This window comes from Neoarius graeffei, chromosome 24 (genome assembly GCF_027579695.1).
Source record: "Neoarius graeffei isolate fNeoGra1 chromosome 24, fNeoGra1.pri, whole genome shotgun sequence".
Taxonomy (NCBI): domain Eukaryota; kingdom Metazoa; phylum Chordata; class Actinopteri; order Siluriformes; family Ariidae; genus Neoarius; species Neoarius graeffei.
This window is the reverse complement of record NC_083592.1, coordinates 15,776,652-16,065,009: the sequence shown is the minus strand read 5'-3', so window position 1 is coordinate 16,065,009 and position 288,358 is coordinate 15,776,652. Positions and strand designations below refer to the sequence as shown.

Sequence of the window (288,358 nt, the reverse complement as noted above, 5' to 3'; positions counted from 1 at the left end):
CAGAAAACTGGCAAAGACCAGACAAAACAAGTTCTTCAAATCACAACAGGGAATCAATAAATATCATCAGAGCAGACTTGACCTCATTCTTGGCATTACAGTAAGGCAGGCCTACTGGGTTTGAATTAAATGATAGCTAACATTAAGCTAGCTGATACATCTCCTATCATTGACTAGCCAGCTAACTGCACTAACATTTCCATTGGGACAAAAAAAAAAAAAACCTGTCCTGTGGGGAAATTTTGACTTACTTTCCGCTTCTTTGTAAGGAATGTCCTTATGCCCATTGTGTCTGAGGAGGGAGCAAATACTGCAAACAATTCATCATCAACCAAGAATACCCCATTAGGCTAAGCTTATTTCATTGTTTAGTTGAACATTAATTTAACGTGGCCTAGGGTTAATTTTGAGGGCATATAACAAAAGAATAAGGTTTTAGCAAAAGCTAGACATTGTGAGGTGGCAATGGGGCTGACGTCACCTCCTCCACTTTCGAGCAGCTGCACCAAAATGTCTCTGCTTGCACTGAGATTCACTTCACTTGCATGTGGTGAGTTCTTGTACGTAACGCCCGGAAAACCCGGAGTGGATTTTCAGTGGTATGTGTATTCTCTTATCGATCAAGTGGAATGGATTCTTTCACAAAGCAATAGAAACGGTGCTGGGTAAACTAATATTTTATGTTAAATGGGGGGTCCAAACAAAAAATTATGAACCCTTCACATTCGCCCATGACCCCCCCACGTTTAACATAAAATATTAGTTCACCCCATGTTCAACTAAACAATGAAATAAGCTTAGCCTAATGGGGTATTCTTGGTTGATGATGAATTGTTTGCAATATTTGCTCCCTCCTCAGACACAATGGACATAAAGAAATTCTTTACAACGAAGCAGAAAGTAAGTCAAAATTTCCCCACAGGACAGGTTTTTTTTTTGTCCCAATGGAAATGCTAGTGCAGTTAGCTGGCTAGTCAATGTTAGGAGATGTATCAGCTAGCTTAATGTTAGCTATGATTTAATTCAAACGCAGTAGGCCTACCTTATTGTAATGCCAAGAATGAGGTCAAGTCTGCTCTGATGATATTTATTGATTCCCTGTTGTGATTTGAAGAACTTGTTTTGTCTGGTCTTTGCCAGTTTTCTGGAAAGTAACATGGGAAATCAGTGTATGGGGAAGGAATAGTAGAAAGGAAAGCAATGGAGAGAGATGGATGTTATTCCAGGTGGATTGTGAAGGAAAGGGGGATAAAAGTTATGAAGTGGTAGAAATTGTGGTGGTACCAATGTAAGAAGGAGTTATATCTATAAATCTATTTGTTATACTAATCTGTAAATGTTACTGTAGTACCACCATTGCGTGTAGGTTGACAAAACTGCACTTGTTCATTGTGTGAAGTTCTTCTTCTTCTTCTTTTGGGTTTACTGGCGGGTTACGCTTAGTTTGCGCATACCTCCACCTACTGGTTCCTGGGAGACTCTGCTACCCTCTACTACTTAAATGCGGGCATATAGCCCTGTTGTTGTTAAATATCTCAGAATTGCCCTTATATTGGCCTCCCTTCCCAGTACTGCGGCCTGATTAAAGTCAGCTCTACCCTCTCTAAGAAGCTCATCTTTCCAATGTTTCCTTTCCTGCTCATATGCTAGGCATTCAAACAAAACATGTTGGACTGTTTCCTCCTCCAAGGTACAGCCTTCACACTGCCCTGATGCCACTCTTTCAAATCTGAACTGAGTGCTGTTCAGTAATGAGTGGCCTATCCGTAATCTAGTTATCACCACCTCATCTCTCCTGCTACTACTCACCTTAACTCCTTTCCCCACCTCCCTTTGGATATTGTACAAGTGCCTTCCCTTACTCTCCCTGTCCCATATCATCTGCCACTGCTTCATCACTGCCCTCTTAATTAGCACTTTCATTTCCCCCCGGCCCAAGTGGACTGTTATGTCGGGTTCTGGTCTCTCTAGCGCTTCTTTGGCCATGTTGTCAGCCCTTTCATTGCCCCACACTCCAACATGTGCTGGAATCCACATGAATATTACAGTGATTTCATATCTTTCCAAACGGTATAAACCCATATACACTTCATACAATAAGTTCATCCTACATGACTTAGATGACTGTATGCTGTTTATCACCGCAGCAGAATCTGAACATATAACTACCTTTCCTGGCCTGGCCTCTTCCACCCACTCTAGCGCTTTAATTATTGCTGTCATTTCCGTGGCATAGACTGACAGCTCATCTGTCAGTCTCCACATCAGGCTAATTCCCCTTCTCCTGATGACCATGGAGGCCCCTGCTCGCCCTGTTACTGGGTCCTTAGAGCCATCTGTGTAGATTTCAGTGCAAGGATGGTGTGTGTCTTTAATGTACTGATTGACATATCCTGCCAAGGACTCTACTTCCATCTCTGTCCCCTCGTGCACATACTGCAGTATTGCCATGTCAACTGTTGGTTGAGGAAAGAACCATGGCGGGACTGGAGATATTGGAACAGTTGGGGCAATTATTTCTCTTTGGAGCCCTGCCTCTTGTGCCCAGGATCCTATGCTCCACCCAAATCCCCAGCCCCATTTTGCAACATACTCCCAGCACTGCTCCAGGACTGTCTGTGCAATGTGTTCCCTCTCATGGCCCCCCAGATTTGCCCAATAAGCTAGGGCTAGCTTCTTCCTTCTTAATGCCAATGGTGTTTCCCCCAGTTCCACCTGTAGGCTGACCACAGGGGAGGTCCTCAGTGCTCCACTGCAAAGCCCAAGTGCCTGAGATTGGACTCTGTCTAGTATTTTCAGCTGTGTGGTCGCTGCTGATCCATAAACCATGCACCCATAATCAATTGTTGAACGTACCAATGCATAATACATAGTCATCAGAGAGGCTCTATTGGCCCCCCAGTCCAGTCCACTTAAACATCTGATGACATTTATTACCCTTTTGCATTTTGTCTCAACTTTCTTTATATGGATTCTCCATGTCAGCTTTTTGTCAAACCATAGCCCCAAATATCTCACAACCTCCACTCTTTCCAGTGGCTTGCCATACAAATACAGCTTCACATTGCTGCCCACCTTCTTATTGGTGAAAAATTCACAGCACGTTTTTGATATGGAGAACTTAAACCCCCATTCCCCTGCCCATTTCTCCACCTCCATTATAGCCTGTTGGATTTTGTTAACTACCAGGTTAACATTTCTTCCCCTTCTCCACAGTGCTCCATCGTCTGCGTAGAGTGAGACCACTATATCTGAACCTACATTTTTAAAAATGTCATTTATCATGATGTTGAACAATACTGGGCTAATGACGCTGCCTTGTGGAGTTCCATTTTCTACCTCTACAACCGATGATAGATCTGATCCTACCCTGACCTGTATTGTGCGTCCAAACAAAAAGCTCAGTATCCAGTTGTACATGCACCCCCCCACCCCAAGCCTATTTAACTGCATCATGAGTCCTTCTTTCCATAGCATATCGTACGCTTTTTGTATGTCAAAGAATACTGCCACTATCACCTCTTTCATAGCCAGTGCTTTCTTAATATCGGTTTCTAGTCTTACCATTGCATCTATGGTTGACCGTCCTTTCCTGAATCCGCACTGATAGCTGGAAAACAAACCCTTACTCTCCATATAGTATGACAGCCTATTTACCAGTATCCTCTCCATAAGTTTACACAGGTTCGAAGTAAGTGCAATCGGCCTGTAGTTAGTTGCCTGAGATGGGTCCTTCCCTGGCTTGGCTATGGGCACTATCAGTGCATGTTTCCATGTTACTGGGACCCTACCCTCTACCCATACTTTGTTGTACAGCTCTAGTATCTTCCTTAGCACTGTATCAGACACATGTTTCAGCATTACATAGCACACACCATCCTGCCCTGGCGATGTCTGAGCTGTGCTAGCCAAGGCGCTTTTAAGCTCGAACAATGTTATCTTGGCATCTAAAGGGCTCTCGAACTCAGTTCGTTTCTTACAAACATCTCCCCACTGCCTTATTAGTGTCTGCCAGTGTGTTGCCCACTCAGCGCCTAAATTGGTGGAGCTATGTGCCTTCACAAAAGCATTTTTTAGCATTTCTGCTTTTTCTTTAGTGGAGCTGGCCACCCTGTCCCCTTCTACTAACACTGCCATTTTCTTTGTTTTACTTGCCCCCATCATTCTCTTGATCATGCCCCACACTTCTTGTACTTCTACCTCCTGCCCTATTTGGGAACAGTACTCTTTCCAGCATTTTCTTTTTGCATCCTTGATTACCTTCCTTGCTACTGCTCTTGTTCTTTGGTACTCTAAAACTTTCTCTGGAGTAAGTGTCCTTCGTAACACCTTGAATGCTCTGTTTCTCATCTGTATGGCTTCGGTGCATTCTTGTGTCCACCATGGCACTGCTTTCTTCCTTTGTTTCCCTGTCGACCTTGGTACAGCAGCTGATGTGGCTGCTAGTAACATATTCGCTAAAGCCCTTGCCACTTCGTCCACCTGCTCTCCTACTGTGATATTCTCTACCTGTGCCTCACACATTTGGTTGAATTTTTCCCAGTTTGCCTTTTCCCAGCACCACCTCCCTGGGTACCAGTTATCTTCCTTACCAACATCCACTCCTATTCTACACACTATTGGGAAGTGGTCGCTACCAACTGTAGACTCACTTAACAGCTCCCATTCACACACTCCAGCTATTGAACTTGATACACATGTGAGGTCTAAGGCTGTAAGGGCTCCAGTGCTGCTATTTATCCTTGTGCCCGTTCCATCATTCAGACATACTAGTGCCTGGTTATCCAAAAAATCTTCTACCGCCTCACCATTCTTATTAGTGGTTTCACTCCCCCACAGCGTGTTGTGCGCATTAAAATCCCCACACCACACCACCTTTTCCCTACCTGTTTCAACTATTCCTTCTAGGAGCTCCCTAGATAGTTCTTTACATGGGTTATAGAAGTTCATTACCACAATATTCACCCCCCCTGTCCACCCCACCTCTACAGCCACACATTCACTCTCGCCCCTCACTTGCAGTTCCCTATATACCAGTCTTTCTCCTATAAATGTGCAGCAACCACCTCCGTGCCCGTCTACTCTGTCTTTACGTATTGCCATATACCCTGGAATTTTAAACTGCAATTGCGGTGCCAGCCACGTTTCTTGTATACATAGGAGGTCAGGGAGTACAGGGAGTTCATAGACAAATTTTTTAAACTCTTGGCCGTTAGCCACCAAACTCCTTGCGTTCCACTGTAATATTGTCAATGGTTTTGATATCATTCACCTGTCTGTGCAAGCTTCTTCTTGCCCCCCTGCAGAGCTCCTGTAACCTGTTCTATTGTCACATCAGTCATATCTAGGTATGTCTTTGCTGCAGCTACAATTGCTTCAATGCGTTCAGTACGGGTCTTTACTAGGGCTCCGACGTTAATCACATATGCAAGAAATGCAAGGAAATGTGTTTTATCCACCAACATTGTGTTTGGTCCCACCTAGCCTCTGCTCAGGGGTCCCTCTCCCCCTGATGTCCTATGCTGAGTTTCTGTCATTCCCACGGCTGTTCCAGGGCTCTGTACTTTCTTGACTTGTCGAACTGCCTCTGCGTATGATACCCCTTTAGCCACCTTAAATTTCTGTACCTCCTGCTCCTGCTGTTGAATTACGCATCCTTTATATGCTGCACTATGTGCCCCTCCACAGTTGCAGCACTTGGGTGCCACTCCCTCGCCACATTTCCCGTAATCGTGATCCCCTCCACACCGGCAGCATCTCCTCCTCCATTTACACACTGCAGCCACATGTCCTAGTCGCTGGCATTTAAAGCACCTTAACGGGTTGGGAACATACTGCCTAACAGGGTAACTAACAAATCCTATCATAACCCTCTGGGGTAGACATGAATCACTAAAGCTCAACAGTATTGTTGTTGATGGTACCTTCTTCCCCTCAACAGTAGTGTTAAATCGAGTTGCCTTCTCTAGTGTGCCACCTTCCATGTATGATTTCATTACCTCCTCCGTAATGGATAGCGGGACTCCAGTAATGACCCCTCTTACTTCTGTTCGTGATCCTGGTTTTGTGTGAAGTTCTCTTTTATGTGTCATTTTGTGTTATGAAGACTGCACGATGCCATGTCATTTCTGTTATGAGTATCACTAAATCGGAAAAAAGTAAAATGCATCCACTAAAGTCACTGTTGGTTAACAAAACTGCACCTGTTCATTGTATGAAGTTATTTTTTGTGTGTCACTGTTGCTTGACAGTGTGATTTTGGGTTATGAAGTTTGCATGATGCCTGTTCATTGTGTGAAATTATGAATATTCTTATTTTTAAACATACAGTTGAGTGTCACTATTGCTTGGCAGAGTGGCATGTTGTGTTCCATCTAAAACTAAATAAAAAAGGAAACACAGAATAAAAAGTAAAATGCACCCATAAAGTCATTGTTGGTGATAAATTGTGTCACATTCATCTCATTATCTTAGGCATGGCAGTGGGTTTAAAAACAGGCTGATGAATATATGGACTAGTTGAATGAGGACTTATTGTTGAGTCATTGAATTAAGTGACTTTTGTAGGTAAAATTAGGTGTTTAACAACCTGTTAAACATGCACCAGAATGCAGGAAATGGCATCTAATTAATTAAAAATTTTGACACGTCCCCTTCATATTCAGTGGTGGCGACGCCAATGATCTGTACTTTGTGTTAAGTAATGAAGTTGGGTACTTTCATGGGCGTAGCGGACGCGGGGTACACGGGGGACATGTCCCCCGCACTTCCTGTCTTTGTGCCCTCTGTCCCCTGCACTTTTTACAGCCATTACAACCACTCAATTCATGTTTACCATGTGGAAACGCATTTTTCCGAGCCGCCTCTAAACACATCATGAGCAGGCGGAGCTGAGGCGGCAAACAAACCCCGTTGTCGTGTGTGATCAGAGACGTTTTAGAAAATATTGTATGAGTATCTTTGGTGTGATTCAGATCTGGGCAGCGCTTCTGTATGTTCAGCAAACCAGCCAAGAGGCTAAAGACTTTCGACAGTTTTTTCCAAACAAACCATGCAAGTTGAGTAATGCTGTTGAATGTAGATAATGTTTAGCTAAAAGATGACAAATAGATGTCAATTTAGTTAGTTAAGCTAGCTAGCTAACTTAGAGGCGGTAGTTACATTTACTTGAGTAACTTTTTGGATAAATTGTACTCTTAAGAGTTGTTTTGTTGCAAAATACATTTTACTTCTACTTGAGTAATATTATTCTAAAATAAACTCTTACTTGAGTAACGTTACTATTTTTTCATCAGCGATTTTCTATGCTGTGGTTTGCTGGGGCTGTGGAAGTTCAGAGAGGGACAGGAAGAAACTTAATAAACTGGTCAGAAGGGCTGGCTCATTGAGGTGGTAGGTGAGAGAAGGATGTTAGCCAAGCTGACCTCAATCATGGATAACCCCTCTCACCCCCTACATGAGGCTGTGGGGGCTTTAAGCAGCTCGTTTAGTAGTAGACTGCTACACCCACGGTGTAAGAAGGAGAGGTACCGCAGGTCATTCATACCTACTGCTGTCAGACTGTATAAACACCCACAACTTGTAATGTAGCACCAATAACCTGTTTGTCGTTATATTTGCACTACTTCACCACTACTACCTCTGCCATCTCTCATCGATGCAATTATTATGTGCAATTAATATAGGCCCTAAACTATTTTTATGCATACTTATATATATATAAATATTATTTATGTATATATGTGTGTGTATATATACAGAGTCTATCTGTAATGTGCAATTTTTCCGAGCCTCTCAATAAGGCAATTTTTCTATACTTTTTCACGGTAGATAATGCAAATAGCCCTCTGTATTTAATCCTTCGTTTGTCTAATTTTTATTTAAGTTTTATTTATCTGTTTGACATTTTCTTGCTACTGTAACATGTGAATTTCCCCGATGTGGGATGAATAAAGTGAATCTAATCTAATCTAATCTAATCTATTTTGGCTACTCTAAGATTACTCACTTCTGGGTAGAAAATAAGAATATAAATGTATTTGTGTTCCTTTGACTGTTATTTTTGTAAAGATTTAATTTATTTTTGTGGTAGTTAAAGTTTAAAGTACATGAATTTGCTGATTATTATTACTGTATTCCTAATTCTATTTCAAAATGTTGCTTTCCACATATTTTTTAATCTTTATTGCCACAATAGAAAGAGCAGGGTGAGAGAGGAGACAGTGGACCAGAGGCCAACAGGGATGATTATGCAGGGTCACAGGTGAGAAGAGAATATAACTAGCTATGTCACTACTACTATTCTTAATTAAATTTTACTTTATAGATTTTGATAGTATATCATTTTAAAGAACTAAAGTCGGTTCCCTGGTGCTGTGCTGTTTGTGGTGATGTGGTTCTTTAGCTGCTAAGGAGAGGTGCAATTGAATGCGAGAGGATGATCAATCACTCAATAGACCTCTGAACAATTTGTCCCCTCACTTCTAAAATGATGGCTACGCCCCTGGGTACTTTGTTCAGGGTTGTTTTACAATCAGGGTACAAAGTTTGTGTCACAGGGGTCCAAAATTCAAATTGATTCAAACTGGTTCTTGTACCAGTTTTTAAGTGAAGGACAAGTTAAAGAACAGATTTCAGGTAATTTTTTGACATATGTGTATGGTAGTTTTGTGTAATCTGCTATAAGATGGGAGAAACAAATGAAGTGATTCTCGGAGAGGACATTTTTTTGACAATTCAGAATCCACTACTTCCATAGTGCTTTTAAATATAAGGCTGTAAGCTTTGTGTTAGTTGTCTCTAATATTTATGTTCCAATATCTTGACCACATTTTAGGATGAAAATAATCATTTTAGATATCTCATCTCATTATCTCTCATCTCATTATCTCTAGCCGCTTTATCCTGTTCTACAGGGTCGCAGGCAAGCTGGAGCCTATCCCAGCTGACTACGAGTGAAAGGCGAGGTACACCCTGGACAAGTCGCCAGGTCATCACAGGGCTGACACATAGACACAGACAACCATTTACACTCACATCTACGGTCAATTTAGAGCCACCAGTTAGCCTAACCTGCATGTTTTTGGGGGAAACTGGAGCACCCGGAGGAAACCCACGTGGACAACATGCAAACTCAGCACAGAAAGGCCCTCGTCGGCCACGGGGCTTGAACCCAGACCTTCTTGTTGTGAGGCGACAGTGCTAACCACTACACCACTGTGCCGCCCCATTTTAGATATGTTATTTTATATTGAAAAATTAGCTGTCTAGGAGAGGACATTTTTTTTTTTTGACACAATTACATACTAATTTGATCAAAATAGTCTGAAAACTTACTGGCATTCAACATTAAAACTTAACTATGTTTCCAATGATATGGAGCCAAATATTTGTTTTATGGTATAAAGAATTATTTAAGTGCATCCCTTTTGGAGCTACCTGTGGTCAAAAAAGCACTTTTTCTAAATGACACGAGTAATTTTTCCTAAATATGACATATATTGCCATACGTTCACCAAAAATAACATTATCACCAAATTTTTTTTGCATGGTAAATAGAGCTATCACAGGGCTACAATAAACAACCAAGTTTATTTAGTCAAGCCTTTTGATATTGAAGATAATAAGTGTTAAATGTGATTTTTAGCTTGCGTACCCTGATTGTAAAACAACCCTTCACCTCTGCTCTTTACAAAAGTGGTGAGCTGAAAAGCATTGCATGAACTTGAACATGGCAGGCTTCACTCGTGTCAGCTAAAAACTGACTTCAGTGGGCACAGGCTCATGGGAGCTGAAGCTGAAAAGGGGAAGAACATTATTTTCGTGCAGTTTGATGTGAATGTTGAATAAATGCTTTCTTGTGATCAGCTCTGTGTGTGTTCATCATAATTCAGACCCTCCAGGATTTCAATGCAAATTCAACCAATCCCCACGAATTCTGGGCGGTGTTGCAATTATATCCAATCACCGCAACTTTCCCGCAAATTTGACCAATCGTTGGTGACGTCGACAAACTACCTTCCGCCTTACTTCCGTGTATACATTCAAGAGAAGCAGCATGTGCGAGTCAGTGTTTATGTAGGCTTAAATTCTGTTACTGAAAGTGTGTTATGTTTACAGTGAAGGACTGTGTGCACTTTACATTATTTTTTTTACTTAATACAAGAAATTAATGGATGCCAACATTTTTGCCAAAATGGTAGTAGAGTGGGGTAATACGCCCCCGTGGGGTAATACGCCCCCGGCCTGTTTTACCCAAAATAACCACCAGATGGTGCAAAGTTACATTTCTATTGTTGCTATGGACTGGCTTAACAACGGGGATATACAAATATCCACTGTGGATCGCATATCAGCAACGCAGCGGAGAGAAATCAAATTTCATGGTAAGTGATATAATTTTCAGATATCAGTAAAACTGTATTTAGATAGCTGCTATTTCGTCAGATATCACAGCTGTGTATGTGGTATGAGTAGACAAGTCAGTACGTTAAAAAAATACATTAGGTATAAAAAGTTGAATCACATTTTGAAAGTAAGACCCTTTTTTGTAAAAGTGTAGTCTGTGGGGTAAAACATCCCCTTAATGGTGGGGTAAATGGCCCCCAGGGGGCATCATTTCCTTTTATCATAATTACTGTATTTATAATATGTTAATATAATGAATTCATTGATTCAATTAGCATTATTTATTGATGCACTTGTTCTTTGTTAATTCATGTTCAATCCACACAATTATATTGAAATTAAAATGCGAAATATAATAAAATAATGCATCTATTCATTAATTCAGGGATATTTTCTTGTTTCTTTCACATTATAAGCTTAAGTAAACACTTTTGCTATCCAAACAGCTTTTTTTGAGTGAGGGGGCCTATTGCCCCACCTCAGGGGGCCTTTTACCCCACTGGAGGGGTAAAAGGCCCCCTTGGCACAATGTTTGTTTTTGTTAAAAAAAAAATAAGTATTAACTTTAGGCAAACTTTAGGTGGCATTATTGTTCATGTCACTGTTGTCAAAAACTATGATTAAAACTAAACACATGGTTCATTTCAACTTGGAGAAAAACTGAATTTTCCTTAAGGGGGGCTTTCCCCCCACTCTATTTTATTTTCCATTGTTTAGGCAGCTTCAGCATCATACTGTGAGATTCTGTTCAAATTGGTTTTTTTTCTTCTATGAAGCCTGAGCCATTTATTTTATTAGTTTATAATTATTGTTTAATTTGGTCTTCAGGAGAGACTGCCTGCACACAGTACTAGTATTAATAGGTTTTTTTCTTACATGAAAGCTGAGGCATTTATATTATATTTTAAGGTAACTTCATGTTGTGCTGTGAGGTTCTATGCACTCTAACTTTTGAACCAACAGGTGCATTTGGATAAGTAAAGCCTATTTTTCTGCATTTTTGTAGTCCTGGTAATCTTTTATATCGGTGAAGTTGTTCATAGGACCATTTCTCAGTGTCTTTGTTTTTTTTTAATCAATAGTTTTTCAGTAATAACTTAATATTTAACACATCACTCAATTTTAATCACAAAAAGAGAAGAGAAAATCGCAACTTTCACTTCCTCCCGCAATGTAATCGCAACAAAAACCTAAAAAACACCGCAACTTTCATCGCAATTTTTTGTAAAAAGGCCCGCGGAATCCTGGGGGGACTGATAATCAAACTAAGGCTTGCAATCGATAAGAAAAGATGCCTTTGCTATGGAGGAAATGCAAATGAGCTGCGTTTGATGCCACATCCTCTGGAATGCGCGCGGTGTCTGGAGCTGGACCACGTGACCAGGCGGTTAGCGTGACGTGAGCGTTGATCACATCTCAGACGGAAAGACGAGGCTCGGGCTGCAGTATGGAAAGCCGTCGGTATCAAAACTGGTAGCCGTCACGCGCTTTGCGCCATACTGTCGGGACCCGCAGGAGAAGCGGAGCGCGCGCGCTGTTCATGCGGTTCTTCCGCGTGCTGCTGAAGGTCTGATCCGACACCGTGACGTAAACCGGTAAGAAAACAGGCTTGATTACATCACAGACCTTTTCAACTGGAAGCTTTATAAACAAGCTCCCGAATGCTTGCATTATTTTATTATTGCACGATTCCACCTGCACTACATCTCTTGACACCATGGCTTGTGATTGTCACTGCACGTGCTCGGTTCATATACAGTAATGTAGCCTATATGACAGCTTATAACAGTGAAGCTTTTATATTATTGATGCACATATACAGATCACAGCCTGTCACACTTCATTCACAGTGCTGCTGCTATCACTGATCACCAGGAAGCACCGAATTCCCTTGAGAACTCTAACTTAGTATCACGGTTCTTTTTGGATCACTTGCATTTTTATATATAGCTGGTGACATTAAAAGGGCGTGACACAGCAAGAGTGTTCATCTGTTTGGGTTGTCCTCTAGGAAGACTGTTTGTCAGAAATACTTTTTTATTTTTTCCCTCCCAATTCTCCCCTATATATCTAGGAATGATGTTTGTATGCAACATTATAACTAAAACTATGGAAGTATTTCCATATCACAGTATTCCATCACATCACCTCCTGTAAGCACACAGTCGTCTCCTGACCTTAGACATTCACGTCAGTGTCTGTAAACCAGAAATACAAGACCAAGAAAATGATGAAGGGATTCACTTCCTTGAATTTGTTGCGCTTTGCTGGATTCAAGGGAAATGCAGTTCATGTGTTCAGGCAACACAAGAATTTGACAGATTGCGCCTTTGAGTCCTGCTCTAAAAATAAGGGATGTGGAAAACTGCTGAAGGTCATTTTGCTGGTGTGTTTGTAGCATGAAGCCTGTATTCACTCCCAGAGCATGTATAACCAAATGCGCACCTCTGATTTGACCATGGTGATCTCATTAAGCATGTCTAATTTCCCAGCCTTGCAATCTCTTCAGCATCTCTGAGATTCAACCAAATAAGCAACACGCAGCTCAGGGCATAATCAGCAGGAGCAATTTTCATTCGCCGTGCAGCTTAGTGTGGACCAGTCGATGAGATTTAATCCACATCTTTTTAGTTGCTGTGTGGCTTGTCATATAAATTGTCTTGTCGTAGAAATCCAATATGAAATTGGCACAGCAATTCTTAAATCTTATTCTTATTAAATCTAATTCTTAAATCTTGAAGTGCCATTCCACCATTGGATATATTCTTTGGCATAAAATACAATATATTTTATGACAACATGACTAGACAGAGAAATCTTTTAGCTTCAAAATGATATATCAAACATAATTTTTTGACAACGACAAGTATATTAATTTTGCGACCAAAGTCACCTACCCTTTTAATTTCCGCGCGGTAGTGAAATGTGATGTCATCGGCAGGTTCCCCTTCTTGTGTACCACGTGTCGGTCTATTTTTAGACCAGGAAACCCCCAAATTGAGAGAGTCATTTCTCCTTGTATATGGGGGCCAAAAAAATTGCGAAAAATTTTGAGTTAATCTTTCAGTTAGCTAGATTTGTTGGTATTAGCTAGATTTATTGGTATTATTTTTATCGCGTTCTATCCGCCATTGCTGATAATATGTGCCACGTCACACGTCACGTGGTACGCAAGAAGGGGAACCTGCCGATGACATCACGCGCGAAAATTAAAAGGGTAGGTGACTTTGGTCGCAAAATTAATATACTTGTCGTTGTCAAAAAATTATGTTTGATATATCATTTTGAAGCTAAAAGATTTCTCTATCTAGTGATACCATTTATATATGTTGTCAAAATATATTGTATTTTATGCCAAAGAATACATCCAATGGTGGAATGGCACTTTAAGCACTCTCCGAAAAGATGCTGATAGTGAGACGGACGCTTATCTAACTTATCGAAATCGAAGAATGTCATACTGTGACATGCTCATTACAGTCAGAATGCAGTTGAAGAGACCTGAGTGCATGAACAATGTTTTTGTTTTTTGTTGGGTTTTTTGCATTTTTCCCTCCTTGCTTGCTCATTTGCGTCCTTTAGTCTAATATTGCTATTTAGAAAGAGGTGTGAAATATGTGCCTGACAGCACAAAACAGCTTAATGTCTCAGACAGCTAGTTCAAGGACCTGACGGAGAAACACTGACATCAGCTAAATACTGAACCTTGGGGGGAAAAAAAAAAGCTGATTGATTTTGCATCACTTTGTATTTGTAAAAGGGGTGAAGCTATAGACAGTGAATTGTTGTGTTTTGCATTCAGGTAATACTGACAGCATGTGACATTTTGAAGCAGAATGAGCATGTGTGTACGGGGTGGGGGGTTGTTGCTTGCAAAGCTTTAATGATGTGTGACTTTGTCAAAACAATCAAGAACAGTTATCAGATTCCTGACAACACCAATGACATCCATAGCCCCGAGTCTGAGAGCTCATAATAAGCACTGATGTCTGGGTAAATAGGATCCCTTAACGAAGAGACAGGAGGCAAAGTTGGAGGTGGCAGAGTTGAGGATGTTAAGGTTTGCGATGGGAGTGACAAGGTTGGACAGGATAAGGAACGAGCACATCAGAGGGACAGCACATGTGGAGAGCTTGGGAATTAAGCTAAGAGAGATGAGACTGAGATGGTATGGGCACATCCTGAGAAGAGATGCAGAGCATGTTGGAAGGAGAATGTTGAGGATGGAGCTGCCAGGCAAACGAAAACGAGGAAGGCCAAAGAGGAGATACATGGATGTAGTGAGAGAGGACATGAAAGTGGCAGGTGTGGTAGAGAAGGATGCGGAAGACAGGGAGCAATGGAGACGAAAGATCCGCTGTGGCGACCCCTAATCGGAAGCAGCCAAAAGAAGAAGAAGAAGTCTGGGTAAATAGGATGGTATTTCAGTCCAGAGAGATGAGACGAGACATCATGACGTGAAACGTGACGTAGTCTACCTGCTGCGTATTTTACAAAAGGATTTATAAAGTAACTCATAGTGCAGGCTCTCAGTATGATGATTGCTCATTTTGATCCCTACAGTGGTGCTTGAAAGGTTGTGAACCCTTTAGAATTTTCTATATTTCTGCATATGACCTAAAACATCATCAGATTTTCACAGAAGTCCTAAAAGTAGATAAAGAGAACCAAGTTAAACAAATGAGACAAAAATATTATACTTGGTCATTTATTTATTGAGGAAAATGATCCAATATTACATATCTGTGAGTGGCAAAAGTATGTGAACCTCTAGGATTAGCAGTTAATTTGAAGGTGAAATTAGAGTCAGGTGTTTTCAATCAGTGGGATGACAATCAGGTGTGAGTGGGCACCCTGTTTTATTTAAAGAACAGGGATCTGTCAAAGTCTGATCTTCACAACACATGTTTGTGGAAGTGTATCATGGCACAAACAAAGGAGATTTCTGAGGACCTCAGAAAAAGCGTTGTTGATGCTCATCAGGCTGGAAAAGGTTACAAAACCATCTCTAAGGAGTTTGGACTCCACCAATCCACAGTCAGACAGATTGTGTACAAATGGAGGAAACTCAAGACCATTGTTACCCTCCCCAGGAGTGGTCGACCAACAAAGATCACTCCAAGAGCAAGGCGTGTAATAGTCAGCGAGGTCACAAGGGACCCCAGGGTAACTTCTAAGCAACTGGAGGCCTCTCTCACATTGGCTAATGTTAATGTTCATGAGTCCACCATCAGGAGAACATTGAACAACAATGGTGTGCATGGCAAGGAGAAAGCCACTGCTCTCTCAAAAAAGAACCTTGCTGCTCATCTGCAGTTTGCTAAAGATCACGTGGACAAGCCAGAAGACTACTGGAAAAATGTTTCGTAGATGGATGAGACCAAAATAGAACTTTTTGGTTTAAATGAGAAGCGTTATGTTTGGAGAAAGGAAAACACTGCATTCCAGCATAAGAACCTCATCCCATCTGTGAAATATGGTGGTGGTAGTATCATGGTTTGGGCCTGTTTTGCTGCATCTGGGCCAGGATGGCTTGCCATCATCGATGGAACAATGAATTATACCAGTGAATTCTAAAGGAAAATGTCAGGACATCTGTCCATGAACTGAATCTCAAGAGAAGGTGGGTCATGCAGCAAGACAACGACCCTAAGCACACAAGTCATTCTACCAAAGAATGGTTAAAGAAGAATAAAGTTAATGTTTTGGAATGGCCAAGTCAAAGTCCTGACCTTAATCCAATCGAAATGTTGTGGAAGGACCTGAAGCGAGCAGTTCATGTGAGGAAACCCACCAACATCCCAGAGTTGAAGCTGTTCTGTACGGAGGAATGGGCTAAAATTCCTCCAAGCCGGTGTGCAGGACTGATCAACAGTTACCGCAAACGTTTAGTTGCAGTTATTGCTGCACAAGAGGGGTCACACCAGATACTGAAAGCAAAGGTTCACATACTTTTGCCACTCACAGATATGTAATATTGGATCATTTTCCTCAATAAATAAATGACCAAGTACAATATTTTTGTCTCATTTGTTTAACTGGGTTCTCTTTATCTACTTTTAGGACTTGTGTGAAAATCTGATGTTTTAGGTCATATTTATGCAGAAATATAGAAAATTCTAAAGGGTTCACAAACTTTCAAGCACCAATGTATGATGAGATGTTTGGTGGATTGGGTGTGGTGGTGGAATTTATTGTTTGGTATTGAAACTTCCCAGTGTTCTGAGTACAGGATGCAGCTCTCCTGGTTGCAGGAGTTCATCAGGGAGTTCATCAACATATCAACATTTTGCAGTGCACCACAAATTCGCTGAAATTCCGTAATGAGATGGTAACTGTAATTTGACTAATAAGAATGATAGAAGAACAAGAACAACAACAACTTTCTTCATTACACATCCATTTGTGAAATTCCTCTTCCATCTGAAGCAGTGAACACACCCATGAGCAGTGAGCACACACACATACCCAGAGCAATGGGCAGCTATGTTCCAGCATCTGAGGAGCAGTTGGGGGTTAGGCGCCTCGCTCAAAGGCGCCTCGCTCAAAGGCACCTCAGCCTAAGGCCGCCCCATGTTAACCTAACCTAACCTAATAAGCATGAGGACATCAATATCATAAGGAGTTGTTATTGGTGAGATCTTTGGGAACTTTGCTGTGTTGCTGTTCTGTTTGATAATTGTTCGAGTCCACTGGAGATACAGTATGCGCACATATGCTCTTCCAGAAATCATCAATAATTGGTAGCTGTAAAGTAGGCTTCTTCCCATGTTCCTGCTTGGCTAGAAGATGCATTCAGTGTCAGACCCCTGGAATGTTAAGGGCTCAAAGACTTTCCTTTCCATTCCATTCCATTCCATTCCATTCCATTCCATTCCAGGCATTTAGCAGATGCTCTTATCCAGCGCAACATACAACAAGTGCAAAAGTCAGGTACAAGAAGTGCTGAAGTTCTAGACAAGAAAGTTCTAGTGACAAATGAACAAGTGACAGAATAACACTTAATGTAATATTATGTGGGGCAGCACGGTGGTGTAGTGCTTAGCACTGTTGCCTCACAGCAAGAAGGTCTTGGGTTCGAGCCCAGTGGCCGACGAGAGCCTTTTTGTGTGGAGTTTGTATGTTCTTCCCATGTCTGCGTGGGTTTCCTCTGGGTGCTCCAGTTCCCCCTATAGTCCAAAGACATGCAGGTTAGGCCAATTGGTGGCTCTAAATTGGCCGTAGGTGTGAATGTGAGTGTGAATGGTTGTTTGTGTCTACCTGGCGACTTGTCTAGGGTGTACCCCACCTCTTGCCATAGTCAGCTGGGATAGGCTCCAGCTTGTCTGCGACCCTGCACAGGATAAGTGGCTACAGATAATGGATGGATAGGTAATATTCTGTTGAAGTCACAGCAAACAGCCAAGGAAAACAAGTCAACCATACAAATGAGCTGACAAAGTAGAGAATAATAAAATCCCAACGGTTAACCCCAGGCTAGACAGAACACAGCCTGGGTTGATCAAGACCGCTAAGACAGCTACGTGATTACACAGTGAGCAGGGAAGCAGGGGAGAGGTGCAGCCTGAAGAGGTGAGTCTTCAGTCTGCGCTTGAAGGTGGTCAGGGAATCGGCAGTTCTGACCTCGATGGGAAGGCCATTCCACCAATGGGGAACCAGGACCGACAGCAGTCTTGAGCTGGCTGGGCAGGAACGGAGAAGTTTTAGATCCTCTTGGAACTAAAATGACAGAAGGCTGAGGGCATATTGGAAAAGTGTCAGTCCATGCCTGTGGATGAAGAGTGAAGGGAATTTTTGGCACACTTAGCTCCTGACCAGTACAGAAATAATTTACATCGTCTGCATGTGCTGTCGCTAAGAAACCATAAAAACCCTGGTTAATTCTTTCCACTTCACCTTTAGTTTTATGATAATGATAAGTCAATGATACATAGATGATAAGTAGAGGTTAAACTCTGATCCTAGGCTTAAAAATGGGTTGGTTTTATTGTGAATCCAGTTCATCATATGATAAGAGGTCATTGGTATGCTTGACTGATAAGGTTTGCTCCATTCAATTCAGTTCTATCTGCATGCCATCTTTAATACAAGACATACATACATGTAAGGAATGGACGTAGATTTAGATCTCTAAAGAGCAGGCCAGATGAGGAAGAAACCTTGAGAGAAACCAGATTCAGGCAATACTTTGAGTTGAAAGGATGTTCATGATGAGTGTTTTGTGAATAAGGGTCCTGGGATGAGCGCAGCAGCAGTTCAGCAGCATTACATTACATTATATTACATTAAGGTGACTAGATTTCTGAGAAGAAAACCAGGGACATTTTCGGTTCAGTGGTGAAAATATCATGAAAATACCTAATGTTTTCATCTTTGTAAAAGGGGAGCATTTCTGGTTTTCATGTATTTTGATCATGCATTGCATAAAAAGTGGGATTTTCCTCACTGAGTGCACTGTAGGCCGATTCTGCAACTGCTTTAGGTGAACATTAATTAAGGACAATGTGAAAATCTCTGGTATGGGTACATAGTTTAGATTTATAGATTATTAAATTGTCGGCTAGTTGAAACATGTTTTAAATCCATGAAAGTATATATATTAAATTAATTACCATATATGCCACTAGTAATGGACAATGTATTTAAAAATATACAAAACACACTTTAAATAAACAGTTTACTTCAATCCAAGCAATTTCAAGGTATGGTAACATATCATCCATCCATTATCCGTAACTGCTTATCCTGTGCAGGATCCCGGGCAAACTGGAGCCTATCCCAGCTGACTATGGGCGAGAGGCAGGGTACACCCTGGACAAGTCACCAGATCATCGCAGGGCTGACACATGGAGACAAATAACCATTCACACTCACATTCACACCTACGGTCAATTTAGAGCCTTCAGGTAGCCTAACCTGCATGTCTTTGGACTGTTGGGGAAACCGGAGCACCTAAAGGAAACCCACACAGACACGGGGAGAACATGCAGACTCCACACAGAAAGGCCCCCATCGGCCGCTGGGCTCGAACACAGAACCTTCTTGCTGTGAGGTGACAGTACTATCCTGTACAGGGTTGCAGGCAAGCTGGAGCCGATCCCAGCTGACTATGGGCAAGAGGTGGGGTACACCCTGAACAAATTGCCAGGTCATCGCAGGGCTGACACATAGACAACCATTCACGCTCACACCTACGGTCAATTTAGAGCCACCAATTAGCCTAACCTGCATGCCTTTGAACTGTGGAGGAAACCAGAGCACCCAGAGGAAGCCCACACGGACACAGGGAGAACATGCAAACTCCACACAGAAAGGTCCTTGTCAGCCGCTGGGCTTGAACCCAGAACATTCTTGCTGTGAGGTGACAGTGCTAACCACTACACCACCGTGCTTCCAGTAACTTATTATTATTGTTGTTGTTGTTGTTGTTGAGGATACAAATGATTCCCGATCTCCCATAGCCTAAATTGTATCCATAGCCGAACTGATGACCTAGCTTAAATGAGTAGCCTTAATCAAAATGCGTAGTCCGCTACACATCACAACAAATTATACAAATTAATGACACTTTGGTAACATTACCATAAGCCTACAGCTTTACATCGCCAGCTACTCTGCGGAATAACACACCAATTTGTGTGTAAATTAGCTTATGCTGTTGAACTGTTACGGTTTTACCTCAGCTGGATTTCTGTTACAGCAACGCTACATCTAGCAACAACTTCAGCTGACTGACTGGTGCTGCACTGAGCTTTCTCCTGCTAGCAGGGGCGTGTTTAGCCTATTTTTGGGGGTGCTCAAGCACCCCCAAAAACGAGCTCAGCACCCCCTAGCTCAGCACCCTCAAAAACACTGCTTTTGGACGTAATTTTCAGAAATAAGTGCCCTTGCGCACTGCGCAATGAATGTGTGCGCGGGCGTGTGTGTGTTCTTGAATTCACCTGTTACGTGATAGTTCTATGACCAGTAAAATACCTCTCCTCCTTGCGTCCCCATTGGGTTGCCTGTCTGCGCGAGTGCTTGCTACGACATGGTGGTTTTTTTAACTGGATTCCACGCCGATGAGGAACTCGAAGTAGCACCTGAGTATTACTGGCATAGCGAGATGTGAAGGTACGGACTGGAGTTAAGTAATTAACAATTACCACTGTTCAAAATGAATAGCTCCAACATTACAAATGCAGTAGTAGGTCTTGTTTAGTTAAAAATATAACTTAAATATTGTAAATGTGTAGATATCATAGTTTATTGGGTCAGCTTCTGTTAAAACATTGCATAAGTCTAGTCTTGTCTAGTCTAGTCTTCTTGTCTAGTTAAGTCTAGACTAAATGCGGAATAAACGTGGAAACACTGTCGTTCAAGCCAGGTGCCTCTGTCAGCTCTGGGGGCTAAGCACCCCCAAAGATCAGATGCTAGAATCGCCCCTGCCTGCTAGCATTGACCGCAGTAGGCTACGGTTTTTTAGGTAAACTGCTACATCTCAGTACAGTGTGACAAGCAATGTTATGTCATATACAACATCGCAAAATGTAGCTTACACATTTAAAGGCTAAATAACAGATAACAAACAATGTCACTTAGGCCTACAAGAAAAGACTATGCTTCACCTGTCCAGGAGTGGAGGAAGCAGTCTGTTAAAGCTGAATGAATGACTTTAGTTTAGGCAAAGATTCTAGGGCTCTGCTAAAAAGTTGTTTCTCAGCTCCACCAATCAAAATACTGGAAAGGCTATCGCCAGAGGTGTTCTAGAACATCTCTGATATCGGCCTGAGACTGTCTTAAAGTGATCCACAAAATAATATGCAAGGTGTCTGCTGAAATATGGTAGATGTTTTGGTCTGTTTTTTGTTCTGTTTTTTTCTTCTGGGTTTGTTGGTCATAGTTAAAAACAGGGACATTCCTGGGGACAGGCCACCAAAAACAGGGACTGTCCCCAGAAAATGGGGGAATCTGGTCCCCCTACATTACAGGCATTGAATAGACACTCTTCTCCAGAGCAGCCTGGGGGGTTAGGTGCCTTGCTCAAGGGCAGTTCAGTCATTCCTGCTGATCCAGGGAATCAAACCAGCAACCTCTTGGCTTCAAAGCTGCTTTCCTAACCATTAGGCCATGGTGTTCCCTAAGATCAGCACTTCTCAGGTACAAATTTATACTATTCTGGTGAAATTATCCAAAGCAGCAAGCCTGAGTCCTGGTTTACCTCATCGTTGGCTTTTCAAAAATACAGATTAAAATATATTTCCAGCTATTATCAACTGTTCTTTTTTTTTTTTACCCAATCACTGCTGTCACAACATCCACACGTCAGACAAGCTTGGTCAACGTATGTACTCTCTGGAGTATTTGTGTGTGTGTGCATTCTGATTTAAGGTAGCCAGTTTTAGAAAATGCTGTTTGTTCAGCTGCATTAAACACATCCTACTGCAAGAATTCATCTGACCCTTCGAAAAAAGACAAAAAGGACTAAGGAAGGGGTGATGGAGGAGTGTGTAATAGCCTATTTATTAACAGCTGTTTACTTCCAACAACTTAAAAATAAAGTGAGCCAAAAAGAGGAAAGATGCCAGACAAGACAAAAAGCTTTTCACTGCGATACCCATGATGCAGTTCACATAGAACCTTGTTATAAACTTTCAGCTTATAACAACAACATAATAAATGCTGACATTGAACCTCATTTCTCAAGCGGATCGTCTGTCTCCATCTCTTCCTTCTCAAGCTGTATCCGGATGGATTTATTCATAAATTGTTTGTGTAAACATTTACAGAAGAAAGATGATATTCGTGAAAATCTTTAAATTCTGAAAAACCTTCACATCCTACTACATCCTGAGTGAGTGTAAATTTGCACACAAGAAGACTAACTAATGTAAACCTTAACTTGACTGACTTCATATTATTTGCATGGATTACTGCATTTATACGGAATATACTGTCAAGTTTAAATGGCTTTTTTTTTTTTTTATTACGTTTGCAGCATTTACCAGACAACATTCTCCTGTGTGATTTATAGAAGAGCTTTAGAGTTTCAAAAACATGTCCTCATGCTAAATTACGAGGTCAGGGATTCAGAGTACCATCAAAATATTTTGTGAAAACAAGTGGCTTTATATTATGGCATTAATTAAAGAAAGAAAGCGAACCAACACAAATTAATAAATTAAGACAATTAAAGTAATCATTCATTTGTGACAAAAGAAATGGGGATGTATAAACAGAGTATAGTATGCTGGTTTGTCTGCGCAGAGCCGTAAGCCATAGACAAACCCTTCAGCTGATGGACACTTTAGAGCTCACTTATTATTCATCTCATCTCATTATCTCTAGCCGCTTTATCCTTCTACAGGGTCACAGGCAAGCTGGAGCCTATCCCAGCTGACTACGGGCGAAAGGCGGGGTACACCCTGGACAAGTCGCCAGGTCATCACAGGGCTGACACATAGACACAGACAACCATTCACACTCACATTCACACCTACGGTCAATTTAGAGTCACCAGTTAACCTAACCTGCATGTCTTTGGACTGTGGGGGAAACCGGAGCACCCGGAGGAAACCCACGCGGACACGGGGAGAACATGCAAACTCCACACAGAAAGGCCCTCGCCGGCCCCGGGGCTCGAACCCAGGACCTTCTTGCTGTGAGGCGACAGCGCTAACCACTACACCACCGTGCCGCCTCACTTATTATTATTATTATTATTATTATTATTATTATACGCCAATCAGCCGTAACATGAGTTGAATTGAATAACATTGATTATCTCATTACAATGGCACCTGTCAAGGGGTGGGATATACTAGTGCATCTCAAAAAATTAGAATATTATGAAAAAGTTCAATATTTTCCATCAGTTATTTAAGAAAGTGAAAATGTTATATATTATAGACTCATTACACATAAACTAAAATGTTTCAAGCATTTTTCTATTTTAATTTTAATCAGTATGGCATATAGTACAAAAACATAAAAAAACCATCTCAAAATATTAGAATATTTCATTTCGAGTTTGAGTAAAACAGTATGAACACAGTGTATCTCTCAGTCTAGTTCAGTACACACAACCACAATCATGGGGAAGACTGCTGACTTGACTGTTGTCCAGAAGATGATCACTGATGCCCTCCACAAGGAGGGTAAGCCACAAAAGGTCATCGCTGAAAAGGGTGGCTGGAAAAGGTGCACAAGCAACAGGGATGGCCACAGTCTTGAGAGGATTGTCAAGAAAAGTTGATTCAAGAACTTGGGAGAGCTTCACAAGGAGTGGACTGAGGCTGGTGTCAGTGTATCAAGACCCATCACGAACAGACATCTTCAAGAAAGGGGATACAACTTTCGCATTCCTAATATCAAGCTACTCCTGAGCCAGAGACAATGTCAGAAGTGTCTTATCTGGGCTAAGGAGAGAAAGAAATGGACTGTTGCTCAGTGGTCCAAAGTCCTCTTTTCAGATGAAAGTACATTTTGCATTTAATTTGGAAATCACGGTTTTAGAGTCTGGAGGAAGAGTGGAGAGGCACAGAATCCAAGGTGTTTGAAGCCCAGTGTGAAGTTTCCACAGTCTGTGATGATTTGGGGTGCCATGTCATCTGCTGGTGTTGGTCCACTGTATTTTATCAAGTCCAAAGTCAACACAGCCATCTACCAGGAGATTTTAGAGCACTTCATGCTTCCATCTGCTGACAAGCTTTTTGGAGATGCTGATTTCCTTTTCCTGCAGGACTTAGCACCTACCCACAGTGCCAAAACTACTACCAAATGGTTTGCTGACCATGATATTACTATGTTTGATTGGCCAGCCAACTTGCCTGACCTGAACCCCATAGAGAAGTTTTTGTGAAGATTTTTCTATCCTGTTTTTTGTTCCTGATCATGTCTACCTGCTCCTGTGTTTTTGACCTCCTGGCCTGTTTTTGACTATCGATTTTCGCCTAAAGCCTACTGTACCTTTTGCCCTTCTGCCGTCTACTTCATTAAAGAAGTTTTCGTTTTACACTGCCTGTTTTCTGAGTCTGCTCTTGGGTCCTCACTTCACCTCAGCTCACCACTTCTGACCGTATATCTGTAGTTTGGTTTTTCTGCTGATATTTCTTGCATTAATGATTGATTTCATTGCCCATGCACAGCGAGACCCCGTTGCTATTCGGATTTTTACCTCTTCAGCAATGTTGTTGTCAGATGTTACAGTTGACCCCAAGTATTTGAAGCTGATTACCTTTTCTAATACAAGGTTACTGATATACACACATACACACACAAGAACATCCAAATATTCTGTAATACATTTCTCTTTTAATTTTAACCACTGACTTGTGTGCTTTTAAAAACAATACTGTGAAACCTTGATAATTTTTGACTAGCTTATCTCACTGTGAAAATTTCACACTCTGTAGTTTCCAGGTTCGAGCTGGTTTGAGGGTTTGAAGTCATTTGTGTTTTTGACTGGTCTGTTTGCTGCTAGGTTGGAGAACATGATATCTTGCTGTGTGATGTGGTTCTGGTGTCTCTGTTTTGGGGCGGTGTTTGTACATGTGTATGTATCAGTATATAGGAGGTGTTATAAATTGTTCCATAGTTCTGCTCAAGGTAGCCACTTCTGTCTCATATGTTCCCTTGAACAGCCAACAGTGGTAGATTAATATTTGGATTGACATCTTCAGTGTGGAATTACAGTGTGAAGGTAAAGGTTATAGAGTGTTCATTAGCACAGTCAAGCATAAAGACAAGGTCAGTCCGGTGTTGGCCTGAACACAATATTATTAAAGGTAAGCAGAATCTAGGTTAAAGTGTGGCCTGGTTTACAAACAAACAGTAATCAGAGATGGCTCAGACTGCTATGGTAAGACTTGGCGCCTGCGGCTGAGCATAAATACAACCATATTTGCAGATGCTGGTTGTTGTAGTGCTGATAGTATGATGTGGGTGAAGAAATGGCTGGAGGTATGACTTGAGAAATTGTGAACAGTGGCATTTTGTTCTAACCTTTTATTTGTGTTATTGAATGAGGAAAATGTAAATCTCTATAATCTCTCCATTAGCCCGTTCATTTTTCATGTAATGTTCCATTAGATCACAGAGTTCTGTTTCATTCATTCTTAGTCAATGAAGAGAAGAGAAACGTTACACTTATACTTAATTGTAAATCTCCTTCAACTACATCTTTAAAAAAAACATTTAAATTTCCCTACATCCCCTCATACAGGATGTGTGAAATGGCATTTATAAGATTTTTTTTCTGTCTTTAGCCTGGTGTTATCCTAAGCAGAAATAGTGATTTCCTATATAGTACATATAATAAAACATTTTCACGATAGGTTGATTTTTTTTTTCAGCTCGTCACCTTTATTCTCACTTCTCTGTAATGTCAGTTAGCCATAGGTTCCTGATTCTCGATTTGATCTAAATGGTTCCTCTTTTATGGAAAAAAACAACACACTGTAATGTATTGGAAAACACTGTGCAATATACACTCACTGGTCACTTTATTAGGAACACCCATCCATCCACCTGCTGTTTTATGCAGTTATATAATCAGCCGATCCCTTGACAGCAGCACAATGCATAAAGTCATGCAGATACAAATCAAGAGCTTCAGTTAATGTTCACAATGTTCAAACATCAGAATGGGAAAAATTGTAATCTCAAAGTGTGACTTTCACTGTGGCATGGGTGTTGGTGCCAAATGGACTGGTTTGAGAATTTCAGAAACTGCTGATCTCCTGGGGTTTTCACACACAACAGTCTCGAGAGTTTACACACAGAATGGTGCGATAAACAAAAAATAGTGAGTGAGTGAGTGAGTGACGATGGTTCTGTGGGTGGAAACAAACACCTTGTTGATAAGAGAGGTCAGAGGAAAATGGCCAGATTGGTTTGAGCTGCCAGGAAGGATATAGTAACTCATGACAACTATTTACAACCGTGGTGAGCAGAAAAGCATCTCAGCATGCAACAGCAGAAGAACACATTGGGTTCCACTCCTGCAGCCAAGAACAGGAATCTTAGAATCAAGAACAAGTTCCTATGAAAGTGGACGGTGAGTGTATTAGGGATATAATGATATATTTCTAATACTAGGGATAATATCAGGGATAGTATATTAATATTACTTTTAATAATAACTTTTTAAATAACTTTTTAAATAATAACTTTTAATAATATATTATACAACCACAATTCAGAAAAAGTTGGGATGCTGTGTAAACTGTAAATAAAAACAGAATGTGAAAATTTGCAAATCATGGAAACCCTATATTTCATTGAAAATAGTACAAAGACAACATATCAAATGTTGAAACAGAGAAATTTTATTGTTTTTTGAAAAATATATGCTCATTTTGAATTTGATGTCAGCAACATGTTTCAAAAAAGTTGGGACAGGGGCATGTTTACCACTGTGTTGCATCACTTCTACTTTTAACAACACTGTAAATGTTTGGGAACTGATGAGACCAGTTGCTGAAGTTTTGAAAGAGAAATGTTGTCCCATTCTTGCCTGATGCACAATTTCAGTTGCTCAACAGTTCGGGGTCTCCTTTGTTGTATTTTGTACTTCATAATGCACCAAATGTTTTAAATGGGAAACAGGTCTGGACAGCAGGCAGGCCAGTTTAACACCTGGACTCTTTTACTACGGAGCCATGCAGTTTTAATATGTGCAAAAAGTGGTTTGTCTTGCTGAAAGAAGGAAGGCCTTCTCTGAAAAAGATTTTGTCTGGATGGCAACATATTGCTCTGAAACGTGGATATATCATTCAGCATTAATGATGCCTTCCCAGATGTACAAGCTACCCATGTCATGTGCGCTAATGCACCCTCATATATGGTTTCAACTTGCATTTGTGGATGCAGTAATGAACTGTTTTCATAGACGGTGGTTTTCTGTAGTGTTCCTGAGCCCATACAGTCATTTCCACTACAGATACGTGTCTGCTTTTAAAGCAGTGTCGCCTGAGGGCCTGAAGGGAGCTTGATCATATGACCACATGACACAAATATTTGCGTTTGTAGAAAATACAACCTGCTAGAAATATAGTCCTCTTTGGTCATTTCATTGCTGTCCGGATACAAGAGTTTAATCACTGAGATGTGTAAAAAAATTATTAATTGCACAGAAAAAGCAGGTGCAAAAGTCTTCCTAATAAAGTGGCCAGTGAGTGTATATGCACACGTAATATGTCGTCAATCCCTTTTCCCAATCCCTGTATTTATGATTAGCAGAATGCGGTTTAAAACAGATGAGACAGACAAGAGGCTCGACTCAGTAATAATGGACCCTAACAAACAGCACACATAAGGCCTGCAGTTGTTTTTTCTCGAGGACACCTTCAGCCACAGGGGATATGATTTCATTACATTACATTACAGGCATTTAGCAGATGCTGTTATCCAAACCAATGTACAAGGAGCACACACACATATACCAAATGCCTGGGGACTGGTGGGGGGGTCAGGTGCCTTGCTCAAGGGCACTTCAGCCATGTACTGTATTTTCCTGTCAGGCCAGAGACTGAAATCAGTAACCCTTTGGGCCCAAGGCTGCTTCTCTAACCTTTAGGCCATAGCTCCATGGTTCGATTATATGTAGCAAATTATACAATAGTTCATTTCAGTCCAGTAATTTGATTGGACAAACAGTGTTCCAAGAGTATTGATGTTTAGTATCTACTCTATATATTACTTTGTTACAGACAAGAATGGAGCAGCATAGCCAGAGGAATCCTGATGTCCAATCCTCTTCTGAAGAACCGAAAGTATCTACAGAGGCTCTTCTTCCAGGGTCAGAGAGCTGTTCATCTTCACCCAGTACACCACCTGTAGCTCCGGCTAGGCCAAAGAGGCCCCAGAGAACCCCCCGGGTAGAAGAATCCACTGACACATCAAACCCTGAGGTTCCAGACTGCCCTGAATTGAACCAGGAGAAAGCCGACACTTCTGCTTTCCACAAGGCCAGCCAACCATCAGGTCCAGCCCAGCAACTTCATGATGACAAACCCTGTAGACCATCCACTTTGGCTGGACATAGTGGTGCAGCAAGGAGCCACATCTCAATGAGAGCAGCCTCGCTTCCTCAGGCACCATCCTACAAACCGCCACTCACAGATTCTGCCGTTCACCCTCAGAGAGCGCTTTCTGTAGCTGGAACAGCTGATACAAATCCTCAATCTGACGAAGATTTCAGGTAACCGCAAGCCACATTCTACTGTAATCAACATATTAATGGTGTCATGTTCTCCCCATATCCACATGGCTTTCCTCCAGCAAACATGGCAGCATGTGGATTGGCAAAGGTACGGCGTAAACTGTGAATGAATGTGTATGTACATGGTGCTTTGTCATGGATTGGCATCCCATCTAGGGTGTATTCCCACCTCACACCCAGTGGATTTGTATCAGATGTATTCCAGACCAGGATAAAGTGGTTAATGAAAATGCGTGAGTGTGATTAGTGCTAGCCTAGACGTTTCTGAGGCAAACTGTTCTGAAAGTACGGAAGAAACTGTTAGCCATCTACACTAACCTTGGGTCTATATCTAGAAGACTGATGTGGGTATTGTATAGTAAACAGTGTACACAGGGTCTTATATAACACACACTCCATAGAAATGGGTTTTTAAAATGTGTGTGGGGGGTTTGTGAGATGCGTGTTTATCATTTTTGGAATGAGTCTCCAGTGTCAGAGCTTTGTATGTCTTTGTATCAGAGGTAAAGATGTTACTTTAAGTCTATAGGATGGGGTTTTGTGGTTATGACTATGAGGTGTCATTCTTTTTAATAAAACATTGTAATCATTGTTGTGGTATAAGAGGAATAAAACACTACAGGACGTGATGTTATGAGAAAATAATCAACTTTTACATAACAGTAACTTCTCATCACCCCACCCCAATCCACTGTTGATTATTTTCATTGTTGAATATATACAGTACATACAGTACTGTGCAAAAGTCTTAGACACCCGATTTTTTTCATCCAAACTTTGTTATAGATTTCTATTTTATGACTTCTACATTAGCAAGTCAGTACAAAAAACACTTTAGAGTTCCAAACGTTCGTTTTCCAGCACAAAATAAAATGTTACTGAAAAAAAAAGTTTGTATCTGGGCAGCATATTACATAAGAGAGCACTTTTCAGATTTAAAAAGAAAACATAATGAAGGCTACTGGGTTTTGGTGCCAAATCAAGAAGCAAGTGTGACAGTCAAAGTGTCCAGAAGAACTGTGGCTGGTTCTGCAAGATGCTCAATAAAACCTACAGCTCATTTCCTTATAAAACTGCACTCATTGGACCTGAGACTACTTTTTTTTTTTAAGCAAAGGGTCATCTCACACCAAATATTGACTTTATTTCGTTTATTATGGCTTACTGCTTTTTATATATTTTTTTAAAATGTTGAAATACAACCCCGATTCCAAAAAAATTGGGACAAAGTACAAATTGTAAATAAAAACGGAATGCAATAATTTACAAATCTCAAAAACTGATATTGTATTCACAATAGAACATAGACAACATATCAAATGTCAGAAGTGAGACATTTTGAAATTTCATGCCAAATATTGGCTCATTTGAAATTTCATGACAGCAACACATCTCAAAAAAGTTGGGACAGGGGCAATAAGAGGCTGGAAAAGTTAAAGGTACAAAAAAGGAACAGCTGGAGGACCAAATTGCAACTCATTAAGTCAATTGGCAATAGGTCATTAACATGACTGGGTATAAAAAGAGCATCTTGGAGTGGCAGCGGCTCTCAGAAGTAAAGATGGGAAGAGGATCACCGATCCCCCTAATTCTGCGCCGACAAATAGTGGAGCAATATCAGAAAGGAGTTCGACAGTGTAAAATTGCAAAGAGTTTGAACATATCATCATCTACAGTGCATAATATCATCAAAAGATTCAGAGAATCTGGAAGAATCTCTGTGCGTAAGGGTCAAGGCCGGAAAACCATACTGGGTGCCCATGATCTTCGGGCCCTTAGATGGCACTGCATCACATACAGGCATGCTTCTGTATTGGAAATCACAAAATGGGCTCAGGAATATTTCCAGAGAACATTATCTGTGAACACAATTCACCATGCCATTCGCAGTTGCCAGCTAAAACTCTACAGTTCAAAGAAGAAGCCGTATCTAAACATGATCCAGAAGCGCAGACATCTTCTCTGGGCCAAGGCTCATTTAAAATGGACTGTGGCAAAGTGGAAAACTGTTCTGTGGTCAGATGAATCAAAATTTGAAGTTCTTTATGGAAATCAGGGATGCCGTGTCACTTGGACTAAAGAGGAGAAGGACGACCCAAGTTGTTATCAGCGCTCAGTTCAGAAGCCTGCATCTCTGATGGTATGGGGTTGCATTAGTGTGTGTGGCATGAGCAGCTTACACATCTGGAAAGACACCATCAATGCTGAAAGGTATATCCAGGTTCTAGAGCAACATATGCTCCCATCCAGACGACGTCTCTTTCAGGGAAGACCTTGCATTTTCCAACATGACAATGCCAAACCACATACTGCATCAATTACAGCATCATGGCTGCATAGAAGAAGGGTCCAGGTACTGAACTGGCCAGGCTGCAGTCCAGATCTTTCACCCATAGAAAACATTTGGCACATCATAAAACAGAAGATACGACAAAAAAGACCTAAGACAGTTGAGCAACTAGAATCCTACATTAGACAAGAATGGGTTAACATTCCTATCCCTAAACTTGAGCAACTTGTCTCCTCAGTCCCCAGACGTTTACAGACTGTTGTAAAGAGAAAAGGGGATGTCTCACGGTGGTAAACATGGCCTTGTCCAAGCTTTTTTGAGATGTGTTGTCTCATCTCATCTCATCTCATTATCTCTAGCCGCTTTATCCTTCTACAGGGTCGCAGGCAAGCTGGAGCCTATCCCAGCTGACTACGGGCGAAAGGCGGGGTACACCCTGGACAAGTCGCCAGGTCATCACAGGGCTGACACATAGACACAGACAACCATTCACACTCACATTCACACCTACGGTCAATTTAGAGTCACCAGTTAACCTAACCTGCATGTCTTTGGACTGTGGGGGAAACCGGAGCACCCGGAGGAAACCCACGCGGACACGGGGAGAACATGCAAACTCCACACAGAAAGGCCCTCGCCAGCCCCGGGGCTCGAACCCAGGACCTTCTTGCTGTGAGGCGACAGCGCTAACCACTACACCACCGTGCCGCCCGAGATGTGTTGTTGTCATGAAATTTAAAATCACCTAATTTTTCTCTTTAAATGATACATTTTCTCAGTTTAAGCATTTGATATGTCATCTATGTTCTATTCTGAATAAATTATGGAATTTTGAAACTTCCACATCATTGCATTCCGTTTTTATTTACAATTTGTACTTTGTCCCAACTTTTTTGGAATCGGGGTTGTATTTAATTGAATTATTTTTAAGCCTACATCATTTCTTTACATGTGCCTAAGACTTTTGCACAGTACTATAAATTGCCTTAATTAATCTCTACCAGTTACGTTCTCTTTTATTCATGGCACATTTTACTTTGACCTCCATTAATAGACTTGATATCAGATACAATGTGGAAATGTGACAAATACGCACAACAACCTGTTAACATTCGTTTGTTTTTTTGTCATTCTTTGCTCTCATTGTGTTTTTGCACTATTTCTACAGCACTGCTGTATTTTCATATTCATGTGCTCACACATACTGTATAGAATATAATATGTGTTTATCATTAAACCTTTATTTTTCAACATCCGTTAAGTCACAGCATTCCACTATTAGTTGAAGAATCAGCCTGCTGTAACCCAAGATGTGTCTCAGAGGAGCCCTGCAGATAATAGGAGATATTTATGGATCTTTCCATTATTCTGTGCCTCTCCTCCATGTTCATACAACTCACCCCCCCTTCTTTCCTGCTCTCCACATGAGTGTTTTGAGAATGAGAAGACTCCTCTAGCTGCTGATTAATGATTATGGTTAATGGACTGAGAATATGGAGAGGGAAATAATGGAACCAAATTATAGACTATCAAAAGGGAAACTTGATCACCTCTAGAGCATTAACTGAAGGCATCAATAAATGAAATTTTAAAATGGAAGAAACGTATAAAGCTCACGCACTCAAACACCACTAATTATCTGTGATATAGATGTCCTATATTTATTATTTCCTGTTCATTATGAATGGCTCGCTGTTTTTTTACTCTGATCTCTCACTTTGCCAACAGAGTGCACATAAGCACATGGAACGTGGGCTCAGCCGTGCCCCCAGATGACATCACTTCCTTGTTGGGGCTGAACGTAGGCGATGGAAATACAGACATGTATATTGTAGGGTAAGAGCTACTCTGCCGGCTGTTTTGAACTTGCTAATCTTGAGCATCATCCTGGTGAAGGTGAATAAGCAAATAATGCAAAGGTACAATGCAAATAAAGAGGATGAGCTACTTTGTTAGTCATACAGTGTTTATGACTGGTTCATTATATCCTTGTCTTGTATATGTTGTGTCTCATAACTTGCTGCATAGCTAATATATTTTATATTAAGATATAAAAGGGATATAGTATATTAGATAATCATACATGTCAACCTTTGGTTGAACAAATCTGTATAACCAACCTCCAAAATCCTTATTTCCCTTATAAAATACTTATAAGATGCAAAATAAAATTTGAATGATAATTAATGATACATTGGTGCTTAAAAGTTTGTGAACCCTTTAGAATTTTCTATATTTCTGCATAAATATGACCTAAAACATCCTCAGATTTTCACACAAGTCCTAAAAGTAGATAAAGTTCAAGTTCAAATCAACTTTATTGTCAATAATGCCATATGTGCAGGACATACAGAGAATTGAAATTGCGTTTCCCTCTTATCCGCAGTGCAAACAGTAATAAACATGAAATATAAAATATAGGTACAAGATGTAAATTATAAAAAGGAAAAAAGGGGGTAGGGAAAAAAACGGGGGGGGGGGGGGGGGGGGAGTTTACACACACAAGCTAAAGCTATCTAAGAAAAGACAAGACAGTGGCAATCCAGAAAGTGCAAATGTGGCAGTGTGAACAGAATTAACGGTATAAATTTAAATGTGACGAATGACAATATAAACAGAATGAACAATGTAAACGGGAACAGCAGTCTGACATTATAGTAATTATCAGTATAAATATAAATAAATAAATGGCAGTATGAGCAGAATTTTCAGTGTAAGTATAAATATGGCAGATATGACAGTATAAACAGTGTAGCAGTGAAGTCTATCAAAGATTACAGATGTATAAAGTGTAAACAGTGTTGTGAACAGTTTTTATATAGTGCAATTAACTATTAAAAAAAAAAAGGCAGTATGAGCAGAATTTTCAGTGTAAGTATAAATATGGCAGTTAGGGGCTGGTGCTCTAGCTCTTTTCAGTCTGCGGAGGAAGTAGAGGCGCTGCTGAGCTTTCCTGGCCAGCGATGCGGTGTTGCTGCTCCAGGAGAGATCCTCGGTGAGGTACACACCCAGGAACTTGGTGCTGCTCACTCTCTCCACAGCGGCACCATTGATGGTCAGTGGAGGATGCTGGGTGGAGGCTCTCCGGAAGTCGACAACCATCCCCTTCGTCTTCTCCACATTAAGAGAGAGATTGTTGTCTCTGCACTGCATGGCCAGTTGGCTCACCTCGTCCCTGTAGTATGACTCATCATTGTTGTTAATGAGTCCCACCACAGTCGTGTCATCCGCAAACTTGATGAAGAGGTTGCTGTTGTGTGTTGGTGTGTAATCATGGGTCAGCAGGGTGAAGAGAAGGGGGCTGAGCACACATCCTTGGGGGGCCCCTGTGTTCAGAATGATGGTGCTGGATGTGTTGCTGCCGACCCGGATTGCCTGTGGTCTTCCGGTCAGGAAGTCCAGCAACCAGTTGCAGAGGGAGGACCCAGTTAAACAAATGAGACAAAAATATTATACTTGGTCATTTATTTATTGAGGAAAATGATCCAATATTACATATCTGTGAGTGGCAAAAGTATGTGAACCTTTGCTTTCAGTATCTGGTGTGACTCCCTTGTGCAGCAATAACTGCAACTAAACATTTCCGGTAACTGTTGATCAGTCCTGCACACCGGCTTGGAGGAATTTTAGCCCATTCCTCTGTGCAGAACAGCTTCAACTCTGGGATGTTGGTGGGTTTCCTCACATGAACTGCTCGCTTCAGGTCCTTTCACAACATTTTGATTGGATTAAGGTCAGGACTTTGACTTGGCCATTCCAAAACATTAACTTTATTCTTCTTTAACCATTCTTTGGTAGAACGACTTGTGTACTTAGGGTTGTTGTCTTGCTGCATGACCCACCTTCTCTTGAGATTCAGTTCATGGACAGATGTCCTGACATTTTCCTTTAGAATTCGCTGGTATAATTCAGAATTCATTGTTCCATCAATGATGGCAAGCCATCCTGGCCCAGATGCAGGAAAACAGGCCCAAACCATGATACTACCACCACCATGTTTCACAGATGGGATAAGGTTCTTATGCTGGAATGCAGTGTTTTTCCTTTCTCCAAACATAACGCTTCTCATTTAAACCAAAAATTCTATTTTGGTCTCATCCATCCACAAAACATTTTTCCAATAGCCTTCTGGCTTGTCCATGTGAACTTTAGCAAACTGCAGACAAGCAGCAATGTTCTTTTTGGAGAGCAGTGGCTTTCTCCTTGCAACCCTGCCATGCACACCATTGTTGTTCTCCTGATGGTGGACTCATGAACATTAAGATTAGCCAATGTGAGGGAGGCCTTCAGTTGCTTAGAAGTTACCCTGGGGACCTTTGTGACCTCGCTGACTATTACATGCCTTGCTCTTGGAGTGATCTTTGTTGATCGACCACTCCTGGGGAGGGTAACAATGGTCTTGAATTTCCTCCATTTGTACACAGTCTGTCTGACTGTGGGTTGGTGGAGTCCAAACTCTTTAGAGATGGTTTTGTAACCTTTTCCAGCCTGATGAGCATCAACAACGCTTTTTCTGAGGTCCTCAGAAATCTCCTTTGTTTGTGCCATGATACACTTCCACAAATGTGTTGTGAAGATCAGACTTTGATAGATCCCTGTTCTTTAAATAAAACAGTGTGCCCACTCACACCTGACTGCCATCCCATTCATTGAAAACACCTGACTCGAATTTCACCTTCAAATTAACTGCTAGATGTTCACATACTTTTGCCACTCACAGATATGTAATATTGGATCGTTTTCCTCAATAAACAAATGACCAAGTATAATATTTTTGTCTCATTTGTTTAACTGGGTTCTCTTTATCTACTTTTAGGACTTGTGTGAAAATCTGATGATGTTTTAGGTCATATTTATGCAGAAATATAGAAAATTCTAAAGGGTTCACAAACTTTCAAGCAACACTGTATATCCCAGTTACTTTTTATTCAATATTAATAACAATAAACCTTCAGAATAAATACAAAACTCCAATGTTTGACAAAAACACAAAGTGTCACTCTAATGTTCTGAATTGTACTCCATGGCAGCTTTTTTAGCCGATTATGTTCATTTATGCTCAGTTAACTTACCTCAAGACTTCATCAAGAGTTTTGAATATTTCTGCACTTGTACCAACATTGCAGACTGGCATGTCCAGTCTCCTAGACCAGCCTTTCTCAACCGGGATGCCGCGGCACCCTGGGGTGCCGTCTGGCTTCATTGGGGTGCCGTCAAAAAATTATATATTCTAACATTGAAATAAATAAAATGAGTTAAAATTCCAAAAAATGATAGTTACACTAATGCAGCTCATCGCCGCCTCATGCATCATCAAAATTTGTCTCACGGCCCCCTTTCCCATGTCACAACCTCACTGCCGAGGTCAGCGTATGGTCAGCGTGATTGCGTATATTTTATATGGGGATGCCTTGAGAATTTGCATACTTCTGAAGGGTGCCGTGACTGAAAAAAAGGTTGAGAAACGCTGTCCTAGACTTTGAACCTTTATCTGTGTCAAAAATCCTGACAAGCACGGCCAATCTCTTATCACACTTTTTGTCATTAGATTCGTCAGTCATTACTGAATAAGGTGACGTCTTGCAATGTTCTACAACAGGCCTTGTTGCATCAGGTGCCAAGCATTTCTTAATGATTTGAGTCGTTTTGGTCCTCTTTGAATTAAATTTCTTTGCAATGTCACTGTCAGGAAACAAAGACGGCACTACATCTGTGAAGTGGTCTGCAACAAGCATTGGCAAATTGTGCTGGGCTATAAAATTTGCCAAAATCACCTCAGCCTTTGTCACAGTTGATGGTGTCTTCTTCTTCTTGGTGTCTTCTTTGTGAAGAATGTCATTGGTTTCTGATTTTGTTTGTTCAGCAAGTTTCCGCTGATGTAGTTTGGTCTTGAAATGTTCACGCACATCGTAGATGCCTGATGCATCTATGATGAATTAAGATACCTTAACATCTCTGACACAAAGTGTGCAGTGGGCATATTCGTCTCCCTGCAAATGCAGTAATTGCACCATTGAACTGTTCCATCCAACTTGAACTAAAATGCCCACTACCTTGTGTTTTCTGTCTTTTCTTTGGTTGACTAAGTCTGCCACTTAGATCGAAGTTGTTCAGTCTGAAATCTTTCTTGACAAGCAGTATCCTCAATCTCTGATGAACTTAACTCTAACGATGATTATTAAAACGCTATCTGACCTCGTTTCGATTCAAAATTAAGTAAGAAATGTACCTTGCTTCTCTGCAATATCGAACTGTGTTTGACAACAATTCGCTCTCAAATGTACATCTCCAGACATGCGCACATCATTATACATTCATACTTTTGTAAAAGCGACTGTGCCAATGTTTGGTTGCGCGGCAAATGTAACAATTTAAGCTTAGACAGGAATCCAGTCTATGAAATCTTAGCATGAAGCTTGCTGCGCGACCCGACACTAGAACCAGTTAAGACTGACAATAATCCTATCGCTTATGTCAGCGAAGCAGGAAGTTGTATAATCGATGTTTATCAGAGTCCAGCATTCACACATGTGGTATGAGACAGGATTGCTCACAATGTATTTTCTGAATAAATAATCATTTAACATTTGACTTTTGGTGAGAAATTCCCATATAGATAAACATATATGGCTGTATAGGTTCATTTTTGTTGAAAATCTGTATAGCCTAGGTCACAACTGGCCGTACGTGCTCCTACGTGCAAAAAACGCAAGAAACGCACGGAGGGCGCACGTGTGATGTGCTGATTTTCGAGCCGTAGACTGGCCGCAGAGGTTCTTTGTCATGTCAAACAAACTCTATGGGCGCTTATGTTTTTTTCAGGTTGCAAGACAAACTTACGGCCAACGTGCATCTTTCTCCACGAACAAAAAAAATGCAGCGATTTGGGAAACGCCAAAAAATCGCACGGCCAAAAGATCGTACGTCCGGTTGTGACCTAGGCTTATGAATTACGGCAAAACTATTTAACTTGACATGTATGGACATGTATGTCAACTGTGCTCAGAATGTGTAGTTAAGTGTGAGATGTACAGTATATGTTTAGTCTGGGTTATATCATTACTGTTATAGTCATCAAAAGAGTTAGGTTTTTTTTATCTGTTTTACTGACTCACTCTGTTCCTTATACCAGATTACAAGAAGTGAACTCCATGATCAATAAACGCCTGAAGGATGTCCTTTTCACTGACCAGTGGAGCGAAGTCTGCATGGACACACTCAGCCGCTTTGGATACGTATTGGTCAGCAACACACGCACACACACACACACACAGTCTACATTGCATAACTATTTACTCTTACTGCTGTTTTCACATAATTAAAATTCAAGTTATATATTACCAGATGTCTTTTTGACCATAAAGTAAGGCAACGTGGGTTTGAAATATTGCTGAGGAGGAAGTTTGAGGGAATATATGTTTAGAACATTGGATTTTGGATTAGTCCTGCATTTAAAACAGGAGCGATATCCTTTGTCATGTTTTGTGAATGCTGTTTGAAAAATTTCAGTATTAGATCAATGACTCTGTGTGTGTGTGTGTGTGTGCGCGAGCACATATTCTTTGAGGGTATGGTAAAATGGGAATGGACTTTGATCTATTCCCCCAGACAGTCTAAAAGAAATTCAGTTTATGGCTCAGCAGGGAGAATTACGCAACCTGATAGATACACAGTTACTAATTTTTTTCCCCTTTCATTTGCATTTACATGAAGCATTTCTTTGTCTCAGTGTACGTGCGTGTACATGCAAGTCTGTGTCTGCAGTTTTTGTGAACCATCAAACCTTTAGACAAAATATAAATTTGAGCGGGTTTGATACTGTATGACTCTTCTTCTAAAACATGGTCTATTTCTGGCATGTTTATGAATAGCCTAGTGATAAGCAACATTTGCGTTAACCAACTTTCAGTTGCATACAGTATTTAATTGTGTAACTTATGTAAATCAGCCTGGAATGCAAGTGAAATTAAATTAATGGACACATCTGGCTAATACAGATGTTCTTATGTTTTGGACAACAATAGTATCTAAAAGTAATAAGATATGACATTGTAACTCAGTGTTAGTTGTTTCTTATCTCTAGTTCCTGTTTAGATCACTGTTGAGTTTGCACATCTGATAGGTCAGGTGTGATTCAGGTTTCTGTAATAGTACAGGAGTTCTGATTAAAGGCAAATTATAGGTTTATACTGTAATAACGCATTCTTATGCTGCAAAAAAGTCATCTTATCAGGTGAAAAAATCTTGACGGTCAAAGTTATCTAGAATTTCTTGTTACAAGGTTTTCTTGGGGCGGCACGGTGGTGTAGTGGTTAGCGCTGTCGCCTTACAGCAAGAAGGTCCGGGTTTGAGCCCCGTGGCCGGCGAGGGCCTTTCTGTGCAGAGTTTGCATGTTGTCCGTGTGGGTTTCCTCCGGGTACTCCGGTTTCCCCCACAGTCCAAAGACATGCAGGTTAGGTTAACTGGTGACTCTAAATTGAGTGTGAATGGTTGTCTATGTGTCAGCCCTGTGATGACCTGGCAACTTGTTCAGGGTGTACCCCGCCTTTTGCCCGTAGTCAGCTGGGATAGGCTCCAGCTTGCCTGCAACCTTGTAGAACAGGATAAAGTGGCTAGAGATAATGAGATGAGATGAATGAAGATTTTCTTGTACAAGCCAGGACTGGGAAAGTTGGGAGTATTTTTCTGAAAGTAGGGCGTATAACTTGGGTGTTTGAAAATTTCATCTTTTTTGGTACAATCTGGTGACTTCTGGAGCTGCAATTGAGCCTGTAGCAAATTCCTGATGTGGGTGGAGTACAGAAGCACAGCAGGCGGGAACTGAAGTTCTTACAAACTTTTATTTTTGAAGTGTAGGTCGAGCTTTTCAGCTGATTCACTCCCACACACACACATGCATTCTGGTCGGGAGCCTCTTTTCTCTGCTCTCCCCCTCCTTTTATGCTCCGTCCCTGTAACAAACACACACATACAATAACTGACAGCAGGTGGAATGACTTAGCCACTTATCTTCCCCGACCACGCCCTCCATTCGCAGACTGCTGCTTGGCCACGCCCCCGCTGCCACAGAGCCTTAAAAAGAAATGAAAGAAAGCATTAATTTTAAGTGTGAATTATATTTTATTAGGCATTTAACACAAAATTTTTCTTTGCAGGAGGCTGAGGGTCTTCATCATCAGTCTGCCTTGGTTTCTTGGCAGAACTTTGCTTTCTCAGTGTTTTTTTTTTTTTTCTAATAAAACATTTCTTAGTAATGCAGGGTTGGACTTAAAGCAGTCCCCACTGGGAAAATGTTCTACAAAATCATAAAGGACTCCATTTTTGAAAGACCACGAAGTCCACAGAGTCGAAAATTTGAAAGTTTTAGTCAAACCCTGTACCTTCTGCATGAACAAAATCTTGCTGTATTTGAATATTAATCAAAAGCAACACAGTACATCTTTCACAGACAGAATACATATATGTAATTTACCAGCTAGGAGGTCCCTATCATAAAATACCGTGACCGAGGTCTTGAAAGTACTGACCAAGGCCCTCTGGGCTGAGGTCAGTATTCAAGGCCGAGGTCACGGTATTTCACTATTGCCGCTTTTCCACTACAAACGCGGCTGAGTTGGGCTGAGCCGTGCTGTGCTGAGTCGGGCTGAGTCGAGCTGAGCGGGGCTATTGAAGTTGCATTTCGACTACAACCGCGCTGAACCGTGCTGGCTGGAAGTGGGTGGACACATTGGGTGGAGTTAGCGAAAGTGGGTGGACGTCACATGATGTCGTTAAGCGGCGCAAACAGTGACATCAGTGATCTTTTAAGCGGTAGTCTCACGACCCGGATAGTAAACAATAAACATGGAGTCGTTAGTGTTCCTGGTCTTGGTGCTGTGGCTTGTTGTCACCGACAACGCCAACAGATACTGGCAAGAGCGTATAGATGAGGCGAGGCGCATAAGGCTTCAGAAATTCTCGTAATTCGTAATTCTTCTTCTTCCGGGTTTGCGGTGCTTACAGATCCCAGCGTGCTCGCGGGGCATGTGTGGGCATGTGAGGACACTCCTCCTCACCAATCAGTGCACAGGGGAGTGTCTGCTCACGCCCCCAGCCTCACTCAGCTCAGTTTGGCTCGCTTCAGCCCCACTCCAAAACGGTGCGAGTTTTAGGGGCTAAGCAGGGCTGAAACGAGCCGAGTCATGCTGTTCTGAGGTAGTCGAAACGCGAGCCGTGTCGGGCTGAAGTGAGCTGAAGCGAGCTGAAAAAGGGTAGTGGAAAAGGGCCATATATGGACCAACCTTAAGCTGGTAAATAATATATATATATATATATATATATATATATATATATATATATATATATATATATATATATTTTTTTTTTTTTTTCTTTACCAAATTCTAACAGAAAACGAGAGCGCCCGAAAGGGAAAACCGAGCTGAGCTGAGCCGCCATTTTGAATCCTCATTCACGGCTGTAATGCAAATGGCTTCCTCCTCGGTATACAAGTGCACTTCCATGGCAGGAAAAAAACTACATTTTGCCGCCTATGTAGTCCCCTATTTATACAAAATTGAGTCATTCAGGATTCAGCCATGTTTTTGCTCGGTGTCAGCAACAGTTACAGGTTTTCGGCTTTCTCCTGAAATGTTTTCTTTTTTTTCTTCTTCCTCAGGGTAGTAAAACTCACTTTCGCTGTGAAGACTGTCATTATCGCTATCCATGCTGTAAAATTAATGCTATTTTCCTGAGAAATGCTGGCAAAAATTTATAAGATTTTTGATAACCTTATAAATAAATCTTACAAAAAAAAGATAAATGTTGACAAAAAATGCTACTATGTTTGTTGTTGTTGTGAATGAGCGAGTCGCCAGAGGTCCATAACTGGGGTCTGTATCGTAGGATACGGACCCGCTTGCCAGCCAATCAGAGCGCAGGATTTGATGGAAACCGGACCGTGAAAAAAATAATTACTATTACTTTGAAATTTAATTATAAGATCCTTTCTGATCAAAGGATTAGTGTTTTTCACTACCCAATATTTAATCTAGATTATAACGTAACAAATATACATGCACGGGCGATTGCTCTAAGACGGGGGTCGGCAACCCGCGGCTCCAGAGCCGCATGCGGCTCTTTAGCACCCCCCCCCAGTGGCTCCTTGGAGCTTTTTCAAAAATGTGTGAAAATAGAAAAAGAATTATTGATTTTTTTTTTTAATATGGTTTCTTAGGGGGAAAACCTGACGCAAACATTCTTATGCTGTAAAAATGTATGTAGTATATTTAAAATACCGAATTTCAGAATTGGGCCAAATAGCAGAATTGCGTCATAGCCCTGCGACACACAGTGCAGCACGGTGACAGGCGAGTGGCTGTTGTAAACAAACGGTTGTGTGTGATGGGCAATGGATCCAAAAGGCAAAAAGAGAAAGATTGCTGATGAGAACAGAGGATTTAAGGAAGAATGGACAGAAACGTTTGCTTTCATTGCCAATGCTGAAGGATTGCCTGCATGTTTGATTTGCAATGAGAAGTTGTCAAATAACAAGAAGAGCAATTTGGAGCGACTTTTCCAGCTAAAACATGCTAAATTCCTTGCACTGACTTAGGCTACTTGGCATTTGCAGTAAACGAAAGAGAAGAGGATAATGCACAGAAATCGAACTTTAACTGTCTTATTTTAATTTTATTAATTTTGCTGTTCTACTGTGTTGTATTTTTTAAGCACGCTGCCTTTTAATTGCAGGCTGTTTTATTACTCGTTTGCGATTGTAGCCTATGTATTTGTGTCTGACGCCACGTAAGGGGGAGAATTAAAAAGGATTGTTTTATTTACTCATTTGCACTGACTTAGGCTACTTAACTTGGCATTTGCGGAAAGCTAAAGAAAATAGGATAATGCACAGAAATTTAAATTAAACTGGCTTATTTTCATTTTATATAGTCTACTTACCTTTTCAAAAGGCTGCTGTTTTATTTTTATAATTGCAGGCTGCGTGTTATTGCACTCTGTTGCCCAGATAAGGGGGAAAGAGAGGAGTTGTATTGAGGTTTGAAGAGGACTGCATTTCATTTCCATACTAAGGTCTGAAATTACAGGAGGCCTATTATGCACATCCCATTGTGTTTTTTTTTTCTCGAATCCTCAAAATAAAATAAAAAAATGACACCAAAAATCTGTATTTCTATTTCTTGTATTTCTATAATTTAATCAATGCAACAAAACATAAAACATTAATATTGTAATGGAAGTTAAACTTGAAGCACCAAATATTGTAGGCTACAGCAGCGTAGTCACGTGGTGCGTCATTCTCTCCAGGATGCGCTGCAGGGAAAATAAACATTTAATCATGAATGCTCATTTTGTATTTGTAGCCTACTTAGTCATTTTAATAGTAGGCTTATATAGCTAATATACTGACAGCCTATGTTGCCTTCATATTAGGCTTAAGGCTTTTAATTTTTTGCGGCTCCAGACAGGTATGGTTTTTGTTTTCTTGGGCCAATATGGCTCTTTGAACATTTTGGGTTGCCGACCCCTGCTCTAAGACAACAAGGGAGGCTCAGCCTCCTCTAAAAATGACAAACATCGTGTAGGATGAATTGTGCTAGGCTTATCTTATAGCCGGCCTTATAACATTGCTATTTCAGATCCAGAATCATAGAAATATGTGCTCAACCCAACTACAGTGCGAAATCATTCCGTTATAACTTTCCTCAGTTCGCCTAATGTGTGCGTGAGTTTTTCCCCCTCATGACAGCGCAATGCAGCCCAGCCTCAGTGGACTTCAATGGCATTTGGGAGCTATGCGCTTTTCAGTATCAAAATGCAAGACGATTATTGGACAAATACTGCGAAAACGCCCGCCCACGGAGTCCCACAGACTCCCAGCCTCAGTGGACTTCAATGGCATTTGGGAGCAATGCGCTTTTCAATCTCAAAATGCAAGACAGTTATTGGACAAATACTGCGAAAACGCCCGCCCCATGGACTCCCAGCCTCACAGTGGGAGGGAAATGGCAAAGCTTTCCGTGAGGAGACTGGTGATTGGTGAAAGCGGACGGATATTTTCTTTGATTGACAGCTCGTTTCAAATATAGACAGGCAGCGGTGAATCTCAGTTCAGTCCCATGCGGATTTGCAAGTGGTGTGGTGTATTGTAAGAGATCGGCTTACATTTCGATTTCATTCATTACATACGGTTTCTACCAGCGTTTTTAGTTTGTATATATTTTCATTGTAAATAAAGTGTAAATATAGTGTTGTCAAGTTTGCTATCTTAGTTCCAGAAATTTCATTTATTTGAGTGACTGAACTTGAACTTGAGGGGGCTAGTCAGCTAGCAAGAAAGCTGCGCACGGATGCCAAGCATTGCTGATTTAATTTTGGCGAAGCCATTTGCCAGTCTTCCTTTCGAGGAAAAATTTAAAATTAAAGAGCAGGGTAGACCAACGCCTCAAATTGACTTGGTGAAAAAGGTAGGGAATAATACTTGTTCCTTTCAGCTCTCCTGGTACGAGAAAGTGAATTGGCTAACAGCAAGTGACCCACATCAACAACAGTAAATAGGCTACTTTAGTAATATGTCATGGATGGACCAAAAATATAGAATCTATTTAAAATGTTTATGCTGAGTATATTATATTGGAATATATATTTTTCTGGATATGAATTAAACACAGCTACAATTTGGAAAACAGTTTTAAACAAAAACACAGCCGAGAACATTTCACACTACAGACTTGGATTAAAAGTGAAGGGTTATCAGAATTGTCAATAAAACATTTCTCAGTCAAAATAAGTAAAATATAGGGAAAGTGTCATTGAATGAAATGTGTGGCACCCAGCTCTATGTTTGGCTCCCCAAGGTCAGTGCTTGTGCCTATTCCAGAACACTCTGCTGTTACTGCTGAGGTTCCTGACAAAGAGCTGCTTTCAATAATGATCAATTTTTAAACAACATGCCACAATTTTAAAATATAAAATGTTAAAATATACCCCCCAACACCACCATCATGTATATTGGACAGTAGGCTAATGGGCCAAAAGAACATGTTATTTCACAGTTTGTGACCCTGCCAACAATCAGCCAGATCAGAGGCAAGAGTATGGGCAAAATTGATGTGTTTTTTCTTTTTTCTTTTAAAATCTGGAAATATCGTAACCGACCAGCCTCCCCTGTTTGAAAAACTACCAGCCACCACTGTATACATGTCACAAAAACCTACGGTATATATAACATATATATTGCAGTAGATAGGTACTTAGTGGTCACATTAAAAAAAAAAGTTTTATCTCCAAATAGCCTGAACTTTGTCTGACAGATTTTATCCTGTTTACGGTGGGCGTTCCCACGGTGAAAGAGAAACCAATCGAAACCGAACGAGTGAAAGTGATTATCATGCCATTACCATGGGAACAGTCTTTTATGAATGTGTAAGTGCATGCTCAGCGCTCCGACTCCGGTGTGACTGAGTCAGGTGACAAGTTTTATGTTTCATCTAATTTAGGTAATTTAAAAACTATAATATTATTTGGCAGTGGGCACAGAGGAAAGTGTAAAGTATAACGTTTCTGTCAGCATGTTTATCATGCTTGTATGATGAAAAGCTCGCAGAGATATTTATCTAAATACATGACCTACTCATTCTAAACCTGCCGAGCTTTGCCGGCGAAGCTCTCAAAACTCGTAGTATTTTGCTTCCATTCAAGCCTCGTTTTGAAGTCTGATCAATAAGAACGCTACATTTTTGGCAGTAAATTTGATTTTCTCTATTTAATTTCCATATATGGAAAGCGCGCATGCCGGGCACGCCCCAGGAAACTTCTGATCGTCGACAAAAATGCCCACAGAAATGCACAAAATTACTTCAGAAAACTATAAAATTTCACAAAATTTGGGTTAACATGGGTTAGGAAAAAATTTATAGGCCATGTTTGGGGATTTATGGCTGGGTTTTTTGAGAATTGCCCGTGGAAAACATGGCTGCACGGCGCGCTAGCTAAGCCTATGGTTCCAATCAACCAAAAAAAAAAAGACTGAAACAGTCTTGTTCTATTTTTACTAATTTGAAGCATTAATTTCTCATAAGAAGCAAAATGATCTGCCAGTAGTTCATTTAGTAACATACACTCACTGGCCACTTTAATAGGAACTTGTTTTTGATTCTAAGGTTCCTGTTCTTGGCTCCAGGACTGGAACCCAATGTGGTCTTCTGCTGTTGCATGCTGAGATGCTTTTCTGCTCACCACAGTTGTAAAGAGTTGCTATGAGTTACTATATCCTTCCTGGCAGCTGAAACCTTCCTGGCAGCTCAGGGGCCATTTTCCCCTGACCTCTCTTATCAACGAGGTGTTTGTTTCCATCCACAGAACTGTCACTCACTCACTCAGTGTTTTTGTTTTTTGCACCATTCTGTGTAAACTCTAGAGACTGTTGTGTGTGCAGACCCCAGGAGATCAGCAGTTTCTGAAATACTCAAACCAGTCCATCTGCCTGTTGGTTCTGGAGTTCCCCAAGGCTTGATTTTTGGACCAGCCTTGTTCCTGCTGTTTGTAAATGATCTCCCAGATGCAGTTGAGTCAAGCGATGTTGCCATGTTCGCCAATGACAGGAAGATCTACAAGAAGATCAAGTCTCTGGAAGATGGTGCGTTGTTACAATCTGATATAAACAGTCTACACGTTTGGTCGTCAGCATCCGGTCTCAATGTAAAACACAAAGAATCACAAGAAAGCTTAGACCTGTTGTATCTACCTACAGTATCCGTTAATGCTGAACGTGATTTAGGTGTCTGGGTCTCTAACAACTTAACTTGGAACAAGCAGGTGCTGGAACAAACAGCTTGTGCTAATAGACTTCTAGGTTTCATCAGAAGAAACACTCGTTACATTCAAAGTGTCTCTGTGAGGCGAACGTTGTATCTCACTCTTGTTCGTGCTCATTTTGGATACGCAGCACAAATATGGGCACCACAGTCTATTGAACTGATATCAAGAGTAGAAAGGACACAACGACGTGCCACCAAATATATCCTTAAGCTGCCATTCTTATCCACACTCTCTTACAGTTCAAGACTGAAAACTCTACTACCAGTGACTTACTGGCACGAATACCTAAACATGTTTTTTTTCTTTAAAATGACTCATAGCCTGGTAAATGTGAAGTCCAGCCTATTACCTGTTCCTCGCTGTACACGACCAACAAGATCATCAAGCAGCAATGTTGTCAAGTACACAGTACGTCAGTGCAAGACTTCTACGTACCAGAAATCATACCTAATGAGGACAACTAGAATATGGAACGCTCTAGCTGATGAACTAAACCTGAACATGGACAAACTGAACTCATTTAAATGCGTCATGCTACGCTACTACTTTACGTCACTGGACAACTACAATTGTAATGATCCACATACTTTTAAGACAGTTTGTTTGAAATGTAACTCTTGAAGAAGCCTTGCTCTCACTACTTCTTGTTGTTAGCTATTTAATGTAAAGTTTAACATGTTTTATATATTCTATTTATATTTATCTTTATTCATCAATATCTATGCATTTAGTTGCGACAAGACTTTTATTTGGGCCCACAGTAATTGGCTTAACACTGTTGCGGTTTCCCTGTCATATATCCCTGTCATATATATCTCATCTCATTATCTCTAGCCGCTTTATCCTGTTCTACAGGGTCGCAGGCAAGCTGGAGCCTATCCCAGCTGACTACGGGTGAAAGGCAGGGTACACCCTGGACAAGTCGCCAGGTCATCACAGGGCTGACACATAGACACAGACAACCATTCACACCTATGGTCAATTTAGAGTCACCAGTTAACCTAGCCTGCATGTCTTTGGACTGTGGGGGAAACCGGAGCACCCAGAGGAAACCCACGCGGACACGGGGAGAACATGCAAACTCCACACAGAAAGGCCCTCGTCGGCCACGGGGCTCGAACCCGGACCTTCTTGCTGTGAGGCGACAGTGCTAACGAACTACACCGCTGTGTCGCCCCCCGATTCCAAAAACAAAATGCAATGATGTGGAAGTTTCAAAATTCCATATTTTATTCAGAATAGAACATAGATGACATACAGTATCAAATGTTTAAACTGAGAAAATGTATCATTTAAAGAGAAAAATTAGGTGATTTTAAATTTCATGACAACAACACATCTCAAAAAAGCTTGGACAAGGCCATGTTTACCACTGTGAGACATCCCCTTTTCTCTTTACAACAGTCTGTAAACGTCTGGGGACTGAGGAGACAAGTTGCTCAAGTTTAGGGATAGGAATGTTAACCCATTCTTGTCTAATGTAGGATTCTAGTTGCTCAACTGTCTTAGGTCTTTTTTGTCGTATCTTCCGTTTTATGATGCGCCAAATGTTTTCTGTGGGTGAAAGATCTGGACTGCAGGCTGGCCAGTTCAGTACCCGGACCCTTCTTCTACGCAGCCATGATGCTGTAATTGATGCAGTATGTGGTTTGGCATTGTCATGTTGGAAAATGCAAGGTCTTCCCTGAAAGAGACGTCATCTGGATGGAGCATATGTTGCTCTAGAACCTGGATATACCTTTCAGCATTGATGGTGTCTTTCCAGATGTGTAAGCTGCCCATGCCACACGCACTAATGCAACCCCATACCATCAGAGATGCAGACTTCTGAACTGAGCGCTGATAACAACTTGGGTCGTCCTTCTCCTCTTTAGTCCGAATGACACGGCGTCCCTGATTTCCATAAAGAACTTCAAATTTTGATTCGTCTGACCACAGAACAGTTTTCCACTTTGCCACAGTCCATTTTAAATGAGCCTTGGCCCAGAGAAGACGTCTGCGCTTCTGGATCATGTTTAGATACGGCTTCTTCTTTGAACTATAGAGTTTTAGCTGGCAACGGCGGATGGCACGGTGAATTGTGTTCACAGATAATGCTCTCTGGAAATATTCCTGAGCCCATTTTGTGATTTCCAATACAGAAGCATGCCTGTATGTGATGCAGTGCCGTCTAAGGGCCTGAAGATCACGGGCACCCAGTATGGTTTTCCGGCCTTGACCCTTACGCACAGAGATTCTTCCAGATTCTCTGAATCTTTTGATGATATTATGCACTGTAGATGATGATATGTTCAAACTCTTTGCAATTTTACACTGTCGAACTCCTTTCTGATATTGCTCCACTATTTGTCGGCGCAGAATTAGGGGGATTGGTGATCCTCTTCCTATCTTTACTTCTGAGAGCTGCTGCCACTCCAAGATGCTCTTTTTATACCCAGTTATGTTAATGACCTATTGCCAATTGACCTAATGAGTTGCAATTTGGTCCTCCAGCTGTTCCTTTTTTGTACCTTTAACTTTTCCAGCCTCTTATTGCTCCTGTCCCAACTTTGAGATGTGTTGCTGTCATGAAATTTCAAATGAGCCAATATTTGGCATGAAATTTCAAAATGTCTCACTTTCGACATTTGATATGTTGTCTATGTTCTATTGTGAATACAATATCAGTTTTTGAGATTTGCAAATTATTGCATTCTGTTTTTATTTACAATTTGTACTTTGTCCCAACTTTTTTGGAATTGGGGTTGTATATATAAGAGAGATTTTTTTCAGTTATATACAGTATTTCCTGTTTGATATATTGTAAAATGTAGAAACTACACTACCGTTCAAAAGTTTGGGGTCACCCAGACAATTTTGTGTTTTCCATGAAAAGTCACACTTTTATTTACCACCATAAGTTGTAAAATGAATAGAAAATATAGTCAAGACATTTTTCTGGCCATTTTGAGCATTTAATTGACCCCACAAATGTGATGCTCCAGAAACTCAATCTGCTCAAAGGAAGGTCAGTTTTATAGCTTCTCTAAAGAACTAAACTGTTTTCAGCTGTGCTAACATGATTGTACAAGGGTTTCCTAATCATCCATTAGCCTTCTGAGGCAATGAGCAAACACATTGTACCATTAGAACACTGGAGTGATAGTTGCTGGAAATGGGCCTCTATACACCTATGGAGATATTACACCAAAAACCAGACATTTGCAACTAGAATAGTCATTTACCACATTAGCAATGTATAGAGTGGATTTCTGATTAGTTTAAAGTGATCTTCATTGAAAAGAACAGTGCTTTTCTTTCAAAAATAAGGAAATTTCAAAGTGACCCCAAACTTTTGAATGGTAGTGTGTATATGACAAAACTAATAAATCTAAACTTCAACTATTCCTGCTAGTCTAGGGAATCAAACCAGCAACCTTTTGGTCCCAAAACCACTTCTCTAACCTTTAAGCCATGGCTTCCCGGGATAGAGCAAAATATATTAGTTTACATTCATTTAATTCATTCCTTATTTGAACTCATCTTGCACACTTAGTATGTCCAACTTACCACAGTTTATATGCATGAATACACATTTTCACATACTAATATAGCCAATATTTTTTTGACCCCATTTTCTCTCCTATCACATGACAGCTACCAGTCAATGAGGATGAAGTAGATAACAAAGTTTCCCTGTTGATTGTCATAATGAAGATATGATGACAAAATTCCTGATTAGACCTTTAATCATTTTGGACTAGCGTAAGGTATTACACTCCAAGCATCTCATCTCATTTTCTCTCGCCGCTTTATCCTGTTCTACAGGGTTGCAGGCAAGCTGGAGCCTATCCCAGCTGACTATGGGCAAAAGGCAGGGTACACCCTGGACAAGTCACTAGGTCATCACAGGGCTGACACATAGAAACAGACAACCATTCACGCTCACTTTAGAGTCACCAGTTAACCTAACCTGCATGTCTTTGGGGGAAACCAGAGCACCTGGAGGAAACCCACATGGACACAGGTAGAACATGCAAACTCCACACAGAAAGGCCTTCGCCAGCCACAGGGCTTGAACCTGGACATTCTTGCTGTGAGGCCACAGCGCTAACCACTACACCACTGTGCTACCCCCACACCAAGCATTTTATTTATATTTTGTATTTTGAGTGGGACATGATTCTCCACCTGTCTGTTTCTGATTCTGTTCATTTGAGACAGAAGTACATTTAAAGGTTTATGGAATGAACGATTTCTCTGAATGGAGGATATGATGAGGATGTGGATGTGAGTAAATGAATCGAAACAGCAGGGGAATGTGTAGACTGTATACAGTATGTGCTGTCATCGAGAGATGCGGGTTCTTCCTAACTGTTATTACACCAGTCTATATACAACTGCCTTCGTAGAATTGACTTCAGTACAACGAATCACCATCTAAACCAGTGTTCCAGTCAAGCAAACTCTTCCTTTTTTAAGGAAGTCATGATATATAGCAAACCTGATTTTTTTTCTGTCAGTGAAATGAAAAATGGCTTCATGTTTAAGCAAAGTACATTGTCCTCCTTTTTTTCCTGGTCACAGGTGACGTCACAGAGAATGCAGGGTGTATTGCTGCTGGTGTTTGCAAAGTACTACCACCTACCTTTTATCAGAGGCATACAGACTGAAAACACACGCACTGGACTGGGGGGAATCTGGGTAAGTCATAGTGATACACATACAATAAATTATATTATTATCCATACAGGACACTTTTTCGATGGAACAAAAACATGTGTTGTATTCCCTTCTAGTGGGTTTCATTCATTTGGTTTGATAGCATGCAATATTGTTAGCATATCACTTATCCTACATGTATTACGTCACTCTACCCAATAGAGAATGAGTGTTGAATATGGTTTACGATATTGCATGGTTGTCAAGACAACATGACGTCACGTTGGAGACGTTAAACTTCTGCCCAAGCGAGCGACTGTGACAATTTGTAAACAAACATGGCTGCCAAGTTTGCTTCGTTACATACGGAAGATTTTGAGAGAATTTTGAAAGAGAAAGACGCATTGAACACCCGAAAGGAATGTGTATGTATAATAATTAGCTACAACATGTATGTATTAGCTACAACAAAGGACGCAGATCATCTATACCATGAGCGGTCTCCAGGATGAGGAATCCAAGTGCAGTCCATAGGGCAAAGTAAATTTCCATTTATCATGGCAATATTGGCAATAATAATTAAATAATATTGGCTGGCTTTTTTTCATGGTATATCAGATATATTCCATTCAGCTAACATGAGATTGAACTCGTCTTCGACTCGTTCAGTATCATGCTGGCTGAATGGAATATATCTGTTATACCACAAAAGCCAGCCAATATTATTTAATTATTATTATAAATAATAATATTTATAATATTGCCATGATAAATGGAAATTTACTTTGCCCTATGGACTGCACTTGGATTCCTCATCCTGGAGACCGCTCATGGCGTAGATGATCTGCGTCCTTTGTTGTAGCTAATAACTATATGGTTATACATAATGGTTTATATTGTTCTGAACTTATATAGACTCTGTAGATAACATTTGGTGGCGCAGGCTAGCACTGCTATTTCGTAGTGAGAAGGTTATGGGTTCAAACCTCATGGCTGACTGGAGTCTTTCTGTGTGGAGGATACATGCCCTTGTTGTATGTGCATGAGTTTTCTCTGCGTTCAATAGTTTCTCCTACAGTCCAAATACATGCTGATTCAATCAACTGAGATTTAGCTCCAGCTTCCTCTGTGTCCCTAATGGATGGATGTAAAAGCGTGATGCCATTTTAGATTTAGGCCCAAAGTTTTCCTGTTTAACCCTTGCCACAGCTTTATTTACTCTCTCCACTGTAAACTTTTTGTTCCTCATTCCAGGGAAATAAGGGTGGGGTAAGTGCTCGGATGAGCGTGTTTGGGCACGCGATATGCTTCCTGAACTGCCACCTGCCGGCACACATGGAGAACTCGGAGAAGCGCATGGAGGATTTTGAAAGCATTCTGCAGCAGCAGCAGTTTGAAGGTCAAGCCGCCATGGGAGTCCTGGATCATGAGTGAGACACGCTGTTATACTTCATTTGGATTTGTCTTTAAGGTTATTTCAGCTTTTTTAAGAAGTGAATTTTTTGAAGATGGAAATTTAGACTTTTTAAATTCCCTTATTCTCAGTGTTGTTTTCTGGTTTGGGGATCTGAACTTCCGTATTGAAGACTTGGAGATGCATGTGGTTAAGGCAGCTATCGAAACTAACAAACTTTCCATGCTTTGGGAAAAAGACCAGGTAAGAGACGTTGAAGTAAAAATGAAACTTGCTTGATTTTTTTATCTTTTCTTAACAATATTTTTAACTTGTGGCCCACAGCATGATGGTGCTGACCCAAGTGTTTTAAAGTGAAATTACAGTTCATTCATTCATCTTCAGTAAGCACTTTATCCTGGTCAGGGTCTTTTTTTACCCAAGGAACACTGGGTGTGAGCACTGGTTATCAGAAAACAGACTTACAGAAGACTTCAAAGACCTGAGCTCATGTATTAGTGTAAGAACTGAAAAAAAACAACAATCAGCTTGGCACAAAATGTACAATGGTGCTTGAAAGTTTGTGAACCCTTTAGAATTTTCTATATTTCTGCATAAATATGACCTAAAACATCATCAGATTTTCACAGAAGTCCTAAAAGTAGATAAAGAGAACCTGGTATCTGAGTATCTGGTGTGAGCCGCTTGTGCAGCAATAACTGCAAATAAACATTTCCGGTAACTGTTGATCAGTCCTGCGCACCGGCTTGGAGGAATTTTAGCCCATTCCTCCATACAGAACAGCTTCAACTCTGGGATGTTGGTGGGTTTCCTCACATGAACTGCTCGCTTCAGGTCCTTCCACAACATTTCGATTGGATTAAAGTCAGGACTTTGACTTGGCCATTCCAAAACATTAACTTTATTCTTCTTTAACCATTCTTTGGTAGAACGACTTGTGTGCTTAGGGTTGCAGGCCTTTCAATTACATGAAACCTGTGACGGATAACGTCGTAGGGGCCCAAATTAAGGTCAAGCGCCCAAAATACGCTACCAAAAGTAAAAAAATGCGATGTTGATTAAATAAACTTGGCTGCATAAAACTCAATGTCTTGACTTTCTTCTTTAAAAACACAGAAATTAGCAAGAATTAGCGTGTATTTCTCGTAATTGATGTGAAATCCGCACCATTCCCATGTTGTTCCGGGTTTGTCGAACTCTCCATAAGCCTCGCACAGAGCACAAATTCTCCATCAATGGCGATCGGCACGCCATGATTTCGTGGAGGAGTGAGACTCGTGTACCAATGACCAGAGCGGGATTTCCCCATTAGGTAAATCAGGTAAAAGACTGAATAAAAGAGAGCTATTCAGGACACAACTGTGTGTATTTAAGTTACAGCTTGCATCTTAAATAGACACAGTTGTGTAAGTGTGGATGGAATGAGTGACTTGGAGCTTGGTGCTCTTGTTGATGATTAACAGTGGCAGCGGCAGAGGGGGAACGGGGGGGCGACCCCCCCAAAATTATGTTGGGGGGGGCTGCCCCCCAAGTTACGATGGGAGTCCTTTGACTATTTATAAGGAAGAAAAGAAGAGAGTAGTGTAAATAAACAGCCTGCTGCGCGCCTTTGTTTGCCCTTATTAAATCCCGCTGCGTTCATGAGGTGTACAAACAGTTTTGGGCGCCCAAAAACTTGATGCTACTCTAGATCTACATGAATTTGCTTGCTGCCCTGACCACTCACTGAAAATCAGTATGAAGAGGAATTTCAAACAAATATCCATTGCAAACTTTTTGGGCTTGACAAAGGCACCCGAGTTGCTTGATGATAACGAGGTAAGTTTTCAGTATAAATTTTTTTTAACATCCCAGGTCAAATTTCGCAAACCAAGAAATGAATGACTCGCACTGAAGACTAAAGGAAAGACAGTTATTCATGCTCTTGGTTTATACCACGTAGCTGAGCAGGTATATAAATCTATTAGCTCTTTAATTCAAGAAGGTCATTGAGGACAAATTCCCGCGTTTTGTTTTTGTGTGTGTGTCGGGGGGAGCAGATTCATAAAAAAACTAAAGGAATGTAGTTTTTCCAATTTACCGATACAGCCCCATATGTCATTCATACATGCTTCAATACACCAATATCACACAGTTTTGATTTGAAAAATATGCAACAAACAGAAAAAAAGATTCATTCGCACCCAATCTGGGGTCACGACCGGTCATGTCCAGTCAGTTGGATTTCCCGGGAGCTGACAGCGGTCCTTGAAGGATTGAGAATATTACTTTCACGGGTTTATTCCTTAGTCAAAACAGGATTGCCGAAAGATATGATCGTTTTTTAGGTATTATTATGTGTTTATTCAAGTTTTCCAAGGCTATTTGATCTAATCATTGAAATATACAGTATGACTAGCACTGTGTGAAGTTTCGTTATGATACGTGTTGATGGCAACCCATGGGAAGAGGGTGTTATCCTCTCAACGATACTAAGTAGACATAATTGCGTTATCGTATCACTGGTTCTGTTTCATATAGAAAAAAATACATGGACGAAATGTACTCTAATAGAGACATTAAACTTAGCTTTACTCCACCAAAATTTGCCTCTCAAAATGCAGGAAAAAGCATTTTAGAGGGTTAAAAATTCCAAAATTTCCTAGGGGGACATGCCCCCGGACCCCCCCTAGATTTGGTGCACCTTCGGTGCACAACACGTCGCCCCCCCCCCCCCCATCCAAAACTTCCTGCCACCGCCTGCTGATAGTCTTACACACTGACCTTTCATCTAAACTAATATATTTTACCTGACTACATACTGTGAATTGCACTGCCAATTCTTGTGATGTGACTGAAAAACCTTTTGTGTCACAGGTCTGCTACAGGCTTGTCTCTTTGATGGCAACAGTGCATAACTTGCTTTTTCATTCACAGGCTCCTTTCCTCCAGGCTCTCCTCAGGCCTCAACACATCTTTTAAAAACTAACTGTATTCTAATTATTTTTGTCATGTACATGTGCATCAAGAGGGATTAATGGTGTAGACATTTTGCAATAAAGGTAAAAATAACTGTAGAAACTGCCCGGATGTGGGTGGAGCACAGAAGTACAGCAGGCTGTTATTTGCTTCAAGTTCACTTTATTTGGCTTTTCAGCGCAACTCTTTTTGTTTGGGGACAGACACTCATACACACAGACACCATCGTGTTCTGGTCCCCGATCTCCCCTCCTCTATTCCTCTCACTCCTTTTATAGGGCGCCGTCACTGTAAGAGACACACAAACACACGTTAATTGACAATAGGTGTAACGATACGACCACTCACCTTCCCTGACTCCGCCCTCCATTCACAGACTGACACTCGGCCACACCCCTGCTGCCACAATAACATTCATAGATTTCTTTATTTATTAATAACTTGGTAGCTAAAAAAGCAGCAGCAGGTTTAAACACCGAGTACTGGGAAAACAGCACTTTGCACGTGCAGAGAAGCCCAAATTACCCTGTATCACGACGGAAAAAGCCCAAATTCAGAAATACAGGGTGTAGCCCAAATTATATCATTGAAAGGCCTGGGTTGTTGTTTTGCTGCATGACCCACCTTCTCCTGAGATTCACTTCATGGGGAGATGTCGTGACATTTTCCTTTAGAATTTGCTGGTATAATTCAGAATTCATTGTTCCATCAATGATGGCAAGCCGTCCTGGCCCAGATGCAGCAAAACAGGCCCAAACCATTCAAAGATTCAAAGATTTTTTTTATTGTCAATTCACTATATATCCAGGACATATAGGAGAATCGAAATGCCGTTTCTCTCTCACCTTACTTGTAAAAAAGCAAATAAAGATTACACACCAAAAAAACAAAACAAAAAAAAAGAAAGAAACCATGATACTACCACCACCATGTTTCACAGATGGGATAAGGTTCTTATGCTGGAATGCAGTGTTTTCCTTTCTCCAAACATAACGCTTCTCATTTAAACCAAAAAGTTCTATTTTGGTCTCATCCATCCACAAAACATTTTTCCAATAGCCTTCTGGCTTGTCCACGTGATCTTTAGCAAACTGCAGATGAGCAGCAAGGTTCTTTTTGGAGAGCAGTGGCTTTCTCCTTGCAACCCTGCTGTGCACACCATTGTTGTTCAGTGTTCTCCTGATGGTGGACTCATGAACATTAACATTAGCCAATGTGAGAGAGGCCTTCCGTTGCTTAGAAGTTACCCTGGGGTCCTTTGTGACCTTGTGGACGATTACACGCCTTGCTCTTGGAGTGATCTTTGTTGATCGACCACTTCTGGGGAGGGTAACAATGGTCTTGAATTTCCTCCATTTGTACACAATCTGTCTGACTGTGGATTGGTGGAGTCCAAACTCTTTAGAGATGGTTTTGAAACCTTTTACAGCCTGATGAGCATCAACAATGCTTTTTCTGAGGTCCTCAGAAATCTCCTTTGTTCGTGCCATGATACACTTCCATAAACATGTGTTGTGAAGATCAGACTTTGATAGATCACCGTTCTTTAAATAAAACAGGGTGCCTACTCACACCTGATTGTCATCCCACTGATTGAAAACACCTGACTCTAATTTCACCTTCAAATTAACTGCTAATCCTAGAGGTTCACATACTTTTGCCACTTACAGATATGTAATATTGGATCATTTTCCTCAATAAATAAATGACCAAGTATAATATTTTTGTCTCATTTGTTTAACTGGATTTTCTTTATCTACTTTTGGAACTTGTGTGAAAATCTGATGATGTTTTAGGTCGTATTTATGCAGAAATATAGAAAATTCTAAAGGGTTCACAAACTTTAAAGCACCACTGTAGCCGAAATGTACTAGTCGCCTGAACCAAGCAGATCTTTCTGACGAAAAAACAAACACCATAAAACACCAAAATTGTCATGTTACAGAGGAAATGCAAAGCACAAAGCCATCCATCATTCTTCCATGTCAGATAGTGTAAATGATAGCGTTACCTCTGACTGCTCTGAAATGCTCAAAAAAAAAACCTTCACCATTTCAACACACCAGTACACTTTTTTTTTTAAATGCAGAGTGTATAAAGGGACCCAAGTCCCTGTGTGAGTTGTTACTATAGAAACTGCTGGGGCAAAATGATGCTTTGTAAATGTGGCTAATATTATAATCTTTAGCAGCTCACAGCTTGAAAAGCAGTGCATTAAGACACAAAGTATACTGTCATCACGGAACACATAAAAGAAAAATCATTTGTTGATTTAGGTAAATGTTTTATACTAATTTATGCCCATTAGTCCGACTATAAATGCTTAATTGCACTGTCGAGGCATGTGCACATGGACACGTTTCCATTTTTTCCGTGTTTTATATATATATATATATTTTTTTTTTTTCTATTTCTTATAGTTGAACATGGCCAAAGATACTGAGACTGTACTGGAAGGCTTTCAGGAAGGACCTCTGAAATTCCCTCCTACCTACAAGTTTGATGTGGGAACTAACACGTATGACACCAGGTACAGATGAACAAATCTGGCCTGAGTTTCCCAAAAGCGTCGTAGCACGATGCTTAAAGATCATCATTAAATGGTAGAGCGAGCATCACAATGAACACTCTCTCTCCTAGTTAAGATGCTCTTAGCGTTAAGAGGCTTTTGGGAAACCCACCCCTGAGCAGTTTAACTGAGTTATCTAAATTAGGACAAATTATGAGAGATAATAATTTAAAAGAATTAAAACCTACAGACTTAACTTTTCAGTGAAATGTCTGTTGAACTGATTAACCTCAGTGTTATACAATACTTCAATCTGCATTGAAATCTACTTCAATCTTAATTTTTTTTTTACTTAGTTTTACTGTACTTGAAATAAGACTATAACGTCTCGGCCTTTTAGATTTAATAATGTCAAAGTGTGATGCATTTATGCATTGCATTTATCTCAGTGTCTTCTTGTTTACTGTGTCTGTGGCTCTCAGGAGCAGTACAGGACTTTATGCACGAAATCACTATAGTAACAGACGCATCTTTCTACATCATGTGTGGAACTACAACCTGGTTGCTTTATCCAGAAAGATGGAAGAACATCCTAAAAATGTATACTCCCCAAAATGAGTTGATGCCCAAATTGCTCCTGGATACTGTAGACTTGCTGTAATCATGAACACTGTCCTGTGCTCGCCCCAGGACTCTTATTCACAATGTGTTCATACTGAATATCCTATCAATACAATACACTCACTGGCCACTTTTTTAGGAACACCCATACATACACCTGCTGTTTCATGCAGTTATATAATCAGCCGATCCCTTGACGGCAGCACAATGCATAAAGTCATGCAGATACAAATCAAGAGCTTCAGTTAATGTTCACAATGTTCAAACATCAGAATGGGAAAAATTGTGATCTCAAAGTATGACTTTCACTGTGGCATGGGTGTTGGTGCCAAATGGACTGGTTTGAGAATTTCAGAAACTGCCGATCTCCTGGGGGTTTGCACACACAACAGTCTCTAGAGTTCACACAGAATGGTGCGAAAAACAAAAACCGTTGAGTGAGTGATAGTTCTGTGGGTGGAAACAAACGCCTTGTTGATAAGAGAGGTCAAAGGAAAATGGTGAAATTGGTTCGAGCTGCCAGGAAGGATATAGTAACTCATAGCAACCCTTTACAACTGTGGTGAGCAGAAAAGCATCTCAGCATGCAACATCAGAAGACCACATTGGGTTCCACTCCTGTAGCCAAGAACCGGAATCTTAGAATCAAGAACAAGTTCCTGTTAAAGTAACCAGTCAGTGTAAATACTGTTTGACTGTATAGTAGCGAGTTGTAGAAGAGTAATGATTTATACTGCACTATCCAGTGTCACCCAGAAGAGGATGATGGCTTTCATTTTGAGTCTGGTTCCCCTTAAGGTTCCTGATGAAACCTACATTTGTTATACTACATATCTGCAACTTCTGGTATCCAACCAGTATTCTTGACGTTATATTATTTAGTTTTGCAGTTCTACAGGAGGCATTTTTAGAAAAGTGGCTCTCTTTTCATCTGCACGTCCCTTGTTTGATGGAGAGGCTGCAAATATTTAAGAGCCTTCCAGCTAAGGAAACATGAACATTAGAAATTTGTTTTGGTTGGCTCTGAAGAAGCACTTCAGGCAAATATGCAGAATAGCAAATTAATCACTTTTATTTTTCTGCATTTGCTTTGATATCTTAGCCATTTCTCCTGAAATCATCTTCTCCTAAGTCCATCATTTCATATTTTTTTCCTAGTGGGAAAAAGCGTAAGCCAGCATGGACTGATCGCATTCTGTGGCGTATGAGGCCAATGGCTCCAGCTAGCAATGTGCCCAAGCGTAGCTCAGTGTCAGGCCTCACCAGCGGCACTCGAGTTGCACAGCACTTCTACCGCAGTCACATGGAGTACACTGTCAGCGACCACAAGCCCGTCTCCTCCATCTTCACCTTGCAGGTAAAGCTGAGGTCGATAAGGAAAGCTGGGGTTCATTCTCTCACAAATGTCGTTCACTGTAATATCCACTGATCTCCACAGTTCCCATATAAGGTGGATATCCCTTTGGTAACGCTCATGGTAGAGGATGAATGGAGGGAAGTGACTGATGCTGTGGCCAAATTTAAAATGACGCCCAATTACTCCAGAAGTTCATGGGATTGGATTGGACTTTACAAGGTACTTTGTCTTAAGGGGAAATTATTTCACCACATTTATATATATGTATACTTTACAAATAAAAATCAGACTTTTTCTGTTTTTATATCTTTTTGAAGCTGTGTTTAACATACTTAATGGGGAAATGTGCTATATAAATAGAGCATGGATCCATAATTACATTACATTACAGGCATTTAGCAGACATCTCTTGTCCAGAGCAACATACAGCATACCTAGAGCAGCCCGGGGTTAGGTGCCTTGCTTAAGAGCACTTCAGCCATTCCTGCTAGTCCAAGGAATCAAACCAGTGACCTGTTGGTCCTAAAACTGCTTCTTTAGGCCAGGTTTCCCCCATGACCTAAAGATCGACATCTAGATAAAGATCACATAATGTGATACAAGAACGTCTGAGAACGTTTTCTTAGCTTTCAGCAATATAGTTTCCATTTGGATATCAGTGACAACACCTGGGAAGGCAAAATTAATAACATAAGCCAACCAGTAATCATTGAATTATGATAAACTGGAGATGTGGCAAATTGGCCAAATGCCTTTGTAATGTGTATATTTCTCATACAGTGAATGAAAAGTAAAATATTAGCACAGCATTTTATTATAAACTTTGCTTTTTATGCAATCCATTTTTTTCCAGGTTGGATTTAAACATCATAAAGACTATGTGAGTTACACTTGGGCTAAACAGGAGGAGTCAGATTACCTGAGACAGGAGCACCATGTAAGGCATGAAACAATAAACACATACCAACATGATCTAGATGTAGATCTTTGTTTCAGTGAAGAATGAAAATACAGCAATGGTGTTGCAACTTCCCACCTGTGCAGGTTACCTTTGCAGAAGAGGAGTTGCCAAAGGAGTCTGGTGACTACATTTTGGGTTACTATAGCAACAACATGAACTCTATCGTGGGTGTTACTGAGCCATTCCAGGTAATTATTCTTACTGAAAAATGAAAAAAAACTTTTCAAAAGATCTCATGTAATAATGAGTTATATAAATGTATAAAGAATATGTTTATGTATAGTAAATGGGAATTATTTCTTTAAAAGCATTATGTCAGTTAAATGTTGTTTATGCAGAATAGTTGCCTCACTTCTTCTTCTTCTGGCTGCTCCTGATTAGGGGTCACCACAGCGGATCTTTCATCTCCATTGCTCCCTGTCTTCCACATCCTTCTCTACCACACCTGCCACTTTCATGTCCTCTCTCACCACATCCATGTACAGTGGGGCAAAAAAGTATTTAGTCAGCCACCAATTGTGCAAGTTCTCCCACTTAAAAAGATGAGAGAGGCCTGTAATTTTCATCATAGGTACACTTCAACTATGAGAGACAGAATGGGGGGAAAGAATCCAGGAAATCACATTGTAGGATTTTTAATGAATTAATTGGTAAAGTCCTCTGTAAAATAAGTATTTGGTCACCTACAAACAAGCAAGATTTCTGGCTCTCACAGACCTGTAACTTCTTCTTTAAGAGGCTCCTCTGTCCTCCATGCGTTACCTGTATTAATGGCACCTGTTTGAACTCATTATCAGTATAAAAGACACCTGTCCACAACCTCAAACAGTCACACTCCAAACTCCACTATGGCCAAGACCAAAGAGCTGTCAAAGGACACCAGAAACAAAATTGTAGACCTGCACCAGGCTGGGAAGACTGAATCTGCAATAGGTACGCAGCTTGGTGTGAAGAAATCAACTGTGGGAGCAATTATTAGAAAATGGAAGACATAAAAGACCACTGATAATCTCCCTCGATCTGGGGCTCCATGCAAGATCTCACCCCATGGGGTCAAAATGATCACAAGAACGGTGAGCAAAAATCCCAGAACCACATGGGGGGACCTAGTGAATGACCTGCAGAGAGCTGGGACCAAAGTAACAAAGGCTACCATCAGTAACACACAACGCCGCCAGGGACTCAAATCCTGCAGTGCCAGACGTGTCCCCCTGCTTAAGCCAGTACATGTCCAGGCCCGTCTGAAGTTTGCTAGAGAGTATTTGGATGATCCAGAAGAGGATTGGGAGAATGTCATATGGTCAGATGAAACCAAAATATAACTTTTTGGTAAAAACTCAACTTGTCGTGTTTGGAGGAGAAAGAATGCTGAGTTGCATCCAAAGAACACCATACCTACTGTGAAGCATGGGGGTGGAAACATCATGCTTTGGGGCTGTTTTTCTGCAAAGAGACCAGGACGACTGATCCATGTAAAGGAAAGAATGAATGGGGCCATGTATCGTGAGATTTTGAGTGAAAACCTCCTTCCATCAGCAAGGGCATTGAAGATGAAACGTGGCTGGGTCTTTCAGCATGACAATGATCCCAAACACACCGCCCGGGCAATGAAGGAGTGGCTTCGTAAGAAGCATTTCAAGGTCCTGGAGTGGCCTAGCCAGTCTCCAGATCTCAACCCCATAGAAAATCTTTGGAGGGAGTTGAAAGTCCATGTTGCCCAGTGACAGCCCCAAAACATCACTGCTCTAGAGGAGATCTGCATGGAGGAATGGGCCAAAATACCAGCAACAGTGTGTGAAAACCTTGTGAAGACTTACAGAAAACGTTTGACCTCTGTCATTGCCAACAAAGGGTATATAACAAAGTATTGAGATGAACTTTTGTTATTGACCAAATACTTATTTTCCACCATAATTTGCAAATAAATTCTTTAAAAATCAGACAATGTGATTTTCTGGATTTTTTTTTCTCATTTTGTCTCTCATAGTTGAAGTGTACCTATGATGAAAATTACAGGCCTCTCTCATCTTTTTAAGTGGGAGAACTTGCACAATTGGTGACTGACTAAATACTTTTTTGCCCCACTATATCTCCTCTTTGGCCTTCCTCGTTTTCGTGTGCCTGGCAGCTCCATCCTCAACATTCTCCTTCCAACATGCTCTGCATCTCTTCTCAGGATGTGCCCATACCATCTCAGTCTCATCTCTCTTAGCTTAATTCCCAAGCTCTCTACATGTGCTGTCTCTCTGATGTGCTTGTTCCTTGTCCTGTCCAACCTTGTCACTCCCATCACAAACCTTAGCATCCTCAATTCCGCCACCTCCAACTTTGCCTCCTGTCTCTTCATTAAGGGTACTGTCTCCAATCCATACATCACAGCTGGTCTCACTACTGTCTTATACATCTTACCTTTCACTTTTGCTGGGACTTTCCTATCACAAATGACTCCTGAAATCCTTCTCCAACTGCTCCACCCTGCCTGCACTCACTCTCTCACCTCACTATCGCAGCCCCCATTTTCCTGCACAGTTGACCCCAGGTACTTGAATTCACTAACTTTCTTTACGTCTGCTCCTTGCATCTTCACTACACTCTCATCCCCATTCTCACTGATGCACGTGTATTCTGTTTTGCTCCTGCTCACCTTCATTCCTCTTCGTTCCAATGCATCTCTCCAAACCCAACTCAACCTCCTTTCTGCTTTCACCACATATCACAATATCATCCGCAAACATTATGTTCCATGGTGACTCTTGCCTCACTTCGTCCGTCAAGCTATCCATCACTATGGCAAACAAAAAAGGACTCAAAGCAGATCCTTGATGAAGTCCCACCTTCACCTTGAACCATTGAGTTGTTCCAACTGCACACCTCACTGCTGTTTCACTGTTCTCATATATGTCTTGCACCACTCTAATATACTTCTCATTCACTCCACTCTTTCTCATACAATACCATAACTCCTCTCTCAGCACTCTATCGTATGCCTTCTCCAGGTCTACAAACACACAATATAGCTTTCTCTGGCCTTCTCTGTACTTCTCCATTAACATTCTTAAAGCAAAAATTGCATCCAATGTGCTCTTCCTTGGCATAAACCCGTACTACTGTTCACAGATTGCTACCTCTCTTCTCAATCTCGCCTCCAATACCCTTTCCCGTAGCTTCATGGTGTGGCTCATCAATTATAACATGCGGAATGAAAAGAGAATAGTTGCCTCACTATCATGGTGAAAACTGATGTATCTGTGGCAGCCTGATGAGGAGCTCTTGCCTGCTGGTGCGTGTAGGGTGTAGGCCCGCTGACGTCACAGTGTCTCAACCAGAATAAATGTTAAAGCGTTTTAAATCTGGTTACTGTCTAAAATTAAAAAGGAGACAATTGTGTTTAAAGATTTAATTTAAGTTTAAATTATAATTTCAGTTTAAAAACTCCAGTGCAGGAGTATTTTGGGTGTTTTGACACCCAGTATCTCATTACAGATCAAATTTATTCGGCTTATGTCTGTTGCACTACAGTGTTTTGCAAAAGTATTCATCCCCCTTGGTGTTTGTCCTGTTTTGTTGCATTACAAGCTGGAATTAAAATATATTTTGGAGGGTTAGCACAATTTGATTTACACAGCATGACTACCGCTTTAAAGGTGCATAGTGTTGTTCTGTTGTGACACAAATAATAATTAAGATGAAAAAAACAGAAATCTGGAGTGTGCACAACTATTCACCCCCTTTCGTATGAAACCCCTAAATAAGAGCTGGTCCAACCAATTCACTTCATAAGTCACATAATTAGTTGATTAAGATCCACCTATGTTCAAGCAAAGTATCACATGATCGGTCACATGATGTCTACATAAATCAACCTGTTCTGGAAGGACCCTGACTCTGCAACACTACTAAGCAAGCAACATGAAAACCAAGGAGCACTCCAAACAGGTCAGCAACAAAGTTGTGGAGAAGTATAGATCAGGGTTGGATTATAAAAAAATATCCCAAACTTTGAATGTCCCAGGAAGCACCATTAAATCCATTATAGCAAAATGGAAAGAATATGTCACCACTACAAGTGGAGTCAGAGCAGACTCCACCTGCTACAGAGGCTGAGGTCTTTTGGGGTGCAGGACACCCTTCTGAGGACCTTCTATGACTCTGTTGTCGCATCTGTTGTCATGTATGGTGTGGTGTTTTTTTTTTTTTTTTTTTTATTTAACTTTGCCTTAGAATAATTAAATTATGTAAAAGCATAATATCAACAACAACAATAACAAAAAAAAAAAAAAAAAAAAAACTAAGGCAGGGAATCCGCAACAGCTGAGCCATTTACTGCAGACCCTTCTATAAAGTGAAAATATAACAAAAACGTCTTAATTAATTCTAAAATATTTAAAAACAACAAGTCAAAGGCTTATGAAGACTTCGTGCAGAATTGCACTTCACACATATTGTTCTCCATGAGCGTAGGTCATCTGGATCATAAGTAGACTGTAAGGATAGTGTGTAGTACTGTAAGAGGAGCGACTTGTAGGAAGACAGTGATACTTTGAGTTGACGAGTTTCTTGCGGAAGTGAATTCCAAATTCTTGTCGTTCTTATCAAAAATGACTTCTGGTATGTGGAGGTTCTGCAAAATGGTTGTTTAAACAGGATTTCAGCTGAACCTTGGTTTCTTGTCCTTTTTCTTGGACTGATTACCGATGGTGTGACTTTGGGATCAATCTTAGCTATCCCAGTGACAAGCTTATAAAATAGTACCATGTCAAGATACTCGTGCCAGTAACATAAAGGAAGTAGTTCTGTTCTTAATAATCTTTCCTTGTAGTTAATATCACAGATGTATGGCAAACCAAGGATGTATTTTGTAGCCCGTCTTTGAACCAGTTCAGTTCGTCTGATGAGTTCTACAGACTGAGGAGCCCATACCTGCGTCGCATACCCTAAATGCGGGCGTATGATGGTGAGGTAAATGGTACGTCTTGAACATTGAGAATTTAAACATTTTGTAGACCGTCTAACATAGCCCAACAGCTGATTAGCTTTTGCACACTGTGTGAGTACTTGCTTTTTCCATGAGAGGTCAGAAGTAATCCACACTCCAAGGTCGCGTTCTTCTTTGGTTCGTTTGAGATGGATATTATTCATTAAATAGGGATGAAAAACATTATTCTTTTTTCTACTGATAGTTTGAACTTTACACTTGCTTTCATTAAATTTTAGTCCAGATGACAGAGACCACTGGCCCAAATCTTCAAGGTCTTTCTGCAGAGAGGAAGAATCTGTCATGTTTGAAATTGCTTTAAACAGCTTAGTGTCATCCGCAAATGTAGCTACTCTAGAAGATGATACTGTCTCTGGCAAGTCATTGACGTACAGAAGAAACAGCATTGGACCAAGGATTGAACCTTGAGGGACACCTGATGTAACTGATAAAGGAATAGAAGTAGCGCCAAGTACCGTGACTCGTTGTTTACGGTCGTGCAGATAAGACTGAAACCAGTTTAGGATATTACCCCTAAAACCATATTGATAGAGTTTGTTGATTAGTTGACGGTGAGAAACTTTATCAAAGGCTTTGGACATGTCCAAATATATTACATCAATCTGGTTTCCTCGGTCAAGCAAGCTTCCAATGTGATCAAGAACTTCAATGAGCTGAGTCGTACAAGACCTACCAGGTACGAATCCATGCTGCACAGTGCTGATAAGGCTTGTTGTCTGATCTTTTATGGTGGTGAAAACGCAACGCTCCATGACTTTGGAAACCAGAGATAATAATGAGATTGGTCGATAGTTCTCCATATGGTCTTTCTCTCCTTTTTTGAACACGGGAACTACATTAGCTAGTTTCCAGTCATCTGGTACGATGCCGAGACTGAGCGATTTGTTAAATAGAGCACACAAAGAGGGGGCAACCTGAATGGCTGTTTCTTTCAGGAGTCGAGCAGGTATACCATCAGGACCTAAAGCTTTGGACGGATCAAGTTTCTTAAGTGATGCTTCTACCGTTTCCTTAGTGAACGTCAGAGTTCCTGAGGATGTAAGTAAAGATTCATCGGTATCATCAGGCAGTAGATCATCCATGATGCTCGTACCATGGTCTGTAGTAAAGACAGAAGTGAAGTAACGGTTGAACAGGTTAGCAATATCATCTGGGTCGTTTGCCTTGATTCTAGTGTTATTATCAGAAGCCATTGACATTGTTTGCGGGAAGTTGCTTGACTTGGATTTCAGCTTCAGGAGTGACCAAAATCGTTTAGGATTGTTCTTTAGTTCCCTGTCTAGAGAGCCAAAGAACTGATCTCTGCTCTCCTTTAGAAGATGTTTTACCACTGAGCGCTGTCGTTTGAACTTTTCCTTTAAATGGTCAGTGCGAGAACGAATAAATTGACGACGAATGCGTGCTTTCTTCTTGATGGCATGAAGAATCTCACCAGATATCCAAGGAGGACTATTCCTGCCTCTGATCTTTTTAGATGGAACAAACTGCTTGACAGCTGCTTGAAATGCAGACTTCCAGCTAATCCAGTCATCATTGATGTTTTCTTTTTCAGAGATGGTGTTGGACAGGACCGCGGTCTGTTGTAAATAAGAACGAAGGCCAATGAAGTCAGCATTGCGATAGTCATAAACAAATCGCTTATGCTTGAGCGCTCGAGGAACCAATGCCAGCAAATCAAAGAGTATAATGGCATGGTCCGTGAGAATACCTCCATCCTCAGGAGACAAGATTTCTCGAATTCTAATCTTCTCAGGCGTATTCGTGATAACGAGATAACGTGTGTTGGTGTAGTAGCATCACAGTGGCAGAGGCAAAGAAATTAAACAAACTGGTCAAGAGAGCTGGCTCTGTCCTGGGCTGTGGCCTTGACCCTGTGGAAATGGTGGGGGACAGGAGGATGATGACAAAACTGTCATCAATCCTGGGTAATGTCCACCACCCCTTGCATGGAGCAATGGCAGCCCTGGAGAGCCCACTGAGCAGCAGCAGGCTTATCCACCCACATTGTAAGACTGAGAGGTACCGCAGGTCTTTTCTTCCCTCTGCGGTTAGACTGTTTAACAACTCTCTGCGGTAGCCATGGTGATGATGATGCTGTGGGGGGGGGTTGGGTGGTAGGGGTGAGGGGGTTTGTGATGAGGGTGATGAAGATGATGATGATCTTGTGCTGCTAGGATTTTTTATCCCCTCTTATGCTGCTATATGACTGCACTGTCTGTGTACTTTTAACTTCTTATCTATGTATTTATTTATTTATTTAGTCGATTAGTAACAACACTTTTACTTTCATAACATCCCCCCTTTTGTATCTATCTTGTATATATCCTTTTAGTTTTAACTTGGGTCCTGTGTTTGGACGTATGTTGTCTATCCTTGGATACATGTTGATTGTGTGATGTACTGCTGCGACACATGAATTTCCCCATTGTGGGATAATAAAGGGCATACTTACTTACTTACAAACCTGACAAGAGAAGGCCACCCACCAAAACTCACAGACTGGGCAAGGAGGGCATTAATCAGAGATGCAACAAAGACACCAAAGATAACATTGAAGGAGCTGCAAAGATCCACAGCGAAGATGGGAGTATCTGTCCATAGGACCACTTTAAGCCGTACACGCCACAGAATGGGGCTTTATGAAAGAGTGGCTAGAAAAAAGTAATTGCTTAAGAAAACACTTTTGGAGTTTGCCCAACAGCATGTGGCAGACTCCCCAAATACATGGAAGAAGATTCTCTGGTCAAATGAGACTAAAATGTATCTTTTTGACCATCATGGGAAACGCCATGTGTGGCGCAAACCCAACACCCTGAGAACACCATTCCTGAAGTGAAGCATGGTGGTGGCAGTATCATGCTGTGGGGATGTTTTTCATCTGCAGGGACAGGAAAGCTGGTCAGGACAGAAGGAAAGATGGATGGCACTAAATATAGGGCAATTCTGACCTATAGGAAAACCTGTTTGAGTCAGCCAGAGGTTTGAGACTGGGACGAAAGTTCACGGTCTAGCAGGACAATAACCCTAAACATACTGCTAAAGCTACACTGGAGTGGTTTAAAGGGAAACATTTAAATGTCTTGGAATGGCCTAATCAAAGCCCAGACCTCAATCCAACTGAGAATCTGTGGCATAACTTGAAGATTGCTGTATACCAACACAACCCATCTAACTTAAAGGAGCTGGAGCAGTTTTGTCTTGAGGAACGGGCAAAAAAGACTTGCAGCTGTAATTGCAGCAAATGGTGGTTCTACAAAATATTGACTTTGGAGGTGAATACCTATGCACACTCCAGATTTCTGTTTTTTTGTCTTAATTATTGTTTGTGTCACAATAAAATAACAATTTTCACCTTAAAATTGTAGGCATGTTGTGTAAATCAAATGTTGCTAACCCCCCCAAAATCCATTTTCATTCCAGCTTATAATGCGGCAAAACAGGACAAACACCAAGGGGGATGAATATTTTTGCAAGACACTGTATGGCATGCACATCACTAAAACCTAATTAAAGTGTGACATTTACTATGTGAAAAAATCTGTGAGTCCCATTCTCAGTGAAAACGGTAAATTTTCCATTATTTTGCTGTAATAATGTTCTGTGGGAATCAGGGCTGTAGCCAGCATTTTAAAATTATTGAGGTCCGTGATGCGCATGCAAAGCATGTGCCAAAAAATTTTCGACATATTTAAATGAGAGGGATGAATTACACGTCACACAAGAGATCTCTCTCTCTCTCTCATTATCTGTAGCCGCTTTATCCTTCTACAGGGTCGCAGGCAAGCTGGAGCCTATCCCAGCTGACTACGGGCAAAAGGCGGGGTACACCCTGGACAAGTCGCCAGGTCATCACAGGGCCGACACATAGACACAAACAACCATTCACACCTACGGTCAATTTAGAGTCACCAGTTAACCTAACCTGCATGTCTTTGGACTGTGGGGGAAACCAGAGCACCCGGAGGAAACCCACGCGGACAACATGCAAACTCCACACAGAAAGGCCCTCGCCGGCCCCGGGGCTCGAACCCAGGACCTTCTTGCTATGAGGCGACAGCGCTAACCACTACACCACCGTGCCTGAATTCCTGAAATTACTTGTTTGAACTGAATATCACCAGTTTTGAAAAAAAAAAAATCATGTATGTGGCAAGAGTAATAATAATTTAAGCTTGTTTAATGGTTTGATCTGGCCCAAGCAATGAGGACAAAAGATACCCTAACCATGTAGCCTATGGAACTAAGATACATTAACAATCTGGCATCCGTTACACCTACACACAAAAAAAAATCAGTATACACCACCATGTTTGAATAAAGAGTAGGGGTAACTTTAAACTTGTTGAACAGTTTGCCTTATCAACTGTGTGTGTGTGTGTGTGTGTGTCAGAGTCCCAGATTCCTGGTTTCTTCAGCATACTGAAATGACAAAATAAAAAGAATATTTAGGCAGAAATAAGTGATTATTAGTGCAAATGGCACCACAGAAAATTGGTTTACAAATCTCAACAACAACCTCTTTCATCAAAGGCTAGCTGAATCCTCCTGTGACCAGAGGCATCCCACTGTCTAAGGACTTTCTCCTGGTCCACTTCCACTTTCTGATGCACATGCATCATTGCTAGGCCTGTCAATCTGTCATTGTCGCACACTCTCATAGCCTGCCCTATCTTGTTGTTTTTTTTCTGTTCTTGCTCTCCCACGCACGCAAGATACAGATGCAGAGGACCCAATCCCACCAAGATTCTCTTACCCTCTCTAATATCACAAGGCAAAGTTATCCAAGGCTTGAAACTTGAAACTTTCCACTCTACTGCTTTGGCTTATCGAATGATTTCTTTTTAAAATCACAATCAAGGTAGGCTTCAACAGTGCTGCTTCGAAAATGTAAATTTAACAGCTTCATGAAAGTGCACTGATGGTTACCATGAAAAAAACCGTGTCTACTGCACTGCGTTCCTCCCCCGAGTCGCGCGCTCATTCGGTTTTGTGTTCTTGGTCTCCGAGCTGCATGTACGAAACAGACACAGGAGACAGAATCAACGTTTAACATAATTAACAATGCACTTTTTGCAGAGACGTTTTAATGTTATTCTTTATTTTTTTATCCAGTTGAATATTTAGCATACACATGTATTTTCAGCTCTTTAAAATGACCGAGGTCTGGACTTCGGTGGCCTCATAGCTGGCTACGGCCATGGTGGGAATGGGAGTAAAACAATTGAAGTTGAAAAGTTAAATCAACCTCCTGTCAACATCAGAACATTTATGGAAATCTTTTGATACGGATCCAGTGGGAATTGGAACTGTCAGATTTACATGCTCTGACCAGTCACCACCAGTTGCTGGTGGTGACATAAAAGATGATAGAGTGATATTATGACAGCACTATTCATACTACCTCTGTGTAAAAGAACTGGCAGCAACCTCAAAACAACAAGCAAAGAAAACATCGGCAGATACAGTGGGACTGCTGTATTCGTGGGGGATACATTCCAAGATCTAATGCAGAGAGCCATGAATAGGAACAAATGATATATAAAGGTTGTTTTTTTCATGTACATACATACCTGATGATAAAATTTCATTTATAAACTACACACAATATAACAGCAACAACAGTCTGTCACTATGCCACCATAGTTGAGGGTCAGTGATCCAGGAAGCCGTTCTGCAAATTTCACAATGAGCTTCCATGAATTCTCTTGGGCGATTATAGCACACCAGAGGGACCCAAACCCTCATCTGATCACAGGGTACACATACACACCTATGGGCAATTTAGAGTAGCCAATTGAATTAATCTGCATGTCTTTGGACTGTGGGAGAAAACCCACGCAGACATGGAGAGAACATGCAAACTCCACACAAGAAGGCCCCAGTCAGCCGTGAGGTTAGAACCCGGAATCTTCTTGCTGTGAGGTAACAGTGATAACCACTACACTTCCATGCTGCCCCTAGCAATAACAGTAACTAATAATAAAATAAAATAATATACTTTAATGAATGTGGTCTCTCTCTTTCTCTGTCTCTTGATTCTGACATTTTCACTTAATATTTTTATCATGGTTAATATGCAGAGACAGATGCAAGTGCAAAAACCTTTTATTTACACAGGATATGCAAAGCAGCAAAAACACCGGGCATGAAAACACAAGAGTAGAAGTGAGGAACACAACGCACATCAGCATGGAAAATAAAAACAAACGCAAAACAAACTAACAGAAGCTGGGATTTAAATCAGGCGAATAATAAGTGAAGAAAGAGAAAGCAGGTGTGCACAGTTAATGCTGTTTGCATCATGACGCATTGCACTGTGGATGTGTAGTTTGAGGGGTCATGCTTGAGTCAGTGGATATGGCAGTCACACTGGATAAGAAAAAAAATGTTGAAATTGCCTTTGCATCCATATCCAAGTGCAGGACGAACAGACTCAAAAACTCCTATGTCCCTCATGCCATCAGACTGTACAACTCCTCTCTGGGGGGGAGGAGGGGTAACAGGAGGACAGAGGATGGGAAGGAGCAGTAGCCTAGCCTAACAATAAGCAATACTGGACAATGTGCAATATCTCTCCTGCCTCTCTTCCCCATATCTTATTCTTTTTATGTTTGTATATGTAAATACTTAATTTATTTTAATTTATCTAGAAGTTTTCCTCTATTTCTTTTCTCTGTTTATCTGTAATGATGCTGCTGGAATCTTAATTTCCCTGAGGGAACCCTCCCAAAGGGATCAATAAAGTTTTATCTAATCTAATCTAATCTAATCTAATCTAATCTAATCTAATCTAATCTAATCTAATCTATCCAGTCTTGCATGGTTGGCGCTCTGTAGCATTCCGTTAAATACAGTCGGGGGGAATACACGATATCCGTAACTTTTCCATTATGGAAGACTGAGTGGGAATAGAATTTCTTATCTATTCCGTGTTGTTTTGATCTCATATAATAACGGATATCGTACATGAAAGGGGCTTTAGCTTAATTAGCTTTCTTTTTTTTTTTACAACTGGGTTTGTTAAACTAGCTTCTTATCCAACATGATCTTTGCAGGAAGATAGCCTAGGCAAGATTCATGAATAAATAAAAACATTTACATATCAGTTTGGTCAAATACATTTCTGGTTTCTTAAAGCTAAAGTGACAAAGTATGTTGTCAGCAGGAAAAAAAAATAATTTGGGGAAAACCTTTTTTTTTTTTGTCTGTTTTGGCTGTTTGCTCGAATTCAGCCACAGCAGCATGCAGTAGTTTTTTCTCAACTGTTCACATACACTATGTGGCCAAAAGTATTTGGACACCTGACCATCACAAATATATGTGCTTGTTAAACATCCCTTTCCAGGTTTATTCCCCATTTACTCTTATAATAAGCTCCACTCTTCTGGGAAGGGTTTCCACTAGATTTTGGGGTGTGGCTGTGGGGATTTGTTTATTCAGCTACAAGAGCATTAGTGAGGTCAGGCACTGATGTTGGGTGAGGAGGCCTGGGGTGCAGTCGGTGTTCCATTGGGGTTGAGGTCAGGGCTCTTTTCAGGACACTCGAGTTCTTCCACTTCAGGCTTGACAAATCATATCTTCATGGAGCTCACTTTGTGCACAGGGACATTGTGATGCTGGAACAGGTTTGGGCCTCATAGTTCCAGTGAAGAGAAACAGCATACAAAGACATTCTATACAATTGTGTGTTTCAAAATATGGGCAACAGTTTGAGGAAGAACCAGTTTGAGGTGTGATGATCAGGTGTCCACATACTTTTGGCCATATAATGTATACAAAGTACAATCAAAAAGTTCTAGGATTGTGCCTGTTGCGAACGAATGGAGCGTAGCAAGGTCATGCGTGTGCAGCAGAAGCAAATAATAACTCTCATGAGTTAGTATGCTGCATGACGTCACGCTATCAACATTGGGACCTGTGTTACATGCGTTTTTGTGACAACTTGCAAGTGTGCATTTGTAATTTTAGATCTTGACCAGAGAGCAAACATAAAATTCTGTGTCAAACCTGGGGAATCAGCAACAGAGACCTTGGAAATGCTTCAGCAAGCTTATGGTAATGAAGCAATGAGCTGGGTGAGGTGTTTTGAGTGGCATTTGTGTATCAAGAGGGGAAGAAAGTCATCCTCCAGTGGCATCCTGCCCCTCTTGAAACACGAATGGCACTCGAAACCCCTTGCCCAGCTCATTGCTTCATTACCGCCGGCTTTCTGAAGCATTTCAAGGGTCTCCGTTGCTGATAGCGAATGCTTGCACATTGTGCAAATCACAAATGTGTACATGTATATTGTCACAAAAATGTGTGTAACACAGGTCACGATGTTGACACTGCAGTGTCATACGGCACACTGACTCATGAGAGTTACTCCATTCATTCACAACAGGAACAGTCCCAGAACTTTTGGATTGCACCTCATGTAAAAAATCATCGCATAACTAATAATTGAAAAAAAATTAATTAAATTGATAATCTGTTAATTTAGTGACTTTGTTTCATAATCTTGCATGACAATAATGTAATTTTTATTGACGTCACATCAACATTCATCAAAGAACTGAACAAGTGATGGAGTCATTTAGTAAATGTTAAATGATTATAGCACATTGATTATAAAGTATTAGACTAGACATTTATAGTAACCTGGATGAATGAAAATCCTCACAGGCAAACCTTACAGGAGTGTTTTTAATTTGCCCTTTTAATGCTTTTGCAGATTCAGTTGCCCTCATCCAGCACGGCTGATCTCAGTCCCTCTGACAGCTCAGATTTTACCTCCGAGGACGAGGTCAAGAAAGGCAGCAGCAGCAGTAACAGTAGTCGCAGCATCACACCCACTGGACAAGAGGGAAACTTCCACAAACCCTGTTCCGGACAGGACTCATCCCATTCTGCTTCCAGCTCAAAGGGTGGCAGTCCTGTTAAAACGAGTAACTCCTCTGATGATCGAGATTCAAACTCAGGGACAAACAGCGGAAAGCTACAAGTGCCCTAAATAAGCATACTGAGATGCCAGAGCTGGCATGCAGATGTACAGTAATGCAGGAGCTGAAGGATTCTCACTTGTGCTTTTCCTGTATCGTGACGTTGTTTGTTACTTGGAGTCTTGTATATATGGCAGGACAGAGTAAGGCTTTTAGTAGCTCTCTCTGAGGAGTTAGGAAGTTGGACTGAATTAAAGTCTTTGTCTGTTTTGCAGTAACCTGAATTCATGCTATTCGACATTCTCCACTTTTTCTTTCCCGCAATTTGAATCAGCTACAAGCAGAATGGTTCAATTCTGGGACTTTAAGAAAGAGCAAAGCACAAAAGTTCTATTAAAAATATTTTATATCCTCATACATAATGAGGATTTAGCCTTTGTTGTTTTGCTCTGCAGTGGTGTTTGTTGAGGCATCAGTCTTTTTTCACAGTCTATGAAACTGCCAGGTTTTCGGGAGATTTTTTTTTTTGCTGATTAAATGCCTTTGCTGATCACTGGACTACTGATGAGAGTACTTTCGTAGTACCACACATCAGCCAGTTCTTGGAAATGCTTTCTATTTCCTATTACTAAACTGTCAGGACTCATCTGGGGCATTTGTTTCTTGTATTCACAAGATGTTTGAAGTTTACTTTCAGTGTAGAGATCTGCTCTTTCATCATATGCTGTATGTCAGGCAAGGTTGAGCCAGATTTATTTCCATTATAGCAACCATAGTAACCATAGCAGAACGTGATTATGTTCACTGTGAAGGATACAGGTCCTTCTGTGCACTCACTGACTCTCCCACATGGATTTTGCATCACTGGAATCATGTCATTCATCACTTGTAAAGTTATTGCTTTGCTGTTCATGTTACAGTAGATGCCAAAGTCAAGCTTTGACAGAAAACTCTGAAGTCATGTTCTTCCCCTTGCTGAAGAATCCAACGCTAAAAGAAAAGTGATGCCTTTGCTGATTGCTGATTTAAAGGGCACTGTGCAAAATTTCAGCTTAATATAGATTGTATAATAGGGAACCAAGTTGAGAAAGTTTTAATTGTGAGCATGACTGAAAAAACAAAAACAAAATAACAAGCACATTAGCAAGAGTATATTCATACTTTGTGAATGACTCATACAACAATGATGGAGTTATTCTAGTTAGATTTGTGGAAGAATGTGACAAACTTTTTTGTGCCTGGTTAGAGTTGATCTTAAGTATCACAGAGTACAACATCACTGATGTATTTATAACTGTGGGGATTCTGTGATTGTTGTCTGGTATTTTCTAGGATTTGTCCTGTGTGGCAAAGATCTCCTTTCTCTCTCTTGCTAGTTCACAGTGCTGTTTTCAGTAGCTGTAGTCAAGTAGATGGTGACTCTCAGTGTACCATTTAGGACCAGCAGAACTACTTTACACAGTGTGCTATATAAGTGTAAGAGTGTGTACGTGTTTACATGTTTATATGTGTGTGACTGTATGTCATGCAAGCATATTGTGCTGTCAGATTCCTTTTAATACTGCAACGATGTGAAAAAGCAACATTCAAAGCTGTGTGAAATTGTAATCAACCCTTAAAGTGTTTTGTATAGTTTTGTGCTTTTTATATTTTTCCATTTTGAACTACTATAACAATATATTTGAAAAAGCAAAATAATCAAAGCCATCCTCACACAACAGTGTTATACTGTAGTTGGATGAGCCAAACCTGCTTGAGGTAATGATCTACAGTACGTTACACTCAGTCCAATATCAAGTGGATCGGACCAAAAAATTATTTTAGTAGACCAATGTTCACCAAATGAGCAGATTTCAGACTTCAGTGAAGCATTATTTTGGAAAGAGACATGGTTATAGCATCAAATTTTGAAATTGCTAATGAAGAATTACATCATTAGCAAATTTTGTCAGTGGCTGATTTCATGGCCCTGAGCTTATTCCTCTATTTTGCCTCTTAGTGGAATAAGTTGGTCTTAGTGGAAAAGTTTTTTTTTTAATCTTTTAATTCAGTTCTGCTCCACAAGAAGTTTTTAATTTAGGACACAACTAAATTCATGAGGAGAGCTGGATTACAACCTTTTTTTGGGCAGAGCCTAGCTTTTGGGCTGTTTGTTGGATACCCCTGACTTAGTTCAAAGCAGGACTAGCTGTATAGTAATGGTGGTTGCCAGATTTACTCAGATTTAAAATCATATTTGTAGGTTTTTAAAACTCTTACAATCTCATCATAGCACAGAAACAGCACTGGTTAAAGTGGTAAATGACATGTATTTGTATCTTGTAAAAACTCTCTCAATCATCCTCCTGAGAGCAGCAAAACATTTTGGGCTGGGAATCTTTTTTGCTGAAGGGCATAACAGAAAAATTGCTGTCTCCTAAACAATGCTGTTGTAATGTTTGTTATTGGACAATATCTTAGGAAAACAGGATATATTTATACAGCTTGTATTTGTTGATTTATTATAAGCTGAGAGTTATTTATATATATACAGCAACGTGTCTCAATTATTTCTTTCTTTCTTTCTTATTTACATGACAATGAATCTCTTTGGGTCTCTAAGTTACTTCACCTGCTTTCATCAGTTTTGTGGTTGGAGTGCTTTGGGTCAGGATTATGGTTAAGGGTCAGGTTTAGATCTGTGTCTGCAGAATAGCTTAAATAAGCAGGAGAGTTAGTATCAATGGAAATTGTTTATGTCTATGGCTAGAACAGACAATCAATGCCAAAAAGAAAGAAAGTAATGTTTATATAATGTGATTATTGTATGTATTATGTGTATTAATTTTTATTTTTATGTCATTATATGTACTATATGCAGAATGTCATTCTGCTGGGGGTTGTCTTGAAGGCATTATAAATAGGCAGGTTTTAATTTAAATTAAAAAAATGCATTATTGATATGGTGAGTCAAATGAAAATATTTTTTATTTTGCACTGTTAATTGCAACAAGTATCCAGATTCCTCTTTTAAAAATGATTCCGTTCTCATTTCTGTTGTACTTTAAATTTTTTCATGTGACTCGCGCCCTTGTATTTCTTGTTTTTAAATATCTAATTGTATATCTTACCTGATGTATTTTGTTAAATCAGATCCTATTTGTTCTGCAATGTATTATATAATTAACCTTATTTAAGATTTTATTTAAAGTATAATTTAAGAGATAGTACTTTATAGATTTAGCATATTTAATTGATGAAGGTTAATTTGTGATGGAAGCCATTTGGCTGATGTTGTCGAACAGTAGTGTCCACAAGAAAATAAATCCTTGTCAATGTGAAATCATTCTAGTCCTTTTATTATCAAAATGTTTATAAAACATAAAATAAATGTAAGGAAGTAGTGCCTGATCGCCAATGCTTTCATCTGGATGCAGTGCAATTTCACCATGCAAATGTGTAACAGTGAATGTGCTGACGGACATTAAAATTTTGGGGACCATCAGCAAGATTAAAAAAAGGTGAAATCTCCCCAAAAATGTGATACTTTTTCCTCAGCACTTGGGGTTGTCATAATATGGGGTTGACACGGTTTCAGAAAAAACACTGTATTTGTATCTGGCATCTCTACATAATAAGTAAGGAATAAAACACTGGGTCTGCTGTTATAGGAAAATAATAATCAGCGATGAGATGTTGTGATGCAGCCCAACATAAAGTGGAGATACTGCTGTAGAAAATTAATCAAAACCTGACTAATCAGAATCGAGCACTGTGACGGGCATTAGCGGAAATTTATGTATATCACCATGCACACACTTAACATTCACCAAACGTGCATTTCCCAGTGCCCCACACTGAATCAGGCTTTGATGTATGGAGGTCTGATTACAACCAGAATCCACCAAAGCCATTGATACATACCCCCTTGAATACTCACCGATATGTGGTACGTTCCAGCTCGATCGGGGTGGCTTCTGGTGTGTCGGGTATCTGGACCACTGCCCCCACCTCCATTGCCTGGTGCTGGTCCTGGAAGTGCCCAAGCTCCCTGTAGCACCAGCACACTGGCCCAGCCCTCACCTCTGCACTGCTGGGGTGAGGAGCACTCACCTGCGGGGAAGACACAGAAATATAAGGGGAAGAGGTGAAAGGGGAACCATGGACTAGGGAAGCTGGCTTGGGGGAATTGGCCCCTCCTTCCGCAGTGCAGGGAAGGGACGGGAGGGAGGGAAGGAACAAGAGGGGGGATCAAAACGAGAGAGAGAAAGAGAGAGGAGAAGAAGAAGGAGGAGAAAAAGAAGAAGACAGATGTCTGCCTGCCACTGGAACCGCTGCCAGATGGTCCTCCGCCAGCTCAATGGCACGATCCGGTGACACTGGATGGGGGCACTAGACCCATTCCGCTGTCCCCCTTGGCAGCCAAGCAATAAATTGCTCCAGCACCACCGCGTCAATGACTCCCTTGACGTTGCAGTCCTCTGCCCTCAACCACCACCAGCAGGCATCCTGCAGCTGCTGGCCATAGGCGAAGGGCCAGCCAACCTCCTCCAGCTTCAATGCACGGAAGCATTGCCAATGATGCTCTGGGGAGTGGCTGACTTGCTGGAGGATTGTGCGCTTCAGGTCCGCATACATCAGCTGGCTCTCTGCGGGCAGCTGCTGAGCAGTGAGCTGTGCTTTGCCGGTCAGAAGCTGATCATCTAGCCACCCCCATGCCTCTGCGATTCACTCGAAGAGCTCCATGAAAGCTTCCAGGTTGTTATGTGGCTCCATTTTTGTGACAGTGACATGGGGGAATCCCGTGGACTCTGGGGCTGGTGCACCTGATGGAGTGATGAGGCGCAGGAGTGCCTGGCAGTTTTCTTGCTGGGCCTGCAGCAGAGCCTCAAAGCGCTGCTCCTGGTCCATCCTCATCACGACCAGCTCCTGGTGCTGGTTCTGTTGAGTGGCAGTGAGGGCATGGACCAGCTCTTTAAATGGGGAGGACTCCATGGTGACGGTTCTCTTTCAGCATCCTGGGTTTTGGCACCAGTGTAACACTTCCCTGATTAAGGTGGACGCTGAATAACAGGCAGGCGGGATCAGGTTAAATTTTGGGGTTTTATTTAAAAAACACCATTCAAAACCAAACACACTTTTCAGCTGACTTTAAATACATTATCGTGTATCAATGCACAGGCATGACTTCAACCAGGGGAAGACGAAGACTCTCTGCTCCTCTTCCTCTTTTGTCTGCTCCCTCTCACTGCACACAAACACAAAGACAGAGCACATTAACTCACAATAGGCGCTTCCACTTTGCCAGTTACCTTCCCTGGCTTTGCATTCACAAACCAGCCCTTGACCACACTCCTGCTGCCACAACTGTATTTTGCACTTTTGTACTTCCATCCATCCACCCATTATCTGTAGCTGCTTATTCTGTACAGGGTCGCAGGCAAGCTGGAGCCTATCCCAGCTGACTATGGGCAAGAGGCAGGGTACACCCTGGACAAGTCGTCAGATCATCGCAGGGCTAACACATAAAGACAAACAACCATTCACACTCACATTCACACCTGCGGTCAATTTGGAGCCAACAATTAGCCTAACCTGCATGTCTTTGGACTGTGGGGGAAACCAGAGCACCTGGAGGAAACCCATGCAGACACAGGGAGAACATGCAAACTCCACACAGAAAGGCCCTCATCGGCCACTGGGCTCGAACCCAGAACCTTCTTGCTGTGAGGCAACAGTGCTAACCACTACACCACTGTGCCCCCCACTTTTGTACTTCTCATCTCATTCTCATTATCTCTAACCGCTTTATCCTGTTCTACAGGGTCACAGGCAAGCTGGAGGCCTATCCCAGCTGACTACGGGCGAAAGGCAGGGTACACCCTGGACAAGTCACCAGGTCATCACAGGGCTGACACATAGACACAGACAACCATTCACACTCACATTCACACCTACAGTCAATTTAGAGTCACCAGTTAACCTAACCTGCATGTCTTTGGACTGTGGGGGAAACCGGAGCACCCGGAAGAAACCCACACGGACACGGGGAGAACATGCAAACTCCGCAAAGAAAGGCCCTTGCCGGCCACGGGGCTCGAACCCGGACCACTACACCACTGTGCCCCCCACTTTTGTCCTTATTATAAATAATTTTTTGCCTCCTTGGCAGCTGTTGGACCTGCTGGAACTATGTTACCCCAAAATTTTCAAAGTGGCTTTAAATGTATCGTAACTTCGGTGAATGGGAATTTTAAGGCAGAAGAAAGTCTACCAAGATTTGATCCAAAGTCTGTTGTATCTGCTTTCACGTGGTTCATCCAAGATTCTCAAAGAAGTTTTCAAAGTAGGGGAACAGATTATCCGAACAGAGCTGATCAGTGTTTTGTTACATTTGTTCAAGCGCCAACTGAACAAGTGACAGAACAATGCTTAGTGTAATATTCTGTTGAAGTACCAATACTCAGCAAACAGCCAAGGAAACAAACCAACAAATTACAAATACATAGAGAAAAAAAAGACTCAAACAGCTAACCCTAGCCTGGATTGGTCTAGACCAATACACAGTGACACAGTAGGCAGGGAACCAGGGGAGAGGTGCAGCCTGAAGAGGTGAGTCTTCAGTCTGCGCTTGAAGGTGGTCAGGAAGTCAGCAGTTCTGACCTCAATGAGAAGGTCATTCCACCAACAAGCAGCCAGGACAGACAGCAGTCACAGACAGAGTTTTGGATATCCTGTGTGATTTGTAGCCCCATATAAAGGACAATATAATAGAGTTGAGCTTCTTAAAGAAGGATGCATTTAGATATATGGACAGGTTTTGAAAGAGGTATAAAAACCTAGGTAGGCTCACCATTTTGATTGCATTTACCCAGCTGATCATGGATAAGGGCAGTGTCCTCCAGGACTCAATGTTTGTCTTCAGCTTCTCCACTGATTCTGCAGTGCAAAAAATGGTGCCTTAGCAAGTGAAAATATCTTGAATATAGTTGAAACAATCTAGCATTTCCTATTAGAAGAATACAAGACACCAATTCTGAGATTATTAAACCTAGTTCTAGATTGCAACCAACTTACTCCAAGATGTCTTACCAAGTAAACATATCTGTCCATGCAGAAAGATAATTTCACTAGTATTAAGTATTAAGTGTATTAATGTAGTTTGGATTTCGGGGTAGTTAAAAAAGGGGTGGGAAATTAAAAAAGTATTGTACTTCTTCCCACTCCTTTTTCGAACAATGTGTGGTGTTTTGTAACGTCTTAGCTCTTTATGTTATTTTATTTATTTTTTGTTAATTTCTCGTTTTCTTTCTTTTGTATGTACAAATAGTTACATACATTTTTTATATATATGTTCGAAATAAAAATAAATTCAATTCATTCATTCAATTCATTCATTCATTAATTTAAGTAATTTTCTCCTCAAATTTAGTTTTCAACTTTTTGCAGTGTGTGAAGTTAGATCTAAAAGGATGCTTTTGATTCCTGGTCAGCTTAAGGCCCACATAGGAGAAACAGTCCTTCACCACCCTGAAAGGCAATTTATCCAGGAAATCATCATTAAGTTGATCTGCCAGGGGCATTAATTCGCTCTTCCCCCAGTTTATGACATAACCAGAAATGTTCCCAAAAGAAGTTATACATTCCAGTAGGATGGGGATAGAGATCACTGGATCAGCTAAACAGACAAGGAGGTTGTCAGCATATAAGGTTACACAGGTCTCAGTGCTGCCCAGCTTGAGTCCTTTAATATCTGGATGTCCCCTTATGCCAATTGCTAGGGGCTCCAGTGCAATGTTAAATAACAAGGGGGACAGTTGGTCCCCTTGGCAGACACCACAGTGCAAGGAGAATGGGCTAAATCTATTTCCATTTGTGAGGATAAAGGAGCTTGGGTTGGTATATAATATTTTGACCCATTCTATGAAAGTATTGCCAAAGCCAAACTTCTTGAGTGTCACAATTAGATACGGCCATTCTATCATGTCAAATGCCTTATGGGCATCTTAGGACAGTATAGCAAGTCTAGCATTGTCACTGTTGTCGGCATTGAGAATTTTTGGACGTTACAGAAGGAATACCTGCCTGGAATAAATCCAATTTGGTCCGGGTGGATAATGTTTGCTATGTGCTTGCCCAAATGATTTGCCAATACTTTGGTAATTATGTTTAAATCATAGTTTAGTAGAGCTATGGGTCTATAGCTACCAGGATCCATTTAATCCTTGTCTTTTTTTTTTTTTTTAGTAAAACACAAATGTTTTCTTCACTGAGAATGTTTGCCTATCCCAATGTTTGCCTAGCCTGAATCATTCTAAGCAATATAGGTGTGAGGACACCTTAAAAAGCTTTATAGAACTCTGACCCAAACCCATCTGACCCAGCCGCCTTTCCAGTAGGAAATGTTCTGATGGCTTCTTGTAGCTCACATAGCGAAAAATCTGAATCCAAATTCTCCCTGAAAGCAGCATCCAATTGTGGGAAATGAAATGAGTCAAAAAACGGATCAAAGTTCTCTTGTGTAGTTGTTGATTTGGAAGTGTAAATTTCTGAATAGAACTCACTGAATCATTTATTAATATTCTTTAAGTCCATGATCGTCTGGCCGGTTTTGGATTTTATTTTGTAAATGGCTCGTTTTGCTTATTCTTATGCTATTATTATACTTATATGATGTCCACTGTAATTGGACATCATGTTTCTACAAGAAATGCATATTAAAGCTACTCAGCTCAGAAAACCAAGGGCTAATTGGATTTTGCAAGTTTATCAGTCGCCTTTCACATCTAAAACCAGAGGTAAAAGGTGACTGATAAACTTGCAAAATCCAATTAGCCCATGGTTTTCTGAGCTGAGTAGCTTTAATATGCGTTTCTTGTAGAAACATGATGTCCAATTACAGTGACTTCAAGGGCACAAAAACTTTACCTTGTTTTTAGCTCATCTGACCATAAGGCCGATGAGCTATTGCCATGGCCTGGTGTCTGTCATTCATCCGTCGTCTGTCCATCGTCCACAATTCAGTTAAATTGTATCTCCTCCATCAATTCTTCACAGATTTCCATTCTGATTGTTTTGTTTGAAAGAAGTCATCACTCCACACAAAACTTGGTTGTTGTTTTGTCAAATTTTTTTTGCTAACAAGTTAGTAATTAGGCCAAATTAATGAATTTTCCAGGCCTCTCACTAGAATTTTATTTCCTCTCTCATTTCTCATCCAATTCCAGTTCTGATCGATGTTTTGGGTAGATCTTCCCTTGAGGAACAAAACTTGGCTGTTTGTTTGTTGAGTTTCCTGTTGTAAGTAAGTTGTTTACAACTTTGTTTATTTTTAGTTAAATCGTATCTCCTCCCTCTATTCGCAATAGATTTCAGTTCTGATTGTTTCGTTTGAAATAACTAGCCATTCTGCACAACACTTGGTGATTGTATTGTCACATTTTTGCTAACGAACTGCTAATTAGGTCAACTTCATGAATTTTGGGACTTCTCATTAGAATTGTATCTCCTCTCACAGTTCTCACCTGATTTCAGTTCTGATCGATGTTTTGGGTAGATCTTCCCTCAGGGAACAAAACTTGGTCATTTGTTTGTTGATTTTCTTGTTGTAAACAATTTGTTTACAACTTTGTTTATTTTCAGTTAAATTGAGTCTCCTCCCTCAATTCTTGATGGATTTCAGCTCTGACTATTTTATTTGAAAGAACTATACCTTCTGCACAAAGCTTGGTCATTGTAGTGTCAATTTTTTGCTAACAAATTCATAATTAGGTCAACTTAACATATTTTCTTCTGACTAGAATTGTATCTCCTTATTTATCATGCGAATTCAGTTCTGATTGATGTTTTGGGTGGCTCTTCCCTTGGGGAACAAAATTTAGTTCTTTATTTATTTTCCTGTTGTAAATAATTTGTCGTGGAGGTTGGTCCTCTCTCACGTTGTTACATTTCAGTTCTGTTTGATGTTTTGGTAGTCATGATTGTTTTGATGGCAGGCCAGATGAGCTACTACTTCCTTGATGTTCTGGCACTGGATGACCTAAACCCCTGACATTCCAAGAGACCAAGGATATGGAATCAGGCAAGCTGTTCATTTGTGATACCCTGTGAAAGATTAATGATTAAACAATGAGCAACAAAAGATAGCATTATAGAATACAAGCTATCACTCAAACTGGCAGCCAGCAACAACCAACAAAAAATCGAATAAACAGGTAACAAAAACATGAACAAACCCCCAACCTAGTGCTTCCCCAAACAAAGCATAGTCTCCCTCATCTACCTCTGGGACCGCCGAAAAAATGCCTCTAACTCACTGCCCCTGACTGGCACACACAGCATGGAACAGGTTAAATTTAAAAGAAAAAAATTACCATGATAAAAGTCAGCTCAGAGCACATTTAGACTCTTCTTATACTGGATAGTTTCAGAGTTTTTGATCTACAAAGTTCTTCACTTCAGCTGGATCACTGAATATTTTTACCTGCCCCTGGTGATGGACATGGAGCCAGGAAGCGCAGTGAGTGCTGGACCCCCTTTTCTTTCAGCAATTTTAGCACCTCACAGAAGCCCCATCGCTGCTCCATCACCTCCACAGTGTAGTCGGGGAAAATTGAGGCTCAGTGACCTTCGTATTCCATTAAGCACTGGCTCCTGAGCCGCAGAATCTTTTCTTTCTCCTGTGCAAGATGCACCCGTGCAATTAGCATGCGGGGTCTGGAGCCCTCTGGTGGTTTTGGCTGTTGTGTGCGGTGCACCCTATTGATGACTACTGGCTTGGTAAAGTTGTCGTTCCCTAGCAGCTTGGGAATAAGGTTGCAAACAAATTCAGTTGGCCTCCCCTTCTCCTTTCTTCTTGGATGCGGACAATTTTTATGTTGTTGTGCTGGGATCTCCCCTTTAAATCCAAAAGTTTGGCCCACAATCTTTTGTTTTCCTTCTGCATCTCACCCACCAAAATTTCCACAGCTTGAATCCGCTGCTCATGGTCCGCGGCCTGATTCTCTGTGCTGCATAGTCTCTCAGTGAGTGCTTGTTGAGCAGATAGGAGACTCTGAAAACTGTGTTCGAACTTGTTGAAGCACTTGTCAAGGGACTGCAGAAGCCTGTTTGAGAGTTTCTGCCACATAAGTGGAAGCTCGTCTTCTTCTTCATTAGATGGCATGTGTGGGATGCCTTGCTAGCTTGAAAATGGCTAGCGGCAGCTAATGTGCAAGCAGCTCCCCTTCCGCAGCCATGTGCAGGTTTAACAGACATGTTCGCACTCTTCTTTGATGGTGTAAAACAGGGGTGTCCAAACTGATCCATAAAGGGCCGTGTGGCTGCAGGTTTTCATTCCAGCCATGCAGCAGCACACCTGATTTGGCTTATTCAATCAACTAACACACCCACCCTTTAATCAAGGGTGGATGTGGCTGCAAGTATTGAGGTTTTTCACTTGACGTCACAGGGTCACGTGACGCCCCGGTGTCTGCCATTTTGAAGGTCAAGCTACATACTAACGCTGCAGACAGAGAGGGAGAACCAGCTTGAAAAAAAAACATGTTACAGACACCGGATCCAGTGTAAATAGCTGCCGGAGCGCGCTCCGGCTTGCTCCCCCTCAAATTAAGCAGCACGCTCCGGCTTGCTCCCAGAGTGCTCCGGCCGAGGTTCCGGAGCGCGCTCCGGCTTGCTCCCCCTCAAATTAAGCAGCGCGCTCCGGCTTGCTCCCGGAGGGCTCCGGCTGAGGTTCCAGAGCGCGCTCCGGCTTGCTCCCCCTCAAATTAAGCAGCGCGCTCCGGCTTGCTCCCGGAGTGCTCCGGGAGCAAGCCGGGGCGCGCTGCTTAATTTGAGGGGGAGCAAGCCGGAGCGCGCTCCGGCAGCTATTTACACCGGATCCGGTGTAAATAGCTGCCGGATTATAATTACAGTAAACTAGTAAATACAGTAAAGGAAAAACTTGAGACTGAAAGGTTTTAACAGTCATCCAAATGACTGAACGTAAACATTGCTACAGTAACATACCAGCTACTATGTTGTTGACATTAGCTAGTGCTAACAGCTAGCTGCTAGTACACTGCTACAACACAGACACCGACCCCAATAATACAGTTCTTGGTCATTGCCTGGTAACAGCAAATTTATAACGGGCCATGTCTCAACAGACTAAGAAGTTATTTCAATGACATTTAATAACATTTTGTTTATCCTGAGGACTGAAAGTAAATGAAAATTTTGAACAAACCTTAGCTGTAATAAGATGGCGACCACCAGCTCCAGGGACTACCCACTGATGTAGGCATGTTACCCAGCCTGACAGAAAATATTTGTAGGCATCCAAACTCTTATACGCTTTCAGATCAATACCTGTGTATGGCGATGGGTTTTTAATGACATAGGTATACAGATCATGTGGGCCGAAGTCAGGTAAAGACGAGGGCTTCGTGTACTTCCATACGTCAGTGAACAATCCTGGTGGAAGCAGGTAAACGTCGTTCTCTAAGTCTGCTAACCTCAATTTTTGCAAATACCTCTCCCTCTGCTCACCCTGTAAATGCCCTACGTCGCTGGATAGTGAAGGTGTTTTCTGCATCTCGCCCCTTTTTCTTTTATGTTTTTCGTTTGTCGCCTTCCTCACATTCAAACTGATTTGAGCCGTGACGTCCAAAATGGCAGCCTAATGATGCATCACATGACTTGGTCACGTGGGTGAAAAACCTCAATTTGACTGTGTGAAGACAGTTCAGTTGATTGAATGAGCCAAGTCAGGTGTGCTGCTGCATGGCTGGAATGAAAACCTGCAGCCACACGGCCCTTTATGGATCAGTTTGGACACCCCTGGTGTAAAAGATAATGGGCAATGGCGCTATTGTAGCAAAAATTGAGAGTCTGGTGTTCAGAAAGGCAATTTATACTCAAAAATCTTGATGTATCATGAAGAGCTCAAAAAGACACATCTACACTGCACTCATCTCACTAGCACCCCCCCAAAGAGGAGTTGACAAGGGAGGAGATAAATGGGAGGATGTCAGGAGTGATGGTCTGGAGAAGAGATGAGGGGATAGGGTCAAGGGCACAGGTGTTCGGATGGTGAGAGAGCAGGAGCTGGGAGACATCAGAAGTCAAAAGAGGGGAAAAAGCAAAGAGCAAGAGGAAAGACCCAGGGAGAGTGGGGAGGGGGAGGCAGGCGTGGTGAAGGAGTTGTGGATGGTCATGATCTTTTCCTCAAAAAAGGCCGCCAAGTCCTCTGCTGTGATGGAGGACTGAGGTGTAGCTGGTGGAGAATTGAGGAGAGAAGAGAAAACAGAAAACAGTTGATGAGGGTTGGAGATGGAGGTATGAATTTTGGAGTGATAAAACTTGATCTTGGCTGATTTGAGCGAAGTTGTGAACTCGGCAAGGAGGGACTAGTAGCAGGACAGGTCAGTTGGGGCCCTGGATTTTTTCTACTTAATCTCTGCTGCATATAGACTGCTTGGAATGGAATGGACCCTTTATTATCACTGTACCAGTGAACTTGACCATCAACCTGTCCTTACAGAGGGGGAACAGGACAGGAAGACAGGGATAAAAGAAAAAGAAACACAGTAGTAACATGAGGAAAGATGAGAAAAAAAAGAACACCCCCCCCACACACACTATGCTCCTATCAGGAGTACAGTGTGGGAGCATTTAAAAAACCTCCGCACATAAGCACACAATAACACAAGTACACTTTAAAACACGGGACTTAAGGGGGGAAAGGAGGGGCAATCAGGGGTGGGGGTAAGGGGGGAGGGGTAAGGGGGTAGGAGGGGAGGGGAGGAGGTAGAGGTAACCCAGCGCAAGCAAGCAGCCGTCCTCTCCTGCAGCCAGGAGGGTGCTGGTCACGCACCTGCTTTTCACACTGGGGGTGAAAAACGGCGACCACAGAAAATTGGGGAAGGAATGTGAAGAATGCGAGAGTGTCTCCCAGCAGTCACCTTCTGGGGGAAATGTTGCCCCAGCAATGGCCTTGATCGAGGCCGGTGCTGTTCAGGGAGCCGAATGTCGATAAGATAGAGATTGTTTGGTCTTTCAAACAGACGCAGTCTTTACACGTCCACACCACTCATCCATATCTGTCCATTTCGTCCATTCTGTTCAATTCAATTTGGTCTCCGAAATACTTATTCCTTGCAAAGCCAAAAACGTCTCCAAGATGACAACCATGTTGTGGTTTAAGTTCTAATAGCCACAGTCTGAGTGCCGACAGCTTTGCCCACCGCCTCAATCATATCGGGCAGCTTTGTGGGGCTTTGAACAGCTGTCACCGTTGTCTGGGTTTCCTCAATATACCAGGGCAATGCCTAATCCAATCAGCAAAAGTCCGGTAATCATGGTTCCAAATAGGTAGATATCTCCAGTGTCCTCCACAGACATTCCGGCAGGACAGGCGGGTTCCCCCAAACCCAGGCTTCTCATCGAGAAAACCGTGTCAATTTCGTTAGGAGACCGGTTTATCAAATCCATGCTTTTTTAGTTTAGAAATTCAATGCGGAGAGTCTCTCAAAAAAAAAAGTATAGGCAGACGAGGCGAAACAAAGAGCACAAGCAGGAAAAAAAGGAGAGGAGAGGAGAGCAGAGAAATGCGACTGCCTTCCGTGAGAGCACGGAGACAAAAAAAAAAACTTCTGTTAGAGTGAAGTGTTTCAGGCATCCAGGGACTAGGAGGGGAAGATCTTGCTGGCCTGGAGACAAGAAGAGTATCAAGTGATGATGTTTGCATGTTTTGCATCAATGATTTTATATTTTTCACTTTCGTACTTTTTGTAAATAGCTATTTTTATCTTTTAAACTCTTTGGGACAGCAGGGCTGACAATGTTTTTGTGGCTGGGAAATCCCCCTTGCTGGCACTTTTGCCCAATTTTAGCAAGTTAGGTTTAATGGCGGCTGAAAGACTCTTGTACCTGCTGGAGCAATATTCCCCTGATAATGGCAAATTGGATTTTAATTTAGCGTAACTCTGGTAAAGGGGAATTTAAAGGCAGTAGAAAGTCTAGCAAGATTTTGCACAAAGTCTGTTGTCCTTGCTGGCACATGGTTAGCCAGAGACTCTGAAAGAAGTTTTCAAGTTTAGACAAACATAGTCCAAATAGTGCTAACAGGCAAGATGACCAGTCTCCTCAGCGACACAACCACCTATGAAAGCTTGAGGCGGGATCCCACCAGTTGTTACAAAAAGAAAGTTGTTAGCTGCCTGCAACCATGGGCGTCGCTGCCATTGAATGTGAAGGGGACGTGTCCCCTTCACATTTCATAATTCTTCATTTGGACACCCCCCCCCCACACACACACATTTAACATAAAATATTAGTTCACCCAGCGCCGTTTCTATTGCTTTGTGAAAGAATCCATTCTACTTGATCAATAAGAGAATACACATACCACTGAAAATCCACTCTGGGTTTTCTGGGCATTACCTACAACAACTCACCAGACGCAAGTGAAGTGAATCTCAGTGCAAGCAGAGAAATTTTGGTGCAAGGTGCAGGCTGCTCGAAAGTGGAGGAGGTAACGTCAGCTTCATTGCTACCTCACAATGTCTAGCTTTTGCTAAAACTTTATTCTTTTGTTATATGCCCTCAAAATTAACCCTAGGCCACATTAAATTAATGTTCAACTAAACAATGAAATAAGCTTAGCCTAATGGGGTATTCTTGGTTGATGATGAATTGTTTGCAATATTGGTTCCCTCCCCAGACACAATGGACATAAGGAAATTCTTTACAAAGAAGTGGAAAGTAAGTCAAAATTTCCCCACAGGACAGGTTTTTTTTGTCCCAATGGAAATATTAGTGCAGTTACCTGGCTAGTCAATGTTAGGAGATGTATCAGCTAGCTTAATGTTAGCCATCATTTAATTCAAACCCAGTAGGCCGACCTTATTGTAATGCCAAGAATGAGGTCAAGTCTGCTCTGATGATATTTATTGATTCCCTGTTGTGATTTGAAGAACTTGTTTTGTCTGGTCTTTGCCAGTTTTCTGGAAAGTAACATGGGAAATCAGTGTATGGGGAAGGAATAGTAGAAAGGAAAGCAATGGAGAGAGATGGATGTTATTCCAGGTGGATTGTGAAGGAAAGGGGGATAAAAGTTATGAAGTGGTAGAAATTGTGGTGGCACCAATGTAAGAAGGAGTTATATCTATAAATCTATTTGTTATACTAATCTGTAAATGTTACTGTAGTACCACCATTGCATGTAGGTTGACAAAACTGCACTTGTTCATTGTGTGAAGTTCTCTTTTATGTGTCATTTTGTGTTATGAAGACTGCACGATGCCATGTCATTTTTGTTATGAGTGTCACTAAATCGAAAAAAAGTAAAATGCACCCACTAGTCACTGTTGGTGGTTAACAAAATTGCACCTGTTCATTGTGTGAAGTTATTTTTTATGTGTCACCGTTGCTTGACACTGTGATTTTGTGTTATGAAGTTTGCATGATGCCTGTTCATTGTGTGAAATTATGAATATTCTTATTTTTAAACATACAGTTGAGTGTCACTATTGCTTGGCACGGTGGCATGTTGTGTTACATCTAAAACTAAATAAAAAAGGAAACACAAAATAAAAAGTGCACCCATAAAGTCATTGTTGGTGATAAATTGTGTCACATTCATCTCATTCATTATCTTAGGCATAGCAGTGGGTTTAAAAACAGGCTGATGAATATATGGACTAGTTGAATGAGGACTTATTGTTGAGTCTCTAAAATAGTCATTGAATTAATTGACTTTTGTAGGTAAAATTAGGTGTTTAACAACCTATTAAAAATACACCAGAATGCAGGAAATGGCATCTAATCAATTAAAAATTTTCTAGGGGAGGACCCCCTGCCAGTGTGTCCCCCCCACATTAAAAATGCTTCTGACACCCCTGCCTGCAACAACTAGAAAAGGACCAAGCCATCAAACAATCTCTGTACTACAGATTGTACCCTGGGGAAGCCGTTCCTCTTATATACGGACTCCCCAAGATTCACAAGAAGGAGCTCCACTCAGACCTATCATCAGCAGTATAAACTCTGTCACCTATAACATTGCCAAACACCTAGCCACCATCCTGGCTCCTCTTGTTGGAAACATGCCACATCACGTCAAAAACTCCCAAGATTTTGCTACTAAAGTTGCAGACCTCAAACTTGACTCAGATGAAACCATGGTTTCCTACGATGTCACTTCTCTATTCATCTGCATTCCCACCACAGAAGTAGTCAAATCTGTTAGAAAATGACTCCTTCAAGACAGCACCTTACTGGATAGAACGAACCTCACCACGGACTAGATTTGCAACCTGCTTGACTTCTGCCTGACCACCACCTATTTCCAGTTTAATTAAAGTTTCTACAGACAGAAGCATGGATGTGCCATAGGCTCACCGGTGTCCCCTATTGTGGCTAATCTATACATGGAGGAAGAGGAACATAAAGCTTTGACCACTTTTTCAGGTGTTACACCCAGCCACTGGTTCAGATATGCAGATGACACCTGGGTTAAAATCAAAACCCATGAAGTGGAAGCTTTCTCGAAGCACATCAATGCAGTGGATATCAACATCAATTTCACTTGGGAGGACATCAATGGGAATAATCTAGCCTTCTTGGATTGTGATGTACACATTAGACAAGACAGAGGTCTACCGGAAACCCCCCCACACAGACCAGTACCTACTCTTCGACTCACACCATCCACTGGAACACAAATTGGGGGTCATTAGGACCTTGCAACACAGGGCTCAGAACATTCCTACAATGGTAGAGGGAAAAGAGAAGGAGCAAAATCACATCAAGAAAGCACTTCAGAACTGCGGGTATCCCAATTGGGCTTTTTTCAAGAGCAGAAAAAGGAACATAATGGACAAGGAAGATAACAGGAACAAACACAAGAACATTGTCATTCCCTACATTTCTGGTCTATCTGAAAAACTCAGGAGGATCTTCTACAAACACAACATTCCGGTACATTTCAGACCCAGTAACACCCTGAAGCAGAAACTGGTCCACCCTAAGGACAGAATAGCCAGACACAAACAGGACAACATAGTTTATGCAATTCAGTGCAGTGAGGAATGCACGGACTTGTATATTGGGGAAACAAAACAACCGCTTCACAGGCGCATGGCTCAACACAGGAGAGCCAGTTCCTCAGGCCAGGACTCTGCTGTCTATTTTCATCTTAACAACAAAGGACACTCACTTCAGGATTGCAACATACGCATTTTAGCCAGAGAGGATCATTGGTATGAGCGAGGAGTTAAAGAAGCCATTTTTGTCAACCTGGAACAACCATCACTGAACAGAAGTGGTGGTCTAAGACACCATTTATCAGCTACCTACAATGCAGTCCTTGGCACACTTCCCAGACAACTGAATGCACACCAAAACCCAGCTGTTTTCAATGACTCACAGGAGGACCGAGAGAACCAACAACCCATTGATCACCCCAACGACTCTCTAGGCCGTTCACATCCAGCCCCCAGTGACCCACACCAACAGGATGACTCAATGACACCTTAGGATTGCTTTTCATCCATGAGAGGATAAATACCTGATACTCCCTATTAGTCAGACAGAACTGAAGAAGCCTTTTGGATGAGAGGTGAAACATCTTCAAGAATCTTCAAATAATAGGCCGTAAGGTGAACCCCGTTTTCGTTTCATCTCGCTCCGACGTCTCCGAACTACGAAATATTTATTTTAAAACTAAGAATGAGTACTAGATGGGGGCGTCGTGGCTCAGGTGGATAAGGCGCCATACCATAAATCCGGGGACCCGGGTTCGATTCCGACCCGAGGTCATTTCCCGATCCCTCCCCGTCTCTCTCTCCCCCGCTCATTTCCTGTCTCTACACTGTCCTATCCAATAAAGGTGAAAAAAGCCCAAAAAAATCTTTAAGAATGAGTACTAGAAAGTGTGGCGAAAAAAGTTCTCACCTTATAATCCTGTCAATTCCTCGCATCGAGCGATCGCGTGGCGAACTATTTTCCTCTAAAAATGACGTGTCGGGACATCACGTGACCGGTCTGGACCAATCGCGTTGCCGATTTTTGACCACAGATCAGCTGACAGCTTGCGTAATTACAGTCACATTAGTAGAAAAAGTCTCAAACACCCTCCAAAGTGGGTGAAATGTCTTCTAAGTCCTAAACAGTGCTTTAAATACATCACTAAGACAATATTGCATATATGTGGTATATTGAAGTGTTTATATTATTAGAATAAAAATAATTTTTATTATCACCATTATTATAGTACAAAATATGGTGTAATGGTCTATGACTAGGACCATTCATGTATTCATTCTCTTAGGTTATTAACTATAAAGTACTGATCAACCATAAAACAATTTGCTTGAAAAACAGACCTACAATGTTACACAGGCAGTAATGGAATAGAGTATTGACTCATCATTGTGGGCTATACACACCATGGATTAGCCATAAAATGGCATATATAATATATAGGCAATGCGTGTGATTTCAGATCAAGATTTAAGAAATTGTGCAGGAAGGAGAAGAGTCCATAGGAATAATAATACACAATAATAATAATAATACAACCTATATATAATATTGCAGTTCTATTGCTCAGTTCAGAGGCACAATGGCAGGGATTCAAGTATTCACTACCTATGCAGCGGCACAGTAGAGGTAGGTAAACGCAATAGGCAGCACTATGCACCTGCAGCAGCGGCAACAAAGAAGATGCAAGACTGAGTCATCATACAACAGAACTATGTGGCAAATTGCAAACTTTAATAGAAAATGTAAACAACAAAACAGTGATATATACACATTACAAATGCAAATTTATATATACACAAAATATATATAAATATATAAAAGTCCTGTGGCACGGTGCAAAAAGGCAGGGGTCAGCATCCAGGCAATGACCTAGGTGTCAGTGACAGAGAAAGAGAGGGGGGGGGGGAGACACACACACAGTGCTGTGACTAATTGTCTTCACATTGAACAGTAGCAAGTAGCATTCTATGGTCATGTATGAGAAGTTAATACATGGCTTACTTGTCCTTCTCTTGTCTAGCAGGCTCATTCAGAAATCTGGTGTACTGCTGGTAGCAGCTCTTGTGGTACTGCACCTCCAGAGCCACACAGTCTTTGTCCTTAATGTGTACCAGAATACTGTGGTCATCTTTAGTCTCAGCAGCAGTCTGCAACTTGCCTTGCCAGACAGAAAGACATGCTTATTACCACATAGGAATTTAAGTTTGCCAGTAGCATATTCACATAAAGGCACACATATGTTACATGCATACAAACATTGAAACATAACATCCATGCATGCAAACACACTTGCAGAGGGAGATAGCACTGTAGATAGTCATCAGTGATAGTGACCCTTTGTGTGTGGGGGGGGCAGGGGGGTTGATCAGTGATTGTGACCCTTTGTGTGTGTGAGTGGGTTTGCTTACCTGCTGTTAAGGTCTCAGCTTTTGAAAGAGCTTCCCTTTGTCGTTTGCCTCCCTTTAAGACGAATTTGAGGTTTTTTTTTTTTTTACATATAATGCACAGGGCAAGAAGGACGGGACCTGAGCTGGACATAGGCAGTGCTGACCTGGATCTAAGACTCTTAGTGCTGCCCGATTGAGGGGCCAGCTTCGGAGGGGGGCGGCCAACTTCGGAGGGGGGGGGCCAGCTTCGGAGGGGGGGGCAGCTTCGGGGGGGGGGGCAGCTTCGGAGGGGGGGGCCAGCTTCGGGGGGGGCAGCTTCGGGGGGGGGCCAGCTTCGGAGGGGGGCGAGCTTCGGGGGGGGGCAGCTTCAGAGGGGGGGCAGCTTCGGGGGGGGCAGCTTCGGGGGGTCTTGCGGCGTCTTGAGTTTCATCTCCCCCTTCTTTCTCGCGCACCATACGCTTTCCCGCTCGTTCAATAGCAAGTTTGTCCGTAAACCTGCGGTAACATGCAGGGTGGAAGGCAGCATCCTCGGGTATCTTGTCAAACTCTAAATCTAAAGTGTTTGTAGTTTTCGGCTACTCTCCTGTTCTCACCGCTCAACTGCAGCCACTGTCGGATACTGTCCCGGTATGTATTCCACCGTTTGAAGATAAATTCCTGGGTCACTCCGTGCTTCACAGAAGCTATATGCATATAGCACTGCTTACGTGCAAGAAGTTTTCTCCTTTTTGCCGTTATTTCCAAACTTTCCTCTCCTCCACTGCTGCTAGACGAGGCTGTGGCGGCTGCCATGTTGGTCTCTTGTTTATGAAATGGGGCTACGTCAGCAACCGTGGAACCTGTTCTGTAGCGAAATCTTATTCCGCGGTGCCAAAATATCATTCCGTGCCGATGACATTAGTTCGCTTTTTCAAGCCTTCATGCGAAAAATTGACAGCATTACAAGGTGAGAACTTTTTGATGACATCATTTCATAATACGTCCATTTTTAAGAATTGGATATTATGTAGTTCGGAGACGTCGGAGCGGAATCTTGTTTCTGAAAGACTTTTCGGGGTTCACCTTACGGCCTATAAGTCCAGTTGCTCTCTTTTACCACCCACAGTTTACTATGACCTGGATGACTGAGAATTTTCACAGACAGTGCTAACAGGCCTTTTCTTACTTTTGAGCTTTTGTGTTGAGCATGTCACCACTTTTTCTCATGGAGCATAGCACGACTTTTTCGCATGGAGTATGACTCTGCATTTTCTCATGAAGCATAGCACTGTATTTTTACACTGATCATGCCATCACATTTTCATATGGAGAATGGCACTGCATTTTCACTTTTTGCATTGCACTTGGATAGTCGCATCTTACATGTAGCATTGTGCACATGGAGCATGTTTTGCGGTTACTGTTTTATATTTTACACTTGTTTTACAGAGTTATTTTTTGCCTTCTAAAATTGTCGGGACAGCTGTACTGACAGTATTTTTGCCACCTTTAATTCCACTTAGTCAGCACTTTCACCCAATTTTAGCAAGTTAGGTTTAATCCTGGCTGAAAGACTGTTGTACCTGCTGCAGCAATATTTACCCAAAGTTGGCAAAGTGTATTTAAATGTAGCACACCTTTGGTAAAGGGGAATTTAAAGGCAGACTAAAGTCAAGCAAGATTTGGCACAAAGTCTGTTGTCCTTGCTGGCACAGTTCGTCCAAAATTCTCAAACAAATGTTCAAACATGGGCAAACATCATCCAAACAGAGCTGACAGGCCTTTTGTTACTTTTGATGTTTCATGACAAGCATTGTACCACATTTTTCCATGGAGCATTGCAAGGCATTTTTGTATGCCACATACCACTTCATTTTCACTTAGTGCATACCAGCATATTTTCTCAAGTATTGCACCTCAATAAATATCACATGGAGCATGCCATCTCATTTTCGCATGAAGTGTGGCACTTCATTGTCACATGTTGCATGTAGCACTGTCTGCATATAGCATGTTTTGCAGTTACTATTTTATATTGTATTTTGCACCTTTGTAATTGTTATAAATAATAATTTTTTTGCCTCCTAAAATCATTGGGACAGCAGTACTGACACTTTTTGCCACCCTTATATCCAGTTGGTGGCACTTTTTCCCAATATTAGCAAGTTAGATTTAATGGTGGCTGAAAGACTGTTATATCTGTTGGAGCAATATTCCACTAACATTGGCAAAGTGGATTTACATGCAGCATAACTTTGCGAAGTGGAATTTAAAGGCACAATAAGGTCTAGCAAGATTTGGCCAAAAGTCTGTTGTCCCTGCTGGCACACGGTTAGACCAAGATTTGCCAAGAAGTTTTCAAGCTTGGGCAAACATTGTCCCAACAGGGCTGATGGACCTTTTGTTACTTTTGACTTTTTGTGTCAAGCTTTGCATCACATTTCACATGAAGCAGGGCACCATATTTTCGCATGGAGCATGGCACTGCACTTTTGCTTTTAGCATGGCACTGCATTGCACACATGTAGCATGCTTTGCATGTTTTAAATTTTTCCTCATGTGCAGTGTAGGAGATCATTTCACTTTTGACATTAGCTTTCAAAGTTTCCCAAAGAGTCGATGGAAAAGATGTTTATGGTGATATATAAAATCAATTTTACCTGAGACAGAATTAACTGTGTTTTTATTGCTGAGAAACTTAGTACTTAGCTGCCAAGGCAGATGCAGGTTATCCACAGTTTGAAAAACTACTTCCATAGTAACAGGCACATGATCAAATATCATAACTGGATATGAACATGAAGATATAGAATAAAGAAGTCTATCATCTACAAGGAAGTAGCCATTGAGTAGTTGTGTACTTGCCTGATATATACGATTTGTATATTGTAGGCTTGTTTCTCCTTGTGTTTAGCAGATACTGCATTACTTAACATCTGTTGCTGGTGCGAATGAAGCATCCATCCATCCATCCATCCATCCATCCATTATCCGCTTATCCTGTGCAAGGTCCCAGGCAAGCTGGAGGCTATCCCAGATGATCCTATTCTATATAACCTGCACTGGCTCCCAGTTGAATACCGCATTCAGTACAAAATTATCTTACTTGTTTACAAATCCCTACATAACCTGGCCCCTCCCTATTTATCAAATCTCCTAACTCCATATCAGTTACCTTTAAATCTTCGCTCCACAGATGCCCACCTATTAGAGGTCCCTTACTCTCGGCTCTGTTCTATGGGTGACAGGGCTTTCAGTGTAAATGGCCCTAAGCTGTGGAATGCCCTGCCACTAGCGTTGCACCAATGCTCAACACTGTCCTCTTTCAAAAAACAGCTAAAAACACATCTCTTTAGCTTGGCTTTTTCTCTTTGATTTTTAATAACGTTGTTATTATTATTACTATTATTATTATTATTATTATTGATTTCTTATTATTTTATTATTGTTGTTATTTTATTGTTCTGCTTTTACTGTTTGTTTTTTACTGTTCAGTGTCCTTGGGTACCTTGAAAGGTGCTTATAAATAAAATGTATCATCATTATTATTATTATGGGCAAGAGGTGGGATACACCCTGGAGAAGTCCCCAGGTCATCTCAGGGCTGACATATAGAGACAAACAACCATTCACACTCACATTCACACCTACAGTCAATTTAGAGCCACCAATTAGCCTAACCTGCATGTCTTTGGACTGCGGGGGAAACCGGAGCACCCAGAGGAAACCCACGCAGACACAGGGAGAACATGCAAACTCCACACAGAAAGGCCCTCATCGGCCGCTGGACTGGAACCCAGACTCTTCTTGCTGTGAGGCAACAATGCTAATCACTACACCACTGTACCGCCAAGAGTGAAGTATGGATTTGGATAAAATCTCAAATGGGGCATTCCTGTCTGAACTTGAGTCTTAATTACTGGATGAAGAGCGACCTCTAGTGACAAATTTTGTCTTTGTTTTTCTTTTCATCCTTTCTGTTTATATAGTGATGAGTTTCTCTCTTCACTCTCTTGGTGTTTGTTCTTTTTGAGACTTTTTCTTGGCTTTAAGTAATTGTCCCTTTCACTTGTGCTCCTTTTTCCCTCCTACAAGGGAGACCTCTCAACTCTTTCAGTTCTTCTTCTTCTGGTAGGCTTGCTGTCTTCTTCTTTTGACTCTGACATTTCACACTCTTCTTCTGAGGAGGTGGTGAAAGCCATGCTTTGCCCCTCACTCTCATCTCCTCTGAAGTTATCAATATACACCGGTCAGCCATAACACTATGACCACTGACAGGCAGAGTGAATAACATTGATTATCTCATTACAATGGCACCTGTCCGGGGTTGGAATATATGAGGCATCAAGAGAACAGTCAGTTCTTGAAGTTGATGTGTTGGAAGCAGGAAAAATGGGTAAGCATAAGGATCTGAGTGACTTTGATAAGGGACAAATTGTGATGGCAAGATGACTGGGTCTGAGCATCTCCAAAATAGCACATCTTGTGGGGTGTTCCTGGTATGCAGTGGTTAATACCTACCAAAAAGTGGTCCAAGGAAGGACAGAAGGACAACCGGTGAACCAGTGACAGGGTGGGAGAGAAGACAACAGCCTTCACGTGGCCTCCCCTGCGAGTAGTGAGAAATGGTGTAAGACAAACTAATGTCGCCGAAGAATCATCGAGCTGACAGCCCAAGGTACAAGCCAAGGTCAAGACCAAGGCAGACAGCATCCTCCTTAGGACAGGCGGATACCCCCACCATCGAAAACCAAGGCCTGTCAGTGCTCCAACTCAACGTCGAAGGCCTTACCATTGCAAAAACTCGAAGTCATCAGACATCTTGCTGATTCCAATAAAGTGGCAGTTGTTCTCCTGCAAGAGACACACTGGGTTTCTGACGACAACCTCAAGCTGCCTGGGTTCCTCCTCGCTGGGTCCATCCACAGCAAGACACATGGAATGGCAACCTTTGTCCAGAAAAGATTAAGTTGGTCAGCCACCAGCCACTCTCCACCTGGCTGCAACATTGAGTGGCTGGTCACCAAAATCCAAGAAACATCTGTTGTGAATGTATACAAGCCCCCACCAACAGCGCTGACTGTATCATCACTTCCACCTGTACCTGCTCCCGCCATCTATGCAGGTGACTTCAACTGCCAACATACAGATTGGGGTTACAACCACACATCACATGATGGTGAAGCGCTGAGTGAGTGGGCTTCTAACATTGAAGCACTGCTGCTCTTTGACCCAGAAGAGCCCCCAAGCTTCTTTTCTGCATGCTGGAAGTATGCCGCAGTAATGACATGAAACCGGAGAGACGTGTCTTGGACAGGTTCTCTCGTTCACATCACCTGCCATCCATCATCAAAGTACCATCGCTGGTACAGCTGGTAGCTGGCAAACCGGTCAGGAGATGGAATTTCAGGAAGCTGAACTGGCAGTTGTTTATGGTAGAAATGGAAAGAAGAACTGCTGGTCTGCTGGACCCAGAAGCAGCTGATGTGGACACACTGGGCATACGCCGCTTACTGTAAAGTCCTCCTAAGGGCAGCAAAAGCACAAGATCCCATGTGGCTACAACAAGAACTACATCCTGGGCTGGGATGAGGAGTGCAGCTGCCTGCTGTGTCAACACCAGCAGGCAAGCTCCAGGGAAGAAATGGACGCAACAGCAACAACCTTACTGCAGAAGCTGGACAACACCCGAAGGACTAGGTGGACTGAAGTAGTGGAATCTATCGACTTCACCCACTCTAGCCGGAAGGCGTGGCAGACCTGCTCTCAGGGAGAAAAACAACACCCCGCAGATGTCAAGTGACAGCAGATGCCATTGCTTCCCAGCTCCTGAAAAATGGCCACTTCCCAGATGCAGACAAAAACTGAACACGACTGATCTCGTGTGAGGTATTGTCTCTCTCTAGGGCAGCTAGTGTCGATGCCGACCTCTCAGGAGACTTCACAGCAGTCAAACTAAGTGCAGCAATTAACAAACTGAAGCCGGGCAAGTCACCAGGTTGAGACAATATCCACCCAGAGTTTGTCATACACCAAAGTGAAAGAATATCTTGCTGGCTATGCTCGTTCTTCTCAGCATGCTTCCGGAGGTCCAAGCTTCCAAAGACCTGGTGCCGTGCTTCCGTCATAGCCTTGCCAAAGCTGAATAAACCCACTGAAGATCTGAAGTCCTACAGGCCCATCTCTCTGCTTTGTGTCCCATATAAGATCCTGGAGAGGCTGATTCACAGCCTCGTTGAGCCAGTGGTGGACCCACAACTCCCACCGGAACAAGCCATCTTCCGCCGAGGCAGGTCAACAGTGGATCAGGTAACCCTACTCACTCAGGACATCGAAGACAGCTTTCAGGATAATGAGAAAGTTGGAACAGTATTCCTGGACCTGACAGCTGCCTATGATACCGTGTGGCACCATGGACTACATTTGAAACTGTTGAGGACAATCCTGGACCAGCACATGGTGAGGTTCATTATGGAGATGCTATCAAACCATAGCTTTATCCTAACAGACCAGCGATGGCCAGACCAGCAGGCTCCGAAGGCTGAAGAACAGTGTCCCACAAGGCTCCATCCTTTCACCAATGTTGTTTAACATCTACATTCACGACCTGCCGGATATAATATCTACCAAGTACGGCTATGCGGACAATTTGGCCATCATGCTTCGACGCCCAACATGGAAGGCGATGGAAGATGGTCTCAACCGAAACATGGGCATCCTGGCAGACTACCTCCAGAAGTGGCACCTTCAGTTCAGCGTGGGCAAGAGTGTCTGCAGCATACCATCTCAACAATCGGGAAGCAAGAAGGGAACTGGACGTGTATGTTGGCAACAACCGCCTGGAGTTCCAGCAAGCCCCCAAGTACCTCGATGTATGCTTGGATCGAACACTGTCCTATAAGCAACACCTGGATGAAGTGAAGGCCAAAGTAAGAGCAAGGGTCTTGCTCAACCACCATCTGGCGGGTTCGACTTAGGGAGCTTCCCCCAGACCCTTCGCATATCCACGCCAGCCCTTGTCCTACCCGTAGCCGAATACTGTGCCCCTGCCTGGAGCAGAAGTCCACATGTGAATAAGGTAGATACTGCCATCAACAGCGCCCTCTGGATAGTAGCTGGTTGTCTGAAACCCACCCCTGTGTCCCACCTGCCAGTCCTTGCTGGAATCGCCCCTGCCAGTCTCCGACGGGATGCAGCTACCCTCACCCTGGCAAGAAAAGCCCGGAAGTACGACTGGCACATCCTGCACAAAGCCACAATAACATCAGCTCCACCAGGCAGGCTCAAGTCTCGCCATCCCTACAACAAGGCAGCACAAGAGATGCTACAGTCTATCCCTGAGGACTTGTCCAGAGACACCTGGTTGGCAGCATCCTGGAAACAGACGTGGGAGACGGCTGGGCCCTCCCGCATCCAACAATACATCAGGGACCCAGGAGGCGGTGTAAAAGAATGCCACCTGTGGACCTTGCTGAACCATCTATGCACTGGGGTCAGCCGCTTCAAGTCATCTCTGAAGAAGTGGGGCATATCGGACAGTGCGGCATGCGAGTGTGGCGAACCTGAACAGACTGCTGAGCACATAATCATCGGCTGCGCCCTATACAGCCCACCCTCAGAAGCTGGCCTCTTCGACTTAGGACCAGAAACGAGGGCGTGGCTGCACGACACTGAGTTGGCCATCTGATGATATACGAAAGAAAGAGAGAGAGAGAGTGACAGGGTCATGGGTGTCAAAGGCTTATTGATTCGCATGGGGCATGAAGGCTAGCCCATATGGTCCAATCCCACAGAAGAGCTACAGTAGTACAAACTGCTGAAAAAGTTAATGCCTGTTTTAGCCAGAATTAACTTTTTCAGCAGTTTGTGCTACAGTAGCTCTTCTGTGGGATTGGACTATATGTATATATTGTATGGACACGAGTGTTTTACTGGGAAATACACCACTTGTATTTTTCATATGAGCTACATCCGGGACATGGAGAACCAAAACCATGACATAAATCTCTATATGTAATTTGTGATGAAATCGATGAATTGTTCTGATAAATTTGAGTACTTTATGTTTGTGAATGTGTCTATATAATAAAAAGAAAATCACATTTTGGCTTGAAGATATGAAGTTTATCTTCTTGAGTTGAAAAACTCGCATTTTTCATACGGATCTGAGTGACATATTTAAATAATATTGGCTGGCATTGAGTGGTATATCACATATATTCCATTCAGCTAGCATGATACTGGGTGGCATGATGGTGCAGTGGTTAGTACTGTCGCCTCACAGCAAGAAGGTCCTGGGTTTGAGCCCAGTGGTCGACAAGGGCCTTTCTGTGTGGAGTTTGCATGTTCTCCCTGTGTCTGCGTGGGTTTCCTCCGGGTGCTCCGATTTCCCCCACAGTCCAAAGACATGCAGGTTAGGCTAACTGGTGATTCTAAATTGACCGTAGGTGTGAATGGTTGTTTGTCTCTATGTATCAGCCCTGTGATGATCTGGCGACTTGTCCAGGGTGTACCCCGCCTCTTGCCCATAGTCAGCTAGGACAGACTCCAGCTTGCCCATGACCCTACACAGGATAAGCAGTTACAGATAATGGATGGATGGATAGCATGATACTGAACGAGTCGAAGACGAGTAGCTGAATGGAATATATCTGATAGACCACAAAAAAAGCCAGCCAATATTATTATAATTATACATACACCTTCTCTTCATATCAGCATTCTTGAAGGCCAATACTAGATTAGCTGCAAGTTGGCGCTGTTAGCGTGGCAGTGAAGTCACCTTCCAGCCAGTGTAGGGTTCATTAACGAGGCAGTGAAGTCACCTACAGCTGCTGTAGCATTTATCAGCGTGACAGTGAATTTACCTTCCAGACGCTGTAGCGTTCATTAGTAGCACAGGCTAATGACCAAGAAACTAAAATTTCTGTCCCAAGACTCTTCTTCCATGCATGCTTACCACAGCATTTTCACTCAGACTTAAGTATTCATTTCCCTATGTAATTTACTTCATTACTTTTAAAATCAGTATCGACAACTGACACAACAGAGTAATCTGGCAGCCAAAATTCTCTCAAAATCTGCAGCTTTTAAAGAAGCAAAGCTCACGGTCATGTTTGTTTACAAACTGTCACAGTCACTCACTAGTGTGGAAGTTTTACATCTCTGACGTGTCTCTTTTCCAGTTTTTCGATGTCCGGTGGTATGTTTTTCTCTTGTAAGAAGATATTCTTACAAGTGTGTGTATATATATATATATATATATATATATATATATATATATATATATATATATATATATATATACACTTGTAAGACAATACAATGCATGAAGAACATATAATGAAGTTTTGGTAACCTTTCAGGTGTTCAGTGCGTCTTCAGTTTCAGTTTTTAGTTTATTTATTTAGAGCTTAATTATAGCATAGCTAATGCTAGCAGTAGCACTGGATTAGCCTCGTCTTCTCTTTTTCCCAGCAGACAAAGAAATGATTCTGCACATAAACAGCAGAAAGGTTTTATCATTGGATCTCCGCATGAGCTCTGACGTGTGATGTCATGTTGTCTTGACAATGTGCAGTATTGTAACAATATTGCACACTCATTCTCCATTGGGGAGAGTGGTGTAATACATGGAGGATAACCAATATGATAACAATATTGCATACCGTCAATAAACCCACTAGAAGGGAATAGAATACATGTTTTTATTCCATGGAAAAAGTGGCCCGTATGTATAATAATTTCCTGATATTTCACTCCAATGATGTCCCTCCCAGTGTTATCCCGCTGACTAGACGCACATTGTCAAAATGGCAATCTGGTTCAAAATTTAAATTATTTTGATTAACTGGCATTTCTTTTTTTGTGTGTGTATGTGTCCATATAAGATAAAGAACATTACATGGTGGCATGAAGATATGAAATTTATCTTTTCTTGTGGAAAAATATATCACTCGTTGGCTTCATTCAGTTGTGATATATACATTCACCACTCGAAGATAAACTTAATATCTTCAAGCAACCGTGTAATGTCTTCTATATATAAACAAAAGTGTTCGGGGGAAAAAAATGCTTCGTATTTTGGATTCTTTAAAGTAGCCACTGTTTCTATAGATAGACAGAACCAGTCAGAAGTTTGGACACACCTTCAGATTCAATGTTTCTTCTTTATTTTTATTAAATAAAAGCACTGAGCTCTACATAAAAATCTGGAGAGCTCATAGGCTTGTCAGAGTGAAACCATCTGGCCACCATCTTACCACTTGCATCATGGAGTGGAACAGTAATTTACAGTGGTGCTTGAAAGTTTGTGAACCCTTTAGAATTTTCTATATTTCTGCATAAATATGACCTAAAACATCATCAGATTTTCACACAAGTCCTAAAAGGAGATAAAGAGAACCCAGCTAAACAAATGAGACAAAAAATTATACTTGGTCATTTATTTATTGAGGAAAATGATCCAATATTACATATCTGTGAGTGGCAAAAGTATGTGAACCTCTAGGATTAGCAGTTAATTTGAAGGTGAAATTAGAGTCAGGTGTTTTCAATCAATGGGATGACAATCAGGTGTGACTGGGCACTCTGTTTTATTTAAAGAACAGGGATCTATCAAAGTCTGATCTTCACAACACGTTTGTGGAAGTGTATCATGGCACAAACAAAGGAGATTTCTGAGGACCTCAGAAAAAGCGTTGTTGATGCTCATTAGGCTGGAAAAGGTTACAAAACCATCTCTAAAGAGTTTGGACTCCACCAATCCACAGTCAGACAGATTGTGTACAAATGGAGGAAATTCAAGACCATTGTTACCCTCCCCAGGAGTGGTCGACCAACAAAGATCACTCCAAGAGCAAGGCGTGTAATAGTCGGCAAGGTCACAAAGGACCCCAGGGTAACTTCTAAGCAACTGAAGGCCTCTCTCACATTGGCTAATGTTAATGTTCATGAGTCCACCATCAGGAGAACACTGAACAACAATGGTGTGCATAGCAGGGTTGCAAGGAGAAAGCCACTGCTCTCCAAAAAGAACATTGCTGCTTGTCTGCAGTTTGCTAAAGATCATGTGGACAAGCCAGAAGGCTATTGGAAAAATGTTTTGTGGACAGATGAGAACAAAATAGAACTTTTTGGTTTAAATGAGAAGCATTATGTTTGGAGAAAGGAAAACACTGCATTCCAGCATAAGAACCTTATCCCATCTGTGAAACATGGTGGTGGTAGTATCATGGTTTGGGCCTGTTTTGCTGCATCTGGGCCAGGACGGCTTGCCATGATTGATAGAACAATGAATTCTGAATTATACAGTGGATTCTAAAGGAAAATGTCAGGACATCTGTCCATGAACTGAATCTTAAGAGAAGGTGTGTCATGCAGCAAGACAACGAACTAAGCACACAAGTCATTCTACCAAAGAATGGTTAAAGAAGAATAAAGTTAATGTTTTGGAATGGCCAAGTCAAAATCCTGACCTTAATCCAATCAAAATGTTGTGGAAGGATCTGAAGCGAGCAGTTCATGTGAGGAAACCCACCAACATCCAGAGTTGAAGCTATTCTGTACGGAGGAATGGGCTAAAATTCCTCCAAGCTGGTGTGCAGGACTGATCAACAGTTACCGGAAATGTTTAGTTGCAGTTGTTGCTGCACAAGGGGGTCACACCAGATACTGAAAGCAAAGGTTCACCTACTTTTGCCACTCACAGATATGTAATACTGGATCATTTTCCTCAATAAATAAATGACCAAGTATAATATTTTTGTCTCATTTGTTTAACTGGGTTCTCTTTATCTACTTTTAGGACTTGTGTGAAAATCTGATGTTTTAGGGTCATATTTTATGCAGAAATATAGAAAATTCTAAAGGCAAGGCAAGTTTATTTATATAGCACATTTCATACACAGTGGCAGTTCAATGTGCTTTACAGAAGTAAAAGCAGAACAGTAAACAATAGAAAATAAAATTACATAAAATATTTGGGGAAGAAAAATAATAAGAATTAAACAATAGTAGAAATTAAATTAATAAAATGAAATAAAGTTAATCAGCCTCGAGATTAATTATTATTATGGGTTTAACTCATAAAGCGCGCTCTTCCCGTGGCTCTTCCACGAGGATCACCAAAAATTGTCCCGCAGACACAATCTACGAGGATCACCAAATAAAATCGTCCCGCAGACAAAATCTACGAGGATCACCAAAAATCATCCCGCAGACAAAATCTACGAGGATCAAAAGAATTAAAGTAAAAGTAAAATCATTAAAATCCAAGATTAAAAAGAAATTAAAATAAAGAAAGTAAAATCATTAAAATCAAAATTAAAAGAAATTATGTTAAAGGAAATTAATTACTTAGGTAAAAATTAATCAAGTGAAAGCATCTGAAAACAGCTTTCTTGAGCCTGGATTTAAAACTAACAACAGTAGGAACATTTTTCACCACACTTCGTTTTGACAGCTGGTATTACTAGCAAGTTTTTCTCTTGTGATCTTAGATACCTAGTTGGTGCATATAATTGAAACATATCCAGTAGGTAGCTGGGTCCCATCCCATTTAATGTTTTAAATAGAAGAAGTAGTGCTTTAAAGTCAATTCTATAGCTCACTGAAAGCCAGTGCAGAGACCTTAGGATTGGAGTGATATGAACTACCCTTTTGGTTCTTGTAAGAACCCTTGCTGCTGCATTTTGGATTAGTTGAAGCTCTTTGATGGTCTTTTTTGGAAGACCTGTGAAAAGGCTATTGCAGTAATCAACCCTACTGGAGATGAAAGCATGAATAAGTTTTTCTAGATCATGTTTTGACATGAGACCCCTGAGTTTAGAAATGTTTTTTAGGTGATAGAATGCAGACTTTTTTACCACTTTCATATGACTGTTGAAGTTAAGTTCGCTATCAATAAGGACACCAAGGTTTTTGACAGTATCCTTTGCTTTAAGCCCCTTAGTTTCAAGAACAGTGGCAATCCTAAGCCTTTCCTCCTTTTTGCCAAATATAATTGCTTCAGTTTTATCTGCGTTCAGCTGAAGAAAACTGTGAGACATCCATTTGTTAATTTGGTCAATGCATCTATGAAGAGACTCAAGAGGGGCATAGTCATTAGGTGACATAGCTAAGTAAAGCTGAGTGTCATCTGCATAGCTATGGAAGTTTATTGAGTTATTCTTAATAATTTGTCCAAGTGGGAGCATATAAAGGTTGAATAGTAATGGTCCCAGGATTGAGCCCTGGGGAACCCCACAGTTCAAGGACACGGGTGATGAACTGTGGCCTCCAATGGCCACATAAAAAAATCTTTGTTGTAGGTAAGATTTTAACCAGTTGATTACTATACCAGTAAATCCAACCCAATGCTCCAGTCGATGTAACAGTATGGAATGATCTACCGTGTCAAATGCAGCACTTAAGTCTAAAAGCACCAAGACTGATGTTTTACCAGCATCAGAATTAAGATGTAGGTCATTCATGACTTTAGCAAGAGCTGTTTCAGTGCTATGATTGGCACGAAAACCTGACTGAAACTTATCAAAACATCCGTTTAATGTCAGGAAGGCAGTTAATTGATTAAAAACAATTTTTTCAATTATTTTACCAACGAATGGCAAATTGGATATGGGCCTGTAGTTGTTGAGTACTGAGACATCCAGGTTATTCTTTTTCAGTAGGGGTTTTACAGCCGCTTTTTTCAGAGATGAGGGAAACATGCCAGTTCGTAAGGAGGTGTTGATAATCTGAAGTACCTCGTCTGATATTAGGTGAAGAACAGATTTGAAAAAGACTGTAGGTAAAATGTCCAGTTCAGATGTGGAGGAGCTGAGACTTTGTACTGTTTTTCTCAGAATCTCAACATCAATTAAACTAAATGTTGACATTGTATTACGACCCCCTCTCTCGTTATCCAATGGTTCCAGATTTTGAAGTGTTTGCACCTGTGTGGCTATATTCATACATATTTTATCAATCTTTCCTTTGAAAAAAGATGCAAAGCCGTTGCATGTATTAACTGAGAGAAATTCAGAAGGCATTTGTTTTGATGGGTTTGTTAGCTTTTCAACTGTAGAAAATAGCACACGGGCATTGTTGATATTCCTATTAATAACGTCAGCAAAAAAAGACTGTCTTGCTTTAGAAATTTCTAAGTTGTATTTACATAACATCCCTTTGTAGATTTGATAATGAATCTGGAGTTTAGATTTACGCCATTTTCTTTCAGACTTTCTACATTCCCTCTTTAACATTTTAACTGTTGGATTTAGTTTCCAGGGTGCTTTTCCTTTGTCTATGACTCTTTTGGTTTTAAAAGGAGCAATAGCATCCATAATATGATTCATTCTTGAATTAAAAATTTCCATTAGATCATCTGCACAATCTGAAGATTGACATGGGAGTTCTGAGAGTGCCTGCTCAAAAAGAGCTGCTGTGCCATTGGTAATTACCCTCTTTTTTACAGTCACAGACTTGTTTTGAAAGTGAGGGGAAATGGAAACATCAAAGAAAACACAGAAATGATCAGATATGCCCAGGTCCATGACACTAGTAGATACATTAAGACCCTTAATGATGACAAGGTCGAGGGTGTGGCCATGGGAGTGTGTTGGCCCTTATACATGTTGTGTTAGGTTGAAGGCATCAATCAGTGTAAGAAATTCATTTGCATATGTGTTATCTGGATTATCAACATGGAAATTAAAATCCCCAGAAATAATAAGATTGTCAAACTCTAAACAAATATTTGACAACAGTTCCCCAAACTCCTCTAGGAACAGTGGTGCAGAAAATCTTGGTGGTCTGTAAATAGTCAACACTAATATGTTAGAAGAACATTTTAGGATTGCACTTAGGTATTCAAAAGATGTAAAATCACCAAGAGTTGTCTGTTTGTACTGAAAACATGCCTTGTATATATTTGCTATTCCTCCTCCCCGTTTACTGGGTCTTCCAACACTCATGAAATCAAAGAGTGGGGGAGTTGCTTCAATAAGAGTAATAGAGCTACTTGATTGTTCAAGCCAAGTTTCAGTAAGAAGCATAAAATCCAGTTTGTGTGTACCGATGAAGTCATTAATTAAAAAAGGCTTATTAAGTGATCTTACATTCTGAAGAGCTAGTTTTACAGTGAATGTGGGGATAATTTCCACAGAAGCGTTCTGTGGTTGTTTTGGAACTGGAAGGAGATTTGACGAGTTTACCCCATTGATAGGATGAATAAGAACACCTCTCCTTCGTGTTAGCACAGGAATAGAAAAGTACGTCATGGGTCCCAGCTTATTTTCAAAACTACCATCTGGACCCAGATTATATCAGTTCGTTCCAACATGAAGGTCTTCACTGCTGCTGGTGAACTGTAGCTGTGCACATGGTCCTTGAGTCTTATCTGTAATCACAGCGGGAGGTGGTGCCCTCTGTTTCTTGGGTGCTGTGGCAGTTGGATATATCATTAGAGATTTTGGGGTACACAAGGCCTGACCATGAGACAGCTCTGTGTACGGTACTTGATTTGAGTGTCCTCTTGGGCTTGCCAAAGACACTCGGCTTAAAGACAATAGTCTCTCCATTTTCTCAGGAAAACGCAGTCTGGGGGGTGAAGGAGATACAGAGGGGCTTGGGGTTACATCCACTGCTGTTGTTGGTGATTGCCTATTGCCAGTCTCAGGAGGTTGTGGTGATGCTTGTTTATCTGATTGTCTTTCTGATAGTTCTGCCAGCTTACCCATTAGCTCAGATATCATGTTGCTAGCCTTGGAAAGTGACGGGGATGTGTGTGGTGATAGCTCCACCCTCTGATCATTTTGCTGAACTGTATTGGGGGCAGATGAGTCAGCATGATCCTCTGTAGTTGCTGGGGGCTTAGTTGCCTTCGTTGGTGACAAGGAGTTTTGCTTGAATCCATCAGAGTGAGCGTTAGTCCCGCTTCTTTCTGCCTGCAGATTCACTGCTTGAGTCTGAACATCAACAGTGTGTTTCCGTACTGTTTTTGAGCCTTTGTTGATGTCCCTGGGAGGTTCAGTTTGTACCCAAACAGAGTTCGTATCAGTGTTGTTAGCTCCTTTCAGTGCAGCTACAGAGCGCTTATCAGAGAGTGTACCCAAGGTTGGCATGGAATGGTGGACAGAGTGTTGATAATGGTCTGCCAAGACTTTGGCACCAGTCCAGCTGAGTTCTGTGCTATTTGGGCTGAAAAAGGCTTTGCGTTTCCAGAAAAGGTTAAAGTTGTCAATAAAATTAATGCCAGAGGAAAAACATGTCTTTACAAGCCAGGTGTTGAGACTGAGCAGTCGGGAAAACCCGTAATTGCCGATCACAGATCCTGGTAATGGACCACTGATAAAAAAAGGCATTCCAAGTCCGTTTAGGGCAGAAAAAAGGTCTTTGAAAGATTTCCTCACAGTGAGCTGTTCCCTGAAAACATCATTTGCTCCAACATGCACAATAATGCGTTTAATTGATTTGAAGTTTGACAGCATTTTTGAAATGTTGTCTGTAGTCTCTGAGATGGAAGCGTAAGGAAAACAGCACACAACCATGGACTCTCCTGCAATATTTTCCACAGTGAAATCACCCACAACAAGGGTTGTAGGATTAACAAGTGTTGGTGGCTGCTTTCTACCTCTACTGCGAGCTTTATTTTTGTTATTCAAATTCTGCCACTTTCTAGGAACTACTGGTTCCATGTCTGTAAGGCACTGAAATCTGTTCTGGAGTGTAATGGGCTGTGTATATCTGTAGTTTCCAGCCCGGTAGTATTCATAGACTGTAGGTTTGATGGCATCAGACCGCAATGGAGTTGAAGTTAATGCCTTTTTGTTTTTGGGTCTAGCACCTTGTCTTTTCCAGCAATCAGTACTCACATTTTGCTTTGTGAAGTCAACCGATTCATCCAAGTTCCCATCATTCAGATGCTGAACATTCCCCGCATTCCCTTTAGCGGTATCGGCTGCTGGACTCCCTTCAATCCTTAATAGACGGGCATTAATCATAGATTCCAGGCTAGAAATTCTTTTTTCAAGCTCAGTCCATTTGTTACTAGAGTTCCTTGGTTTCCCCATTTTGCTATAATCCAGTCTTCTGTGTCAGTTGCTTTGTCTAACTTCTAGGTTATCTTGTTGAATGTAAGTAAAAAGAAAGCAAATAAGAAAAAATAGAGAAATAGTGAAAAAAGCAGAAAAGAGAAGTTCAAGCAGGAGCAAAGCAAAAAGCGTCCTACTTGCTTGAGTAGGAGGAGCGAAAGGGTTCACAAACTTTCAAGCACCACTGTAGACCAGTGTTTCTCAACCACTGGGCCACAAATTTTTTTTTCAAGTTGAAGCTAATTATTACTCATCGAGTTTCTTTTTATTTGTACAATTGCTGGGTTGCATCCGACATCACATCCACCTCATTAAGCTACGGTCACACCACAGCTCGCGATGCTTTGCAATGGGTTATCAATGAAAATGAGGCATTTTGATGGCAATATACTGTCCATGTGAGCTGAAAGTTGTGGTCACACAGTAGGTGAACATTTGACCGTCGCACCTTTGCGTGCTTGAGTCTGATGCAGCTTGAGTGGCCGCACGCACACCCAGTCATTATAGGAAACACCTGATACTGATTTAAGTGCAAATCAGCATGCAGATACAGAAGCTGATTTCACAGAAGCTTTGCAAAGTATTATCATTATCACTGTCACGTTTGTTTCTAGCCATCTTTATAACACTGTTTAAATACTCTGCTTTCTGTTTTGCTTTTGTAAAAAAAAAAAACTTGGAAGATGCTCTGGACACTTACAGTAATGCATTTATGTCTGAGGACTTGCTGTCAACTTTCTAACTTTAGTACTGCAGTTGTCATGAACAGTTTTGCACTCAAGTTTCCATCAATGAACAGTTTATAACTTCAACAAAACAGACTTCATATTAAAACTACAGTGGGGCAAAAAAGTATTTAGTCAGTCACCAATTGTGCAAGTTCTCCCACTTAAATAAATGAGAGAGGCCTGTAATTTTCATCATAGGCATACCTCAACTATGAGAGACAAAATTAGAAAAAAAAAATCCAGAAAATCACATTGTCTGATTTTTAAAGAATTTATTTGCAAATTATGGTGGAAAATAAGTATTTGGTCAATAACAAAAGTTCATCTCAATACTTTGTTATATACCCTTTGTTGGCAATGACAGAGGTCAAATGTTTTCTGTAAGTCTTCACAAGGTTTTCACACACTTGCTGGTATTTTGGCCCATTCCTCCATGCAGATCTCCTCTAGAGCAGTGATGTTTTGGGGCTGTCACTGGGCAACACGGACTTTCAACTCCCTCCAAAGATTTTCTATGGGGTTGAGATCTGGAGACTGGCTAGGCCACTCCAGGACCTTGAAATGCTTCTTACGAAGCCACTCTTTCATTGCCCGGGTGGTGTGTTTGGGATCATTGTCATGCTGAAAGACCCAGCCACGTTTCATCTTCAATGCCCTTGCTGATGGAAGGAGGTTTTCACTCAAAATCTCACGATACATGTCCCCATTCATTCTTTCCTTTACATGGATCAGTCGTCCTGGTCCCTTTGCAGAAAAACAGCCCCAAAGCATGATGTTTCCACCCCCATGCTTCACAGTAGGTATGGTGTTCTTTGGATGCAACTCAGCATTCTTTCTCCTCCAAACACGACAAGTTGAGTTTTTACCAAAAAGTTCTATTTTGGTTTCATCTGACCATTCTCCCAATCCTCTTCTGGATCATCCAAATGCTCTCTAGCAAACTTCAGATAGGCCTGGACATGTACTGGCTTAAGCAGGGGGACATGTCTGGCACTGCAGGATTTGAGTCCCTGGCGGCGTAGTGTGTTACTGATGGTAGCCTTTGTTACTTTGGTCCCAGCTCTCTGCAGGTCATTCACTAGGTCCCCCCATGTGGTTCTGGGATTTTTGCTCACCGTTCTTGTGATCATTTTGACCCCACGGGGTGAGATCTTGCGTGGAGCCCCAGATCGAGGGAGATTATCAGTGGTCTTGTATGTCTTCCATTTTCTAATAATTGCTCCCACAGTTAATTTCTTCACACCAAGCTGCTTACCTATTGCAGATTCAGTCTTCCCAGCCTGGTGCAGGTCTACAATTTTGTTTCTGGTGTCCTTTGACAGCTCTTTGGTCTTGGCCATAGTGGAGTTTGGAGTGTGACTGTTTGAGGTTGTGGACAGGTGTCTTTTATACTGATAACAAGTTCAAACAGGTGCCATTAATACAGGTAACGAATGGAGGACAGAGGAGCCTCTTAAAGAAGTTGTTACAGGTCTGTGAGAGCCAGAAATCTTGCTTGTTTGTAGGTGACCAAATACTTATTTTACCGAGGAATTTACCAATTAATTCATTAAAAATCCTACAATGTGATTTCCTGGATTCTTTCCCCCCATTCTGTCTCTCATAGTTGAAGTGTACCTATGATGAAAATTACAGGCCTCTCTCATCTTTTTAAGTGGGAGAACTTGCACAATTGGTGGCTGACTAAATACTTTTTTGCCCCACTGTATAATGAATTTCTGGGTTACACAGTTATACTCTGTGACAATATAGGACACTGTTATAGAAGCAGGTTATTTATAATCACGTTGTCTGTTATCACCCAAATGAGGATGGGTTCCCTTTTGAATCTGGTTCTTCTTGAGGTTTCTTCCTCGTGTCATCTGAGGGAGTTTTTTCCTTGCCACCATTGTCATAGGGTTGCTCAACGGGGATAAATTCTCAGACTCAGACATAGAGTGTTTTGGTAAACTGGGATGTATGGATGCTGTCAGTCCCCACTTGCTTGCTCACTCGAGTTTGTTGACGGTGTAGTGGCTGGCTGCTTTATGTCCCGGGGCTCCCTCATGCCTGTGTTACCTTCTGGCTCTCTCCTTTTAGTTATGCTGTCATAGTTAGTTGCTGGAGTTCCTGCTTGTACTCGGTGCAATATGTATACTGCTCCTACTTATTCAGGTGACATTGGGCATACCTAACAACCTGTGTTTTCTTTCCCTCCCCCCCACCCCAAATCTGTCCCTCTGAGTTACATGGAGTCAACAGGAAATCTTTTGGTGGAGAGGGTGGAGACCTCGACTGGCTATCGTAGCCTGCAGGGAATCGGCCGTCAGACATTCTGTCGCATGTCCCAGACCCGGTGAAATGTAACTGAATTGTCTTGGCCAGCCCTAAGGGTCCCATCTGCATCTCATCATTGCTGAGGAGTGTGCTCCCATCACCCAATCAAGCATCCAGCCAGAGCAGGCATGATATTTTTTACCATATTAACATGCCATTGTTGTGTGTTATGCCTGATGTAAAGACTCTCGCCTCTGCGAGCCTACCACACAGATTTAATACTTGTCATTTTTAGGGCATACCTAACAACCTGTGTTTTCTTTCTCTCTCTCTTCCCCCCCCCCCCCCCCCCCCCAATCTGTCCCTCTGAGTTACATGTTGATCCTGGGATTGAGATGCTGGCCTCTTCTGCCCCTCGGACCTGCTTGATCCATCCTGGTGCCCTGTGTCTGGTCGGAGTTTTATCGCACCGCTCCTGTGAAGGACGGCCCCATGAGGACAGTTGAGGGTTATACCTGTTAAAACTGTTAATATTATAGTCAGGCTGTCTGTTGTTGCCCAAATGAGGATGGGTTCCCTTTTGAGTCTGGTTCCTCTCGAGGTTTCTTCCTCATGTCGTCTGAGGGAGTTTTTCCTTGCCACCGTTGCCACAGGCTTGCTCACTGGGGATAGATTAGGGATAAAATTAGCTCATGTTTTAAGTCATTCAAATTCTGTAAAGCTGCTTTGCAACAATGTTTATTGTTAAAAGCGCTATACAAATAAACTTGATTTGATTTTGATTTGATAAATTAGGGATAAATTAGCTCATGTTTAAAGTCTTTAATTCTCTGTAAAGCTGCTTTGTGACAATGTCTTGTTAAAAGCGTTATAAAAATAAACTTGACTTGACTCGACTTAAATATCACACCTGCACACTCTTCCTGCACTTAAATTCATCTACCGCCATCTATCTTGTAGTGTCCTGCTCCCCAGATCTTTAACCCAGCCACAAAAAGTTGTACGCCTCCATGCTCTTCCAGGTTTTCATCTGTGTGTCCGTGTAGAACAATGTCTGTAGCACCAGGTAGGTTGAGATGTCAGGGAACTTAACAGATGGATCATTTTCCAACTTGTAGGAAAAATCCTTCTTTGTTAGCATGTAAGGATCTATCCCATTGAGTGGTTTCTATATCCACTTCTTTTGAGTGAGCTTCTTGGTTTTAATAACTTGCTTGTTTGCTGAACACAAACACGGCAATAAGTTCTTATGTTAATGGACCAGACTCCACTTTTGGATCATTAATCCCTTTTGACTGAGAATGCCCTGCATGCATGATTTTATGTTGGCTTCTGGCCCATCCATACAGTTTTAAATACAATACCTACAATTAAAAAGTTTGTTTTTATTGTATTTATTTAATTCCTGGGCTCCCATCTGTAACAGGGTGTGATGTTGCATCCCGTTAATACACTTTACAATGGATTATTAGATTCTAATAGAATAGATGAGCCAAAATAATTGGGGATCTTTTTAATAGGCCCCGACTTGTTACAAGTGTGAATAGGTGGGCCTCAAAGCAGAAAAGGTTGAGAACCCCTGGTTTAGATTACTTGAAGCTGCACAAAACTGGACAAGTTATTTATGTAGTTGGAAAGAAAAATTACAAGAAAAATGCCTGCATGTGCAACAGTGAACTACAAACTGTCAAGTCAAAGGTTGTGGACGGACATTTGACCTGTGAGTATTGATAGTGTGTGATCATTTTTACATGTGTGTGCACAGTGCCATGTGTGTGGACCCCCTATAGCATTTTATGATGGTTTGCAAGAGCAAAAGAAAAAAAACAGAAAATCTGTCTCATCATCTTGTCTGTTTTTGTTGAAAATCTGACATTGATATCTGGGATGAACACTGTGACTGTGTCAAATTTTTGATGGAAATGTCCCAGACTAGATCAAAGCCAAAGTCTAGACATGTTTGATATTGAATGTGAGAGCTCAAGCTCAACGGCTCAAATTCAAAAAGAAAAATGAACTGAGTAAATTAGCCTCAGTAGTCTTAATGAAAGAAGGACCATAGCCTTAGGCAGAAACAGCAGTGAGGGATGCAAATAAAAAGAGATATGTTATTGTTCTAGTTTAGTCAGTAGTTATTTTCATTTACCTAAGGCTAGGCACAATTGACAGTGTAGATCATCTACACATGTCACAGCCACTTGCACAAATTGACAAAATGGGCAGGATTGTCTGTTTTAACGCCATGATGTAGTTTAAATTGAATGCAAGTATATTGATAAGTACTCTTAAATCAGGGTTGGTCATACTGTATTTCCTGGTCAACAGCTTATTTCCCGGATGACATCTGATATATGATTTCCTGTATAAAGGAAAACTGAAATAATCTCCATAAAAATAATTATAGAGCAGCGGCTACAATTATCAACACCTTAACAATCTTTTGGCCATTGCAAAAGTAGAAAAGGCTTTCAATATGTAAATTGTGCATGAACTCAAACTTCCACTGGAAAAAAAAATGAGTTGATTCCCGATTACTCAGCGTGCTCATGTTCCACAATTATCGACCGTTCCACAATTAGTGACACATTTGTCCACAATTATCGACACCGTTCCACAATTATCGTCATCCAGATGATTATTTATTTTAAAAAAATAATCAGTATATGTGTTATTAAGTTAACAAAACATAGTTTTAATTTAAATTTTGTTTTACATAGACTTATATTTAGTACAAAATATCTTTTATAGAAATATATGGATGTTGGTGCTTACATAAATGAGGAAGTAATTCTAATGTTTGTAAAGAAATGAACTGATAATGTTGAACCTGCGTCAGAAAATCTTTCTGTTCCACTAAGTATTTTTGTAGATCACATTTTGTTAATCACTCATTGTTGTTTGTATTAATTTCTAGTTTTGTAGTTTATTCATAAATGTCAACAGACAATTGACACTGTAACCACATGAAAATCCAGGTCAAAGGTCGCATGTAACCAAAACTTTATATTTTTACATCTAAAAATATAAAATGTCTACTGATATTGTAATATTTAGTAAATATTTACTACAAACTGCAAAAAAAAAATCCGAATGGGATAGAAAAATCTGAATATTTCAAGCATGCCATTTTTTATATCCTAGAAATGTAATTCTGGTCTAATTCTATTTATTGCAATAGGATTCCAAATATATAAGCTCTATAAGCATTCTATAAGCATTCCATTCTGTTATCAGTAAAAAATGTATTATAAATCACAGCACTTTAAAAAAAATAAAAGTACTTCATCTACTTCAACAATGTTACACAAAGATCTATACTTAACAGTTGAAAATGTCACTTAATTCCACAGGGGGGCAGCACGGTGGTGTAGTGGTTAGCACTGTTGCATCACAGCAAGAAGGCTCTGGGTTCGAGCCCAGTGGCCGACGGGGGCCTTTCTGTATGGAATTTGCATGTCCTCCCTGTGTCTGTCTGTGTAGGTTTCCTCTGGGTGCTCCGGTTTCCCTCACAGTCCAAAGACATGCAGGTTAGGCTAATTGGTGGCTCTAAATTGACCGTAGGTGTGAATGGTTGTGAAGCTGCAACAGGCCTAGCAAGCCAACAGTAGATTAAGTGTGTGTGTGCTCTCGACAGACGCAGACAGGCCAACTGGCCTACAGGGCATCAGGATGAAAAGAAATTCCACAGGGTGTCGATAATGGTGGACACCGGTAAAAGTGATCACTATTATTGACACCTCACGTGACTTCTCAAACGCGTGTTTAGATACGAAATGTCGACTGTCAAATGAAAGAGTAAGAAACAAAGTAGGTTTCGACAAGGATATCATGAAATATCGGTGAATTTGATAAGTAAAAACATTTCCATGATCTTTCCACCATGCTTATCTGCGATGATAACATCTGGGTTTTCCTCAAATTGCTGATCGTGCTAAAAAAATTTCCATCTCAGGTAACGAGCTGTGTCATCAGAAGACAAGGTCAAAGGGCGGGTGGGGGGGGGGGGGGGGTGTCTTCCGGTTGATTAATTAACTAATAATAACTGTTGTAACTGAAATTCACCTTTGTATAATTGTTTTTTTTTATTGGTAAATCCTAAAAGTTGTTGATAATTATGGACTGTCGATAATTCTAGCTGCCTCTCTAGTAGTAAAATAGCTGTTCAAAAAAAAAAAAAAGATCAGACACTGAACTGGAAAAGGAAAAAAACAGTAACAGTGAAGTGGAGCGTTATAAAGATATGTAAGGAATTTGGGTAAAGTTGAGAAAATAAGCGGGGTAATGAAAGTAAAAAAGACAGAAGATACTTTTCTTGGGGCAAATTTGATTGGATACGACGGTTTAACACATAAACCAAATGCATGCGATGTGAGTGGTAAGTGGTAAGATGGCGGCCAGACAGCCTCACTCGTCTCTGCAGCAGGGGATAAGCTCTGAGCTCATTATCTCTAGCTGTTTTATCCTGTTCTACAGGGTCGCAGGCAAGCTGGAGCCTATCCCAGCTGACTATGGGCAAAAGGTGGGGTACACCCTGGACAAGTCGCCAGGTCATCACAGGGCTGACACATAGACACAGACAACCATTCACACTCACATTCACACCTACGGTCAATTTAGAGTCACCAGTTAACCTAACCTGCATGCCTTTGGACTGTGGGGGAAAACGGAGCACCCGGAGGAAACCCACGCGGACACGGGGAGAACATGCAAACTCCACACAGAAAGGCCCTCGCCGGCCACGGGGCTCGAACCCGGACCTTCTTGCTGTGAGGCGACAACGCTAACCACTACACCACCGTGCCGCCCAAGCTCTGAGCACTCCAGATTTTTACATAGAGCTCAGTGATTAAAAGTCATTTAATGTCTTAAAGTGATGATTTTGACGAGGTACACCTGTTAAATGAAAAGCATTCCAGGTGACTACCATATGGACGTTTTTTACACTTTGTTTTTTGCTTACTACATAATTCCATATTTTGATGCATTCCACATCCTTTTACAACGTAGAAAATATAAATAAATAAATAAATGAATAAATAAATGGGGAAAAAAACCAACAACATTGAATTAGAAGCTGTAGCCATGTAATATTGGATCGTTTTCCTCAATAAATAAATGACCAAGTATAATATTTTTGTCTCATTTGTTTAAGTGGGTTCTCTTTATCTACTTTTAGGACTTGTGTGAAAATCTGATGTTTTAGGTCATATTTATGCAGAAATATAGAAAATTCTAAAGGGTTGGATACAACTTCTAATTCAATGTTGTTGGGTTTTTTCCCCCTTTTATTTATTTATTTATTTATTTTCCCAAAAATACACAGTACTAGTATTTTTTGGGAATTAAATGCGGTGCTCATATTCACACGGGTAATATTTACCCCGAGGCTTTGCCCCGCCTACTGAGCAATCTGATTGGCTTATTTTCTCTTGACATATGATAGACGACCTCTGATTGGATCTTTCTTTATAGGTATCCTGGCATAATGCCTGAACAGACTGCGGAATAAACTTGATTTGTTTATGTGCAAGATTTTAGAAATATTACAGAGGTTTATACAGAAAACGACGTGCTCAGGAGCCACGGAAAGATGAAATGTCGAGGATTGAACCATGTCGATTATTTATGTTTCTGGGTTTGAGGAAAGGCCCTGTTCAGGGATGCTTACGTTCGTCATGCGTCAGCGCTCGCAGTGTGAGCATTTCTCTCGATTAATCACTGCTGCGACTTAAGACCAAAATCGTATTGGCTCCGCCTGATTCAGAGTTCCGGCCCCGCCCCCCGTGTGTGTGCGCGTGCGCGCACGCGCGTGTGTGTTTGCTGCGCGAACGTTTGCTGTCCGGCGGATCGCGGTGCTGAAATCACGGCGCTCAAGCACGATGTAAGTGCGATGAAAGACACCAGCGGAGATTTACATCATGGACGATGATCTGTTCCAGCTCAGACAGCTGCCGTGAGTGTAAAGCGCAGTTATTTCTCTTTTATTTGTGCTTCATGAATCCTGGGCCATGTTGCAGCTCCACAGCCCTCTCGCCCTTCTCACTGTTGTCCTGTTATTCGTTTAACTGCAGCATCTCACAATCCCTTCATCCTTCATGTAAATGATGCATTATAGCACGGATTAATACTAATGTAATGATACGTTTGTTTTCATTTCTTCAGAGCAACGCAGAGGTGTGTGTGTGTGTGTATGTGTGAGAGAGAGAGATGTAAACAGCACCGGATGGTTGCTCGCCTGGATGTACAGTACCACATTCTTTGTTTGTTTGTTTCCTTGCCATGAACCAGCCCTTATGTATTACTCAAGTAAAAAGAAAAAACTGTTGTTTAATCCATACACGCAGTAATTACCTGAGGATTAGGATGCCTTCAGTACGAACCCATAAAACGGATAAATTATTGCACTTTGTTGTTATTGAAAACTAGCCAGCTATGTCCCTGTACTATACAGTATTTCAGAACACATCCATGGCAACCCAGGATAACCTGACCTGGTATCATGTACACTATTTCGTAGGTTAGTGTACAACCGAGAACCCTGGATACATAGCCTTAGACCCTGCTTGCTGTGAGGTGACAAGGCTAACCACTATAACATCATGCCATCCCTTCTTGGTAATATCCAACAAGAAAACCCATGGGCCACAGAGAACTTACAAAGCACAAAATGGGTCAGAGAGGCTATCAAGAGACCTTACAGGAACATTTTTAAAAATTGCAGCAATTTCGGGCAAGTACTGGCAGCGCCCGACATGTGACAACAATCTCCCGAATTCTTCATTTGGCTGGGCTACGGGGTACATTGGCAAGACGGAAATCCAGCCAGCCAGCCATTATCTGTAGCCGCTTATCCTGTATAGGGTCACAGGCAAGCTGGAGCCTATCCCAGCTGACTATGGGCAAGAGGCGGGGTACATCCTGGACAAGTCACCAGATCATTGGAGGGCTGACACATAGAGACAAACAACCATTCACATTTTTAATGAAAAAAAAGAAAGAAAGAAAATCCAGACCTGGTTCAAGTTTGCAAAAAATACATCCAGTCTCTCCAAGCCATGCAGAATGAAGTGTTCTGGTCAAATGAGATTAAAGTTGAAATATTTGGCTATTAAACCAAAAGATAGACTCACTGGCCATTTTAATAGCAACTTGTTCTTGATTCTAAGATTCCTGTTCTTGGCTGTAGGACTGGAACCCAATGTGTTCTTCTGCTGTTGCATGCTGAGATGCTTTTCTGCTCACCACGGTTGTAAAGAGTTGCTATGAGTTACTATATCCTTCCTGGCAAAAAAGCTGGAACCAATCTGGCCATTTTCCTCTGACCTCTCTTGTCAACAAGGCATTTGTTTCCACCCACAGAACTATTGCTTATTCTGTGTTTTTTGTTTTTTGCACCATTCTGTGTGAACTCTAGAGACTGTTGTGTGTGAAAACCCCAGAAAATCAGCAGTTTCTGAAATACTCAAACCAGTCCATCTGGCTCAAATCAACACCCATGCCACAGTGAAAGTCACCCTTTGAGATCACAATTTTTCCCATTCTGATGCTTGAATGATGTGAGCATTAATTGGAGCTCTTGATTTGTGTCTGCACAATTTTATGCATTGTGCTGCTGTCAAGGGATTGGCTGATTGGAGAACTGCGTCAAACAGTGGCCGGTGAGGTAACAATAAACAGGTCTAAATACCAGTCAATTTTGGTGCAAAACCTTACGATTTCCACTAAAAAACTTTAGATGAATAGGATTTTCACTTTTTAGCATGACAATGATTTGAAGCACACCTCCAAATCAATAAAATAATGGCTTCATCAAAACAAGCTCAAGGTTTTGGAACAGTCCATCCACTGTCCAGATCTAAATCCAATCGAAAGTTTGTGGGGTGACCTGAAGAGGGCTGTGGACGGGAGATTTGCAGCCAATTTAACAGAGATGAAATGTTTTTGCAAGAAAGAATAGCAAACTATCACCAAGTCAATAAATATGTGCCAAACTGATTGACTCTCACCCAAACAGATTGAATTCTGTGATAAAGTCTAAAGGTGCTTCAACGAAGTATAAGGAGTATACAGAATGGCGCAACTGGACAATTTAGATTTTTTTTCTCCCTAATTCTTATTGTTTTTCACTTTAATTTATAGGACCACAGTTTCACAATAAAAGTTGATTAAGGTTCTTACATGATTTATCTTTGTTTCATTTTTTTTTCATCCCTGGACCATCAGCTGCACAACAGCCACAAATTATTACTGAACCACATCCATATTTTATCATTTTATTTTCCCAGTGATTCTCTGGAGAGGGTGGCATGGTGGTGTCGTGGTTAGCACTGTTGTATCACAGGCAAGAAGGCTCTGGGTTCGAGCCCAGTGGCTGATGGGGGCCTTTCTGTGTGGAGTTTGCATGTTCTCCCTGTGTCTGCATGGGTTTCGTCCGGGTGCTCTGGTTTTCCCCCACAGTCCAAAGACATGCAGGTTAGGCTAATTGGTGGCTCTAAATTGACCATAGGTGTGAATGTGAGTGTGAATGGTTGTTTGTCTCTATGTGTCAGCCCTGTGATGACCTGGCGACTTGTCCAGGGTGTACCCCGCCCCTCACCCATGGTCAGCTGGGATAGGCTCCAGCTTGCCTGCAACCCTGCACAGGATAAACGTTTATGGATAATGGATGGATGGATGTCTGTGTATAATTAAAAATAGTTTTTGTTTACAATGAAATGGGGAAGCCATGGCCTAATGGTTCGAGAAGCAGCTTTGGGACCAAAATGTCACCAGTTTGATTCCCTGGACCAGCAGGAATGGCTGAAGTGCCCTTGGGCAAGGTACCTCACCCCAAACTGCTCCTCAGGCTGGGTATGTTGTGCGTTGCTCTGGATAAGAGTGTCTCTTAAATGCCTGTAATGTAATCAAATGAAAGTATTTCTCCAAATAATTAGTTTTATGCTGCCAGTCCAGAAAGCAACCCATCTATTTTAAATATTTCAGGTGTACCGCAAGGAGCCATTCTAAGTCCTGTTTGTTTCTTTTTTTCAACACAGACAGGTGACAGATTAAGGCAGTGGCCGCTTCATTATGCTGTTTGGTCTATTTCTACTGACTGTTCATGTATTTTATGAAACGTTTCTCTTCTGACGGGTGTGGTCTTTTCCAGGATTGCTCCACTGCTAGAGAGAATGTGAAGTTGATGGCATGCCGTGTTGAATTTTGGGTAGCTGACATGTTTACGTGTCATGTTGAGATCCTGCTGCTTTTCTGTTGCTGAGTTGGAGGGTATATTTTGAATTTTTTGTCATGATTCTGAAAAGCGTCACAATGGAAATCAATGCCACTGCATCGTAGATCACAACATCATTGAGAAAACTGGACAATGGAATATGTTTTTCACCTTACTGATGTGGAAAAAACAAAACACATTCTGAACTCACGAATCAGTCGTGCACAAGATCACTACAGCTTGTGACGCAACAACTACAGAGCCTTTTTTATTAATAATGTGACCAATCAAATCCACTGATTCAAAGCTGAATGCTTTGAAAAGTTTTGTATTGTGTTTGGTTTAATAATTGGGCCAAAAAGAGGAGTGCCACCTTACTTTTACCTTTGAGTATAACTGTGCTCTTGCAGTTGCCAGTTTGTGAATTAGTAGATCTTGCACCCAGCCAGTGCAAAATTGTTCATGAACTTCTCAGGATTTGTAACCTTTAACCCTTTAGGGTCGAGAGCTTCGCCGGCGAAGCTCAACAGGTTTAGAATGAGTCGGCCATGTATTTAGATAAATATCTTCGAGTTTTTTATCATACAAGCATGATAAACACATTGACAGAAACTTTCCTATGTGCCCACTGCCAAATAATATTATAGTTTTTAAATTACCTAAATTAGATGAAACATAAAACTTGTCACTTTACTCAGTCACACCGGAGTCAGAGTGCTGAGCATCCACTTATGCATTCATGAAAGACTGTTCCCATGGTTATGGCATGATAATCACTTTCACTCTTTCAGTTTCGATTGGTTTCTCTTTTGCAGTGGGAATGCCCACCGTAAACAGGATAAAATCTGTCAGACAAAGTTTAGGCTATTTGGAGGTAAAACTTGTTGTGAGATGGCACGCGGATTTTATGCGCTTCGGATGATTCAGGACAGTGAATCAATATATGATTCAGTTCATGGTTCAGGACAGCAATTCGGTTCAGTCTTGAGAACTGCGACACTGATGATGAATGGTGTCTTTTTTTCTTTTTTTTTTACTTCGACTCGATCCAGCCAAAAATCAACTCGAGTAAGTGTAAATATTTCTTCTATTTCTGATGAGCAGATTGGTTTATATGCGTGCGCTGTTGTACATATCCAGGAAAAATGACTGAACAGTTTTTTTCAGAGTTAAAAGTATTTTCCTCAAAAATAGTTAATTTTGCTCTATTTTGAGTTTAGAGAGTAAAATTTGGAGTGGGAGCAAAATTACAAAGTAATTGTATAACAGAGTAACAGAGATGGTTGTGGCTCTGAATTGAGTAAAATAGTACAAGAGTTAATTTCAAGAAACACTGAATCAAGTCAAATACCAAAAGAAGGTCAGATACCAGATAAATGAAGATGTTTGTAAAAAGCAGTTTTAGAACTGTGTTGGAATGTGTGATAAAAACATTACCTTACCCATTGTAACTTGACCTGATGGGATTAAGAGATGGCAGTGGGAGGGGTTTTCACTCTTCTCATTGAATGGAATGGAAATTCTTTACACTTCTCATTGAATACCCCTCCCATTGCCAACCCTTTATCCCAAAACAATAGGACATAATTTTTTTTTGATGGCCAGTTAATTGTCCAAATCAATTGAGCATATTTAAGTTTTTGTGCCTGATACATTCCTAAGACTGAACAGAATCACCTCAAGTGACCAAAATTGTTCGACAGAATGGGTAAGGTCATGTTTGTTTGTTTTTCACACATTCCAACACAGTTCTAAAACTGCTTTTTACAACATCTTCATTTATCTGTTATTTTTTTTTAAAGTACAATCATGACATACATACTACATGGATATTATTGTAACTGAACTTGTGCTGAATACAAAAAAAGTCATGTGACTTTGAAAATAGGGCTTAGATTTGTTGAAATTGACAACAAAATCAGAGCATACCAAAATCATTTAGAGTGCCAGAAAATACCCTCAGACCCCAGAGGGTTAAACTCACACAAAGTGTCTGCACTCAGTCCAAAAAAACGTGACAGTTTACAATGTCCAGGAATGTTAGTGGAGGTCGTGTGTTGGGGTCTGTCACCCAGTCTTTCACACATGCAAAACGGTGTGATGTTCTTTCACATTCTCAGGGCATAAGGGCTTACTGAATGGTTTGATGAAGATAATGATGTACAGTGGTGCTTGAAAGTTTATGAACCCTTTAGAATTTTCTATATTTCTGCATAAATATGACCTAAAACATCATCAGATTTTCACACAAGTCCTAAAAGTAGATAAAGAGAACCCAGTTAAACAAATGAGACAAAAACTTATACTTGGTCATTTATTTATTAAGGAAAATGATCCAATATTACATATCTGTGAGTGGCAAAAGTATGTGAACCTCTAGGATTAGCAGTTAATTTGAAGGAGAAATTAGAGTCAGGTGTTTTCAATCAATGGGATGACAATCAGGTGTGAGTGGGCACCCTGTTTTATTTAAAGAACAGGGATCTATCAAAGTCTGATCTTCACAACACATGTTTGTGGAAGTGTATCATGGCACAAACAAAGGAGATTTCTGAGGACCTCAGAAAAAGTGTTGTTGATGCTCATCAGGCTGGAAAAGTTTACAAAAGTTTGGACTCCACCAATCCACAGTCAGACAGATTGTGTACAAATGGAGGAAATTCAAGAGCATTGTTACCCTCCCCAGGAGTGGTCGACCAACAAAGATCACTCTAAGAGCAAGGCGTATAATAGTCAGCGAGGTCACAAAGGACCCCAGGGTAACTTCTAAGCAACTGAAGGCCACTCTCACATTGGCTAATGTTAATGTTCATGAGTCCACCATCAGGAGAACACTGAACAACAATGGTGTGCATGGCAGGGTTGCAAGGAGAAAGCCACTGCTCTCCAAAAAGAACATTTCTGCTTGTCTGCAGTTTGCTAAATATCACATTTGAAATTCTTTAAAGTAGCTGCCGTTTACCTTGATGACACTTTGTACACTATTGGTATTATCTTAACCAGCTTCATGAGGAAGTCACCTGGAATGCTTTTCACTTAACAGGTGCCTCGTCAAAAGTTAATTAGTGCAATTTCTTGCCTTTTTAATGCATTTGAGATCAAACAGTAAATAGTAAATAATAAACATACAGTAAATAGCCATATTCCACAACCATAGTAATCCATATTATGTCAAGAACCGCTCAGCTAAGTAAAGAGAAACGACATCCATCATTACTTTAAGACATAAACCATCTTTTATTTAACAAAGAAAAACTATTGAATTAGAAAGTGTGTCCAAACTTTTGACTGGTACTGTATATATATCATAGAGAGGCTTACATTTTTTTCCCCACATGAGTATAAACAGCACAAATGTTTTGATGTTATGAAAGATTTTTATTCAATTTTACAAAAGCTATAATTCAAAAAGCATAACACGTTTTGATAACTGGGTATATACAGGACATTGTCATGCTGGAACATGCTTGGGCCCCTTGCGGTGGAAGTTGGAGCCAGTCTCACGAGACTTTGGGTGAAAGCTGGGGTACATCCTGGACAGGTCACCAATCTGTCACAGGGTTAACACAGAGACAAACAACCATTCACGCTTATGGGTAATTTTGAGTAGTCCGTTGGCTTCATCTGTATGTGTTTGGACTGTGGGAGGAAACCAGAGCACCCAGAAGAAACCCATGCATGTACGAGGAGAACATGCAAACTCCACACGAAAGGGCCCCAGGCGGCTGCAAGGTTTGAACCCAGAATCATTTTCCTGTGAGGCAACATTGTTAACCACTGTATCACAGTTCCCCTTCCCCCAATTCCAGTGAAGGGAAATTGTAATGCTACAGCATACAAAGACATCCCATAAAACTGTGTGCTTCCAACTTTGTCACAACAGTTTAGGGTAAGTCCAATGTCTTTGATGGCTGTGATGGTCAGGTGTCCACCAAATTTTTGTTGTGTTTATTGTTGCTAGTGTATATTTAAAAGGTACCATATTCTGGACAGCTGCTATGTAAGCATACATACACAATAAACAGCAGTTACAGTCACGCCACATAATGACTTATGTTCATGGCAGGTGGTATAATATTATTCATATTTCAGACATAGGAAAAAATGAATAATTTATTACCATCAATTGTTACATAGTATACCGTAGGGTCCACTACCAGGAATGGTTTTTTATCTCTGGTTTCATGTTTGTTATTTCAGAGCTTTATTTCCCTAATGAATTCAGACGGTATTACAACCCTCTTACCTCTCTTCACCATGATCTATGAGCAGTGTTTAAAAGGACACTATGTGTGTCAGAAGGCACAGCCAAGAGCAATACCAAAATCTTCCAATAATGTCATATGCCTAATTCAAAGAGGATCATAATAATGGATTCATTATCAGATAATGCTTATTAAGACAATGGGTTAGGAGCAGGTACTGTATTAACCAGGTCAAACCTTCTACCCTGGAGCTAGCACTAGCACTAGCATGAAGATTACTGCGCTGCTCACAATTATGTATCTTAAAAATAAGCGGATTGTATAAAGTAAACAGAGTATTTTGCATTTTGTATTTGACCCATGGTAAAATAATTAAATAATTCATAAAACCATAAGAGTATACAGTGCCCTCCATGATTATTGCCCCTTGTAAAGATGAGTAAAAAGGGTTAGAAAAAAATCCACCTTTTGGTGAAGTCACTTGATCTCACACTGAAACAGTGAGAAAACCCCAACCTTTAATTGAAATAAATTTATTCAGGAAAAAAACAAATCCCTAATCAAGAAATAATTATTAAAAAAAAAACACATGTACCAGAATTACTGGCACCCCTGGAAATGATAGTGAACACAATGTAACTGAAGCATGTTTCCCACCACCTCCCACTGGTGCATTACAACCTGGAACTGAAATGGCCTTACCTGTATAATATTGAAATACGGGTCCATTAAAAAATGTGAAAGTAAGGAATGACTTAAATATTCACCCATGTTCCTATTACAACCTCTTAATTTGTTCTGGTGCGACTAGTTTCCATGAGAATTCACATAATTTGAATGGAGTCCATCTGTGTGCAATTAAAATATTATGTGATATCAATATAAATGCACATATTTCTAGAAAGGACCCAGAGAACATATCTAAACATACAGCATCATGAAGACCAATGAGCTATCAAAAGAAGTTTGGGACAAAGTTCTTGAAAAGTGTCAAACAGAGCTTAAACAATTCCAGTGGTTATAAAACATCCCCTGGATTTTTAAAAACTGAAAAGAGTATGGCACAACTGCAACCACTAAAATTCAGTCATCGAATAAGGAAGGTATTAGTCAGAGAAGCAAAGAGGTCAAGAGTAACACTGGCACAGTTCAAATGGAAGATGATGTTCACAGGACAAAAGTAGCTCTCCAAAAATGTTACTTTACGGAAGAGTGGTGAGAAAAAAAAACAGTCATATGAGTTATCCAAAAGGCATGGTGGAGACTCGGCAAATATGTGGAAAAACTATTTTCATGTACTTTTTGGCCTTGGCATTACATTTGCAGAAAGTATTACATTTGACAGAAACCCAGCTTATCACTTTGAGTACACCTTCCCCCCAGTGACCAGTTTCCCAGTTCCTGTTGATGAAAAGCTTCCTCACAGCATCATCAGGCTTCAGAGTTGAGGGTAAGATGGATAGAACCAAATACATGGCAATCCTAGAAGAAAACCTGTTCCAATCTGCAAAACACTGGTGCAGAGGTTCACCTTCCTATTTGACAAGGACCTTAAGAATACTGGCAATTTTCTATATTGTAATGCTTCAGATCCAAGAACCTAAACGGCCTAGTCAAAATACAGACCTCAATCTAATTGAGAATCAGTGGCAATTGTGTTTCACCAACAGTCTCCTTCCAACATGACAGAGCTTGAGAAATTTTTGATTGATGATTTTTTTGAATGGTCATATATATCACTATCAGGTTTGCACATCTGAATCGAGACATAACCCTGCCAAGAAAAGGATCTCTAAGAAAAAATGACCCAGAAGGTGAATACTTGTGTACATCTGGTTCTCCTGTCTGATAGAAAAAACACACTGTTGTAGGGTTTCATATACAGCTTTTAATAGTCACAAAAGAAGCATAAGGGTTCTATATTTAACATTTTTTTCCCTCTATGAGCATATAATTTATTCAAGAACAAACAAAAAAGATCACATTCATCTGAACTAACATAACATTCTAAACATAGACCAACAGAAATTTGATTACTTCCTCATTTATTATGCTCAAACTGATTACAACTCACCAGCTGAGTTAATCTGAGTCTTCAGGACTGATTCCACAAAGTAAAAACAAGTCTTTTACTGGACAGGGCTGCTCAGATTCTGCATGGGTTTCCCATGGGTGCTCCGGATTCCCCTACTGTCCAGCGACATGCAGGTTAGGCTAATTGGTGGCTCTAAATTGACCGTAGGTGTGAATGGTTGCTTGTCTCTGTGTCAACCCTGCAACTTGTCCAGGGTATACCCTGCCTCTCACCGATAGTCAGCTGGGATAGGCTCCAGCTTGCCTGCAACCCTGTAGAACAGGATAAGCGGTTACAGATAATGGATGTGTATCTATGTACACATAGTTTCTATGAACTTTGTGGTATTTCTGTGTTGTTGCTTTTTTGTGCAGTTGTAGTCAAGGAACTGCTGAATAAAAAGTGGCATCTTTGTGCATGGGAGCCTTGCTATCATGGTGCTATCCACTGTCTAATTTAGAATAAAATTCCTCCTTCAGTTTATCACAATTTACTCAGGCATAGTTACAGTCACAATATTACTGACACTGGAAATATATTTTCTGATGTCTGTTTGTGGAACAATTTTTGATTAATTTTGGGTATGTCTGTCTAGGTGAGCCACACCTCCCAGCACCCTAGGACTTAAAGCTACGGTCTCACATAACTGGAACCACTTCACAGTAGATGCCGATAGGCAATTTTGAGCCTTCCGGGGGTCAACCAGGCATGCGTTCCTGGCCCTTCCGTCGGAATACGTGAGAGCCAGGGAGCTACCTTGATAACTGGGAGGGCGTTGTTTCCATCCCCAGAAAGTTTCGTAATGTTAAAAATAGCTGTGGGTCAAGTGCCAGATGAATTCATCTGTCGCAACCATCAAGGCATACCTGAGGCTTATATGGGCTACCAGGGTTACTGTAGCATTCCATCACAACCATCAAGCTCAAAATGTTCACGGAATAACATTCTGCAGAGAGTGAAAAGTTTACCTAGGGAGCATAGCTTAATTTGTCTTGCCATAGCTATGCCATACTGCAGCCGTGAAAACCACACAGGCTGCTGTAAGGCTATATGTCACTATACATCGCTACCACCATTGGTTTACTGGCGTCTTCCATCACTACCGTCACGGCTACTGTGGCTTCATTTGCATATTTACACTGCCCAAATTTATGCAACAGATCACCTGCAAAATCTGCTGGAATGGCCATGGTAGGCCCTGCCATGGTTTTCATGGATCAGCCAGCTATGTGAGATCCTAGTTTAACAGATTAGACTGGCCAAACTGTCTTGTTTATACCAACCAGGACTAACAAGTATCTTTAAAGGTAGTGGAGCTAAGCTAGACATCTCTAAATGTGTGAATCAACAAGTAAAGTACAGAAAAACACAGCATGCTACAACCTGGGGTGCAGCATATAATGTCGCCATCTCACAAGTCCAGGGTCCCAAATTTGATCCTGAGCTCAGGTTACAACGTGGAGATTCACATGTTTATCCTCCCACAAACATGCCAATACTTGGCTTTGAATAGGTGTGTGACTGTGTGGCATAATCCTGCCTCATCGTCGTTCACAGCAGACTCTTGACCACACCTTTGCTGCCACAATAGCCAACTATTTCTGATGCCATTTATATACTAAGAGCTTGGTGAGCACATGATAGCTCAAGTTTCACAGTATAATGACTGTCATCTCTCATTCAGAAAACAGATACTGTATCAAGAAGTCTGAAGTACCACGTTTCTCACTGAAGTAACAAAATGTTATTTCATCTCATCTCATTATCTCTAGCCGCTTTATCCTGTTCTACAGGGTTGCAAGCAAGCTGGAGCCTATCCCAGCTGACTACGGGCGAAAGGCAGAGTACACCCTGGACAAGTTGCCAGGTCATCACAGGGCTGACACATAGACAACCATTCACACCTACGGTCAATTTAGAGTCACCAGTTAACCTAACTTGCATGTCTTTGGACTGTGGGGGAAACCAGAGCACCCGGAGGAAACCCACGCGGACAACATGCAAACTCCACACAGAAAGGCCCTCGCTGGCCACGGGGCTCGAACCCGGACCTTCTTGCGACAGCGCTAACCACTACACCACTGTGCCGCCCAAAATGTTATTTGAAAAAAAATTCTACTGAATGAATAGCAGTAATCATGTGAAATCGGATAGTATATTTGACTGTACTACTAACTAATTATAGCTATTATGCATGGTGGTTATTTATTTTTCATATTCCTGTAATAAAGTGGACAGATGGCCAAAGTTACCAATTCTCTGGGTTTATCGAAATAATATAGCAAACAAACAAAAGAGTAGGCAACACTCAGGAATGTGAAGGCAGGCAACTGATTAGCAACATTCCAAAGTAACAATGTTCCGGGTTATTTAAAGGGGTAATGGGACTGAAAACAGGTGACAATCCCCTTACAAAACTTAAGTCAAGTGTGCTTCTAGTATACTTCTTTTAAACTAATAATAAGAGAGTATGCTTTCAGTTTACTTTTTATTTACTTATCAGAGATATACTTAAAGTCATACATAAGTATAATTGGCTTATACTGAAAAGTACAGTGGTGCTTGAAAGTTTGTGAACCCTTTAGAATTTTCTATATTTCTGCATAAATGTGACCTAAAATATCATCAGATTTTCACACAAGTCCTAAAAGTAGATAAAGAGAACCCAGTTAAACAAATGAGACAAAAATATTATACTTGGTCGTTTATTTATTGAGGAAAATGATCCAATATTACATTATCTGTGAGTGGCAGAAGTATGTGAACCTCTAGGATTAGCAGTTAATTTGAAGGTGAAATTAGAGTCAGGTGTTTTCAATCAATGGGATGACAATCAGGTGTGACTGGGCACCCTGTTTTATTTAAAGAATAGGGATCTATCAAAGTCTGATCTTCACAACACATGTTTATGGAAGTGTATCATGGCATGAACAAAGGAGATTTCTGAGGACCTCAGAAAAAGCGTTGCTGATGCTCATCAGGCTGGAAAAGGTTACAAAACCATCTCTAAAGAGTTTGGACTCCACCAATCCACAGTCAGACAGATTGTGTACAAATGGAGGAAATTCAAAACCATTATTACCCTCCCCAGGAGTGGTCAACCAACAAAGATCACTCCAAGAGCAAGGCGTGTAATAGTCAGCGAGGTCACAAAGGACCCCAGAGTAACTTCTAAGCAACTGAAGGCCTCTCTCACATTGGCTAATGTTCATGAGTCCACCATCAGGAGAACACTGAACAATGCATGGCAGGGTTGCAAGGAGAAAGCCACTGCTCTCCAAAAAGAACATTGCTGCTTGTCTGCAGTTTACTAAAGATCACATGGACAAGCCAGAAGGCTATTGGAAAAATATTTTGTGGACGGATGAGACCAAAATAGAACTTTTTGGTTTAAATGAGAAGCGTTATGTTTGGAGAAAGGAAAACACTACATTCCAGCATAATACCCTTATCCCATCTGTGAAACATGGTGGTGGTAGTATCATGGTTGGGGCCGGTTTTGCTGCATCTGGGCCAGGACGGCTTGCCATCATTGATGGAACAATGAATTCTGAATTATACCAGCGAATTCGAAAGGAAAATGTCAGGACATCTGTCCATGAACTGACTCTCAAGAGAAGGTGGGTCATGCAGCAAGACCCTAAACACACAAGTCGTTCTACCAAAGAATGGTTAAAGAAGAATAAAGTTAATGTTTTGGAATGGCCAAGTCAAAGTCTTGACCTTATTCCTATCGAAATGTTGTGGAAGGACCTGAAGCGAGCAGTTCATGTGAGGAAACCCACCAACATCCCAGAGTTGAAGCTGTTCTGTACGGAGGAATGGGCTAAAATTCCTCCAAGCCGGTGTGCAGGACTGATCAACAGTTACCGGAAACGTTTAGTTGCAGTTATTGCTGCACAAGAGGGTCACACCAGATACTGATAGCAGTCACAGATATGTAATACTGGATCATTTTCCTCAATAAATCAATGACCAAATATAATATTTTTGCCTCATTTGTTTAACTGGATTCTGTTTATCTACTTTTAGGACTTGTGTGAAAATCTGATGATGTTTTAGGTCATATTTATGCAGAAATATAGAAAATTCTAAAGGGTTCACAAACTTTCAAACACCACTGTATATCATATATGCTGTTAGCTAATCTGGTTAGCTTGTCAGAGAATAGAGTGTTTAGAAATACAAAGAGTATTTTGGAAAAAAAATTCACATAGCTAATGTGCCATCATAAAAAATAATAATAATGATGTCAACTCATAGGACGTATTTTCATCTTAGTAATGTCTCTAATGCAGTGAAGGTGAGAAACTTGTCCTTGATTTCGTGACAACTAAAATGGATTAATGTAATTCCATCTTCTTTGGCCTACCTAAGAGCTAAAACCTGCAGTGAGCTTGGAAAGCCAGGATCTTAACACACAACGCTATTCTTGAACCCTTTCAAAGGCTAATATATTTTCTTAGTTATATATTAAGTGTCGATCAGTGACTAACTGCTAAGGATATTGAATAGGATGGCTAAAATCAGTAACTCACTGTTACCATGATGAAATCAGTATTGTTGAGCATTATAGCACATGGTTTCATTTATAATTTACATAATTGAACACATTCAAAGACAGATAGGCAACACCATTAATGATCACTGATTTTTATTTTTTTTTAGCTCATTGTTTAACTGCTTAATCATGCTATGTGTCTTCTGAATAGCAGGCATGGTAAACAGAAAAGCTGCACTTGATTTTATGTTAGCCAGCCCTTTTCTTCAAGTCACATAAAACCTCTGGCTCTATCAATTGTCCCATTATGGGATTTGCACTTATTGGACAAAGTGTGCTTAGTCCATTTACATATTATGCTCACCAGCCACTTTAATAGGAACTTGTTGTTGTTGATTCTAAGGTTCCTGTTCTTGGCTGCAGGAGTGGAACCCAGTGTGGTCTTCTGCTGTTGCATGCTGAGATGCTTTTCTGCTCACCACAGTTGTATCTATATCCTTCCTGGCAGCTCGAACCAATCTGGCCATTTTCCTCTGACCTCTCTTGTCAACAAGGTGTTTGTTTCCACCCACAAAACTGTCGCTCACTCAGTGTTTTTTGTTTCTCACACCATTCTGTGTAAACTCTAGAGATTGTTGTGTGTGTGTGCAAACCCCAGGAGATCAGCAGTTTCTGAAATACTCAAACCAGTCCATCTGGCTCAAACCAACACCCATGCTACAGTGAAAGTCACACTTTGCGATCACAATTTTTCCCATTCTGATGTTTTACATGAACATTAACTGAAGATTTGTATCTGTATGATTTTATGCATTGTGCTGCTGTTAAGGGATTGGCTGATTAGAAAACTGCATCAAACTGCAGGTGGATGTATGGGTGTTCCTAATAAAGTGGCTGGTGAGTGTATTTTCTCCTCCAAAAACATTTTGTAAGTGAGTGAACGAGAATGTAATATACCTCATTCCTGTTTACACCAGCCAGTGAACCTTCTTCATCACATGTTTTACATAAAAAATACCCCACTCGCCCCTCCTTCAGGCCTTCAGGTCTTTTTTCCCTCAAGCTCAGGTCCTCTACCAGAGGCCTGGGAGTTTGAGGGTCCTGCACAGTATCTTAGCTGTTTCTAGGACTGTGCTTTTCTGGACAGAGATCTCAGATGTTGTTCCTGGGATCTGTTGGAGCCACTCTCCCAGTTCGGGGATCACTGCACTGAGGATATATACCGTATCTCAGCAAAAAAAACCCACAAACCTGCTCCAAAACGATGCCCTTCTTGGAAATTGCCTATGAAATGAATATGTTTCCACATTAACAATCGTGAGCTTGGGACCAGATATAAGTGGTACAAGTATTCTGCTGTATTTTGTTTTTTCCCTTGTCTTGTTCTGGGCTGTATTCAGATCATTGGTGAAGCAGCATTACTGAGTTGATCAAGGCGCTTTCGTTATCAGAGCCACTAAATGAAGGCGTCTGCTTAATTACACTGGCTGTCTCTGCATGAACGCTTTATTCGTCCATGATAAGACTGAGAGCTGTGATTACAGTAATTAGGAACACTGGTAGTTCTCAGTACTCTCTCTTTGTCTAACAGCGCTCAGATCAGCGCTCAAAAGTGGCCTCACACTTCACAGGCTGTTTTTCTCAGATTAGAAGGAAACATGCATGTCTTTCCTCCTGTAGATTTACAGTTAGAACAGAACCAATTCTAGAGCTTTCTTTCTCAATCTGACCTTTTTCTCTGCCTTTCTTTCTCTCCTTTATCTACCCATCCATTATCCATAACCGCTTATCCTGTGCAGGGTCACGGGCAAGCTGGAGCCTATCCCAGCTGACTATGGGGTACACCCTGGACAAGTCGCCAGGTCACCGCAGGGCTAGCACAAACAACCATTTACATTCGCATTCACACCTACAGTTTTGGTCAGAAGTTTACATACAGTGGCGTGAATGTCATCTTGGATATGAATGTCATGGCAATATTTGGGCTTTCAGTAATTTCTTTGAACTGTTCTTTTTCTGTGGCAGAATGATTGTACAGCATACAGCTTTAATTAAAAAACACTAGAATTTGGTGCACAACTTTTAATTTTCTTTAGGTTTTCTGAAATCAACACAGAGTCAAAATTATACATACAGGATCAAAAATATACATACAGCACACCTAATATTTGGGTAAAATGTCTCTTCACAAGATTCACCTTGACCAAACATTTTTGTTTACCATGAACAAGCTTCTGGCAGAATTCTGGTTGGATATTTCACGACTCTTCATGGTAGAATTGGTAGAGTTCAATTAAATTTGTTTCTTTTTTTTGGCTGTTAGGACTTGGACTGTTTTGGCCTCTAGAGGCCGCTGTTATTTCCTTTTCGTGTCATATTTATTTTGGCCTCTAGAGGCCGCCACTGTTCCTGTGTTTTGTGTTTTTTTTTTGTTTTGCCCTGGATTGTATATAGTGTACATAGTATAAATAAACCTTTTGTTACTTTTTCTACTTCCGCCTCACGCCTCTGCATTTGAGTCATTCCCCTGGTGGCCTAGTGGGGGTTTGCTGGATCATCACACCAACGAACCAGGTTCGAATCCCAGCAAAACCCTAACAGAAAGACTCCGTCACGACCGACTCAGCAGAGGCTGCTTCAACTGTCTACCCGGCCAACCTTCAGGGAATTATGGCAGCTTTGACACGCTTCGGAGCGACCATGGACGCTCATGGACGTACGCTCACCAGCCAACGTGAGGCCCTTGCTCGCCACGAGGAACTGCTTCAGCAAATTGGGAAAACCCTGGCACAGCTGACATCTCTGCCTGCATCTCCTGATCCAGCTCCCACTCCTGCTCCAGTGCCTCCTGCCATGCTGCCTTCTTCACCTCGTGAACCCAGCCTTCCTGCACCACAGAGGTATGACGGCAAGCACAGTGAGTGCTGAGAGTTCCTTACCCAGTGTCAACTCACCTTTGAGCTTCAGCCTACCACCTACACTACGGATCGCCGCAAGATTGCCTTTGTGATCACCTTATTAGCTGGTAAGGCGCGAGCCTGGGCTACTGCTATCTGGCAAAGACAGGGACCTGAGTGCTTTGATTTCCAGCTGTTTTCTGAAGAGATGCTTCGGGTCTTCGATCAGGCAGACATCAGTACCGACGCAGCCCGAAAGCTCATGTCCATCCGGCAAGGAGGAAGCGTCGCAGATTACGCCATCTCGTTCCGAACACTCGCAGCAGTAAGTGGATGGAACGAGACTGCCCTGGTGTCAGCCTTCCACCATGGTCTGTCTGACCCCATCAAGGACGGTCTGGCCTCTATTGGATGCCCAAGTGACCTCGAAACCCTCATCTCACATGCTATTCGTCTGGACAACAGGATGAGAGAACGCCACCAAGCCTTGAGCCCCCCCAGCCTCCCTACCTCTACCTGGAGACCGTCTACCTCCTTCAGTGACTGTCCAGAACCCATGCAAGTGGGTCGTACTCGCCTCTCCGCATCTGAGAGGGAGCGCAGAAGGAGGGACAAGTGCTGCATCTACTGTGGCAAGCCTGGTCACTTCCGAGCATCATGTCCCGAACTCTTGGGAAAAGGACCGCCCCGTCCAGCCGAGGGAGGGTTGTGACGGGGCCTACCCTCTCTCCCGGACTCCCTGGCCAAGGAATCTACATCCCGGTCTCCATCTCCTGGGATGAGTCTGTCCACTCTTGTCAAGCTTTGATAGACTCAGGGGCGGCTGGGAACTTTATGGATATTCACTTCGCCCAAAGCATCAATATACCTACTGCACCTCTTGAAGTCCCTCTGTCTGTGTCTGCCCTCGATGGCCAAGCGTTAGGTGATGGAAGAGTCACTCAAGTTACTTCTCCAGTCTTCCTCCAGTCTCAAGGTCACAAGGAAGAAATATCCCTGCACCTGATTCCTTCACCTGAGTTCCCAGTTATTCTAGGCCTTCCTTGGCTTACTCGCTACAACCCTCGCATAGACTGGGCAACAAGCCAGGTTGTGGAATGGGGCCCTGCATGCCATGCCTCTTGTCTGCTCTCTAGCTCTCCTGTGTCTCCTGCCGAGCCCCCTGATCTCACTGAATTATCTCAAGTTCCCACAGAGTACTGGGATCTCAAGGAGGTATTCAGCAAGAGCAGGGCCGCCATTCTTCCTCCGCACCAGGCCTACGACTGTGCCATCGACTTGCTCCCTGGGACTACCCCTCCTCGTGGCAGACTGTTTTCCCTCTCTCAGCCAGAACGCAAGGCTATGGAGGAATACCTCAAAGACGCCCTGGTCTCTGGGTTCATTCGACCCTCCACCTCACCTGCTGGTGCTGGCTTCTTCTTTGTCGGCAAGAAGGATGGGGGGCTTCGACCATGTATTGACTACAGGGGCCTGAACAAGATTACTGTGCGCAACCGATATCCCCTTCCGCTGATGTCCACTGCTTTCGACCTGCTCCAAGGCGCCACCGTCTTCACCAAGTTGGACCTATGGAACGCATACCACCTCATCCGTATCCGACAGGGAGACGAGTGGAAGACTGCCTTTAACACCCCGTCTGGGCACTACGAATACCAGGTGATGCCCTTCGGACTCACCAACGCACCAGCTGTTTTTCAGGCCCTAATCAACGACGTCTTAAGGGACATGATTAACCTGTACGTCTTTGTCTACCTCGATGACATCCTTATCTTTTCCAAGACCGTGCAGGAGCACCGCCACCATGTCCGCCAGGTTCTCCAGAGGCTGCTACAGAACAATCTGTTCGCCAAGGCCCAGAAATGCGAATTTCATGTTCCCGAGGTCTCCTTTCTGGGATTTATTGTACGGACAGGCCAACTCCAAATGGACCCTGCCAAGACCCTGGCCGTCCGGGACTGGCCTACTCCCAAGTCCGTTAAGGAGGTTCAGCGGTTCTTAGGATTCGCTAACTTCTACCGCAAGTTCATCAGGAACTTCAGTTCTGTGGCAGCACCCATGTCAGACCTCACCAAAGGGACAGGTGGATCTTATGGCTGGTCTCCTCAGGCAGAAAAGGCGTTCAAAGACCTCAAGGCCCGCTTCTGCATGGCACCCATTCTGGTCCTCCCGGACACCTCCCAACCATTCATCGTGGAGGTGGACGCCTCGGACAGTGGTGTCGGCGCGGTACTCTCTCAACGTTCGGAAGGAAAGCTGCACCCCTGCGCTTACTTCTCCCACCGCCTGAGTCCTGCGGAGTGCCGGTACGATGTGGGGGATCGAGAACTGCTGGCGGTCAAACTGGCCCTTGAGGAGTGGAGGCACTGGCTGGAGGGAGCGCAACATCCATTCCTGGTTTGGACTGACCACAAGAACCTGGAGTACCTCCAGCAAGCCAAGAGACTGAACCCTCGACAGGCTAGGTGGGCCCTGTTTTTCAGTCGGTTTGACTTCACCCTCTCGTACCGTCCCGGCTCCAAGAACACCAAACCTGACGCACTGTCCAGGCTGTTCTCTGCCACTAACAGGGAGAATGAAGTCGGGCCTATTATCCCGGTGTCCCGGATTGTGGCCCCTGTCCGCTGGGGTATTGAGGAGGCTGTTCGACGAGCCCAACGCCAGGACCCCGGTCCTGGGACGGGGCCACCGGGCCTCTTGTACGTCCCACATCAAGCCCGGGCCAAGGTTCTCCAGTGGGGTCACTCTTCCCCTCTCACCGCCCACCCGGGAGCTCGGAGGACCCTGGACTTCCTGAAAAGACGCTTCTGGTGGCCTAACATGGAGCAGGAAGTAAGGTCATTTGTCCTGTCCTGTGAGGTTTGCACCAGAACCAAGAACCCACGACAGCGTCCCCAGGGTCTCCTGCATCCTCTGACCATTCCCCGGCGTCCCTGGTCCCACGTGGCAGTCGACTTCATCACGGGTCTCCCTGAGTCACAAGGTAACATGGTCATTTTGGTCATTGTTGACAGATTCTCCAAGGCCTGCCGCTTCATACCTCTGTGCAAACTCCCCTCTGCTCTTGAAACAGCGAAACTTATATTTAATCATGTCTTCCGAGTCTTTGGTCTTCCACAGGACATCGTCTCAGACCGAGGGCCCCAGTTCTCCTCCCGAGTGTGGCACGGGTTCTGCAAGGTCATCGGAGCCACTGCCAGCCTCTCCTCTGGGTTTCACCCACAGTCCAATGGTCAGACGGAGAGGCTCAACCAGGACCTGGAAACCACCCTGCGAGGCCTGGCTATGGATAACCCGACATCGTGGAGCACCTGGCTGCCATGGGCAGAGTACGCCCACAACACCCTGCAGTCATCGGCCACCAAGCTGTCGCCATTCCAGTGCCAATTTGGGTTCCAGCCACCTCTGTTCCCGGACCAGGAGGAGGACGCGGGGGTGCCCTTGGTCAACCAATATGTGAGATGGTGTCGCAAGACCTGGAGCAAGGTCAGGAAGACCCTCATACAGACCTCCAGAACCAACCAGACTCAGGCCAACCGCCACAGAAGACCTGCACACACTTTCCGCCCTGGGCAGCGGGTTTGGCTGTCCACTAAGGACCTTCCACTGCGGGTGGAGAACCGCAAGCTTGCTCCTCGCTACATTGGCCCCTTCAAGGTGGTGCACAGGGTGAACCCTGTCTCCTACCGGCTCCAGTTGCCCCAGACTCTGAGGATCAACCCCACTTTCCATGTTTCCCTGTTGCGGCCTGTACTGACGTCTACGTATGCCCCTGCCCCTAGGAACCCCCCACCCCCCTGCATCTTCCAGGGGCAGACTGTGTTCACTGTGCATCGCCTGCTTGACTCCCGCCGGGTCCGCGGCGGGTTGCAATATCTGGTGGACTGGGAGGGCTATGGTCCTGAGGAGCGCTGCTGGGTTCCTGCTCGGGATGTCCTGGATAAAGAACTGTGTCGGGACTTCCATTCGGCCCATCCGGATCGCCCTGGGAACGTCAGGAGACGCTCCTGGGGGGGGGTCCTGTTAGGACTTGGACTGTTTTGGCCTCTAGAGGCCGCTGTTATTTCCTTTTCGTGTCATATTTATTTTGGCCTCTAGAGGCCGCCACTGTTCCTGTGTTTTGTGTTTTTTTTTGTTAATTGCCTGTTAGTCCTAATTATCTTCACCTGTGTCCTTAATTAGTTTGTGTATTTATACCCCTGAGTTCAGTCCTCTTGTCACGGAGTCTTTGTGCTGTTATGTTTATCTCCAGTTTCCTTTGTACTGTGTTTTGTGGATCTTCTGAGCTTTTGCATTTTTGCCTTTTTCTTTTTGAATTATACTCTTTGTTTTTGTTTTTTTTTTGTTTTGCCCTGGATTGTATATAGTGTACATAGTATAAATAAACCTTTTGTTACTTTTTCTACTTCCGCCTCACGCCTCTGCATTTGAGTCATTCCCCTGGTGGCCTAGTGGGGGTTTGCTGGATCATCACACCAACGAACTAGGTTCGAATCCCAGCAAAACCCTAACATTGGCATGGTCTCGACTTATAAGCACGGTCCATATATTTTCAACAGGGTTGAAGTCAGGGCTTGCTTTAAGCTTAATGTTAGCCTGCTTTATCCTTCACAACCAGCTCTGATACGTGTTTGGGTTCACTGTCCTGTTGTAAGTCCCAAGTCATGTTCAAGTTTCTGATGGTTTATGTTGAAGAATTCTGAGGTAGTCCTCTTTCTTCATTATCCATCCACTTTGTGCAATGAACCAGTTCCACTGGCAGCAAAACAGCCCCAGAGCATGATGATCCTACCACCACCACCAGCTGGTACAGTGTCCCTCTGTACATGGTAGTCATTGTGGCCAAACAACTCAATCTTTGTCTCATCTGACCATACAGCTTTCCTCCAGAAGGCTTTTTCTTTGTCCGTGTGGTCAGCTTTAAACTTTAGTTAAGCTTGAAGGTGTCAGTTTTGGAGCAGGGGGTTATTTCTTGGATAGCAGCCTCTTAGTCCATGGTGATCTGAACTGTAGACAGTGATCCATCAGCTTCCAGTTCATGGCAGGACCATGCCATGGTGGTTCTCAGGTTGTTCCTGACCATCCAAACCAATTTCCTTTCAGCTGAAGGTGATAGTTTGGGTTTTCTTGAAGTGGCTTGGCAAAATGACTACACCTCACAATAACTTGGATACAATTATTTGAACTGATCTTGGAATTTGCAGTTGTTTAGAAATGACTCCAAGAGACATTCTGGAGTTGCGTATATCTGCGATCCTCTTTCTCAGATCTGCACTGAGCTCCTTGGACTTTCCCATTTTACTGTGTGTTGGTCAATCAAATGAGTGCTGTAAACTAACCCTTTTTATGAAGGCACAGAAAAGCTACCCGCTGTAGTCAATCATGATCACTAACAGGAAGTTAAGAGACCTCAGCCTTGGCAAGAAAAGAGACATTTTGGAAGTTTCAGCACCTCTGAATTAATAATCTAAGTTAGCGTATGTAAATTTTTGACCCTGTGTTGATTTCAGAAAACCCAAACTTGTGCACCAAATTCTAGTGTTTTTTTTAATTAAAGATGTATGCTGTACAATCATTCTGCCACAGAAAAAGAATAGTTCAAAGAAGTAACTGAAAGCCCAAATATCGCCATGACATTCATGTCACTGTATGTAAACTTCTGACCACAACTATATGGTCAATATATGGCCCTTTTCCACTACCCTTTTTCAGCTCACTTCAGCTCACTTCAGCCCAACACGGCTCGCGTTTCGACTACCTCAGAACAGCACGACTCAGCTCGCTTCAGCCCTGCTTAGCACCCAAAACTCGCACGGTTTTGGAGTGGGGCTGAAGCGAGCCAAACCGAGCTGAGTGGGGCTAGGGGCGTGAGCAGACACTCCCCTGTGCACTGATTGGTGAGGAGGAGTGTCCTCACATGCCCACACACGCCCCGCGAGCACGCTGGGATCTGTAAACACCGTAAACCCGGAAGAAGGAGAATTACGAATTACGAGAATTTCTGAAGCCTTATGCGCCTCGCCTCATCTATACGCTCTTGCCAGTATCTGTTGGCGTTGTCGGTGACAACAAGCCACAGCACCAAGACCAGCAACACTAACGACTCCATGTCCTCCATGTTTATTGTTTACTATCCGGGTCGTGAGACTACCGCTTAAAAGGTCACTGATGTCACTGTTTGCGCCGCTTAACGACATCACGTGACGTCCACCCACTTTCGCTAACTCCACCCAATGTGTCCACCCACTTCCAGCCAGCACGGTTCAGTGCGGTTGTAGTCGAAATGCAACTCCAACAGCCCCACTCAGCCCAACTCAGCACGGCACGGCTCAGCCCAACTCAGCCGCGTTTGTAGTGGAAAAGCGGCATTAGAGCCACCAGTTAACCTAACTGCATGTCTTTGGGAGAAACCAGAGCACCTGGAGGAAACCCATGCAGACACGGGGAGAATATGCAAACTCCACACAGTGAGGCTCCCGTCAGCCACTGGGTTCAAACCCAGAACCTTCTTGCTGTGAGGCGACAGTGCTGACCACTACACCACTGTGCTGCTTCCTTTAGCTATGTCTCTTTTATTTCTGTTTATCTCTCTGAGTGCATATTTTCTGTCTCTCTTTATATTTTCATACACAGTATCTGTCTCCCATTTGTGGGATGTTTTCCTTGTTGTTATTTTTTTTTATTTGTTTGTTTCAGTTTTACCCAAATCAACATGGTCATGATGACTTGTATAACATGTTATTCTGAGAATATTTTATGACCTTGTATGAAGAAGCACTAAGAAGGCACCCTCTATTTTATTGTCCTTCAAGCTTTCCTCCTCTGCGTAGGAAATGGTTTTCCTGACACGAGGGGGTGATAATGTGGACTTGTTCCCAAAGACACAAGTCAGACCAGACCAGACCAGATACCATACATATTCCAGAAACATAGAAACCATCGATGATCAGACCATTATTACATATCACTTCCTTTTGTTTATTTCATTTTTTTGTGTGCACTTGATAAATTACAAGAATGTGGAGACTCTGGTGGGACAGCAATGACTTCCTACTGCTTTTACCTGTACACCTGTGATGACTGCAAGGGTGAGTTAGTCATCCTGTAAAAAAAATGTGCCAAGAAAAGGAACCAGTATCCTGAATTTCTGTCTTTTTTTAAGCTTCATTGTTCACCTCCTGCAAGAAGAGTGAAGTCCTTCACTAGGAGGGTTTAAATTGCTGGAGTAACAAAGACTTCGAATCAGGGTCCTTTGGCTCAGATTACCAAGGTGGTTCTCTCCCTGCACTTTGCTGATAATGGTGAATTTGAAAGGGAGGTAGAGCAGATGTTAGATAAGTTGTGCTTGAAGAAAAAGGCATAAATGAGTCAGGAGTTTAACCTCACAAAGCAAGTAGAGTGGAGAGAGTTTTTCTGCCTTAAAGGAGATACGCAGAACCATGGCCTCACTTTTTGTTTATAAATGCCTTGAGACCTCAAGAATGCTATAGGAATAGTTTTAAATATTAACAATAAATCTAATATAGTAATTTTTACGATTAAAATGATTCATATAGGTAGCGGTCTGAGTGAATGACCTTGACATCTGTGACATCACAGCAGGAAGTCTCTTCTATCGGTCTCATCGCCATTTCCACTATACTAAAACACAGAGCTGACTGCAACTTTGAGCTTCCATTTTGAGCTAATTTATTGCCATGCCACGCAGATGTGTTGCTGGCAGGTGCAGCAACACGACAGAAGGTGGATTTACATTGCATTCATAGCCCAAGAATGTTCAAACTGCAAAGATTTGGATGCATTTTGCAAGAAGTTCACGGGCACATTGGGCGCCTGCGAAGTGGTCTTTCCTCTGTTCTGCACATTTTACTGAAGACTCATACGAGACCTTTGATCTGTTGAGGAGTGTTGGCTATAAGCCCGTATTGAAAGACGGTGCAGTACCAACAATTAAAGGAAAAGGAAACTACAAGAAAAGGAAAGTATGTTCAGTTGCACCAGTTCTTCTGGAGTGTGAGTCGAAGGTTGTTGCTAAAACCTGGGACGGAACGGGACGGGACATATTATCACTCGGGCGGTTGTTGCTAAAACTGGTGATGTCCCGTCCCGGCTTTTAGTAATTGCCTGACGAGCAGTCATGGCAGAGTACTCGGTATGGAGAAAATGGAGAATGAGTGGACCAGCCGTCTGATTTCTCCGCTGGATATGCTTGCATCAGCAGCAATATCCCACTCTTACATGGAAAAACCGAATGAACGGAAAACTGAATGAACAACTGAAAGTCAGATTGTTTCAAAACAATCGGCCACAAGGTCAGCCTTCAAGCAGCGAGAACACAGACAGGTAAGACATGACTCTCATTTGGATACAAAACAACAACAACAACAACAACAACATGTTGTTTACCTGCATTTAGAGTAATACATGTAACTTGTATTGTGTGTTTAAGTTACCGGTATAAGATTATTTAATTTGCTTCAGAATGTGATTGTCTCAGTTCATCTGATTATTTAATTAATCTTTTACATTTTATCAGTGAAAATGCATGCATGTACATGTATGTTGCATAAGTTATAACACCCATCCTGTTTTAATGAGAGTCAACCCACAATCAATGAAGTCAAATCAGTCTTAGTTGAGCAAGTCGGTAACGGTATTTCTTACTTTCACCATAAATTTTTATTTATATGACTTTGGTCTATAGCTGTCAAAGGCCTCGGCCGTATAACCGGTTACCGCTGTGATGTCACGCACTCAGGGCTGGCTGGCTCAGCGGGGCAGCTCGAATGCCAACTTTGTGGTCTATTTTAACTTTCAAAAATATATTTTTTAATTCCCATTTATGCAGCATACAAGAGTTAAGGATGGAGATACTATCCACTCAGAAATGTATTTAAAAATAAAGGTTCTGTGTATCTCCTTTAAATAAATGTGGGGGGACTTTGAAGGAGCTGTGCAAATTTTCAGACAGTTGTACTCCTTTCTCATGAATGAGCAATGTGAGAACATTTCTACACAGGCACCAGAAGGTTCCAAATTGGCACAGGAATGTTCGAATCATAAAATCTAAATTTCAAAATTAAAAAAATATTTTTTTGTAGTGCCTTTGATACAAAATAGCAATATAAAGTGCTAACAGTATCATAAAAAAATTGGGACATTGTATAAAACATAAATAGAAATGAAATGCAATGATTTGCAAATCTTTTTTAACCTATATTCAGTTGAATACAATACACAGACAGGTGTTGCCAAGCAAAATAAACCTCGACCGGTAGCACTTATGATGAATATGAAGGAAGATATGGCGAAAAAAATAGGTACCCTCTGGGTACATGTGGCTACTGCTTATAAATAAAATTGTTTTTTGATACCATGTCCATACAGTAAATATAGCATATATATTTACTCTAGGAGGCAGTAGCCACAAAAATGAAGCGTAATCCAAAAATCAACAATTTAAAAATCACAGAAGTAAAATATACCAAGTGTCTGTATTTTATATTATTCTGCTCTTACCTCTTACAGTTTTCGAAACTGAAACCTCTGAACCGAGGCTGATATACACACGCTGTCACTATGACTGAAACTCTTATTTCCCGGAAATGGCCTGGCGCTAGAGCTCAGTGGAACGCACTTTCCCTCTGTAATAAGCATAAACATGTCTGAAAGTGATTTCTTTAGTCTAGTGAATTGTCTTAGAAGCATTATTTAATACTAACGAGAGCATTTTGTTTCACAAGTGTAGTGTAAAGACTAAATATCTGTCAAAAAGCTAAAAAAAAACAACTTACAAAACTTTTTATTTGACTTTTCAGAAGGACCAAACAAAAGCTGTGATAATCAAAAGGTAAATTTTCTTAAAATAAACATCACCTACTTGATATCGAATCAGTAGCCTTGGCGAACCACAAGGTGAATTTCATTTGTCTTTTTATCTGCTGATTATCTTCCGATACTACGAAGTTATAATGAGGTTTCTCTTGTTTCATTTCTAGTTCTGATTAGTTCCGAAGTTTATCAAGAAATAGAACGGGTAATTGAACTTGATCAGGATAAGTGCTGATTGGTTATAAACGCTGTGACCTAAAATCAGTCTCATTCATGACGCCCTACTCACTATATAGGAAATTATTATATAAAGAAGTATATAGTGAGCTCATTGATTAAATGATAAAACTTCTTCTTTGCAGCAATATTTTTTTCCTCTTTGCCGCCGCGCTACTTTTCATGATGCTTTGTGAAATACTTTGAGTGCACTATATAGAGTGTAATAATGCTCACTATACATTCAGACAGCACTACAAAATGGCGACCTGACTATATAGCCCACTATGTAGTGAGTAGGGAGTGATTTGGGACACAGGGGAACTTTCGCTATTGTTACACTCATTCTTATACTCGTTCTTGTCTACTATTGTAATACTTATGTAATAATTGTAATACTTGTGTGAATGCGCAGTGTGCTATTGTTACACTCATGCTTACATTCTTACAACACAATGATAATGCAAGATCAACTATTCATATTGTGAGATTATGATTCATCGTTCTGGTGACGTGCATACGCAGTGCGCATGACCGTTCTGGTGATACACATGCGCAGTGCGCAATTGTTACACTCTTACATTCTTATAGCACGATGACACTGTATATGAGGCAGTAGCCACAAAAACCTTGACCTTAACCGGACGACCCTCAAAATGTTGGCGGTTCTATTTGAGACCAATGCCTATCTATTCTGAAAGTTTCATGAAGATTGGTCCAGCCATTTTCCTGTAATGTTGTTTACAAAAAAACAAAGAAACCCGACCAAAAACAATACCTTGCCCTCTGGTGGACTCCATCACTTTTTCTTTTAACAACTCTCAGTAAGTGTTTGGGAACCTAGGACACTAATTGTTGAAGTTTTGAACATGAACTTCACTTTCCCATTCTTGTGTGATCTACAACTTCAGTTCTCAACAGTCTGGGGTCTCTTGTTATATTTTGCGCTTCATAATACCCCATACCTTTTCAGTGAGAGGCAGGCAGGCCACTTTAGCACCTGCACTCTCTTACTATGAAGCCATGTTGTTGTAACACATGCAGAATGTGGCTTAGCATTGTCTTGCTGGAATAAGGAGGGACGTCCCTGGAAAAGACGTCGTCTGGATGGCAGCATATGTTGCTACAAAACCTGTATGCACCTTTCAGCATTAATGGTACCTTCACAGATGTGCAAGTTACCCCTTCCGTGGACACTAGCACTCCCCCATACCATCACAGATGCTGGCTTTTGAACTTTGTGCGAGAAACAATCTGGATGGTCCGTTTCCTCTTTAGCCCAGAGGATACAACATCCATGATTTCCAGAAAGAGTTCAAAATGTAGACTCGTCAGACCACAGCACACTTTCCCACTTTGCGTTAGTCCATCTTAGATGAGCTCAGGCCCAGAGAATTCAGCAGTGTTGATGATATCTGGATTTTGCTTTGTATGATAAATGCAGCAACGAACTGTGTTTACTGTGAACAGTTTTCTGAAGTGTTCCCAAGCCCACGTAGTAATATACTTTATACAATCATGTAGGTTTTTCATGCAGTGCCACCTGAGTGCTTGAAGGTCATGGGCGTTCAATGTTGGTTTTTGGCTTTGCCCCTTACGAGCAGAGATTTCTCTGAATCTTTTGATGATCTTATGGATTGTCGATGGTGAACTCTCTAAATTCTTTTCAATTGTATGTTGGGAAATAGTGTTCTTAAACTGTTGGACTGTTTGCCCACTCTTTTTCACAAAGTGGTGAACTTTGCCCCATCCTTGCTTGTGAATGACCTGAGCCTTTCCAATCACCAGTTAAGCTGTTTACCTGTAGAATGTTCCAAATAGGTGTTTTTTGAGCTTTCCACAACTTTTCCAGGCTTTTGTTGCCCCTGTCCCAACTTTTTTGGAATGTGTTGCAGGCATCAAATTACCATAAGAGTGAATGTATATTTACATAAAACAATATCACTTTGAACGTTAACTATCTTTGTATCGCATTTAATTGAATATAGGCTGAAAAGGATTTGCAAGTCATTGCATTCTGTTTTTATTTACATTTACAAAGTGTCCCAACTTTTTTGGGAATTTGAGTTGTACAACAATAAAAGAAGATACATAAGGGTATGATGATGATGATATAAGAAATGCACTCACTAGCCACTTCAATAGGAACTTGTTCTTGATTCTAAGATTCCTGTCCTTGGCTGCAGGAGTGGAACCCAGTGTGGTCTTCTGCTGTTGCATGCTGAGATGCTTTTCTGCTCACCACGGGTGTAAAGAGTTACTATATGAGTTACTATATCCTTCCTGGCAGCTCAAACCAATCTGTACATTTTCCTCTGAACTCTCTTATCAACAAGGCATTTGTTTCCACCCACAGAACTGTCACTCACTCAATGTTTTTTGTTTCTTGCCCCATTCTGTGTAAACTAGAGATTATTGTGTGTGAAAACCCCAGAAGATCAGCAGTTTCTGAAATACTCAAACCAGTCCATTTGGCTCAAACCAACACCCATGCCATAGTGAAAGAAAGTCACACTTTGAGATCACAATTTTTTCCTATTCTGATGTTTGAAGTGAACATTAACTGAAGCCCTTGATTTGTATCTGTGTGATTTTATGCATCGTGCTTCTGTCAAGGGATTGGCTGATTAGAGAACTGCATAACACAGCAGGTGGATGTATGGGTGTTCCTAAGAAAGTGGAGACGAGTAGAAGACGTCAGATGGAAAATGGAATCAACGATAATGATGATAATAATAATAATTACAGTGAAAATTGAAAAACACAAAAAATTAAGATTAATAAAAAGAATTAAGATAAAAGTGGACTAAGAGAATGCTTACCTGAAAGGGTTCTTTTAACCCCTTGGCTGCCACCCATAATTAATTGTAATGGGCCGGGCATATTGGACAAAAATAGGTCAAAATTGGGATATTTTGATAATTTTTCTCTAACTTGTTCAGAGCTTTACATTTTTAATATTTGTATAGAAAATCACAAAAAACACTGTTGTAGAGTAAAAATAACTTTAGTAATAAAAAACAACTTCCAAAACAACAGGTCTTTTCAATGAGAACCTGTCCATAAACATGAATTACTAGTACTTGAAAACACAATGTACACCAAGGGTCCATGTATTCCAAGTAACTGGGTACCATTTTTATGAAGGTCTTTGGTATGACCAGACTGTGAATAGAACTCACAATCAAGAGGCGGACACGCTAACCACTAGGCCAACTTGCAGTAATGTGCCATGTAAGGTATATAAAAGGAGGTGCAGTGCTGGGCACATTACTTTGAAAAAGTAATTAGTTACAAGTACTAGTTACTTCTCCAAAAAAGTAATTGCGTTAGTAACTGCGTTACTTCACTAGAAAAGTAACTAGTTACCAGGAAAAGTATTTATTGCGTTACTTTTTTTTTTTTTGCTTACAGATAAACGAGGATAACTGTTCTTTTCTAGTGAAGTAACGCAGTTACTAACGCATTTACAGAACTTTGTTTCCAGGGCACAGTTTGCATTGGACATAAACATTATTGCCTTTGACTTCAACCAGCGTGAAATTATGCCGGTGTTTCCAGTTCGAAAATGCGACTTTGCGGCTTGGTGCTGCCATTGTCTCTTCCCCATCTCTGTGTGCGCGTGTGTGTGCGTAGCGGGAAAACACAATCGACTCCACCCACCTAGAACATCTTAGCAAATCACGATTTGTTCTCTTGCATTCAAAGGGTGAATGGGAGAATGTAAAAGCCATATTGGTACATAATTATTATTATATATTGTGGTACCGTGTTGCCAATGCTCATGTTGTCAAGGCGCCCATATCAAATTGTAACGCATCACGTTACTTCCCGAGTAACGGTAACGGCGATACAAATATGGATTAAGTAACTAAGTAATTATTCCGTTACCCAAAATGTGGCTCCGTTAGTAACGCCGTTATACTCTAACGCCGTTATTCCCAGCACTGAGGAGGTGTTTATGATGAGTAGCATACGTCATAAGACACAGCGGTAAAAGATTTCATGACGTATGTGGCTCATCCAAGGGCATTGAAGGGGTTAAAAGAGTTTACAGATTGTGCTGGAAGGCTGTTCCAAAGGTAAGGACCACTAAATGCTGCCTCCCCATATTTCATTGTCTTCACTCTGGGAACAACTAAGAGGCCAGTGTCGGAGGCCCTTCGTGATCTGGAGGGAGCATACATTAAAAGCATGTCTGATAAGTGTTCACTCCATTGAGTGATTGGATTACCAATAAAAGGATCTTAAAATCTACACTAAAACTGACTGGCAACCAATGAAGGGGCTTTAGGACAGGTCAGACGTGTTCACCTTCTGGCCTCCAGGTGAGATGTGTGTTCTTCTCCTCTGAGTCTACATCCTCCAATGGGGAGCCGGAGGGTATGGGATTTGATCCTACAGCTATAGGTATGACTCCATTTGAGTTGTACGTGTTTCATTCTCTGGATGTGATTTCAAGATTCAAGATTAACTTTATTGTCTCACAAAGTGAGAAATTTGTTCTGGGCCATTCGCCCATGCTGCAGCCACAACACAGAACATACAATAGATATGCGTATCCATATCATACAAGGTGCCTAAAAGTACAAGAAACATTGTGAATTAAAAAAATAAAATAAAAATTTAAAAATAAATAAATAAATAAATAAAGAGAATGAATCAATAACACCTAATAGGTGTAATAAAATGATAAAATTCTAATAAGTAAAAATACTAACCTGTGCAAAACAAACAACCACAAGTCATCTGTGCTCTGGTCTTATCTGACCTTGTTTACCAGCTTAATTGACACAGGAACAAACAAGTTTTTAAATCTGTTCAGTGTGTCCTGAAGTGCTTATGTCAGATGAATTAGACAAAGTTAAGGCATTACAGTGTCTGTGAAGAGAGCTGAAAGCATTGCAGGTATGTAATAATGACTTCCTCATGATTATTCACAACAGCGTGGGTTCCACAGAATGCTGGCATGAAACTGTTGATCATCACCAAAATAAGAATGAGTCAGTGCGACACTACACTTCGTGTTTTGCTGAAAATTTTCAGTTGCATGGCTGTATAGTACCAGTCAAAAGTTTGGACACCCCTACGCTACTCATTCATGGGTTTTTCTGTATTTAGACTATTTTTTACATTGTAGAGCAATACTGATATGAAGGCATCAAAATTATGAAATAACATCCATTATCTGTAGCCACTTATCCTGTTCTACAGAGTCACAGGCAAGCTGAAGCCTATCCTAACTGACTATGGGCGAGAGGCGGGGTACACCCTGGACAAGTCGCCAGGTTATCGCAGGGCTAACACAGAGACAAACAACCATTTACACTCACACCTATGGTCAATTTAGAGCCACCAATTAGCCTAATCTGTATGTCCTTGGACTATGGGGGGAAACTGGAGCACACCCATGCAGACACGGGGAGAACATGCAAACTCCATACAGAAAGGCCCTCGCCGGCCGCGAACCCAGGACCTTCTTGCTGTGAGGTGACAGTGCTAACCACTACAACCACCATGTCACTATGAAATAACATATGGAATGTACTGTATATGAAATTATGTAAGAAACAAAAAAACTGTTAGAAAACAAAACGTTTCATATTTTAGATTCTTCAAAGGAACCAGTGTTTACCCTGATGATGCTTTGCACACGATTGGCTTTATCTTTACTGGCTTCAGGAGGTAGTCACCTGGAATGCTTTCAGTTAACAGACGTGCCTCATCAAAAGTTAATCAGTGGACTAGTTTCTTGCCGTTTTAATGTGTTTGAGATCAAACAGTAAAGAGTAAATAATAAAAATACAGTAAATAGCTCTATTTGACAACTGTAGTAATCCATATTATGCCTAGGTGAGATGGCAGAAAGATACATGCTGCGACCTGCGATCGGTCGGGTGGCGACTGATCACAGGTGGACGCAGCCGTTTTGCGTCAAATCCTTTGTTGTGGTCAGACGTATTGCAAGACGCAGAGTTCAGGATGCAACCAGTCGGAAGCAGACGCAGCTAGATGCAGGTTGACACAGCGCACAGAAAACTTTTTTAAAAATATTAGGCCATAAGACTGCTCGCAGGTTGTTGTAAACTATTTGCAGGTGCAGTCTGCGTCTACCTGCGATGCATCACAGCCATCTCTAAAGACTTGTCTTCCCCTGTATCAGCCTGCGTCTAGCTGCCACTACCTGCTTCAACCTGCGATTAGTCGCTCAAGCATTGCACAACCGCCTGCCTCTACATGCGTCAACCTGCTATTTGCACCGACTGGAAGCGAATTGCAGCTGAAATGCAAACAGATCGTGATCCACTTGCGTCGACCTACCTCTGCTAAAGACCCTCTGCAACACTCTGCCATTATCTGTGGCGTCGCGTGTTGACGCAAGACCAGTCTTGCATCTACCTGTGATTTTGTTATCGCAGGTAGATGCAAGTAGTGGAATACTAGTTGCAGCCTGCCGTCTGACCTGGGCATTATGTCAAGAACAGCCTGACTAAGTAAAGAGAAATGACATCCATCAATACTTTAAGACATGAAGTATGTCTTAATTAATAAAAATAAAGAAAACCCACTGAATTAGAAGATGTGTCCAAATGTTTGACTGGTACTCTTGTTCATGTGCCACTGCTGATTAAGTTTTTGGCTCCTATCCGGCACTTTCTCTCTGGCAAATAGTCAATAAAATAAGGACACGAGTTCCAGCATTTCCAGCGATAAGTGCTGCTGTTGTTTATTGCTAAGCGTGGGCACTGGGAGTGTGTGTAGGAGGAAACAAGCTGATCTTAAGGAGGTTGGTATGAAATGTGTTCAAAATTCTGGTGCAGCTCAGCCAGACTCATGGGGAGGAGCCATCACACCAGAAGCGATACAGCAGGCAACACAGCTGCTACAGCGTGTCCGGTCATCACTGCTCCAATCTACATTCTTGTTCATAATTTTGGCCACATTTGGCATTGGTGTGCTTTACTAACTGCTGCTGGTACACTGATTAAACATGTTTCCATTGTAATCCCCCGCTGGCCAAAAGGCCCGAAGGGGGATTATGTCTTTGTGATTTCCATCCGTCCATCCATCCATCCATCCTGGGAAGGGTGCTCACCTTCTGAAATCAACTCCTTTCACAATTTTTCGAGGAATTTAAAAGGCCTTGTTATATGACAGTAATACGCATATTGTGATTTAATTTCGTTTGTGAAAATTTTACCAGAGTTTTGACCCTTGATTAAATAACTTGTACTTTGACAGTTTCATGAGGGTGTACGTTCTTCTGAAATCAACTCCTCACAATTTGTGGAGGAATTTCAAACTTGGCAAAAGGCTTTGCTATATGACAATTATATGCATATTGAAATTTAATTTAATTTGGGCAAATTTTACCAGTTATGTCCTTGATTATTAACGAACTTGTACTTAGGCAATTTCATCAAGGTGTACTTGATTTCTGAAAGCAACTTCCCTCACAATTTTTGGAGGAATTTTTTGTAATTTGGAAAAAAAGTTTTTATCCCCCGCTGGCCGAAAGGCCCGAAGGGAAATTATGTCTTGGCGATTTCCGCCTGTCTGTCCATCCCGGGAAGGGTACTCACCTTCTGAAATCAACTCCTCTCACAATTTTTGGAGGAATTTCATGAAATTGGCAGGATTCTTTGTTATATGTAGGTAATATGCATATTGGGCAGCACGGTGGTGTAGTGGTTAGCACTGTCACCTCACAGCAAGAAGGTCCGGGTTCGAGCCCCATGGCCGGCGAGGGCCTTTCTGTGCGGAGTTTGCATGTTCTCCCCGTGTCTGCATGGGTTTCCTCCGGGTGCTCCGGTTTCCCCCACAGTCCAAAGACATGCAGGTTAGGTTAACTGGTGACTCTAAATTGACCGTAGGTGTGAATGTGAGTGTGAATGGTTGTCTGTGTCTACGGTATGTGTCAGCCCTGTGATGACCTGGCGACTTGTCCAGGGTGTACCCTGCCTTTCGCCTGTAGTCAGCTGGGATAGGCTCCAGCTTGCCTGTGACCCTATAGAACAGGATAAAGTGGCTAGAGATAATGAGATGAGAATATGCATATTGCAATTACGTTCAATTCAGTTGCGATTTACCAGAGTTACTTGCCAGCGGGGGATATTGTGCTCTCAGAGCACTCTTGTTTTAATTTTGCTGTCAGCGTGTGAACTTCCAGCACGACTAGCTGTGGGTACAACCACAGCACACTGTCCCCCAAGTACAGATGAAGTTTGAGGTCATGCTATGTTGCAGTCAAAGCACCCTGCAACTTCTCAGATGTGTCGGTTGCAGCCATTAAAACCTCTGATGATAGTCCTGACGCCCAGCAGGTATGCTCATCACTGCTGATGTCCTCTGCCGCTTGTGCATTAGCGGTCTGGTCCTGGATGAACTCAGGTACATGTCTGGATTCTGCTGGCATTTGAAATCAAGGTGGCCCCTGAGGCATTGTTGTTATGTTTGGCCCAACATATCCACAGTCTAGGACAAATGGGTGTCCAGAACATGGTCCATGAATTTTCTTCAGTATGGTGGAATTCTAAGTTCCATGTTTATGCATTTGATGAGATGTGATGTAATGTTGTGTCAAGCGAACAACAATTTATCTATTTCTTTTCTGTTCTTTTTCTTCTCTGACTGCCTGGGTTTGTTATTCACTTATTTGTTATAGACTGTATGGTCTATCTTTATTTTATTCACACCATTATTTTCTGTTTGTCTTTTTCTACGTTCTCCAGTACTTCTTTCTTGCCTCCTTCTTCTACTCTTTCTCTCTGCTACTCACGATTTCTTCATTGTCCATCATTTTCTATCTCTCTTCTGTTGAATTTCTTTCTTCTTTGTCTGCCCACCTCTCCTTCTTCAAACATCTCTCCTTCTCTGACTTACTACTCTATTGCATTGTCTTCCTCCCCCTCTTTTTCTTTCACGCGGGAGTTTTTATTCACTAAAAGACTGTTTGTAATAGGCTGGATATGCACATTTGGCAAGAGCAGTGCACACTGAGGTTTTGTTGTTGTTTTTCCCCCAACAAACTGAAATCCCATTAATGCACATAGAATGCAAAAATTATTTAATAACGTAGGGCATTTGTGAAGCACTTGCCTTCATGAGTGAGTTTGGGAATCTGGTTATCAGTTGGCAGTGTGGAAAATGTACATTTATGAAAGGAGTCTCCAGTGTCAGAACTTTCTCACACTCAGAGTTAAAGCTGTTCCTGTAAGTCCACCACAGGAAAGTCTTCAGCTTGGAGAGCTTTGCAATTATCTTGGAAACCTGACAAGCTGAACATTTTATCTTATTAGTTTCAGCAGAGAGAAAAAGAGACAGGTTGGTCACAAATGTGAAACCATGCCCTAATGGTTAGAGAAGCAGCTTTGGGACCAAAAGGTTGCTGGTTTGATTCCCTGGACCAACAGGAATGGCTGAAATGCCTTTGAGCAAGGCACCTAACCCCCAACTGCTCCCCAGGCTGCTCTGGGTATGTTGTATGTTGCTCTGGGTAAGCGCGTCTGCTAAATGCCATTTGATGTAATGTAAATGACTGTTTATAGCTGTTAACAGGAACTAACTTGTTTCCACAAATGTAGTAGTTTATTTAGTCAAATGTAGTCAAGACCACCAAGACCAAGACTTTGAGGGGTTGAGACCAAGTCAAGACCAAGACAGGGCAAGATCAAGTCAACGCCAGGACCAAACCAGTGTGTGTGAAAGGGGTGACAGCCGTTCTGAGTAATGAAAATTTTGATTTAGCAGTGAGGCACGTTATTGGTCACATTTGAAGGAGGAAATTTTATTTCCAATCATAGTAATTATGTTAGCAAATAAATCAGACAATGCACAGGCAATTTAGTGAAATCCCCATAGTTGTGGTCTTGACCGGTCTTGAAATAAAATCCAGAGTCTCTATGTCTGAGTCCGAGATAAGACCAAGTAAAAATGCTGTCGATTCCAAGATGAGACTGAGACCTTCAGAAAGTGGTCTTGAGGCCAAGACTGGTCTCAAGTACTACAACACTACTATAAACTATATAGCTATAAAAAATATGATGCATCATTTTTTAATTAAAAAAACAGTAGCTGTTGGGAAATTGTGGCTAAAACATTTCAGAACATGATTACTTAGCAAAATAATCAATTTTGGATTGGTACAAGCATCTCTTTGTATCCTTCAGGGCACAACAAACACTTTGATCATTGATTATTTTCCTATAATGACATGCCCCACAATGTAATTCCCTACTTCAAGTCAAGTTTATTTTTATAGCGCTTTTAACAATAGACATTGTTGCAAAGCAGCTTTACAGAATTTTAATGACTTTAAACATTAGCTAATTTTATCCCTAATCTATCCCCAATGAACAAGACTGTAGCGACAGTGGCAAGGAAAAACTCCCTCAGACGACATGAGGAAGAAACTTCGAGAGGAACCAGACTCAAAAGGGAACCCATCCTCATCTGGGTGATAACATTTTTAACAGTTTTAACATGAAGTCTATTTCATTGATGGTATAACTCTTCACTGATGGAAACTTGAGTGCAAAACTTTTCATGACAACTGCAGTCCTAAAGTTAGCAAGTCAACTGTAGTCCTCAGCCATTATAAATGTAATAGGTGGTGCTTCTAGGGGCTGCCACATTGTAGAAACAGCTCCTCGGATGAGGTTGTCTTTTTGCTTTTATTAGCTTTTAATTTGTTGTGAATGTCAGTAAATGTTATTGTAAATGTATGGGAAGATGTTTGGACAAGCTTGGGATGACATTTGGCTGTACTGAATGGATATAACCGCAAAAAAATTGGTCTTCACTGCTGACGTCCCCTATATAGAGAATTATAATGGCTACTTGGGTGTGGTTCAGGTATTCCTTGGATTTTATGAGGAGTCTCAAAAAGTGTAATTCAGCAGTAAGCCCACAAGTGAAACAACTCCTACGTGACAACAAAATACTCCGGGGCTCAAGAAGGCCGAGAGGGAAAAAAGCGGGTAAGAGCTGTTTACGCAAAATTGAAACTGTAGTTGGAAGAAGAAATGATTTGATTAACTTCCATCACCCTTCTTTGTTGTCTGCACTTGTTTCCCATGCAAATTTGATGAGTATCAAACTTGTAAACAACCGCTCTCTTAATTGTGCTACATCAGTGCCGACATTCCTACTTAGGAATCCAAGATCTTTAGTCAACAAAATAGATGAATTCCAGGTTATTTTATCAGGCAATAATGTGGACATTGCGGCGGTATCGGAGTCGTGGTTCTCATCTTCCACGCCACAAGAACTACAGTCAATTGACGGATATACTGTCTATTCAAAATGCCGCAATAATCGTTGCGGTGGTGGTGTAGCAATTTACGTACGAGACAATATACCGTCTTGTCTCATTTCAGCAATCAGTGTTCCAGAACAGCTTGAGTGTCTCTGGGTCAAGGTACGACCACATTGTCTGATTCGCAGGTTTTCATCCATTCCTGTCTGTGCAGTTTATTCACCACCACAATCTCCGCATGAGGCAGACCTCATTGAACACCTCATCTCAGCAGTGGACCAACTCAGAACAACCTACCCAAATTTTGGACTAGCCCTTCTTGGTGACTTTAATCGTTTCAATATTCATGATATCCTTCTTGACAGTGACCTCTCCCAAGTGGTTCAGAATAACACTACAGGTGAGGCCATCTTAGATCTCATCATCTCTAACATGATGCCGAGTTACAAGAAACCTGTGATCCTTCCACCAGTCGGTCTTAGCGACCACTATTGTGTCCTTTGGGAACCACAAGTTCAAGTTAAGCACAATACTTACACAAGGCAACTTATCCGTCCCATGCGTGAGCCAAACCTCAGTGAATTTGGCAGATGGATTACCACCCATCCCTGGGACGAAGTCCTCACTGCAATCACAACAGAGGCAAAGGCCAATGCATTCTGTCATACACTGACGTCTGCCATCGACGAGCACTTTCCTACCAAAATAGTGAAAATCCATCCCAAAGACAAACCATGGATGACACCTGTGATTAAGCACTTAATAAAACAAAGACAGAAATCATTCATGACTGGTCCCCCTTCTGACCTGGGTAAGTTTTACAGAAACAAGGTGCAAATCGAGATCCACAAAGCAAAACACAATTTCTACAAGGTCAAAGTGGAAGGTCACAAGAAAGCCAACCCCCGGTCGTGGCATAATGATATTAAATCAATGTGCAACATGAACAAGAAACCCAGCCATATCTACACACCAAGCATTGATCAAAACGACTTCTCAACAATAGCCAACGCCATCAATGCTAAGTTTGCAGATGTGTCCCAATCATTACCACCACTGGACTCATCATCCCTCCCAGCATTCCTACCTGCCCCGGGACCATTACCGGTCATTCAAGTTTGGGAGGTCTACTCTCAACTCAAGTCAATCAAACCCTACAGTATAAGAGTCCCGGCCCTGATGGTATTCCTACTTGTATCCTGAAGGAGTTACATATGAAATCAGTATTCCCCTCTGTGACTTATTCAACTCGTCATTTAAGGAGGGTGTGGTCCCACCACAGTGGAAAGAAGCTAATATTATCCCTTTACCTAAATCATTACCACCACATATAGATGAACTTAGACCTATATCTCTGACTGCTCAAATATCAAAGGTCTGTGAACGCTTTGCCGCAAACTGGATTCTTCAGGACATTTCCCCTAGGCTTGATCCGTACCAGTTCGGTAGCAGAAAGAAAAGATCCACAACTCACACTTTGGTGAGTCTACTAGATTTCCTGTATAAATCAAGCTCCCTACCGAGCGCCATCTGCACTCTTGTGACAACTGATCTGACTAAAGCTTTCAACAGAGTTGATCATTTAACAGCTATTCAATGTTTGAGAGACCTAGGGGTACGCCCTTCCATCTTGCCGTGGCTATGTAGCTTTATTTCCGATCGTCGCCAGAGGGTCTACTACCAAGGTACAACTTCGGACTGGCTTTGTCTTACCTATGGGGTTGCTCAAGGTACAATCTTAGGTCCAATCATTTTCCTGGCAGTCATAGATGACACGTTATGCAACTACACTAACTGATGGAAATATGTCGACGATATGAACCTAGCACAAATCAGACGTATCACCCAACCTTGCTCCCTTCAGCCGACTTTGAACAAACTGAATGATTGGGTTGAAAACCATAGAATGAAGTTAAATCCTGGTAAATGTAAAGTTCTACATGTAAGCTTTGTGAGAACTATTCCTACTCCTCAACCATTGTTAATTAATGGACAAACCCTGGAAATCGTGAAAGCCATCAAGGTGCTTAGACTCACTATACAGTGTGACTTGAAATGGAACTTGCAAGTTGATAACATGGTCTCATCTGCAAACAGAAAACTCTTCATTCTCTGTCAGCTAAAGTGTTTTGGAGTATCAGTTCCTGACTTGACGACAATCTATATAGGTTATGTCTGACCCTCTTTGGAGTATGCTGCACCTGTGTGGCACCCAGCATTGACTTCTATACAATCAGCTTCCCTGGAACGAGTACAGAAAAGGGCATGTAAGATAATCCTTGGGACCAAATACAATGACTATGTTACATCCTTGTCCACACTGAATCTCTGCTCCTTAGCGCATTGACGCACCACCATCTGTGCCAAATTCACTCAAACGCTTTTGAACTCGGGGTTCCGAGAGTGGCTTCCACCACTCAGGCAACATATTACGGGTCGGAACACACGCAGTTCTAATAAACTTGACACTCCTTTTTGTCGCACCAGTAGGCACAGAAACTCAGCTATACCTTATCTCGTAGACATATTGAACAAGAACTGATTGATACAATAATTTTACTTAAATCCTTTCATGTTGCCCCAAAACCTGTTCTCAAGATTCTGTCACATCTTCTTTATTTACTGAATTAATTTGGATTGTTTTAATTGTCCTGTTGTGTTTATTAGTCTTAAATTCTGTTGTTATTTATTTTAAGTTGTATAATATGTACGTATTTTTAACTTTTGACATTTTTGTATGACCTATTGTTAAATCAACTCAATTCAGACAACGTCTGCAATGTTGATGAATAAAGTATACGATACGATAAGTGTCCAGAGTGTCTTCCAAGTGTGACTTTCAACTGTCCATGTGGGGCCGTCCTCCACAGAGCGATGTGATGAGACTCCAACCAGACATAGGGCATCAGGATGGATCAGGCAGGTCCAAGGAGCAGAAGAGGTCAGCATCTCAATCTCAGGATTGACATGTAACTCAGAGGGACAGACCGGGGTGGGGACACACAGGTTGTTAGGTATGCCCAATGTCACCTGATGAGTAGGAACAGTATACATTTTGCGCTGAGTGCAAGCAGGGACTCCAGCAAAACTAACCATGACAGCATAACTAAAAGGGGAGAGCCAGAAGGTAACACTGAGGGCTCCCCGGGACATAAAGCAGCCAGCCACTACACTGTCAACAAACTCAAGTGAGCAAGCGAGTGGGGGACTGACAGCATCCATACATCCCAGTTTACCAAAACACTCTGTCTGAGGACCCTCCAGATCTACTCCTTTACCTCATAAACATTATTAACCAAAGGCTTGACTAAACAGATATGTTTTCAGCCTAGACTTAAACGCTGAGACTGTGTCTGATTCCCGAACACTACTTGGAAGGCTGTTCCATAACTGTGGGGCTTTGTAAGAAAAGTCTCTGCCCCCTGATATAGCCTTCACTATATGAGGTACCAACAGATAGCCTGCACCTTTTGATCCAAATAGGCATGGCGGGTCATAAAGGACCAGAAGTTCACTCAGGTACTGTGGCGCAAGACCATTCAGTGCTTTAAAGTTCAATAGTAGTATATTATAAACAATATGAAATTTGATTGGGAGCCAATGCAGTGTGGATATGACAGGGGTGATGTGGTCATATTTTCTAGTTCTAGTAAGGACTCTTGCTGCTGCTGCATTTTGAACTAACTGGAGCTTGTTTATGCACTTATTGGAACATCTAGACAATAAGGCATTGCAATAATCCAACCTGGAGGTAACAAAAGCATGAACTCGTTTTTCTGCATCATGTAGTGACATTAAATTTCTTATCTTAGCAATATTTCTGAGATGAAAGAAAGCTATCCAGGTAATGTTATCAATGTGAGTTTCAAATGAAAGACTGGGTTCAATAATCACCCCGAGGTCTTTTTCTGCTGCCTGTGAAGAAACAGAAAGGCCATCCAGAGTTACTGTGTAATCAGAAAACTGACTTCTAGTTGCATGTGGTCCTAGTACAAGTACTTCAGTCTTGTCAGAGTTAAGCAAAAGGAAGTTAATAAGCATCCAGTGTCTAATGTCCTTTACACATTCCTCAATTCTATTAAGCTGGTTTCTCTCAGGGGCGGCACGGTGGTGTAGTGGTTAGCGCTGTCACCTCACAGCAAGAAGGTCCGTGTTCAAGCCCCGTGGCCGGTGAGGGCCTTTCTGTGCGGAGTTTGCATGTTCTCCCCGTGTCCGCATGGGTTTCCTCCGGGTGCTACGGTCTCCCCCACAGTCCAAAGACATGCAGGTTAGACTAATTGGTGGCTCTAAATTGACCGTAGGTGTGAATGGTTGTCTGTGTCTATGTATCAGCCCTGTGATGACCTGGCGACTTGTCCAGGGTGTACCCCGCCTCTCGCCCGTAGTCAGCTGGGATAGGCTCCAGCTTGCTTGCGACCCTGTAGAACAGGATAAAGCAGCTAGAGATAATGAGATGAGATGAGATGGTTTCTCTCATCTGGTTTTGCAGAAACATACAACTGTGTGTCATCAGCATAACAGTGGAAACTAATACCATGCTTATGAATAATATCACCCAGAGGTAACATATATAAAGAAAAAAGCAGTGGGCCTAAGATAGAACCTTGTGGAACACTAAACTTTACCTCAGTATGTCTAGAAAAATCACCATTTACATCAACATACTGATAGCGATCAGTTAAATAAGAGCTGAACCAGGAGAGGGCCATTCCCTTAACTCCCACAACATTTTCTAGTCCCTACTTCATCTCTCTTTATCAGTTTACTCTTGATTTTAAATTAAAGGGGTTTTTAAAGTTAGAACACAGTTTGGTCAAACATGAAGTTCTTCTGTTGTCTTGGTAACACACTTTTGAACAGTTATAAAAGACTTCTGTTGTTTCAGGAATCTGTTTTGTCTGGTCAGCTCAATTCCGCCTCCAGGAGCAATGACTCATCAAGCACTGAGCACTGCAGAAATTCTCCTCTATATAATGACACAATGCCAGAGTTACTGTACCAAAAACTATTACATCATGGAGTCCAATTTGTGCAAATATACCTGACTTGAAAAGAAATTACAAAGTTGGAGATAAGTCATATGTCGCTGTCTTTGTGTCTCTCCATCTGTCCTGCAGAGTGGTGAAGTTTCGGCGTACAGGCGATAGCACGTATTCAGAATATGAGTGTGGAACGAGGGATCAGATGGTGCAGGTCGAAGGCGGAAACATTGATGCAGGGTCCGTGGCTCTGTCTGACGGACCTCCAGTACCACAAGAGTTTGCTAACCCCACTGATGGTACCACAGTCTACACTTCTACTCCTATTGTAAAGAAACCAAGCATAAATAAAACCCCACTTTTGTGTTTATAAAGATGTTTTAGAGTTGAGACTTTCACTGTAATGTAAGTCATAATAGTGAAAATATCTTGAATATAGTCAGATTTAATGAGTATTTCCTATTATATGATTACAGTAAACCAAATATAAGATTATTAAACCTATTTCTAACCTTTTTTTTTTACTCATTTTAAACTTGTAGTCTTACAGTGATCCATGCACACAATACCCAACTGCACCACCAAGCACATAGAGCAGTTCAATTTGCAAAAGTTGTCGAAAATAAAACTGTTTAATTAAATTGTTTTATTTGTATAGTATTGTATATAGTTTAGCAGCATCCACTGACACAAAGCTGCTTTACAGAAATCCAGATGTACATTTAAACCTCGAATGAACAATCCAGAGGTGACAATAGCGAGGAAAACCTCTCTGACACAACATGAGGGGGGAAAAAACCTTGAGAGAGAGTCAGGTGTAGAGGACTAAAGACAAACAGTACAAAGTGTGTCGAAAGGATGTTCAGTATGAGCAGATTGTAAATATGACTCCTGGATAGAGCACAGGCCAGTCCTTATGATTACACCTAAAGTTCTTCAGGACAAATCTACAGTATCCAGGTGAGATTATCCACTGAAGCATGGGTGATACCTGGACAACTCTTTTTGGGAAGTGTAAATGTGTAGGCGATCCATATGGGACTATCAACAGCAGCAGAAAATGAATCACAAGTGCAGAAGTAGAGGGTGAGCATTATCACTAGGATTAACAACAAGAGGAAGTGAACAACCTGGCACACCAGGGAGCATCGTTTATTAAAAGCACAGTGTTTAACATGTTCAAGACCTCCCAAAAAGGAACAATGGTGTAAACAAGGGGTAAGTAGCAAACAAGTCTCAGGTGAGACAAACTCCACACAGGTGTTAATGATAATCAGGGGACATGACCAAATCAGAGCCACAGCAGTAAATGAGGAAAAACAGACTTAATAGGAAGGTTAGATTTATCTTAAATTATTTCTTTTTATCTTCCTATAGATGAAAGTCTTCCGGATTTACCCGGAGATCCGGATATTTGACAAAACTCATGAAAATCTCCAGTTTCCCGAATGGAGAAATTTACTTTTCGGATTTTTCACGTTCCTAGACATAGCGTAATACTTCGCATCGTCCTTGCCTGGGCGCAGTCCTTAAATAGCCCAAACATAGTTCATTGATTAAAGACAGGTGTTCTTTGTTAACGGCGCGCGTGCCGGAGCTCGTTAGGTGCTCGCGCCCAAGGCGTGCCTTCAGGTGCACGATCTAAGGCGCACAGGACTGACACTGTTCTGCGCAAGCACAACACAATCGCACTAGAAAGCATGTTCAAGCTGCCGGTGTAGCTGCAGTCTTTGTAGTTGCGAATTGCAAGTATTTTCTCTTGTGTTAATAATTTGCCATGTCAAAATAAGCAAAACTTTCCTCCTTCTTTCGACGTGAAGAGAGGTAAGCAATTTACTATATATTTTTTCCATCAAAGTTGCATTTTGTGGCTTCGAAGCTAAGTTTTAGTGCCGTTTCTAGAACACATCAAGAAAACGTGGAAGAAACAGCAATAATGGAAGAGCCGGTTTCTAAGCTACCTAAAACTAGCAATGGTAATTTATTTTTTTGTTACATAATGCACTCAGGCTGCCAGTCAGTGTGTGGGATACCTCGACTGGAGATATTGTCGGGCAGTGGAAGGAATACTTCGAGGATCTCCTCAATCCCACTGTCACGTCTTCCATTGAGGAAGCAGAGGCTGATGACTCAGAGGTGGACTCGTCCATTACACAAGCCAAAGTCACTGAGGTTGTTTGCAAGCTCCTCGGTGGAAGGCACCAGGGGTGGATGAGATCCGCCCCGAGTATCTCAAGTCTCTGGATGTTGTGGCTTGGCTGACACACCTCTGCAACATTGTATGGCGGTTGGGGACAGTGCCTCTGGAGTGGCAGACCGGGGTGGTGGTCCCTCTTTTTAAGAAAGGGGACCGGAGAGTGTGCTCCAATTATAGGGGGATCACTCTTCTCAGCCTCCCCAGGAAGGTTTACTCCAGGGTACTGGAGAGGAGAATTTGGCCAATAGTCGAACCTCGGATCCAGGAGGAACAATGCGGTTTTCGTCCTGGTCGCGGAACACTGGACCAGCTCTATACCCTTCATAGGGTGCTCGAGGGTTCATGGGAGTTTGCCCAACCAGTCCACATGTGCTTTGTGGATCTGGAGAAGGCATTCGACCGTGTCCCTCGTGGTATCCTGTGGGGGGTGTTTCGGGAGTATGGGGCTCGGGGCTCTTTGCTAAGGGCTGTCCGGTCCCTGTACGAACGGAGCAGGAGTCTGGTTCGCATTGCCGACAGTAAGTCAGACCTGTTCCCAGTGCATGTTGGACTCTGGCAGGGCTGCCCTTTGTCACTGGTTCTGTTCATAATTTTTATGGACAGAATTTCTAAGTGCAGCCAGGGGCTGGAGAGAATCCTGTTTGGGAACCACAGGATTTCATCTCTGCTTTTTGTGGATGATGTTGTCCTGTTGGCTTCTTCAAACCAGGACCTTCAGCATGCACTGGGGCGGTTTGCAGTTGAGTGTGAAGCGACTGGGATGAGAATCAGCACCTCCAAGTCCGAGGCCATGGTTCTCGACTGGAAAAGGGTGGCTTGCCCTCTTCAGGTTGGTGGAGAAGTCCTGCCTCAAGTGGAGGAGTTTAAGTATCTTGGGATCTTGTTCACGAGTGAGGGAAGGATGGAGCGTGAGATCGACAGGCGGATTGGTACAGCCTCCACAGTGATGCGGTCACTTTACTGGTCCGTCGTGGTGAAGAAGGAGCTGAGCCAAAAGGTGAAGCTCTCGATTTACCGGTCGATCTACTTTCCATCTCTCACCTATGGTCATGAGCTTTGGGTAATGACCGAAAGAACAAGATCACGGATACAAGCGGCAGAAATGAGTTTCCTTCGCAGGGGGGCTGGGCGCTCCCTTAGAGATAGGGTGAGAAGCACAGTCACTCGGGAGGAGCTCGGAATAGAGCCACTGCTCCTCCACATCGAGAGGAATCAGCTGAGGTGGCTCGGGCATCTCTTTCGGATGCCTCCTGGACGCCTCCCTGGGGAGGTGTTCCAGGCATGTCCCCCCAGGAGGAGGCCCCGGGGAAGACCCAGGACACGCTGGAGGGACTATGTCTCTCGGCTGGCCTGGGAACGCCTCGGTGTTCTTCCCGAGGAGCTGGCCGAGGTGTCTGGGGAGAGGAAAGTTTGGGCTTCCATGCTCAGACTGCTGCCTCCGCGACCTGGCCCCGGATAAGCGGAAGAAAATGAGATGAGATGAGATGAGATGAGATGAGATGAGATGAGATAATGCACTCAGGCTGCCAGTCAGTGTGTGACACACACACACACACACACACACCTGAAAAATCCTAGCTATGCCCCTGATTTACATGAGAAATTTGGTATTCATTGGTGTTTTAAATTTACAGACAATACGAACTAATGTAAACAATTGGCTTCAACTTGCATAAATATGAATTGGAAATTTTTAGTTCACTTTAGCTTATGCAAACGCACAACTCTACTAAAAGATTGATAAACGAGGCTCAATGTCCCCAACATTAAAACCTGAAAGCTTTAGAAACTCTAACAGACCTTTACTTTTTAAGAGTACTGTTTTGGGATTTTGCTGAGTTTACCTTCAACTGTCTGATTTTTTTTTCAAAGTAATGAACTGTGTAGCCAGGAAAATCACCACGTTTTCTAAATGCACTCCTGAAAATTACTCATTAACTAGGGGAATTAAATTTTATATTTTTGACGTGTTAATCATTAATGTACATGAAAGAAAAAGGCTTAAAAGTTATAACTTGTTTTAGTGAAAATAAGTACTAAAATGCACTAGAATGCAGGGTTTTGCGTGTTATGTTATTAAATGTTTTTAGGGGGATGTTGCCCCCCCCCCGCCACACACACACACACACACACACACACACCTTAGTTTGACTTTCAAAAGTTCAGGATTTTTTTCTTTGCTCCACTTTCATCTGTGTTGCTGACAAAGATTGATATTTAATTATAGCTTAAACGAGTTATTTCTCAGATGGGAATATGTGCTCAGCCAAGTGTAATCAATTAGTTAGTTATTTGTATATTAATATTCAAGATGTGTTTGGTGTCTGAAGCTTGTTTCTTAAGTTTTGTGTACATACAGTACTGTGCAAAAGTCTTCAGCACATGTAAAGAAATGTTATAGACCAAAAATGGCTTAAAAATAATGAAATGAAATGTTTCAACATTAAGCAATACTATAAACAGCATGCAGTAAGCCATAATAAATTAAACAAAAGTCAATATTTGGTGTGAGACGACCCTTTGCTTTAAAAAATAAATAAATAGCAGTTTCAGGTCCAATGAGTGCAGTTTTATAAGGAAATGAGCTGTAGGTTTTTCTGAGCATCTTGCAGAACCAGCCACAGTTCTTCTGGACACTTTGACTGTTATGTTCGCTTCTTCATTTTGCACCAAAACCCAGTAGCCTTCATTATGTTTTCTTTTTTAATCTGAAAAGTGCTCTCTTATGTAATATGGTGCTCAGATACAATTTTTTTTCTGTAACATTTAATTTTGTGCTGGAAAATGAACATTTGGAACTCTAAAATGTTTATTGTACTGACTTGATAATGCAGAAGTTGTAAAATAGAAATCTATAACAAAGTTTGGATGAAAAAAATAGGGGGCCTCAGATTTGGTACTGTATATGGGTTTGTCTCAGAAACTGGGTACTGTGGGGGTGCCCCACTAAATATACTCACAGTCAATAAACTATACGGTTTTGAATGGTGATGTTGGTTTTAATTTGAAATAAAATGAAGAAAGAAATAATACAGATAAAACTAAATCTTTGATGTGAATATTCAGAATTTGGCAAAAATTCTGCAAATTTGTGGAAAAATGGCGGCTTGATCTGGGACATGATAAATGGTTGACTACATCGCATTCCTTTAAAAGGTTGTAGTCCACTGAAAAGTCTACAGTTATCACTAATTGTATTTTAAGTTGTAACTTTATACAGCTAAGGATTGGTGCGCTCACAGAATAATCATAACTGTAATAAAACATCATGCAAAATATTTGATCACAGTTGTAACTCCATTTTCCGCAGACCCAAAACCAATACGATCGTGTGTTTTGATCTAAACGGAAAGCCTCAGGGTCAAGGTCATTACCTCACCAAAAGTAGTAGCTTAAAATCACTATGCCATATAAAAATTTAGTTATAAATCTGCGATTTTGTTTTTTAAAACGAAAGCTGAAAGTTAGGTCTAGAATATGTTTCTTACAGAATATGTTACGATGGTAGCTGGTCTTGCATGAATTTCTGAGCTATAAAATGAGTTGTGGTCTATTTTTTTACCGTAGCGTGTTATCTGTGTGTGGGGAACAACGTGCATTAACAATTTGCATGTGTAGAATGGAATTTTCCACTCCAACAGTTACTGTTATGCGGGTGATCTGTTTGGATGTTATTACTGAAAAGGTGAGTTTTGAAAGTTTTATTTTGTTTTAGTCTTGCAGTATAAGGCAATAGAATGTTTCTTTTTCATCTTACTTTCATGTTTCGTAGTGTTTGTGTATTTTTGGCCAATATTTTGCAACCAGGGGCGGCACGGTGGTGTAGTGGTTAGCGCTGTCGCCTCACAGCAAGAAGGTCCTGGGTTCGAGCCCTGGGGCCGGCGAGGGCCTTTCTGTGTGGAGTTTGCATGTTCTCCCCGTGTCCGCGTGGGTTTCCTCCGGGTGCTCCGGTTTCCCCCACAGTCCAAAGACATGCAGGTTAGGTTAACTGGTGACTCTAAATTGACTGTAGGTGTGAGTGTGAATGGTTGTCTGTGTCTATGTGTCAGCCCTGTGATGACCTGGCGACTTGTCCAGGGTGTACCCCGCCTTTCGCCCGTAGTCAGCTGGGATAGGCTCCAGCTTGCCTGCGACCCTGTAGAAGGATAAAGCGGCTAGAGATAATGAGATGAGATTTTGCAACCATGGTCAATTTAGATCGAACTTTTGATAGAATCTACGGCCAGTTATTTTGCCCCAGCCCCGCCTCGTGCTCCATCCGGTTCGGTAGCGATGTCCCGTTGCTCACGCGCCGCAGCAGAGACCCACGCGACCATTGTCATTTTCCATTGTGTCCTATTTTGCCATATCGAATACCCAAAATGTATCATATTATTCATATTTAAGTGAATAATCAATTCAGTCATCATAACTTGCCATTTTTAACCCAAACAATCAAAAAGAGGAAATTTATTCATTATTTTCACTCATCTGTGAAGGAGAGGCTTTAATTCTTCATGATGTAGTTATTTTTTATGTAAATCAATTTTACAAAAGCATTTGAATTGTAATCTAAAAAAAATTCCACAGTAGAGGCCAGATAAAGCAAGATACTATCTTTATTCTTATTAAACATGACAAAAGAAACATTGAGTGTTAGGTAAATGCAAAAAAAATAGTAAAATTAGAAAATTTATTTTTTGACCATAATGTCCCAAATGAGAGACCAGTTTCTGAGACGGACCCATATATAAATGGTAGCTACTTTGAAGAATCTAAAAGATGAAACATATCTTGTTTAATGCTTTTGTTGACCACATAATTCCATCTCTGTTCCAGATGTACATTTCATAGTTATGATGCCGTCATTATTTCTCAGTAAATATCATTATATCTCACACACACATATATATATATATATATATATATATATATATATATATATATATATATATATATATATATCCCAAATCAGAAAAAGTTGTGAAGGTAAATCATCATTGACTTGTATTGCACTCAAAACAATACAACAGCACATTGATTTGATGTTTTACTTAATTCATTTTATTGTTGTTTTCAAAATAAACACATTTCAATTTTGATTCTTGAAACACATTTAAAAAAAGTTGGGACAGTAAAGCATTTACCACTTTGTTATAGATTTATCTTGCCATTCCTTCTCACAACACTTAAAAGACGTTTAGGGACTGAAGACACCAAGTGATGAAACATTTCAGGTGTTATTTTGTCCCATTCTAACTGCAAACAGGTCTCAGTGTGTGCAACAGTACAGGGTCATCTCATCTCATCTCATCTCATCTCATCTCATCTCATCTCATCTCATCTCATCATCTCTAGCCGCTTTATCCTGTTCTACAGGGTCGCAGGCATGCCTTTGTAACGTGTGCATAATGTGGTTTGGCATCATCTTGTTGAAATCTCCCTGGAAAAGATGTCGTCTTGAAGGCAGCATATGTTGCTCCAAAATCTCAATGTATTTTTCTGCATTAATGCTCCATCACAGAAGTGTAAGTTACTTTTGCTGAGGGCACTGACACAACCCCATACCATGACACACCCTGGCTTTTGAACTTATTTCTGTTAACAGTCTGGATGGTCCTTTTTGTCTTTAGTCTGGAGCACACGGCATCCATTTCTTCCAAAAAAAAAAAAGGCCTGGAATACTGATTCACCTGACCACATTTCCACTGTGTGATACCTCCAAGCCAAGAGAAATTGAAAGCCCTTCTGGACACAGTTAACATAAGTTTTAACTGGCATTTGTGGATATAACTCCATAATGTTGTACTTTACAAAGGTTTCCCAAAGTAATCCCGAGCCCATGTGGTTCTATCAGCTATAGATGAATGACAGTTCTTGATACAGTGCCATCTGAGGGATCAGCGATCATGGGTGTTCAGCTTAGGCTTGTGCCCTTGCCCTTTACACACAAACCCCTCCAGATTCCTTGAATCATTTAATGATATTATGCACTGTAGAGGGTGAAACATCCAAATCCCTTCATATCTTTCTTTGAGGAACATTGTATTTAAACATTTTCAGAATTTTCTCACACATTTGTTGACAAACTGGAGATCCTCAGCCCATCTTTGCTCCTCAAAGGCTCGGCCTTTCCAGAATACCAAATCGTGATTACGATCACCTGTTGACATCACGTTTCAAATCACATTATTATTGAATTGTTTTACCTCATTACAAGCCCTAAATTTCTCCGGTGTCAGTCCTGCGCGCTGTGGCGCGTGCACCTGAAGACGCGCCTCGGGTTGCGCATGCGCCAAGTGGACTCCAGCATGCACGCCGTGAACAAGGCGCGCCTGAACTCAATTAGAGAACTGTGTTTACCTATTTAAGGACTGAGATGATGCAATTGCATTGCGAAGTATTACACTACATTAAGTATGCATTATCGAGCCTTTCTACCCATGTTCTTGGTTTCCTGGTTTCTTGATTCCTGTGCCTGTTTCTTGTTCTCATTTTAGTTTTGCCTTTGATGTACTGTTTGCGTCTCGACCGACCCTTTTGCCTGTTTTCATGTTTCTGCTCTAGCCTGCTTATTTGGACTGTTTGCCTTTGTGTGTATGCACTTTATTAAACCGAAGACTTCTGCACATACATCCGCCTCCCTTGCATACCTGACATCCAGTCCCAACATTTTTGGAATGTGTTGCAGGCCTGAAACACAGGAATGGATGTATATTAACAAATGAAATGAAGTTGACCAGACAAAACATGAAATGCTCATACTGTCTGCAATGAAATACAAGTCAAAGTAAATTTAGAAATCACAGCTTTTCTTTCTTTCTTTCTTTCTTTCTTTCTTTCTTTCTTTCTTTCTTTGCATTTTCCATGCCATCCCAAATTTTTCTGATTTGTCAAAATACAGAAAAACCTATGAATGACTAGCTGAAGCTGAATTGCTTTCTTCTTGAGGTTGACCTCAGACTGTCAAACTAGAGTTTGAACCCCAAAAGTTGATATTAAAAGTCATTTTGAAGATAAAGAAGTGTCTTACTTAAACATAATGTATTGCACAATGCTTAAATGGAGACTATTAATTTCTATTATTAGAAGTAACTACTAGATGCATTAGCGTCCTAGCTCTAGCACATACCTATTAAAGAAATTCTGTTCAAATTTTATTCACTTAAATATTTAGAGATGGTTGTTGAAACCAGAGGCAACACAGAAAGGTTTCCACAGAGAATTGTTTCATATTTATGCTGGATTTAGGCTAATTCATTATTTCTTCATCTGGCTGTAGATACCTTCATGGTCGAAGATGCTGTGGAAGCCATCGGCTTTGGTCAATTTCAGTGGAAGCTTTCTATCCTCACAGGACTTTCCTGGGTAAGACTGGCTTCCTTGGCCTTTTATTATGAATAGTGATGTAAATTCTAGAAGTGTTTATTGAAAAATCCCACCCTGAAACACATTAAACATATTTATAATTAAATATATTTGTTGTATTTCGCAATTCTGGTGCTAAATTTCTGGTTTATGGTGTTTTTTTTTTTTTAATTCCTGTGAGAAGTTAGTGGTTTTGTGCTGCACTGACGTCACAGCGGGACATTGTTTTTTCTAGAGCATTTACAATGTACAACCCCGATTCCAAAAAAGTTGGGACAAAGTACAAATTGTAAATAAAAACGGAATGCAATGATGTGGAAGTTTCAAAATTCCATATTTTATTCAGAATAGAACATAGATGACATATCAAATGTTTAAACTGAGAAAATGTATCATTTAAAGAGAAAAATTAGGTGATTTTAAATTTCATGACAACAACACATCTCAAAAAAGTTGGGACAAGGCCATGTTTACCACTGTGAGACATCCCCTTTTCTCTTTACAACAGTCTGTAAACGTCTGGGGACTGAGGAGACAAGTTGCTCAAGTTTAGGGATAGGAATGTTGACCCATACTTGTCTAATGTAGGATTCTAGTTGCTCAACTGTCTTAGGTCTTTTTTGTCGTATCTTCCGTTTTATGATGCGCCAAATGTTTTCTATGGATGAAAGATCTGGACTGCAGGCTGGCCAGTTCAGTACCCGGACCCTTCTTCTACACAGCCATGATGCCGTAATTGATGCAGTATGTGGTTTGGCATTGTCATGTTGGAAAATGCAAGGTCTTCCCTGAAAGAGACGTCGTCTGGATGGGAGCATATGTTGCTCTAGAATCTGGATATACCTTTCAGCATTGATGGTGTCTTTCCAGATGTGTAAGCTACCCATGCCACATGCACTAATGCAACCCCATACCATCAGAGATGCAGGCTTCTGAACTGAGCGCTGATAACAACTTGGGTCGTCCTTCTCCTCTTTAGTCTGAATGACACAGCATCCCTGATTTCCATAAAGAACTTCAAATTTTGATTCGTCTGACCACAGAACAGTTTTCCACTTTGCCACAGTCCATTTTAAATGAGCCTTGGCCCAGAGAAGACATCTGCGCTTCTGGATCATGTTTAGATACTGTACGGCTTCTTCTTTGAACTATAGAGTTTTAGCTGGCAACGGTGGATGGCACGGTGAATTGTGTTCACAGATAATGTTCTCTGGAAATATTCCTGAGCCCATTTTGTGATTTCCAATACAGAAGCATGCCTGTATGTGATGCAGTGCTGTCTAAGGGCCCGAAGATCACGGGCACCCAGTATGGTTTTCCGGCCTTGACCCTTACGCACAGAGATTCTTCCAGATTCTCTGAATCTTTTGATGATATTATGCACTGTAGATGATGATAAGTTCAAACTCCTTGCAATTTTACACTGTCAAACTCCTTTCTGATATTGCGTCACTATTTGTCAACGCAGAATTAGGGGGATTGGTGATCCTCTTCCCATCTTTACTTCTGAGAGCCGCTGCCACTCCAAGATGCTCTTTTTATACCCAGTCATGTTAATGACCTATTGCCAATTGACCTAATGAGTTGCAATTTGGTCCTCCAGCTGTTCCTTTTTTGTACCTTTAACTTTTTCAGCCTCTTATTGCCCCTGTCCCAACTTTTTTGAGATGTGTTGCTGTCATGAAATTTCAAATGAGCCAATATTTGGCATGAAATTTCAAAATGTCTCACTTTCGACATTTGATATGTTGTCTATGTTCTATTGTGAATACAATATCAGTTTTTGAGATTTGTAAATTATTGCATTCCGTTTTTATTTACAATTTGTACTTTGTCCCAACTTTTTTGGAATCAGGGTTGTACGGTAAATGATCGCAAACATCAAGGATAACAGTCTGGTTTCATTGTTGGCTCCGAAAAACAGCAGTGATGTTTGTTTATTGTCAAATTAATGAGCAATCTAAAAGTAGTACTTTTTTGTTGCAGATGTTGGATGCAAAGTTCTAAAAATGCACTGCAGTTCCATGACACAGTTAGTGATCTAAGAGATGAAAAGCATGATGGCACTAACTGTGGTATTAGCATGAAAGTTGAAGTTTTGGAAGCTGATCTGTTAGATCAGATTGTAAAGCACTGCTGCGCAATCTAATGCTGCATTCAGGAGAACTGGGAAGTCAGAAATAATTTTCCAATCACAGCCATCTGAAGTTGGAAATCGAGGTGCAGTCAGGGGCTGTGTCCTGTCCTCAGTGTCCCTCTTTTCTCACTGTCTATCAGGCTTGTAGTACTCGAGTCCAACTCGTGCCCTTATTTTAAGGTCTCGTGACTCGGACTTGGACTCGAGCACTGATGACTCGGACTTGGACTCGGATTCATGCATGAATTGTATTCGGACTCGTAAATTGGAGATGAGGACTTGGATTTTTTCTTTATTTTTTGTAACATGCCATAATAATTTGGCATAAGATATTTTATATCTACATTAATATTTGTATTAATTTCGTGCAAGAGTGTCACACCTGTGTGCCTTGGCGCATGCATCAGATAGACTCTCGGGCGTGCTCCAGACAGCTCATGCGCCAAGCGGACTCTTGTGCGTGTGCCGTAAACGGCTCGCACCTGCACAGGATTAAGGCCCAATCAGCGTGCCTATATAAAAACTGTGAAAACACACTTACTTTGCGAAGTATTGAGTTGCATTGCTGACACATTACCAAGCCTTATTTCCTTGTTTGGTTTCCTAATCCTTGGTTTCCTGTTTCTTGTTTTTGATTCTGCTGAGTCTACGATAGCCTGTTTGTGCCTCACTCGACCTATTGCCTATTTCACTGTTTTACGATTTTGCCTGCCGTTCTGGATTGTTTACCTGTCTTCGCTTGTATTAATAAACACACCTTCTGCACTTACATCCGTCTCCCAACCATCTCTGACAGAATACTTCACACTCCCTGACAGAGAATGCACATTCACCTGTTCATGCGTCATGTTCAGGAACAAACTAATGTTAATGGCGCTGAAACAGCCACTGTCAAATGGTGAGGTTGGAGTCTTGTTCTCGGACTCGACTCGGATCAATAGTGGACTCAACTTGAAATTTTTTTTAAGGACTTGGACTTGACTTCCAATACTGGGGACTCAAGACTGGACTCGGACTTGAGGTTTAGTGACTCGACTACAACACTGCTGTCTATAAAAACTGGAATCAAAGGGTTGTTTGATTAGTGCTTAGTTTTTAAAGTGGATGTGATAATTCAGTGTTGATAGTGCTGAAAATGACAAAGAACAGTTCAGTTGCTCAAAAAAACCTTGCGCTTTGGTATTTTCACTATCACCTGGTATTTCAGTAATTTTAAATATAAACAGAACCTCGAAAGACTGCTTAAAAAAGCTTAAATCAGGCTGTTATTTTTTTCATGTTCTTACTTTTCACTCTGAGCATCGCCATGTTGAAGTGACGTCATAGAATCGCAACTCTGAGACGTTGAAGTTGGAGTTCTTGAAAAACTTTCCAAGAAGTAGTTAATCGGAGTTGGAGAGCTGTTCAAATGGCTTCTTCCTACTGGGAAAAAAACATAAATTGAAACAGTTAGGAATTTCCCAGTTCCATAACTCCCATGAGCATCATTATCAGGTAGTTGAACAGCACTCTGGGTAATATAGGAAACCATGACCCGAAGTGAAAATAGACCAACATACAACATGTTTAAATTAAGTAGTTAAGAATTTATACTTAGAAAGTTAACAATTTTGATTACAAAAAATATTTAATGCCAGTGAAGATTATTTCATTCATCTCATTATCTGTAGCCGCTTTATCCTGTTCTACAGGGTCGCAGGCAAGCTGGAGCCTATCCCAGCTGACTACGGGCGAAAGGCGGGGTACACCCTGGACAAGTCGCCAGGTCATCACAGGGCTGACACATAGACACAGACAACCATTCACACTCACATTCACACCTACGGTCAATTTAGAGTCACCAGTTAACCTAACCTGCATGTCTTTGGACTGTGGGGGGGGAACTGGAGCACCCGAAGGAAACCCATGCGGACACGGGAGAACATGCAAACTCCGCACAGAAAGGCCCTCGCCGGCCATGGGGCTCGAACCCGGACCTTCTTGCTGTAAGGCGACAGTGCTAACCACTACACCACTGTGCTGCCACCAGTGAAGATTATTTTTCCTTTAATATTTGCAAACAGTGTTGCAGCAGACTGTTTACCAACTGGTAATGTGGTTGCAGTTTAGAATATGTATTTCAGTGATAGACACATCAGAGTAGTGTTCAGACTGATGTATTCACTTCTTTTCTTAACATAGAATTTGCAAAAGCCCTTTATTCGGAGCACACATCGTTCCCCCTTATGTTCCCTTTTCACCATGCACCCCGATACAACAATGACGTTTTCTTTTTCTTTTGTTCTCACCTATGATTTATTGGACTACAGTCCAATAAATCATAATTGCTTAATTATTGTCGTGTGACACCCCTGTAAGGTCAAAGTTCAAAAATAAGATCACAAAAGGGTGTCACACTACAAGTATAGTCATGTTGTATTGTGGTGTTTTTATTTAGTGCATACACAGTGCCTTGCAAAAGTATTCATCCCCCTTGGTGTTTGTCCTGTTTTGTCGCATTACAAGCTGGAATTAAAATGGACTTTTGGGGGGTTAGCACCATTTGATTTACACAACATGCCTACCCGGCACGGTGGTGTAGTGGTTAGCGCTGTCGCCTCACAGCAAGAAGGTCCTGGGTTCGAGCCCCGTGGCCGGCGGGGGCCTTTCTGTGCGGAGTTTGCATGTTCTCCCCGTGTCCGCGTGGGTTTCCTCCGGGTGCTCCGGTTTCCCCCACAGTCCAAAGACATGCAGGTTAGGTTAACTGGTGACTCTAAATTGACCGTAGGTGTGAATGTGAGTGTGAATGGTTGTCTGTGTCTATGTGTCAGCCCTGTGATGACCTGGCGACTTGTCCAGGGTGTACCCCGCCTTTCGCCCGTAGTCAGCTGGGATAGGCTCCAGCTTGCCTGTGACCCTGTAGAAGGATAAAGCGGCTAGAGATAATGAGATGAGATGAGAACATGCCTACCACTTTGAAGGTGCACATTGTTTCTTTTTTATTGTGACACAAACAATAATTAAGATGAAAAAACAGAAATCTGGAGTGTGCATAAGTATTCACCTCCTTTCGTATGAAACGCCTAAATAAGAACTGGTCCAACCAATTCACTTCATAAGTCCCCACGTGCCTCAAAGCCACCACCATCATCCCGGTCCCAAAGAAGCCGTCTCCCTCCTGCTTCAATGACTACCGCCCGGTCGCACTCACTCCCATCCTCATGAAGTGCTTTGAGCGGCTAGTCATGCGGCATATCAAGTCTGCCCTCCCCCCCACCCTGGACCCTTTCCAGTTTGCATATCAGTCCAGCCATTCGACCAGTGACGCCATCTCCACTGCCCTCCACTCAGCCTCACCCACCTGGAGACAAAAGATTCGTACATCAGAATGCTGTTCATAGACTTTAGCTCAGCATTCAACACAATCGTTCCTCAGCAGCTCATTCATAAACTGGACCAGCTGGGACTCAAAACCTCCCTGTGTAACTGGTTGCTGGACTTCCTGACGGGGAGACCACAGGCTGTACGGGTCGGCAGCAACTCCTCCAGCACCATCACATTGAACACGGGGGCCCCCAAGGATGTGTGTTGAGCCCCCTCCTCTTCACTCTGCTGACCTACGACTGCACACCAACATCCAGATCCACCCTCTTCATTAAGTTTGCGGACGACACGACTGTGGTGGGTCTCATCAACAATGGCGATGAGACAATCTACAGGAGTGAGGTGAGCCGCTTGGCCATGTCGCGCAAGGACAACAATCTCTGCCTGAACGTGGAGAAGACGAAGGAGATTGTTGTGGACTTAAGGAGAGCACACACCTAGCATGCTCCACCAACTATCGACGGTGCTGCAGTGGAGAGTAGGGGTGGGCAAAAATATCGATACGGCGATATATCACGATACTTTGTCTTCCGATTCAATATCGATACTCAAAATTTGAATATCGATATTTTTTCAAATAATAAATCATGTTTCAGACGGGTTGTAAATCCAGTACGACTTCCGCACCTCCGCTCCGCAAGGTGTTGCTGTGCCGCTACCTCACTGCAAGGCACTCTTCGTCTTCTCTTTTTTTCCCGGTGGTTGCAGTGAGGAAAAAAAACAAGCAAGCATGGCTGTTAACGTAAACCTAGAGACGCCGCCGAACTTTAAGGCAGATGTTTGGAGGCACTTTGGATTCCAAAGGAAAGGAGAAAAAAAACAGTGAGCTGGACAAAGAGTACGCACTTTGCAAAACCTGTTTCGCTCCAATTAGATATTCAGGTAACACAACAAACTTGCAAACTTACTTAGCACGACACCACCCCGACATATTAGCTCAGCCGGAGCCACCGAAACCCGACCCGAAGCAAACTACACTGGACAGCGCCAAAGTCCTCCCATCTACTTCAGTGATGTGTGACTTACTGTAACTGTGAACTTAATTTTGTCATTTAAGGCCAAAGGCAAGAAGTTGCACTTTATTTTGCATTTTCAATTTTAGTGTGTGTGAGACACTGCATTTTATTTTGAGTATTTACTCAAAGTTCAGAAGAAACATGATTCAATGAGGTTTCAATTCAGTTTCAGTGTGTGGACACTGACCCACACTGCACTTTGTTTCATAATTGTGCTCAGGGAGACTAAGATGCCCACTGCACTTTTCAATGTGTTCCAGACAGTGTGTTGTTCCTGCAAATATGTTGTAACTTGTGCTTGTATAGTTACAATAAAATGGCATGGATAATTTGAATTACATTGTTTTGACTCAGTTTGTCCTATGAATTATCACTATCATCTGATGTACATACAACTCGGATTTTAAGATGCATAATGCAGTTTACATTTTTCAGTGAACTATGTAGAATATCGCAATATATCACAAAATTTTGATATTGCAATATTGTATCGTATCGTGACTCAAGTATCGTGATGCGTATGGTATCGTGACTCAAGTATCGTGATGCGTATCGTATCGTGAGGTCCTTGGCAATACCCACCCCTAGTGGAGAGGGTGAGCAGCACCAAGTTTCTGGGTGTGCACATCTCTGAAGACCTGTCCTGGAGCAACAACACCACATCACTGGCCAAAAAAGCCCAACAGCGTCTGTACTTCCTCCGCAAACTGAGGAGAGCAAGAGCCCTGGCCCCCATCATGCACACATTCTACAGAGGCACCATCGAGAACATCCTGACCAGCTGCATCACCGTGTGGTACGGCGCCTGCACCGTGTCCTGCTGCAAGACTCTACAGTGGATCGTGAGAGCAGCTGAGAGGATCACTGGTGTCTCTCTCCCTTCTCTAATGGATATCTGTAACTCCCGCCTCACCCGCAAAGCCATCAGGATTGCAGGTGACCCCACCCACCCATCTCACAGCCTCTTCAGCCTGCTGCCGTCGGGGAGGAGACTGCGGAGTCTCCGGGCCAAAACCAGCAGGCTCAAGGACAGTTTCTTTCACCAGGCGGTCAGGAGGCGCAACTCCCTCCCTGTTCTGCCCCTCCTCCTCCCTCTGCCCCCTGCCACAGATTCTGCCCGTACACCCCCCTGCCCCCCCTTCAGCATCTGACATCATGCCACCCTCACAGTCCCCCCCAACACACACACACACACACACACACACACACACACACACACATTTCACTTTACCTCGCTCATTTGCACTATTCCGCACTACCTCACCTTAACAGCTATTAGTTTATTGTTTATACTGGTTATTTCATGTTTACCTGCTATACCTCAAGTGCCCTTGACTGTTTATTTTATGTCCTTTTGCTCCAATTTATGTGTGTGTGTATATGTGTATGTATTTGTGTGTGTGTGTGTGTGTGTGTGTGTATATATATATATATATATATATATATATATATATATATATATATAGAGAGAGAGAGAGAGAGAGAGAGAGAGAGAGAGAGAGTGTTTAGTCTATGTCTTTCTTATCTAGAGTGTTTATACTGTTTATATTGTTTATTCCAATTATTCTATTTTTATTTATTGCATTGCCTGTTTGCACCGTGGGTCAGAGAGGACTGAAATTTCATCTGTGCTGTATGTCGAGCATGTATAGCATATTTGACAATAAAGTTGACTTGATTTGACTTGAAGTCACATAATTAGTTAATTAAGATCCACCTGTGCGCAATCAAAGCATCACATGATCTGTCACATGATGTCTGTATAAATCAACCTGTTCTGGAAGGACCCTGACTCTGCAACACTACTAAGCACGCCACATGAGAACCAAGGAGCCTCCAAACAGGTCAGAGACAAAGTTGTGGAGAAGTATAGATCAGGGTTGGGTGATAAAAAATATCCCAAACTTTGAATATCCCAGTGAGCACCATTAAATCCATTATAGCAAAATGGAAAGAATATGTCACCACTATAAACCTGACAAGAGAAGGCTGCCCACTAAAACTCACAGACCAGGCAAGGAGGGCATTAATCAGAGACGCAACAAATCGATTGATTGATTGATTACTTTATTCTGAACAATAAAGAAGATATAAAAATAAAAAATTTAAATAAAAAATGCAATGATCAAAACATCGTCATAAACAAACAGAATAGCGTAGCCACAAGGCAATAACATAACAATGTTCAGAAAGGATTAGGAAGAAGTAATAACTTATCCAATCCTAACCCTCTATACCACCGCTAATCAAATGCCACTTTCCACCATAATAAACTATATATACAAAAGAAAACAAAAGCAATAAGCAAAAAAGAAAACATACCAACATACTAAGACATACCGACATGGTATAATATCGACCAAATCAAATCATATATACAGATACTTATGTTATGCATATATACACACATACAATACATATATACAGTACATACATATACACATACCTATAGCTATACACAAAATACAAGAAGACCAGTCACAGACTTACTCTCAATTTCGTCACCACCTATATAGTCTGCCTGTCCTCATTCTCATATATTTTTAGTAACATGTTTTTATACATGTTTTTTATAATTTTTTAAACAGTTTTATGTTGGTGCTATTTTTGAGTGCATTTTCCAGACCATTCCACAATTTCACCCCACAGACTGTTAAGCACATACTTTTCATAGTTGTTCTAACATTTACTCTCTTAAAATTCATTTCCCCTCTCAGGTTATAGCCACCCTGCCTTTCCATAGACATATTTTGTACCTCACCCGGAAGAAGGTTATGTCTTGCTTTATACATAATTTGTGCAGTCTTGTGTTTAACCAGATCCGTGAATTTCAGAGTGTGTGCTTTTACGAATAATGCGTTTGTATGCTCAAGATATCCTGTATTATTGACAATTCTTATTGCTCTTTTTTGTAATGTGCATAACGGCTGCAGGTTAGATTTGTAGGTATTACCCCATATCTCCACACAGTAGCTCAGATATGGAAATATGAGTGCATTATACAGAGTATGTAGTGATTTATAGTCCAGAATGTGTCTTGATTTCCCCAAAATTGCAGTAATCTTTGCTATTTTTGCTTTAACATGATTAATATGTGGTTTCCAGCAGACTTTATGATCAACAATCACACCCAGAGATTTTATTTCATAAACTCTTTCTATGGTTATGTTGTCAATTTTCAATTCAACTTGAAGACACCAAAGATAACACTGAAGGAGCTGCTAAGATCCACAGCGGAGATGGGAGTATCTGTCCATAAGACCACTTTAAACCTCTACAGAGTGGGGCTTTATGGAAGAGTGGCCAGAAAAAAGTAATTGCTTAAAAAAACACGTTTGGAGTTTGCCCAACATCATGTGGCAGATTCCCCAAACACATGGAAGAAGATTCTGTGGTCAAATGAGATAAAAATTGAACTTTTTGGCCATCATAGGAAATGCCATGTGTGGCGCAAACCCAACACCCTGAGAACACCATCCCTACAATGAAGCATGGTGGTGGCAGCATCATGCTGTGGGGATGTTTTTCATCTGCAGGGACAGGAAAGCTGGTCAGGACTGAAGGAAAGATGGATGGCACTAAATACAGGGCAATTCTGGAGGAAAACCTGTTTGAGTCAGCCAGAGGTTTGAGACTGGGACGAAGGTTCACGGTCTAGCAGGACAATGATCCTAAACATACTGCTAAAGCTACAGTGGAGTGGTTTAAAGGTAAACATTTAAATATCTTGGAATGGCCTAATCAAAGCCCAGACCTCAATCCAACTGAGAATCTTTGGCATAACTTGAAGATTGCTGTACACCAATACAACCCATCTAACTTGAAGGAGTTGGAGCAGTTTTGCCTTGAGGAATGGGCAAAAATCCCAGTGGCTAGATGTGCTAAGCTAATAGAGACATACCCCAAGAGACTTGCAGCTGTAATTGTAGCAAAAGATGGCTCTATAAAGTATTGACTTTGGGGGGTGTGTGAATACCTATGCACACTCCAGATTTCTGTTTTTTCATCTTAATTATTGTTTGTGTCACAATAAAAAAGAAACATTGTGCACCTTTAAAGTGGTAGGCATGTTGTGTAAATCAAATGGTGCTAACCCCCCAAAAATCCATTTTAATTCCAGCTTGTAATGCAACAAAACAGGACAAACACCACGGGGGATGAATGCTTTTGCAAGGCACTGTAACACACAAAATCGTGGCATTGCAGTATGTATTTCACATTGATATTTTAATGGTTGAACTACTCACAGTGGCCCTGGGGAAGTATGGACTGGGGGTCAGGACTGGGACGGGTCAGATGGAACAAAAAAAAAAAAAAGTTGTTCAAGTAGTGGAACCACTTTAATAGGAACACCAGTAGACCTGTTCATTCATGTAATTATGCAAACAGGTCATCAAAATGAGGAAAAAATCTACACAGTTCACACACAGTTTATCCAGTGGGGTGTAATATGTGGCGTTTTTTTTTTTTTGTGTAGATGGCAGATGCCATGGAGATGATGATCCTCAGTATCTTGGCCCCTCAGCTGCACTGTGAGTGGAGACTCCCCAACTGGGAGGTGGCACTGCTCACTTCGGTAATGTTGGGGTGCCCGTGTGTGCCCTCTTATTTCCTTCTATTTACAGTTAGGTCCATATATATTTGGACACTGACACAAATTTTGTTTTTTTTTACCTGTTTACTGAAACATATTCAAGTTATAGTTATATAATGGACATGGACATAAAGTCCAGACTTTCAGCTTTCATTTGAGGATATCCACATTAAAATTGGATGAAGGGTTTAGGAGTTTCAGCTCCTTAACATGTGCCACCCTGTTTTTAAAGGGACCAAAAGTAATTGGACAATTGACTCAAAGGCTATTTCATGGGCAGGTGTGGGAAATTCCTTCGTTATGTCATTCTCAATTAAGCAGATAAAAGGCCTGGAGTTGATTTGAGGTGTGGTGCTTGCATTTGGAAGATTTTGCTGTGAAGAAAACATGTGGTCAAAGGAGCTCTCCATGCAGGTGAAACAAGCCATCCTTAAGCTGCGAAAACAGAAAAAAACCATCTGAGAAATTGCTACAATATTAGGAGTGGCAAAATCTACAGTTTGGTACATCCTGAGAAAGAAAGAAAGCACTGGTGAACTCATCAATGCAAAAAGACCTGGACACTCACAGAAGACAACAGTAGTGGATGATGGCAGAATAATTTCCATGGTGAAGAGAAACCCCTTCACAACAGCCAACCAAGTGAACAACACTCTACAGGAGGTAGGCGTATCAATATCCAAATCTACTATAAAGAGAAGACTGCATGAAAGTAAATACAGAGGGTTCACTGCACGGTGCGAGCCACTCATAAACCTCAAGAATAAAAAGGCTAGATTGGACTTTGCTAAAAAAACATCTAAAAAGCCAACACAGTTCTGGAAGAACATTCTTTGGACAGATGAAACCAAGATCAACCTCTACCAGAATGATGGAAAGAAAAAAGTATGGTGAAGGCGTGGTACAGCTCATGATCCAAAGCATACCACATCATCTGTAAAACACGGCGGAGGCAGTGTGATGGCTTGGGCATGCATGGCTGCCAGTGGCATTGGGTCACTAGTGTTTACTGATGATGTGACACAGGACAGAAGCAGCCGGATGAATTCTGAGGTATTCAGAGACATACTGTGTGCTCAAATCCAGCCAAACTGATTGGTCGGCGTTTCATAATACAGATGGACAATGACCCAAAACATAAAGCCAAAGCAACCCAGGAGTTTATTAAAGCAAAGAAGTGGAATATTCTTGAATGGCCAAGTCAGTCACCTGATCTCAACCCAATTGAGCATGCATTTCACTTGTTAAAGACTAAACTTCAGACAGAAAGACCCACAAACAAACAGCAACTGAAAACTGCTGCAGTAAAGGCCTGGCAGAGCATTAAAAAGGAGGGGAAACAGCGTCTGGTGATGTCCATGAGTTCAAGACTTCAGGCAGTCATTGCCAACAAAGGGTTTTCAACCAAGTATTAGAAATGAACATTTTATTTACAGTTATTTAATTTGTCCAATTACTTTTGAGCCCCTGAAATGAAGGGATTGTGTTTTTAAAAATGCTTTAGTTCCTCACATTTTTATGCAATCATTTTGTTCAACCCACTGAATTAAAGCTGAAAGTCTGAACTTCAACTCCGTCTGAATTGTTTTGTTCACAATTCACTGTGGTAATGTACAGAACCAAAATTAGAAAAATGTTGCCTCTGTCCAAATATTTATGGACCTAACTGTATATACTTCTCCAGCGGCAGCTTTCTCACTTTTTTCCCTCTCTGTCTGCCTCCTTCAGCTCTTGTTACTTTTTCTTCTCTGTCTGTACATTCTTCTTTTCATTCCCCTTCTTTTATTTCCAGTCAGTTTTCCTGTCTTCTCTACATCTGTTTTTTCACTCTTTCATTCATTATTTCTCTAGTTTCTGTACTTTTTCTTCGTTTCTCTTCTAATCTGAGCTCTTTTTGTCTTGTCTGTGTTTTATTCACAATTTCTTTCTCTCTCTCTCTCTCTCTCTCTCTCTCTCTGGTCTAGGTGGTGTTTATTGGCATGATGATCAGCTCTTCATTATGGGGGAACATATCTGATAAATACGGGCGGAAAACAGTGAGTATAACTGGCATATTTCAAATAAAAAAAAATTTGTCAATTTTAAATGATCAAGATCATCAGGGATGTTTGTAGCGATTCTCAGACAAGTACAGTGTTCTGTGATATTCACAGAATTAAGTTGCCTCAAAATATTTGGTGGGTTTTTTAAATTTTTCTTCTTGCCTTTATCTGTTTGATGCATTTGTGCCAATTTAATATGGAGCTGAAGTCTGGAAAGACAGTTTCACATCTCACCACCTTCCTGTCAGCCTGCCTGTTATGTGGTCAAAGTGGTTTCATACTGCTAGGTTTGAAGCGACAAAGAAATTTTGTACCGTGCTGTCGTCAGTTATTTCAGGAAACCGGGAGTGAAAAAATGATCAGACGCTTAAAATATAAGAAAGGTGATGTTAAATTTTAAGAACGCAAAAAGGCAGCTGTTTCGTTTCAAAGAGGTGGAGGACATCATTATCGGTTAGAAAGTTTGGTGAAAGAAAGAACAGAATTTATCAAGTGTCTGTCAAGCTCATCTGTCAATTCTGTTCACATCAAAACCAAACTACTAAACGTGGAAGAGATGTTTAAATACTTTGTTAGGCTGCCTTTTTCTCTACAATATTTGTGTGTGTGTGTGTGTGTGTGTGTGTGTGTGTGTGTGTGTGTGTGTGTGTGTGTGTGTGTTTGCCTTTATTGTAGAAGCCTAAATTTTTGTTTTTGTCCCAAAGCTCAAAATTTGGCCCTATAGCCCTGGCCATTAAATTATTAATGGGTTTATAATAGTTTTCTTATAAACACAATTTTCATAGATGGGGTGTGTGTGTGTGTGTGTGTGTGTGTGTGTGTGTGTGTGTGTGTGTGTGTGTGTGTTTTCCAGGGTCTGAAGATGAGTGTTCTGTGGACTTTGTTCTATGGCATCCTCAGTGCATTTGCCCCTATTTACAGCTGGATTTTGTTCCTCCGAGCTCTGGTTGGTTTCGGTATTGGAGGAGCTCCTCAGTCGTACGTTTCCATCACAGTCATGATGTCCAAACACAGTATTTACAGGAGTGATGTGATGCAGCGACTAGTGTCTCTGTGCGTCTCAGAGGAAACACATGCTAGCCCTCACCCTCTCTGATTGGTAGCTCGTGGGTGAGAATTGGCAAAATGAACACATTTGGAGCAAAACTTTTTTTTTTAAAGCAACTTATTTTGATGGTGGGAGCTGCTGCACTGTGCCATCTGTGTGGCCGTTCTTCTGCTTTACAGATGGGTTCAAAAGTCTGAGTCTGCTCACAGTGTTTGCTTTATTCAAACAGATATCATAATGTATTGAATTCTCTGATCTGAAAATTCGAAGCTGTTTTCTATAACAGCAGCTCTGACTGTAGCTCCACCTGCCAAGTCATTCACAGGTTTATATGAATATGCTTGTATGCTCCACAGCATCTACAGCAAATAATAAACAATTTTAAAAAATGCTATGTAAGAAATAAACTCATTTAATTGACGTTATTGTGATGTTTTCTGTAAGGAAACATTTATGTATGTATCATTTATAAATGATAAATAAGGAGTCTCCAGTATCAGTTTTTCAATTACAGGAAAGAATCTTTTACATTATTAACATCAGATAACAGAATAAAAGAGAGACTGGTGAAAGCCTGATTGCTTATAGCTGCATAAGGGATGATGGGTACAAACTAGCTTTGCATTCGCAACATTAAATGCAACGACAAATGGTTAAAAAGTATATTATGTTCATGAATAATAATAACTAAAGATGATTTTGTTATAACATCATGCCCTCAGTTGTTTTATTCCTTATATATGAAACTAAAATCTGTCTGAATTTCCTGTTTGTATATAATTTGCGAAATATGTTTTCAGGTTGTTGTTGCATCTTTATTTTATGATACAGTTTTGTTCTCTATGCATTATGGACTTACATTACTACTGTTTTTATTCAATGTGAACACACTTTTCCCTTACAGTAGTGAATGCTGTGCATCTGACTTTTTTTTTCTTTTTTTTGTAGACTTGAAATAATGCAAGCTGGAATAAGGAGAAGCTATTTGTACAACTCCATTTCCAAAAAAGTTGGGACGCTGTGTAAAATATAAACAAAAACAGAATGTGATAATTTGCAAATCGTGGAAACTCTATATTTCACTGAAAATAGTACAAAGACGACATATCAAACGTTGAAACTGAGATTTCATTGTTTTTCAAAAAGTATATGCTCGTTTTGAATTTGATGCCAGCAACATGTTTCAAAAAAGTTTGGTCAGGGGTATATTGACCACTGTGTTGCATCACATCTACTTGAAACAACCCTATACGGTAAATACACATCTCAGGTGAAAATTCAATCCAAATTGCTTGAAACTGCTCTCACTGAATTCAGTTTGCCCATGCAGTCTTTCACAGAGCAGTGAATCCCTCCCCAGCTTTAATTCTGAGAGACTCCACCTCTCTGGGATGCTATTTTTATACCCAAAGGTGTTACTGACCTGTTGCCAATTACTGTAATTAGTTGTGAGATGTTCCACCAGGTGATTCCGTCATAATGTTTTTTTGAAACGTTTTGCTGGCATCAAATTCAAAATGAGCATATATTTAAAAAATAAAACCAACTAATTTCGCAGTTTGGGGTGGCACGGTGGTGTAGTGGTTAGCGCTGTCGCCTCACAGCAAGAAGGTCCTGGGTTCGAGCCCCGGGGCCGGCGAGGGCCTTTCTGTGCGGAGTTTGCATGTTCTCCCCGTGTCTGCGTGGGTTTCCTCCGGGTGCTCCGGTTTCCCCCACAGTCCAAAGACATGCAGGTTAGGTTAACTGGTGACTCTAAATTGACCGTAGGTGTGAATGTGAGTGTGAATGGTTGTCTGTGTCTATGTGTCAGCCCTGTGATGACCTGGCGACTTGTCCAGGGTGTACCCCGCCTTTCGCCCGTAGTCAGCTGGGATAGGCTCCAGCTTGCCTGCGACCCTGTAGAAGGATAAAGCGGCTAGAGATGAATGAATGAATGAATGAATTTCGCAGTTTGATTTTTCAGAAGTTTTCCATGATTTGCAAATCCTCACAATCATGTTTTTCCTTTAGATTTCACACAGCGTCCAAACCCTTTTGTAAACGGGGTTGTAGAAGTGGAAATATTTGAAAACATTTCAATCTTACATACGGCATGTTTAATTTTTGTATTTTTGCAGTGCATGATGATTTTTACAGCAAGATAACTTATCTTTCTCTCTTTTCCAGAGTGACACTGTATGCTGAGTTTCTGCCCATGCGCTCCAGAGCTACATGCATTCTGCTCATTGAGGTGTCACATTTTATATTGCCTTGAGGCTGACACTGTATTGGTCCCATTAGGACACTTGTGTATATAATTAATTAGCGTTAATTGCTGTCTTCATACTTGATGACTCAGACTTTTGGACCTCTGTTCTTGTGTGTGTGTTCAGGTGTTCTGGGCCCTGGGCACGGTGTTTGAGGTGCTGTTGGCAATCCTGGTCATGCCGACGTTGGGATGGCGTTGGCTACTCGCTCTGTCCACAATCCCACTCTTGATCTTTGCCATCCTCTGCTTTGTATGTTCTGATACTGCGCTGCTAAAAACTCACACCATCAGGACTACAGCAGGCACCTTATTTAGTGTGTGTGTGTGTGTGTGTGTGTGTGTGTGTGTAATCTGCAGTGGCTTCCTGAAAGTGCCCGCTATGACGTTCTGTCCGGAAACCAAGAGAAAGCTCTAAACACACTCAAACGCATCGCTACAGAGAACAAAGTCCCCATGCCACTGGGCAAACTCATCGTGGCACGCCAGGTAGCTAAATAAAGAAATCAAAAATCAAGTATTCTGTCATATTCAATTCTATACTGTTCTATCATGTTCAATTCTATATTTCTTTGTCATGTTCAATTCTATACATCTGTCATATTTAGTTCTGTTCTGCCATATTCATTTTCATTCACTCACATTCATTCCATCCTTTTGTCATTTTTTATCATATTCAATTCTATTCTGTTCTGTCATGTTCGAGTGTACATTTCTTTGTCATATTCAGTTCTGTTGTCATAATTCTATACTGTTCTGCCATATTAATTTCTATTCATTCCTTCCTTTTGTCATTTTTTATCATATTCTATTCTCTTCTGCCATGTTCGATTGTATATTTCTTTGTCATGTTCAATTCTGTTCTGTCATTCTATACTGTTCTGCCATATTCTATTCATATTCATTCCATCATTTTGTCATTTTTAAAAATTCTATCATGTTCAATTTCATATTTCTTTGTCATGTTCAATTCTATACTGTTCTGTTATTCTATATTATTCTGCCATATTCATTTCTATTCACTTACATTCATTCCATCCTTTTGTCATATTTTTTATCATCTTCAATTCTACTATGTTCTGTCATGTTCAATTGTATATTTTTGTCATGCTCTGTTCTGTCATAATTCTATACTGTTCTGCCATATTAATTTCTATTCATTCATATTCGTTTCATCCTTTTCTCATTTTTTAAAAATTCTATCATTCTATTCTGTCATGTTCAATTGTATATCTCTGTCATGTTCAATTCTATACTGTTCTGTTATAATTCTGTACTATTCTGCTATAATAATTTCAATTCATTCCATTCTTTTTTCATATTTCTTTTTCTATCATATTAAATTCTATACTGTTTTATCACGTTCAATTCTATATTTTGTTATATTCAATGCTGTTGTCATAATCCTATACTGTTCTGCCATAATTTCTATTCATTCCATCCTTTTGTCATATTTTTATCATGTTCAATTCTATTCTGTCATGTTTGTATATTTCTTTATGTTCAATTCTGTTCTGTCATAATTCTGTACTGTTCTGCTATATTAATTTCTATTCATTCATATTCATTCCATCCTTTGTCATTTTTAAAAAATACTATCATGTTCAAGTCTATATTTCTTTGTCATGTTTAAGTCTGTACTTTTCTGTTATAATTCTATACTATTCTGCCACATTCATTTCTATTCACTCGCATTCATTCCATCCTTTTGTCATTTATCATATTCAATTCTGTTCTGTCATGTTCAATTGTATATTTCTTTGTCATGTTCAATTCTATACTGCTCTGTTATAATTCTATACTATTCTGCTATAATAATTTCAATTAATTCCATTCTTTTTCATATATTTATTCTATCATATTAAATTCTATACTGTTCTATCATGTTCAGGTCTATATTTCTTTGTCATGTTCAATTCTGTTCTGCCATATTAATTTCTATTCATTCATATTCATTCCATTCTTTTGTCATTTTTAAAAATTCTATCATGTTCAATTCTATATTTCTTTGTCATGTTCAATTCTGTACTGTTATAATTCTATACTAATCTGCCATATTCATTTCTATTCACTCTTATTTATTCTATCCTTTTGTCATATTTTGTTATTCTATCATTCAATTCTATACTATTCTATCATGCTCAATTCTATACTTCTGTCATTCAGTTCTGTTCTGTCATAATTTTATCCTGTTATGCCATATTAATTTCGATTCACTCATTCGTTCCATCCATGTGTTATATTTTTATTGTCTTATTCAATCCTAAAGTGCTCTGTAATAATTGATTTTATATTGTTCTGTCATGTTAATTTCTATTCTGTTCTATCATATGAATTCTATATTATTCTGGCATTCATTTGTGTCTTGACACATTTGTTCCAGTCTATGGTCATATTTTTTTATTCTGTCATTCAAATCTACGCTGTTTTATATTCAGTTCTATATTACTGTATTATGTACTGTTCAGTTATATGCTATTTTGTCATTATATTCTATTATACTCTGCTCTATTTCCAACTACGCTGCCTTTCTTCACTGTCCTATGTTAAGTGCAATCAATTCTATAATAATGTCATTCAGTTCTATTCTATTCTATTGTAAAACCAACCATGTCTCATATGATGCATTGGTTTCAAGTAAGACTGCTCCCAGGAGAATATCTGTATAGTGTCATAAAGTGAGTTAGTGGGTTTTTTGTTTTTTGTTTTTTAAGCAACTACAGAGAATCCCAGCACATATTTATCCACTTTATGTGACTACACCATCGTTTCCATATGTGCAGTTTGACTCAATGATTTAAGTTCATGCCAGTTCCTTACACTTCCTGACCTACTTTCTGTATGTCACATGTGAGTGCGCAAATGTTTGTGTGTTCTTGCACTGTGATCATGCTGTTATAGATCTGCTTTCTAACTGTCTCTTTATCTCCTCATCAGGAGGACAGAGGGAAGCTTAAGGATCTATTCTTGCCTCATTTCCGCTGGACTACAGTTCTCCTCTGGTTCATATGGTGTGAAACACATTCCACACACATACTCGGAAGCTCACACCTTCAACCAGTCTTTGTACAATTCCTGTGACTTTCTCTGTTTATCTGAAACAGTGAATGACTTTTTCATTTGTTATTGTAAATTAATTTATAAGACAACAGAAATGTAAAACTGGAATAAACTGCTGTATTATGAAAGTGAGAAAACAGGGAGAAAGAAATAGAGGCCAATTGCGAACACAGAATACACTTAATGCATGTTGATTTATTCATTTGCAGTTGTACATGCCCAGGGTTAAGTGTAATGATTTTAATTCAGTGTGAGTGTGAACTACAGCTTGTATTGTGTGTGCTTTTTTTTTTTTGTCTAATTCGTATATACACTGCAACTGTGCTATAACAAACTCTTTTGCTACGAACTTTCGCAAATGGCGAACTAAGTTCGTGTCCCCCATCTTTAGTGACAATGAGTCGGAGTCTTCAAAAAAAAAATCATCACTGAGCCATGCATTCCTCTTCCCATAAGAGACAAATAATAAGTAATTAAGTTCACAGTGCAGTTAACAATACGTGTTAACGCCATAAAGACTTAACGAGCCTCGCTTAGGTGTCGGTCATTAACAATTATCGAGAACAGTGATCATTAACTTCAAAAAATCCCTTAAAAGGACTTTATGAGCTAAAAGCAGTTTTACTCAAGTCTTTACTCGGTAAGCATTGTTGTCATGGCTACTCGTAAACATAAGATACTCTTTGTCAGAAAATGCAGGCTATAGTCTCCTTTAAAAAAAAATTCTATTTAAACTTTTAAAGCAAAAGAAAAAGCGTTCCAAGACTTCGTCCATAACTACAATCAACATGATGGGTTGAAAAGAAATAAGATGTGGCAAGCAAACGACGGCAAGTGTGACTTATTTCCTTTACTTCGTAAATACACAAGTGAATTAAACAGAAATATAAATTAAACACAGTTGGTCTTGTTTTACGCAAGAGTGAGTGTTTGGTGCGACAAGTGGGTCCATTTCAGTATTATGATCTTTTTGGTATAACAAACTATTTGGACATCCCCCAAGGAGTTCGTTATAGTGGGGTTGCAGTGTAATCATTCGTGTGACTAAGCTTCAAGTTTTTCTCTAAACCTGGATATTTCTTTTTTACTAGAGCAGCGGTTACAGTTATCAACACCTTAATGATCTTTGCAAAAGTAGAAAAGACTTTCAATACGTAAACTGTGCATGAATAATTACTCAAACTTCCACTGGAAAAAAAAATGAATTGATTCCAGATTACTTGGCATATCAGATCACATGACACCGTTCCACAAGTATTGACACATTTGTCCACAGGTATCGACACCGTTACACAATTATCGACACCCAGATGATTATTTATTTTTTAAAAAATCGGTATGTGGTATTAAGTTAACAAAACAGTTTTTATTTAAAAATTGTTTTGCATAGACTTGTATTTAGTATCAAATATCTTTTATATAAATATATGGATGTCGGTGCTTACGTAAATGAGGAAGTAATTCTAATGCGTGTAAACAAATGAACTGATAATGTTGAACCTGTGTCAGAAAATCTTTTTGTTCCACTTTCTAAGTATTTTTGTAGATCACATTTTGTTCATCATGCATTGTTGTTTGTATTAATTTCTAGTTTTGTAGTTTACCAGTAAATGTCAACAGGCAGTTGACACTGTAACCACATGAAAATCCAGGTCAAAGATCGCATGTCATTCCTCAAACCAAAACTTAATATTTTTACATTTAAAAATATAAAATGTCTACTGATATTGTAATATGTGGTAGATATTTACTACAAACTGCAAAAAAATTTTGAATGGAATATAAAAATCTGAATATTTCAAGTACGTAATTTTTTTTATATGCTAGAAATTTAATTCTGATCTAATTCTGTTTATTGCAGTAGGATTCCAAATACTCAAAAATTATTATAAATCACAGCACTTTTATTTTTTTTAAAGTACTTCATCTACTTCAACAATGTTACACAAAGATCGATCCATAACAGTTGTAAATGTCACTTAATTCCACAGGGTGTTGATAATGGTGAACACTAGTGAAAGTGATCACTATTATCGACACCTCATGTAGCTTCTCAAACGCGCGTTTAGATGCAAAATGGCGACTGTCAAATGAAAGCGTAAGAAACAAAGTAGTTTCGACAAGGAGATCATGAAATATTGGTGTATTTGATCAGTTAAAACACGTCCATGAGCTTTCCACCATGCTTACCTGCGATGATAACATCTGGGTTTTCCTCAAATTGCTAATCGTGTTAAAAAAAATTCCATCTCAGGTAACAAGCTGTGTCATTAGACGACAAGTTCAAAGGGCAAGGGGGGTCTTCCGGTTGATTAATTAACTAATAATAACTGTTGTAGATTGATAAATCTGAAAAGGTGTTGATAATTATGGACTGTCGATAATTGTAGCCGCTGCTCTAAATGATCACCCAAATCATGTAGTGTGACTTACTGTAATCTCGAAACACAATGAACATGCCTTGCTGAAATTTTATGCACAAAGCTCCACTTTGAACTTTAATTCATAAATGTCAACTGTCAGTGCTATTGTTTTTGAAAATTAACTTTTTTTATTGTGTTAAAGTAACTAAATATATAATAGTTTAGAGGTAAAACGGATTGGTGACTCTAAAAAGCATCTTGCGAACCTCGACTTAAAATTAGTCTTTGAACTTTTGACAAGATTTGGACTTGTAGTTATGTTCTACAGCTTTAAAAAATGTTCTATCTGTTTCAGGTTCTCTAATGCGTTCTCCTACTATGGCCTTGTACTACTGACTACAGAGCTTTTCCAGGAGGGCGGCGCCTGTGGACGTGAGTCCTGATTTCTCGTGATTGACAGTCGATCGACTTTATTTTTCATCAATATTCTTTCATATTATTAAGAACTATGGTACAGCTGTTGATAATCCAGATCAAGCAACAAGAAACACAGGTTGAAGTTTGAACTGAAGGTTAAATGTGCCTCTTTGCCTCCCGCTAGAGACTAATGGCAGTAAAACTGAGCCGAGGTGTAATCTGGAGTGCAAGTACCTGAACTCGGATGATTACAAAGACCTGTTATGGACGACGCTTTCAGAATTCCCAGGTAAATCTGGGAATCATATGATGGAATTCATGACCCCGTCATGATCTCTTTCAGAAAGTTTCTCAGCATTGATGAATCACAGACAGATGACGAGCAAATAATATCCTCCAGTGTCCACAATATTAATTGCATATAATACTATTATAATGGTTTATACCAAGGTGCTGAGGAATTCTCTATTCTTATTGGTCAGAAGGTACAGCAACTCAAACGGTAGTGCCAGCTGTAAGGCAAATCACAGGTTTATATTACTGGCTTTTTGATTACTGGCACATGCCTACGCAGTATTAAGGAAGATTTATTCATAGTTAATGTGCTGTAGGTCTTCTGGTGACGCTGTGGGCGATCGATCGGCTGGGGAGGAGGAAGACCATGGCGTTGTGTTTCCTTGTCTTTTCACTCTGCATCGTGCCGCTGTATGCCTGTGTGGGCAGGTAGATAACACACATTTATTTTTATTTATTCATTTCTCTCCTTCCTACTCATCTAGTCCTTATGTTTGGATTGGCAAGAATTATAATTATGGCGAATTAAGAAATATACACTGTTGGGGGTAATAGCTAAATGTCACTATAAACTACATTACAACATTGTCAAATGTCAACGAAATGTCATGTATGTACAAATGTAATTGGTTAAATCTAGGATTTTTTTTTAAATGTAGGATGACAGCCAATATTTATCAGAATCTCTGAATGTATTTACATTTACTGCATTTACATGACAAGAATAATAGACAATAACAAATCGTAACAGTCATGATGAGAGAAGGAGATGTGCCTTCTATGCCTGCGAGTTTGTTAATCTCAGAAAATATTCTAAATTTGTTTCAGTTTAATTTTATAGGGCCTTTAGCACTGGGCACTGTTATTCAGCAGTTTTACAGAAATCAAGATATAGATTTAGATCCTTAAACAAGCCAGAGGTGAGAGTGGTAAAGCAAAGCCCCTTGAGATGATGTGAGGAAACCTTGAGAGGAACCAGACTACCAAATCGTGGGATCATGGTCAGATGATTCTGAGTTGATGCTTAGTTTACACGTACCCGGGTATGTATAGAAACGGATAACCCCACCTCTCCATTTCCAAAAATATCCACGATTACACCAGACCGTTCTCCAAAATATCTGCATTTACACAGAGCCGCATAGATACACGGCTCAGCGCTATTATGAGCATGCCAAACATATAGGTGGCAGTATAAGGAGAAGTATAAAGCCATATTAGCCTATCAGAATCATGAAAATACAAATGACATGGCGGCGGCGATGTTGGTAAGCAGCAAGCCTTTGTCTTGGTGGGAGGAAAAGTGCCTGAAAAACTGCGACCCTCCTCGTAGTCCTTCTCCTCTGCTCCTCATAAAGCAGTTATAGTCCTATTTGCAAATGCATAGCTGGCAACTACTACAAATAAATCGTATTTATTACGATTTGTTGTTTTGATTACGAAAATACGAATTTACTACAATAAAATACGATTTTGCCAATTTTCATGGGTCATTTTCAAAGTCTATCACCGGTGGGATTCGTATTTGATAAAACACCGCTTCGTTCCAAGCGGCAGATATTACGCCAAATTTCATTGGCTATTGCTTGTTCTCTCAGCCAATCAATGATGCTATAGACCCCTTCGCAGTAAACGTCATTCATACGTAAGAGGAAATTGCACGCGGAGCCTGGACTCAAAAAAGACTCAGCGACGGTCAGACGAGAAGAAATATTTGGAAGAAATGCCTAGTTGTTGTGTTGTCGGGTGTCAGAATCATAGCAGTGATGGGGTTAAAATGTACAGAATTCCAGCAGGATCTCACCCATTCCAAAAAAATCGCCGACATCTATGACTACAAGCCATCAAACGTGTAGACTGGGATGAAAGCACTATCAAAAATGCGCAGGTTTGCAGCGCCCACTTCATCACAGGTAAGATCAGGCTATTTATTAAATCTTTCTTTTTTTATTCTTTCTAGTCTTCGTTTATTGATGTAGCAAAATACTTCGGTAACGTTTGTCTGATTAGCTGGGTCATAGTTACACAATGTAATGAATATTGTTAGCATGTTAACTTAGCTTTGCATGCAATTTTGTTTGTAGGAGAGGTCTCGCTTGACTCAAGCAGTCCAGATTTTGTGCCATCATTATTTGTGTATGCCGAAAATCACAATTTTAAAGCAAGGATGGAAAGGTAAAATTGTGTGCCCTCACTCTAAATGCCAACTTACGTTGACTGCTCTAACCTAGCTCCCGCCCTGTTCAGTTTCATTTCTGGTCTCTGCCTCTCGCTTTTTACGCAGCTCTGATTTCTCTTAGCTGCACTCTTTACACTATCATTCCTTTCATTAGTTAGTTAGTTAGTTAGTTTATTTACAGTCCCCTTAGGGAAATTCTTTTTCACAGTTTACATACATTTCATAGCGCGTTTGTTAGGGTTTTGCTGGGATTCGAACCTGGTTCGTTGGTGTGATGATCCAGCAAACCCCCACTAGGCCACCAGGGGGATGACTCAAATGCAGAGGCGTGAGGCGGAAGTAGAAAAAGAATCAAAAAGGTTTATTTAAACTATATACACTATATACAGGGCAAAACAAAAGACAAAAAAAAACCAAAGAGTGTAATCCAAAAGAAAAGCAAAGTGCAAAAATACAAAAGCTAAGAAGATCAAAAAAACACAGTACAAAGGAAACTGGAGATAAACATAACAGCACAAAGACTCCGTGACAAGAGGACTGAACTCAGGGGTATAAATAGACAAACTAATTAAGGACACAGGTGAAGATAATTAGGCAATTAACACAAACACAAGACACAGGAACAGTGGCGGCCTCTAGAGGCCAAAATAAACACGACATGAAAAGGAAATAACAGCGGCCTCTAGAGGCCAAAACAGTCCTAGTCCTAACAGGACCCCCCCCCTAGGAGCGTCTCCTGACGTTCCCAGGGCGATCCGGATGGGCCGAATGGAAGTCCCGACATAGTTCTTTATCAAGGACATCCCGAGCAGGAACCCAGCAGCGCTCCTCAGGACCATAGCCCTCCCAGTCCACCAGATATTGCAACCCGCCGCGGACCCGGCGGGAGTCAAGCAGGCGATTCACAGTGAACACAGTCTGCCCCTGGAAGATGCGGGGGGGTGGGGGGTTCCTAGGGGCAGGGGCATACGTAGACGTCAGTACGGGCCGTAACAGGGAAACATGGAAAGTGGGGTTGATCCTCAGAGTCCGGGGCAACTGGAGCCGGTAGGAGACAGGGTTCACCCTGCGCACCACCTTGAAGGGGCCAATGTAGCGAGGAGCAAGCTTGCGGTTCTCCACCCGCAGTGGAAGGTCCTTAGTGGACAGCCAAACACGCTGCCCAGGGCGGAAAGCGTGTGCAGGTCTTCTATGGCGGTTGGCCTGAGTCTGGTTGGTTCTGGAGGTCTGTATGAGGGTCTTCCTGACCTTGCTCCAGGTCTTGCGACACCGTCTCACATATTGGTTGACCGAGGGCACCCCCGCGTCCTCCTCCTGGTCCGGGAACAGAGGTGGCTGGAACCCGAATTGGCACTGGAATGGCGACAGCTTGGTGGCCGATGACTGCAGGGTGTTGTGGGCGTACTCCGCCCATGGCAGCCAGGTGCTCCACGATGTCGGGTTATCCATAGCCAGGCCTCGCAGGGTGGTTTCCAGGTCCTGGTTGAGCCTCTCCGTCTGACCATTGGACTGTGGGTGAAACCCAGAGGAGAGGCTGGCAGTGGCTCCGATGACCTTGCAGAACCCGTGCCACACTCGGGAGGAGAACTGGGGCCCTCGGTCTGAGACGATGTCCTGTGGAAGACCAAAGACTCGGAAGACATGATTAAACAAAAGTTTCGCAGTTTCAAGAGCAGAGGGGAGTTTGCACAGTGGTATGAAGCGGCAGGCCTTGGAGAATCTGTCAACTAAGACCAAAATGACCGTGTTACCTTGTGACTCAGGGAGACCCGTGATAAAGTCGACTGCCACGTGGGACCAGGGACGCCGGGGAATGGTCAGAGGATGCAGGAGACCCTGGGGACGCTGTCGTGGGTTCTTGGTTCTGGTGCAAACCTCACAGGACAGGACAAATGACCTTACTTCCTGCTCCATGTTAGGCCACCAGAAGCGTCTTTTCAGGAAGTCCAGGGTCCTCCGAGCTCCCGGGTGGGCGGTGAGAGGGGAAGAGTGACCCCACTGGAGAACCTTGGCCCGGGCTTGATGTGGGACGTACAAGAGGCCTGGTGGCCCCGTCCCAGGACCGGGGTCCTGGCGTTGGGCTCGTCGGACAGCCTCCTCAATACCCCAGCGGACAGGGGCCACAATCCGGGACACAGGGATAATAGGCCCGACTTCATTCTCCCTGTTAGTGGCAGAGAACAGTCTGGACAGTGCGTCAGGTTTGGTGTTCTTGGAGCCGGGGCGGTATGAGAGGGTGAAGTCAAATCGACTGAAAAACAGGGCCCACCTAGCCTGTCGAGGGTTCAGTCTCTTGGCTTGCTGGAGGTACTCCAGGTTCTTGTGGTCAGTCCAAACCAGGAATGGATGTTGTGCTCCCTCCAGCCAGTGCCTCCACTCCTCAAGGGCCAGTTTGACCGCTAGCAGTTCTCGATCCCCCACATCGTACCGGGACTCAGCAGGACTCAGGCGGTGGGAGAAGTAAGCGCAGGGGTGCAGCTTTCCTTCCGAACGTTGAGAGAGCACCGCGCCGACACCACTGTCCGAGGCGTCCACCTCCACGATGAATGGTTGGGAGGTGTCCGGGAGAACCAGAATGGGTGCCGTGCAGAAGCGGTCCTTGAGGTCTTTGAACGCCTTTTCTGCCTGAGGAGACCAGCCATAAGATCCACCTGTCCCTTTGGTGAGGTCTGACATGGGTGCTGCCACAGAACTGAAGTTCCTGATGAACTTGCGGTAGAAGTTAGCGAATCCTAAGAACCGCTGAACCTCCTTAACGGACTTGGGAGTAGGCCAATCCCGGACGGCCAGGGTCTTGGCAGGGTCCATTTGGAGTTGGCCTGTCCGTACAATAAATCCCAGAAAGGAGACCTCGGGAACATGAAATTCGCATTTCTGGGCCTTGGCGAACAGATTGTTCTGTAGCAGCCTCTGGAGAACCTGGCGGACATGGTGGCGGTGCTCCTGCACGGTCTTGGAAAAGATAAGGATGTCATCGAGGTAGACAAAAACGTATAGGTTAATCATGTCCCTTAAGACGTCGTTGATTAGGGCCTGAAAAACAGCTGGTGCGTTGGTGAGTCCGAAGGGCATCACCTGGTATTCGTAGTGCCCAGACGGGGTGTTAAAGGCAGTCTTCCACTCGTCTCCCTGTCGGATACGGATGAGGTGGTATGCGTTCCGTAGGTCCAACTTGGTGAAGACGGTGGCGCCTTGGAGCAGGTCGAAAGCTGTGGACATCAGCGGAAGGGGATATCGGTTGCGCACAGTGATCTTATTCAGGCCCCTGTAATCAATACATGGTCGGAGCCCCCCATCCTTCTTGCCGACAAAGAAGAAGCCGGCTCCAGCAGGTGAAGTGGAGGGTCGAATAAACCCAGAGACCAGGGCATCTTTGAGGTATTCCTCCATGGCCTTGCGTTCTGGCTGAGAGAGTGAAAACAGTCTGCCACGAGGAGGGGTAGTCCCAGGGAGCAAGTCGATGGCACAGTCGTAGGCCCGGTGCGGAGGAAGAACGGCGGCCCTGCTCTTGCTGAATACCTCCTTGAGATCCCAGTACTCTGTGGGAACTTGAGATAACTCGGTGAGATCAGGGGGCTCGGCAGGAGACACAGGAGAGCTAGAGAGCAGACAAGAGGCATGGCATGCAGGGCCCCATTCCACAACCTGGCTTGTTACCCAGTCTATGCGAGGGTTGTGGCGAGTAAGCCAAGGAAGGCCTAGAATAACTGGGAACTCAGGTGAAGGAATCAGGTGCAGGGATATTTCTTCCTTGTGACCTTGAGACTGGAGGAAAACTGGAGAAGTAACTTGGGTGACTCTTCCATCACCTAACGCTTGGCCATCGAGGGCAGACACAGACAGTGGGACTTCAAGAGGTGCAGTCGGAATATTGATGCTTTGGGCGAAGTGAATATCCATAAAGTTCCCAGCCGCCCCTGAGTCTATCAAAGCTTGACAAGAGTGGACAGACTCACCCCAGGAGATGGAGACCGGGATGTAGATTCCTTGGCCAGGGAGTCCGGGAGAGAGGGTAGGCCCCGTCACAACCCTCCCTCGGCTGGACGGGGCGGTCCTTTTCCCAAGAGTTCGGGACATGATGCTCGGAAGTGACCAGGCTTGCCACAGTAGATGCAGCACTTGTCCCTCCTTCTGCGCTCCCTCTCAGATGCGGAGAGGCGAGTACGACCCACTTGCATGGGTTCTGGACAGTCACTGAAGGAGGTAGACGGTCTCCAGGTAGAGGTAGGGAGGCTGGGGGGGCTCAAGGCTTGGTGGCGTTCTCTCATCCTGTTGTCCAGACGAATAGCATGTGAGATGAGGGTTTCGAGGTCACTTGGGCATCCAATAGAGGCCAGACCGTCCTTGATGGGGTCAGACAGACCATGGTGGAAGGCTGACACCAGGGCAGTCTCGTTCCATCCACTTACTGCTGCGAGTGTTCGGAACGAGATGGCGTAATCTGCGACGCTTCCTCCTTGCCGGATGGACATGAGCTTTCGGGCTGCGTCGGTACTGATGTCTGCCTGATCGAAGACCCGAAGCATCTCTTCAGAAAACAGCTGGAAATCAAAGCACTCAGGTCCCTGTCTTTGCCAGATAGCAGTAGCCCAGGCTCGCGCCTTACCAGCTAATAAGGTGATCACAAAGGCAATCTTGCGGCGATCCGTGGTGTAGGTGGTAGGCTGAAGCTCAAAGGTGAGTTGACACTGGGTAAGGAACTCTCGGCACTCACTGTGCTTGCCGTCATACCTCTGTGGTGCAGGAAGGCTGGGTTCGCGAGGTGAAGAAGGCAGCATTGCAGGAGGCACTGGAGCAGGAGTGGGAGCTGGATCAGGAGCAGGAACTGGATCAGGAGCAGGAGATGCAGGCAGAGATGTCAGCTGTGCCAGGGTTTTCCCAATTTGCTGAAGCAGTTCCTCGTGGCGAGCGAGGGCCTCACGTTGGCTGGTGAGCGTACGTCCATGAGCGTCCATGGTTGCTCCGAAGCGTGTCAAAGCTGCCATAATTCCCTGAAGGTTGGCCGGGTAGACAGTTGAAGCAGCCTCTGCTGAGTCGGTCATGACGGAGTCTTTCTGTTAGGGTTTTGCTGGGATTCGAACCTGGTTCGTTGGTGTGATGATCCAGCAAACCCCCACTAGGCCACCAGGGGGATGACTCAAATGCAGAGGCGTGAGGCGGAAGTAGAAAAAGAATCAAAAAGGTTTATTTAAACTATATACACTATATACAGGGCAAAACAAAAGACAAAAAAAAACCAAAGAGTGTAATCCAAAAGAAAAGCAAAGTGCAAAAATACAAAAGCTAAGAAGATCAAAAAAACACAGTACAAAGGAAACTGGAGATAAACATAACAGCACAAAGACTCCGTGACAAGAGGACTGAACTCAGGGGTATAAATAGACAAACTAATTAAGGACACAGGTGAAGATAATTAGGCAATTAACACAAACACAAGACACAGGAACAGTGGCGGCCTCTAGAGGCCAAAATAAACACGACATGAAAAGGAAATAACAGCGGCCTCTAGAGGCCAAAACAGTCCTAGTCCTAACAGCGTTTTAAGGGCTGTTTCATACATACAGTAAAGGCATACATAATCACAAACACATGGACATGATCACAGGCGTATATACATAAACTGTTTCACACATCCAGTAGAGACATATATACATAGTCACAGACACAGACATTGTCACAAACACATTTTGATCCACAAAAAGGAGAGAAACATGTATACATTTGGGGCAAGGGGGGGCATACACATTGACATGGTTATCTCTGGGATGTTTTTATTTATCATTTGGATGGCTGAAGGAATTAAGCTTCTGCTGAAACGGGCCTTATTACATCTTATGCTGCAGTACCTTTTGCCTGAGGGGAGAAGTGAGTAGTAGGGAGAAGTACCGGTTTAGTGGGTGGGTAAAGTCCAGGGATATTGCATGTGCAATGCGTGTGATGGCCTTGTTGTTTTGGTCTTGCAGATTTGGAGTGGGCAGACCGATTAATTTGGTGGCAATATTGGTTATCTGAAAGAGTCTGTTACGGTTTTTGACAGTGAGCATATTGAAAAAAACATGTGGAACAGTACAAAAGAACAGGTTGAACAATGCTGGAATACAGTAGTAGAAGTAGGTGGGGGGCAACATGGAGGCCTTTGAGCTTGCGTACTGCTGACAGTCTTTGGTTTCCTTTTTTGTGAATGTCCATTGTATGTTGTTCGAAGGTGAGGTTATTGTCAATAGTGAGTCCTAGGTATTTGAAATGGTCTACTGTCTCTACTGTTTCATTTTTGATGGTGATGGGGTGGAGAGGTTGTGGGGAACCAAATAACATTTCTTTTGTTTTATTGACATTGAGTTTGAGGAAATTGTTTTCACACCATTTGGCGAAGTGTGAAATTGTGTGGTTATATTGTTGTGTTGAATGGGTGTCTGTGATAAGGCCAAGAATAGCTGTATCGTCTGCATATTTGAGATATATGGTGTTGGATGAAGGGCTGACACAGTCATTAGTGTATAGAGTGTATAAAAAGGGGCTTAAGACACAACCCTGCGGAGCTCCTGTGTTGGAGGTAAGTGCAGGTGTGATTTTTGTGCTTACCCGTACGGCCTGTTGTCTGTTGGTGAGGAAGTTGTAAAGAAGATGGATCAGACGAGCGGGGACGTTGAGGTGGGACAGTTTTTGGATCAGCAGGTGTCTCTGGATAGTGTTGAATGCTGAACTGAAGTCTGCAAACAGGATCCTGGCAGTCGTGCCTGGGGAGTCCAGGTGTTGTAGGAGGAGGTGCAGCAGGCAAGCAACAGCATCCTCGGTGTCTCTCCTGGCCTTATAGGCGAATTGGAGGGGGTCCAGATGTTGACGGACATGTGGCAAGATCGTGTTGAGCAGCAGATACTCCAGGCACTTCATCAGGATGGAAGTGAGGGCAATGGGACGGTAGTCACTGGGCTCTTTGGGTCGGGGTTTCTTGGGTACTGGGATTATTGTGGCTGTTTTCTAGGGGGTGGGAATTTTACATTGATAGTAGGCTTCACAGAAGAGAGAATGGATTATGGCAGAGAGTTCGTTTGCACAGGTCTTAAGTACCCTGGCTGAGATCCCATCGGGCCCTGGGGCCTTGCCTGGCTTGCATTTCCTCAGCTGCCACCTAATGTCCTCCTCTGAGAAGGGGGCTGGTTCATCTGGGTCCAGTGGAGGGAGTGCATCCAGCTGTCTGCGGCATTCTTCTGTGAAATCATCTGTGTCGAACTGGTTGAAGATGTTCAATTTATGTCCTTGCTCAGGCCAGACTGGTGTGCTGGGTTTAGAGGCGCTACCAGTCATTGTTTTGGCCATCTGGAAGGCTTGCCTAGTGTTCATGGCACTGAATTGTTGTTCTAGTTTATTTTTATATTGTAGTTTGGCTTTGAAGATCTCATTTTTTACGTCCCTGTTTGCTGCTCTGAGTGCTGCCCAGTCCTTTGTCTTGAAGGCTCTGTGTTTTTCTTTCAGATTTTTCTTTAGCTGTGGTGTAATTCAAGGTTTAGAGTTTGGGTATTTTTTTATTTTCTTTACTGGTATGGTGGTCTGGATGCAAAAATTTATGTAGTCTGTGATGATGGATACCTTGTCGTCTAGTGGTTCTCCATCAAACGTGTCCCAGTTGGTGCATGCCAGAGAGCCTTGGAGTTGAGCAGTGGCGTCCTCCGTCCATTGGGAGGCACTGTAGGTCTCTGGTTTGAGTCTTTTTAGTTCCTGTTTGTATACCGGAAGTAAACAGATCATGTTGTGATCTGCGAGTCCAAGTAGAGGATAGGAGTGTGTCCGGAAAGCATTGGCGATGTTGCCATAACACAAGTCCAGAATGTTATCCTTTCTGGTGGGGATGTCAACATACTGTTGAAATGTTGGTAGAATAGTGTCCAGTCTGCATTTGTTATAATCCCCCATTATAAGCACCGGAGCCCCAGGGTACTTAGCAAGCATCAAGTTAGCTTCTTTAGCAACCAGCTCAGATGCCTTGTTGGTGTTAGCGTCTGGGGGAATGTAAACACAGCGAGTCACAACAGTGGGGAATTCTCGGGGGAGATAGTGGGGGTGTAGGGACACAGTCAATATCTCAATATTCGGTGTACATATCTTTTGATGGACCTTGATATTAGTACACCATCTGTCATTGATATAAAGACACACGCCCCCACCCCGCATCTTCCCTGATTGAGCCGTCCTGTCTGACCTGATGATGGTAAAGCCGTCTAGGGTTACCTCGTTTTCGGAGATCGTCCCATCCAGCCAGGTCTCGGTCAGGGCAATGATGCAGGTGTCTCTGAAAGCCCTTTCCAGGCGGCATTGAGCATGTAGTACATCCATCTTGTTGCGGAGGGACCAGACATTTGCCAAGATGATGGAGGGGAGGGGTGGTTTAAAGGGACGCCTTCTGATCCTGCTGTGGATTCCTCCCCGTTTGCCCCTTTTCCTGGGTCGAAGCTCCGGGGGTAAGGTTGCCGCTGCTGCTGGCTTAATGTTACTTGGCGTACAGTCCCGTAATGATAGCAGGTCTTCTCGGCTGTAGGTGAGTACCCTTCCATCTATCACCGGTTGCACTGTAAGGCCATCGCAGGTCATCAGATGCGTGATGATCGCTAGGGCAATGATTAATCCAGGCATTTTTGCCATAGTTGACAAACAAACGAGAGACACTAGGTGGACTTAGACAAACTTAGACAGAAAAACTTAGACAGTACTTGAAACGAGACGAGACAGCCGTGACGAGATGCTTACGAGATGCAGCAAACTGTGTTGTCGCAGCAGAGCATGCGCCAAGGGTCACCATGCCATTCATGCCATTACCTCCTGCAAATTGCTGTTTAGTGTTGGTATTTGCTGTTGTAGCTAAAGCCACATTGCCATCACATCACTGGCATATCTGTGAAGAAACTCAGTCGTCCAGGTACATAGTAATCTGTGGTTGGTTGAAGAGAGCAACTGGACTTGTCAAGCAATGAGTTTCTTCACAGATATGTTTCTATGCACTTTGGGATGAGATCCCTTCGACTGGTGCGGGAGTATGAGAGGACTTCCAGAAAACTGGCAGACATCATAGCCAGAGTGGATCGTTCATTTTTGTCAACCTGGAACGACCATCATTGAACAGAGGTGGGTGTCTATGACATCTTATCAGCCGCCCACAATGCAGCCATCAGCATTCTGATTCGGATTCTATGATGATCCATGAGAGAATAAATACTGGATACTCCCTAGTAGTCAGACAGAACTGAGGATGCCTTTCGGAGGAGAGGCGAAACGTTTTCAAGAATCGTCAAGCAAGTCCAGTTGCTCTCTTCAACCAACCACAGATCACTGGCATAATTTGATTAAAACAATTTCAGTGTAAAACACGTTCTGTACATGCCTGCACATAACATAATCATATGCATCTAAAGACTTGTAGGCACGAAGTTTTTCGTGGGTGTACACTGAAGTCTTGTCAATAAGGTACGAGTATATATCTGGCCATTGTATACCAGGAAACTTACTAACATCGTCCGTCCACTCTTTAATTAAATACGGATCTGGTAGGCGATGTCCACTTGTTAGAGTTAACTTATTTATGTAGCATTCTCGATCTTGTAACGACAATTGTTTTGCATAATCTGACAGCTCATAATGCCGGTCTATGGGCAGCGCCATTGTTTCTGAGTCCAGGCTGCGCGCGCATCCTAGCAACGGTCGGTTTGTTTACAAACATGCGAAGGGGTCTATAAGATCATCCATGGCACGCTATCGTCTGGCCTTTGTTCACGAAGTTTCTGAACAAAGCATGGCGTTTCAAGCTTTTGTTATGAAGATGTAGCGTAGTACTAATCTGTAAAGAAAGCATGGCTAAGGGGAAGGGCCAGCGCTTCAAGGACTCATACCGAGAGGAGTTTCCCTTCATTTCTAAGTCAAGTAAGGGCGATCACTACGCGTTTTGTGCTCCATGTCAGCGAGACATTTCTATCAGTCATGGCGGGCGTTCTGGCGCAGATAGGATTTTTGAACTGGGGGGGACTGAGCTGTCAACAAATGATTTCATTTTGTGTGTATATATATATATATATTGTGTGTATATATATATATATATATATATATATATATATATATATATATATATATATATATACACACACTACCATTCAAAAGTTTGGGGTCACTTTGAAATGTCCTTATTTTTGAAAGAAAAGCACTGTTCTTTTCAATGAAGATCACTTTAAACTAATCAGAAATCCACTCTATACATTGCTAATGTGGTAAATGACTATTCTAGCTGCAAATGTCTGGTTTTTGGTGCAATATCTCCATAGGTGTATAGAGGCCCATTTCCAGCAACTCTCACTCCAGTGTTCTAATGGTACAATGTGTTTGCTCATTGCCTCAGAAGGCTAATGGATGATTAGAAAACCCTTGTACAATCATGTTAGCACAGCTGAAAACAGTTGAGCTCTTTAGAGAAGCTATAAAACTGACCTTCCTTTGAGCAGATTGAGTTTCTGGAGCATCACATTTGTGGGGTCGATTAAATGCTCAAAATGGCCAGAAAAATGTCTTGACTATATTTTCTATTCATTTTACAACTTATGGTGGTAAATAAAAGTGTGACTTTTCATGGGAAACACAAAATTGTCTGGGTGACCCCAAACTTTTGAACGGTAGTGTGTATACATGTTATTTCACCTCCCTCACTGCCATCACCAGGAACTACCTGCAGGCCAGGACAATGATAAAATTTTAACATAGCCTATGGAAATCCAAAGTTTACACATTATCATCACGCACAGAAATTGCAAAACTAGTTTTAAAACCGCTAAGTTCCAACTGTTAAACATAGCGAGAGGCTGGGCTACGTGTGTGTGTGTAAAGTGTAAACCAGTGCATCCTGACTTTCTAACTATGCCTGTGTGTTGCGTGAGCGGCAGTCAGTCAACAACTCTTCGCAAAGTTTCCTTATGAAACAATATGCTCGCTGAAATTATGGCAGGGAACGCCAGATTAAACATTAAAACTGCCTTCTGAGCACTATGGCTGCCACCGAAAGAAGGAGACTACCAGAAAGGCATCTCTACTCCGTACGATTTTACTTTCACTACGACATTACTTTGAACAGACTATCAAAAAATTGCAAGGTGATATGATAAAGTAAGGCACAGTTTACTTACAGTCTTTTTTTTTTTTTTTTAAACGATGCAATCGTTTTCTGCCTTTTGGCACCCTTCATCATGCCGTGTTGGGGTCCTGAACTAGGAGGCGCTGTCCCCGATATACCTGTCAAACTTGTGGGTAACCATAGCAACCAAGCTCGAGCTCGCAACCTGTGCAGTCTGCGCAGTTGCAACTATATACACTGCTGTGCACCTCAATAAACCGAATGGTAATTAGTCTTTTGATTTTTCCGTGAGGTTTGCCTTATGCAAAGAAAGACAGCATAGACGTTTTTTCCTCCCTATAAGTGGGGGGGACCGAACGAGGTGAATTTAAATCTGGGTGGGACGAATCCCCCCCGTCCCCCCCTCTATCTGCGCCCGTGGTAACACATGTGAAAACCTCCCTTCACAAGGAAAGCACGGACAATATTTCAAAGACTGCAAAACTAACGAAATGGGTGGCCACTTCGAATGAACTGTGAACAATCCGGGCCGAATGTTTGTTCACGTATTTTTTCATTGAACACAACATTCCCCTAGCCGTTGCTAGTCATGTTGGGCCCTTGCTCAGAAAAGCATTTCCGAATGGTGCTAGATATTGCCAAGTTTATGTGGTGCAATAACATCAACTGTTGACTGAGTAAGCTCTAGTCTATTTCTCTAATGTGTACTTTGTCAAAAGTTATATGTGCCAATTGCATTGATTCACTGACTATTTTCATACATTGTTGAAAAGAACTTTGCAAATTAATGTAAGATGATAGTTTAGTTTGTAGAATAAATTTTGTCAAACTATTTTGTTTTAGTGTGATTTTTTTCAGGGTAGTTTTGCTAGAAAGCTTTGGCGGCGGGGGGGCTTCGCCCCCCCGACCCCCCACCAAGACTCAGTACCCAACCTTGTATTACTATTTACAATTTCGGAATGTTGGCAGCTATGCAAATGCAAACAAACCAAAAGTGTTTGCAAATATGTAAAAAGGACGACCACCCGTGTTGCATCCATGAGACCATCAAGCCAAAATATTGAGCGCCTGACGCAAATATTGTTCGTGACGTCGGGAAAACCTAAAACTTTTCAGAAATCTCCACTTTGCCTGGAGTTTTCAAAGATATCCGTTTTCAGTGACTGAAACCTCCGTTTACGTGTAAATGAGAGGTGCAACCGCATAAATAAATATGCGTCTTCATAGATATCCGGCTATGTGTAAACAGAGTCAATAAAAAGCCTTCACAGCAATCACATGAGTTGGGCTGAAATGTTAGCAGTTAATATTTAACAAGGATACCATTTGCGTGTGTGTGTGTGTGTGGGGGGGGGTGTTAATAAAGCTGAAAATTTTTAAATGATTTGGATTTTATTAGGTTGGGTTGATATTGTTTTTTGAAAAATATCTGCTCATTTTGAATTTAATGCCAACAACACATTTAAAAAAAGTTGGGACGGGGCAACAAAAGCCTGGATAAGTTTTGCAATATGAAAAAAAAAACATCTGGTAGAACAGCTCACAGCGAATTAGGTTAATTGGCAACAGATCAGTAACATGATTGGGTATTTAAATAAAGTATCCCAGACAGACAGAGTCTCTCAGAAGTAAAGATGGGGAGGGATTCACTGCTCTAGGAAAGACGACATGGGTAAATAGCACAACAATGTAAGAATAATGGTCCTCAATTGTGAAGAATTTGGGGTCTCGTCATCTCCGGTACATAATATCATTAAAATATTCAGAGAATCCAGAGAAATTTCTGTACATAAGGGACAAGGCCAAAAACCTTTTCTTGAATGGCCGTGATCTTCAGGCCCTCAGGTGACACTGCATTAAAAGCAGATACGTGTCTGTAGTGGAAATCACTGTATGGGCTCAGGAACACTTCAGAAAACCATCGCCTATGAAAACAGTTCATTACTGCATCCACAAATGCAAGTTAAAACCAGATATAAACAATATCCAGAAACACCACCACCTTCTCTGGGCCCGAGATCGTTTACGATGGACTGAGGTGAAGTGGAAAATTGTCCTGTGGTCTGATGAATTGAAATCTGAAATCCTTTTTGGAAATTATGGACAACACGTCCTCCGGGCGAAAGAAGAGAGGGATCCAGCTTATCAGTGCGCAGTTCAAAAGCCAGCATCTGTGATGGTATGGGGGGGCATTAGTACATATGGCATCGGTAGCTTGTACATCTGGGAAGGCATCATTAATTAATGCTGAATGATATATACACATTTCAGAGCAATATGCTGCCATCCAGACGACATCATTATCAAAGAAGTTCTTGCCTATTTCAGCAAGACAATACCAACCCGCTTTCTGCACGTATTACAACTGCTTGGCTCTGTAGTAAGAGTCCAGGTGCTAAAGTGGCCTGCTGGCAGTCCTGTTAAAAACATTTTGTGCATTATGAAATGGAAAAATATGACAAAGAAGACCCCAAACTGTTGAGCAACTGAAATCCTGCTTCAGACAGGACAACATTTCTCTTTCAAAACTACAGCAATTGGTCTCCTCAGTTCCCAAACATTTCCAGAGTGTTGTTAAAAGGAGAGGTGATGCAACATATTGGTAAACACGCCCCTGTCCCAACTTTTTTGAAATGTGTTGCTGGCATCAAATTCAAAATGAGCATATATTTTTCAAACAACAATGAACTTTTGCTGTTTCAACATTTGATATGTTGTCTTTGTATTATTTTCAGTGAAATATAGGGTTTCCATGATTTGCAGATCATCACATTCTGGTTTTATTTATGGTTTGTACAGTGTCCCAGCTTTTCAGAAACAGGGTTATTGTTACATACACACATTGAATGTTCAAAGCAGCAGTGAAACAGTTCCTGTTGTATTCTTATTGTGTGTGTGTGTGTGTGTGTGTGTGTGTGTGTGTGTGTGTGTGTGTGTGTGCACGCATCTTGAAGAACATCTTTAACAGTGCTAATATTTATTGCGAGGGCGTTTATTGCCGGAGGTTTCCAGGCAGCTTATGTTTACACACCTGAGGTATGTTTGTCACACACATTGCACACTCCTCATGTCCTCATGCTTCTTTTACTAAACTTTACCAACATTTCACTGAGCTTTATCCTGATGTTGAACTATGACCTGAGATAATTCGGCTCTGCTGTAAAAGATATTGGCTAATATGAATGCAGTCTGGCTTTTATAACTGCACACTTGATCAATTTATTGTAGTTATGTACAGTGGTGCTTGAAAGTTTGTGAATCCTTTAGAATTTTCAATATTTCTGCATAAATATGACCTAAAACATCATCAGATTTTCACACAAGTTCCAAAAGTAGATAAAGAAAATCCAGTTAAACAAATGAGACAAAAATATTATACTTGGTCATTTATTTATTGAGGAAAATGATCCAATATTACATATCCGTGAGTGGCAAAAGTATGTGAACCTCTAGGATTAGCAGTTAATTTGAAGGTGAAATTCGAGTCAGGTGTTTTCAATCAATGGAATGACAATCAGGTGTGAGTGGGCACCCTGTTTTATTTAAAGGACAGGGATCTATCAAAGTCTGATCTTCACAACACATGTTTGTGGAAGTGTATCATGGCACGAACAAAGGAGATTTCTGAGGACCTCAGAAAAAGCGTTGTTGATGCTCATCAGGCTGGAAAAGGTTACAAAACCATCTCTAAAGAGTTTGGACTCCACCAATCCACAGTCAGACAGATTGTGTACAAATGGAGGAAATTCAAGACCATTGTTACCCTCCTCAGGAGTGGTCGATCAACAAAGATCACTCCAAGAGCAAGGCATGTAATAGTTGGCGAGGTCACAAAGGACCCCGGGGTAACTTTTAAGCAACTGAAGGTCTCTCTCACATTGGCTAATGTTAATGTTCATGAGTCCACCATCAGGAGAACACTGAACAACAATGGTGTGCGTGGCAGGGTTGCAAGGAGAACGCCACTGCTCTCCAAAAAGAACATCGCTGCTCATCTGCAGTTTGCTAAAGATCACGTGGACAAGCCAGAAGGCTATTGGAAAAATGTTTTGTGGATGGATGAGAGCAAAATAGAACTTTTTGGTTTAAATGAGAAGCGTTATGTTTGGAGAAAGGAAAACACTGCATTCCAGCATAAGAACCATATCCCATCTGTGAAACATGGTGGTGGTAGTATCATGGTTTGGGCCTGTTTTGCTGCATCTGGGCCAGGACGGCTTGCCATCATTGATGGAACAATGAATTCTGAATTATACCAGTGAATTCTAAAGGAAAATGTCAGGACATCTGTCCATGAATCTCAAGAGAAGGTGGGGCATACAGCAAGACAATGACCCTAAGCACAGAAGTCGTTCTACCAAAGAATGGTTAAAGAAGAATAAAGTTAATGTTTTGGAATGGCCAAGAAAAGTCCTGAACTTAATCCAATCAAAATGTTGTGGAAGAACCTGAACCTGAAGTTCATGTGAGGAAACTCACCAACATCCCAGAGTTGAAGTTGTTCTGTACGGAGGAATGGGCTAAAATTCCTCCAAGCCAGTGTGCAAGACTGATTAACAGTTACTGCAAATGTTTAGTTGCAGTTATTGCTGCACAAGGGGGTCACACCAGATACTGAAAGTAAAGGTTCACATACTTTTGCCACTCACAAATATGTAATATTGGCTCATTTTCATCAATAACTAAATGACAAAGTAGAATATTTTTGTCTCATTTGTTAAACTGAGTTCTCTTTATCTACTTTTAGGACTTGTGTGAAAATCTGATGATGTTTTAGCCCATATTTATGCAGAAATATAGACAATTCTAAAGGGTTCACAAACTTTCAAGCACCACTGTAAATTTTATATATAACGGTATATTTCACTCGACTAAGCATTATCAGCTGCATTTTATATCCACACATGGTTTGTTTGCACCTTTTTGTTTTCTAAATCCTCAAAATGAATATAGGCATACAGTGGATATAAAAAGTGTACACACCCCATTAAAATGATATTTTTTTACATCAGAAAAACCTGAGACCACAATAAATAATTTCAAAACTTTCCCATCTTTAACGTGACCTATAACCTGTACAATTCAATTGAAAAACAAACAAATCTGTTAGGGGGGTAAAACATAAATAAAAAATGTACAATAAGCTGGTTGCCTAAGTGTGCACACCTTTAAACTAATATTTTGTTGAAGCACCTTTTGATTTAATTACAGCATTCAGTCTTTTTGGGTAGGAGTCTATCAGCCTGCCATATCTAGACTTGGCAATATTTGCCCACTCTTCCTTGCAAAAGAGCTCCAAATCTGTCAGATTGCGAGGGCATCTCTTGTGCACAGCCCTCTTCAGGTCACCCTGCAGATTTTCAATTGGATTTAGGTCTGGGCTTTGGCTGGGCCGTTCCAAAACTTCTTTTGGGGTCATTGTCATGATGAAAGATGACATTCCTCTTCATCTTCATCTTTCTAGCAGACACCTTTTGGGCCAAAATTGACTGGTATTTAGAACTGTTCATAATTCCCTCCACCTTGACTAAAGCCCTGTTCCAGATGAAGAAAAACAACCCCAAAATATGATGCTGCCACCACCATGCTCCACCATGGGTATGGTGTTCTTTTGGTGATGCGCAGTGTTGTTTTTGCCCCAAACATACCTTTTGGAATTGTGGCCAAAAAGTTCAACCTTGGTTTCATCAAACCATAACACGTTTTCCCACATGCTTTTGGGAGAGTTGATTTTTTTTTTGCAAAATTTAGCCAGGCCTGGATGTTTTTCTTTGACCCTGCCTCATAGTCCAGACATATGGAGAATATGGGAGATTGTTGTCACATGTAGTACACAACCAGTATTTGCCAGAAATTCCTGCAGCTCCTTCAGTGTTGCTGTAGGCCTCTTGGCAGCCTCCCTGACCAGTTTTCGTCTTGTCTTTTCATCAATTTTGGAGGGACATCCAGTTTTCAGTAATGTCACTGTTGTCCCATATTTTCTCCACTTCTTGATGACTGTCTTCACTGTGTGTGGCAGTGGGGGCGTGGCCAAGCGTCAGTCTGTGAATGGAGGGTGGGGTCAAGGAAGGTAAGTGGTGGAATCACTGCACCTGATGGGAATTAACCTGTGTTTGTATGTCTTCCCCAGTGACCGTGCCCTTTAAAAGGAGAGAGAGAGCAGAGAAAGGGAGCTGTCTCCCCAACCAGAACACTTGTGTGTGTGCGCGTGTGTGGCTGGGAGAGTGTGAAAGACAAGCTGAAAAGCTAAAAATAAAAGTTTTTGAGAACTCCGTTCTGGCCTGCCGTGCTTCTGTGCTCCACCCCCCTGGTCAGATACTACAGTGGTGCCGAAACCCAGGCTGGAGTGCAGAAGGGAACGGCCACATGGAGTCCTACCCCTTCAAGGACTTGGTCCATGCCCTCGCCACAGCCAAACAGAGCCAGCACCAGGCGCTTATCGCCATCCGGAAGGAGCGGGAACAACGGTTCGAAGCCCTGGTGCTGGCACAACAGGAAGATCGCCAGGCGTTCCGGCACCTGCTCGCGTCGGCAGGGTCCACGATCACCACCGCTGCGGACCCTCCCCACCTCACCTTAACGAAGATGGGTCCGCATGATGACCCCGAAGCCTTCCTCGCTCTTTTTGAGCAGGCAGCAGAGGCGTGGGGTTGGCCGGTGGAACAGCACGTGGCGTGCCTCCTCCCCCCGCTAACGGGCGAGGGGCAGCTGGCCGCGTTACAGCTCCCTGCCGACAGCCGGCTGGTCTACGCGGACCTCTGCAGGGCAGTCCTCCAATGCGTGGATCGCACCCCGGAACAGCAATGGCAGCGCTTCCACACACTGCGCCTGGAGGAGGTCAGCCAGCTGTTCGCATTTGGCCAGCAACTCCGGGACCATATGGTGGCCGCTCCGACGGCAGGACAGCATGTCTCCTCTTCTCTCTCTCCCTCTGTTCCTTGTCCTTGCCCCATTCCCCCACTGCAGAGGCGGGGGTCAGCTCCACCCCAGCCGGCCGGCTGCACCCGCGGTGCCCTACCGTTTCCTACTTCCTTGTCTGTGTCTTCCCCCCCTCAGGTGAGTGATTTCCGGAACACCGGTGCAGGGAGAGAGCCTGGGCCGATATGCTGGCACTGCGGGGAACCGGGGCACCTCCAGCATCAGTGCTCGGCGATGGAAGTGGGCGCGGTGGTCCGGATCCCCGACGCACCGGGACCGCCCTTGATCGGGCCTGAGCATATCGCATACCGGTGAGTATCCAAGGGGATACGTGTCAGGCTTTGGTGGACTCCGGCTGTAATCAGACCTCAATCCACCAAAGCCTGGTGTAAGACGAGGCAGTGGGGAGAGCACAATTGGTGAAGGTGTTGTGTGTGCACGGGGATGTTCACAACTACTGTTTAGTGTCAGTCCACATTCTATTTCGAGGGGAAAAATTTAGAGTAAAGGCGGCGGTTAATCCTCGCCTTACCCACTCGATAATTTTGGGGACTGATTGGCCGGGATTTGGGGAATTAATGAGGCACCTAGTAAAGAGTGAGTCCTGCCGTAGTTTAATAGTCGGAGGTCCCGGTGTCGTGTTGGCGGGAGCAGCTGTCACAGAGCCATCTACGTCATCGCGTCAGAGTGAGGAGCAGCATGCTCCTCCTCCCTCTCTCGGGGATTCCCTCGCGGATTTCCCGTTAGAGCAGTCACAAGACGAGACTCTGCGGCATGCATTTGACCAAGTGAGAGTAATCGATTGTCAAACTCTCCAGCCAAACACCACCCCGTCCTTCCCCTATTTTTCCATTATTAAGGATAGATTATACTGAGTGACGCAGGACACTCAGACTAAGGAACAAATAACACAGCTTTTAATCCCAAAGAGCCGCCGGGAATTTATATTCCAGGCGGCTCACTTTAATCCCATGGCCGGACACTTGGGGCAGGATAAGACACTAGCCTGAATAATGGCCCGGTTCTATTGGCCAGGGATTCGCGGTGACGTCCGTAGGTGGTGTACGGCGTGCCGCGAATGCCAGTTAGTAAATCCCGCGGCCATTCCAAAAGCACCTTTGTGCCCTCTGCCATTAATCGAGACCCCATTCAAAAGAATTGGGATGGATCTCGTCAGGCCATTAGATCGGTCAACATGAGGATATCACTTTATTTTAGTTCTGGTGGACTATGCAACGCAATATCCAGAAGCAGTGCCTCTTCGTAATATCTCAGCACGTAGTATTGCAGAAGCACTCTTCTGTGTCATCTCCTGAGTCAGAATCCCCAAAGAGATTCTGACTGATCAAGGCACTTGATGTCATGCACACTGTGCAAACTGTACGAGTTAGTGGGAATTAAGCCTATCCGCACCAGCGTGTATCACCCACAAATGGATGGCTTAGTCGAACGGTTTAATCGCTCCCCCAAAAACAATTAGAAAATTTGTAAGCGAAGACGCACGCAACCGGGATAAATGGCTCGAGCCCCTGTTATTCGCAGTGCGAGAGGTCCCGCAAGCCTCCACAGGGTTCTCCCTATTGGAATTATTATACGGGCGTAAGCCACGTGGCATTCTGGATGTGCTATGGGAAAATTGGGAGGAGGGACCTTCAATCAGTAAAAACGAAATTCAATACGTTATCGACCTGCGCGCCAAACTCCACACACTCATGCACCTAACCCAGGAGAATTTGCGGCGGGCCCAAGAACGTCAAGTCCGTCTGTACGACAGGGGCACGCGCCTTAGGGAGTGCACACCGGGAGATAAAGTACTCATGTTGTTGCCCACGTCAAGCTCCAAATTGATCGCCAGGTGGCAAGGACCCTTTGAGATCACACGGCGAGTCAGGGACGTCGACTATGAGGTGAGGCGAACGGACAGGGGTGGGGCGTTACAGATTTACCACCTCAATCTACTAAAATTTTGGAACAAGGCGGTCCCTGTGGCATTGGTGTCGGTGGTTCTGGAGAAGGCGGAGCTGGGGCCGGAGGTTCAAAAAAAGGAAATTGACATCGCCCACCGCTCCGGTCCCCTGTGGAGACCACCTCTCCCCGACCCAGCTCACGGAGGTCGCCCAGTTGCAAACAGAATTTTCTGACGTGTTCTTGCCCCTGCCCGGCCGCACCCACCTCATAGAACACCACATTGAGACGCCCTGGGGGGTAGTAGTGCGCAGCCACCCTTACAGACTGCCCGAACACAAAAAAACGGTGGTTCGGGAAGAACTCGAGGCCATGCTCGAAATGGGCATTGTCAAGGAGTCCCACAGTGACTGGAGCAGCCCGGTGGTCTTGGTTCCCAAGGCCGACAGGTCGGTCCGGTTCTGTGTGGACTACAGAAAAGTCAACGCGGTGTCTAAATTTGACACGTACCCAATGCCTCGTATTGACGAGTTGTTCAATCGACTAGGCATGGCTCATTTTTATTTGACACTGGATTTGACAAAGGGATATTGGCAGATCCCCTTGACTCCATTATCCCGAGAAAAAACGGACTTTTCCACACCGTTTGGCTTACACCAGTTTGTCACACTTCCTTTTGGGCTGTTTGGGGCACCCGCTACGTTCCAGTGGCTTATGGATAGGGTCCTCTGCCCCTACGCAGCTGCCTACTTGGATGACATTATTATTTACAGTAATGTCTGTCCGTGGCACTTAGAACACCTCAGGGCCATCCTTAGGTCGCTGAGGCGAGCGGGTCTCACAGCCAACCAGAAGAAGTGTGCAATTGGGCGGGTAGAAGTACGGTATCTGGGTTTCCACTTGGGCAATGGGCAGGTGTGTCCCCAAATTAATAAGACAGCAGCGATTGCGGCCTGCCCGAGGCCCAAGACCAAAAAGGGGGTGAGACAGTTAATGGGGCTGGCTGGCTACTATCGTAGGTTTATGCCTAATTATTCGGACGTCACCAGCCCACTGACTGATCTCATTAAAAAGGGAACACCAGATCCGGTCCAGTGGATGGAGCAATGCCAGCGGGCTTTCTCGGAGGTAAAGGCTGCACTGTGTGGGGCGCCACTGTTACACTCCCCTGACTTTTCTCTCCCCTTTATTTTGCAGATGGATGCGTCGGACAGAGGGCTGGGGGCTGTTCTGTCCCAGGAGGTGGAGGGGGAGGAACGTCCAGTACTGTACATCAACCGGAAGCTGTCAGTGAGTGAGGGCAGGTACAGCACAATCAAAAAGGAGTGCCTCGCCATCAAGTGGGCGGTCCTCGCCCTCTGCTGCTACCTGCTGGGGCGCCCTTTCACCCTCTGTTCGGACCACACACACCTGCAGTGGCTCCACCGCATGAAGGATGCCAACGCGCGGATCACCTGTTGGTATCTGGCATTCCAGCCGTTTAAGTTCGAGGTGGTCCACAGGCCGGGGGCGCAGATGGTTGTGGCGGATTTTCTTTCCTGTCAAGGGGGGGAGTCGGCTACAGGCCGGATGGCTCCCCGGCCTGAGTCGGGCGGTGGGGGTATGTGTCAGTGGGGGCGTGGCCAAGCGTCAGTCTGTAAATGGAGGGTGGAGTCAGGGAAGGTAAGTGGTGGAATCACTGCACCTGATGGGAATTAACCTGTATTTGTGTGTCTTCCCCAGTGACCACGCCCTTTAAAAGGAGAGAGAGAGAGCAGAGGAAGGGAGCTCTCTCCCCAACCAGAACACTTGTGTGTGCGCGTGTGTGGCTGGGAGAGTATGAAAGACAAGCTGAAAAGCTAAAAATAAAAGTTTTTGAGAACTCAGTTCTGGCCTGCCGTGCTTCTGTGCTTCACCCACCTGGTCAGATACTACACTGTGCTTTATGGTATATCTAATGCCGTGGAAATTTTTTTGCACCCTTCTCCTGACTGATACCTTTCAACAATGAGATCCCTTTGATGCTTTGTAAGCTCTCTGTGAACCATGGCACTTCCTGGAGGATGCAAGTGTGTAAATGTCTGAATGTTATTTGGGGTTAATCAGAGTCATTTTACTTGATGGCAGGTGTGAACCCAAAAAGCCTGAATGCTGTAATTAAATCAAAAGGTGTTTCAACAAAGTATTAGTTTAAGGGTGTGCACACTTATGCAACCAGCTTATTATACAGTTTGTATTTTTTATGTTTTTCCCCCTAACAGATTTGCTAGTTTTTCAATTGAATTGTACAGGTTATAGGTCACATTAAAGGTGGGAAAAGTTTTGAAATTATTTATTGTGGTCTCCTTTTTTTTTTTACATCAGAAAAACCTATCATTTTAATGGGGTGTGTACACTTTTTATATCCACTATATATATATATATATATATATATATATATATATATATAGTACCAGTCAAAAGTTTGTACACCCCATCTACTCATTCATAGGTTTTTCTGTATTTCGACTATTTCCTACATTCCACAACAATACTGAAGACATCAAAACTATGAAATAACATAGTTAATAACATATATGGAATAACATATAATAACATATATGGAATTATGTAGTAAACAAGTGTTAAAAAATGTTTCATATTTTAGATTATTCAAAGTAGCCACTGTTTACCTTGATGATGCTTTGCACACTATTGGCATTATCTTAACCAGCTTCATGAGGTAGTCACCTGGAATGCTTTTCAATTAACAGGTGCCTCGGCAAAAGTTAATTAGTGGGTGAGTTTCTTGCCTTCTTAATGTATTTGAGATCAAACAGTAAATAGTTAATAATAAAAGTACAGTAAATAGCTCTATTCCACCCCACAGCTGTCTCGTCTCATCTCATTATCTCTAGCCGCTTTATCCTTCTACAGGGTTGCAGGCAAGCTGGAGCCTATCCCAGCTGACTACGGGCGAAAGGCGGGGTACACCCTGGACAAGTCGCCAGGTCATCACAGGGCTGACACACAGACACCCATTCACACTCACATTCACACCTATGGTCAATTTAGAGTCACCAGTCAACCTAACCTGCATGTCTTTGGACTGTGGGGGAAACCGGAGCACCCGAAGGAAACCCACGCGGACATGGGGAGAACATGCAAACTCCACACAGAAAGGCCCTCGCCGGCTACGGGGCTCGAACCCAGGACCTTCTTGCTGTGAGGCGACAGCGCTAACCACGACACCACTGTGCCGCCCCCCGCAGCTGTAATAATCCATATTATGTCAAGAAGCACTCAGCTAAGTAAAGAAAAATGTTAGGACTGGGACTGTTTTGGCCTCTAGAGGCCGCTGTTATTTCCTTTTCTTGTCATGTTTGTTTTGGCCTCTAGAGGCCGCCACTGTTCCTATGTTTTGTGTTTGTGTTGATTGCCTGTTTGTCTTCATTATTGTCACCTGTGTTCAATTTATTTTGTGTATTTATACTCCCTCTGTTTGGTCCCTAGTCACAGAGTCTTTATGCTATGCTGTTAGTGCTAGTTCCCTCCGTCCCATGTACCTTGCCTGTGTCTTAGCTTTCTTGGTTTTTGTTGCTTTCTTTTGGACTTTGTGGATTTTTGTTTTGATCTTTGGATCTTCTGAGCGTTTGAGTTTTTGCCTCTTCTTTTCTGAGTTGGATTTTGGACATTGAACCTTGGGATATTTTTATTTTTGTATATCTTCTGAGCTTTTGGATTATTCTTTTTGTTTTTCCCCTGGATTGTATATATTGTAAGTAAACTGTTTTTGATACTCTACTTTCGCCTCACGCCTCTGCACTTGAGTCATCCCCCTGGTGGCCTAGTGGGGGTTTGCTGGATTATCACACCAGTGAACCGGGTTCGAATCCCACCAAAACCCTAACAGAAAGACTCCGTCATGACCAACTCAGCAGAGGCTGCTTCAACTGTCTACCTGGCCAACCTTCAGGGAATTATGGCAGCCCCGACACGCTTCGGAGCGACCATGGACGCTCATGGACGAACACTTGCAAGCCAACGTGAGGCCCTTGCTCGCCACGAGGTACTGCTTCAGCAAATTGGGAAAACCCTGGCACAGCTGACTCCTCTGCCCACATCTCTTCAGCCTGCTCCCACTCCAGTGCCTCTCGCCACCCTGTCTCCTTCACCTCGTGAACCCAGCCTTCCTGCACCACAGAGGTATGACGGCAAGCACGGTGAGTGCCGGGAGTTCCTTACCCAGTGCCAACTCACCTTTGAGCTCCAGCCTACCACCTACACTACGGATCGCCGCAAGATTGCCTTTGTGATAACCTTGTTAGCTGGTAAGGCACGAGCGTGGGCAACAACTATCTAGCAGAGACGGGGACCCGAGTGCTCTGATTTCGAACTGTTTACTGAAGAGATGCTTCGGGTCTTCGATCAGGCGGACATCAGTACAGACGTAGCCAGAAAGCTCATGTCTATCCGGCAAGGAGGAAGCGTCGCAGACTACGCCATATCGTTTCGGACGCTCGCAGCAGTCAGCGGATGGAACGAGGCTGCCCTGGTTTCAGCCTTTCACCATGGTTTGTCTGACCCCATCAAAAACAGCCTGGCCTCTATCGGATGCCCAAGTGACCTCGAAACTCTGATCTCACATGCTATTCATCTTGACAACAGGATTAGAGAACGCCGCCAAGTCCTGAGCCTCCCCGGCCTCACTGCCTCAACATGGAGCCCATCTACCTCCTCCAGTGACTGTCCAGAACCCATGCAAGTGGGCCGTACTCGCCTCTCCGCATCTAAGAGGGAGCGCAGAAGGAGGGACAAGTGCTGCATCTACTGTGGCAAGCCTGGCCACTTCCGAGCATCATGTCCCGAGCTCTCGGGAAAAGGACCGCCCCGTATGGAGGGTTGTGACGGGGCCTACCCTCTCTCCTGAACTCCCTGGCCAAGGAGTCTATATCCTGGTCTCCATCTCCTGGGGTGAGTCCATCCACTCTTGCCAGGCCTTGTTAGACTCCGGGGCAGCTGGAAACTTTATGGATGTCCACTTCGCCCAAAGTATCAATGTCCCGACTGCGCCTCTTGACACTGTCTGTGTCTGCCCTGGATGGCCAAGCGTTAGGTGATGGAAGAGTCACCCAAGTTACTTCTCCAGTCTTTCTCCAGTCTCAAGGTCACAAGGAAGAGATATCCCTGCATCTTATTCATTCACCAGAGTTCCCAGTGATTCTAGGCCTTCCTTGGCTTACCCACCACAACCCTCGCATAGACTGGGTAACAAGCCAGGTTGTGGAATGGGGCCCTGCGTGCCATGCCTCTTGTCTGCTATCTAGCTGTCCTGTGTCTCCTGCCGAGCCCCCTGATCTCACCGAGCTATCTCAAGTTCCCACAGAGTACTGGGATTTGAAGGAGCTATTTAGCAAAAGCAGGGCCGCCGTTCTTCCTCCGCACCAGGCCTACGACTGTGCCATCGACTTGCTCCCTGGGACTACCCCTCCTCGGGGCAGACTGTTCTCTCTCTCTCTCTCAGCCAGAACGCAAGGCCATGGAGGAATACCTCAAGGACGCCCTGGTCTCTGGATTCATTCGACCCGCCACCTCACCTGCTGGTGCCGGCTTCTTCTTTGTTGGCAAGAAGGATGGGGGGCTCTGACCACATATTGACTACAGGGGCCTGAACAAGATCACTGTGCGCAACCGCTATCCCCTTCCGCTGATGTCCACAGCTTTCAACCTGCTCCAAGGCGCCACCGTCTTCACCAAGTTGGACTTACGGAACGCATACCACCATATCCGTATCCGACAGGGAGACGAGTGGAAGACTGCCTTTAACACCCCGTCAGGGCACTATGAGTACCAGGTGATGCCCTTCGGACTCACCAACGCACCAGCTGTTTTTCAGGCCCTTATCAATGACGTCTTGAGGGACATGATCAATCAACACGTTTTCATCTACCTTGATGACATCTTAATATTCTCTAAGACCTTGCAGGAGCACTGCCACCATGTCCGCCAGGTTTTCCAGAGGCTGCTACGGAACAATCTATTTGCGAAGGCCCGGAAGTGCGAGTTTCATGTCCCCGAGGTCTCCTTCTTGGGATTTATCGTATGAACGGGACAACTCCAAATGGACCCAGACAAGACCCTGGCCATCCGGGACTGGCCCACTCCCAAGTCCGTCAAGGAGGTACAGCGGTTCTTAGGTTTCGCTAACTTTTACCGCAAGTTCGTCAGGAACTTCAGTTCCGTAGCAGCACCCATGTCAGATCTCACCAAAAGGACTGGTGGATCTTATGTCTGGTCTCCTCAGGCAGAAAAGGCATTTAAAGACCTTAAGCGCTGCTTCTGTACGGCACCCATCCTGGTCCTCCCGGACAATTCTCAACCATTCATCGTCGAGGTGGACGCCTCGGACAGCGGTGACGGCGCAGTTCTATCCCAACGCTCGGAGGGTAAGCTGCACCCCTGTGCATACTTCTCCCACCGCCTGAGCCCTGCGGAGTCCCGGTATGATGTGGGGGATCGGGAACTGCTTGCGGTGAAACTGGCCCTTGAGGAGTGGAGGCACTGGCTGGAAGGAGCGCAACATCCATTCCTGGTTTGGACGGACCACAAGAACCTGGAGTATCTCCAACAAGCCAAGAGGCTGAACCCACGACAGGCTAGGTGGGCTTTGTTTTTCAGCCGGTTCAATTTCATCCTATCATACCGCCCGGGTTCTAAGAACACCAAACCGGACGCGCTCTCCAGGCTGTTCTCGCCCAACAACAGGGAGAGTGAGGTTGGGCCTATTATCCCTGTGTCCCGGATTGTGGCCCCTGTCCACTGGGGTATTGAGGAGACCGTTCGACAAGCTCAACGCCAGGACCCTGGTCCTGGGACGGGGCCACCAGGCCTCCTGTATGTCCCTCGTCAAGCCCGGCCCAAGGTTCTCTAGTGGGGTCACTCTTCCCCTCTCACCACCCACCCGGGAGCTCGGAGGACCCTGGACTTCTTGAAGAGACGCTTCTGGTGGCCTAACATGGAGAAGGAAGTGAGGTCATTCGTCCTGTCCTGTGATATCTGCACCAGAACCAAGAACCCACGACAGCGTCCCCAGGGTCTCCTGTATCCTCTGCCTATTCCCCGGCGTCCCTGGTCCCATGTGGCGGTCAACTTCATTACAGGCCTGCCAGACTCACAAGGTAACACTGTCATCTTGGTAATAGTTGACAGATTCTCTAAGGCCTGCCGCTTCATACCACTGTGCAAGCTCCCTTCTGCCCTTGACACAGCTAAATTAATATTTAATCATGTCTTCCGAGTCTTTGGTCTCCCACAGGACATTGTCTCAGACCGGGGCCCCAGTTCTCCTCCTGAGTGTGGCAAGGGTTTTGCAAGCTCATCGGAGCCACTGCCAGCCTCTCCTCTGGGTTCCACCCCCAGTCCAATGGCTAGACAGAGAGGCTCAACCAGGACCTGGAAACCACCCTGTGAGGCCTGGCTATGGATAACCCGACATCATGGAGCACCTGGCTGCCATGGGCAGAGTACGCCCACAACACCCTGCAGTCATCGGCCACCAAGCTGTCGTCGTTCCAGTGCCAATTCGGGTTCCAGCCACCTCTGTTCCCGGACCAGGAGGAGGACGCTGGGGTGCCCTCGGTCAACCAATATGTGAGACGGTGTCGCAAGACCTGGAGCAAGGTCAGGAGGACCCTCATCCAGACCTCCAGAACCAACCAGACTCAGGCCAACCGCCATAGAAGGCCTGCCCACATTTTCCGCCCTGGGCAGCGGGTTTGGCTGTCTGCCAAGGACCTTCTGCTACAGGTGGAGAACCGCAAGCTTGCTTCTCGCTACATTGGCCCCTTCAAAGTTGTGCGCAGGGTGAACCCTGTCTCCTACCGGCTCCAGTTACCACGAACGCTTAGAATCAACCCCACATTCCATGTTTCCCTGTTGCAGCCCGTATTGTCGTCCACGTATGCCCCTGCCCCTAGGAATCCCCCGCCCCCCCGCATCTTCCAGGGTCAGACTGTGTTCACTGTGCATCGCCTGCTTGACTCCCGCCGGGTCCGCGGTGGGCTCTAATATTTAGTGGACTGGGAGGGCTATGGCCTTGAGGAGCACTGCTGGGGGGGGGGTCCTGTTAGGACTGGGACTGTTTTGGCCTCTAGAGGCCGCTGTTATTTCCTTTTCTTGTCATGTTTGTTTTGGCCTCTAGAGGCCGCCACTGTTCCTGTGTTTGTGTTGATTGCCTGTTTGTCTTCATTATCGTCACCTGTGTTCAATTTATTTTGTGTATTTATACTCCCTCTGTTTGGTCCCTAGTCATGGAGTCTTTATGCTATGCTGTTAGTGCTAGTTCCCTCTGTCCCATGTACCTTGCCTGTGTCTTAGCTTTCTTGGTTTTTGTTGCTTTCTTTTGGACTTTGTGGATTTTTGTTTTGACCTTTGGATCTTCTGAGCGTTTGAGTTTTTGCCTCTTCTTTTCTGAGTTGGATTTTGGACATTGAACCTTGGGATATTTTTATTTTTGTATATCTTCTGAGCTTTTGGATTATTCTTTTTGTTTTTCCCCTGGATTGTATATATTGTAAATAAACTGTTTTTGATACTCTACTTTCCCCTCACGCCTCTGCACTTGAGTCATCCCCCTGGTGGCCTAGTGGGGGTGTGCTGGATTATTGCTTTAAAACATTTAGTGTCTTTTAATTAATTAAAATAAAGAAAAACACTGAATTAGAAGGTGTGTCCAGACTTTTGACTAGTACTGTAACTACATAAGAGATGTACTACAATTATAAATCTATAATATTTCCAATAAAAATACAGGGCATTCAAGAATTCTATTTGTGTGAAGGTCTGAAAAGAGTGTAGTTGAAATTCTGGAGGGTTTCACCAAAATTGATGTGTTTGGCCAATATATACTCAAACAAAACAAATGTATTTCAACAAAAGGATGCGGAATTGCCTGTATTTATTTGTTAATCTCACCTATTGTTTCTACAGGATTGTAATGGTTAAAGAGCCTCTTTAACATGGTAGTAAAAACAATGTCTTCAAGGACCTCATTTTTTTCATGGGGGCATTGTCATTTATTTGTTTGTTAATTAAAAAGCATTCCAATAATATTCCAACTTTAGTAGGTGCTAAAGGAGGCAACTGGACTTGCTTGAAATTCTTGAAGATGTTTCACCTCTCATCTGAAAGGCTTCTTCAGTTCTGTCTGTCTAGTGGGAAGTTCCAGGTATTTATCCTCTTGTGGATCAAAAGCAGCCCTAAGGAGAGTCACTGAGGTCACCCGAGCGTAAGGCATTTTTCATGCGAGCAATGCACTTTCTTCATACAAATGCTTTGTCAACTCAGCTTTAGTTGACCACCAGCTAAAGTTTTGAATAACTAATGAGGCAGATGTGACGTCACGTGAAACCCAGCAATAGGTCACTGGGGGCCGGGTGGGGGGGTGTCACTGTTCACACCCGGCCCCCAGTGACCTATTGCTGGGTTTCAAGTGACGTCACAGCCGCCTCATTAGTTATTCAAAACTTTAGCTGGTGGTCAACTAAAGCTGAGTTGACAAAGCATTTGTATGAAGAAAGTGCATTGCTCGCATGAAAAATGCCTTACACTTGCATTGTTTTAGGTTGTTCAAATCAATCAGACCATGAAACTGATAAAAGTTTCTTCAGGGTTCCCTGTGAACTAATAAAAAAGGGTGAACGAACACAGGATTTCACAAAAAGACGTCGAGAAAGGTGGCTTTTGAACCTCTCACCGAAATCGAAGGGAGCCGAGTCGAAGCATGCTCTAGTTTGCAGTGATCACATGGTGAAAGGTTTGTATATCCCTCTTAGCTATGTCGTTAGTGTTTTCCAAGTACTTTTCTTGCTATGTGTCATTATTTTATGGTACTTTTTTTAGTCACGAAGCGCTAAAGTCCTCAGCTGTTTCTTTGTTTCCTCCTCACTCCTCACAAAGTCCATATGCATGAAGGTCGCGACAAAATTATTACCCAGCCATACAGTTACAATGCGCCATGATCACTTCTCCATCTTGTTTAACTAAGATCCAGGTCTTTAAAGGGGTTTCTGATGATCTTTGTGAATTATTTACCTGAGAGATAAGAGCCAACACAAGTGAAAATCAAGCAAACTGTTGTTTGTTTACACTTCAACTTGCAGCGCTTCGTTGTAAAGATGCGAATGAAAAGCTTAAAAAAAACATACTTACATGGGCAAAAAGAATACAGGATTCATTTGGCAGTGACTTGATAGCGAGGTCCTTTACACAGCCACATACAAAAAAGTTGTAAGCCTCCATACTCTTCCACGCTTTCATCTGTTTTACAGTGTAGAAGGGTGTCTGCAACACGAGATAGTTTGAGATGCCGGGGAACTCGATTGAAGGGTAGTTTTCGAGATCGTATGACAAATCCTTCTTTCCCAGACTGTAGGGGTCGATTCCATTGCACATAGCAATCTTCTGAATATATCTAAAGTGAGCAGTGGTTTCTAGATTACGAGCATACTCTGATAACTTATCACTAGTTGTTTGCACTACGGCAGCTGTTTTGGTTTGCTAGACCACCAGCTATTTCACTTCCGGTAAAACCACTAATCACGTGACTGAAACCCAAGAATACCTACAGGATGACTCAATGACTCAGGTGACCTCAATGACTCTCCTTAGGGTTGCTTTTGATCCACTAGAGGATAAATACCTGGAACTCCCCATAAGCGAGACAGAACTGAAGACGCCTTTCGGATGAGAGGTGAAACGTCTTCAAGAATTTCAAGCAAGTCCAGTTGCCTTCTTTAGCACCTACAGTTTAGTATGATCTGGATGACTGAGAACCTTCACAGACATATTTTAAGTGACTACGGCATGAAGCTGGTTAAAATAATGCCAATAGTGTGCAAAGCGTCATCAAGGTAAATTGGTGGCTACTTTGAAGAATATAAAGTATCAAACATTATACATGAAACTTTTTGTCTACCACATAATTCCATGTATGTATCGTATGTTAATTCATAGTTTTGATGTCTTCAGTATTGTTGTACAACATAGAAAATAATCTAAATACAGAAAAACCTATGAATGACTACGGAGGGGTGTACAAACTTTTTATTGGCACTGTAAGTTAGTATGTAATGAGTGATGTACAACCCCGATTCCAAAAAAGTTGGGACAAAGTACAAATTGTAAATAAAAACAGAATGCAATAATTTACAAATCTCAAAAACTGATATTGTATTCACAATAGAACCTAGACAACATATCAAATGTCGAAAGTGAGACATTTTGAAATTTCATGCCAAATATTGGTTCATCTGAAATTTCATGACAGCAACACATCTCAAAAAAGTTGGGACAGGGGCAATAAGAGGCTGGAAAAGTTAAAGGTACAAAAAAAGAACAGCTGGAGGACCAAACTGCAACTCATTAGGTCAATTGGCAATAGGTCATTAACATGACTAGGTATAAAAAAAAGCATCTTGGAGTGGCAGCGGCTCTCAGAAGTAAAGATGGGAAGAGGATCACCAATCCCCCTAATTCTGCGCCGACAAATAGTGGAGCAATATCAGAAAGGAGTTCGGCAGTGTAAAATTGCAAAGAGTTTGAACATATAATCATCTACAGTGCATAATATCATCAAAAGATTCAGAGAATCTGGAAGAATCTCTGTGCGTAAGGGTCAAGGCCGGAAAACCATACTGGGTGCCTGTGATCTTCGGGCCCTTAGACGGCACTGCATCACATACAGGCATGCTTCTGTATTGGAAATCACAAAATGGGCTCAGGAATATTTCCAGAGAACATTATCTGTGAACACAATTCACCGTGCCATCCGCCGTTGCCAGCTAAAACTCTATGGTTCAAAGAAGAAGCCGTATCTAAACATGATCCAGAAGCGCAGACGTCTTCTCTGGGCCAAGGCTCATTTAAAATGGACTGTGGCAAAGTGGAAAACTGTTCTGTGGTCAGACGAATCAAAATTTGAAGTTTTTTATGGAAATCAGGGACGCCGTGTCATTCGGACTAAAGAGGAGAAGGATGACTCAAGTTGTTATCAGCGCTCAGTTCAGAAGCGCATTAGTGCGTGTGGCATGGGCAGCTTACACATCTGGAAAGACACCATCAATGCTGAAAGGTATATCCAGGTTCTAGAGCAACATATGCTCCTATCCAGATGACGTCTCTTTCAGGGAAGACCTTGCATTTTCCAACATGACAATGCCAAACCACATACTGCATCAATTACAGCATCATGGCTGCATAGAAGAAGGGTCTGGGTACTGAACTGGCCAGCCTGCAGTCCAGATCTTTCATCCATAGAAAACATTTGGCGCATCATAAAACGGAAGATACGACAAAAAAGACCTAAGACAGTTGAGCAACTAGAATCCTACATTAGACAAGAATGGGTTAACATTCCTATCCCTAAACTTGAGCAACTTGTCTTCTCAGTCCCCAGACGTTTACAGACTGTTGTAAAGAGAAAAGGGGATGTCTCACAGTGGTAAACATGGCCTTGTCCAAACTTTTTTGAGATGTGTTGTTGTCATGAAATTTAAAATCACCTAATTTTTCTCTTTAAATGATACATTTTCTCAGTTTAAACATTTGATATATCATCTATGTTCTATTCTGCATAAAATATGGAATTTTGAAACTTCCACATCATTGCATTCCGTTTTTATTTACAATTTGTACTTTGTCCCAACATTTTGGAATCGGGGTTATATAAGAGGGGTGATTCTACACTTTTTAACGGTCATAAATGTATATTTATAGACCTATCACTACTGTTAATGGTCCCAGCTGGAATACTGCCAGAACAAAGCTTTTGTATTTTGCTGAAAATGATAACGGTAGGCACTTATTAGAATCTCTCTCACTCGCGCTCTCTCTCTCTCTCTCTCGCTTGCTATTTTTCTTTCTCTCTCTCTCTCTGTCTCTCTCTCCGTGTAGGTGTATCCGACAGCTACGCGGGCTTTAGGTCTGGGCACGAGCAGTGGCATGGCCCGTGTTGGAGCTCTTATCACACCCTTCGTGGCTCAGGTGTCCTAATATGATCTCATATTTCACACTGAGCCAGTATAATGGGCTCATTCTGTTGTCAGATCAAGCTAGATGTGATAAATCCATTCTCTAACAATCAGTTGTTAGAGAATGGGTTTACCGCATCTAGGTTGATGTTGAAGCTGTAAGCTCAGGCTTAATAGTTACAGCAGCAGTGCTACAATGCTATCATGCACTCGAGCACAGATTTGACATAATTGATTCAAACATGCCTTGAAATATATGATTGGTCTTATATTAGTCATATTTTTAAGTAGAATATTGCCATGTATCATGGTTGCTTTTCAGTGATATATGGGGTAAAGTGGGGCTGTGGAAATTCTGTATAGCAGCAGATGAGCCACAGTTATTAATTTTACACCTACAGTGTAACCTTCATAAGATGAACCTGATCACATGACCTGTGAATGCCTAATGAACTAGGAAGCGAATGCATATTTGATTATTTCATTCCCCTGCAATGTAGTTAAGCCGAATTTCATACGATGTCATTCATTGCACATGTTCACTATGTAGGGTATTGAAAGGCCAATATAGTGCACTATATGCCTAATAGAGCATTTATTGAAACACGGTGCCAATAAATACATTTCAGAAATGCTTGATAATATTTTTTAACATTTAATTGAAAAATGTTTTGAATTAATTTTAAAATGGGTGAAAATAAAGCTTATTAAAAGGATATTTTCTTGAATCAAGTACCACCAAATCATTTATTCATCCTAAGATATTCCCTGTGTCCAAAATCGCTGACTCGTTCACTAATCCCTATATAGGGAATTACTATATAGAGGACTATATAGTGAGCTCATTGGTAAAATGAAAAAACGCTTTCAGACACTTGTCCGTCTTGCTGGTATTTACGTTATTACTGTTGCACAATTAAAACGTCAGATCAGGTGGCTGGTGGGTTTTCAAAATAATAAATACATGCATGAATTTTTGTGATAAATTCATATTATACTGAGTGCATTTCCCACATTAATAAATACAAAGTACCTGCATCTTTCAGTTCTTTTAAATCAAGGCTGAATACTTTCTTCTTTGCTGCTGCATTTTGTTAAATAAAATTTGAGACTTTTAATTTGATTTCTTTCAGCGCAACTGCAATGCATGATGGGAAATATTGCTTGGTTAGTGACCATCGGTTGTACACTACTTTTATATAGGGTGTAAATAATCCTCACTAAGGTTTCGGACAGCACTACAAAATGGCGTCCTCACTATATAGTGCCCTAAGTAGTGAGCAGGGAGTGATTTCGGACACAGGGATGATGAAAATCTGCAAAACTGACTAATATGATAACAGTGACTGGATAAGAGAGCTAATGTGGTGTATGTGTGTGTTCAGGTGATGCTGGAGTGGTCAGTGTATCTGACTCTGTCGGTATACTGTTGCTGTTGCCTGTTGGCCGCCGTGGCATCGTGTGCTTTACCCATAGAGACGACGGGCCGAGGCCTCCAGGAGTCCAGCCACAGAGAGTGGGGCCAGGAGATGAAGGGCCGAGATGCTATCCCTCGTTCTAACTCCTCATCCACCTCCCAGTAATAAGAGAGAGCGGGTAGGACATTATAGGGAGAGAAAAGTGAGATGATAATGAAGGGGAAAATAAGGACAGATGAATAAAATGGAGGGATAGACCGGGGTCGGTAAAAAAATTGAGAGAAAGAACTGGTGATGGGAAAAGAAAGTTAGAAAAAAAAGAAATGGGGCAGAAAGAGACTGCCGGGGAAAGGGGGAGAGGGAGAAAGAGAAGTTTATTTGTATAATGTATGAAGCCTGAATTATGAATCACATGATTCATATAGTCATGAGACTACTTGATTCAGCGAGTCAGTGATTCAGTTGGACAGATACTTGTTGGACTTGCAAAGAGGACAGTCTGCATTCTCATATCTACCGGACCAGTGTATCCCAGCTGCCGAAAGCAGACACATCAAGAGTTGCTTGATGACTGTAATCACACTAATCCACCTGTGTTCATTATCATCTCCAATAAAAGCTTGATAATGTTCACCGTGGATGATGATCACCATTCAGTGGATACTTCACACAGATATTAAACATTCAGGAAATGGTGGCCAGTCAAGGAGCCTATTAGCATGATACAGATGAGGTTGTGCTCACACATCTTTGCTACTTTGCTTTTGTTGATGACCTTATTAGCCGTTTTATTCAACTAAGAATTAAAGCAACAATGAAATATCTACAATATTGTACTTAACCCAGATGTTTGCTGTTAGCTAAGACATGTTTGGTGTCTGGAGATTGCTTCTTTAGTTTTGCACTTGAGTTATGAGCTTAATGACACTAAAAAGTAATAGAAGCTTCTAGTGTTTAGCATTGTGCAAACTTCCTGCCTATATCATCACACATTCATCTTGATCTTCTTGTTCAGTATCTCAAATGGATTTATTTATGTGGTGTCAGACATTGGAGTTGCATGACTATTCATGTTTATTTGTTGATCAGTAAGTCAAAAAAAGTCATCAGTTCGTCCATTTTTCGGACCACAAGTTGGCCTAGTGGTTAGCGTGTCCACCTCTCAACTGGGAGATTGCAGGTTCGACTCGCAGTTGGGTCATGCTAAAGCCCATCATAAAAATGGTGCCTACTACCATCTGGTAAGGCAGGCTGCAATACAGATGTGAGTGGGGAGTCAAACTCTTGCAGTTATCAGAGGACTAGCCCCTCACTGTAACCCTAGCTGTATTGAGGTATTTCACCTGACGTCACAGGGTCACGTGACGCCCCGGTGTCCGCCATTTTGAACGTCAAGCTACATACTAACGCTGCAGACAGAGAGGGAGAACCGGCTTGAAAAAAAACGTGTTACAGACACCTAGAATAGATTAATTTGTCAGTAAGCACTCTATAAATAACCATGGTGTTTGCTTGTTGTGCTGTGGGCTGCCACAACAGACAGGGACAGCGTGCAGGACGCTCCTTTTACCGGTTTCTAGTGATGGGAATTTCGGCTCTTTTTCGGGAGCCGGCTCTTTTGGCTCTTCTTACTATAAGGAGCCGGCTCTTTCGGCTCCCAAACGGCTCCTGAGATTTTATTTTTGATTTAATTGCTGCAATTAACTAGTTAATTAATTACATTATTTATATTTTATCAATAGGATGTTTTCCATTTTATTTTTTAGTTTTTGTAGCCATTGTAAAGCTTTGTAAAGTATAGCAGGGTAACAATGTTCTAGCTATAGAAATAAAACTTACCAATTAATAAATTATTTTCTCACAAACATAATGCAAAACTGTGTTATATTACCAATATAAAATACACAGCTGATTTTCCCCTCCTCAGGTGCATCACAGACTCCTCTCCCCTGCGCTCCACAGCTTTAAGCATTACACCAATTTTCATATTATCGCAGCTGTGAATGACATCAACCAAAAAAAGTAGGCGTACACCATGCTACTTTTTTTCCTTTGAATGGTAATAGACAACACAAAGACACAATCAGACAGCAACTTTTTTTGTGAAAGTCTCTCTCTCTGAGGCACCTAAGGACAAAAAAAAAATTTGGCTCCCACCGAAGAGCCGGCTCCCGTCGTTCACTTCAAAGAGCCGGCTCTTTGAACCGGATCGTTCGCGACCGACACATTACTACCGGCTTACTACTGACCCAGACAAGAGGGATTACAGCTGTGAAAAGACAGGATTGGGAGCCAACAGAGTACTCCAGACTTTGTAGTGATCATTTCATTTCAGGTTAGTTTATCAGTTAATGCAATTTTGATAAAATATATAGCAAAAAGTAAATGGGTCAGTGTTTGTTAACCCATCTGAGCAGTGAAACAAGGCAGTGTTAATTTGTCTAGGGTTGCATGTAGCAGACATCAGACATAAAACGCAATAACAGAGGCTAGAAAGAAACGGGACACAGAAATAAACAGGGAAATTAAGTAAAAAGAAAGAAAGAAAAAAAGAAAAAAAAAGAGCGCAGATCTCCAAACACATGAGAAGCCTATCTTACGCACATATCACGCGGACTCCACACACGCATCGCGTCTGAAGTCATAACTCATCAGGGGAAATCGTGTCCGCATTGGCATGTTTAAAAAACAACCTCGCGTCAACAATGATACCACACGCAAGAAAAAAAAAACAAGCAGTCAGGCTACTCAACAACCAACCTGGCAGCAGCAGTCGTTGTCATGTAAACACAACACTTCGGATATGCAAATGCTTCCCGTTACACACGATTGCTATGTCAATAAACATCATTTTGCCAATATTTTAGAGACCCCCCAACATTTCCCAAATCATGTTTTCAAAGGATCTCATGTCTGTTTCAGGGGATCTCTGATCCCCCGAGTAACAAGACAGTGTTGTGAACATAGCCTACCTTGTACCGTTTCAAACTGCTGGGGTCATCCTTCATCAAACTGTTGACTTCTGTCGACAACCTTGGCTCCATACCAAGGCTGGGTACAGTGTTTGTGATAAAAGACAGATCCAATTTAACACGAATCACAGCTTACTTTCTTGTTAAAATGTGCAAAGGTCTCCACCATCTCATACTGCCTTGCACTGAAGGACTTAAGCGTGCCATCCAAAATGGCTGCATCACGTGACTTGGTCACGTGGGTGAAATACCTCAATAGGTGAGAGGCAGAGGGCTCTTGAAAGGGAGATTGGTGCTGCATCCATATGCCTTAAAGAGTTGGTTAGTACTGGGATAGGAGACTGCCTGGGAAGACCAGATCCTGGCATGAAAGGGACTTTGACTTGACTAGTCAATTTTTCTGTAGTTAAAGGTGCTGACTGCAAAGTCATCTGAAAATTTCAAAATTTTTTATTGTGCATGGCATTTTCCTATGTCTCGCAAGAACAATATCATGCACACGAGATGTGATCATTTTGACGGGCTGAGGGTCGCTTTTCTCCATTTTCGATAGATAGATAGATAGATAGATAGATAGATAGATAGATAGATAGATAGATAGATAGATAGATAGATAACTTTGTCACATGCACAATTGTATAAAAACTATGGCAGTGAAATGTTGTCTGTGGCAAAGCATTCCTCAGTCTCCTGAGGTAGTACTCCTCCTCAGTAGTCTTACCTTCAGCACCAGGGTGGAAGTGTGATGAGTCAAGGTTAGGTCCTTGGAGATGTGTACTCCAAGATACCTATAGCTGCTGAACAGGATGTGATACAACACTTTCAATAATAATAATAATAATAATGTTTATTGTGGGGCGGCACGGTGGTGTAGTGGTTAGCGCTGTCGCCTCACAGCAAGAAGGTCTGGGTTCGAGCCCCGTAGCCAGCGAGGGCCTTTCTGTGGGGAGTTTGCATGTTCTCCCCGTGTCCGCGTGGGTTTCCTCCGGGTGCTCCGGTTTCCCCCACAGTCCAAAGACATGCAGGTTAGGTTAACTGGTGACTCTAAATTGACCGTAGGTGTGAATGTGAGTGTGAATGGTTGTCTGTGTCTATGTGTCAGCCCTGTGATGACCTGGCGACTTGTCCAGGGTGTACCCCGCCTTTCGCCCGTAGTCAGCTGGGATAGGCTCCAGCTTGCTTGCGACCCTGTAGAACAGGATAAAGCGGCTAGAGATAATGAGATGAGAATGAGATGTTTATTGTAATTTTATGGTCAGTGTTGGGATTAAACCCACCCAGTAGTTTTCCAATTCCTCACTATAGTCCCAGTTTCCCCAGATCAGCTTTGGGCCTGGCTCCCTGTCTGTCCTCTTCCGAGTTGACCTGATTCTGCGCCAATGCTGGGCTGCTAGCTTTGGAAATGTAAGTGTTTTTGGTGCTGTTGGTCCTAAACACCATATCCAGGTGCTCCTGTGCTACGCACAGTTGATGGTGTAAACTTGCCAGGTCCAACGGGATGTTTTCATCCGGACTGGCACAGTTCTGATCCCAGTTCTGGTTGTTTGAGATGACACCTTTGCTGTTCTGTGTATGAGAGAGGACACCGTTTTGGTTCTGGTGGCTCGCTTTCTCTGATTTAACCACAAAGTTGTATCCTGGAGGAGAGGCTGGAATATTACGAGAATATGGAAAAGTGCAGAAGTGAAGACTCCGGTTGCGGATCCGGCCTCTTCTGAGCGTGTCTCGGAATGCGTCGATGCCGAGGTGGAACATCTCGCAGACATTGAGCAGCAAACAGAAGCTGCTCACCATGTACATGACATGTGCAACATCCACCCATCATTATCTGTAGCTGCTTATCCTGTGCAGGGTCGCAGGCAAGCTGGATTCTATCCCAACTGACTCTGGGTGAGAGGCGGGGTACACCCTGGACAAGTCACCCGGTCATCACAGGGCTGACACATAGAGAGAAACAACCATTCACACTCACATTCACACCTATGGTCAATTTAGAGCTACCAGTTAACCTAACCTGCATGTCTTTGGACTGTGGGGGAAACCGGAGCACCCGGAGGAAACCCACACAGACACGGGGAGAACATGCAAACTCCACACAGAAAGGCCCTCGTCGGCCGCTGGGCTCGAACCCAGGACCTTCTTGCTGTGAGGCGACAGTGCTAACCACGACACCGCCGTGCCACCCATGTACAACATGTACATATTTTTTTTGACCGTTTTACTACCTCTTGAGGTAAACAGTATGGCCCTACAGAAATAGCCAAACAAGATGAGCTTTAATTAATTAGCATAACTATGGGACTGCGTCACACCAATATGGCGACGTGTGGAAAACACTTTGACTCTGCATTGACCTCGCGGAGTTTTGAGTCACAGGGATGTAATTTGTGGTTGACTTTTGCGCATAGATCTGTGAAACAAAAGACAAATGTATCTTTTCTCTGTTACTGCTTTTGTGTTATTGTTTCTTTCTCTGTAAGGTCAAAACATTAGGTGTATAACTCCATACTCGCTACCGTGGAGTCGAGCCCATGCATTCTAAAGCTAAGATAGCTAAGCATGAGCTAGAATTATTTAGTTATCTGTCCAGAAAAATGATGTCATCTAACCTTGTTCTATCTTGCAGTTGCACTCACTAGGCAGGCTTTCCTTTTCTTTTCTGCTGCCTTTTGGCTGGAGGGAGAGCGGAGTCTATCATGTTTGCCCACACTGACTTGTTTTGGTTAAAAGTAGGTCAAATATGCCCCACGGTGGTCACGTGATATTGTTGCTCACTTTCTTCAGCAATCTCCGGAATTGTAAAATGCGGGACACTTTTTATCTTGGTAGAACATTTACACACAGGATACAAGGTGTGTGCGCGCGCAGCAGCGAAATATCTCGAAACTCCAACAGCAACAGAAATAGAACATTTTGCCCAGAATTCAATTATAGCTACAGCTATAGTGTTGACAAATAAAATAAATAAATCAGTGCAATAATGTGCCAAACAATAAATCTGTATGTCACATTATACTGTTTAAGGACTTACCAATCCTTCAAATTGGCATCTCAGCTAAAATCGTTGATTCTGAAACTGAGACTGTGCAGCATGGAAGCTTGTGTCTGTCAACAGAGCTCTGCTAATAGCTCAACAACTTACAGCCTGCTTTGGATGGAGGATGTGATATCTACAGCAGTTTCAGGGAGGTTTTTCCAGGTTGATAATGACATGGGAGTTGAATTCACATGTTCAGTTCCACCCTCAGTAATCTGGTGCTATTTGAAAGGAAGCCTGATGGAATTCACGATGACACAGTGCACCGATTTTATTATCCCCCGCTGGCTGAAAGGCCCGAAGGGGGATTATGTCATGGCGATGTCCGTCCGTCCGTCCCGGGAAGGGTACTCACCTTCTGAAATCAACTCCTCTCACAATTTTTGGAGAAATTTCCATCTGTCCATCCGTCCGTCTGTCCATCCATCCCAGGAAGGGTACTCACTGGCCGAAAGGCCCGAAGGAGGATTATGTAGTGGCAATGTCCATCCATCCCGGAAAGGGTACTCACCTTCTGAAATCAACTCCTCTCACAGTTTTTGGAGGAATTTCACAAAATTTGACAGGATCCTTTGTTATAATTATGTCGATAATATGCATATTGTAATTTCGTTCAATTCAGTCGCATTTTACCAGAGTTATGGCCCTTGATTACCAAACTTGTACTTTGACAATTTCATGAGGGTGTATTAAGCACTTATAGCATAGATATAGTTGCCAGAGCACTCTTTTTACAAATTTACTTGGCAGTCGTAACTCCAGGACCAGGTCGGATTGCTGAGAATTCCTTTGGTCGTGGGTGCAAGCAGAATTTAAAGAAAAAGAATCTGATCTGAAAATTGCAATACTCCATTGAAGCAAACAAAATCTATTTTCAAATCCCGGTGTAGTCTTGCACATTAAGTTGACTGTAGAATTGGTTTCATCTAGACCAAAAGATTTTCTTTAGCCTATCATCTGTATCTTTTGCCATTTTTTTTCCACCACTCCTACTAATCAGCGGCTTGCCCACAGTGGTGACTAGTGAATGTACTCGTCAACTAGTCTATTTATATAAATGACTAAAGAACATCACAGAGCTAAAAGCAGCCATCTTGAAGCAGCAGATGTGGGTTGGTGCGGCCCAAAATCTAACCGCAGAATTGTGCATTAGAAATGATTTCAATCATAATATAATTTGATTATATTTTTAATACCACCTGTTAATGCAGATTTGCATGATGCTAAACTGTTTGCGCAATGCTAATTCCCAAAACGAAGGAGAAAATTTCAGACACCAAACATCTTGGCTGGTTGATGATAATTAGGTCAATGGGTAAAATTGTATATTTTGTATATTTTTTGGCCTTTAAGAGGAGTATAACTCTTAGCTCTATTGATCATCTAAACAACTAAAACATGTCATGTTTATTTACTTTGACAGGACCGGTGCTTTGGTAGTGTGTGTAAATGAGTAATCTGGCTGCAAGTGTGTTACTGGGTCGGGAAAAAAAAAAACGCTTGGTGTATAAATGAATGATGTGCTTGAGGTTTTAAATGGCATCAATAATTTGAAGGACACGAAAACTAGTGAGACGGAAGCTAGTGATTGCCATTATGGAGTTAAGTGGCAGCACAAAGCAGTGGTTTTGTGTGTGTGTGTGTGTGTGTGTGTGTGTGTGTGTGTGTGTGTGTGTGTGTGAGGATTAAGGAAATGTTATTAGAACAGAAAATGAGGAATTTGAGTTTATTTTACTACAAAACCTTTTACAACACCACTGAAAGATTGAGCAAGTGTGATTAATGTGTCATTTATAGAGATTCGTGCTGTAAAGCCTTTAAGTGGTGTTGTAACCGAAGGCGGGGAGGAACACACCTCATTCACCACCAATAATTGTGTGGAGTGAAACTGTGTTGTAAACTGCGTAGCTGTTATTTTTAACCACCATGTCACATGAGCATTTCTCTAAATGGCATTTGCTGGCCTTTAGCAAGTCCACACATTCCCATTTAGCAGAATGCCATTCGCCGTCACGTCAATAATGTATTCGATGAGATGGCACTCTCAATGCTTATTAAGGTTAAGTACACTCACTGGCCACTTTAATAGGAAATTGTTCTTGATTCTAAGATTCCTGTTCTTGGCTGCAGGACTGGAACCCAATGTGTTTTTCTGCTGTTGCATGCTGAGATACTTTTCTGCTCACCATGGTTGTAAAGAGTTGCTATAAGTTACTATATCCTTCCTGGCAGCTCGAACCGATCTGGCCATTTTTCCCTGACCTCTCTTATCAACAAGGCATTTGTTTCCACCCACAGAATTGTCACTCACTCAGTGTTTTTTTGTTTTTCGCACCATTCTGTGTAAACTCTAGAGACTGTTGTGTGCGCAAACTCCAGGAGATCAGCAGTTTCTGAAATACTCAAACCAGTCCATCTGGCTCAAACCAACACCCATGCAACAGTGAAAGTCACACTTTGAGATCACAGTTTTTCCCATTGTGATGTTTGAACATTGTGAACATTAACTGAAGATTTGTATCTGTGTGATTTTATGCATTGTGCTGCTGTCAAGGGATCGGCTGAGATCTAGAGAACTGTATAAAACAGCAGGTGTATATATGGGTGTACCTAATGATAAAGTGGCCAGTGAGTGTATATTGAAAGCCTTTATTTCTTGAATGTACCCTAAGAAATATGACCTACTCTAATACAGGTGACAATAAGATAAAAATTGATGGTAGTCCATTCTAAAACACTGCCCATGATTGTCAGGTTAGTATTTATTTTTATTTAATTTTATTTATATACACACACGGTTTTATATACGTCTGGCAACTGAACACTTTAAAAAAAAAAACGATTCATCTTCCTTTAAAATGTTCATCTCGCAACACTTTTAGCTTTCTGGTTATATCTATTGTCAGTATATTGTATTGTATTTTGCAATGAGACTTTGGGTTCGTTACATCCGTAACTAGATTTCTGATTAATGCTTGTCACTTCTTACCTGTACAGTGAGTGCATTAATGATTTATTAATGATCCATATAAATCACCTTGTTGAAAGGATAACTGATGGGTTTGCACCCAGCTTTGGTCCAGAGCGAGGTCTCTGCTCTACATACCTGCCTTTGCGATTTAGTGCTGAGTTTAGTGTCTGTCTGTATAGAGATCCTATGCCACACTGTGGATCCACGTGTACCTACAATAAACTATATTTCAAATGAAAAAGCTTCCTGTATGTGTAATTCATTTTATTGAGTCATTCGACTTTTTTGATTAGTCATGCATTTCAGAAGGTGACTTTAAGAGAGGATTAGGTCTTTAAAATTACTTTTTTAAATCTATGTATGTATTTGGCAATTGAAGACTTTAAAAATGATTCATCTTCCTTTAAAATGTCCATCTCGCAACACTTTTAGCTTTCTTGTTGTATCTATTGTATTGTATTTTGTGTTTCTGCTGATTTACATTGCTGTGAGATCATGATCCAAAGTTTTCATTAACTGAATTGCATTTCAATTACAGACTGATTATGGATTAACTAGTTAGAACAGGCAAGTAACATCGAATAAAACTGGTGAATTAGAGTCGAGCTTTAGCTTTGGTTTGCTGCTGCAGAATCTTGCCAAAAAGACGAGCAGCTTCTTCAGCACAGCCGCGATGGATTGTCAGCCCGTAGCCCCCATGACCATAGTTATGGATGACCTGGTACAGCAGAAGAAGAAAAACATTACACACATTGTGTTGCTTATTTAAAGGTAGACTGCTTTTTAGATTTTTCAGGTTTAGGTTATAAAAAGAACACCCAATTATTTTTGTTTAGTGGACTGAAAGCTACTGAATTTGAATCACAGACTTCCAATGTTATTAGTTTTTTTTTTTTTTTTTAAATAGAACAAGTAATGAATTTAGGGCCACTTGGCCCTAAATTCTCCACTATTTTTTTTTTGGCTTTACCATGACCCAATTCAAGGTACTACGTCATGCATCACGTGGTGGGCTTTCCCCGTTCATGAAAGGCATTGTGGGATACAAATTTGAAACAGGAGAGAAAAATGGAGGATGCAAGTGTGCAAATGAAACGTGAAAGACCGACTACAGTAATGGAAAGTGAGAAAAGATGTTATGTTGCGAAGGAAAGGAAACGCAGGACCAAACCAATAAATATCGGCTCGACGGGGATCTGGGGCTCACTCCCTGTCCACCCAGCAGTGAATGGGGACCTGGTGGAAACACTGGGGAAGTTAAAGGCGGCGAGGAAAGGAACTGGCCACCCTACCTCACTATGCCGACGGCCCAGGACAAGTGCGCTCTCTAACAGGCACTCCCCCAATGTACGAATCGTATATGGGACTCCCCTTTGCTTTGCTTTGATGGAACTGTCAGTGCACGGTCAAGGTAAACCTGTAGATGGCAGTAATGCAACACTGTGGATGCCAGCTGCCATAAAACCCAAAAGAAGAAGATAAACCTGCGCATGCGCACACGATCTTTCTCTGTCTGCTTAACTGCGCAAAGTGAGTGATTTCATGCACATTATTTGCTAGGGAATCTCCTCAAATTAAATAACTTTCCAGCCACAGAATGGCCTGTTTTTGTTTTTTGAGATATTGCAGAAATAAATATATCACAATGCCCAAATTTCAGAAGGAACTAAATTTCACCGACTTTATGAAATTGAAAGGCGATATAACTTTAAGTAACATTCTCAGAGCCAGTAGTAACTGAGTTTCACTACTTGTATTTCAAACAGGGAATGTTTACTGGACTGAATATTCCCAATAAATTGACATAACTTATTACAGTTTTACATGCTAACATACAAAGTGATGGAAAGCTTATGTGTTTTACTCACACTTTGGGGAGTTTGTCTTTTTTGTTCTGTATGACTTGTCATGGGTTATCCCATTAAACATGCTGGGACATGCTATTACAGGAAAATAAATCACCAATGGGTGGTGGTAACAGTAACTCAAACAGTGGATTTATACTTGCCACCATGAGCATGATTCTTCTCCTTTAGTAGAAATATGGAAGTGATTACAGGAAATCTCATCTCATTATCTCTAGCCGCGATTGGTCGAGAGATTCAGACTATTTCTCAATAATCACCTTGAGCGACTCGGCAATATGGCGGTCAATCGCTTCATCACCTTAAGTGAGGAAGAATTAGAAATTATGAAAGAAAATGCTGTTTCTAAAAGTACTAAAGATGCTAAGAAGTGTGGTCTAAAACTACTCAAAGGTAAGGTGGAATTGTGATTTATCGATTTCAAAACAAAGTATTTTATGTGACTCGGCATAAAGTAACAAGTCTGCATGCATTACATTTTACATGCCACTTTTGAAGATTGAAATATTTTTAATATGATTTTTTTTCTAATAATCATCTCCGTATTTATAATAAAACAATTATCTGCCTCAGGCTCAGTGAATATCGGTGAATAATAACCTCAACTTCATCTCGGTCATTATTCACCAATATTCACATCACCTTCGGTGAATAATTGTTAAATAACAGCATGTCCCAAAGTGTTTATTCCTCTTATAATCACAGCAGTTTACCAACAACTACACAGTGATTAATGAACAACACATCATACTTTGTATCCATTTATAGTTGCATTTAATGACTATTGTGGAATGTTTGCGAACCAGGTTGGTTCCTGTTCTAAGTTACATTATAGCAGCTATAAATATTTGTTCCCTCGCTAGTCTCTCTTTTTTCTCTGTTGAAGTTAAGAAGACAAAAATCCACAGCTGTTACAGAAAAAGCAAACTCCTCTGTCCTGACGACGTTCCTATAGCAAAAAACATCTTGTCACGTTTTTGATGCAGCTGTTGTTAATACTAACATATCTTACACTCCTACTTCATCATCAGCTTTCAGCTGCTCCTGTTGGGGGTCGCCACAGTGGATCATCGTGATCTGCATATTCGATTTGGCACATGGGTTAAATAGTACATCACCAATAAGGTGCTAGCAGCAGGGTGCTTTTCGGTGCAATGTGGCAGATGAGCCCAACAGGGTCAATTGCACACCACCAGATGGCATGCGGAAGAGCCACTCAAATGGCCAATGGATGGCATCACTTGGCAAGTCAGTTCTCACTGTGGGGCAACTTCCATACCCATCAGGTCTGTAGCACTTTTGTGCACCACTTGGCATCAGGTCTGGAGGTCCAGAGAGACAACACAATGGGGGCACGACATAGTTTGTCTTACCTTACTGTGCAAGGCGCTTCATTAGGAAAGGAGAATAGTATACGAGACCTTATGAGGCCAGGCATTCCATGGCGGCTCGGCCGGGCCATTAGTGCCGCTGATGCGGGCAACTCTGTCACTCTGGTGCGGGCCTTACGGCCCATCTGCCTTTCTGTGCATCCTAATGAAGCAGCAGTCATCATTGCTAGCGATGAACAGCTGACAACAACGATGACCACTACACTGAAGGTCCTTGACGACATTGTTACTGGCAATAAGCAGGTCCATGTGCAGCTCCTTATATAGACCTAGCTAAGACTTTTGACTCAGTTGACCATAATATTCTCCTGCAAAGACTTTTCAGAATTAGCTTGTCAAGTAGATGCTGTAACTGGTTTGATAGTTATCATGCTCATTGTGTCCAGTGGGTGAAGACTGAAAACATTATGTCAGAACCATTTACCATATCTAAAGGGCTGCCTCGAGGCTTCATCTTAGGCCCTGTCTTGTTTTGCGTCGACATTAACAATGTCCCTAAGGCCGTCGGTGAGTCTTGGATACATCTGTATGCTGATGATGCTACCCTACTGTATATTCAGCTGGCCCTTCTCTCCACCCCGCTGCATCTATTCTTCAATAAAGCCTAACCTCCGTTCAGAAGTCTTTTTACAACCTTCACCTGCATCTCAATTCTTAAAAAAAACTAAATGCATGTTGTTTGATCAGAAAAACCATAACATCCTCGACCTAGACCTGACTTGGCTTCTTATATCAGAACAAGGCTTCCTTCATGTATTCCGCCAAACACATTCTCGTGAAAAAGACCATTCTTCCTCTGTTTGATTACGGTGATACAGTTTATCAAATGGCATCGAAGACAACCCTCAGCAAACTCAACACACTACATCAGGGATAGGCAACTTGCATGATAAAGAGGGCCACAATTTTTCATCACCACCATCAGAGGGCCACATGACCGCACACTTCAACTAATCAGATATGAGAGAAGTTACAAAAGAATTTTAAATAAGAACAAAATATTTGTATATTCTTATGTCTGTATGTTTATTGAACCGACATACATTTATTTAATATTTTCCACGCTGAAATGCATTTTTAACATAATGCTCTTGTCTTGTTAAATGACAAACACAAGTTTGTTTTAAAAGAAACAAAGTGCAAAGGGCTCACATTCAATGAGGCACAAAACTAAAAAAAAACAGCGGCCCAACATTAAGTGCAACTTAATGAGATACTTGTGGTTTTGCCTGCTGGCGCACAATAGACTGGATATCAATGTCGATCTTTGCGCATCCAATCCGCATCAAATGAAAAAGAGTATCATCCGTGAGTCTGTTCCTCTCTTTTGACTTAATGTGCTTCATTGTTGAAAAGCTGCTCTCACAAATGTAAGTGCTCCCAAACATGCTGGCCATTGACAGAGCAAAATCTCTGAGGAGTGGAAAACATGCCTCTGGTAGCAGTCTCCAAAATGAAATTCCCCTCTCATTGCGCTTTGCTTGAAAATACAGATCTGACTGCAACTCGAACTCGCAGAGATGGTTGCTCGCTGACAGCAGCAGAGACGGGGTCCGTGAATAGCGCAATTCGTGGTTTCATCACATGAAAATCTTGGAAACGATCGTTAAACTGCTCCTGCAATTTTTCGATGTCGGCCCTATACTTCTGAAGTAGTTTCTCGCACCTGGGGTTATCTTTTCGCATCTCCTCACAAGCGGGAAAGTGTGCCAAATTTGGACGATGGGAAGAAAATCCTTCTATGAACAGGTCGAGTTTACGCTGGAATGCGGTTATGTGTGCATACAGACCGCAAACAGTTTGGTCTCTCCCCTGCAAGTGTGTGTTAAGGTGGTTGAGATACGAGGTGATGTCTGTCAGAAAGGCCATGTCGCAAAGAAACTGTGTGTCTTTGAGTTTTCTGCAGTAGGCGCTTGTATCACCACTAACACTGTTCTCCAAGAACACTGGTAATTCAGAGCGCAGCGCAAAAAAACGCTCCAGACACTTCCCTCGACTCATCCATCTGATCTCAGTGTGCATTTGTAAATCCCCATACACGGCGTCCACTTCATCCAAAAAGGAAATGAACCTCCTGCGACAAAGGGACCTGTTCCCCCCCCGATGAGATTTGTTACTTTGGTCACTAAATCCATAACGTGGCTAAAGTTCAGCGTCTTTGCGCAGAGGGCTTCCTGGAGAGATAAAATGCATGGCATGTTAAAAAAATATTTTTGTCCTGCCATGTCAAACTCAGGCCTACATCTCAGTTAATATGAGGCTGATGTATGATACAGTGCAGTATAGGGCAGTTTATCCCGCTCTGTCGGAGGAGCCCTGCAAAACCTCTGTGCCTTCCCTGCATCGCAGGTGCGTCATCCGTAACAACAGTTGACAGCTTGTCAAAGCCACCATATCCACTTGCAACACTGTCAACGGCGTTGAATATATCAGTGCCCTTAGTCGTATCATGCAGAGAAACCAATTTTAATAGCTCCTCATGCACTTCAAATGAACTGTCAATAGTTCTTGTAAAAATCAGTAGCTGGCTAACATCCATCACATCTGTACTCTCATCCAAAGCCAAGGAGAAGTACTTGCAGTCATGCATGACTTTTCTCAGCTTAATTTCGACATGATCGTGAATGTCAAAAATTCTGTATGTCACTGTGCGTCGGGACAAAGAGACCGTTTCAAAGTGTTCAACCATGTTATCGTCACCGAAAGCTTTGGCCATTTCCACAGCACACACCTTGACAATTTCCCCATCTGACAATGGCTTCTTTGCTTTGGCAAGCTCAAGTGAAACAGCATAAGAGGCTTTGAGTGCTGATTCCTGTGTAGTTGTGGCTCTGGTGAAAAGTTGCTGTTGTTGGTTTACTTTTGATTTGAGGTCGGCTACGACAGCGGCCCTTGCAGCTCCTGTGTACTTCTCATACTTTGTGCAAGGTGTTGTAGTGGCGACTTAAGTTGAAATTTTTCATGACTGCTATGGTTTCTAAGCAAACCAGACACATGGGTTTGCCTTTGAATTCTATGAAGAGATAATCTGCTTCCCATCTTGACTGAAAGGTAAGGTTTTCTTGATCGAGTTTTTTTGCACTGCTAGTAGCCATGGCTCTCTTGTCTCTCTTCCTCGCTGAAGGGGGTAAGGCCTAGGACCCCGATATTGTTTGCATAGGCAGCGCCCTCTATCGGTCAACAGTGTAATTACAACGGTAAAAAAAAAGGCCACGGTTAATTTTTTTTTCCTGGTAATTAATAATAATCAGTAAATGATCCACGGGCCGCACTGAGTAAGGAGGCGGGCTGCATGCGGCCCGTGGGCCACCAGTTGCCCATCCCTGCACTACATCACAAACAGCAAGCCATTTTTCCACAGGTACACCCTTCACTACTCGCCATTGTGATCTCTAGAAAATGGTGGATTATCCCTCCTTTCATAGCAAGCAGCTTCAATACGAGTTTACAAAACAATCTTGGGAAAGACACCTTGCTACCTCTTTTACATATTTCCAAGAGCAAATATCCCCGAAGATCCAGTGATTTTATTTTACGCTCACCATTCCAAAGGTCTGTACGGTTTTGGCCTGTAATTCCTTTTATTTTGCTGCTGTAAATGATTGAAATTCACTACAAAAACACACTCAAACTCCCAGCTCCCATATCACTTAACATCTTTAAACAAAAAACGCATCAAATCATAGTTGACTCTTGTACTTGTTCGTTACTTTTTTCTTCTGTTGTTTCATTGTATGTATAGTACCAGTTAAAAGTTTGGACACCCCTACTCAATACAGATGTGAAGACATCAAAACTATGAAATAACATTTGGAATGTATATGGAATTATATGGTAAACAAAAAAAAGTGTCAAAAAAACTAAATATGTTACATATTTTAGATTCTTCACCGTATCCACTGTTTACCTTGATGACACTTTGCACACTATTGGCATTATCTTAACCAGCTTCATGAGGTAGTCACCTGGAATGCTCTTCAATTAATAGGTGTGCTTCGTCAAAAGATAATTAGTGGAGTTTCTTGCCTTCTTAATGTGCTTGAAATCAAACAGTAAATAGTAAATAATAAAAATACAGTAAATAGCCCTATTCCACACCACAACTGTAGTAATCCATATTATGTCAAGAACCGTTCAACTAAGTAAAGACAAACAACATCCATCATTACTTTAAGACATGAAATGTCTTAATTAATAAAAATAAAGAAAACATTTAATTAGAAGGTGTGTCCAAACTTCTGACTGGTACTGAACGTTGTACTGTAGGTGTTGTTTTGCATGGACTGTGTTTGTTTCTCTTGCTGATGCCTCTTCACATCATCATAAATGAGAACTGGTTCTCAACTGATTTCACCTGTTTCAATAATGGTTTTGGTCTTTTTATTATTAGCCTTAGGTCATATGAAGTGAGCTGTTACGATAGAAACAAATGACATATTAGAATGGGGGAGGGTATTAACATACAGTGGTACTTGAAAGTTTGTGAACCCTTTAGAATTATCTATATTTCTGCATAAATATGATCTAAAACATCATCAGATTTTCACACAAGTCCTAAAAGTAGATAAAGAGAACCCAGTTAAACAAATGAGACAAAAATATTATACTTGGTCATTTATTTATTGAGGAAAATGATCCAATATTACATATCTGTGAGTGGCAAAAGTATGTGAACCTCTAGGATTAGCAGTTAATTTGAAGGTGAAATTAGAGTCAGGTGTTTTCAATCAGTGGGATGGCAATCAGGTGTGAGTGGGTACCCTGTTTTATTTAAAGAACAGGGATCTATCAAAGTCTGATCTTCACAACACATGTTTGTGGAAGTGTATCATGGCACGAACAAAGGAGATTTCTGAGGAGCTCAGAAAAAGCGTTGTTGATGCTCATCAGGCTGGAAAAGGTTACAAAACCATCTCTAAAGAGTTTGGACTCCACCAATCCACAGTCAGACAGATTGTGTACAAACGGAGGAAATTCAAGACCTTTAATTCTTTAATCAAAATACTCCTAAAACAGTCTATACTAGGAGAGTTAAAAGAAATATATAAAAAATACAAAATAAATACAATATCAACACTCATTTCAATGAATTCAGCCATCCGCAAGCCCGAAGGGCGAGGACAAAAGGGGCCATGGATAGCAAGGGACCCTTAACAAGGGACCCGTGCATCCATGATCCCCCCCGGACCCACCCCCAACGGTCCACAGGCGACTAACCCCACAGAAACGAGCGCATTCAATGAACAGTAAACATATAAATACATGGATAAAAATACAAAAAATATAATTATATATGAAAATAAATAATAAATTTGTGAATGAAATACATGCATGCAAAACCAACCTAGGAATAAAAATGAAATTTAAAACTATAAGATCTAAAAAATATAATAAATTTATAATAGTGATAGAGACTAATGCAGTCTGAGAGTTGAAAACTGGTATAATAGCTAGATTAGAAATAACTAAACTTTTTATAAGTATATTGATCCATAAGACAATTGATGCTATCAAATAGAAACATAATTAAGACCAAATATTGTTATATTTTAGTTAAATAGTTATTTAAAAACTAACCTAATAAGGTACATGCATGTAGGACAAACCTAGAATTCACGGGCGATTGCTCTAAGACAACGAGGGAGGCTCAGCCTCCTCTAAAAATGATGAACATCGTGTAGGATGAATTGCGCTAGGCTTATGTTATAGCCGACCTTATAACATTGCTATTTCAGATCCAGAATCATAGAAATATATGTGCTCAACCCACTACAGTGCGAAATCATTCCCTTATAACTTTAATGTGTGCGAGAGTTTTTCCCCCTCGTGACAGCACGATGCAGCCCAGCCTCAGTGGATTGGGAGCTATGTGCTTGTCAATCTGAAAATGCAAGACGATTATTGGACAAATACTGCGAAAATGCCCGCCCCTGGAGTCTCACGGACTCCCAGCCTCAGTGGACTTCAATGGCATTTGGGAGCGATGCACTTTTCAATCTCAAAATGCAAGATGGTTATTGGACAAATACTGCGAAAACGCCCGCCCACGGACTCCGAGCCTCACATGGGAGGGACATGGCAGTTTCCGCGAGGAGACTGGTGATTGGTGAAAGCGGCCGGATATTTTCTTTGATTGAAAGCTCGTTTCAACTATAGACAGGCAGCACAGTGTTGCCAGATTGGGCGGTTTTAAGTGCATTTTGGCGGGTTTTGAACATATTTTGGGCTGGATAACGTCAGCAGTATCTGGCAACATCAGTTCAGTCCCATGCGGATTCGCAAGTGCTGTGGTGTATTGTAAGAGATCAGCTTACATTTCGATTTCATTCATTACATACGGTTTCTACCAGCTTTTTTAGTTTGTATATATTTTCATTGTAAATAAAGTGCAAATATAGTGTTGTCAAGTTTGCTATCTTAGTTCCAGAAATTTCGTTTGAGTGACTGAACTTGAACTTGAGGGGGCTAGTCAGCTAGCAAGAAAGCTGCGCACGGATGCCAAGCATTGCTGATTTAATTTTGGCGAAGCCATTTGCCAGTCTTCCTTTCGAGGAAAAATTTAAAATTAAAGAGCAGGGTATGCCTCAAATTGACTTGGTGAAAAAGGTAGGGAATAATACTCGTTCCTTTCAGCTCTCCTGGTACGAGAAAGTGAATTGGCTAACAGCAAGTGACCCACATCAACAACAGTAAATAGGCTACTTTAGTAATATGTCATGGATGGACCAAAAATATACAATCTATTTAAAATGTTTATGCTGAGTATATTATATTGGAATATATGTTTTTCTGGATATGAATTAAACACAACTACAATTTGGAAAACATTTTTAAACAAAAACACAGCCAAGGTAAATTTTTAAACAACATGCCACAATTTTAAAATATAAAATGTTAAAATATACCCCCCCAACACCACCATCATGTATATTGGACAGTAGGCTAATGGGCCAAAAGAACCTGTTATTTCACAGTTTGTGACGCTGCCAACAATCAGCCAGATCAGAGGCAAGAGTATGGGCAAAATTGATGTTTTTTTTCTTTTAAAATCTGGAAATATCGTAACCGACCAGCCTCCCCTGTTTGAAAGACTACCAGCCGCCACTGCTAGAATTATAAATCAAAATGAAAACCTATGAAAAGAAGTTCTGGCTGAAAGACAAAACCTAGATTTCACTGGTTTCCACTTGGAGAATAAAATGTATAATAAATTATTAGATAATAACACATAAGCTAGTATAGAAACATTGTACAAGTAATATGTAAAAGCTAATCTGATCTAATAGTTGAAAGAGCATTTGATTTAAAGGCATCTAAACTATCTATATTGATATTGAAAGGTATATTGTTCCATAAAACTATTGTTCTTGGATAAAAAGAGAATTTGTAAGTGTTATTGTTCACTTTCATTTGTTTAAAAGGACAGCAATTAGGAACTCTCAATGGTCTCTCATTTGGCTTAACATCAGGTGGAAATTAAATGCCAGCCTGACCCATTTGGATTTTGTAGAACATGGTGGCTTGTGAAAGAAGTCTTCGGTCTTGGAGAGAATCCCAACCAAGACTTTGAATCATAGGTGTAACATGGCTGTATCGTGAGTAGTCGTTGAAGACATATCGAGCAGCTCTTCTTTGGACAGATTCGATTTTATTGAGATTCTGTTGACTATGTGGATTCCATGCACAAGAGGCATACTCGAGTTTAGGTCGTACAAGAGTACGGTATGCCATGTCTTTAACCTTATGACTGCATCCAGACAGTACTCGGTGCAAGAGACCCAGAGTAGAATTTGCGTTTTTACAGATATTGTCCACATGCTCATTCCAACTCAGATTGTTTGATATCGTAACTCCAAGATACTTAGTAGAATTGACTTTAGATATAGGCAAGCCATTTAGAGTATATTGAAACAGGGTTGGAAACTTCTTGCATGTTATTCCTAAGTGCAAGGGCGATTGCTCTAAGATAACGAGGGAGGCTCAGCCTCCTCTAAAAATGATGAACATCGTGTAGGGTGAATTGCGCTAGGCTTATGTTATAGCCGACCTTATAACATTGCTATTTCAAATCCAGAATCATAGAAATATATGTGCTCAACCCAACTACAGTGTGAAATCATTCCGTTATAACTTTCCCCAGTTCGCCTAATGTGTGCGTGAGTTTTTCCCCCTCGTGACAGCGCGATGCAGCCCAACCTCAGTGGACTTCAATGGCATTTGGGAGCTATCCGCTTTTCAATATCAAAATGCAAGACGGTTATTAGACAAATACTGCGAAAACGCCCGCCCACGGACTCCCAGCCTCACAGTGAGAGGGACATGGCAAAGCTTTCCGCGAGGAGACTGGTGATTGGTGAAAGCGGCCAGATATTTTCTTTGATTGACAGCTAGTTTCAAATATAGACAGGCAGCAGTGAATTTCAGTTCAGTCCCATGCGGATTCGCAAGTGCTGTGGTGTATTGTAAGAGATCAGCTTACATTTCGATTTCATTCATTACATATGGTTTCTACCAGCTTTTTTAGTTTGTAAATATTTTCATTGTAAATAAAGTGTAAATATAGTGTTGTCAAGTTTGCTATCTTAGTTCCAGAAATTTCGTTTATTTGAGTGACTGAACTTGAACTTGAGGGGGCTAGTCAGCTAGCAAGAAAGCTGCGCATGGATGCCAAGCATTGCTGATTTAATTTTGGCAAAGCCATTTGCCAGTCTTCCTTTCGAGGAAAAAATTAAAATTAAAGAGCAGGGTAGACCAACGCCTCAAATTGACTTGGTGAAAACGGTAGGGAATAATACTCGTTCCTTTCAGCTCTCCTGGTATGAGAAAGTGAATTGGCTAACAGCAAGTGACCCACATCAACAACAGTAAATAGGCTACTTTAGTAATATGTCATGGATGGACCAAAAATATAGAATCTATTTAAAATGTTTATGCTGAGTATATTATATTGGAATATATATTTCTCTGGATATGAATTAAACACAGCTACAATTTGGAAAACATTTTTAAACAAAAACACAGCCAAGAACATTTCACACTACAGACCTGGATTAAAAGTGAAGGGTTATCAAAATTGTCAATAAAACATTTCTCAGTCAAAATAAGTAAAATATAGGGAAAGTGTCATTGAATGAAATGTGTGGCACCCAGCTCTATGTTTGGCTCCCCAAGGTCAGTGCTTGTGCCTATTCCAGAACACTCTGCTGTTACTGCTGAGGTTCCTGACAAAGAGCTGCTTTCAATAATGATCAATTTTTAAACAACATGCCACAATTTTAAAATATAAAATGTTAAAATATACCCCTCCCCCAACACCACCATCATGTATATTGGACAGTAGGCTAATGGGCCAAAAGAACCTGTTATTTCACAGTTTGTGACCCTGCCAACAATCAGCCAGATCAGAGGCAAGAGTATGGGCAAAATTGATGTTTTTTCTTTTAAAATCTGGAAGTATTGTAACCGACCAGCCTCCCCTGTTTGAAAGACTACCAGCCGCCACTGCCTAAGTGATAACACTTAACCATTGTTACCCTCCTCAGGAGTGGTCGACCAACAAAGATCACTCCAAGAGCAAGGCGTGTAATAGTCGGCGAGGTCACAAAGGACCCCAGGGTAACTTCTAAGCAACTGAGGGCCTCTCTCACATTGGCTAACGTTCATGTTAATGGTGTGCATAGCAGGGTTGCAAGAAGAAAGCCAGTGCTCTCCAAAAAGAACATTGCTGCTCATCTGTAGTTTGCTAAAGATCACATGGACAAGCTACTGGTAGAAGGCTATCGGAAAAATGTTTTGTGGACGGATGAGACCTAAATAGAACTTTCTGGTTTAAATGAGAAACATTATGTTTGGAGAAAGGAAAACACTGCATTCCAGCATAAGAACCTTATCCCATCTGTGAAACATGGTGGTGGTAGTATCATGGTTTGAGCCTGTTTTGCTGCATCTGGGCCAGGACGGCTTCCCATCATTGATGGAACAATTAATTCTGAATTATACCAGCGAATTCTAAAGGAAAATGTCAGGACATCTATCCATGAACTGAGGCTACGTTTACATTACGTCGAATCAGCGGATCATCAGATTAACGTTCTTAAAACGATTCGCGTTGACACTAAAACCGTTAGCCGTGCACACAGCAACACCAATACGCGGATACGCTCGGCTCCGCAGGCACCCTGCGCTCCAAATCACTCCGCCCTGAACAGCGAGTGCCCTCTGGAGGGTGTGCACTCCGGCCCTGCGCAGCTCACAGAGCGCGCGAGTGAAGTGAACAAGCCACGATTCGGGACTGAGCCGCTGTGTGTGAGATCCCAGCGCATATCACTTATTACTTGCAAGTGGAAGGATGGCAAGCCTAAAGACAATCATAACTACACAATGGGCAGTATTTGCATCAGTATTTGCAGTATTTTCATACTTTTATACTCTTTAATGAAAGGTGATACAAGGCGGAAGTCTGCGCCGTTTTTCAGCAGTCGCGTCACATGAGCAACGCCAGCGAATCAGGAAGGTGGATGTCACAGTGACGTTGTCCAATGAGACGCCAGCTAGAGCTCAGCACAGCGTATTCGCGTATTCTCAATGTTTACACAGCACCGGAGCTGATACGATCTAGATTGAATACGTGGACGCTGGCGGATTCCCGTTTCCCCGCTTTTTCAGGGGGGTTAATGTAAACGGACAGTGCGTCCGCGAAGAAAACGAGACAGATACGGTCTAGTGTAAACGTAGCCTGAATCTCAAGAGAAGGTGGGTCATGCAGCAAGACAATGACCCTAAGCACACAAGTCGTTCTACTAAAGAATGGTTAAAGGAGAATGAAGTGAATGTTTTGGAATGGCCAAGTCAAAGTCCTGACCTTAATCCAATTTAAGTGTTGTGGAAGGATCTGAAGCAAGCAGTTCATGTGAGGAAACCCACCAACATCCCAGAGTTGAAGCTGTTCTGTACGGAGGAATGGGCTAAAATTCCTCCAAGCTGATGTGCAGGACTGATCAACAGTTACCGGAAACGTTTATTTGCAGTTATTGCTGCCCAAGGGGGTCACACCAAATACTGAAAGCAAAGGTTAACATGCTTTTGCCACTCACAGATATGTAATATTGGATCATTTTCCTCAATAAATAAATTACCAAGTATAATTTTTTTGTCTCATTTGTTTAACTACACAGCAAATTCCTTAGTGTTGAATTAACACCCAGAGTGTTTATATAGGTCCAACTGGTCCAATTCAACACTCTGGGTGTTAATTCAACACTGGGGATTTTGCTGTGTAGGTTCTCTTTAGAAGAAACCTTTATTCGTCACATGCACACTTCAAGCACAGTGAAATTCATCCTCTGCATTTAACCCATCTGAAGCAGTGAACACACGCACACACTCAGAGCAGTGGGCAGCCACACCAGAGCGCCCAGGGAGCAGTCAGGGGTCAGGTACCTTGCTTAAGGACATCTCAGCCCAAGGCCGCCCTACGTCAACCTAACTGCATGTCTTTGGATTGTGGGGGAAACCGGAGCACCCGGAGGAAGCCCACGCAGACACGGGGAGAACATACAAACTCCACACAGAAAGGCCCTCGCCGGCCGCTGGGTTCGAACCCGGAACCTTCTTGCTGTGAGGCGACCGTGCTAACCACTACACCACCGTGCCGCTCTTTGTCTACTTTTAGGACTTGTGTGAAAATCTGATAATGATTTAGGTCATATTTATGCAGAAATATAGAAAATTCTCAAGGGTTCACAAACTTTCAAGCACCACTGTAAACCTGTGATCTGGATTACAGCCACCACTATTGTCAGAGCCACTGCAATAGAAAATAAATCAATACCTTCTGACTAATCAGAATCCAGAAGCCCCGTGTTATAATCCAGTTTACACTGGTATGGTTAATAAAAATATTAGCACATACTGTACCACCAGTCTTCTTATAAATTCCTTTTTTAATCCTATCCTTGGTCAAGGTATTTAAGATGACAAAATCTAGAGTTTGTCATGCCTTTTCTGTTAAAAAAAGATGCAAGTTCATGTCTCAAACTCCTGGGCTAAAGCAAAGTGAAAAATGCTGAAGGTCCGATCATGAGAAGTTCCTGGAACTGCCTGAAATAAATACAATCATATTTCACTACTTATGCCTCTCAGGTGTGTCTCAGAGTGTTTCACCGTGCCTCACAGTGTGCAGTCGTGCTGTAAAAGCTCACCTCAATCACGCTGGGGCCGGAGCGGATGGTCTCTCTCTCCAACCTGACTTTACTGCGTACAGGTCTGAGGCCTGTCCAGTCCTCCACTATGCGAGCATTCTGCCAGGAGAAAAACATCCACAAATATCTCCTCATCCCTTTATTATTCAAACTGATTAAATCAGAAGAATAGGTCACAGTGCAATTCTGACTGAATTTGAACTCAAATATTCTGACTGAATTTGAACTCAAATCATTCCACCGCTTAAAAGAAATTTCATCGACACTTAAAGTGTTTAATTCAGTGACTGTTAAATACTGTTAAAAATGTTCACTCTTAAATTCACACTGAAAAAAAAAAACCTCACCCTTACCAGACACAATACTAAACTTCTGAACACCACAACTTATCCATGAAATAAAATGGGATAGAAGGGGCTTTAATATGAATTGGAATTATGGATGAATAGCAACTAATGACTATTTTAAAAATCAATCTGTGGATTATTTTTCCTGATTAACCAATTGGTTGGATTATTTTAAAAACATAGGAGAGAGCAGGGAGACTTGGGACAAAATTTTCAGCTTTTGTAGATTGCGTGAAATTCTTTACAGGTAGTATCACATTCATATTGCAACCACAACATTAGTTTCTCAGCTCGACACATATACTGGCCTTCAGGCTTCACTTTTTCTGTCATTATTTTTTGTAGGAAGACATGAGACACTGAGGAGAGGCATGGGACATTATATATTGGGAGACTTGGGACAGAGTGGGGAGACATGGAGCAAAAATAAAATACCTAGCTTAAGCCTACATGTTTAATTTTTATTTATTATCAAAACTTGTACCATGTGAACTGTATAAACACACAATGCCTTGAGAGCGATACAAAAAAAAAAAAGTCAGTTTACGTAAAGCCTAACTCGACAAAACAGATCCATTCTCAAGAAGGAATGAAATAAGCTTAACCCTCATGCAGGAACACGCCCATATTTTTAACAAAAAAAAAAAAATCATATTTGTAAACCACAAGAAAAAAAACCTGTAACATGATGAACTGTCCCAACTTTCCCCATCTAGCCATTTAAAAAAAAAATCTTAAATGTTTTTCCCAAGAATTTATGTAACACAATATTCACCAGCGTACATTACACCATAGAATGGAGGTGGAGGCGAAGTAGAAAATACAAGTTTTGGTTGATAAAAATATTGAACTGCACAAACCTTACTGCAGTGTCCAGCTTTCTGGCTCCAAAGGAAGTTGGTTACTCTAAGGGGCAACATCTAAGTTTTGATGTAATCGAAAACCTGATTGGTTGAAATAAATTTATGGGAATACAAACTGTCCAACGTCTCTCCTGTTCCAAGTCTCCCCACTCTCCCCTACTGAATACTAAAAAATACAGCAATGGAAAAAATTACGAGACCCCTTTTATAGGGTGACCAAATTCAAAATAATCCTTAATGTAAATAATTTTACATGTATGGAACAGACTCCAAAACTTCGGGGTCGATTCCTAGTTTATAATGCCTGGAATCAAGAAATCAACTTTTTTGGGATCAACTCGTTGCTCGTTTGATGGGAACCAGAAGCAGGATGGCGGCTTGATTTGCATGATGACACATACGTTAAAAAGATACTCGGTATGCTAAGAAAATTAAAATGATGTAGCTTTTAATCAACATAAGAATAGTTTAACCATTTATAAGCAAATTTATTAAAATAGTTTTGTTGATTGTGGCATGAAATGCCACAACATGCTTCATAAGACAGACCAACTAATCAAGAATAATATCAATGTCAGTGTTTGCTGCTGCCTGCTATTTTTTTTACTGAATTGTATCAAATTTGTCAATTAATTATTGAACCCATAGGTGGATAAATGGGACTGGATTGTGATAGACAGACAGAATGCATTAGCATACTATAATTCTCTTACTTTTAAACTGGGCTCCAGTGCACAGGCTTTCTCCCAAATGTCTTTGTGGTCAACTGAATTGTTCTGCTCACTCCAGTTTCCCACTTGAAAAATTCCTCCAACTGTCACTAGACGACTCCTGAAGAAATAGACCAGGCTTATATTAAAATCAATGTCGTATTGCTGACTTGCATCAGTGAGGAAGTGTTCAACACAAGAAAGAATTATACTTGGTGTGGGTCCAAGCATCATGTAGTTTGATCAGGTCTTTATGCCAATGAAGCCAGTTCTGCAGAACTAGACAGAACTGGTTCACACAAAACAGTACACACTGTTCTTAATGTGCAAAAACAAGAACACTTGTTCCATCCATCCATTTTCTGCCGCTTATCTGGGTCATGGGGGTAGCAGCCTAAGCAAAGCAGCCCAGACTTTCCTCTCCCCGGCCACCTCCACCAGCTCTTCCAGGGGAATACCGAGGCGTTCCCAGGCCCGCCGAGAGATGTAATCTCTCCAGCGTGTCCTGGGTCTGCCCCAGGGTCTCCTCCCAGTGGGGTATGCCCAGAGAACCTCCCCTGGTAGGTGTACAGGAGGCATCCTAACAAGGTGCCCAAACTATCTCAACTGACTCCTTTCGATGTGGAGGAGGAGCAGTTCTACTCTGAGTCTCTCCCGAATGACCAAGCTTCTTACCCTGTCTCTAAGGGAGAGCCCAGCCACCCTGCAGAGAAAACTCATTTCAACCGCTTGTATCTGCGATCTCATTCTTTCGATCACTACCCACAGCTCGTGACCATAGGTGAGGGTGGGAACGTAGATGGACCAGTAAATTGAGAGCTTTGCCTTTTGGCTCAGCTCTCTCTTTACCACAACAGACCGGTTTAGCATCTGCATCACTGCTGACGCTGCCCCGATCTGTCTGTCCAACTCCCGCTCCCCCCTACCCTCACTCGTGAACAAGAGCCCGAGATACTTAAACTCCTCCACTTGAGGTAGCAACTCCCCCCGACCCAAAGTAGGCACTCCACCCATTTCCGGCTGAGCACCATGGAATTGGAGGTGCTGATCCTCATCCCAGCTGCTTCATACTCGGTTGCAAACTGTCCCAGCACATGCTGTAGATCACAGATTGATGAAGCCAACAAGACCACATTATCTGCAAAAAGCAGAGATGCGATCCTGATACCACCAAACCAGACACCCTCCACCCCTTGGCTGCGCCTAGAAATTCTGTCCATAAAAATTATGAACAGAACCGGTGACAAAGGGCAGCCCTGGCAGAGTCCCACATGCACTGGGAATGACAACTTACACCCGGCAATGCAAACCAAACTCCTACTCTGGTCATACAGGGCCCAAATGGCGCGCAGTAGTGGGTCCTGAACCCCATACTCCCAAAGCACACTCCACAGGGTACCATGAGGGACACGGTCGTAAGCCTTCTCTAGGTCCACAAAACACATGTAGACCGGTTGGGCAAACTCTAGTGCACCCTCTAGTACCCTTGCAAGGGTAAAGAGCTGGTCCAGTGTTCCATGACCAGGACGAAAATCGCATTGTTCCTCCTGAATCCGAGGCTTGACTATCAACCGGACTCTCCTCTCCAGCATCCCAGCATAGGCTTTCCCGGGGAGGCTGAGAAGTGTGATCCCTCTATAGTTGGAACACTCTCCGGTCTCCCTTTTTAAAAAGGGGTACCACCACCCCAGTCTGCCAATCCAGAGGCACTATTCCTGACTTGTTCCTGACTTGGAACACTTGTTCCATTTCTGCTTATACATGAATACATGACATCATGATCTGAAACAAAAAACGAGGTTCTCCATTAAAAAAAGATCACTGAAGTCTAACCTCAGTGCAGAAATAATGGAACAAAGAGGAACAGAATTTTTCCAATGATATAAAACTAAACTGAATGATACTGAAAGATAGCAAGACAGGTAACAAAGCCCACTTCATCAAAAAAAGAAGTATTTGGTGCTTCAGTGCACAGTTTTCAAACCAGTCAAAAGTCATAGTCCCTCCTGTTCCAGACCCTGATCTTCCCAGGCAGTCTCCTGTCCCAGTACTAACCAGGCACTTAGCACAATGGGCAGTGCTGATCTCCATTTCCATAGCCCTCAGCCTCTCACCTATTACATAGCTGGGGTTACAGTGGGGGACCCAGTCCTCTGGTAACCGTGAGAGTTTGGCTCCCTTGTCGTATCTGTATTGCGGTGTGCCTTGCCAGATGGCAGTAGGTACCATTTTGATAATGGTCTTTGGTATGACCCGACAGTGCTATCTCCCTGTCAAGAGGTGGACATGCTAACCACCAGGCTAGCTCATGGTTTTCAAACCAGTAACACCATCCAATTTACAAATATTTGCTTACTCCACTATCTTCATTATCTCAGAGATATCCAATCAGATATGATTAGATTAAATGTAAACTAAGCTACATGCTATGTAGGACACATCCAAAGAGAAAATGTGCTCAAAATAAATAGATTAAATAAAATTCTTATTTTAACAGTTTATTCATTTTTACTGTAGACAACATACATTTTGGAGTATATGACAGTCCATCGACGATAATTCCGCCAGTTATTTGTGTTTATAGGACATTTTGTTTTAAGAGATACAACTTGTCCATTACAGAACTAGCACTGTCACATGTTTGTGCCAAGAGATGTGTGAATAGATTGTAAAATATTATGGTGATATTTAATATGCCCATTGTTCTGCAAAACAACAGTGTATGTATATATATATATATATCCCCTCCTAGAACTGCCACCTTATTGTGGTGGAGGGGTTTGTGTGCTTGAATGATCCTAGGAGCTATGTTGTCGGGGGCATTACACCCCTGTTAGGGTCTCCCAAGGCAGACAGGTCCTAGGTGACAGGCAAGACCAAGAGCAGTTCACCAAAACCCTTATGGATAAAAAAAAAAATCAAGGACCGTGACATCGCCCAGTATGGCACAGCCGGGGCCCCACCCTGGAGTCAGGCCCGGGGTTGGGGGTCGTATGCGAGCGCTTGGTGGCCGGGCCTTTGCCCACGGGGCCCGGCCAGACTCAGCCCGAAGCGGTGACGTGGGCCCGACCTCCTGTGGGTTCACCACCGACAGAGGTAGCCGTAGGAGTGTGGATTAGGCGGCAGTCGAAGGCAGGGGCCTCGACGACCTGATCCCCGAACACAGCAGCTAGCTGTTGGGACATGGAATGTCACTTCGCTGGGGGGGAAAGAGCCTGAGCTTGTGCGGGAGGTTGAGAGGTACCAGCTAGAGATAGTCGGGCTCACCTCCACACACAGCTTGGGCTCCGGAACCCAGCTACTCGAAAGGGGCTGGGCTCTCCACTTCTCTGGAGTCGCCCATGGTGAGCGGCGGCGGGCTGGTGTGGGCTTGCTTATAGCTCCCCAGCTCAGCCGCCATGTGTTGGAGTTCACCCCAGTGAACGAGAGGGTCGCCTCTCTGCACCTTCGGGTCGGGGAGAGGGCTCTTGCTGTCGTTTGTGCCTACGGGCCGAATAGCAGTATAGAATATCCGGCCTTCTTGGAGTCCCTGGGAGAGGTACTGAGAGGTGCTCAGACTGGGGACTCCATTGTTCTACTGGAGGACTTCAACGCTCACGTGGGCGACGACAGTGACACCTGGAGGGGTGTGATTGGGAGGAACGGCCTCCCCGATCTGAACCCGAGTGGTGTTTTGTTATTGGACTTCTGTGCTAGTCATGGTTTGTCCATAACAAACACCATGTTCGAGCATAGGGGTGTCCATAAGTGTACGTGGCACCAGGACACCTTAGGTCGGAGGTCGATGATCAACTTTGTTGTCGTTTCATCTGATCTCCGGCCCTATGTCTTGGACACTCGGGTGAAGAGAGGGGCTGAGCTGTCAACTGATCACCACCTGGTGGTGAGTTGGATCCGCTGGCAGAGGAGGAAGCCAGACAGACCTGGCAGGCCCAAACGTATGGTGAGGGTCTGCTGGGAACATCTGGCTGAGCACTCTGTTGGGGAGGTCTTTAACTCCCACCTCCAGGAGAGCTTGTCCCAGCTTCCGAGGGAGTCGGGGGACATTGATTCTGAGTGGACCATGTTCTCTACCTCCATTGTAGACGCAGCTGTTCGGAGCTGTGGCCACAAGGTCTCCGGTGCCTGTCGTGGTGGGAATCCCCAAACCCGGTGGTGGACACCGGAAGTAAGGGACACCGTCAAGCTGAAGAAGGAGTCCTATCGGGCCATGTTGGCCTCTGGGACTCCGGAGGCAGCTGACGGGTATCGGCAGGCCAGGCGTGCCGCAGCTCAGGCAGTTGCGGAGGCAAAAACTCGGAACTGCGAGGAGTTCGGTGAGGCCATGGAGGAGGACTATCGGTCGGCCTCGAAGAAATTCTGGCAAACCGTCCGGCGCCTCAGGAGGGGGAAGCAGTACTCTGCCAACACTGTTTACAGTGCGGGTGGGGAGCTGTTGACCTCGACTGGGGACATTGTCAGGCAGTGGAAGGAATACTTCGAGGATCTCCTCAATCCCACCGTCACGTCTTCCATTGAGGAAGTGGAGGTTGATGACTCAGAGGTGGACTCGTCCATTACCCAAGCTGAAGGTGGTTTTCAAGCTCCTCGGTGGCAGGGCACCAGGGGTGGATGAGATCCGCCCCAAGTATCTCAAGTCTCTGGATGTTGTGGGGCTGTCTTGGCTGACACGCCTCTGCAGCATCGCCTGGCGGTCAGGGACAGTGCCTCTGGAGTGGCAGACTGGGGTGGTGGTCCCTCTTTTTAAGAAAGGGGACCAGAGAGTGTGCTCCAATTATAGGGGAATCACACTTCTCAGCCTTCCTGGGAAGGTTTACTCCAGGGTACTGGAGAGGAGAATTTGGCCAATAGTCGAACCTCGGATCCAGGAGGAACAATGCGGTTTTCGTCCTGGTCGTGGAACACTGGACCAGCTTTATACCCTTCATAGGGTGCTCATGTTCATGGGAGTTTGCCCAACCAGTCCACATACAGTGGTGCTTGAAAGTTTGTGAACCCTTTAGAATTTTCTATATTTCTGCATAAATATGACCTAAAACATTATCAGATTTTCACACAAGTCCTAAAAGTAGATAAAGAGAACCCAGTTAAACAAATGAGACAAAAATATTATACTTGGTCATTTATTTATTGAGGAAAATGATCCAATATTACATATCTGTGAGTGACAAAGGTATGTGAACCTCTAGGATTAGCAGTTACTTTGAAGGTGAAATTAGAGTCAGGTGTTTCCAATCAATGGGATGACAATCAGGTGTGAGTGGGCACCCTGTTTTATTTGAAGAACGGGGATCTATCAAGGCCTGATCTTCACAACACATGTTTGTGGAAGTGTATCATGGCATGAACAATGGAGATTTCTGAGGACCTCAGAAAAAGTATTGTTGATGCTCATCAGGCTGGAAAAGGTTACAAAGCCATCTCTAAAGAGTTTGGACTCCACCAATCCACAGTCAGACAGATTGTGTACAAATGGAGGAAATTCAAGACCATTGTTACCCTCCCCAGGAGTGGTTGACCAACAAAGATCACTCCAAGAGCAAGGCATGTAATAGTCGGCAAGGTCACAAAGGACCCCAGAGTAACTTCTAAGCAACTGAAGGCCTCTCTCACATTGACTAATGTTAATGTTCATGAGTCCACCATCAGGAGAACACTGAACCACAATGCAGTTTGCTAAAGATCATGTGGACAAGCCAGAAGGCTATTGGAAAAATGTTTTGTGGACAGATGAGACCAAAATAGAACTTTTTGGTTTAAATGAGAAGTGTTATGTTTGGAGAAAGGAAAACACTGCATTCCAGCATAAGAACCTTATCCCATCTGTGAAACATGGTGGTGGTAGTATCATGGTTTGAGCCTGTTTTGCTGCATCTGGGCCAGGACGGCTTGCCATCATTGATGGAACAATTAATTCTGAATTATACCAGCAAATTCTAAAGGAAAATGGCAGGACATCTATCCATGAACTGAATCTCAAGAGAAGGTGGGTCATGCAGCAAGACAATGACCCTAAGCACACAAGTTGTTCTACCAAAGAATGGTTAAAGAAGAATAAAGTTAATGTTTTGGAATGGGCAAGTCAAAGTCTTGACCTTAATCCAATGGAAATGTTGTGGAAGGACCTGAAGCGAGCAGTTCATGTGAGGAAACTCACCAACATCCCAGAGTTGAAGCTGTTCTGTATGGAGGAATGGGCTAAAATTCCTCCAAGCCGGTGTGCAGGACTGATCAACAGTTACTGGAAACGTTTAGTTGCAGTTATTGCTGCACAAGGGAGTCACACCAGATACTGAAAGCAAAGGTTCACATACTTTTGCCACTCACAGATATGCAATATTGGATCATTTTTCTCAATAAATAAATGACCAAGTATAATATTTTTGTCTCATTTGTTTAACTGGGTTCTCTTTATCTACTTTTAGGACTTGTGTGAAAATCTGATGATGTTTTAGGTCATATTTATGCAGAAATATAGAAAATTCTAAAGGGTTCACAAACTTTCAAGCACCACTGTATGCTTTGTGGATCTGGAGAAGGCATTCGACCGTGTCCCTCGTGGTATTCTGTGGGGGGTGCTTTGGGAGTATGGGGTTTGGGGCTCTTTGCTAAGGGCTGTCCGGTCCCTGTACGAAGGGAGCAAGAGTCTGGTTCGCATTGCCGGCAGTAAGTCAGACCTGTTCCCAGTGCATGTTGGACTCCAGCAGGGCTGCCCTTTGTCACCGGTTCTGTTCATAATTTTTATGGACAGAATTTCTAGGCGCAGCCAGGGGCCGGAAGGAATACTGTTTGGGAACCACAGGATTTCATGTCTGCTTTTTGCGGATGATGTTGTCCTGTTGGCTTCTTCAAACCAGGACCTTCAGCATGCACTGGGGCGGTTTGCAGTCGAGTGTGAGGCGGCTGCGATGAGAATCAGCACCTCCAAGTCCAAAGCCATGGTTCTCGACTGGAAAAGGGTGGCTTGCCCTCTCCAGGTTGGTGGAGAAGTCCTGCCTCAAGTGGAGGAGTTTAAGTATCTCGGGATCTTGTTCACGAGTGAGGGAAGGATAGAGCGTGAGACCGACAGGAGGATCGGTGCAGCCTCCGCAGTGATGCGATCGCTTTACCAGTCCGTCATGGTGAAGAAGGAACTGAGCCAAAAGGTGAAGCTCTTGATTTACTGGTCGATCTACGTTCCGACTCTCACCTATGGTCATGAGCTTTGGGTAATGACCGAAAGAACAAGATCGCGGATACAAGCGGCCGAAATATGTTTCCTTTGCAGGGTGGCTGAGCGCTCCCTTAGAGATAAGGTGAGAAGCACAGTCACTTGGGAGGAGCTCGGAGTAGAGCCACTGCTCCTCCACATCGAGAGGAATCAGCTGAGGTGGCTCGGGCATCTCTTTCGGATGCCTCCTGGATGCCTCCCTGGGGAGGTGTTCCAGGCATGTCCCCCCAGGAAGAGGCCCCGGGGAAGACCCAGGACACGCTGGAGGGACTATGTCTCTCGGCTGGTCTGGGAATGCCTCGGTGTTCTTCCCGAGGAGCTGGCCAAGGTGTCTGGGGAAAGGGAAGTTTGGGCTTCCATGCCCAGACTGCTGCCTCCGCGACCCGGCCCTGGATAAAGTTGATGAAGACGAGACGATATATATATATATATATATATATATATATATATATATATATATATATTGGCATTTTAGTCTGTTAGGCTTGTTAAGCCAGTAAGAACACTCACCCTGGGATGATGTATGGTGTAGTGTAAATTCCTGATGTGAAATTGTGTGTCAGAATGAAGTGCTTTAACCAAGGAGCATCCACCTAATGAAGCAGAACAGGTAAAGGCAGACAGTACCGCATTTTAAAATCATGGTTGTCAGGACTATATACACCGTGACTGTATGTAACTGCTCAACCTTTAACCTCTGACCTTAAGGATCTGTCCTCGGGCTGGAGTGAGCTCAGGATCAGGTTGGAGGTCACCTGAACGTATGCCTGAACAGTTGACGATGACGTCAGCTCCAATATCTGCCAGCTACATGCAAAATTAACAAATGTTAATAACGTTGTCCAAATCCAGAACCAAAAAACTCTTACTTCCTCAGCTGTAAAAATTGTTCTCAAATTACGTTTCAAGCAAATGATGTGAGAAGAGGATACCGGTACATCGATCAGCTATAAAAGTAAAAACACTGACAGGTAAAGTGAATTACATTGATTATCTCATTACAATGGCACCTGTCAAGGGGTGGGATATATTAAGCCTCACTCACAACCCGCCGTAAGTGTTTTGGACATGCACGGGTCACAGGGCTTGGTAGCTCGCAGTCATGACTCATGCCACAGGGTCATGGTGAACCCGGGGGAAAGTTTGGGGGAGGAGTACTGGCAAAGTACTGGTCAAGTATAGGTTGCACACCTGACTTCCTTGAGGCGTGGGAAAAATTGCACCCTTAGCCAGTGGAAAGCGTATGTCTGACGCACATGATCAGTGCATGTTCAGTGAGTGTGGAGTGCATGTGACTTGCATTTTACCAGTTTCTTGCACTACGAGTATGGGCTGCACTTGTGAAGCATGTGTGATGCATGTGATTAGCATGTTACAATCACTCATAACTTGCGTGTGACGCAAGCCAGGAATGGGTATAAAACCAGCATGTCTGCAGCATTCTGCATCTGTCTTTTGACTGAAGAACATTGAATATTTTGTGGGAAAATTTTAAAAATTTTCAGTTTAAAGTTTAGAAAATGGGACCCAAGAAGAAGCAAGCAAAAGTGAAGTAGCCCAGCCTGAAACAGCAGAGGGGGAGAAAGAGGAAGAATTTGATGATGATTGTAGCAGCACCAGCAAGCCCTGCACCGACAGGGAGAAGTATGCCTTCAAGCCAGCAGAAGGCACAGCACCCCGCCAGAGGTATTTTCAGAGGTAAATACACATGCAGGGCCGGCCCAAGCCTTTAAGGGGCCCTAAGCAGAATTTGATTTGGGGGCCCCCCACACCACCAAAACTATACTGCTCGCTGCCTTATTATTTCTTAGGCTACACAGTTAGTCTAGTTAGTCTAGCCACCCACCATAATCTGCATTTTTAGTTGGATTACATTATACTGCAACTTGTGGCTATTGCAATATAAAATTTTCAGAGTGATGTGTGGCATATTTGTAAGTAAAACAACAAATCAGTAGACAAGACACTGTATATGTAAACAAGTTAACCAGTTTATTTTGCACTAATGTGCAAAACAAACTCAAAGTCATAATGACTTTGTCCACTTGAGCTAATGTCGGTCATGACATTTAGGTTGGAGTTTGTAAGTAAAGCGACGGCTCTCAGCTTAGAACTAAAGATGATATCCGAGGCTATATTTTGTTGTGTTGGGTAGCATAATGTTAGCTATGACAGACATTCTGTTAGCTAATCCAGCCAACCTAGCCAGAACATATAACCTTAATGACACAAAAATAGTAACATTGGACATTCAAATTTACCTTTTTCTTGCTGCTTTTTTCTTCCTCTTGTCTCTTCCTCTTCCTCTTCTCTGCCCCAGATGGATAATTTCTTTTTTGAGACATGGCTTAGCCATCTAGTCCACCTATCTTCCGAAGTGAATAACTCCTGTCACGTCACGTGCGTCTGGTTGTGCAGGAGCGCAGTGGCAGCAACCAGCAGCAAGGATTAGTTAACCTAATGTACCAACTATGAAAATGATACAAAAAACGTTATTTTGTGTCTTATGTTTGTGTCTTTTGTTTCTGCTATATCATGTCATTGATATTACGTTTTTTTAATTAAAAATATTTTCGCAGGTGGGCATTCCAACTGCTCTTGGGGGCCCCCTGGTGGTGTGTGGGGCCCTAAGCGGGCGCTTAATTCGCTTATGCCTTGGGCTGGCCGTGTACACATGGTTTAAACATTAATTTCAGTATCTATATGATGACCCCCAAAAAAGTTTACACTTTCATAAATGAAACTTCAACACCATGTATCTCAGCTTCTAATACAAATTTTAACAACAATCATTAGAAACAGCATACACAGTAGACTCTACTTCTCGATGTGTCCTCCTCCGACTGCCATGACCGCCTCCAGACGACTGCGGAAAACTTGACAAGTCTTCTTGATGTAGGATGCTGTCATCCGGTTCCAAGATCTCAGAACAGACCTCTGCAAGGCTGGTACAGAAGGGTGGGGCTTCTTACAGGCACTGTCGTCCACAGTTGCCCAGATACTATAATCCAGTGGATTAAGATCTGGACTCTGTGGAGGCCACATATCCTTGGGCCAGAATGCCTCCAGGTTGGCATTCAACCATTCTTGGGTCCTCTTGGAAGTGTGAGCAGGGGCACCGTCTTGTTGGAACACATAATTCTCATCAGGGTAGTTGGTCTGGATCCATGGCTTGACTTTTTTCTGCAGAATGTCCAGATATCCCTCAGTGTTGATGCGTACACCTGAGGGAATGAAAACTGGAGGCATCTTCTTGCCATCCGAGGAGATGAGACCAAAAACCATGACTGAAGCTGGGTGCTTTGTAGTGTTAGCATACTTTACAGCATCAGGTACATCTGTGGGATCACCTCCAATCCATCGGTTGTTTCTTCGGTTTGATATGGCATCGACAGTGAAGATCTTTTTATCTGAGAACAAAATCGCACGACCTGGCGCAGCATGCTTAATGTTGTTCAACAATGCCTTGGACCGTTTCACCCTACTTTCTCTTTGAGCTTTAGTAAGAAGTGGAACCTTCACCCTGGCCCTGGACTTCATGTTAAGGTCATTCTTGACAAGTTGTTGCATTGAGGAAGGACCGACATCAAGCTCAGAAGCCATTTTTCTCATGGACCTGACAGGATTGGACTTGATTCATCGTTTAACCTTGTTAATCATGTGTTTTGTCCATACAAACTGAGGGCAACCAGATCCAGGCTTTCGTTTGGCTGTTCCAGTGCGTTCTAACTTGTTTTTAATTTTGTACACTGCACATCTTGATATCCCCAGCTGTGTTGCGATCTCAGTAGGAGACAGTCCGGCACACAGTAATTCAGGCACAGCAGAAGTTTTCTTCATTTTCAAACGAAGCAGATGTAGTTGAGTGAAAAGAGCATAGCAGTGGAATTAGGAGTTCAACAGCAATCATTGAAGCATTGAACAAAGTTAAAGAGACCTAAATTGGTGTTTATACAAGCAATCAACCAAGTGTAAACTTTTTTTTGGGTCACCCTGTATATGCTGATTTTCATCTATGTTTCAGTTGATGCCCAGAAGTGATGACACTGCAATCCCATCATCACTGTCAGACCATTGTGCCTCTTGCTCAGTGATGAGGACAAGGACATCCCGACACCCTGTCCCACCACTCAGCAGGAGTAGGAGCAGGACAGTAGCTCAGAGTCAGAGTGTGTTTCAGTGCTCAAACTGTTGGGCTATTTAGTTGGGATTTTTTTTACAATGAAATAAAATGCACTCATGTTTTATTATTTGATGTTTGCATGGTAAATTAATATATACTCAAATATAAACAGCAAATGAAGTGGTCTTCTTCCCTTCTACAATGCTACACGCTATACGATCGGTTCCTTGGTTCCTCCCCAATATACAGTATATACCCAGAGTTTTGCCCCTTGTGTCATGTGTGGGTCGAATGTACTGTGTGCAGGTTGCATGCCACACATAGGGGTAGAAAGTGAGATGTACTTCTGTCTTGCGGGCCGCACATATAGCAAGTGTGGAATACTTGTGTAGTATTTCTGAGGCACGTCATTCATACAATGACCGTGCGTCACTCATGTGTCTTACTGTCATCACAAAAAACCCCTACTAGCTGTGCTGCTGACTTGGTTCAGGCGTACAAAAAGAGTATGGGTCCCGTACGTAGTGTATGCGTTCTTGATTTGTCACAAGACCCATAGAATTTGCATGTACAGGACCAAAAGTCTCCACAGGCAGTCTGCGACCTTCTACGGCGCTGAACACACGCAAGTGTTGCGCAAGTCTCTAGCACAGTTTTGCCAAATTTTTTACCGTAGACTGCCCGTAGCAGCACATATGGCGAGTTGTGAGTGAGGCTTTAGGCAGCACAAGAATAGACAGTTCTTGAAGTTGATGTGTTGGAAGCAGGAAAAATGAGCAAGCATAAGGATCTGAGCGACTCTGACAAGGACCAAATTGTGATGGCTAGATGACTGGGTCTGAACATCTCCAGAATGGCACATCTTGTGGGGTATTTCCAGTATGCAGTGATTAGTACCGAACAAAAGTGGTCCAAGGAAGGACAACCGGTGAACTGGCAACAGGGTCATGGGTGTCGAAGGCTCATTGATTTGCATGGGGCATGAAGGCAAGCCCATATGGTCCAATCCCACAGAAGAGCTAATGTAGCACAAACTGCTGAAATAGTTAATGCTGACACCTTTCTGTTTTAGCCAGCATTAACTTTTTCAGCAGTTTGTGCTACATTAGCTCTTCTGTGGGATTGGATCATATGGGCTAGCCTTCATGCCCCATGTGAATCATGATCCTGTCACCGGTTGTCCTTCCTTGGACCACTTTTGGGAGGTACTAACCACTGCATACTGGGAATACCCCACAAGATGTGCCATTTTGGAGATGTTCAGACCCAGTCATCTAGCCATCACAATTTGGCTCTTCTCAAAGTTGCTCAGATCCTTATGCTTGCCCATTTTTCCTGCTTACAACACATCAATTTCAAGAACTAACTATTCTCTTGCTGCCTAATATATCCCACCCTTTTACAGGTGCCATTGTAAAGAGATAATGCTATTCACTTCACCTGTCAGTGGTCATAATGTTGTGGCTGATTGGTGTAATAAGTGAAATGAGTAACTGTTTTTGATAAATGCTGAAATAAAAACATTTCCTGGAGATTTTTGATGTGCATCTTGATTGCAAAGAATGTTAAGGATAGTACAGTACTTTACACATAAAGTACAGAATACTGAAAAGGATCAGTGTAGAATAATGGGAGACAGGTCCATAATGGGAAATTGTTCTAATGCATTCTATATTACTGTATATAGACTCATGTTGATATACTAGTCATATTTACCTGAATGCTTAAAATGGTGACAATTTAAACATCAACTATATACATGCTATAATCACAAAATTAGTCTGACCTCTTGGAATGAATGGATCTTTCTGTGGTGAAACTTCACGCCTCTATTTGCCAACCTGAATAAAGGAAAAGAATTGATATTAAAGTCTAATAACATTACCTCAGGTTTGTTCAGATTTGCAAAAAAAATTCTTCAGAGTCCAGGTTCTGTACCAGTCACATTGATGGCACATTGTGTTTTATGTCATTTATTACTTATTAACTGTACTAGTTGCTTATTGTTTAGCTTGGTGAATATAAACGTGAACAATGGTGTCAAATCTGTTTAAACACCGATCAGGGGGACAAACAAAGCTTTTATTACAGGATAACTGTAGTTTGAACAGCACTGAGATAATTTTTGAGCTCTCACCATTCCATGAGCCAGGGTAGATAGGACTTCCCTTCCACCATTAGAGCAGTGTTAAACCAACCCAAGCTGAGAACAACATTACAGTAAAGCATGAGCATGGAGAACAGGTACCGGTGACTGCTAACCCTCAAAAGCTCAGGGAAGAAAAAATATTAATATATGTCATTACATCCTGAATAATTAGCTCAGACTATATTCATAGATAGGCTGAATTTGTCAGAGGAGAATAAAAACAGACAGGTTTACTACATTAAATGTAAATGATTACACAGAAACCTGAATAGCTGCAGCTTTATCCCTCATCTTTACATGCAAAATAAAAAATACATTTTTACTAAATGTTTAAGAATAATAAAATGCTATTCCAGTCAAGATGAAAAAGTATTAAGAATGACCAATAATCGTAAATATAAAACTCAAATTATTGATTTAAGTTTCATTTCCTTTATCTAATAAGCTCCTTCAAGGAACACAGGAAAGGCTCTCATGAGTCTTTTTCTCTCAGTGTTGCTTTTATTACAAATAATTGAGATAAAAATATTATATTATATGGACACAAGTGTTTTACTGGGAAATAGACCACTTGTATTTTTCATACAAGCTACATCCGGGACATGGAGACCCATAACCGTGATTGGTGAGTGATGTGTCACTCGTTATGAAATCGATGAATTGTTCTGATAAACTTGGGTACTTTTTGTTTATGAACATGTCTATATAATAAAAAGAAAAATCACACGTTGGCTTGAAGATGTGAAGTTTACCTTCTCGTTTTGAAAAACTCGCATTCTTCATACGAAACACATCACAAATCTGAGTGACATATTTAAATAATATTGGCTGGTGTTGAGTGGTACATCAGATATATTCCATTCAAGCTAGCATGACATTGAATGAGTTGAAGATGAGTTCAATATCATGCTAATTGAATGGAATATATCTGATATACCTCTGAAAAAAGCCAGCCAATATTATTTTTATTATACATACACACTCTCTCTTCCAGTTTTTTGATGACCGTTGGTATAATTTTCTCTTGTAAACTGTTGGGGCTTTCTAGGCCTTCAGAAAAGGCCCAAACATATCAGCATTTCACATATTATATTTCATTTCTTTCATTCTTTCATTGCTTTCATTCTTTCATAATTTAATTCTAATTATCCTCTTCTAATTCTAAGTTGGCCTCATTTTCCATCAAATTTGCTTCAGAAATGAAAGGGTTACTGTCCTGAAAGCATTAAAATTGAGTTATCCAATGAGATTTTTTTTGTTTGTTGTCTCTAGGCAGAGAAGAGTTTAGAGCTGGCTCATTCATTGGTTAGGGACAGAAGGCCATGGCAGTGTATGGTTATGTAGGAACTGACAGATTAATTAACCAATCAGATTTTGATTTATAGTAGCAGAGACCAAAAATGTATCGTCTTCAGCCTTCTCGGAGGTCAACGCGAGCTTAACCGCGAATTGGCGCTGTCGGCACAGCAGTGAAGTGACCTTCCAACCAGTGTAGCATTCATCAGTAGTGTTAGTGAATGCTAATAAAGCAGTCAAGCCAGTGCTATTGAGAGCAAGTAGCACAGGCTAATGACTGATAAATTAAGATTTCTGTCTCCAGACTCTTCTTCCACACACGCTTGTCACAGTATTTTTCACTCAGACTTAAGTATTCATTTCCTTCTGTAATTTATTTAGTTACTTTTAAAATCAACATCGACAACTACATTGCGACCCTGTAGAACAGGATAAGTGGCTACAGATAACGGATGGATCAATCGATCGACAGCTACACACATCAGAGCGACCTGGCAGCCTGCCACTAATCCCTTGCAAAATCCTTTGCCCTGTTGCTTTTTTGTGTGTCTGGCTAAGTTTTGGCTGAGCTGAAGTAACAGCTCGAATAGTAACAGTTCACCACTGCTTGTAAATATGCGTGAAGAATATCTAATGAAGTTGTGGTAGTCTTTTGGATGTTCAACATACTATCGTTGCTGTCAGGTCAAAACCTGCTATGTGACATTTTTCCTTTTTTACAGGAGATGTAAAAAACTGAATAAAACTCTGAAATAACAAGCTGAGAAGCCAGTAAAAGTTTACTTGTTCTATTATTAGCTTTTCTAATGTGACGCCCTGGCTCAACCATGCCGTTATGCTCCCACAGTAATACCAATTGCGGGCTGTGTCTTGATTTTGCTGTGTTCTTTGCATAGCCTGCAGGTGGAGTTGGAGCCTGGAGTCTGGGGGGTAACCAGGAGGCGGAGTCCAGGGAATTTAGCTGGGGTTCTGTCACCTGGGAGGTGGCTCTCATTTCCAGCCCTGGCCTGACGGCGAGAGGCTGGTAGCTTGCTCTTCCAGCGGTTGTGGCTGGCAGCCTGCTTGTTGTGTCTTTGCTTGCTTGGTTCACTATAGCCTGTAAATATTGTAAAATAAATGCGCACATGTGTATATATACCACTAACAGTGTATGTCTCCTTATATGTGGTGGCTACCTTGAGCCAGGTGGCCCTCACACTAATTAGCATAAATGGAAGCACAAGGTCAAAATTGACCAATCAGCATAGAGAGCCCAATTTGACCTAAATCGTCACATAGCAGGTTTTGAACTGACAGCGACGCTATCTTCCTCTTTCCTGGTGAACAAAGAAATGCTTCTGCGCATGCACAGCAGAAAAATTTCTCATTGGATATTTGCATCAGCTCCGACGTGTGACGTCATGTTGTCTTGACAACCATGCAGTATCATAAACCATATTCAATGCTAATTCTCCATTGGGTAGAGTGACATAATACACATAGGATTAGTGATATGCTAACAATATTGCATGCTACCAAACCAAATGAATGAAACCCACTGGAAGGGAATAGAATACATTTTTTTATTCCATTGACAAAGTGTCCTGTATGTATGATGATTCCTGATATTTCACTCCAATGACGTCACTCCTAGTGTTTTCCCGGTGACTCAACACGTGTTGTCAAAATAGTGAACCGGTTCAAAATTAAAATTGTTTTGACTAACTTGCATATTTTTTTTGTGGATGTGTCCATATAATATAAACAACATTACATGGTGGCATGAAGATATGAAGTTTATCTTCTCATGCTGAAAATATTTTCACTCGTTCGTCTTGCTCACTTGTGAAAATGAGCCACTCGAAGATAAACTTCATATCTTCATGCAATCATGTAATATCCTCTATATATTTGACAGGTGTTTCACTATAACACCCATTAATAAACACATAAGGGTTAAAGATGCATCACAACTGACTGAGAATAAAAACAGAGCAAAATGAAGATATGATTAAAATGATTATCCAGAGTAAAGTTTCCAGTATTACGTTACAGTGTTTATCCTGTTATCATTTTGTCTTACAATAATGCTGATGTTAGTTCAGTACAGTTGATGCCGACGGGTGCCTACCTGTATCCAGGAAACATATCGAGCTCACGCTGGGTGAGTTCCCGAAAACCCAACACGATATCTTTAAATGATGGCTCCTGCAGAAGAGGAGAACATTAGTCATCTTCCACAGATTAGAACTCACTTCTGAGATATACAGTGGCATGCAAAAGTTTGGGCACCCTTACTGAAAATATCTGTTACTGTGAATAGTTAAGTGAGCAGAAGATGAACTAATCACCAAAAGGCATAAAGGTAAAGACGACATTTCTTTACAGCATTTTCTGCAAGATTTGTGTATTATTTTTGCTTTGTACAATTGGAGAGTGAAAAAAGAAAAGGAACACCATGTGAAAGTTTGGGCACCCCAATACACTTGAGTTCTCAGGTAACTTTTACCAAGGTTCCAGCCCTTAATTGGCTTATTGAGCTGTGGCTTGTTCAAATTCTTCATTAGGAAAGGTCAGATGATGCAGATTTCAAAGCTGTATAAATTCTCTGACTCCTCAAACTTGTCCCTAAAATCAACAGCCATGGGCTCCTCTAAGCAACTCCCTCGCATTCTGAATAATAAAATAATTGATGCTCTCAAAGCAGGAGAAGGCTACAAGAACATAGCAAAGTGTTTTCAGGTAGCTGTTTCCTCAGATTGTAATGTTATTAAGAAATGATAATTAACAGAAACAGTGGAGATCAAGGTGAGGTCTGGAAGATGAAGAAAACTTTCTGAAAGAACTGCTCATGGGATTGCTAGAAAGACAAATAAAAACCCCAGTTTGACTGCAAAAGACCTTCAGAAAGATTTAGCAGACCCTGGAGTGGTGGTGCACTGTTCTACTATGCAGTGACACCTGAACAAATATGACCTTCATGGAAGAGTCATCAGAAGAAAACCGTTCCTGCGTCCTAGCCACAAAATTCAGTGTCTGAAGTTTGCAAATGAACATCTAAATAAGCCTGATGCATTTTGGAAACAAGTCCTGTGGACTGATGAAATCAAAATAGAACTTTTTGGCCACCATGTGCAAAGGTATGTTTGGAGAAAAAAGGGTGCCAAATTCCAGGAAAAGAACGCCTCTCCAACTCTGAAGCATGGGTGTGGATCGATCATGCTTTGGGGTTGTGTTGCAACCAGTGGCACAGGGCACATTTCATTGGTCGAGGGAAGCATGGATTCGAATAAATACCAGCAAATTCTGGAAGCAATCATCACACCATCTGTAAAAAAGTTGAAGTTAAAAAGAGGATGGGTCCTACAATAAGACGATGATCCAAAATACACCTCAAAATCTACAATGGAATACCTCAAGAGGCACAAGCTGAAGGTTTTGCCATGGCCCTCACAGTCCCCTGACCTAAACATCATTGAAAATCTGTGGATAGATCTCAAAAGAGCAGTGCATGCAAGACAGCCCAAAAAACTTGTAGAACTGGAAGCCTTTTGCAAGGACGAATGTGTGAAAATCCCCCAGGTAAGAACTGAAAGATTATTAGCTGGCTACAAAAAGTGTTTACAAGTTGTGATACTTGCCAAAGAGGGTGTTACTAGGTACTAACCATGCAGGGTGCCCAAACTTTTGCTTCGGGCCCTTTTCATTTTTTGTCATTTTAAAAATGTAAAAGATGAAAATAAAAATTGTTTTTGCTTAAAATATAAAGGGAATGAGTCATCTTTAACTTAATGCCTTTTGGAGATCATTTCATCTTCAACTTGCTTAACTGTTCACAGTAACTGCAATTTTGACCAGGGGTGCCCAAACTTTTGCATACCACTGTACTTATCCTTATCTACAATATGCTAAAAATATATATCCTTTCAACACAATTTTTGCGGTTTGTCTTTACTGTAATGGTTTGTAATCCCACTATCTGGTGTCACCCAGAAGAGGATGAGTTCCCTTTAAGTTTGGTTCATCTCAAGATTTCTTCCTCATGTTGTCTCAGGGAGTTTTTTTTTTCTTTTCCACTGTCACCTCTGACTTGCTAATCAGAGATCTCAATCTCCATCTGGATTTCTGTCACAGTTCCATCTTGAAGCCAAATCACTGAATCATAGAAACATTTTCTTCCTCAGTACACCCTCAATGCATGGCTCAATGAACGAAAGTGGAATTTTGTGTGATTTGGATTATAACAGTTTTCAATTTGACTTTTCTGATATTTACTCACAAATAGCACAAACTGTGTTGATGTTAACTTCAAGTAAAAAAAAAATTAGACTGTGAAGGTAATGACCATTTGTAGCTACTACAACGTAACAGGAATGTCAGTGACCATAAATGTAACTATGAATAGATAAAAAGTATGATGTCATTTATTAATAAATAAAAAAATTGTAATTACTGGCATACTGCTGTGGTATAAAAGGCATAAAACACTTTAGAAGCATGCTGTTTGGAGGAAAATTAAGATCAGATCATCCTGTTGATTATTTTCCTTTGACAATATTCCCATTTATATTTTATTTCTTTACATGTGAATGCTTTCATTATTATTCTAATATAGAGAAAATTGAAAAAATAAAGAAAAGCCTTCTACAAGTTGCAGTGTCCAAACCTTTGATTGGTAGTGTACATATGGCTGCTGGATAAGCTTCTCAATTACAGTGGATGTTAATGTGGCAGTAAACTTAAATTTTAATTTTAATTTGTCCAGCCAATTTCGGTTCCCTGACAGAGGGGTACCAATGAGTGCTACATGGGTCACCCAATGTACAGGATATAAATACCTTTATATTAAAGGCAGGGTAGGTAATTTTGGAGAAACTGGCAAGAGTAAGCTAGATTTTGAAAGTATCCAAGCAAAAAATCTCACCCCTTACTTCAGCACTCCATCCAAAGCCACTCCTCCAAACACATGAAAGCATATTGCCTGACTATTGCTGGAGGACGAGTCCATATGAGAGAGAGAGAGAGAGAGAGAGAGAGAGAGAGAGAGAGAGAGCGCACTTTGGGTAGGAGCGTAGTGCATCATTGTCATATCCAACCACGTCACCTCCAACAACCTTCATATGTAAGAAGGCACCTAACAGTATCAAAATGAATGGAAGCAATGAACATGGCTATCATACCTGTCAACCCATAAGGAATAGCTGTAAATCTTACAGATTTTTCAATTTCTGTCAGATTTATGGGCATATTCTAATAGTCTTACAGATTCCTAGTTTTTTGCCAAAACATTTGCATTCTGCAAGTACTTCTTCTGTGTTGTCACAGTGTGCATTACGCGCGAAACAAGCAATAGACTATCAAACTGGAAACTATCGTGTTATGCAGGCAGACTGTCTCATCGGAACATCTCGGCTATTATCGTCCCGCAACCAGGTTCGCTAGGCGCTTGAAAGCTCAAACTTCGATATCATACTCGAAAGTCAAGCATCCGCATGAAACTGAATAACATTTCGCGCCATCATAAGTTGAACAAAAGCACCTGGAGCCATTCTGTTTTTCCAGTAGAGTAGGTTTGTAAGAGTATTCAACACACAGACAGAAGCAATGGGAACCATGGCAAAAAGAAGGAGGTACAGCAGGAGGTTTCTTCCTGAATGGGTTGACCTATTTAATAGTAGATTGAACTTCATAACGTGAATTATGGGATGGACATAATCATGAACTTCATATAGCAAATTATGATATAATTTTTTTAATATCATAATTTAAGCAAGTTTTTCCTTGCTTGTTTTTCAATATATTATGCCTCAAAAACAACACATAGTTGTTTCATTTTTAGTTTGTAAGGATTTTTTGTCTTCAATAAGGGTTTTTTGAGGGCTTATAAGGCTGTACTCCCAAATGGGTTGACAGGTATGGGCTATTGTTAGGACTCACAGCACTAACAATAATGTCTTTCTTTTGACTAGCTCACTAACTCTAGCAATATGTCTGCAATATGTCTGCCCAGCCTTGGGGAAGACTCCGGTCACGTGCAATGAGTGCATGGGCAGTGCGTACAGGTAGACAAGCAGGTCAGCCATCCAGTCATTTCAGTCGGACCGAATGAAATTATTTGACAGGCTTTTACAGCATTTTACAGATGATGGTTGTTGTTTTTTTTTCTTTTTATTGTCAGAGTATTTGATTTATTCATTGCTGTTGGGGTGTAAAGTGAATTTCAAGAAATATCACATAAAATGCTTCTAAAATAAATTACCCACCCTGCTTTTAAAGCTGCCATTCTCCAGCTAGCATTATAGTAACTGTTTAATTTTAAAGTAAGTCTGCTAAAAAGAAGAATATGAACTACACTGTATATCAATCGGGAAAAAAGAAAAAAGTTTCAGTTTGAATTGTCTTCCTTGTGCTGAGGCTGATTGTCTTTCTTCAAAATGATCTACTGTATATCTCACAAACAAACATCCAAAAAAAAAAAGAAAGAAAGTAATTTTACCTGGGCATGTTGGGTGCACAGGTTGTAACCAGACTGCAGGAATATTCCCATTTTAACAGATTCAGGAGAGCTGAGGAAACTCAGAAGGTAATCAAATGTTTCTTTGTTCCATTTTCTGGAAAAGGAATGAAAGCGACTGACATGAAGCTACTGCATCACTCAATCACTCGTACATAGACAAAGAATCAGTATCTTATAAAGTGTGGACTTCATAAAAATAATGAAGGAAGATTTGATTCATTCTTCATTTCACATAAGTACAATAAACACCATTGCTTTTCTCTAATTACATGGATGTCTTCTGGCTGCAAGAACATGTTTTATTCCTGAGACCCAAAAACTGGTTTCTTTGTGGGCATTTTATCATCTGCACATCAAATTTAGTTTGGAATTTACTTCACATTGTGGGGTAATAGCATAAACAACTTTCAAGGTATATTCAGTATCATCCATGTATGACCCAATATCATAGTAAATAACACTGAATCAGTGTAGAGATGTGTTTTTTAAAATAGGTATGCACCAAAATTTTATGGAAATTTGACAGTGATGGATAGATAGGTACTGTAATTAGATATCTAGCTATAGTGGTGCTTGAAAGTTTGTGAATTCTTTAGAATTTTCTATATTTCTGCATAAATATGACCTAAAACATCATCAGATTTTCACACAAGTCCTAAAAGTAGATAAAGAGAACCCACTTAAACAAATGAGACAAAAATATTATACTTGGTCATTTATTTATTGAGGAAAATGATCCAATATTACATATCTGTGAGTGGCAAAAGTATGTGAACCTCTAGGATTAGCAGTTAATTTGAAGGTGATATTAGAGTCAGGTGTTTTCGATCAATGGGATGACAATCAGGTGAGAGTGGGCACCCTGTTTTATTTAAAGAACAGGGATCTATCAAACTCTGATCTTCACAACACATGTTTGTGTATCATGGCACGAACAAAGGAGATTTCTGAGGACCTCAGAAACAGCGTTGTTGATGCTCATCAGGCTGGAAAAGGTTACAAAACCATCTCTAAAGAGTTTGGACTCCACCAATCCACAGTCAGACAGATTGTGTACAAATGGAGGAAATTCAAGACCATTGTTACCCTCCTCAGGGAGTGATCGACCAAGATCACTCCAAGAGCAAGGCATGTAATAGTCGGCGAGATCACAAAGGACCCCAGGGTAACTTCTAAGCAACTGAAGGCCTCTCTCACATTGGCTAATGTTAATGTTCATGAGTCCACCATCAGGAGAACACTGAACAACAATGGTGTGCATGGCAGGGTTGCAAGGAGAAAGCCACTGCTCTCCAAAAAGAACATTGCTGCTCATCTGCAGTTTGCTAAAGATCACGTGGACAAAACAGAAGGCTATTGAAAAAATGTTTTGTGGACAGATGAGACCAAAATAGAACTTTTTGGTTTAAATGAGAAGCGTTATGTTTGGAGAAAGGAAAACACTGCATTCCAGCATAAGAACCTTATCCCATCTGTGAAACATGATGGTGGTAGTATCATGGTTTGGGCCTGTTTTGCTGCATCTGGGCCAGGACGGCTTGCCATCATTGATGGAACAATGAATTCTGAATTATACCAGTGAATTCTAAAGGAAAATGTCAGGATATCTGTCCATGAACTGAATCTCAAGAGAAGGTGGGTCATGCAGCAAGACAACGACCCTAAGCACACAAGTTGTTCTATCAAAGGATGGTTAAAGAAGAATAAAGTTAATGTTTTGGAATGGCCAAGTCCTGACCTTAATCCAATCGAAATGTTGTGAAAGGACCTGAAGCGAGCAGTTCATGTAGGGAAACTCACCAACATCCCAGAGTTGAAGCTGTTCTGTACGGATGAATGGGCTAAAATTCCTCCAAGCCAGTGTGCAGGACTGATCAATCTCATTTCATTATCTCTAGCCACTTTATCCTGTTCTACAGGGTCGCAGGCAAGCTGGAGCCTATCCCAGCTGACTACGGGCGAAAGGCGGGGTACACCCTGGACAAGTCGCCAGGTCATCACAGGGCCAACACATAGACACAGACAACCATTCACGGTCAATTTAGAGTCACCAGTTAACCTAACCTGCATGTCTTTGGATTGTGGAGGAAACCGGAGCACCCAGAGGAAACCCATGCGGACATGGGGAGAACATGCAAATTCCGCACAGAAAGGCCCTCGTCAGCCACGGGGCTTGAACCCGGGCCTTCTTGCTGTGAGGCGACAGCGCTAATCACTACACCACCGTGCCGCCGGCCTGATCAATATTTACCAGAAATGTTTAGTTGCAGTTATTGCTGCACAAGGGGGTCACACCAGATATTGAAAGCAAAGGTTCACATACTTTTGCCACTCACAGATATGTAATATTGGATCATTTTCCTCAATAAATAAATGACCAAGTATAATATTTTTGTCTCATTTGTGTAACTGGGTTCTCTTTATCTACTTTTAGGACTTGTGTGAAAATCTGATGTTGTTTTAGGTCATATTTATGCAGAAATATAGAAAATTCTAAAGGGTTCACAAACTTTCAAGCACCACTGTAGCTAGATATCTAATTACAGTACCTATCTATCCATCACTGTCAAATTTGCAGTAGCAGTGTGCTTGACCTCCTGTGACTAGACTTTGACCCAAATCTGCTCATCTCTGCCCTTACGTTTCCTGTATGTTGCCCTTGTCATAGAGGTACGGCTGCCACAGTCCAGCTGCTCCATCACTGGTGGTCAGAGGAGTAAAGATGTCTGCGTAGACATCTATATTCAAGGGACTGACTTTGTCATGGTAATGCTCATAAATGCTCTGGGCTGTGGAAAGGCCAATGACCCCGGCTCCAATAATCGCTACTTGCATGGCTGCAAAGAGACAATATTACACAAATGCTTGGAAAGAAACATTCAGCATCAATTGCAGTCTGGTATTTACATACATGTTTACATCACGGGCGATTGCTCTAAGACAACGAGGGAGGCTCAGCCTCCTCTAAAAATGACGAACATCGTGTAGGATGAATTGCACTAGGCTTATGTTATAGCTGACCTTATAACATTGCTATTTCAGATCCAGAATCATAGAAATATATGTGCTCAACCCAACTACAGTGCGAAATCATTCCGTTATAACTTTCCCCAGTTCGCCTAATGTGTGCATGAGTTTTTCCCCCTCGTGACAACGCGATGCAGCCCAGCCTCAGTGCACTTCAATGGCATTTGGGAGCTATGCGCTTTCAATATCAAAATGCAAGACGATTATTAGACAAATACTGCGAGAACGCCCGCCCACGGAGTCTCACAGACTCCCAGCCTCAGTGCACTTCAATGGCATTTGGGAGCTATGCGCTTTTCAATCTCAAAATGCAAGACGGTTATTGGACAAATACTACGAAAATGCCCGCCTACAGACTCCGAGCCTCACAGTGGGAGGGACATGGCAGTTTCCGCGAGGAGACTGGTGATTGGTGAAAGCGGCCGGATATTTTCTTTGATTGACAGCTCGTTTCAAATATAGACAGGCAGCAGTGAATTTCAGTTCAGTCCCATGCGGATTCGCAAGTGCTGTGGTGTATTGTAAGAGATCAGCTTACATTTCGATTTCATTCATTACATATGGTTTCTACCAGCTTTTTTAGTTTGTATATATTTTCATTGTAAATAAAGTGTAAATATAGTGTTGTCAAGTTTGCTATCTTAGTTCCAGAAATTTCATTTATTTGAGTGACTGAACTTGAACTTGAGGGGGCTAGTCAGCTAGCAAGAAAGCTGCGCACGGATGCCAAGCATTGCTGATTTAATTTTGGCGAAGCCATTTGCCAGTCTTCCTTTCGAGGAAAAAATTAAAATTAAAGAGCAGGGTAGACCAACGCCTCAAACTGACTTGGTGAAAAAGGTAGGGAATAATACTCGTTCCTTTCAGCTCTCCTGGTACGAGAAAGTGAATTGGCTAACAGCAAGTGACCCACATCAACAACAGTAAATAGGCTACTTTAGTAATATGTCATGGATGGACCAAAAATATAGAATCTATTTAAAATGTTTATGCTGAGTATATTATATTAGAATATATATTTTTCTGGATATGAATTAAACACAGCTACAATTTGGAAAACATTTTTAAACAAAAACACAGCCGAGAACATTTCACACTACAGACCTGGATTAAAAGTGAAGGGTTATCAAAATTGTCAATAAAACATTTCTCAGTCAAAATAAGTAAAATATAGGGAAAGTGTCATTGAATGAAATGTGTGGCACCCAGCTCTATGTTTGGCTCCCCAAGGTCAGTGCTTGTGCCTATTCCAGAACACTCTGCTGTTACTGCTGAGGTTCCTGACAAAGAGCTGCTTTCAATAATGATCAATTTTTAAACAACATGCCACAATTTTAAAATATAAAATGTTAAAATATACTCCTCCCCCAACACCACCATCATGTATATCGGACAGTAGGCTAATGGGCCGAAAGAACCTGTTATTTCACAGTTTGTGACCCTGCCAACAATCAGCCAGATCAGAGGCAAGAGTATGGGCAAAATTGATGTGTTTTTTCTTTTTTCTTTTAAAATCTGGAAATATCGTAACCGACCAGCCTCCCCTGTTTGAAAGACTACCAGCCGCCACTGGTTTACATACTGCACACAGGGGCGCCGCTGGGGGGGAAAGTTAGGACGATTCTAAGGGCCTGGCACTGACAGCGGGCCCTGTGAGGGATATTAATATTATTTTAATTGCATTGCCTTGTGTAAGTTTTTGAAATAAAATATTTCATTTCATCTGTTAAAATATGCAAATTATACATGGTTATGATTTGCTATCACATTTTCCTTGAATTATTTATGATATTGTCATTTCACCTCTCCTCCCTTTTTAGTAATGGTACAGTCTGATTGTGGGCGGGGACAGTGAACTGTGTAGCTCCGTGTGCGCACAGCGCCGCTATTAGCGCAGCTCAGGGTGTATTCAGACCAGGATAGTTCGATAGTTCACTTGCTTTGGTCCGAACCAAATGTTTTTTTTATTTTTTCATTTTGGTGCAGTTCGCTTTCACACTGTACATTTTAGTAAGCGGACCAAAATCTGTCAACAAAGCCACGCGCCCTGAGGTCGTTCAGCTATTGGTCAGAGATGACACGCGCACAAAGCGTTAAGTTCAAAAGTAGTCATGGAGGCTTTCCGTGCTGTTATTCTTTTTAATGTCATCAAAGCTATATGTTTTTTCCAGTTTTTACTGTTTTCACAATTGTGCAATTACTATGCTGTTGTACAAGTAATTTATCAACGACGACGACAAAGGGCAAGGCGGCTACGGAGGATAGCGCTGATGAGCGCACATCATGTTGTGACAGTTCTGGCTCTTCACGCAATAGATGAATTTCTTGTTTGCGTCGCTAGTACTTCCACTTTTTGAAAGAATGTCCCTGATTTTAATGTAGGTCTGACGGAGTTTCTTCACTTTTAGCCGACATTGTTCTGGGGAGCGCGTGAACCCCTTCTCCTTCATTTTCTCACTGAATACAGCAAACACGTCGGCATTTTTGTGTGTTCTCTCCAAAAGCTCAGATATGTGGACATCTGCCCATATATCCACAAGGGTACGCGTTTCTTCCTTGGCCCACGTTTGCCCCCTACTCATTTTTTGTACTCTGTAGTCTAGCCTACCACTGGTCTGAATGACTGAACGACTGTTGTAAGGTTCCCTTGACAACCGAAACAGTGTTTGCACTTTGCAGTGGAGTGTCAAGACTCTGTTTCCCATAATGCTCGACAAACGACGGAAGCTCCCGAGGTACAAAAAAGCAAAACTGTCGGATTAGGTCCGGTCTGCTTTCACACCTCCAAAAGATCCGCACCAGGGTTCCTTTGGTCCGGACCGAGTCTGACCTTGCAGCTCGGTCTCGGTCCGCTTGTTTGGTCCGGACCAGAGTTCGGTGGTTTGTATTCAGACCAACCCAAAAGGTCCGGACCAAGGGAAATTTGGTTCGTTTGGTCGTTTGGTCCGAACCAAACAACGTAGGTGTGAATACGCCATCAGATCAGTTGTCGGTTTTTCTCTGTGCGCAACAGAGGTGAACATTCTAGAAGTTGCTAAGCAGGAGCAGGAGTGCTGGTGGTGAGATAAATTATGAAGTCTGGATATCAAAAACGGAAGGAGAAGCAGCAGAAAGCTGAAAGGGAAAAAAAGGGTCGACAATTGGTGACTCAGTTTTTCCCAGAGAAAGCTAGCCTATTATTCACTGACACTCGATGCCATTACAGCATGCTAGCTAATGACAGACTAGCAGATTTCATTTTAACCGAGTTGGAATATCAAGACAACACTTTTCAATAAGCAGTGCAGTGTCATTTTATTTAAATACTTCACATTTATTGCCGGCGGCACGGTGGTGTAGTGGTTAGCGCTGTCGCCTCACAGCAAGAAGGTCCAGGTTCGAGCCCCGTGGCCGGCGAGGGCCTTTCTGTGCGGAGTTTGCATGTTCTCCCTGTGTCTGCATGGGTTTCCTCCGGGTGCTCCGGTTTCCCCCACAGTCCAAAGACATGTAGGTTGGGTTAACTGGTGACTCTAAATTGACCGTAGGTGTGAATGTGAGTGTGAATGGTTCTCTGTGTCTGTGTCAGCCCTGTGATGACTTGGCGACTTGTCCAGGGTGTACCCCGCCTTTCACCCGTAGTCAGCTGGGATAGGCTCCAGCTTGCCTGTGACCCTGTAGAACAGGATAAAGCGGCTAGAGATGATGAGATGAGATGAGATGAGATGAGACGTTTATTGCCATGGAAGAGCAGATGAATGTAATGTAGAAGGTCTGCACAGAACTAGCTAAACTTGTGCAATAAACTAGCCTACTGGGCTAATACGTGAGGTAAAATATTAGGCTAGCCCACATGATACTGGTGCTAATAACTGGTTTCAAAACTAATGAGGTGCCCTCAACATACACAGATTCAGCCTCAGGAATAGGACCCCAGCCCTCAACCCAAATCCTACGAGAAGGAGGTGAGCAATACAATCCATGAATAAAGGATTTAGGGTTAAAAACTATTTTAATTGCTAGGCTACAGTAAGCAGCATTAGACTATTAAGACTTGCAATAAAATGAAAAGACATTTCTTTTTTTATGAGCAACTATTCTCAGGTAACTTAGTGTGGAGTTCATTCAATCAAAATGTTCATGTGTTAAATCTCGCTGGGGTACACGCTGCAGGATCAAGTGAGGAAGTGTCAGCTTTTTTTGGCTTCATCAATTGTCTTTACAAATTTGTAAGTGCCAGTCCAGAACGATGGGCCATATACAAAGAAACTACCGGCTGCTCTCTCCACAGCTTGTCTGACACTCACTGGAGTGCAAGAAGTGATGCTGTTAAACCGGCAACAATCTATTCAGTCTAATTCTGATAGTTCTGCATTTAAAATGTTCATATACCAAATAAT

The 288,358-nt window shown here is 42.0% G+C and overlaps 3 protein-coding genes and 1 long non-coding RNA gene across 4 annotated transcripts; 2 read left to right on the top strand and 2 right to left on the bottom strand.

Annotated features, from left to right (window-relative positions):
- The first annotated feature begins 11,835 nt into the window (after positions 1-11,835).
- inpp5jb (inositol polyphosphate-5-phosphatase Jb) lies at positions 11,836-78,204 on the top strand. Its single transcript, XM_060906787.1, has 13 exons — positions 11,836-12,002; positions 28,098-28,588; positions 32,628-32,735; positions 38,032-38,140; positions 51,282-51,398; positions 52,611-52,786; positions 52,902-53,013; positions 58,149-58,258; positions 60,017-60,215; positions 60,297-60,434; positions 61,069-61,152; positions 61,260-61,364; positions 74,886-78,204. Exons 2-13 carry the CDS (start codon positions 28,104-28,106, stop codon positions 75,162-75,164), a joined length of 2,022 nt encoding a protein of 673 aa, XP_060762770.1. The 5' UTR covers positions 11,836-12,002; positions 28,098-28,103; the 3' UTR covers positions 75,165-78,204.
- Positions 78,205-94,860: 16,656 nt separating this feature from the next.
- On the bottom strand, positions 94,861-95,591 carry LOC132872793 (uncharacterized). The gene is made up of 3 exons (XR_009651488.1): positions 95,508-95,591; positions 95,101-95,257; positions 94,861-94,968 (listed from the first exon to the last, which is right to left on the bottom strand). It is a non-coding gene; the product is annotated as an uncharacterized LOC132872793 (long non-coding RNA).
- A 25,780-nt stretch (positions 95,592-121,371) lies between these two features.
- On the top strand, positions 121,372-234,235 carry svopa (SV2 related protein a). The gene is made up of 16 exons (XM_060907619.1): positions 121,372-121,474; positions 164,831-164,991; positions 174,151-174,236; positions 185,230-185,328; positions 187,311-187,382; positions 188,242-188,366; positions 190,603-190,666; positions 190,809-190,934; positions 191,042-191,170; positions 193,619-193,692; positions 196,460-196,536; positions 196,706-196,810; positions 197,133-197,244; positions 213,053-213,134; positions 231,831-231,920; positions 233,293-234,235. Exons 1-16 carry the CDS (start codon positions 121,440-121,442, stop codon positions 233,488-233,490), a joined length of 1,635 nt encoding a protein of 544 aa, XP_060763602.1. The 5' UTR covers positions 121,372-121,439; the 3' UTR covers positions 233,491-234,235.
- An 8,446-nt stretch (positions 234,236-242,681) lies between these two features.
- LOC132872661 (D-amino-acid oxidase-like) lies at positions 242,682-283,796 on the bottom strand. The gene is made up of 10 exons (XM_060907618.1): positions 283,597-283,796; positions 280,935-281,049; positions 276,570-276,646; positions 273,152-273,217; positions 272,801-272,855; positions 267,594-267,698; positions 267,402-267,484; positions 259,685-259,802; positions 257,762-257,860; positions 242,682-243,023 (listed from the first exon to the last, which is right to left on the bottom strand). The coding sequence occupies exons 1-10, from the start codon at positions 283,788-283,790 to the stop codon at positions 242,901-242,903; spliced, it is 1,035 nt and encodes a 344-aa protein (XP_060763601.1). The 5' UTR covers positions 283,791-283,796; the 3' UTR covers positions 242,682-242,900.
- Positions 283,797-288,358: the final 4,562 nt, after the last annotated feature.

Bases quoted from the DNA above. Each gene is read 5' to 3' on its own strand.
- inpp5jb (XM_060906787.1), top strand. From the start codon at position 28,104: ATGGAGCAGCATAGCCAGAGGAATCCTGATGTCCAATCCTCTTCTGAA. The intron at 32,736-38,031 runs GTAAGAGCTACT...TCCTTATACCAG, and splicing joins ACAGACATGTATATTGTAGG to ATTACAAGAAGTGAACTCCA. The intron at 58,259-60,016 runs GTACAGATGAAC...TTTTTTTCCTAG, and splicing joins ACTAACACGTATGACACCAG to TGGGAAAAAGCGTAAGCCAG.
- svopa (XM_060907619.1), top strand. From the start codon at position 121,440: ATGGACGATGATCTGTTCCAGCTCAGACAGCTGCC. The intron at 121,475-164,830 runs GTGAGTGTAAAG...TCTGTCCTGCAG, and splicing joins TTCCAGCTCAGACAGCTGCC to AGTGGTGAAGTTTCGGCGTA. The intron at 197,245-213,052 runs GTAGATAACACA...CGCATCTTGAAG, and splicing joins CTGTATGCCTGTGTGGGCAG to AACATCTTTAACAGTGCTAA.
- LOC132872661 (XM_060907618.1), bottom strand. From the start codon at position 283,790: ATGCAAGTAGCGATTATTGGAGCCGGGGTCATTGGCCTTTCCACAGCC. The intron at 281,050-283,596 runs GTAAGGGCAGAG...TTCCTTTTCCAG, and splicing joins AAGGGCAACATACAGGAAAC to AAAATGGAACAAAGAAACAT. The intron at 273,218-276,569 runs GTAGGCACCCGT...TGTTGTTCTCAG, and splicing joins GATATGTTTCCTGGATACAG to CTTGGGTTGGTTTAACACTG.